General features: G+C 49.0%; 60 protein-coding genes across 60 annotated transcripts; 26 read left to right on the top strand and 34 right to left on the bottom strand.

The window, feature by feature from the left end:
* Positions 1–87416: 87416 nt before the first annotated feature.
* CLAFUR5_14595 (Altered inheritance of mitochondria protein 9, mitochondrial) lies at positions 87417–89237 on the bottom strand (the record flags this gene model as incomplete). The annotated part of the gene is made up of 3 exons (XM_047913743.1): positions 87417–88306; positions 88358–88983; positions 89032–89237. The coding sequence occupies 3 exons, from the start codon at positions 89235–89237 to the stop codon at positions 87417–87419; spliced, it is 1722 nt and encodes a 573-aa protein (XP_047769512.1).
* A 1079-nt stretch (positions 89238–90316) lies between these two features.
* CLAFUR5_14594 (Carboxylesterase) lies at positions 90317–93123 on the bottom strand (the record flags this gene model as incomplete). Its single annotated transcript, XM_047913742.1, has 4 exons — positions 90317–90499; positions 90554–90967; positions 91922–92310; positions 92361–93123. The coding sequence occupies 4 exons, from the start codon at positions 93121–93123 to the stop codon at positions 90317–90319; spliced, it is 1749 nt and encodes a 582-aa protein (XP_047769513.1).
* An 811-nt stretch (positions 93124–93934) lies between these two features.
* CLAFUR5_14593 (Methyltransferase) lies at positions 93935–95118 on the top strand (the record flags this gene model as incomplete). The annotated part of the gene is made up of 3 exons (XM_047913741.1): positions 93935–94813; positions 94869–95020; positions 95076–95118. 3 exons carry the CDS (start codon positions 93935–93937, stop codon positions 95116–95118), a joined length of 1074 nt encoding a protein of 357 aa, XP_047769510.1.
* Positions 95119–97553: 2435 nt separating this feature from the next.
* Positions 97554–99353, top strand: CLAFUR5_14592 (Carboxylic acid transporter; the record flags this gene model as incomplete). Its single annotated transcript, XM_047913740.1, has 4 exons — positions 97554–97665; positions 97790–98230; positions 98298–98963; positions 99013–99353. 4 exons carry the CDS (start codon positions 97554–97556, stop codon positions 99351–99353), a joined length of 1560 nt encoding a protein of 519 aa, XP_047769511.1.
* A 9069-nt stretch (positions 99354–108422) lies between these two features.
* CLAFUR5_14591 (Aldehyde oxidase) lies at positions 108423–110770 on the top strand (the record flags this gene model as incomplete). Its single annotated transcript, XM_047913739.1, has 3 exons — positions 108423–108568; positions 108617–108766; positions 108820–110770. The coding sequence occupies 3 exons, from the start codon at positions 108423–108425 to the stop codon at positions 110768–110770; spliced, it is 2247 nt and encodes a 748-aa protein (XP_047769508.1).
* A 452-nt stretch (positions 110771–111222) lies between these two features.
* Positions 111223–112025, top strand: CLAFUR5_14590 (uncharacterized protein; the record flags this gene model as incomplete). The annotated part of the gene is made up of 3 exons (XM_047913738.1): positions 111223–111474; positions 111560–111767; positions 111838–112025. 3 exons carry the CDS (start codon positions 111223–111225, stop codon positions 112023–112025), a joined length of 648 nt encoding a protein of 215 aa, XP_047769509.1.
* An 869-nt stretch (positions 112026–112894) lies between these two features.
* On the top strand, positions 112895–113780 carry CLAFUR5_14589 (uncharacterized protein; the record flags this gene model as incomplete). Its single annotated transcript, XM_047913737.1, is given in 2 exon segments — positions 112895–113071; positions 113088–113780. 2 exon segments carry the CDS (start codon positions 112895–112897, stop codon positions 113778–113780), a joined length of 870 nt encoding a protein of 289 aa, XP_047769363.1.
* A 221-nt stretch (positions 113781–114001) lies between these two features.
* Positions 114002–114448, bottom strand: CLAFUR5_14588 (Microsomal glutathione S-transferase 3; the record flags this gene model as incomplete). Its single annotated transcript, XM_047913736.1, has 1 exon — positions 114002–114448. One exon carries the CDS (start codon positions 114446–114448, stop codon positions 114002–114004), a length of 447 nt encoding a protein of 148 aa, XP_047769223.1.
* Positions 114449–116889: 2441 nt separating this feature from the next.
* Positions 116890–117991, bottom strand: CLAFUR5_14587 (uncharacterized protein; the record flags this gene model as incomplete). Its single annotated transcript, XM_047913735.1, has 3 exons — positions 116890–117291; positions 117343–117481; positions 117537–117991. 3 exons carry the CDS (start codon positions 117989–117991, stop codon positions 116890–116892), a joined length of 996 nt encoding a protein of 331 aa, XP_047769229.1.
* A 5443-nt stretch (positions 117992–123434) lies between these two features.
* CLAFUR5_14586 (uncharacterized protein) lies at positions 123435–124073 on the bottom strand (the record flags this gene model as incomplete). Its single annotated transcript, XM_047913734.1, has 2 exons — positions 123435–123814; positions 123872–124073. 2 exons carry the CDS (start codon positions 124071–124073, stop codon positions 123435–123437), a joined length of 582 nt encoding a protein of 193 aa, XP_047769228.1.
* A 481-nt stretch (positions 124074–124554) lies between these two features.
* On the bottom strand, positions 124555–126017 carry CLAFUR5_14585 (Molybdate-anion transporter; the record flags this gene model as incomplete). The annotated part of the gene is made up of 2 exons (XM_047913733.1): positions 124555–124640; positions 124703–126017. The coding sequence occupies 2 exons, from the start codon at positions 126015–126017 to the stop codon at positions 124555–124557; spliced, it is 1401 nt and encodes a 466-aa protein (XP_047769231.1).
* An 865-nt stretch (positions 126018–126882) lies between these two features.
* On the bottom strand, positions 126883–128013 carry CLAFUR5_14584 (uncharacterized protein; the record flags this gene model as incomplete). Its single annotated transcript, XM_047913732.1, has 1 exon — positions 126883–128013. The coding sequence occupies one exon, from the start codon at positions 128011–128013 to the stop codon at positions 126883–126885; it is 1131 nt and encodes a 376-aa protein (XP_047769230.1).
* Positions 128014–128647: 634 nt separating this feature from the next.
* On the bottom strand, positions 128648–129889 carry CLAFUR5_20387 (uncharacterized protein; the record flags this gene model as incomplete). The annotated part of the gene is made up of 1 exon (XM_059463223.1): positions 128648–129889. One exon carries the CDS (start codon positions 129887–129889, stop codon positions 128648–128650), a length of 1242 nt encoding a protein of 413 aa, XP_059319208.1.
* A 1035-nt stretch (positions 129890–130924) lies between these two features.
* Positions 130925–132876, bottom strand: CLAFUR5_14583 (Putative alpha-1,3-mannosyltransferase; the record flags this gene model as incomplete). The annotated part of the gene is made up of 2 exons (XM_047913731.1): positions 130925–131868; positions 131928–132876. The coding sequence occupies 2 exons, from the start codon at positions 132874–132876 to the stop codon at positions 130925–130927; spliced, it is 1893 nt and encodes a 630-aa protein (XP_047769225.1).
* Positions 132877–133960: 1084 nt separating this feature from the next.
* CLAFUR5_14582 (uncharacterized protein) lies at positions 133961–137129 on the bottom strand (the record flags this gene model as incomplete). Its single annotated transcript, XM_047913730.1, has 5 exons — positions 133961–134351; positions 134402–135738; positions 135792–136013; positions 136064–136309; positions 136365–137129. The coding sequence occupies 5 exons, from the start codon at positions 137127–137129 to the stop codon at positions 133961–133963; spliced, it is 2961 nt and encodes a 986-aa protein (XP_047769224.1).
* Positions 137130–142454: 5325 nt separating this feature from the next.
* On the top strand, positions 142455–143200 carry CLAFUR5_14581 (Acetylxylan esterase 2; the record flags this gene model as incomplete). Its single annotated transcript, XM_047913729.1, has 2 exons — positions 142455–142884; positions 142938–143200. The coding sequence occupies 2 exons, from the start codon at positions 142455–142457 to the stop codon at positions 143198–143200; spliced, it is 693 nt and encodes a 230-aa protein (XP_047769227.1).
* Positions 143201–143332: 132 nt separating this feature from the next.
* Positions 143333–143960, bottom strand: CLAFUR5_14580 (uncharacterized protein; the record flags this gene model as incomplete). The annotated part of the gene is made up of 2 exons (XM_047913728.1): positions 143333–143649; positions 143705–143960. The coding sequence occupies 2 exons, from the start codon at positions 143958–143960 to the stop codon at positions 143333–143335; spliced, it is 573 nt and encodes a 190-aa protein (XP_047769226.1).
* An 851-nt stretch (positions 143961–144811) lies between these two features.
* CLAFUR5_14579 (Endocytosis protein end4) lies at positions 144812–148211 on the bottom strand (the record flags this gene model as incomplete). Its single annotated transcript, XM_047913727.1, has 4 exons — positions 144812–144901; positions 144983–147362; positions 147432–147697; positions 147765–148211. The coding sequence occupies 4 exons, from the start codon at positions 148209–148211 to the stop codon at positions 144812–144814; spliced, it is 3183 nt and encodes a 1060-aa protein (XP_047769616.1).
* A 1029-nt stretch (positions 148212–149240) lies between these two features.
* Positions 149241–150171, top strand: CLAFUR5_14578 (uncharacterized protein; the record flags this gene model as incomplete). The annotated part of the gene is made up of 2 exons (XM_047913726.1): positions 149241–149654; positions 149728–150171. 2 exons carry the CDS (start codon positions 149241–149243, stop codon positions 150169–150171), a joined length of 858 nt encoding a protein of 285 aa, XP_047769617.1.
* A 167-nt stretch (positions 150172–150338) lies between these two features.
* Positions 150339–152291, bottom strand: CLAFUR5_14577 (uncharacterized protein; the record flags this gene model as incomplete). The annotated part of the gene is made up of 2 exons (XM_047913725.1): positions 150339–151934; positions 151992–152291. The coding sequence occupies 2 exons, from the start codon at positions 152289–152291 to the stop codon at positions 150339–150341; spliced, it is 1896 nt and encodes a 631-aa protein (XP_047769419.1).
* A 267-nt stretch (positions 152292–152558) lies between these two features.
* On the bottom strand, positions 152559–154184 carry CLAFUR5_14576 (uncharacterized protein; the record flags this gene model as incomplete). The annotated part of the gene is made up of 1 exon (XM_047913724.1): positions 152559–154184. The coding sequence occupies one exon, from the start codon at positions 154182–154184 to the stop codon at positions 152559–152561; it is 1626 nt and encodes a 541-aa protein (XP_047769403.1).
* A 363-nt stretch (positions 154185–154547) lies between these two features.
* Positions 154548–155934, bottom strand: CLAFUR5_14575 (uncharacterized protein; the record flags this gene model as incomplete). The annotated part of the gene is made up of 3 exons (XM_047913723.1): positions 154548–155324; positions 155401–155679; positions 155743–155934. 3 exons carry the CDS (start codon positions 155932–155934, stop codon positions 154548–154550), a joined length of 1248 nt encoding a protein of 415 aa, XP_047769406.1.
* Positions 155935–156316: 382 nt separating this feature from the next.
* On the bottom strand, positions 156317–157471 carry CLAFUR5_14574 (uncharacterized protein; the record flags this gene model as incomplete). The annotated part of the gene is made up of 1 exon (XM_047913722.1): positions 156317–157471. The coding sequence occupies one exon, from the start codon at positions 157469–157471 to the stop codon at positions 156317–156319; it is 1155 nt and encodes a 384-aa protein (XP_047769626.1).
* A 1096-nt stretch (positions 157472–158567) lies between these two features.
* Positions 158568–159407, bottom strand: CLAFUR5_14573 (Phosducin-like protein 2; the record flags this gene model as incomplete). The annotated part of the gene is made up of 2 exons (XM_047913721.1): positions 158568–159270; positions 159349–159407. 2 exons carry the CDS (start codon positions 159405–159407, stop codon positions 158568–158570), a joined length of 762 nt encoding a protein of 253 aa, XP_047769415.1.
* A 275-nt stretch (positions 159408–159682) lies between these two features.
* CLAFUR5_14572 (putative coatomer subunit gamma) lies at positions 159683–162572 on the top strand (the record flags this gene model as incomplete). Its single annotated transcript, XM_047913720.1, has 3 exons — positions 159683–159755; positions 159828–161456; positions 161512–162572. The coding sequence occupies 3 exons, from the start codon at positions 159683–159685 to the stop codon at positions 162570–162572; spliced, it is 2763 nt and encodes a 920-aa protein (XP_047769416.1).
* A 1013-nt stretch (positions 162573–163585) lies between these two features.
* CLAFUR5_14571 (uncharacterized protein) lies at positions 163586–164023 on the top strand (the record flags this gene model as incomplete). Its single annotated transcript, XM_047913719.1, has 1 exon — positions 163586–164023. One exon carries the CDS (start codon positions 163586–163588, stop codon positions 164021–164023), a length of 438 nt encoding a protein of 145 aa, XP_047769417.1.
* A 299-nt stretch (positions 164024–164322) lies between these two features.
* Positions 164323–165620, top strand: CLAFUR5_14570 (uncharacterized protein; the record flags this gene model as incomplete). Its single annotated transcript, XM_047913718.1, has 3 exons — positions 164323–164588; positions 164811–165267; positions 165411–165620. The coding sequence occupies 3 exons, from the start codon at positions 164323–164325 to the stop codon at positions 165618–165620; spliced, it is 933 nt and encodes a 310-aa protein (XP_047769418.1).
* A 299-nt stretch (positions 165621–165919) lies between these two features.
* Positions 165920–166633, bottom strand: CLAFUR5_14569 (uncharacterized protein; the record flags this gene model as incomplete). Its single annotated transcript, XM_047913717.1, has 3 exons — positions 165920–166063; positions 166143–166346; positions 166541–166633. The coding sequence occupies 3 exons, from the start codon at positions 166631–166633 to the stop codon at positions 165920–165922; spliced, it is 441 nt and encodes a 146-aa protein (XP_047769711.1).
* A 664-nt stretch (positions 166634–167297) lies between these two features.
* CLAFUR5_14568 (putative protein transport protein Sec61 subunit gamma) lies at positions 167298–167656 on the top strand (the record flags this gene model as incomplete). The annotated part of the gene is made up of 3 exons (XM_047913716.1): positions 167298–167379; positions 167453–167539; positions 167616–167656. The coding sequence occupies 3 exons, from the start codon at positions 167298–167300 to the stop codon at positions 167654–167656; spliced, it is 210 nt and encodes a 69-aa protein (XP_047769710.1).
* Positions 167657–170689: 3033 nt separating this feature from the next.
* On the bottom strand, positions 170690–173076 carry CLAFUR5_14567 (LEC14B protein; the record flags this gene model as incomplete). Its single annotated transcript, XM_047913715.1, has 3 exons — positions 170690–172554; positions 172662–172911; positions 172999–173076. 3 exons carry the CDS (start codon positions 173074–173076, stop codon positions 170690–170692), a joined length of 2193 nt encoding a protein of 730 aa, XP_047769294.1.
* A 1506-nt stretch (positions 173077–174582) lies between these two features.
* Positions 174583–175884, bottom strand: CLAFUR5_14566 (uncharacterized protein; the record flags this gene model as incomplete). The annotated part of the gene is made up of 1 exon (XM_047913714.1): positions 174583–175884. The coding sequence occupies one exon, from the start codon at positions 175882–175884 to the stop codon at positions 174583–174585; it is 1302 nt and encodes a 433-aa protein (XP_047769293.1).
* Positions 175885–176848: 964 nt separating this feature from the next.
* CLAFUR5_14565 (Mediator of RNA polymerase II transcription subunit 12) lies at positions 176849–181279 on the bottom strand (the record flags this gene model as incomplete). Its single annotated transcript, XM_047913713.1, has 1 exon — positions 176849–181279. The coding sequence occupies one exon, from the start codon at positions 181277–181279 to the stop codon at positions 176849–176851; it is 4431 nt and encodes a 1476-aa protein (XP_047769618.1).
* A 1282-nt stretch (positions 181280–182561) lies between these two features.
* On the top strand, positions 182562–183132 carry CLAFUR5_14564 (uncharacterized protein; the record flags this gene model as incomplete). Its single annotated transcript, XM_047913712.1, has 5 exons — positions 182562–182598; positions 182650–182700; positions 182760–182808; positions 182862–182988; positions 183046–183132. The coding sequence occupies 5 exons, from the start codon at positions 182562–182564 to the stop codon at positions 183130–183132; spliced, it is 351 nt and encodes a 116-aa protein (XP_047769292.1).
* A 1265-nt stretch (positions 183133–184397) lies between these two features.
* On the top strand, positions 184398–185693 carry CLAFUR5_14563 (Vegetative incompatibility protein HET-E-1; the record flags this gene model as incomplete). Its single annotated transcript, XM_047913711.1, has 1 exon — positions 184398–185693. One exon carries the CDS (start codon positions 184398–184400, stop codon positions 185691–185693), a length of 1296 nt encoding a protein of 431 aa, XP_047769297.1.
* Positions 185694–189750: 4057 nt separating this feature from the next.
* On the top strand, positions 189751–192954 carry CLAFUR5_14562 (Histone-lysine N-methyltransferase ASH1L; the record flags this gene model as incomplete). Its single annotated transcript, XM_047913710.1, has 1 exon — positions 189751–192954. The coding sequence occupies one exon, from the start codon at positions 189751–189753 to the stop codon at positions 192952–192954; it is 3204 nt and encodes a 1067-aa protein (XP_047769320.1).
* Positions 192955–193705: 751 nt separating this feature from the next.
* CLAFUR5_14561 (Vegetative incompatibility protein HET-E-1) lies at positions 193706–194874 on the top strand (the record flags this gene model as incomplete). The annotated part of the gene is made up of 2 exons (XM_047913709.1): positions 193706–194794; positions 194827–194874. The coding sequence occupies 2 exons, from the start codon at positions 193706–193708 to the stop codon at positions 194872–194874; spliced, it is 1137 nt and encodes a 378-aa protein (XP_047769296.1).
* A 1173-nt stretch (positions 194875–196047) lies between these two features.
* CLAFUR5_14560 (uncharacterized protein) lies at positions 196048–196989 on the top strand (the record flags this gene model as incomplete). Its single annotated transcript, XM_047913708.1, has 1 exon — positions 196048–196989. One exon carries the CDS (start codon positions 196048–196050, stop codon positions 196987–196989), a length of 942 nt encoding a protein of 313 aa, XP_047769295.1.
* Positions 196990–197461: 472 nt separating this feature from the next.
* On the bottom strand, positions 197462–198472 carry CLAFUR5_14559 (Esterase inpF; the record flags this gene model as incomplete). The annotated part of the gene is made up of 1 exon (XM_047913707.1): positions 197462–198472. One exon carries the CDS (start codon positions 198470–198472, stop codon positions 197462–197464), a length of 1011 nt encoding a protein of 336 aa, XP_047769647.1.
* A 254-nt stretch (positions 198473–198726) lies between these two features.
* On the top strand, positions 198727–199121 carry CLAFUR5_14558 (60S ribosomal protein L37; the record flags this gene model as incomplete). The annotated part of the gene is made up of 3 exons (XM_047913706.1): positions 198727–198730; positions 198785–198919; positions 198979–199121. The coding sequence occupies 3 exons, from the start codon at positions 198727–198729 to the stop codon at positions 199119–199121; spliced, it is 282 nt and encodes a 93-aa protein (XP_047769648.1).
* A 364-nt stretch (positions 199122–199485) lies between these two features.
* CLAFUR5_14557 (uncharacterized protein) lies at positions 199486–200740 on the bottom strand (the record flags this gene model as incomplete). The annotated part of the gene is made up of 2 exons (XM_047913705.1): positions 199486–199753; positions 199803–200740. The coding sequence occupies 2 exons, from the start codon at positions 200738–200740 to the stop codon at positions 199486–199488; spliced, it is 1206 nt and encodes a 401-aa protein (XP_047769653.1).
* Positions 200741–201454: 714 nt separating this feature from the next.
* Positions 201455–202684, bottom strand: CLAFUR5_14556 (uncharacterized protein; the record flags this gene model as incomplete). Its single annotated transcript, XM_047913704.1, has 1 exon — positions 201455–202684. One exon carries the CDS (start codon positions 202682–202684, stop codon positions 201455–201457), a length of 1230 nt encoding a protein of 409 aa, XP_047769655.1.
* Positions 202685–203318: 634 nt separating this feature from the next.
* CLAFUR5_14555 (uncharacterized protein) lies at positions 203319–203819 on the top strand (the record flags this gene model as incomplete). Its single annotated transcript, XM_047913703.1, has 1 exon — positions 203319–203819. One exon carries the CDS (start codon positions 203319–203321, stop codon positions 203817–203819), a length of 501 nt encoding a protein of 166 aa, XP_047769651.1.
* Positions 203820–204445: 626 nt separating this feature from the next.
* On the top strand, positions 204446–205177 carry CLAFUR5_14554 (uncharacterized protein; the record flags this gene model as incomplete). Its single annotated transcript, XM_047913702.1, has 2 exons — positions 204446–204462; positions 204514–205177. 2 exons carry the CDS (start codon positions 204446–204448, stop codon positions 205175–205177), a joined length of 681 nt encoding a protein of 226 aa, XP_047769652.1.
* A 975-nt stretch (positions 205178–206152) lies between these two features.
* On the bottom strand, positions 206153–208071 carry CLAFUR5_14553 (High-affinity glucose transporter; the record flags this gene model as incomplete). Its single annotated transcript, XM_047913701.1, has 6 exons — positions 206153–206429; positions 206484–206632; positions 206692–207023; positions 207072–207537; positions 207592–207953; positions 208008–208071. The coding sequence occupies 6 exons, from the start codon at positions 208069–208071 to the stop codon at positions 206153–206155; spliced, it is 1650 nt and encodes a 549-aa protein (XP_047769487.1).
* Positions 208072–209082: 1011 nt separating this feature from the next.
* CLAFUR5_14552 (uncharacterized protein) lies at positions 209083–210513 on the bottom strand (the record flags this gene model as incomplete). Its single annotated transcript, XM_047913700.1, has 3 exons — positions 209083–209137; positions 209191–209325; positions 209378–210513. The coding sequence occupies 3 exons, from the start codon at positions 210511–210513 to the stop codon at positions 209083–209085; spliced, it is 1326 nt and encodes a 441-aa protein (XP_047769489.1).
* A 216-nt stretch (positions 210514–210729) lies between these two features.
* On the bottom strand, positions 210730–212307 carry CLAFUR5_14551 (Pre-rRNA-processing protein crb3/ipi3; the record flags this gene model as incomplete). The annotated part of the gene is made up of 1 exon (XM_047913699.1): positions 210730–212307. The coding sequence occupies one exon, from the start codon at positions 212305–212307 to the stop codon at positions 210730–210732; it is 1578 nt and encodes a 525-aa protein (XP_047769657.1).
* Positions 212308–215046: 2739 nt separating this feature from the next.
* On the bottom strand, positions 215047–216282 carry CLAFUR5_14550 (Lipoyl synthase, mitochondrial; the record flags this gene model as incomplete). The annotated part of the gene is made up of 1 exon (XM_047913698.1): positions 215047–216282. The coding sequence occupies one exon, from the start codon at positions 216280–216282 to the stop codon at positions 215047–215049; it is 1236 nt and encodes a 411-aa protein (XP_047769659.1).
* Positions 216283–216510: 228 nt separating this feature from the next.
* On the top strand, positions 216511–217254 carry CLAFUR5_14549 (uncharacterized protein; the record flags this gene model as incomplete). The annotated part of the gene is made up of 1 exon (XM_047913697.1): positions 216511–217254. One exon carries the CDS (start codon positions 216511–216513, stop codon positions 217252–217254), a length of 744 nt encoding a protein of 247 aa, XP_047769322.1.
* A 953-nt stretch (positions 217255–218207) lies between these two features.
* On the bottom strand, positions 218208–219066 carry CLAFUR5_14548 (Oxidase ustYa; the record flags this gene model as incomplete). The annotated part of the gene is made up of 3 exons (XM_047913696.1): positions 218208–218468; positions 218538–218656; positions 218727–219066. 3 exons carry the CDS (start codon positions 219064–219066, stop codon positions 218208–218210), a joined length of 720 nt encoding a protein of 239 aa, XP_047769321.1.
* A 216-nt stretch (positions 219067–219282) lies between these two features.
* On the top strand, positions 219283–221058 carry CLAFUR5_14547 (Peptidase S41 family protein ustP; the record flags this gene model as incomplete). The annotated part of the gene is made up of 3 exons (XM_047913695.1): positions 219283–219613; positions 219711–220098; positions 220161–221058. The coding sequence occupies 3 exons, from the start codon at positions 219283–219285 to the stop codon at positions 221056–221058; spliced, it is 1617 nt and encodes a 538-aa protein (XP_047769324.1).
* A 1539-nt stretch (positions 221059–222597) lies between these two features.
* CLAFUR5_14546 (uncharacterized protein) lies at positions 222598–223693 on the top strand (the record flags this gene model as incomplete). The annotated part of the gene is made up of 3 exons (XM_047913694.1): positions 222598–222838; positions 222894–223259; positions 223467–223693. The coding sequence occupies 3 exons, from the start codon at positions 222598–222600 to the stop codon at positions 223691–223693; spliced, it is 834 nt and encodes a 277-aa protein (XP_047769323.1).
* Positions 223694–224388: 695 nt separating this feature from the next.
* Positions 224389–225730, top strand: CLAFUR5_14545 (Tyrosinase ustQ; the record flags this gene model as incomplete). Its single annotated transcript, XM_047913693.1, has 5 exons — positions 224389–224486; positions 224550–224854; positions 224888–225014; positions 225068–225444; positions 225504–225730. The coding sequence occupies 5 exons, from the start codon at positions 224389–224391 to the stop codon at positions 225728–225730; spliced, it is 1134 nt and encodes a 377-aa protein (XP_047769725.1).
* Positions 225731–233476: 7746 nt separating this feature from the next.
* On the bottom strand, positions 233477–234534 carry CLAFUR5_14544 (uncharacterized protein; the record flags this gene model as incomplete). Its single annotated transcript, XM_047913692.1, has 4 exons — positions 233477–233761; positions 233826–233950; positions 233997–234089; positions 234144–234534. Coding segments are annotated over 4 exons (894 nt in total), but the record flags the coding sequence as incomplete, so codon positions are not given.
* Positions 234535–234918: 384 nt separating this feature from the next.
* On the top strand, positions 234919–235687 carry CLAFUR5_14543 (Cyclochlorotine biosynthesis protein O; the record flags this gene model as incomplete). Its single annotated transcript, XM_047913691.1, has 4 exons — positions 234919–235009; positions 235073–235201; positions 235264–235400; positions 235457–235687. The coding sequence occupies 4 exons, from the start codon at positions 234919–234921 to the stop codon at positions 235685–235687; spliced, it is 588 nt and encodes a 195-aa protein (XP_047769325.1).
* A 164-nt stretch (positions 235688–235851) lies between these two features.
* Positions 235852–237618, bottom strand: CLAFUR5_14542 (putative extracellular serine carboxypeptidase; the record flags this gene model as incomplete). The annotated part of the gene is made up of 4 exons (XM_047913690.1): positions 235852–236877; positions 236934–237321; positions 237387–237410; positions 237461–237618. 4 exons carry the CDS (start codon positions 237616–237618, stop codon positions 235852–235854), a joined length of 1596 nt encoding a protein of 531 aa, XP_047769727.1.
* A 337-nt stretch (positions 237619–237955) lies between these two features.
* Positions 237956–238912, top strand: CLAFUR5_14541 (Methyltransferase ustM; the record flags this gene model as incomplete). Its single annotated transcript, XM_047913689.1, has 1 exon — positions 237956–238912. One exon carries the CDS (start codon positions 237956–237958, stop codon positions 238910–238912), a length of 957 nt encoding a protein of 318 aa, XP_047769493.1.
* A 35-nt stretch (positions 238913–238947) lies between these two features.
* On the bottom strand, positions 238948–243786 carry CLAFUR5_14540 (ABC multidrug transporter B; the record flags this gene model as incomplete). The annotated part of the gene is made up of 9 exons (XM_047913688.1): positions 238948–239155; positions 239213–240490; positions 240544–240670; positions 240722–241036; positions 241101–241263; positions 241318–242048; positions 242106–242339; positions 242393–242780; positions 242818–243786. 9 exons carry the CDS (start codon positions 243784–243786, stop codon positions 238948–238950), a joined length of 4413 nt encoding a protein of 1470 aa, XP_047769769.1.
* Positions 243787–247596: 3810 nt separating this feature from the next.
* CLAFUR5_14539 (Ribosomally synthesized cyclic peptide ustiloxin B precursosr) lies at positions 247597–247855 on the top strand (the record flags this gene model as incomplete). The annotated part of the gene is given in 2 exon segments (XM_047913687.1): positions 247597–247608; positions 247625–247855. 2 exon segments carry the CDS (start codon positions 247597–247599, stop codon positions 247853–247855), a joined length of 243 nt encoding a protein of 80 aa, XP_047769518.1.
* A 3454-nt stretch (positions 247856–251309) lies between these two features.
* On the bottom strand, positions 251310–253182 carry CLAFUR5_14538 (uncharacterized protein; the record flags this gene model as incomplete). Its single annotated transcript, XM_047913686.1, has 4 exons — positions 251310–251363; positions 251430–251457; positions 251500–251629; positions 253104–253182. The coding sequence occupies 4 exons, from the start codon at positions 253180–253182 to the stop codon at positions 251310–251312; spliced, it is 291 nt and encodes a 96-aa protein (XP_047769519.1).
* A 2760-nt stretch (positions 253183–255942) lies between these two features.
* Positions 255943–256548, bottom strand: CLAFUR5_14537 (uncharacterized protein; the record flags this gene model as incomplete). The annotated part of the gene is made up of 1 exon (XM_047913685.1): positions 255943–256548. The coding sequence occupies one exon, from the start codon at positions 256546–256548 to the stop codon at positions 255943–255945; it is 606 nt and encodes a 201-aa protein (XP_047769465.1).
* Between the last annotated feature and the right edge of the window lie 21519 nt (positions 256549–278067).

Below are 278067 nucleotides of genomic sequence, written 5' to 3'. Positions count from 1 at the left end.
CTCCTACTAGGCGGTACTATTCTAGCCAGCCCTTCTCTAGTATCTAGTTCGTAATACGCCGTAGGTCCTTAGCGTTATTAAGAAGTGCCCTAATCGTCCGGTTCCTCGCCTTTACTATCTACTCCCCCCTTCCTAGCGACTACCTCGGATAGACGAGGAGTACGTACCGTACGTTCTAGGAGCGATAGCCGTAGGGGTAGCTAGTATTCGTGTATCCTAGAACCTTCCTCTATAATAGGTACCCCTAGAGGCCGATGCGTTCGCTTCGTAGTTAGGTTACTATACTACTCTATACCCTCGTAAGGCGGTAGTAGATAAGCTTCGGGGGGTGCTTAACCGCGGATTTTGTAGCTAACTATTCCTTAGGTTGTCCCGCTAGCTAAGGGCGTCTACTATACCCTACAACCTAGTTGTTCCACCTCTCTTTCTATAGTTGCTCTACAAACGATTTCTTACCTTCCTATTATATTACTAGCTGTTCGTCCCTTACCCGGTAGTTCGGCTCGTTTCCGGGTCGAATGCCCCTATACGCTAGTACTAATTCGCGGGCCCTTACGACTATACTAGCGATGACCTTCTATACTAGGTACTGTACCGACTTGCCTAAGTAGGAGGTCCGTAGTCCCTAGATATATAGGTCGATCGGCGGTATAGCGGTCTCGTACTTAAGTATCCTCGTTAGTGTCGACTTATATACCCCGGTGACCTTCCTTAGGTATTAGTTTTGGATCTTCGCTAGCGGCGCGACGAGTCCCTTCGATAGGCAGGCCCTCTCGCCTAAGGACCACACTTGGCTACTATAGGTAAGGACTGGCCGTATAATAGCCGTATATAGAAGTCGTGACTGCCGGAAGTCCGCCCCCTATATAGACGTAGTAAGCCTCTAGCATAATGCTATATTCTGTTCAGCTTTCCGTAATATTGCCTATACGTACTTCCTCTACCGTAGCGCCGGGTCTACCTATAGTCCGAGGATCCTAAGCTAATTTGCCGGGTTAGTCGTGTGCCCCTATATCTAGATAGAAGCTTATATATTATAGAACCGTGGCCGGCGCGTAAAGTGTATTAGATTGTACTTTTCTAGGGCAAACCGAGCCCCGTGCCTCCTAGCCTAGTCCTCGTAGATCTTGTGCTTCTCTTCTAGTAGCCTATAGTTCTCCTTAGTCGAGGAAGACTACGCTAGGATGTTTATATCGTCTACGAAGCCGCTCGTAGCGGTGTTCTGGGATTCTAGGGCTAGGAGTAGCTATCGTCTTTTCCTCGTCGTAATCTACTATATTAGACTAGGTACGTTATATAGCGGAATAGGTAGTACCTTAGGTAAAACCCTCGTTCCTATACCGGGTACTTAATAGGCCCTTATAGGCTTCGCCGTATGTCTACCTACCTACCGTATTACCCGCTAGAAAATACTAGATTATTTCGTAGTCCGCTCGACGCCGTCGTATAGTCCGCTTAGTTGTTGTTCTATCGTCCGCTCGTCTAATGTTTGTCGCTTAGCCCGCTCGGTTTACGGTCTCCGGAGGTGAAAATTCTATACTTATACTAGAGGTGTCCTATCGAGCGTATAGGCCACGGTTCCGCGCCCTTCTTACACGTAGAAAGAAGAGGGACTCGCTCCCGACACGAGTATACGCTCGTCGGATAGTTTTTATACCCGTTTTGCTAGTAGTCCTCTATCCGCCGCGGCTTCGCCTACGTTACGCGCCCGTCGCGCCTACGACGCTCTAGCGTAAGAATACTTAGCTCTCTCGTAGCTAGACGAGAGGTTCGTAGCCGACACTACGTATAGGTGATTCTCGTCGTCGACCTATATCTATATATAGTATCGCCGGTATTAGTATAGGTAGATACTAGGTGTCCGGATGTTTACTAGCCTATAGGCTAGTAAACCCTAGTCACGTGATCTAGTTACATAACACACCCACACCTATATACTTGTCCTACGGCCTATATGTTCTTAATAGATCCTAAAGCTTTAGCTTCCTTCGTCCTAGCTTCCTAGCCTACGACCCTTTAGCTTACTTTACTCCGTATATATAACTACCTTACGCGGCTTAACTCTACTACCTAAGCTTACTACGAGCTTACTAACCCCGTTAGATAACCTCGCCGCGAGCTTCTTACGCGTATTTACGCCTTCCTATATCGTTAGAAGCTCGTAGTATTAGGTAGCTCGTATAGAACGTAAGTATAAAAGTACGCTCTTATTCTAAATCAATCTGACTACGAATATTAACCTTTAAGCTTACTAAGTCTTTAACAACCTCTTCGCCCTTCGGGAGCTTCTTCCTTAACCTTCTTTAGCCTTAGCTAACTTATTCTTAATTAGATTAAGGTATATAAGCCGCGCCGCGGTATCGGCGTTAACGTAGTAATACTAACGTGTTTTAGACCCCTTTCTTCCTTATAGCTCACTATAGCTCCTATCCCGCGCTCTCCTTAAGGCGAGGAGTTAATAGCTTAGATAGACGCCCTTACCGTTACCTATACTTCGGCCGTATCTAATAACTTCCCGCGGCTCCCCGTTCGTACTAAGACGCGCCTTCCGGATATACCTACCGGATAGTTAGCCGGTTAGTAGACTCGGCTCTACGCCTTCTAGTTTAAAGTCTAGTTCTCTCGCGACGTTATTAAGCTAGACGATTAGATTGCGCTATAGTTAGCCCGTATCGCGCGCTAGTATCTAAGGATCGACGGAGGATCTAGATTCTTTAAGATAATTAATATACTCCCTTCGCGCTATAGCCGCTTCTAGTTTAGCGGCGTTCTAAAGCTAGTAGCCGCGTTAGACTCCGACTTCGACGTCTTCGAAGAGGTCCCTAAGGGCGGTATTCTAAGGTAGCCTATCGCTTTTAGACTATATACCGTATAAACTAGGCTAGCGGCGATCGTCTTTAGCTACTATAGCGGCCGCTCTAGATCTACGTAATACGTATAAAGCTACCGTTCTAAGGGCGATACCGAGCGTCCGCTAGGAACCTTTACTAAGTACTAGTAACTTAGTCTACCGAGTAGTAAGCTAGAGAAATGCGACTAGGAGGATCCTAAGCCTAATACTATAGACGACTTCACCTTTATCGAGCGCGGCGGCTATACTAATTGTTTCTAGACTAGTAAGTACTCTACCTACTACTGTAGCTAGTCTCGTACTAAGTTTAGCTATACTAAGCGGTCTTCCCGGTTAAAGAACTCTAAGCGCCTAGTCACCCCTAGTAAGGTAGCTAACTTCTCTAATCTTCCCTAGGCCTACGATATTACTTAGGTCACGGAGTCTAGTTAGTTCTAGAATACTAAGTTTAAGTATCGTAATCTAGCTTAGATTAACGCGCCGACCCTAGCTATATATAGTCTAGTCTTCTAGGTTAGTCGTAAGCCTTATACTACCCGCGACGCCGCTAGCCGCCTAAAGGCCGCGTTAAAGGCTAACTTAGCTTACGTCCGCGCCTTTATTCGCGAGAACGCCGAGACTAATACGAATAGACCTAGCTAGGAGGAGAACACCTTAGATAAGGAGGACGACGGCTTGTTCGTATTACTAACTAAGCCTAGTAAGTCCGCTAGTATACCTAAGGTACCTAGGAAGCCTCCTAGTAAGAAGCCCGTATCTTTAGCTAGTAAGAAGCCCGTAGCCTTAGCTAAGAAGAAGTCGGCTCCTAGGACTCGGCGTAGCCCTCGGTAGATATCGCCGCGCTATACCCTAGACCGTAACAAGCCGTAGGAGGGTCTAAGCGATACCTCCGACTACGTTAGGTAGCTCCGCGAGATTCCGGTATAGACGCCTCTCTTAGAAGACTCTAAGGGTAAGGGCGACGCGGACGTAACCTCGCCTACGGTCTACGGTCGTATAGCTAGTCCTCCCGTTCTTCTAGTAGCTAAGCGGTTTAGGCGGTTAATCGCGACTAGACGTACTTTACGATTCGGCTCGATTACCGAGAGGCCGAGAGGGGCTATAGTTCTATCTAGCTCCTTAGCTCGTTCGCCTATACCGATAATAGAGGATAATAATAGAGAGGATCTAGAGGTAGTACCTAGTAATTTCCGGTTCCTAGGTTAGAAGTAAGGCTCTAAGAGCCTAGATAATAATAACCCCGAGGCTACTTTATAATTTAGTACTACGTTCTTGTTTTATACGAGCGATAGGTAGCCGAGTAGCCTAACTTAAGAGTACTATAGACTAATAAACCTAATTAATGATTCTTACGACCTAACTCCCTTAGCGCCGCTTCGGTAACTAGGCTTACTCCTATAGTTTCTTCTTCGTTATCCGCTACCTTAGTCCCTTTAGGCGAGCGGTCTTAGCTACTACCTCGGCTTCTTAAAGTAGCTACTACGATAGGTTAGCTTATCTAACCTCCGGGTCTACTTAGTCCGGTATATCTATATCTAAAAGGCTATTAGCCGCTTTAGGTTCGGCTATAACTTCGTCTACTACGCTTAATCTAAGTAATGTTCCCTAAGGTAGGGCTGACTCTTTTTCGTCGGCCTAGGGATAGAGCGTCGAGCTAAATACTTTAATCTCCCTAACCGGTATCTCCTACGGGACCTTAGCGGGTTTAGCTAGAGTAGGGATAGCTTCCTAAGGACTTTCTTATTATAGAGGCTAACGATCTTCCTAAGTATCCTTCTCGAGTAGTAGGGAATGTACCTAATCTTACTCCTCGCCTACTCTTCTTAACTTAATCTAATAAGATCGCCTTTAAGACCTAAGTACTTTAGCTAAAGTCTTTTGCTCGCTTCTTTTCCTCTAAGTATTCTTCGTTACTCTTAGGTCTCGCTAAACTTGCTCTAGTAAGTCAGCTTCTCTTCTTTGACCTTCTTCCCCTACTAAGAACCCTCGCGCTCCTACGTAAGGTTAGCTACGTTCTTTCGTAGTCTAGAGTTCAACTTGTTTCTTTAACTACTTAGCCTCCGGTATAGTTAAAAGGTCCTTTAGATCAAGACTCGTGTCTTGACTATTACCTAGAACTTCCTTAAGTTCTAGCTTATCTTCTAAAATACCGGACCTATCTAGAAGTCTCCTAGCTAGATACCGATACTAGAATTTAGCTAGATCCTTATATATAGCTAATATAAGCCTATTCCTATAGACGAGATACCTTAGAATCCTACCCGTAGGGGTCTAAAGTATATTCGTCCCTAGGAAGCTCGCTTTACGGATCTTATAGGGTCTAAAGTACTTAGGTTCTAGCTTACGTAGATCTAGGTTTATTAGTAAGACCTATTCTCCGACTTTATGTCTTAGCTATACCTCCGGCGGAAGTAACTTTAGACTTATTAGGTTCCTAGTCTAAGCTCGAGAAAGTAGTCTTTTATTTACGAGCTAACGCGTATAGTAGACGCGGACGATACGCTTCCTATAGTCGTTAACTAAGACATTCTTAGCTCGTAGCTCGTTCTCGTCTTCTAGGATTCGTAGGTATTAGCTATATATAAGGTAGAAGGGGCTAAGGTAGGTTATTATATACTAGCGGTATCTAGTATAGTAGATCGCTTTAGGTAGGAAGGTATCCTATAGCCTAATATCGTTACTAATATATAGCTTCGTTAGTATCGATCCTAGTATACTATTTAGGTTTTCTACCTTCCTATTCGTTATAGGATAATATAGGGATACTAGACGATAATTAGCCTTAAACTACTATATTAGGTGGCTTATAACCCTACTTAGGAAGTTCTTACTATTGTCTAAGAGGAGCTCGCGGGGTAGCCCGTAGTCCTAATAGATTCTCTCGTATAGGAATACTATAGTCGCTTTAGTATCCGTACCCGGAACGGCCTAAGCGACTAGCTAACCCGTAGCGTAATCTATCGCCGTAATAATATACTCGTTTCCTAGTAGACTCCTCGGTAAAGGCCCTACGACATTAATCGCCTATCTCTCGAAGGGCCTAAGCTTATCGTTAACCTAGTAAAACCGCGGCTCGCGTATTTCAGGCTTATTAGGCTTCTTTTTCTACGTTAGCTAGTATCTAGGGCAGGATTCGATAAACTTTCGTACGTCCTTTCTTATACTAGGCTACTAGGCTCTTATCTCGAGCTAACCTATTAGCCCGGGCGCCGTAAAGTGTCCGTATCGCTAGTATACGTAGTTTACTAGATCAAGACGCTAGGTTAGTACGAGGAAAGGCGCTATTCCCTTATCGTCTAGAAGAATAAAGCCTAATCTAGGTTCATTAGACTCGTTGATCGGTAGGAGTAGCTCGAATTCCTCTTCTCGTACCTTAATTAAGCTCTTAAGGTAGGGACCGTAAGTTAGCATCTATTCCGTTAACTTGAACTACCTTATTAGTTTAGGGAACAAGTCGGTCTCGTTAGCTTTAAATCTTATAGCTACGAGTTGCTTAACCGGCTAAGCTAGGTTAGTAGGTCCTTCTCCGATAAAGTTAGGCCGACGGGAGAGCGTATCGGGAACGATCGCCTCTTCTCCCTTACGATACCTAATGTCTAAGTTATACTACTAAAACTCTTTAGCCTATCGTACGATCCTCTTGCTCTAGCCCTTAGTACTATTAAGGTACCTAAGCGACTAGTGATCGGTTAGGATCGTGACCGTATAGCTATTTTCTACGTAGTTGTCCTAGGTTCGGAGGGCTTCCTTAATTACTAGGCCCTCCTTTTCGTAAACTAGGTAATTTAGCTCGGCTCCCTAAAGCTTCCTTCTAGAGAAGGCTATAGGGTGTAGCTAGTTATTAGCTCCTATTTGATAGAGAGTAGCGCCTATAGCCTATTTAGATATATTAGTCTTAACCGTAAAGGGCTTCTTAGGGTTAGGCGGGATTAGTATAGGCCCTAAGGTTAGCGCGAGCTTTAGGCTCTTAAAAGCGTATACGTACTAGGCGTTCTATCGTACTAGGCGACGCTTTTTCCGCCTAAGGGACTCGTTACTTTCCTTAAGAAGACCTAAGAGGGGTGCTACGAGTTTCGCGAAGCCCTTAATAAAGCGGCGGTAGTAGCCTACGAGGCTAAGGAACTATCTAATCTACTATATATTAGTAGGCGTAGGCTAACTATTAATCGCGTCGATCTTGTCTTATAGTGGCCTAATCGAATTCTTCTCGATCTAATGCCCGTAGAAGGTGACTAACTTAACTCCAATGTTGTACTTCTTAGGGGAGTAGAATAGTTTAACTTTCTTTAGGCGGTCGAAGACCTCCTTTAGGTCTTTTTCGTACTATTCCTTAGAGTCTAAGAAGACTAGGATGTCGTCGAGGTACACGACGACCTTCTTCTAAAGCAGATCTCTTAGGATCTCGTTTATTATAGACTAAAACGAGGCTAGGGCGTTTGTTAGCCTAAAGGGTATAACGAGGAACTCGTACTTCCTATCCCTAGTATAAAACGTAGTCTTATACGTATCGGCTGAGTCAATTAGTAGCTACTAGTACCCTAAGACTAGGTTTAGTTTACTAAAGTATTTAGCCTTCGCGACCGTGTCTAGGTACTCCTAGATACGTAGGAGGGGGAAGCCGTTTTTAGTAGTTACGGCGTTTAGGGCGCGATAGTCGATATATATACGCTACTAGCCGTCTAGCTTAGGGACAAAGAGGACTAGGGATCCCTAGGGTGAGGACGAGACCTTAATTAGTCCGCGATTAAGGAGTATCTAGATCTAGCGAGCCTGTTCTCGAAGCTAACTAGGGTTTAGACGGTATATAGGCTAGTTAATAGGTCGAGCGTTACTAGTAGGGATAGTATAGTCGAAAGCTCTCTTCTATAGGAGTCTAGCTAGGAGCTAAGCTCTCTAGATCTCTAGGAAGAGATCAACTAACGTCTAGAAGACCTAATTACCTACCTACGGTAGCTAAGACTCGTTGTCTAGGTTCCCTACTATAGCTATAAGGCGTTCTTATACCTTATCTAAGCCGTGTTCCTCGAAGTCGATATTAACTAGGGCATTATTAGGGAGTCGCCTAAGCGAGTAGAAGAGCTAGGGTCCTTCGTGCCGTATAGCGAAGTCTACTAAATATATAGAGTTAAATGTTTCTAGCTCGCCTTCGTCGTCCTTTAGGTCGAACATCTTAGAGTACGACCTAATCGTATAGTACCGGCTACGTCGGTCCCGTAGTCTAGTAGAGCTAGACTACTAGTTTACGTTAGGGTTGACTTCCTAGAACTACTTAAGGCCTAGGATAAGGTCAAACCCTTCTATATCGATAAATCTAGCGGGTACTATGTCCTACTAGGTACTAATCTAATATAGTAGAAGGATACCCTAAGTAGAAATAATCTCCTTACCGTTTAGGAGGACGATCCTTACTAGCGGCAAGTCCCTAAAAAGCAATCGAGGGAGTTACTTCGATTTTCGGGCTAAGAGGTATACTTTAGAGGCTACGTAGTCTAGGGTAACCTTAGCCCGAACCTAATTAGGTCCTAGGCGGGCATCGATAGTAAAGAGCCCTCCGCCTATCGCTATTAGCCTCTCTATCGTATAGTCGACCTCCTCTTTAGTCTCCGACTCGGGTTCTTTAGATAAGGATAATACTCTATCCTCTTCTACTTGTATCTACTAAGCCTTACCCTTAGTAGCTAGGGTCGTCCTATCCTAGTAGGATTCTCTAGGTAGGGGTATAGAGGCGTCTAATAATCTTAAGTACGTCTACCTCGATTAAGACGTCTTAGGCTCTATTTTTTTAGCTTAGAGTAGTCGCGCGCGAAGTGGCCTGTCTTACTATAGTTATAGTATTCGTCTAAGCGCCCGGAGGGGCCTCTACGATTGCCTCGCCCGCGTCTACGTCCGCCGCGGCCTCTACCGTGGCCTCTACCGCGCGCCGAGCTACCTAAGTCGCTCTAGAGAGCTATAAAGGCTTTAGTGTCCCCGTCTACAAACTTCTCGACGGCTAATATTATTACGGCCAGCTTCTAGTCTCTTCCGCGGCTAAGATAGAGTCGCTAGTCGGCTATAATAGCCTACTAGAAGTAGACGCGGATATTTATATTAGTCGCTCGGAAGTTACGATTGTCTAGTTTAGCTAGTATATCGGGCTTTAGGCCGGCTAAAAACTTACGTAGGTAGGTAAAGTTATCTAGTAGGGGAGTTATACGGCTCCTAGTTAGCCTAAGCAACCTAATAAAGGTCCTAATACTCCTAGTTTAACGGGTAGTCTCCTACTTACGCTAGATCTGCTCCTAATAGTCTAGGTTAACTATAAAGTTAGAGATCTACGTAATCATATCGTCGAAACCGCCGTGCCTAAGATAAGGGGGCTTTAGACGCGTTTCTTCGATAGCCTTTAACTATAACTAGTTAAAGTCGCTACCGACAAAGCTACTAACGAGCTCTAGTTTCTCTAGGTCGGAAAGGCGTCGTTTAACAATCTATTTCTTATTGAGGCTAATCTAGGCCCTAATAGACGATATCTAGTTAAGGTACTCGTCGTTCTAGGCGTTAGACTTTAGAATAGGGGGATCCCCTATCCTAGGCGCCTTGCCTCTACTAGCTAGCTCGTTATATAGGCCGAAGTTATCTTCGTCTAGGTAGTCCGCCCTATCTATCTCCGCGTCGCTATCGCGGTTAGGGCGGCGGTACGACCGAGTAGCTAGGGGTATAGCCTAAGTGGCCCTAAAGGTGTCGTTTAGGCTAGTAGGCTAAGCCGCGTAGTTATTACCTAGGGCGCGACTATAGGCTAGGCCCTCTCCGACTAGATAAGTAGCGAACCCTTACTAATCCGGTAGGTAATAACCGCCTTGATTAGGGTGTTAGTTAGTGCCCTCTATACTAAAGGTTTGAGTGGCCCGCCCCGTTTATAGGAGCTAAGATAAGGTTAGTAAGGTTACCTCGCTTAGCTTTAGTACTAAGGTCCAACTAAGGCGTAAGTTAGAGACTTATAGCTTAGGAGATTCACTTATAGGCTAATTCAACCTAATAGAAAGGCTAAAAGGAAGGGAAGCTACTAGATGTAAGAACCTTAGCGAGTGTGAATCTAAGATATAGAAAAGCTACCTAAGAAAACTCTAAATATAAAGCTAAGCGCTAAGCCGGCGGTATGTTCGGATAAGAACGTCCTATACTAGACCTATATATTTCGCCCTACTAGCCTATATATTCTTAACACTCCTACTTAGGTCAGAAGGTCTCTAACAATCCCTTATATAAGCTAGAGCTACCTTATAAAGTTTTAAAACTACTAGCGATTAAGAGGCTTTATTAGCCTATTAGTAACTATGTCCTTTCTATAGCAGTAGTCTACTATAATCTTCCTCTACTACTAGAGATTTCTAATATAGTAATATACTATATCAATATACATTGACCTTTTATAAATATAGGCATCTTTAATAAGAGTCAAAGTAGCTTAGTTGTTACCTATAAGCTTTACTAGTCTTAGCTCATTAATAGTACCCTTACTTGCCTTAATGTTTAGTTAGAAAGAACATTCTCTAGCTAGCTCTAGGCACCTTATCTCTCTAAGGACTATAGTAAGGAACTGTAACTACTTAGCTACTAAATTTATAGCTATAAATTTAGCCTCTATTGTTGATGTAGTAACAGACTTTTGCTTCCTACTTATCTAGGACATAGGTGATCTATATAGGAGCTATATATATCTAAGGATTAAGACTCTATCCGCCTTGTCTATAGCGTAATTAGAATCCGAGTACCCTTAGAGAATACCTCCTCCTCTCCTATATATCAAACCTAGGTCAGGATATGATCTTAGGTATCTAGAGAGTTTCTTCAAAGCTCTAAGGTATAGCTTTAAAGGGTTAGCAATATATAAGCTGATTTTTCTAAGGGGAAAAGCAAGGCCTAGTCTTGTTATTGTTATTAGCTATATCTAGGTACTATTGTTGCTCTAGTATTCCTGTTTGTCATATCTTTTATCTATAGGACCTATAGGTTTTAGATCATCGTAGCTGTCTATAGGTAATTGTGTTAGGTTAGCCTTCTCTAGAGAGATGCCTCTCTTAGTAAGGTTAGTTTAGATATAGTGTCCCTAATTAAGCTTAAGTATACCTTAGGACCTGTCTCTTATAATCCTTATTCTAAGGATCTTCTTAGGTTCCCTAATATCTTTAATCTTGAACACTTTTCTAAATTCAGCCTTGAACCACTAAACATCTAATAGCTTAGGAGCTATAATAGGGATGTTATCTATATAGGTGAGAACTATAATGTCTCTCCCTCTATAGATAAGTAGGCATAGATCTATCTAGGACTAGGTAAATCCAATCTGTTCTAGCTTTACAATATAGAGCTTGTTCTAGTCTCTAGCTGCTTACTTAAGTCTATAGAGGCTTCTAAGGACCTTAAAGACTATGTTTAGAGGTGCTTCAACTCCTAGGGGTAGGATTATATAGATGTCTTTAAGAAGGCTACTTTAGGTAAAAGCATTATTCATATCTACTAGGTACATCTCGAGATCTCTCTTACATACTACTGCTATAAATACTCGGAGAGTATTATGTCTAATAGTAGGCGTAAAGGTCTCTTCAAAGTCAATACTACATTTCTATAAAAACCCTCTTACGACTAGTCTTGCCTTAAACTTTTCAATAGCACTACTAATCATCCTTTTTATATCAAAAACCTACTTTAAGGTAACTAGGTTTGTACCCTTTAGTAGCACTACTAGCTCTAGGGTAGTGTTACTTCCTAAGGCAATAAGTTCCCTCTAGATTGCCTCTTTCTATATATGTCCCTAATTAGGGTCTCCTACTACCTCTCTATAGGACTTTAGGATTAGCACTTCCTACTAGTAGGCTATAGCCTGCCTAATAGTAGTAAATATATACTCCTCTATATAATTCAGGATTTCCTCTACCTAGCTTATAGTTAGTTCAAGATGAAACATCTAAGCAATTAATACTCTATGATGTTTAGCTTTATACTTAGTAGAGCTATTATCTTTATCCCCCCTTAACCTCTTATTACCTATAACTTAAGGTGGCTATTAAGGTTGTTCCTCCTAAACAATCTCTTCCTCGCTTTGTTTACCTCGAGTCCCCTTAACTCCGATCTTCTAGTACTCTCTAATGTCTTTTAGAGGTAGGGGAAGTTGTATAAACAGCGGCTTAGTAGGTTATAGTAGCTGTTATAATGAATTAGGGATGTCACCCCGGCGGGGTGACATTTCTACTAGGCGGCTACTTCTAAGAACTAGACGCCTAATAGGATTACGCTATAGCGCTTTGTTTGACTAGTTAGTAAAGGTGATACCAAGGTCTATATCACCCCCCTTCTTATTCTCAAACTAGTCAACTTGGCTATAGGCCTTAACAGCTCGTATATTAGGCTCCTAGAATAGCTATTGCTTTATAGAGTTCTTATTATAACCCACAAAAACAGCTTCTTTCCCTCTCTTTATCAATTTGTCTTTTCTTAAGCCCTAAGGCTAGGATCTTAGGTCAATATAGACTACTGCTTTGTATCTCTAGACTCTAAGATAGTTAACTGATAGTACCTAGCTAGTAAAGGCTTCTTCCGGTAAAAGAGCGACACTATTAACAATTAGGCTATTCGGTAGTCTGTTCCGAACTATAGCCTAAGTAATAAGGGCCTCTAGCTAGAATTCAACTAGTATGTTTAAGTCCTTAAGTATAGCTCTAACTGTGTTCTTAGAGGCTTGAATTGACCTTTCTATAGGCCTATTCTAAAGTAAGTTATAGGCATTAGTTATGTCTATCTAAATACTAAACTCCTTCTCCTACTATTTTAGTAAGGCGAGAATCTCCCTTATACCGTCACTCCTTATTATAGAGAGAAAGCAACTTAAGCCTTTCTCTGTCTTTATCTTCCATTCCTATAGTACTATAGGAGCGACGCTCCTAGCCTTTAAAGGGATTACCTACTTCTTACGAGAGAAGTTGTCTATAATCTTAAGCTAGTACTTATACCCTAGTCTTAAGACTACGCCCTAAAAAGGCCTATAGATGTCGATAGAGACAAGGGCTAGCCTTTCTCCTTTTCGCTCTATAGTGGGACCTTTAAACTTCCTTATATTAGTAAGGGAACATACCTTATAGTTATAGTGTTTAGTAGGAATAGGAATAGGATCTTTCTTATTAGTGACCCTATATAGGTTTCTTAGTAGTCCCTTACTAAGGTGTGTATATCTTCTATACTATAGCTCCTACTGATCTTCTGACTTAGTAGCTACTATAGTACAATCTAGCTTAATTGTAGTGGCTTATAGCGAAGTACACCCCTAGGGCATAGCCTTAAGCTAATCAGATATACTATAAATGACTAGTATCCCCCCTTTATCTTAGTCTAAACAACTGGATATCTAGAGAGGAATCTAAGGGTGAAACTAGGTAGTTAGACAGCAAACTAATAGCTCAACTGTTTCTAAGAAACAAGGCTAACTCTAAGGCTAGGAACAAACAAAACATCCTTTAAGACAATCTACTTCCTAGAGGGGACCTATATATTTCGCCCTACTAGCCTGTATATTCTTAACATCTTTGTCTTCCTAGTACGTTCGTACGTTATAGCTAGTCCGACCGTAGTTACTATACTATATAGCGATCCGAGCGTATATATAGGTAACATCCTATTATTAAAACTTAAGGCTACGTAGGCTAAGAATTAGGTAAGTAATTAGTCACCTATAGCCTCTTTAAGAGCAATACTTGTCTATTCTAGATAGACATATATAATATATAACCTGCTTTTGAAACACTCTATATAAGCCCGTATAATAACTTCCTATACTTCTAACGTAATATACTACCGTCTACTTAGCTAGCCCTCTTTTATACCCTCTAACCTACGACTCTTCTTTGACTATTCTATAGGCTTTAACGACTCGATAACTATATATAACGAGCCAACTCTATACTCTAAGACCCCGCCGTACTAGAGACGCTTTTGTTTATAAGATCGGCGCTTTATAAGAGTCTTAACTTATTGTTTAAGCTTAGAGTTACGAGCTCTAAGAAGCGTATTCTCTTATAGCATTACTTTACCGCCTTTTATAAGCTAAGAGAAGCCATTATAAGCTGTTTTAGAGTTGCTTAGTATAGCGTCGTATATAAGCTTAGATTACGACGTAAACTCCTTCGAATTACTCGGAGTTTAAGACTACTATAACATCGTCTAAGGCGGGAGTAGTCCTAGCGGGGTTCGTAGGCGTATATTAAGGCGATTAAGTACTACTTACGCGTTAATAGGAACTAACCTATAGCCTTAAAGGCCTTCTTATAGTTTAACGCGGTAAATAAGTCGAAAAACGCGTCTTTAAACGCCGGGAGGAAGGTTTCTTTATTAATATAGAAGACGCGCTAACGCGCTAAGTCCCGTACGCGTTATAAGTACTTTAGCTTTAATAGCGTAAAACAAACTACGTTAAGAGGCTATAGGATATATAATAAATACGCCGGTATATAGAGCGTAAGGATCTTATAGTCTAGATAGTAGTCCTTAAAACCCTAGTTTAAATAGCTCTTATAGTATTACGAGTAGGTATAAGTACGTAGTCGGGTAAGGTATAAGTCGAATAGATGTTCTATCTAAGAGAGGCGCGGAGGGCGCGAGAGTTATATACGGGCGCTAAGCTACTAGTCGGATTAGTTAGCGGGCGCGGGGTCTAGGTACGTACCCGTAGATTTAAGTAAATATACGCCGGTACGGTAATACTACCCCCCCTCTTAGAGTACGCTCCGGAGTACTCTTCTCTCCTCTTATATCTATCGTATCTATTATATCTCTTATTCCCTTCGTAAACACCTTATTATCTATTAGACTATCGTCTAATTCGTCGTTTAGTCTATCCCCCGCGGAACTATTATATATAACGCTACGAGGCGCGGGGTGACTACTACGGCGATATAGCGTATTAACCTTAGTTAATATCCGGACGGTATCTCTCTCGTTATATATACTAAGTTCCTTATATAGGTACCCTATACCGTAGTAACTCGCGCTATCTAGGCGGCTATACTCTATATTTAGAAGAGCTTTAATATCGTCTTAACTCGTACTAATCGGAAGATTAGCGTCTACTACTCGGTCTACTCGTCGAGTAAGATCGTTATTACGACGCGTATCGCTCTCTTTCTTATAAGCCTAGAGGCCTAGTCCTACCGGTATTAGAGCTATCGCTACTTATACTAGTTAGCGCGCTATACGTATACCTATAGTATTCTTATTCGATATCTAGTCTATAGGTAGTTAAAAACTAAGTAGTTTAGTCGCTCTCGGGTAGTTATAGTAAAAGTCGGCTATAGAGGCGGCGGTAGTCTCAATAGACTAGTCCGTAGCTTTATAGGATAGCTTATTATATCTAATATATTTTACTCAGTATTCCTAATATAGCTACTTGCTATAAGGGGGCTGTTCTTAGTATAGGGCAAATAACAAAGTTATTAGATAGGCTATTTAAGAGGAGTACGAGGTACGGAAAGTTAATATATATAAGCCGAGGTATACGGGCCGGCCCGTCCCGAATCACGTGACCGACTACTATTTACTAGACGTCCGCCTAGGCCGGTAATACTACCCCCCCTCCAAAAAATCGGCCTGTCCTTAGTACTATTCTTCCTTACGACGTAGGCCTATATAAAGGTTATATCGTCCTATAGATTATCCGCTTTATTATCTATCGCTTTATTATCTATTACTTTGTCCTCTATAACGTCGTCTTCGTCATTAGTCGTTAAATTGTCTATTACTACGCTCTTACGCTTTACTATACTATTATTATCCTCGCTATATCGGATACCGAGAGAGTCGTAGCGATTTACGAAGTTTATAAAGGCCTCCGTTATAGGCGCTATAATTTAAGTATCTAAAGAGCTATAGGACCTAATACTATTCGAAGATAGCGGTACCGTTAAGGTTATAGAGTTATAGGAAGCTTCCTATTTGTATTAACGTATATTACTCGTATTCCTACTATTAGTCGATTTTCTCGGGTCCGTACTATACGGGTCTTTATCTAAAGCTATAGTCACTACTTTAGCTATAACTAATACCGACGCGGAGGGGTTCGCTTTATTCGCTACCTATCCTTCTAGTACTATAAAGCCGGTAGGTATTAGTTTCCTTAGGCTATTATAGTAGAAGTCTATAATAGAGGCGGAAGCTCTCATCTAGCTCCTAAAACAACTATTACTTAGTCGGTGACACGATGATAGCGATCGCAGGAAACGACCAGGAGCAGGAGAGTAACGAGTGGAAGGAGGTCTGTAGGAAGGCAGAAACAATGGCAATGGCAGGAGATGGCGAGCACCTAGAAAGAGCACTTAAGGGGATGATTTTGGAGCTCCTTGGAGGGCTAAAGGCACTAAGGAGCCAAACAGGACAGATCATTAACAGGCCAGTAGCAGCAGCAGCAAAGAAGAGGACACAGGAAGGCCAGAAACTAAGCCAACCAACCTGGGCAGCAGTTGCATCCCAAAACCCTCCCCCCCAGAAAACAGCTATCAAGGTCTACATTTCCGACCAGCAAGAGCAGAAAGAGATTGAGGGCCTGTCAGGCAAGGAGATCATACAGAAGATTGGGATACAAGGCATCATTGGAGCCAGGAAAGAGAAGGGAGGTGTCCTTAAGCTGTTCACAGCACAGGAGCAAGACAGGAAGAGGCTAGAGACACAGAAGGAGTGGACAGTCCAACTAGGCAAGACGGCTAAGGTCTCACACCAACAAAATATGGTTATTGCCCATGGGATGACCACAAAGTTTGACATTGAAGGAGACCTTAAGAGGCTGCAGGACCAGAACCAGGCTGTATGCCCAGGGCTACAGATCACAAAAGCAGCATAGGTCAACAGAAAGACAAAGGACACAAAGAGAGAGTCTTCTCTAGTGCTCTGGATAGGCACTGTAGAACAGGCAAACACCGTGCTTGACAAGGGCATCTTCTGGGAATGCGAAAGAATGGACACAGAAATCCATAGAAGCACCCACAGACTACTGCAATGCTTCAAGTGCCAACAGTATGGTCATATCTCTACTAGATGCCCAAGCCAAAAGGACACCTGTTCCCACTGTGCTGGTAGCCACAAAGTACAGAATTGCACAGCCCCAAAGAGTGAAGCCAGATGTGCATGCTGTGGAAAGAAACACCCTTCCTGGTCCCAAGACTGCACAGCTAGGATTGAGGCAAAGAGGAGGGCAAGAGAAGCCAGGATCAACACCCCTATCAGATTCCAGACAGGGACAATCACCCAAGAACCCCTAAGGACTGTCTACAACCCTCTGAAAAGAGGCAGAACAGAAGAGACCACACAGGCCCAAGGCCACCCTGCTATAGGTAGACCAAAATCAATTGTGGTTGCAGGAAGAGACCCGTCACAAAGCAGGCTCAACCTTACCACAATCCCAAATAGCAGCTAGCAGCAGGAAGCACGAGAAGACCAGCAGGAGACCAGCATAGATGAGTCATGATTGAGATACCTAATCTTACCACTATCCAGTACAACGTCAACAAAAGCCAGCACAAGGTCTAGAGAAGCTTTCTCCAAGCAATGGACCTAAAGAAACACCTAGTCATTGCAGTCCAGGAACCTTGGATCAACAGCAAATCTAACAGACCATCTACTGCTAACGACCCAAGGTATCACACACTCCTAGCCAAACAAGGCACCCCTAGAACATGCATGTACATCAGCAAAGAGATGGCAACAGACAGCTGGGAACAAATCCAACAGGAAGGGGGAGACATCACCTCAGTCAGACTCAACACTAACCAAGGCAGCATCCACATCCACAGTGTATACAACCCACCCCCTAGCTCCAGAAGCAGCACCCAGCTGGGCACACTACAACAGCTGCCAGACATCCTGCAGAGTGACTCCTAACACATCGTGCTGGGAGACTTCAACTTGCACCATCCTACATAGGGATCAGACTTTGCACCTCCCCATCACTTCCTAGCTAACAGACTCCTCTCCACTACCCAAAGCAACAACATGCACCTAGTTACCCCAAAGGGCCTAACTACCTGGTCACAGAGAGCAAGCTCAAGCACCATTGACCTGTGCTTTGCATCACATGACCTGCAGCAGAAGGTCACCAGATGCTGGGTTAACCAGGACTTGGAGTCCTCATCAGATCACCTCCCAATTCAGGTGGAGTTTGAAACACAGACACAGCAGGAAGGAGACCTAGAACCTCAGCTGGCCTGGAAGGCAGCCAACTGGGAACAGATCAGACAAGACCTGGAACAGAAGCTAGCTGGACTAGAGACCAGGAGACTGGAAACAGCCTTAGACATAGACCAAGCAGTGGCAGAACTGGTTAGAACAATGCAGGAAACTGCGGCAGCCCACACCAGAGAAAAGAAACAGTCACTGTACCAGAAGCCATTCTGGACAAAGGAATGCTCAGAGAAGGTCAAGGCAGCCAGGCAGGCCAGGAGAGCCCTTACCCAGAGTCACTCCCAGGAAGCATGGGACAGATACAACCAGGCAACCAGAGACAAGAAGGCCCAGATCAAGAGGGACAAGATGCTGGAGTAGAGGTCAACAGTTGGATCCATTACCCAGAATCCTGAGAAGATGTGGAAACTAGCAAAGTGGGCAAGACAACCTACACAGGACAGAAACATGCTGCCCCAGTTTCCAAACATTGAAGACCAGGAAGGAGTAATCCAACACACTCTCCCAGGAAAGGCACAGGCATTAGGGAAACATTTCTTTGGCACACAGGTAGAAGCTGACCTGCAGGATCTGGAGGGCAGTGTGTATCCAACACCACTAGAGCAATCCTGCACAGTGGGAGAGGGAGAGATCAAGAGCATCATTAAGACACTCTCAGGAAACAAGGCCCCAGGACTAGATGGGATTCTAAACTTGTTCATCAAGACATGCAAGGACCAGATCTCCCCTGCACTGTCAAACATCTTTTCACAGTGCATGGCCTAAGGACACTGCCCTAAACACTTCAAGGAGTCACTGACTGTGGTCTTGAGAAAACCACAGAAAGAGGACTACACAAAGCTAAAGGCATACAGACCTATTGCCTTGCTCAACACACTAGGCAAACTCCTGGAAAAGATCATAGCAGAAAGGCTGACAAACCTAGCTGAAGAACATGGAATCCTTCCTGAAGAACAGATGGGAGGCAGGAAACAAAGATCAACACTAACAGCTGTGGAACTTATCACAGAGCAGATCAAGACCCTATGGCACTTTGGGAACAACAAAGCAGCCACACTCCTCTCACTAGACATATCAGGAGCCTTTGACAATGTCTTACACTAGAGGCTGATCCATATCCTGAAACAGAAGGCTATCCCCAACTGGACAGTCTAGTTTATCCAGTCCTTCCTCAGAGGCAGAACCACAAGACTAAGACTGGGCAGATACAAATCTGACAGCATGCCTACAGAGACAGGAATCCCACAGGGATCAACAATGTCTCCAATCCTGTTTCTCCTCTTTATGGCAGACCTGCCAGCAAAGCTAAACTCCAGAAACACATCAGCCTCAGGGTTTGTAGATGACACAAACATCCTAGCCTGGTCAGACAGCACAGAAGAGAACTGCAGAATCTTGCAGAAGAAACACAAGGAATGTGAGGAATGGGCCAGGAAACATGGAGTCAGATTTGCCCCAGAGAAGTATCAACTCATCCACTTCAGTAGAGCCAGAAACAGACACAATATGCAAGCCCTAATCACTATTCAGGGACACACAACAGAACCCTCAAGTGAATTAAGGGTGCTAGGAATATGGATGGATCCAAAGCTCAGCTGGGGACCACAGGTCAAGAAAGCACAGGCAAGAGCAGACAACAACAGGCAATCAATTGACAGGCTTACAGCCTCCACATGGGGAGCCACATTTGCGAAAGCAAAGGTTATGTACAAGGCCATTGTGAAGCCAGCCATGCTATATGGAGCCCAGATCTGGTCAGCCCAAGACAAGATCCTAAAGAGAATTGCAGATCCCATCAGCAGAGCCCAAGCCTCCTGTCTGAAAAAGGTGCTTAGAGCATACAAGTCAACTCCAACAAGGGTGGTCGAAATGGAGTCTGGCTCCCCACCAGCCAAGCTCTACCTTCAAGGGTTGAGATACCAGTATGCAGGAAAGACGTCTGCATACCCAGCCCAGCTAGTAATCCAGAAGGCAGTCAACAAAATCAGGAGCCAGTGCACAAGAAGGCACAGACAAGCAAGACCCAATCCAGCCCCACAGAAGCAGCAGGACCTGCAGAAGTTCAAAGAACTAACAGAACAGCTGCACCTAGCCCAGCAGGAACAGGACAGAAGGGCTCAAGGGAGAGGATCAGCAGCCAGCCAAGGGAAGAAGCAACAGTCTCTAGCTGAAAGGATGGCAGGACTCCTCTGGAAGACTGAATGGACAAGAACCCCACAGAGGCCAGGAACCCCAAAGGCACTCCAACAGTTTGGTAGCCACAACTACCTACTGTACTCAGACCTGACCAGGTCAGAAGCAAGCATAGCAATACAAATCCGCTCTGAACACATCGGAGTCAGGGCATACCTGCATCAGAGAAAAGTCCCAGGTATCGAAGACAAGAGTTGCCCATGCGGCTACCTGTCCCAGAATGTCGAACATAGACTTCTGGTTTGCAAAGAATGGAGTACAGGGAGAGGTGAATGGAGGGCAAGGGCAAGGAACAGAAACTTCCAAGCCATGATCAGCAATAAGGGAGACCTCCAGAGAATTACAAGGTGGATCATCCACCAAGGATTTTTGGAGCAGTTCTCTCTTACTAGGGAAACAGAGAGATGGATTGAGGAGAGAAAGAAGGAGGAGGAGAGCAGGAAGAGGGGGACAACTCTAGGGTTGCAGACAAGGTAGTCAGAGGCTAACCACCATGACACTAGTGCACCCTAATGGAAGGAAAACTGAGAACTCATGGCAAGGAAGCTATTAGAGAAGGAGAGGAGGTTTTTACCTAGGAATAGGTTTCCTACCTTATGTAGTAACATATATAGACATAAACCCGCATAGGCCGGAGGGCACCACAACGGGTAAATGAATCATCTATCTATCTATAATAGAGGCGGCGGCTATCTCTATTATATCCTCCGCTAGCTTCTATAATAGATCCTCGTCGTCTTCTACCTAACTAACTAGATACTTATACTAGCCGTACTTCCTCCGTATATTTAGGATCTTATCTATATACTAGAACTGATCAATTCCCTCTTTGTTCTCTACCTCGATCGGCGGTAGGGTTAGTTCTACTTAGCTAGGTAACGCTTTATATATAGGGAGTAAGAGGTTTATATAGAATCCGTTATATAGGTTTCCTAGCGACCGTAGTAGGCTAAGGTAATACGTATCATTCGGTAGTACTTCTGTTATTACGTAGGGGCCTACGTAGTAATAGTTAAGCTTCTTAGATAGCCGAGCTATACGCTAGTTACGGGTACTTAAGTAGACTTTATCGCCTACCTCGTACGTAAATACTAGCGTACGATATTAATTAGTAAAGTCGGCTTATAAGTCTTATACTATATATATTGCTTCGTATAGATACTCTTATATATCGCTTATTCTCTTTACGAAAGCGTCGGCTAATTATACATTAAGCTTCTACTTAGCGGGTATCGCTCGGATCGGAAGGTCTAGCTTACTATCTACGTATCGCGGTAGTTTGCCGTAGTTAGCTATAAATAGTAACACTCCCGTACTTTTAGATACTCTGTTATTAGCTATAAATTCTACTAGCGGTAGCTAATCCGGCTAGTCGTCCTAGATATAGTTAATAAAAGCTCGAAGGTACTTTATTACGGCCCTAGGCCTAGTAAATAGATAGCTAGTACGTAGGTTACGTAGCCGCGCGTACTAGCGCAATACCTCGGCTTATATATAGCCTCGACGTACCTCGCGCTCCTCTTTCCTACGTACCTAGCTACTTTATATTAATACGACTATAAACCGCTATATACTTTTCTATTTCCTTATTCGTATTCTTGCTCTATCTATCGGTCTCGGGGTAGTATCTAGTAGACAACTTTCGCTTAATCTATAGTAACTCGTAGAGGCGTTACTAGAATACTAATAACTATTACGGACCGCGATTAGACGTAATTAACTTTAGGAGCCCGTACCTACTAAACACGTACTTAATATAGATATACGTAATATACTCGGCCTTTTTACTCAGTACTAGGATTAGGTGCCTCTCCTTACTTAGTCTATTAGTTACTATTAGGACGTTCTAATAGGTCTAGCTACAGGTAGTATAGCGTCCTTCGGGTAGCTCGACTACAAAGTTTATAGCTACGTCTTCCTAGGTATCGAATAGAATCGGTATCGGATTTAGTAGACTATATCGCTTTTTAGTTAAAGTCGTAGTATTTATATATACTCGATAACTACGGTAGAAAGTACGAACGGTACGCGCTATCCTCGGCTATACGTAGTACTAGGTGACCTTCTTATACGTCTTAGCTCTTCCTAGATATCCGGTAGTAGGTATATTATAGAAGGACTTAATAATTCGGCTATAGACCGTATAATACTTATCTTTAGACGGTAGTACGAATAGTCTAAGCCCGCTAAACCGGTTCTTTATATAGATTATATTAAGATGTAGCATCTTAAAGGGAGTTAACAATTAGGAAGTGATCTAGTAGCCTAAGGTATCTACGATAACTTAGCTTATAGGGAGATACCTTCTCTCCTCTTTAGCTTAGATAGACATCTAACATAATCAACATATTGGTTCCTAATATATTACTATATGCTCGTGCTATTAGTTAGTTAAAGATTCATCTCTTACTCCACTCCGCTACTATCTACCCGTACCTATTTAATAGGTTACAAGCCCGGGTTTATGTAGGAATAAGAGCAACCTATATCAGTATAGGTTACTTATATCCCTTGCTATCGTAGTAGAAAATATCTAGGAATTAGAAGTCTACCCCGTCTATCCTATTAAGGAGCTTAGTTCGATACTAAGTAATAGGTAATCTAGATAAGGACTCTATACGGCTTACTTAAAGCCAATACCTTGAAGATACTCTATAGGCAGAATTGTATCGAGATACTATTAAGAAGGACTTCAAGTAAGTCATTTGAAGCTCTGCTAGGAGAGACAGACCTATGTCCTAGCCCCGAGACCTCATACCGCTCCTTTACTTTACTAAGTAGGCCTTAGTATCCACACCTACGAACTTTCCTATTCTACACTAGAAGCCTCAGCAGGATCTGAGCCACTACCTTAGAACATACACACCTTGTTTCATTACATCCAATTTATTATAGATTTATACTAAGAGAAGACAGAGGAGAAGGGAGGCAAAATCCCAATTCTTAGGAGGGACAATTAGAAGAGATAGTTCAACCTTTAGAGATATAAGATAGAGAGCTAATTAGTATTCTTTACAATTGATGACCTAATAGAAGTGTCTTTTAACAACATTAAGGGCAAGACTCTAAAACTCTAAAAAGAGGCTATAACTAAAGAGATCCTTAATACGCTAAAATAGACAAGACACAATATAGTATACAACTTCAGTATCCTTAGTAGGATTATATAAGAAGATGAATTTGAGCTTAAGGGCTTATATGAATCTAGAAGAGCTACTAAGAAGTAGGTATATCTCTAGAACAAGTATAGCTAGGTGCTACCAACCTATGCACATGAGCTTATAAAGCAATTTGTGACCTTTAAGATGAGTGAAGAGTTCACCATTAGATCTATATAGACACACCTAGTTTCTCTTAGAAAAAGGATTGCTAATGTTTACCTAGAGGGTCAGTATTATAGGAAAGCTGATGTGAGGATGACCTAGCTCTTAAGCTTACTACTACCTAACTACTATGTAGCTAGGGATACTATTATAGCTTAGCTAAAGATAGATCATAAAAGGACCTTAGAGATCCTTAAAGCTTAAGAAGCTAGGTTAGATCCCTCTAAGGCTAAGTATAGTATAGTAGCTACCTAGGTCAAGCCCTTAGGTCTAGCAAGATCACTCTCCTACCTTCTCTATAAGAAGGATTATCTAATCAAGGACTGCCCTAGTTTGCCTAAGGCAAGAAAGGTCCTTAGATCTTATTCCTAACTACTATCTTCCTAGAATATAACATATATTAAGAAGAAGAGAACTCTACTACCTACTTTAAGGAGGACACTAAGAGAGAAGTCCTCTATAGAAGAACTTAAGAAAATGGTGAAGAAACTCAGCTCTAATATACTGTCACTCTAGAAGAACTAGGCCTAGTCTTATACTTCTAAAGCAAAGAAGACTGGAAAAGGGTTTTCCGCCCAAGAGTCACGTGACTTATACAGCTCATCCCTAGAGACAATGTCCGATGATGATGAGTATAATGAAGTAGCTCACTTAACTGTAGAAGTCTAAGGCAAGTTCCCCTCGTTAGAGGGGTACTTAACTCCTATACTTTATCCTATATAACTGACTAAAGCTGCCTCTTTAGATCTATAACTCCCTTAATAAGGAAGAAATAGATCAAAGTAGGAGGTAGGTTTTTATTAGCCACTTATATTAGGAATATAGAGATAAGTAGGAGAGCTGGCAGAAAAGTTGTTTTAGAAGATGTCCTACTTATACCTAAGCTAGGAGTAAACCTGGTTTTATAGAACTAGTTTAGTAAGCAGTTTGGTGTATAACCTCTATCATTTTCTCTTGTTTCCCCCTCTAGTAAGACTATTGTCTAGACAAAGCTCCTTAGGGGGGTTCTATTTATTAATGAGATTTCTCCTCTCCTATAAGAACGGGCACATTACTTATTATATGAACTACCTATAGAGAATGCCTTTGTGACTGCTTAATTAGAGACCGACCTGAAGCAGTAGGAGCTTTAGTATAGAAGATTTGCACACTTTAGGAAGAATTTGCTCTAGAATCTTTATAAGGTAATAGACTTAAAAGAACCCATTTCTATTCCTAAGGATAGCTTTCACTACTATAGAGTATGTTCAATAGCAAAGATAAAGAAGTACAAAGGCAAAGTTATAGAGAGAAGACCTAAAAGACTTGCCCTTATATCTATTAACATATGTGGCCCACTACTAATCTTAAGACTAGGATTCAAATACTAGCTTAAGATTGTTCACAACTTCTCTAGGAAGAAGTAGACCTTTCCTCTTAGGGAAAGAGAAGATGCTCTAGTTGCTCTCTAGAACTAGAGGATCAAAGTAGAGAGAAAATCATTAGCGTAGCTAAAAGTAGTAAGACTTAACAATACAAAAGAACTTATTATATTAGTAAAGTAGTAGGAGAAGGATTTAGGGATTAGGCTCGAGCCGACTAAGGCATATAACTCTCTACAGAATGGACTAGTTAAGAGGTCAATACAAACCTTAGAGGACTCTATAAGGGCAATGCTTGAAGAGGCTAAAATGCCGGTTGAATTTTGGCCCAAAGCACTAAAGGCCCAAACTTATATCAGGAACAAACTGCTAAATGGCCCAGATTACGATAGGTTCAAGGTTTCACCAGATAAGGCTTTTGATAGTATCAAACCGACCATCAACCATTTGAAAGTTTGGGGATGCAAAGCTGTTGTCTATATAGACACAAGATCCCAACCTCAATAGGCAAGAAGTAACAAGCTAATAAATAGGTATAAAGAAGCAGTGTTTATTAGGTATGTTAAAAACATAGCTAAAGCCTAGCTCTTTTAGGAACCAGACATAAGAGCTGTTAAACAACACACATATACAGACTTCTTTAAGGACCAGCCTAGAGGTGATATAGGTCTCAATGTTCTAACATTGAAACTACTAAGTAGTGTACTAGCTAGGAAGCCCTTAGGAAGGCCGAGGAAGAACGTATCCTTAGGACAATCTACCTACTATTTAGGCGTCTATTAAAGCACTCCCGAAATAGATCAGCTAATTGAGAGCCCTAAAGTCGCTCAGCCGAGAAAGCTGTTTATATAACTTCCCTAACCTCCGGAGAACGTAGGGGAATTTCAGAAAATCGATTAGCTAATTAAGAGAAGCTCCCTAGATCCCTACGAAATAGACGTTACTAGGTCATAAGTAACGGTCCCTAAATCATCCCTTATAAAGAGAAAGGCTGACTATGATATTGAGGGCTATAACATGAAACAGAAAGCCCTAAAATCTATAGTCCCTAAGCCCGAACTAACCACTAAAGTAGGAGAAGCAATGGACCTCTTAGAGAACCTTACTGCTTTTCACTAAGCTTTCTTTATAGCTATGTAATTAGTGGACAGTTCAATACTATAGGATAGCGAATTCCTAGAAGAAGTTGAGGAAATGGCCTTTATAGTAACTATAGAAGCCATTATATATAAGTAAGAGGTCCCAATTCCAAAATCCTATAAGGATGCTATAAATGATAAGAAATGGGGACATCTTTAGAAGGAAGCAATCCAAAAGGAACTAGATGCTCTATAGAGTAACAACACCTAGGAAAATTCTATTCCACTAAAAGGAGCAAATCTGGTTACATTAAGATAGGTCTTTGATATTAAGAGAAGCATTAGTAGAGCTATTGAAAAGTTTAAGGCTAGACTAGTTGTAAGGGGCTTCTCACAGAAGTTTAGTGTTGACTTTATAGAGACATTTGCACCTACAGTAAGACAGGACACCCTTAGGGTGTTTATGGCTATTGTGTGTAAGAAGGATCTTTATCTTCACCAAGTGGATGTGAACAATGTATTCACAGAAAGCACCCTCTATGAAGACATCTTTATGTTACCACTACTAGGAGTTGAGCTTCCACCAAACATAGTGTTCAAAATCCTTAAAAGCTTGTATAGACTTAAGCAAGCAGCTAGAGATTGGAATCAACTCTGTGTGTCAAAGCTTAGAGAGATTGGATTTACACAGTCAGAAGTGGACCTATGCCTACTTATCCATAAGAAGAGGGAGATCATAATCCTTATACATGTGGATGACATTCCAATTGCTGCACTAAAGTTGACAGATGTTCTCTGGTTCAAAAGAGAACTTGGCAAGATTTTCAAGATCAAAGATCTAGGTGAACCTGGAAAGATCCTTGGTATGAGAGTCACAAGGGATAGGAAGAGAGGAATCCTAAAACTTGACTAAGGACACTTTGTTAGGGACAGCCTAGCCAAGATGGGAATGAACCATAAGAAGGCAGCACCTACATACTCACCTATAGACAGCTATGAGGCCCTCAAACCTTCAAGCCACATGGATGAGAGGTGTGACAAGGCAGAGTACCAGAGTATTAATGGTACTTGGATGTGGCCAGCAACAATCACAAGGCCAGACATTGCTTTTGCCCTAGGAAGGATGAGCTCATTTGTGAGTAACCTATCCACCTACCACATGAAGGCTTTGAAGAAGATCACTAGGTACCTAAGATCATACCCTGATCTAGGACTTCAGTTCTCAAAGTCTAGAAAAGGACACCTTATTAGATACTGTGATTCTGATTATGCAATGGACAAAGCAGACAGAGTCTCAATCCTTGGGTATGTCTTCTTCCTCTATAGGGCACCAGTTTCTTGGATGAGCAAGAAGCAAAAGTCTGTAGCAACATCCACAATAGAGGCTGAATACATGGCCATGAATGTATGTGCGAAGCAGTCCCAATTCCTAGCTTCACTGCTAAGAGAAATGGATTGTCCAGAGTTAGTGGGAGACTGTTCCCATCAACCAAGAATCACTAGAAACCAGGAGACTGTATCAAATTTGAGACCAGTCCAATTAAGAGGTGACAATCAAGCTGCCCTCACCCTAGTGAAAGATGCACATGTTCATGACAAGTCGAAGCACATTGACATTGCCTATAACGCTGTTAGGAAACTTTGGTAGAGGAGGCTTATTGCTGTTGAGTACACCCTAACCTCTGAGATGGTTGTAGACGGGTTTACAAAACCAAAGACTGGTCCACACTTCTAGAGGTTTGTAAGCCAGCTGAACCTGTCATAAAAAGGTCCAAGTACTATTGACAGGAAGTGAGTAGACTGTAACCTCCTATACGAGATGAGTAGGAGTGTTAAGATGTAGCATCTCAAAGGGAGTCAACAATCAGGAAGTGATCTGGCAGCCTGAGGCATCTACGATGACTCAGCTTGTAGGGAGATACCTTCTCTCCCCTCTAGCTTAGATAGACATCCAACACAATCAACATATTGGTTCCTGATATATTGCTACATACTCGTGCTATTAGTTAGTTGAAGATTAATCTCTTACTCCACTCCGCTACTATCTACCCGTACCTATTTAATAGATTATATTGTTAATAATAATAGCGTCGCGGTCGTTAAGCTTACTACTAGGGAGTAAATTTACCTTCTATTTATCGCGGAGTTACTATAGAGCTTCTTAGGCGTTGTCTTAGTTTTATAGATTCCGGATGTCGGTCTCGAGGCCCTAGTTAATAAATATACTAGTGTTCGTAGTCGTAGCTATAGATATAATCCTATATAAGGGCGCGTGTACTATAGGGTCCGAGAGAGATAGTTGTTGTTCTACGAAGCTACGAAAGAGGAGCGCGAGGCGCGGCGAAGTTATATAGTTATACTAAGCCGCGCTAACCCGATACGGAAGGTCCGCGGAATAGCCGGGCCGACGCTTCGGTAGTAAAGGGTCGCGGGTAGCCCGTAATAGTACCCCCCCTCTTAAAAGTCGTCTTAGTCCTCTAAGCGTCTATATTCCTCGTACGCCTACCGTCTTATACGGCCACTTGCTCGTTAAACTCTATACCCTTATAAAAGCCTAGTTATCCTCTAGATCTAAACCGTTATAGAGCTTAGTAAACTACTTCTTACCCGCTATCCTATTAAGCGTGTCTTATATTAAGGGGATAGGGTATCTAGACTTTCACGTGATAGCGTTTAGGCCGCGATAGTCTACGTATACCCGTAGTCTACTACTAGGCTTACGTACTATAAGTACGGGCAAAGCTATATCCGCTCGTCTTACGTACCTTCGAATCTTCTAGTCGGCTAGGTAGCTATCCGTCTAACGCTTAATCACTTCGTCCTCCTAAGGCGACATACGGAATAGATACTTAAAAGGTAGCTTACTTCCTTCCTTAAGGTTAATCTTATAATCGATACCTAGTCGGTATAGTAGTAGCTTATATACCGCCTAAGCCGAGAAGGTTCGGGCGTACTTACGGTACTCGGGTAGTAGGTAATCTACCGGGTCTATAATATTGTCCTTATTAAGCGATTTGTAGAACCGGTCAATATCTACTTACGCGTATATTTTATACGCCCGTAACGAGGGCCGTGATCTTTCTACTACTAGTATAAAGGCTACGGCTCGAGCGTCTAGTCTTTACGTAGTCTTATTATCTACTACTATACTATAATTACCTATTATACGCCGTATAGAGTATGAGCTTAGCTAAGCGGTTAACATCGCCTATAAGTATAGAGGGTCGGTGCTTTACTTCGATCCTAGTAGTTTATCCTTTTCTCGGATATATATAAGGTAGACTTAAGCACCCTTTCGTCTTATATATATTATAAAAGCTCCTACTCCTACTTCTAGGATATTAGGTAACTAATTATCCGGTATTATAGTTATAGTTACTTCTACCGGCGTTCTCCGGTCCTTTCCTAAGGAGCGCCTATATAGCTTCTTAATAGTGTCTCTTCCGTCTACTAGTAAGGGTAGTCTAGTATAGAGACGGGGCTCCGGTTTATCCTCTATAGTTACTACCGGACGGAAGGTTCAATACGTCTATATAGGCTACTTTCCTTTATTATAAACTGATTATACCTATACTAGCTTACCGTCCTATAGGTATAGCTCCTTATAGCGCTCCGAGTCGAGGGTAAGCGTCCTAGATTCGTAATAGATACCTAGCTAATATACTATACTCTAAGGCCTACCGAGGACTATATTATATTCGAGGTCGGCGAGCTACGTACTTATGACTTCCTTATAACTATTTAGGTCTAGTTCTATTGTTATCTATTCCGTAATCTCTACTCCTAAGGTAGAGCTATCCGCTAGCGTAAGGAGTAGAGGCTCTAGTAATAAATAAACCTTAAAATTGTTATTATACGTATATATTCGGTCTATAAACTTAAAGCTAGTACCGATATTAAAGAACGACTAAGATTTAATACTATTTGCTATACTAGTATAGACGACTAACCACCCTAGTAAGCAAGGGCGCGCCTAGTAGCCTTAGGATAGCTTACGCGTAGGTATATATACTTACCGGTCCGCGGGCCGTAAAATATATATAGTAATCCTAAAAGATAATAAATCTAAAATTCTTAGATTCCCGTATTTTCGCCTTATAGAGAGATTCTTTATAAAACCCTCCTTCCTACTAAGGTCGCCTCCTAGCTATATATATCTTAGTAGTACCCCTATATACCCCTACTACGTAATTAACTGTTAAAGGTTAACGAGATTCGACGCGTAAACTTTAGGGTCTAAAGGGGCCCTCGACTTGTTAATACTAGGTATTACTAAGTATATTGCTACCTTAGATTACTATTCTTATTCCTTTCGAATCGTTCTTATAGAACGTAAAGATATCCTTAGCCCTTTACCTAGTAGCGGTAGTAGCTCTAGTTCTTTTAGACTTCTAAGAGGCCTAATACTTACTACGCTTAAGTACTAGCCTAACTATTTCCCCGCTATTATAGAGTAGGTAGACGGGGTAGTATCTCGTAGTTGAAGAGCTTATATACTCGATTAGTAAGGCGGTGTCCGGTCTTACGACACTTCTTATAGCGGCCTTCGTTTATATATCGAGTGTTCTTAGCTTTATTGAGAGGACCGATATTAGCGGCCTATATACTAACGTCGCTACGATCCGCCTACGCCTTACGGGTACGTCGAGAGCGTCCTCCGCTACCGCTACTACCTCCGTTATTATTACTAGAACCGGCGGTAGGTAGGTCGGTCTTCTCGTCCTTCTTACTATCCTTCTTAGTAGGCTACTTTCTCGGGTATAGTATATCGACTAGGCGGAAATCCTCCTTAGCTCGATATAAGTAATCTTCTATAGCTTTAATCGTCTATAGGTCCTTAGAGATAAACTTCTAGAGGTATCGGTAATTTAGCTTACGCTTAAGTATATCGATATAGTCCTCTTAATCGCGGTGAAGCTATATAATGTTCGTACTCTTTCTAAATAAGACGTTAAACTCGGTAAAGAAGTCGTTACGTCTATCTACTTACTTTAAGGCGGCTATATCGTCGCGTACGCGAGCCTTTACGTTACGCTTACTATAGCGCCTACGTAAGTTCTTTATAAGCTTATTAAGTGTCTTATATAGATAGATAGATAGATGATTCATTTACCCGTTGTGGTGCCCTCCGGCCTATGCGGGTTTATGTCTATATATGTTACTACATAAGGTAGGAAACCTATTCCTAGGTAAAACCCTCCTCTCCTTCTCTAATAGCTTCCTTGCCATGAGTTCTCAGTTTTCCTTCCATTAGGGTGCACTAGTGTCATGGTGGTTAGCCTCTGACTACCTTGTCTGCAACCCTAGAGTTGTCCCCCTCTTCCTGCTCTCCTCCTCCTTCTTTCTCTCCTCAATCCATCTCTCTGTTTCCCTAGTAAGAGAGAACTGCTCCAAAAATCCTTGGTGGATGATCCACCTTGTAATTCTCTGGAGGTCTCCCTTATTGCTGATCATGGCTTGGAAGTTTCTGTTCCTTGCCCTTGCCCTCCATTCACCTCTCCCTGTACTCCATTCTTTGCAAACCAGAAGTCTATGTTCGACATTCTGGGACAGGTAGCCGCATGGGCAACTCTTGTCTTCGATACCTGGGACTTTTCTCTGATGCAGGTATGCCCTGACTCCGATGTGTTCAGAGCGGATTTGTATTGCTATGCTTGCTTCTGACCTGGTCAGGTCTGAGTACAGTAGGTAGTTGTGGCTACCAAACTGTTGGAGTGCCTTTGGGGTTCCTGGCCTCTGTGGGGTTCTTGTCCATTCAGTCTTCCAGAGGAGTCCTGCCATCCTTTCAGCTAGAGACTGTTGCTTCTTCCCTTGGCTGGCTGCTGATCCTCTCCCTTGAGCCCTTCTGTCCTGTTCCTGCTGGGCTAGGTGCAGCTGTTCTGTTAGTTCTTTGAACTTCTGCAGGTCCTGCTGCTTCTGTGGGGCTGGATTGGGTCTTGCTTGTCTGTGCCTTCTTGTGCACTGGCTCCTGATTTTGTTGACTGCCTTCTGGATTACTAGCTGGGCTGGGTATGCAGACGTCTTTCCTGCATACTGGTATCTCAACCCTTGAAGGTAGAGCTTGGCTGGTGGGGAGCCAGACTCCATTTCGACCACCCTTGTTGGAGTTGACTTGTATGCTCTAAGCACCTTTTTCAGACAGGAGGCTTGGGCTCTGCTGATGGGATCTGCAATTCTCTTTAGGATCTTGTCTTGGGCTGACCAGATCTGGGCTCCATATAGCATGGCTGGCTTCACAATGGCCTTGTACATAACCTTTGCTTTCGCAAATGTGGCTCCCCATGTGGAGGCTGTAAGCCTGTCAATTGATTGCCTGTTGTTGTCTGCTCTTGCCTGTGCTTTCTTGACCTGTGGTCCCCAGCTGAGCTTTGGATCCATCCATATTCCTAGCACCCTTAATTCACTTGAGGGTTCTGTTGTGTGTCCCTGAATAGTGATTAGGGCTTGCATATTGTGTCTGTTTCTGGCTCTACTGAAGTGGATGAGTTGATACTTCTCTGGGGCAAATCTGACTCCATGTTTCCTGGCCCATTCCTCACATTCCTTGTGTTTCTTCTGCAAGATTCTGCAGTTCTCTTCTGTGCTGTCTGACCAGGCTAGGATGTTTGTGTCATCTACAAACCCTGAGGCTGATGTGTTTCTGGAGTTTAGCTTTGCTGGCAGGTCTGCCATAAAGAGGAGAAACAGGATTGGAGACATTGTTGATCCCTGTGGGATTCCTGTCTCTGTAGGCATGCTGTCAGATTTGTATCTGCCCAGTCTTAGTCTTGTGGTTCTGCCTCTGAGGAAGGACTGGATAAACTAGACTGTCCAGTTGGGGATAGCCTTCTGTTTCAGGATATGGATCAGCCTCTAGTGTAAGACATTGTCAAAGGCTCCTGATATGTCTAGTGAGAGGAGTGTGGCTGCTTTGTTGTTCCCAAAGTGCCATAGGGTCTTGATCTGCTCTGTGATAAGTTCCACAGCTGTTAGTGTTGATCTTTGTTTCCTGCCTCCCATCTGTTCTTCAGGAAGGATTCCATGTTCTTCAGCTAGGTTTGTCAGCCTTTCTGCTATGATCTTTTCCAGGAGTTTGCCTAGTGTGTTGAGCAAGGCAATAGGTCTGTATGCCTTTAGCTTTGTGTAGTCCTCTTTCTGTGGTTTTCTCAAGACCACAGTCAGTGACTCCTTGAAGTGTTTAGGGCAGTGTCCTTAGGCCATGCACTGTGAAAAGATGTTTGACAGTGCAGGGGAGATCTGGTCCTTGCATGTCTTGATGAACAAGTTTAGAATCCCATCTAGTCCTGGGGCCTTGTTTCCTGAGAGTGTCTTAATGATGCTCTTGATCTCTCCCTCTCCCACTGTGCAGGATTGCTCTAGTGGTGTTGGATACACACTGCCCTCCAGATCCTGCAGGTCAGCTTCTACCTGTGTGCCAAAGAAATGTTTCCCTAATGCCTGTGCCTTTCCTGGGAGAGTGTGTTGGATTACTCCTTCCTGGTCTTCAATGTTTGGAAACTGGGGCAGCATGTTTCTGTCCTGTGTAGGTTGTCTTGCCCACTTTGCTAGTTTCCACATCTTCTCAGGATTCTGGGTAATGGATCCAACTGTTGACCTCTACTCCAGCATCTTGTCCCTCTTGATCTGGGCCTTCTTGTCTCTGGTTGCCTGGTTGTATCTGTCCCATGCTTCCTGGGAGTGACTCTGGGTAAGGGCTCTCCTGGCCTGCCTGGCTGCCTTGACCTTCTCTGAGCATTCCTTTGTCCAGAATGGCTTCTGGTACAGTGACTGTTTCTTTTCTCTGGTGTGGGCTGCCGCAGTTTCCTGCATTGTTCTAACCAGTTCTGCCACTGCTTGGTCTATGTCTAAGGCTGTTTCCAGTCTCCTGGTCTCTAGTCCAGCTAGCTTCTGTTCCAGGTCTTGTCTGATCTGTTCCCAGTTGGCTGCCTTCCAGGCCAGCTGAGGTTCTAGGTCTCCTTCCTGCTGTGTCTGTGTTTCAAACTCCACCTGAATTGGGAGGTGATCTGATGAGGACTCCAAGTCCTGGTTAACCCAGCATCTGGTGACCTTCTGCTGCAGGTCATGTGATGCAAAGCACAGGTCAATGGTGCTTGAGCTTGCTCTCTGTGACCAGGTAGTTAGGCCCTTTGGGGTAACTAGGTGCATGTTGTTGCTTTGGGTAGTGGAGAGGAGTCTGTTAGCTAGGAAGTGATGGGGAGGTGCAAAGTCTGATCCCTATGTAGGATGGTGCAAGTTGAAGTCTCCCAGCACGATGTGTTAGGAGTCACTCTGCAGGATGTCTGGCAGCTGTTGTAGTGTGCCCAGCTGGGTGCTGCTTCTGGAGCTAGGGGGTGGGTTGTATACACTGTGGATGTGGATGCTGCCTTGGTTAGTGTTGAGTCTGACTGAGGTGATGTCTCCCCCTTCCTGTTGGATTTGTTCCCAGCTGTCTGTTGCCATCTCTTTGCTGATGTACATGCATGTTCTAGGGGTGCCTTGTTTGGCTAGGAGTGTGTGATACCTTGGGTCGTTAGCAGTAGATGGTCTGTTAGATTTGCTGTTGATCCAAGGTTCCTGGACTGCAATGACTAGGTGTTTCTTTAGGTCCATTGCTTGGAGAAAGCTTCTCTAGACCTTGTGCTGGCTTTTGTTGACGTTGTACTGGATAGTGGTAAGATTAGGTATCTCAATCATGACTCATCTATGCTGGTCTCCTGCTGGTCTTCTCGTGCTTCCTGCTGCTAGCTGCTATTTGGGATTGTGGTAAGGTTGAGCCTGCTTTGTGACGGGTCTCTTCCTGCAACCACAATTGATTTTGGTCTACCTATAGCAGGGTGGCCTTGGGCCTGTGTGGTCTCTTCTGTTCTGCCTCTTTTCAGAGGGTTGTAGACAGTCCTTAGGGGTTCTTGGGTGATTGTCCCTGTCTGGAATCTGATAGGGGTGTTGATCCTGGCTTCTCTTGCCCTCCTCTTTGCCTCAATCCTAGCTGTGCAGTCTTGGGACCAGGAAGGGTGTTTCTTTCCACAGCATGCACATCTGGCTTCACTCTTTGGGGCTGTGCAATTCTGTACTTTGTGGCTACCAGCACAGTGGGAACAGGTGTCCTTTTGGCTTGGGCATCTAGTAGAGATATGACCATACTGTTGGCACTTGAAGCATTGCAGTAGTCTGTGGGTGCTTCTATGGATTTCTGTGTCCATTCTTTCGCATTCCCAGAAGATGCCCTTGTCAAGCACGGTGTTTGCCTGTTCTACAGTGCCTATCCAGAGCACTAGAGAAGACTCTCTCTTTGTGTCCTTTGTCTTTCTGTTGACCTATGCTGCTTTTGTGATCTGTAGCCCTGGGCATACAGCCTGGTTCTGGTCCTGCAGCCTCTTAAGGTCTCCTTCAATGTCAAACTTTGTGGTCATCCCATGGGCAATAACCATATTTTGTTGGTGTGAGACCTTAGCCGTCTTGCCTAGTTGGACTGTCCACTCCTTCTGTGTCTCTAGCCTCTTCCTGTCTTGCTCCTGTGCTGTGAACAGCTTAAGGACACCTCCCTTCTCTTTCCTGGCTCCAATGATGCCTTGTATCCCAATCTTCTGTATGATCTCCTTGCCTGACAGGCCCTCAATCTCTTTCTGCTCTTGCTGGTCGGAAATGTAGACCTTGATAGCTGTTTTCTGGGGGGGAGGGTTTTGGGATGCAACTGCTGCCCAGGTTGGTTGGCTTAGTTTCTGGCCTTCCTGTGTCCTCTTCTTTGCTGCTGCTGCTACTGGCCTGTTAATGATCTGTCCTGTTTGGCTCCTTAGTGCCTTTAGCCCTCCAAGGAGCTCCAAAATCATCCCCTTAAGTGCTCTTTCTAGGTGCTCGCCATCTCCTGCCATTGCCATTGTTTCTGCCTTCCTGCAGACCTCCTTCCACTCGTTACTCTCCTGCTCCTGGTCGTTTCCTGCGATCGCTATCATCGTGTCCAAGTGTCTTATATATACGGTCGCCCTTTACGCTAGTAAGGGACGGGATTTAAGGTCCGATTAATTAGAACGCGCTACCCTTAGTATAGTCATATACGAACTTTAATATAGCCTTCGAGGTACGGAACGTAGTGTTCTATAGCTTAGTTTCTAAAGTGTTCTACTATACCTCGAACGTTAGCCCGATAGGCGTATTGTCCTTATTCCTATTACCGCTAAACTTCTTTACCTCCGTCTTATCGATATTAAATATAACGTTAAGGTTTAGGTCGATATTAAGTATCGTATCCTAGTCCGCGTCGAGCTCCTCGCCCTTACTCTTACGCTTACTCTTCTTAGACTTCTTCTTACGGTACTTACGGCGATCTTCGTTATCGCTAGGCTTAGAGTTAGAATCGGAGTCGGACGAGCTCGAGCTATTAGAGCTATTAGATAGGTTGTCGTCTTAGGTACTATCCTTACGCAATCTACGGCCGCGACGTCCTTACTTAGGCTTCTCGGCAAGTCGCTTCTTTAGGTCTATAATTTCGTCGTCCTTAGTCTTCTTAATATACTCGATCTCGCGGTTATAGTCCTTAGCGGTAGACTTAAAGTTAGAGAGCTTATTATCGACGTCGCTCTATTAGTTCCCGAGGTCCTAGACATAATTAACGTGCTCTACGATCTAGGTTTTAAGTTTAGAGAGCTCTACGTTCTTGTCTTAAATCTACGACATAGCGTTAAGTATATATTCGCGGTTCTTAGCTATATCCGGCATAGGCGGCAGTTTCTTAAAATCGTCGACCTACTATTAGAGTAGATCACGGGCTACTATTAGCTAGTCGCGATCCTTTACGGCGGTATTACGTTCCTTAGTCGTGTTGTCTAAGCTCTTCTAGATATTACTATAATCGGCTATAATTACCTTTAGATTGTCCTTTACTTTAGCGATATCCGGGTCGTTCCTCTTATACTTATCGACCTTATTCGTAAGATACTTAACCTACTTATCTACCTTCTACTATAATATCTATATATCTAACCTCTTCTACTTAAACCCGGCCTTGTCCTACTTCAGCTTATCCTAGGCTATCCTAACCGCTACTCTCTTATCCTAAAGCTTATTATACGCCTAGCCGAATATCTTTAACAACGCGGTTTTATTATAGTCGTTGGCTTAGGCGCGTCGAAGTAGGTAATAGATCGTAGATAGTACTTTAGGTATACTAGCTAGAAGGGCTTAGAACTCGGTTATATCTAGGTTCTTTAGCTCCTCTACATTATAGCGGAAAGTCTTAGCTACCTATTGTTCTCCTTCTCCTTTATCTATTACTATATTATCGTTATAATTAAACTTAACATCCTGTCTAGTCGTATATTCTTTTACTTCGTCGTCCCGGATATAGTCGGAGAGGTTAATCGTCTTAGGCGGTTCGGTAACTAGTTATATTAGTTACTTAATACGCTACTATATTTAACGTACTTTACTACCGAGCGGGCAATACTACCGAGCGGGCTACTTTTACTAAGAACTATACTACTTCTACTTTGATTACGACGGTATCTTAACACGACGACATCCTATAGAATCGTTACTAGGAGGACAATTCCTCTTTAGATTCTTCGCTATCTAGTAAGTCTACTTAATAGGTACGTACGTTATACCCCGACTTGCTATATCGCTTATAGCGTTATAGCCTTAGTACTAGCCGAACACTATCTAGCGACTCTCTACTCACTTCCTACCTCCTAGTATCCTCTAGAGGTATTAGTTACGACGTCTTGTCGAAGGTTAGAGACCCTCTAGACTAAATATACTTGCGCTTTTGTACTTTCCGCTATATAAGGGCCTCGTTAGACTTACGTAGCTTACTAATCTCGCTTTATATAAGAGCTATCTAATACGCTATCTCTCTACTCCCTTTTATAAGCTAATATACCCCTTCCTATAACGAGTTTAGCGATGAACCTGCCCGGGCACGTATTTTGTTCGTTACTAGTGTCGATTACAAGTCGAATTCTTTTGTAGTTCGTAGTATCTTCGACTCCTAAGGGGTAGAGTCCGGAGCTAGAGGGGTTAGCGTACGTAGCTTGATATTAAGCTTATCTATTACTACCTATAGATTGAATAGAACCAGACCAGCGCCTCTAAAGCTCGATAGGATATTCTCCTATCTAAATATAGCGTTATAGGCTGCCCGGAAGGCGCGTTGAAACTCTACTTTATCGATATAAGTAATGCGCTAGTATACTAAGCCCGAGAGCTAAGCACCGTATACCTTCTTTAAAGGCGAATAGTAACCTATATCTAATAGCTAGAGTAAGTACGAGGCGTGCGATAGTATATATAGGGCCAAGATCTTATATTCTCTATATAGATTCTAGAATGCCTTCGAGTTATAGCTCTCGTAGCTATCGATAATAAGTAGTCTCTATACCCTAGCCGTACGAGCTATAGTATACTTCTAGAAATACTCTAGCTACCGTATACTAAACTTATTGTTGGTCTAGCCGTTCTCTATTAGCCCGATTGTCTAGTCTAGACTAAAGTTGCCGTCTTAGTACTAGGTACTAATATACTATTTACCTATAAGGATAACGTAGGGTAGGAGCGCTACTCCGTCTATATAGATAGTCTTAATTACTGTTACCTATTCTCTATTACCCTATTAAACGACCTTCCTCTTTCTACTACGCCTTTCTAAACCCGTAACGACGCTCTAAGACGTAATGATACCTATTATAAACCCTATCTCATCGAAGTTATAGGTGTCCTAGTTAAGGATACTATACTCCTCCTTTATATTACGTATAAGTAAGAACTACCTCTCGATAACGTCTAGATCTCCTATTAGGGCTTGCTAACGATCGTATCTACGTATTATATAAACCTTTAGCTTACGATACCGCTAAATGAACCTGTCTATCTAATTAAGACTAGCGGGCTTAAGACCCTTCTCTTATAGTAATGAATTGGCCATTGCTCGTATACTAGCCTTTAATAGCGGGAAACCTCTAAGATCTAGCTCGAGTATATACTTAAGTATTACCCTCCCTTCTAGCTCTATAAGCTTCTTCGAATTAGGCTCGTAGTCACCCCGAGGAGGTCGTCTATTCAATCGATACCCTAGTATAGTTCGAGACGCGTCGTATACCTTTATAGCAAGTCGATTCGTAATTGTCGCGTCGCGTTTCGTAGCCTAGACAGCTAAGGTCAGTTTGGCCTCTTTTGAAGACAATATACGCTATAATAGTAGTTGTATAGCTATATCTATAGAAGTAGTACAGTTCTTAGTAAAAGTGGCCCGCTCGGTAGTATAGCCCGCTCGGTAGTAAAGCACGTTACTCGTTAGTTAGCTATTAGGGTTAGGTTTAGTGACCTTAAGTCTAGCTACTATTAAATATAAGCGACTCGCGGCCGATCTTAGGGCGACTAGCAAGTAGGGAGTACCTACCGCCTATACTCCTAGCTAGTATCTTATAATAAAGGTACGATTACTCTTATTAACTTAGACCTATTACGTTTATCGCGCGATTAGTATAGAAAACTCGCGATAAGCGTAGTTTCTATATCTTTAACCTATTACTTTATAGGTCCTTCGTAGTACGTATTCTACGGTTAGTAAAGGCGGTCTAATAAAGTATAAGGGGGCCGTTTATAAGGGCGCGCGTACTATAGGGTCCGAATAGGAGAGTTGGTATTCTACGAAGCTACGAAAGAGGAGCGCGAGGCGCGGCGAAGTTATAAAGTAAAGCTAAGCCGCGCTAACCTAATACGGAAGGTCCGCGGTTCACCCGGGCCGACGTAGCTATAGTGAGGGGTAGGCTACCCGTAATAGTACCCCCCCTCTTAAAACGCGTCTTAGTCCTCTAAGCGTTATCTATCTTATACGGCCACTTGCCTATACTACTCTATAACCGTACGAAGGTCTAATTATCCTCTAATACCTTGTTATCGTCTAGTAACATATCTATATCCTATCTATCTATAACTAGCCTATCCGCGACCGGCTCCCTTCGAGAAATATACTACCTAGTTAGCTAGCTTACCCTAGACCTAAGTCTGTCTTCGGCTAGTACTCGCGTATAATCCTTATAGCTAAGATTAGGTATTATTATAGGCTCTATAGATTTTAATCTACTAAGTAGATTCTATTAGAGGTATAGCTCGAGACAACTTATTCGTAACGGTATTACTATTAACCCTAATCGTATTAAGCCCGAGTACCTTATTACTTAGGAGAACCTAATTAGATAGAGCTACGAAGCCTATAGGCGTAGATAACTCCGGCCGGTTATAGTAAAAGTCTATAATAGCGGCGGCCGCGTGTTTAAACATGTTCTTAGCCGGTTACTAGGTCTTACTATCCTCCTTATTCTAATATTTAAGCTATTTCACCTTATACTAAGTGTCTACTTCACGCTTCTACCTCTTCTTCACTTTACCTACTCGCTTACGGGTATATATATCTAAGATCTTCTCTACCTTATATATATATATAAATATAGGTATTACGACTATATTAGCGACGATATCGGCTTCGGTAGTGTCGGGCTCGATAGTTATCGGCGGTAGTAGTACTAGATACTAGCCTTCGAGTAGTAGGAAGTCGGGATGATTGGCTCGCTAAAGTAACGAGGTATAAAAGCAGTTATCGAGTCCTACTATAGCGTCCGATAATCTTAGTTTATATAAGAGCTTAGCTAGTATAACTTCTATAATCTAGTACGGGCTAGCGTACCTTCTATCGAGCTTCTTAGATAGTCGAGTCGTACGGATGTTCTTAGTACTTAGGTATACCTAGCCGCCTACTTTATAGTCTAGCGGGATGCTTCGGTAGCGGTTTACTACTTTAGCTTAGAGAGCTTATAATATCCGTATATTTCCTTAAAGGTGCTTATAAAGGTCGCAAATCCGGCGTATAAAGGCTTTAGCCGATCGCGTATCTAGTCGCTAGAGAGTAGTTAGTCCTCCCTCTTTTCTAGCGCTTAGGTCTACGCGCTCTATAAACTTAGGGTTATAGCCTAAAGTAGCGTAGAATAGCGACATACTAGTAGTTTTAGAAAGGTGGTTATTAATCGCGAACTAAGCTAGACAAAGCTATTCTACCTAGTTATCTTATGCCTCGTTAGTAAATATACGGAGATACTATTCTATTACTTAGTTAGTACGTTCCGACTGTCTGTTAGTTTCTAGGTAGTATAAAGAACTTAGCTTACGACTTGTACGAAGTATCTTATAAAGTTTCTTCTAGAAGGTAGTAACCTATTACTTGCCGCGGTCTAAAGTAATAGTATTAGGAAATCCGCGTCGGGAGAATATATACTTAAGGAAAAGTCTTGCCGCATTCTATATAGTTATTGCTCCGATCGGAATTAGCTCGACTTCCTTCGTTAGCCTATCTATTACGGTTATAATATTGTTATAGGTTATAATATCGAGGGTACTATTAGGAAGTCCGACTACGAAATCTACCGCGATATACCTCTAAGGTCGGTCCGGTACTAAAAGTAGGTGTAATAATCTAGGTAGCTAGGAGTATAGAGATTTCGTCGTACGGTATATACGGCAATTCGCGGTATATCTACGTACTAATCTTACTAAGCCAGGCCAATAGAATTCTCGTACTACGAGTTTATAGGTTCGAGCTCGTCCTAGATATCCTACTACTAGAGCGTTATAATTTATTCTAATAAGCCGAAACCGTAGGGCCTAACTATCGGGTACCTATAGGCTCTAACTATCGTACTAGTTTCGTATATACAACATATTACTATCTACCTTATAGTGCGTAGGGTATATCTTCGCCTTCTATAAGAGTAGAGGGATAGTACTATCTTTCCGTAGTACCTTAATTACTGCCTTAAGTTCTTAGTCTAGGGCGTAAGTAGTCGTTATACGGTACTCGAGTTTAGCTTCGACTTCGGCTTTATTCGTAGTCTATACTTCCTAAGCTAGTACTAGCTATATTTATAGTACCTGTTCTAGTTCTAGAATAAACTCGATTACTTTAGGATATAGGGGAGTCGTCTCTTCTTCTTCGGGCGTATCTTCGATAGTAGCTCGTATAGAGTCGATCTTAAGGAATCGCTCTAGCGGAAGTAATGTCTAATACTAGTACTAATTTCTCGGATCGTCTACCCCCTACGGAAGGTCCTAGCTACGTCTCGTTAGGCTGTCTAGCTTCGTTCCTTATATACCTAGGCGGTATATAATCTAGAAGTTGAATTATAATAGAAATTCTATCTATTACGCTTATCGGCGATTTAGCTACTTCGTAGTTATAAAATATTCGAGGTTCTTATAGTCTATAAACACTTTGACTAGATCGCCGTCCTCGTCTACTTCGTAAGTAAGCTCCGGGCGCTACTCTTCGAATACTTTAATAATCGCGAGGAATTCCTTATCGTAGATCTCGTAATTATACTCCTAGGGGCTCAGCTTCTTCGAATAGAAAGCTATAGGATATAACACTCCCTACCCGTCGTATTATAACAGTACACCTACATTAACAAAGTCTAAGGAGTTAGTCTCGCCGACGGTCTACCTACCCGGTATATAGTATACTAGTATACCCGCCTTACTAAACGCTACTTTTAACGCCTCGAATGCCCTCTAGTAATTATTAGTCTAGTTGATTCTACGGTTCTTATATTTACTAGGCCTATCTAACTTCGTTAGGTTAGTTAATAGGGATGTAATATGAGAGAAGGCCTCAATAAACCTACGGTAGAAGTTCGCGAATCCTAGAAAGGCTTAGATATCCTTAAGATTAGTTAGTGCTTCCTAGGTCTATATATATTCCAATTTCTCCGGGTCTATCTCGATACCGTAGGGTATAATAATAAGGCCTAGATATTTTATACGTTCCTAGTAGAACTCGGACTTATCGATATTAATAGTAAGCCCGGCATCTCGTAGCTTAATTAATACCTTTCGTACGTGTTCGACGTATTCCTCTAGAGTGTCGCTAAAGATAAGGACGTTATCTAGATATACTAACACAAAGTCATCTAGATGTTCCTATAGAACCTTATTAATGTATAACTAAAAGGTTACGGGTCCGTTATAGAGGCCGAACGGTAATACAAGGTATTTATATATACCGTAGCGTATTACGAAAGCTATTAGCTACTCGTGCCCTTCCACGATACGTTACTTATTAAAGGCTACTATAATATCTAGTTTCGTAAAGTACTTCTTTCCTTATATACGGTTAAGCATTTCCTATATTAATAGAATAGGATAGCGATTCTTAATAGTAATAGCGTTTAGCCTACGGTAGTTAATATATACTCGTAGCCCTCCTCTAGGCTTTCTTACTACTAATACTAGTACCGGTAACTAGCTTGTTTTCTAACCGGCCCTACGTGCCTTACCTTCTAAAGTCTATTCGAGTAACTATTTCTTAACGACTTTATTCTCCTTCTCGGCTAGTCCGTATAGCTTTCGATATAGCGGTTCTTAAGGTCTACCGGGTTTAATATAAATCTCGTAGTCGATACCTAGTCGGTAAGGTAGGAGTCCCTCGTAGTCCTTTACTAAGAAAGTATCTATAATGTCGTAGTATATAGGCGGGAGCTTCTCTTTAGGATTGTTGTTAAACTGCTTGTTTAAGAACTAATCTAGGTCATTAGCTACTATCGCGCTTAGTTTAAGGCTATCATCGTTATTATCGTTATCCTCGCGTCCCGTAGGTATAATATAGAAGTACTCGGCCCTAGGCCGGTACGCGTACATCTCCTATACGCGCTACGAGACTTCTTAGTAATCTACCTCTTTATCTACCTCTAGAGCGGACATATTTAGCTCCGCCCCTCCGGCTATAAATCCTACTAATTCGCTAGTAAAGGGCTTTAGTCTATATTTCGTTTACTAGGTTCTACTAATATAGTTTAGAGATTATACTATTATCGATGTCTTGTTATATAGATAGTAACCGAAGTAGTAGTTAGATCTAAACGCTACCTCGCTAGTTTCCTAGAAGATATTCGGGTTATACGCGGAGAGCTACGGTAGTCTAAAGACGATATTGTATTCGAGGTCGGTAACGTAGTATAGTATTTACTCGTAATGACCGCCGATAACTACGTCTATAAGGGCTATATATATAGATAGATAGATAGATTATTCATTCGCCTGTTTTAGTGCCTTATAGCCTATATAGGTCTCTCGCTATTTAGGTCTATTTATATAGGTAGGAAACCCGATTAACGGATAAAAACCTCCTCGTCTTTGCCCTCCTCGTTCTTTCCTATCTTGTCCTTTCGTTCTCCTTCCTTTAGAGTACGCTAGTATTATAGTTATTACCCTATAACTACCTTGCCCGTAACCCTAGTAATATCCTCCTCTCGATTCCCTTTCTCCCTTCTATTTCCCCGGCTCTTCTCTCTCTCTCCCTCCTCTCTATCCACCTTTCCGTTTCTACTACTAGGGAGAATTGCTCTAGGTAGTCCTCGTTAAGGATCTATCTTATCACTCTCCTTATATCTTGTCTATTCTAGATAATAGCCTAGTATTGCCTATCTCTTACCTTCGCCCTCTACTAGCTTCTCCCTTTTACCTACTTAGTATAGTATAGCACTATATACTCCGGGTTTTAGGTCAGGAAGAAATCGTATTTAGTAAGCTAGCTACGAGATAAGGTAGTAAGTCTTAACCGCGCTTTCCTACTTATCTAGTACTACCGTATAGCCTCGTTTCGAGAGGTTAGCCCGGAGTAAAAGCTTCCCTCTACGCCCTCCCTCCCTAATTGCTCCTTAAGCTAATATCTACCTCTATAGGCCTGAGCCCTTTAGTGCTCTCTATTAACCAATATACGTATCCGTCCTCTCGGGCTATATAGACAGTATTAGCCGTCGCTACTAGTATATACTACGCCCTAGGTTTTGACGCCCTTCGCGTTACCGTAGCCTATCTCTAGAAAGCGGCCGTCTATACCTCGTAGGTTTGCTCGGGGTATACACTACGCCGGGTAGCGTACTCCTTACGTTTCTACCTACTAACTAATATAAAGTTCCTTATTACCCTACCCTCGATCCTTCCCGATTATAGAACTAATCTACTCGTATTATACGTCTTTCCCCCGTCCTAATAGCCGTCTTTTCCTTACTTAGGCTATCGTCTTTTCCTCGTCGTAATCTACTATATTAGACTAGGTACGTTATATAGCGGAATAGGTAGTACCTTAGGCAAAACCCTCGTTCCTATACCGGGTACTTAATAGGCCCTTATAGGCTTCGCCGTATGTCTACCTACCTACCGTATTGCCCGCTAGAAAATACTAGATTGTTTCGTAGTCCGCTCGACGCCGTCGTATAGTCCGCTTAGTTCTTGTTCTATAGTCCGCTCGTCTAATGTTTATCGCTCGGCCCGCTCGGTTTACGGTCTCCGGAGGTAAAAATTCTATACTTATACTAGAGGTGTCCTATCGAGCGTATAGGCTACGGTTCCGCGCCCTTCTTATACGTAGAAAGAAGAGGGACTCGCTCCCGATACGAGTACACGCTTGTCGGATAGTTTTTATACCCGTTTTACTAGTAGTCCTCTATTCGCCGCGGCTTTGCCTACGTTACGCGCCCGTCGCGCCTACGACGCTCTAGCGTAAGAATACTTAGCTCTCTCGTAGTAAGACGAGAGGTTCGTAGCCGATACTACGTATAGGTGATTCTCGTTATTAACCGGGCTATATATATAATCTAACGCGCTATAGCCGATCTATCTCCTAGTATTAATTGTCTATTCTTCGTTAAAGGGATTAAGGGGGTTATATATTTACGTATAATATCTAATTAAGAAAGAGAGAGGTAGACATAGAATCTATAAGGCCGCGAGCCTTTTTATATTATATTATTACGGGTAATACTATATAAGGGTATATAGCTAGTTATTATTTATTTAGTATATATACCGATATCTTAAGCTTCTTAATATAGTCCGTCTTTTATATTCTATATCTCTTAATATTATACTCTTTCTATCTTAGAAAGTTCGGTTACTAACCGCTATCTACTACGCTTAGGTAGCGGTCGTACTATTTCCCTATAACTATAGGTCGGTAGTAAGGGAGCTAAGGCTTAGGTTCGGGTTAGCGTTCGCGTTATTTCGTGACGTAGAGGGCGGTAGTCGCCGTTATAACTATATATTAGGTATTTGGGATTCGTAAATACGTACGAGCCTATACGGTAGCGCTAGTACTTACTCTACTTCTTAAAGTCCTCCCGCTACTTACGGTTTTATAAAGGCAGGTTCTATAAGTGAACCGGTAGGTCCTCCTTCTTCTTCGTACCTACGTATTATAGTAGTCGCTAGACGATGATAGCGGTCGTACTAGTAGCTACGGCGCCTACGGTATTACTACCGCCCTATACGCCGTTATTGTTTGAATTACGGTTACTACGTAGGCGCTCCTTCTATAGATATAGTCGGTCGGTCTTATAGAAGCTCTTATCTAATACCGTATATTCCTTAATAATATCCTATATATCGTATAAGCGTCTATCTACTTACCTATCGCCGAAAGTCTTAATAAAGTACTTACGGTTTAGGCGGTTACGAAATAGTATTAGCTTAGTCTCGTCGGTCTACTCTGTCTAAGTACGTAGCTTCGAGTAGCGAGCGTAGAAGGTAATAAAGGTCTCGCCCTACTCCTACTTATAGGTAGCGATATTAACTATAGCCTTAGTTCCTTCGTTACGAGTGCCGTACTAGCGCGTTATCTAATCTATTAGTTCTTTACTAGTCTTAAACTCGTGAAATAATAATTGTCTAGGCACGGGGATCCTCGGCTTAATACTTCTCTAAGGGTCACCCTATGTCTATCTATATATAAAGCGTAGACCGTCTACCTCGGAGCGGAAAGTAGTTATAGTTAGCTTAAGAAGTACGCTACTATACTAACTATCGAAGTTAGGGTCGTTATCGTTCTTAAAGTACTTCGGGTTAGGTACGCCCTTACTAACCTCGATACCGTATATTAGAGTACGGTCAATAGTAAATAGGCGTTCTAAAAGTTCGGTTATAGGAGTCTATATACGGGTATTACGCGCTTAAGAGTCGCGACCGTTATTATTATTAGGTCGTAGACGGTTTCTATTACGTCCTTAGTCGTTATTACGATTACCGTTATTATTATCGTTACTACCGCCTCCGCCGCCGCCTCTACTAGTAGCTTTACGATACTTACGTATTAGCTACTCGAGTAAAGTCTCGCGCGGAGGTAAATAGGAGGGTCGGCGACTAGAGCGGCCCTTACCTCTATTCTATTTAGTGTCTTTAGTAGCTTAGAGTCGAGTCTTTAGATCGTTAACCTCCTTCTATAGAGCCTAGTTCTAAGCTTCGGTATCCTATACCTTCTTCTTCTCCTTTTTGTAAATCTCCCTAAATTGCTTAACGTACTTTACTACCGAGCGGGCTATACTACCGAGCGGGCCACTTTTGCTAAGAACTATACTACTTCTATAGATATAGCTATATAAACACTATTATAGCGTATATTGTCTTCAAACGAGGCCAAACTGACCTTAGCTGTCTAGGCTACGAAACGCGACGCGACAATTACGAATCGACTTGCTATAAAGGTATACGACGCGTCTCGAACTATACTAGGGTATCGATTGAATAGACGACCTCCTCGGGGTGACTACGAGCCTAATTCGAAGAAGCTTATAGAGCTAGAAGGGAGGGTAATACTTAAGTATATACTCGAGCTAGATCTTAGAGGTTTCCCGCTATTAAAGGCTAGTATACGAGCAATAGCCGATTTATTACTATAAGAGAAGGGTCTTAAGCCCGCTAGTCTTAATTAGACAGACAGGTTTATTAGGCGGTATCGTGAGCTAAAGGTTCGTATAACACGTAGATACAATCGTTAGCGAGCCCTAATAGAAGATCTAGACGTTATCGAGAGGTAGTTCTTACTTATACGTAATATAAAGGAGAAGTATAGTATCCTTAACTAGGACACCTATAACTTCGACGAGACAGGGTTTATAATAGGTATTATTACGTCTTAGAGCGTCGTTACGGGCTTAGAAAGGCGTAGTAGAAAGAGGAAGGTCGTTTAATATAGTTGTCGAGGTTAACACCTCTATCGGTAGCGTAGTCACCTATAAGGATGACTCGAGTAGTTAACGGTTTGTTAGTCTTTCGTGATGTTAGGGCGAGAGCCTAGCCTATAAGATGTAAGGGTAAAAGCGAGAATATAGGTACGAAGTGTAGATATAAAGGGTATAGTATAATTGCTATATAAAACGAAAGACGAAGAAAGTAAGAGAGGCCTAGGGAAGGCTAGATATTTATACGCGACCCTCGTAAGTGCGTGTCCCCGTATTAATAGGGCTAACCCGTACGAAGCCGCGCTTAGTAGCTTTGCTCAAAGCCTTATTCTAACCTGCCCTACGTTCCGAGTCTTCTACGTGCTTCTTCTAGGGTCTAGCGTAGTCGCGGGTACTCGCGGGAGTGCCGTGAGTTATATAGTTACGAGCCGAAGTGAATCTATTAAGGTTTAGTAGAGGGGTAAGTTTAGAGGGCTAGGTCCTATAGTGAATATTACGGGGTATATAATTCTTAGCGCTTACATACTAAGCTAGACTGTCACTTCTTAACGACTTCTAAGCACTCTAAGGCTCTTCTGTCCCTACCTTCTTTATACTCTGTAGGGAGACTATAACAATTGGCTATATCTAGGTACTATTATAGCTCTAGTAATCCTGTTTGTTACACCTCTTATCTATAGGTACCGTAGGTACTAAATGCTCGTAGCTCTCTATAGGCAAGTAGGTTAGCGTAGCCTTCTCTCTAGCTATGTTCATCTTAGCTAAGTTAGCGTAGACATAGTATCCTTAATTAAGCTTTAAAGTGCCTTAGGACCTGTCTCTTGTAATCCTTATTCTAAGGATCTTTGTAGGTTCACTAAGATCTTTAATCTTAAACACTTTTCTAAGCTTAGCCTTAAACCACTAAATATCTAATAGCTTCGGAGCTACAATATGTATGTCATCTATATAGGTAAGGACTATAAGGTCTCTATCCGTATAGATAAGTAGGCATAGATCTACCTAGGACTAGGTAAATCTAATCTTCTCTAGCTTCGTAACACAGAGCTTGTTCTAGTCTCTAGCTGCTTACTTAAGCCTATAAAGGCTTCGTAGGACCTTGAACACTATGTTTAGAGGTGCTTCAACTCCTAGGGGTAGGATTATATAGATGTCTTTAAGAAGGCTACTTTAGGTAAAAGCATTATTCATATCTACTAGGTACATCTCGAGATCTCTCTTACACACTACTGCTATAAATACTCGGAGAGTATTATGTCTAATAGTAGGTATAAAGGTCTCTTCAAAGTTAACCCTATATTTCTATAAAAACCCGCTTATAACTAGTCTTACCTAAAACTTCTTAATAGCTCTACTAATCATTCTTTTCACATTAAAGACCTACCTAGAAGTAATTAGATTCGTACCCTTTAGCGGTACAACTGCTTTCTAGGTGTTGTTGCTTACTAAGGTAATAAGTTCGTTCTCGATTGCCTCTCTCTATATATGTCCCTATTTAGGGTCTCCTACGGCTACCTTATAGGACTTTGGGATTGGCACTTCCTGCTAATAGGCTATAGCCTGCCTAATAGTAGCAAATATATATTCTTCTACGTCGTTCAGAATCTCCTCTACCTAGCTTATTATAGGGTCTAGATAGAACATCTAGGCGATAAGAGCCTTATAGTGTTTAGCCTTATACTCTTAAGAGTTATCATCTCCGTCCCCCCTTGACCTCTTGTTGCCTATAACCTAAGGTGGCGCTAGGTGTTTAGATAGGTCGAACTGAACGACATCTTCTTTTTCTTTTATTAGAGTACTATAATCTCTAAACTTCTAGTATTCCCTAATGTCCTTTAGGGGAGGGGGAAGTTTTATAAACAGCGGTTGCTATAGTGTTAATGACTTGGGTAGGTTCTGTATAGATCTACCGTTATCGGCCTTCGACAGTGTTAAAACCGCCTTAATATCTTCTCCTAGCCTTCGTAACGGTGTCTCTAATAATCCCCTATCGGAAAATTTCGCCCTAAAGGGCTTCCTCCTAATAGGATTGCGCTATAGCGCTCGACTCGGCTAGTTAGTAAAGGTGATACTAAGATCTATATCTCCCCCCTTCTTATTCTTAAACTAGTCGACGTGACTATACGCTTTTATAGCTTTTATATCGGGATCCTAGAACAGCTATTGTTTTGTAGTGTTTTCTAAGTAGCCTATAAATACGGCTTCTTTTCCTCGGTTTATCAACTTGTCTCTCCTTAAGCCTTAAGGTTAGGCTCTTAGGTCTATATAGACTATAGCTTTATATCCCTAGACGCGGAAATAGTCGACTAACGGTACTTAGCTAGTAAAGGCTTCTTCTAGTAAAAGAGTAATACTATTAATGATCGGACTATTAGGCAGTCTGTTTCTCATTATAGTCTGTGCTTATAAAGCTTCTAGCCAGAACTTAACTAGTATACTAGAGTCTTTAAGTATAGCCCGGACTGTGTTCTTAGAGGCTTAAATTGACCTTTCTATAGGTCTAGTTTGAAGAGAGTTATAGGCATTAGTTCTGTCTATCTAAGTGCTAAACTCCTTCTCCTACTCTTTTCGTAAGGCGAGAATTTCCTTTGTACTATTACTACGGATCGTAGATAGAAAGCACCTTGACTACCGTTCTGCCTAGACCTTTCAATCCCGTAGGGCTATAGGAGCGTCGCTCCTAGCCTTCAAAGGGATTACCTACTTCTTCCTAGAGAAGTTGTCTACAATCTTAAGCTAATATTTGTATCCTAGCCTAGAGACTACGCCCTAAAAAGGCCTATAGATGTTAATAGAGATAAGTGCCAGCCTCTCCCCTTTCCTCTCTATAGTAGGTCCTTTAAACTTCCTTATGTTTATAAGGGAGCAGACCTTGCAATTCTAGTGTTTAGAAGGAATAGGAATAGGATCTTTCTTATTAGTGACTCTATATAGGTTTTATAGCAGTCCCTTGCCAAGGTGTACATATCTTCTATACTATAGCTCCTACTGATCTTCGGACTTAGTATTAGCTATAGCGGTACCGTTACGTTCTTAAGAGAGTATGCTAGTATACTATAGCTTAAGAGTTTCCGAGATCGAGTAGATAAACGGTACTCCTCCTTAAAGTTTAGTCTAGACAACGGGTTTACTAGACAAGGATTTTAGGGTGGAACTAGGTAGTTAGATAGCAAACTATTAGCTAAACTAATTCTACGAAACAAGACTAACTCTAAGGCTAGGAACAAATAGGACATTTTCTAAGACAATTTGCTTTCTAGAAGGACTACCTATTACTACACTTCCTATATATATAGCTTGTAGATAGCCACCCCTAACCTTGATCTACTTCCTCTTTTGAAGAGGCTTTAGTGTCCTAAATAGTGAATCTTAGTCAGTTATATATAATGATATATAAGAGTCAAGCAACTACTCGGACGAGGGGTACTTACCTTTGGCTTCTATAGTAGAATAGGCAACCTCATCAACATCATTATCTTCTAATAGTATCTTAGGGTCTGATACGTCTTCCTAGGTCGTATAGGCCCTTATAGGCTTACTAGAGGAGGCCTTTGGCTTACGGCTCTCCTTTATCTACTTTATAAGGTCCGTTATCACCTTAAGGACATCACGAAGGTTTAGTGATAATGACCTCCTACGAGGTAGTAACGGTTGTCTCTTAGTAGGGTAGGTAACCCTAGCTAGTTTGTCCTTGTTCCTAATAGCCTACTAAGCTACAGAAAGGTGTGGGCACTTGCTTAAAAAATGGTCACTATTATAGAGATGGTACGTAAGCTTGCCCTAGAAACCCTTCTTAGCGAACATAGCTATCCCTTAATAAATCATTAATTCTTACTTCTCCCTAAGAATTACAAGAATGTCTTGTAGTAAGAGATTCACCTAGGTATTAATTGTATCGCGAATTGAGCTAAATGAGTCTAGTAGAGCTACTAAGAGTTACTAGATCTTTCTGTCCTTAGTCTTAATGTCTTAGAACTAAGGCGAGATTAAAACAGCCCTCCTTACAATTGAGCTAAGCTCCTACTAGGCGTTATCTATTAACTAGTCCTTTGTTATCACGAAATTAGTGTATTGCTAAAGTAAACTTCTTCTAGTAGCGAGAAGTCTTCTCTTATATTTGGCTTTAGCCTATTCCTATAACTCCTTCGTATACCGGATCTCGTATATTATCTCTTAGTCATCTATCGACAGACAGATATATATCTTATATAGGGCCGTTACATTGTACCGTCTGTACGATGCCTTCCTTATCGCTTAATCTAAAGGAAGGGATGACTCCGATAATATAGAGGGTGTCGCTATAGATAGGGTTATAGCGGGAATGTCCGTAATAATGTCTTCGACGACCTAGTCAACCTGCTTTAATACTAGGTGTATTCTTGTCAGCTTGAACTATGTTTCGTAGTTCTCTCTTATTAGAACAGGTGCTACTCTCTTTCTTATAAACCTAGTCTCGTTCTCTATTCTTTATAAGTTAAGGGACAGGTTAGCTACCCTTAGGTAAAAGGATATATTCGGTCGTACGCGATCGGATCGGATCGAAATAGGATAAACCGAACGCGAGGTTGATAGCGGAGAGGATAGCTATCCGCTAGGAAGAGGAGGAAAGTCGGTCGGTAAGGATCGTATTAGTACTAAGACACTCTATCGTAACTCTCTTAGTAGAGGGGGTTTCTAAGACACTACGGCTCTCTTAGAATAAACAGTTAGTCGATACGAACGCGATGTCCGGAGAGCGACTCTTCTTAGTAAGCTCGCCTACTTGTCTAAGGTATTAGTATAGGCTCTCTAACTCGGAGTCTAACAGTGCCTTACTAGGCTCTTTTACGTCTTATATATACCTATAGCACGGCTATAGCTTCCTATATAAGGCGGGTACGGCCTCTAGTCTACCTTCCTTTTGTTCTAAAGAGGAATAACTCTAATACGACTTTGTCGAGGGTGAAATACCGAGTTACTAACCCGGGCTTATAATCTATTAAATAGGTACGAGTTACGTAGTAGTAGAAGACGGCGGATTATACGAAAGACAAAGAAGGACCTAATAGGATAGCGTATATCTATATATAGTATCGCTAGTATTAGTATAGGTAGATACTAGGTGTCCGGATATTTACTAGCCTATAGGCTAGTAAACCCTAGTCACGTGATCTAGTCACATAACACATCTATACCTAAATACTTGTCCTACGGCCTATATATTCTTAACATTATATATTATTAACTAACGCGTTAGCGGCCTCGACATTAGGTACTTTCCGAGCTATAACTTATAGTTTAGCTAGACTACTAAACTCTATCTACGGGTAGCGGCTAGAGTCGGCGAAGAATAGAGTCATTCCGGTGCTTATAGACTCGTAATTATTAAGGGCGAACTTGGCGTTAGGTAGTAACTCGACCTAGTTATCTTGTTAATAGTTAGTATAGGCGCGGATATACTATTCGAGTACTTAGTTTATACGTTCTAATTGCCTATCCGTTTCTATATAGAAGGCTATAGAAAGATTTTAGTAGATACTAAGCCTTACGTAGAGTCTACGGAAGAGCGCGCTAACAAATTACGTGCCTCTATCGCTTACGACTACCTCCGGTAGGCCGTATATAGGGAATATATACTTATAGAACAAGGTAGCGGCGTACTTAGCGTTTAAGTCATTAGTAGGGAGTAGCCGTACGCGTTTAGTTAGTATATCGGTAACTATTATAATATATTTATAGATTAGTCTAGGATCGGGATCTTTACTAGCGGGTAGGTTAACGATAAAGTCTACGGCGATATACTTCTATTCGTACCCGGGCGTATAGTATAGGGATAGGGTTCCTTACTTTATTAGTCTTAATAGAGTCGAGCGCCTATATATTAGGCAGTATCGTACGTATCTTACGACGTTACTTACTATACTAGGCTAGAAGAGGTTTTGCCTCTATAGTAGGTTAAAAGTCCTTACTATACCTTAGTAGCTAGCTACTCTACTATTATAGTATTTACGTACTATCCGGGTACGTAGGTACTAAAAGGCTAGGATATATAAGGCTTTGTCGACGTATAGTCGATCCGCGATAATTTCGTAATCTAATACGGCGATCTTCTATTATTATAGCTATACGTTAGCGATTCCTTACTAGAGATCGGACTTTAGCTTAAGTATACGTATCGTTATATACCGGCTATTATATACTTCTATATATAGTTCTTCTTTATATAACTCCGTTTACTCCCGTTCCTCTAGTAGCGTAGGTTCGTCTAACGGCTCTATACTTCCTTCGACAGGTTACTCGTTACTAGGCGTCTCTTCGACTAGGACTTTACTATCTAGTTCCGAGTCGACGTTACTACCTACCTCGGCGTCGTTTAGTTCGAGTAACGGCTATATTACGTCTCGCTAGGCGACGCGGGTTAATCGCGGGGGGGTAGCGACATCGCTAGTATAGTAGTCTTCTTCTTTATCGTCCGAGTCGCAAATTAATAGTACTTAATAGTTTATTAGTAGGTCGTCCTATACTTATATAGCGAACTATGTAATAATGTCTAGGTTATAGGGTTTTAGAATAGTCTATTATTAATACTACGTTCTAGTATTATCTATCCCCGCCGGTATGTCCTAAGAGTAACGGGTAAGACTATCTAGTTTCGTTCCTTAGGCGCCCGGGCGATAGGTAATCCTAAAGTTAAACTAGGATAGGAACTTAGCCTAGCGTACCTAGCGCCGGTTAAGCTACTTAGTAGTTATAAAGTACTTAAGATTACGGTGATCGGTAAGTACCCGAACTAGCTTATCGTCTATAGCGCCGATAAGTTCCGGTTACTATTCCTCTAACGCCTTAATAATAGCTAGTAGCTCTTTGTTATAAATGTCTATTACGGGTAGCCCGCGACCCCCTACTATAGCTACGTCGGCCCGGCTAAGCCGCGGACCTTCCGTATCGGGTTAGCGCGGCTTAACTTTACTTTATAACTTCGCCGCGCCTCGCGCTCCTCTTTCGTAGCTTCGTAGAATAATAACTATCTCTCTTAGACCCTATAGTACGCGCGCCCTTATAGTTTGTTCTACCTACCTACCTAGATTACGGATCTAGGTAAGGGACGCGTAACAATAGGAATAGACTTATAGAACTAAAGAACACGCGACTACGAGCGGGTAGTAGAATACGGTAAGGCGCTAAGTACGTAGATACCTAGGGAAGTCAACGCCGTAAAGACCTTAGCGATAGCGACAGGTCGCGTTAACAACTATACTATAACGAGTTAGTAGGACTTATAGACCTAGAACGGTATGCTACTACCGGTAAAGCCCTTAGGTAAGCGCACATCTCTTTTCCTAGATCTCTTATCTTTTCTATAGTCCTAGACTTAAGATAACGACCGGCGTGTTACGATTAATACCGGCGTCGCTCTTTAGTAGGAGTTAGATATAGTATAGGAGAAGGTACTTAATAGGGAATAGAGAGGCGCTATTAACTTTATAGAACTCTACGAGCCAAAGGAGTACTAGGAGAAGGGTAGCGACGACATACTACCTATTTACTACTCCCTCTACGAAGCCGAATATATCGCCGCTAGCGATTTCTAGAACGTCGACGCGAACGACCTCGCCGAGTTAGTCCGAGACTATCCTAAGACCTTATACGACTTTATCCTACGAGGATTTAATACCGCGTAGACCGCTACTAAGTAAGTCGACGTCTTATAACATATAAACGCCCTCTAGAACGACTAGTACCGCAATCTCTACGCCGAATACGACCGTATCTACTAGATGCTTAGAACCGAGAAGTCCGCCTTATAGAAGATAGTATAGGATCTTAAGAACGTACTAGACCTAGCTAAGATAAAGGAGGTCTAGGACAAGTATAAGCAAGCTAATGATCTATATAAGCAATTTTATAATCTTAGCGAAAAGGAGAAGAAGAAGGCATAAGATGCTAAGAGTATAAACTAGGCGTTATAGAAGGAGATCGATGACTTAAAGACTCGACTCTAAGCTATAGAGGACAACACTACTAACGGTAATAGGCGTCGAGGCCGTAGTCCGTTACGCTCGCGCTCTTACCCGCGAGAGACCTCCCTCGAGAAGCTTTAGCGTATATATCGTAAAGCCGCTACCGGGGGCGGTAGGGGTAGTAGTAGAGATAACGATAATGATGACGGCCTAGGCCGTAGCGACAAGGATAAGGATCGAGGCCGCGATAATCGCCGCCGTAACTAGCGCTAAGAGACGGTACGTACTAGAGGAGGACGTACTAATTGTATATAGACACTACTAGTAGACCTCGCCGAGCGTCTTATTAATATTGACCGCACCTTAGAGCGTAGTATAGAGATCGGTAAGGGAGTACTAGATCCTAAGAAGTTCAAGAACGATGCCGACCTATCTTTCGATAGTTAGTATACGAGTATCCTACTAAAGCTTATAGTAGCGACCTTCCGTACTAAGTAGGATGCCCTCCGCTTCCTATATAGATAGACTAATAGTAAAGTCTAGACTACTATTAATCTACGCATCCCTATCCTAGGACATTAGTTATATAATAAGTTTAGTACCGGTAAGGAGCTACTAGACTAGATAACTCGTTAGTACGGTACCCGGAACGAAGCTATAAAGGCTATAGTCAATATTATAACCTATAAGTAGTAGTAGAAGGAATCCTTTGTCGTATTCTTCGTACGTTACTCGAAGTTACGTACCTAGATAGACTAGGGGGATAATACCGAGCTAATACTTTTCCGTAACCGCCTAAACCGTAAGTACTTCGTTAAGACATTCGGCGACCGAGAGGTTAACCGTCGCCTAGATAGTATATAGGATGTTATTAAGGAGTGTACCGAGTTAGACGAGACCTTTTACGAGACCGAGTAGCTATACCCTTAGTAGGACAATAACCGCCCTCGTAGTAGCGGCGGAGGAGGTAACTAGAACCGAGGCCCTACTAGTAACGTAATAACTACTATAGCTACCGTAGCTAGCGCGACCGGCGCGATCGTATAGCGCCTACTATAGTACTTAGGTATTAAGAAGAAGGAAGACTTACTAGCATACCTTTAGAATCTACTACCGCTTAACCGCGAGGGTCGCGAAGATCTAAAGAAGTAGGGTAAGTGCTTCCGTTACTATACCGGACTATATATTACTAGTAACCCCGAGTACGAGATGTACGGCTACGACGGCGACTACCGCCTACCTCGACTACGTAACGTAACTCCGAACTTAAGCGCCCTCGCTACCGAGTAGGGAAATACCGGGGCTACTACCTAAGTATAGTAGACAGTAGTTAGAACAAGAATTAGAAAGAGTATAAGATCGAGAGGCGTAGAATGTAAGAGACGGACTATAGCGGAGAACTTAAGATATCGGCCTATATATTAGAACTATAGTTACCGGATATATACCCTTATATAGTACTACCTATAATAATATAAAATGGAAAGGTACGAGGCCTACTAGATTCTGCTTTAACCTCTCTCTTTCTCGATTAGAAATATATACGTAAACATAACATCCCTCTAATACACCTAGTTTAGAGTAAGAACTTAATACTAGGCGATAGGAAGGCGAGTACTAGACGTATTACACACGTAGCCCTAGTCGACGTTATTATCGGCGGTCATTATTACGAGCAAATGATGTGCTACGTGACCGACCTCGAATACAAGGTCGTCCTCGGCCTACCTTAGTTAAGCTAGTATAACCCTAATATCTTCTAGGAAACCGGCAAAGTGGCCCTTAGATCAGACTACTGCTTTAGTTACTATCTTCGTAGGAAGACTTCGATAATAGTTTAGTCCCTAAACTACTAATACCGGTAACGTACGAAATACGGACTAGAGCCCTTTACTAGGGAGTCGCTAGGATTTACGGTAGGAGGGGCGGAGTTGAACGTCTCGTCCTTATATATAGACGACGATAAGAAAGTGGACTGTTAAGGCGTTAGTCGTTACGCTTAGGAGATGTATACGTACCGGCCTAGGGCCGAGTACTTCTATATTCTACCTACTAGTAACGAGTCTAGCGAAACGGGTAGTAACGGCGAGTTGAAGCTAAGCGTAATGTTAGCTAACGACCCTAATCGGTTCCTAAATAAGCAATTTAACTATAACCCGAAGGAGAAGCTTCCGCCCGAGTACTATTATATTACGGACGCGTTCTTAGCTAAATACTATAAAGGGCTCCCGCCTTATAGGCCGGGCATTGACTATAAAATCTATATTAAGCCCGACGGCCTATAAGAGCCTCCTTACCGCAAACCCTATAGGCTTGTACCGTAAGAGAATGAAGTAGAAATAGGTCACTAAGTAGGAGAGCGAAGGGAAAGTCCGTAAGGCTAGTTAGAAGACAAGCTAGTCCCTAGCTCCTATTCTAGTAGTACGTAAGCTAGGAGGAGGACTCCGAGTATATATTAACTATCGAGGGCTAAATGTAATAACTATTAAGAATAAGTACCCTATACCTTTGATCTAGGAAACCCTTAATAGGATGTATAGTAAGAGGTACTTCACGAAGCTAGACATCGCCGTAGCCTTTAATAAGCTTCGTATTACCGAGGGGCATAAATAGCTAATAGCGTTCGCTACGCGGTACGGAGTATACGAATGTCTAGTCTTGCCGTTTAGTCTATATAACGGCCCGGTATCGTTTTAGTTATATATTAATAGTGTGTTATAGGAACACCTTGACGACTTCGTATCGGTATACCTAGATAATATACTGATTTTTAGCGACATACTCGAAGAGTATATTAAGAACGTAACGAAGGTTTTGACAAAACTACGCGATACCGGGTTAACCGTAGATATTGACAAATGCGAAATCTATTAGTAGAGAGTCAAATACCTAGGCCTAATTATTACGCTAGAAGGTATTGAAATGGACCCCGACAAGCTAGAATATATCTAAAGCTAGGAGGCTCTAACTAACCTAAAGGATAGGTAAGCGTTCCTAGGCTTCGCTAACTTCTATAGACAGTTTATCGAAGCGTTCTCGCGACTTATATTGCCGCTAACTAACTTGACCAAGTCCGATAGCCCTAGTAACTATAAGAACAGAAGAATCGATTAGACACTAGGGTACTAGAAGGCGTTTGACGTATTGAAGGCAGTATTTAGTAAAGCGGGCATATTAGTACATTACGTACCGGGGAGGCAGATAGTCGTTAAGACGGACTCCTCGGATTTCGTTAATACCGGCGTCCTCTCCTAACATAACGAAGAAGGCGTCCTATACCCGGTAGCGTTTTACTCTAAGAAGTTAAGTCTATAAGAGTATAACTATAAGATCTATAATAAGGAGCTATTAGCTATCATTAAGGCGTTTGAAGAGTAGAGGCCTAAATTGGCCTATAAAGTAGATAATAACACTATTGAACCGGTCAAAGTGTTTATAGATCACAAGAACCTAGAGTACTTTATAACGACAAAGTAGCTTAATCGACGTTAGGCGAGATAGGCTAAGTTCCTCTCTTAGTTTAACTTCCGTATCGTCTATAGGCCCGGTGTTTAAGGTATAAAGCCAGATAGTCTAACGAGACGTAGCTAGGACCTTCCGTAGGGGGTAGACGATCCGCGTAATTAGTATTAGTACTAGACGTTACTACCGCCTAAGCGATTCCTTAAGATCGACTCTATACGCGTAACCGTAGAGGATATTACTAAAGAGACGGAAACTCCGCTAAACCTAGAAGCAACAGAATTTATACTAGCCGAAGCCGCTATACCGGTAGAAGCTACTACCGTATCGAAGCCTACGATAGAGGCTAATTACGAGGCTAAACTCGAGTATCGAATAGTAATAGCGTACGCCGTAGACTAGGAGCTTAAGGTAGTAATCAAGATGCTATAGAAAGGTAACGCAATCCCGCTACTTCTTTAAAAGGCGAAGGTACACCTAGTATACTACGAGGTAGAAGGAGACATACTCTACGTCCGTAATTAGTACGGTAACTAGAGCTTATAGGTACCGGATAACTAGAAGCTACGGACTCGAATAGTGAAGATAAACTACGACGTACTAGTAGTAGGCTATCCTAGTAGAGCCCGTATATATAAGCTCGTAGCACGTGAATTTTACTGGCCTAGCTTAGTAAGATTAGTACGTAGATATACCGTAAATTGCCGAGTATACCGTACGACGAAATCTCTATATACCTAGCTACCTAGATTATTACATCCACTTTCTATACTAGAACGACCTTAGCGCTATATATTAGTCGACTTTGTAGTAGACTTACTAGATAGTAAACTAGACGGCATAACTTATAATAACATTATAACCGTTACGGACCGCCTAACAAAAGAAGTAGAACTTATTCCTATTAGAGCTATAATAGCGAAGAATGTAGCGCGCCTGTTCTTAAAGTACGTATTTAGTCGACGTAGGCTCCCGGATACGATTACCTCTAATAGAGGGAAACAGTTTATCGTAACTTTCTAGAAGTAGCTATATAAGATACTACGGATTTAACGTAAGCTAAGTTCATTATATTACCCCGAGACGGACGGTCAGTCTAAGCGTACTAATTAGAATATAGAATAGTACTTACGCGCCTACGTTAATAAGGTATAGAGCGACTAGGCTAAATAGCTATACCTAGCTCAGTTTGATATTAATAACTACGTATTAGAGACTACCGGTATCTTACCTTTCTACGTAAACCTTAGATATAACCCCGAGTTTACGGAACGTATCGACTTATAGGTAGGTAGGGATCGCCGCTAGATAACGACTCTTTAGCGACTCGATAGCAAATCCGCCGAAGTATTCGCCCGACGCCTTTACGAGCTACAATAGTTCCTCTAAGAGAATATAAGAATGTCCTAAGCCTAATAAGCTAAGGCCGCTAATCGATATCGCCGTATCTCGCCCGACTATAAGGTAGGCAATTAGGTGTTCCTTAGTACGAAGAACATCCGTACGATACGCCCTTCTAAGAAACTAGATCGACGATATATTAGACTATACTAGATCGTAAAAGTTATGCCCTCGAAGCTCTCCTATAAGCTAAAGCTCTCCGATACGTTAGCTAGACTCGATAACTATTTCTATACGTCGCTACTATAGCGCGCCGACGATACTAACCTACCGCCGCTAGAGGGATAGCACCTTATACCGCCGCTACCCGTAGTTATAGTTCCTAATACGACGGAAGCTAATACCGAGGCCGATATTATAGCGGTACCCGCGGCGATCGAGTACGAGGTAGATAAAATCTTAGATATATATACGAGGAAGCGTACTAGGAAGGTAAGGAAGGGGTATAAGCGTAAGGTCGATATATAGTATAAGGTACGATAGGTCGGATATTAGGATATAGAGGATAGTAAAACTTAGTAACCTACTAAGGACCTATTTACGAGGGTAGCCGCCGCTATTATAGACTTTTACTATAACCGGCCGGAGTTGTCTACGCCTATAGGTTTCGTAGCTCTATCTAACTAGTTACCGCTAGACGCTAAGGTACTCGGACTTAATACGATTAGGATTAATAGAGATACCGTTACTAATAAGTCGACTCGAGCCTTACCTTTAATAGAATCTGATCCGTATATATTTACTACGTACCGCTATATAAGTTAGGTTACGGGAAAGCCTACTCTCGTAACTAGAGTTACCGGTATAAGTAAAACTCGCCGCCCTTAGCTCTACGACCGTAACGGCAATTATACCGATACTCGAGTAGGACCCGTAGGGCCTATAATAATACCTAACTATAGTTATAAGGATTATACGCGAGTGTTCGCCGAAGATAGGCTTAGGCCTAGGGCGTGCTAGCTAACTAAGTAACGTGTTTCGCAAACGGTAAAGGCTAAAGATAAGGAGGCTATACGGTAGATAGAGTAAGATCTAGAGGATAACTAGGCTTTTATAAGGGTATAGAGTTTAACGAGCAAGTGGCCGTATAAGACGGTAGGCGTACGAGGAATATAGACGCTTAGAGGACTAAGACGACTTTTAAGAGGGGGGGTACTATTACGGGCTACCCGCGACCCTTTACTACCGAAGCGTCGGCCCGGCTATTCCGCGGACCTTCCGTATCGGGTTAGCGCGGCTTAGCTTTGCTTTATAACTTCGCCGCGCCTCGCGCTCCTCTTTCGTAGCTTCGTAGAACAACAACTATCTCTCTCGGACCCTATAGTACGCGGGCCCTTATAATGTCGTAGTTATATTCTTACGGACTAAGCTTCTTTAAGTAGAACGCTACGGGTCTAAGGACGCCGTTAATTATCTATAATAGTACCCCTATATTAACCTAGTCGCTAGAGTCTGTTTCTACCTAAATCTACTCGCCTAGTTAATAATAGGCTAGTATACCTACTTGGCTAAAGCGCTACTTAAGTTCCTTAAAGGCTATATTATACTATTATGTCTATACGAAGGTTAGCTTCTTGACTACCTTACCGTCGACTTTACTCTTTTTACCTATCTTTTTAAGGTCTATAAAGCACGCGGTTACTTTAGAGAAGGCGTGGATAAACTTCCTATAGAATCTAGTAAAGCTAAGGAACGTAAGAACGTCCTTAACGTTACGAGGTACCTCCTAGTTTATAATAGCTTTAATCTTTATAGAGTCTATTTCTACGCCCTCCGTCGTAATAATAAGGCCTAGGTATTTGATTCGTTTAACGTAGAATTTATACTTGTCGATGTCTACTAGTAGCCCTATATCCCGTAGTCTATATAGGACCTTTTATACGTAAGCTCTATAATTATCTAAGGAGCCGTCCGTATAAATTAGGACGTTATCGAGGTATACTATAGCGAAGTCGTCTAGGAATTCTCGGAGGACGTCGTTGATCTTACGCTACTAACTACTAGGGCTAGTATAGAGGCCGAACGGAAGGACCTTAAACTAGTATAATCTATACCTAGTAATAAAGGCGGTTATCTATTCGTCCCCCTTACGGATACGTATATTATTAAATACGGCGACGATATTAAGCTTAGTAAATCACTTGGCCTTAGAAACTCGCTTAAGTGTCTCCCTTAATAGAGGTATTAGGTATCGGTCCTTAACTATAATAGTATTTAGGGCGCGGTAGTCGACGTAGACGCGGAGTCCGCCTCCTAGCTTTTTAATAATTAACACGGGAGACGATATGTCTAATTTAGATAGTTCGACCGTACCGTTAGCTATACTATTATTAATGAATTTCTTAACGACTACTAGCTAATTCGGGTTTATACTAAAGGCCTTCTTATATAGTCGCTACGCTTCTAATCCTAGTTTTAAGTTAATCGTATAGTCGGACGGGCTATACTTAGGTAGCTTAAACTCGCTCTTATACCTAAAGGCGTCGGCTAGGTCGTAATATTCGGGCGGTAGCTTAGCCTTTAGGTCCTATACCTTGTTCTTATTTATAAAGATTTTTAAATTATCTAGTAATATAGTAAAGGTAGAGGTATGCTCCTCGTCGTCGAAATCCTCCGGCTATAGTACGAAGAGCTTATCGGCGTCTAGCTAGTCCTATCGCTTCTAGGCTCGCTTTACTATACAATAATAGGCGTCCGCGCTAATAAAACAGATATTAGGTTCTAGCTCGGGTAATACTAGTTTCGACGCCTTAGGCTTACTATTATCGGCTTCTATTATAATCGTACAAGGCATGCCGTTCTAGTAATAATATTAGTAGTAGGTATGCTTATTAAAGCTAAGTGTCTTATATTTAAAGCTACACGAAGGGTCGTGTTCTTCGAGCTAGGAGATACCTAGTACTAGGTCGTACTTATCGAGGTTAGTAACGTAGTATAGCTCTTAACTAGTATAGCTACCGATAGTAACGTCTATTAGTACTACTTCGAGTAGTCGTATAGCCGCTCCGTTAGCTATACGTAGGCGTCTTAGCCTTTCTAGCTTAAAGGTAGGGACTTTGTTTACGTAAACAAATCTTAGGTTAATAAACTTAGAGGAGGCGCTAGTATTAGAGAGGGTGAGTACGTTTGCTCTTCTACCTAATATACTAGTTATAGTACTAGTATATACTATATACTTTCTATACGTTAGTTATATATATATATATATATAGGCGTATAGGTATTACCCTTAGCTATTACTATATATAGGTATTCTCCCTCTTAGGGATATATCTCGTAGTCTTATTCTTCGTATTTATAATTCGTAGATTCGTATAATACTCCTTTAGCGCGACGGTACTAAGGAGCTAGGCATTTTCCTAAACGGGTAGTACTTCGATCTAGAGGGCTAGCGCGTCGGTTATAGCGTTAAGAGCGATAGGTATCTCGCGGTCGACGTCGCTAGTACGCTACTTACCGCGGGAGTTATAAAGAATATATACGGGGTCGAGGCCGGTATATCTAGGTTTACGATAGCGGAAGTAGCGGCCTTACTAGCGTAGCCGGTCGCGGAGTTCGTCGGTAAGCTTAGGTAGTATAGTATAACGCTAGGGGATAAGGCGTATAGCCGGGCTAGCGTTCTAGCTACGCGTAGAGACCGTAAGCGTATAATTTATAGTAGGCGGCGCGGCTCGTAGTACTATACTAGCGCTCTATTGTCTAAAGCCCTATTAGCCTTACCCTTAACTACTACGACGCCCGTTACCGTCTTACTAGGTGTCCTTATCCTTATCCCTCTTACTATATATACTCTTTACGGTATTATATACCTCTTCTTTATCTTTAGCGATACGAATGAACTGGCTAACGGGGTCTATAAGCTAGTAGTCCTCTATATTCTTTATCTAGAACTCGTTTAGGCTAATCTATAGCTCGTACGATACTATAGGCTTACCGGCCTTAGCACTAAGGCGGCGGTATTCGACGATATATTTACTAAACTCCTAGCCGTACTTCTACTTTAGCTAGTATAGGTCGCGTCTAGCCTTAAGCTTAATATCTCGAGGATTCTTACCGAAGTTATCGTCTAACTCGTCCTATATATCCTCGAGGCTTACCTATTTGTCGTTCTCGATAGCCGTATAGATAATGTCCCTAGGGGTACCGAGAGTATAACGCTTAACGTAGTTAAAGATATTAAGGCAAGGTGTTTATATAGTATATCGTACCGCGATAGAGTCCTTATAGCTCTCTTTCTAGTCGATATAGGAGAGCTCGCCTAAGTTATTAAACTCTTTAGGATAGGGGAAACGTTAGTCGGTTTAGGCGGCGAATATCGTAGTATTATTAGTACGGGCTACTAAGGGTACGAGAGAACTAGCGCGGGTAGTACGGTTATAGGTACGGGCCCGATAGCCGCTACCTACTAGAGTCTAAGAACGATAGGTACCGGCTTATAGGAATCCTTCTAGACTAGTAGTCTACTATTCTTACTACTACGGCTATTACTAGGGTCGTAACTACTTAGGGAAAGTAAGCGGGCGGTCTCGCTCGCTTAGTAAGGCGGTAAGCCGGGCTTATATCTTAAGTTACGAGATCTTAGTGTCCTACTATATAATCGTAGCCTCAAGTTAGTCGACTTCGTCCTCTACTTACTCGAGATAGCTATTAGTAGTATTAATACGGCCTACTAGCTTATCGGTAATCTTCTTATAGTATTCCTTAGTTACGGCGTCGTCTAAGGCTATTTATAGTGTCTAGATACGGGCCTTAGTATCTTTATAGGATGTCTAATATATTATAGTATCGGCTTATATCTTATCTTGCTCGGTCGCTATATCCTATCGGTCTTTAAAGACGATATTATATTCTTCTTAGAGCTTCGCGAGTTTAGTATCGACTTGATAGCGTTCCTTACAATAGCGTCGTACCTAGGCTCGGGAGTAGTCGAGTATAACCTTCTAGTAGGCGTATCTATCTATAGTACTCTTAACCTTAAGATATATAGTATTAGGCCGTAAGGTAACTACCCTCTTAAATACTTCGGTACCGGCGATCTTATAGTTTATTAGATCGTACTCGAAGTCTATATTGTCGAAGTCGATCTAGTCTATACGAGGAGGCGATATACTATTAATAAACTATATAAAGTCGATGCCTTTACTATTATCCTCGTAAGACAAGAGACGAGTATCTTCGATATCTAGTCGTACTAGCTTCTTACCCTCTACCTTACTACCCTCGTGTCGTATTAAAGACTAAGGCGCATTATTAGTTATAGGAATTTGTGAATCGGGTATATAAAGATAAGAGAGAGTAGACCTACCTATACCGAACGGCGGTATATCCCTATCTATTCTATTTCCTTACTTATATTACGAATATAGGTTAGTAGGTATATTGTACGGTACTAAGACTAACTTAGTATATACTAAGCTAGTCGAGACAATAGTACGGCAATACTACCGAGACACCGTACGAATAGTAGGAGCGACTTAGAGGACCTAAAGTCGCTTAGCTAGTTAGTACGAGACTATTAGAGGAACTACCGTCGTAGGATAAGATATAGATAAAACCGATAAGGCGTAGTAAAACAGAACTAGGACTAGAGTAATATCCCTCTATATAGGTATAAGAGACGTAGTCTCTATACCGATAGTAAAGATACCTTTAATACTAAATACCGTCCTACTATATACCTTCGTATACTATATTAGTCCTTCCTCCTTCCCTATTACGTGTCCTAACTTCCGTACACATATATATTATACCTATTTAATAGGTTATAAGCCCGGGTTTGCTTAATAGGACATCGATATACTAAGGAAGTACGACGTAGAGTATTATACTCTATACCCGGAATCTATACGGTAACGTACTAATAGACTCGGGGAGTCTACTATACGGAACGCTACTAATAGACTCGGGGAGTCTAAGCTTATTCTAACTACCGTAGCTAAGTAGAGCTTGCTATATATCTAAGGCTACCTTCGCTATAGAAGACTTAACGAGTTACGAGGACCTCCGGAAGGTCGGCCCTACCCTTACTCTTAAGAACTAGAAGCGCTAGTTCGTTATACTACGAGACTATCTCGAAAGCCGGGAGGTATTCTAGGTTATCGACGACTCGTCGGCTAATCTCCTAGAATCCGTTACGCCTAAGATTACTTCGAAGGCGAACGGTATAGCGAGATATACTATCTTAGTATATTTGTCCGAGGAGGATAACTAAGAAATCTTAGATATACGAGATACGAAAGAAATCTAGAAACTTCTATAGAAGAAGTATAGTAAGGTCTATAAGGCATACGTAGTAGCGCTTATAAAACAGCTAGTATTGTTTAAGCTACCGGACGATTAGACAATTAGATAAGGGTAGATATATCTAGGTAACCTATCTATATAGATTGCCGAAATAGATAGTAAAGAGACCTACTATAAGGACCCTATCCGGAGGTTTAAGTACCTACTAAGTAGCCTCCCGGACGTCTACGCTAGTACTAGGGACACTATCCTAGCCTAGCTAAACCTAGGCTAGGAATCCGCTATAACCTTACTTAAATCCTACAAATTACGGATCTAAGAGGGTAAGGGCGAGACCGCTCTATACTCCTAGAGACAAGGGGGTAAGAACGGCTACTTTATCTACGATAGTAACTACCTAGATATATCGTGCCCGGAACTAGATTCCGTAAAGGAGTTTATTAAAAAGAAGAACACCTAGAAGTAACCGGAGAAGAAGTCCTACGAAGAGCTAGTCCGGGATCTAGAGAAGGCCTAAAACGCCCTTAAGAAGTCTAGGAAATAGTAGAAGGATAGGAGGAGCCAATCCGATAATAAGACAAAGGCAAAGGCAATACGAGCCTATACCTTACGAGAAAGCGATACCGAGGAAATATACGACGACGAAGTCGCCTATTCTACTACCGAAGTAAAAGGCAAGTTTCCCGCCTCCGAATAGTTACTAGACTTCTATACCTCCTTATATATAATTGATAATAAGTCTCTATTCAGATCGCTTAGGAAACTAGCGAGAAGGAAAGTGATTAAAGTCGATAGAGGGTACCTAGATACATTCTATAATAGAATAGTAACGATAGGAGGACTAACGGGGAAACAAATTACGCTAGAGAAAGTCTTATTTATTCCTAATCTCGGAGTTAATCTAGTTTTATAGAGGCAGTTTAGTAAGTAATTCGATGTCGAACCTCTAAACTTTATACTTAAGTATAAGAGCGGAAAGCCTATCGTACGAATAGTACTACGAGGGGCGGTACCGGTAGTATCTTCGATATCCGACTCCCTAAACTAGGTAGATAATAGGCCCCCGGAGATATTATACGAGGAAGCTCTAGCCGCGGTAACTACTAAGGATTAGTAGGAGCTTTAGTATAGAAGATTCGTATACCTAGGTAAAGGATTGCTCCGGAACGTCTATAGGGTAAGTAATAAGAAGGACCCGATTCCTATCCTAGACGAGTATAACTATAAGGTATACTCTATCGCGAATATACGGAAGTTTAAAGGCGCTATTATAGAACGAAAGAACGAAAGACTTGCACTTATATCTATCGACATCTATAGACCCTTTAAAAATACGACATCTAGGCTAGGTCTTAAATACTAGCTAGAGATCGTAGATAACTTCTTAAGAAAGAAGTAGGTGATCTAGCTTAAGAACAAATCCGACGCACTGTAAGCACTACGATAATAGCAGCTAACTATAGAGAAAGTATCTAAATACTACGTAAGAGTAGCACGGAGTAATAATACACCTAAGCTACTAATAGTTCTAAAAGAATAGGAGAAAGAATCGAGAGTTTAATACGATACGACGGATACTTATAACTCTATACAAAACGGAGTAGTAGAAAGGTTAATCTAGGTATCGGAGAACGCGATCCGCGTAATACTCGAGGAATCGGAGATACCGGTAGAATTCTAGCCTAAAGCGCTAGAGGTATAGACGGTTATACGTAACCTACTACCGAACGGACCGTTACTTAACGGTATCTAACTTTCGCCGGAAGAAGCATTTACTAGCAAAGTGCCGACGGTAGATCACCTAAGAGTATAGGGTTATAGGGTAGTAGTTTACGTAGAACCGAAATTATATCTAAAAGGGCTACGATAGGATAAGTTAATAAACCGGGGTAAGGAAGCTATTTTCGTTAGATACGGTTAATCGACTAAGCAATAGTTATTCTAGGAGCTAGATATACGAGCTATTAGGCAGTATAGCTAAGTAGATTAGTTCGAAAACGAGAAGGGGGGAGATCTAGATTTAGGTATCTCCTTTACGAACTAACCTAGTAAGGCACCTAAACGAAGGCTAGTCGGTCGACTACCGGTAGTCTCGCGACTACTACTAGTTTAGCGACTAGCGGATACCCCGATAGTAATCTTACGATCCTTAGGTAGTATAATACCTAGGCCCGACGAGAGTAACGTAAGTAAGATAGGGTATAAAATACCCTAACTTTCTACTACTAAAGTAGCCGAGTCCTCTATAGAAGAACCGACCTAGCTAATCCCCGCTCCCTACGTAGAGACCGAACCCGCTATAGCTAAGGATAAAGGACTAACTGTCTTAAGACCGCTCTATATCTAACTTCCCGGTAGACTAGATAATATCGCGGACTATAAGAAGATCGAGGAAACCCTAGAGCTACCGGAACTAATCGTCCGGAGGAAAAGGACTAGGGATCCTAACGATAACTACGGCTAGGACTAGGACTATAAGGCTAAGTACTATAAAGCTATAATAGCTTTGTTCTACTAACTAGTATAGGTAAATAATAGACTTACCGATACCGACGAACGTATATTTATAGCTACGGTAGAGGAACTATTTAACGAAGTCTAAGAATACGCCTTTACTATATTCGGACCCGGTATCGCCTACTAATAGGAAGTACCTATCCCGAAGATATATAAGGCTACGGTAGGGGATCCTAAATAGGGCTACTTATAGAAGGACGCTATCGATGCCGAGCTACTCTCGTTATTAAGTAATAATACCTAGGAAACGGCTATCGCTCTAAGGGGGGCGAATATAGTCACCTCTAAGTAGGTCTTTAACGTAAAGAGACTTATTAGCTAAGTAATCGAAAAGCTTAAGGCAAGACTTGTCGTAAGAGGGTTTTTATAGAAATTCGGCGTTAACTTCGAAGAGACATTCGTACCTATAGTACGCTATAACACCCTAAGGGTCTTTATAGTAGTATTTTACGAGCGGGATCTCGAGATATACTAGGTCGACGTTAACAATACGTTTACCTAAAGCTACCTAGCCGAAGACATCTATATAAAACCCCTACTAGGAGTCGAAACCCTACTAAACACGGTCCTTAAGGTACTCCGGAGTCTCTACGGCCTAAAGTAGGTAGCTAGAGACTAGAATAAGCTCTATATCGCTACGTTAGTTAAAATAGGATTCTACTAGTCCGAGGTAGACCTATATCTCCTAACTTATACTAAGAGAGACATTATACTACTTATCTATATAGACGATATACCTATTATAGTACTAAGGTTAGCCGATATCTAATAGTTTAAGAAGTAGTTCGCGTAATACTTTAAGATTAAGGATCTCGGGGAACTAGAGAAACTACTAGGACTAAAGATTACTCGGGTTAGGCGTAACGGTACCCTAAAACTCGACTAGGGCTATTATATCCGTAAGGCCCTTACTAAAATAGACATAGCAAAAGAAAAGGCAGGCCTAATACTCTCGCTAATAGATAGTTACGATAATCTCCGTCCTATAGCCCCGAACAACGAGAGATATAGTAAGGATAACTACTAGAGCGACAATAGGACCTAGATATAGCTAATAACTATAACGAGACCGGACCTAGCCTTCCTACTCGGGAGAACTAGTACATATGTCGCGGATCTAATAAAGCGGTACATAAAAGTACTAAAGAAGGTCTCGAGATACCTAAGGTCGTTCCCCGGCCTAGGGTTAATATTTAGACGTAGTAGTAGTGCCCTAACTAGATACTTAGACTCTAACTACGCGATAGATTAAGTAGATAGGGTCTCAATTCTAGGACATATCTAGCTAGTATACGGTACGCCTATATCCTAGATAAGTAAGAAGCAAAAGTCTATAGTAACCTCTACTATAGAGGTTGAGTTTATAGCGATAAACGCCGCCGCGAAATAATCCTAGTTCCTAGTAGCTATCCTCCGAGAGATAAACTGCCCGGGGCTAGTAGGAGACTACTCTTTCTAACTAATAGTCCTAGTAGACAAGAGCACCGTTAACGAACTAAGACTAGTACGCCTTATAGGGGATAACTAGGCGGCTCTAACCTTAGTTAAGGACGCCTATATCTACGAAAGATCTAAGTATATTCATATTACCTATAACTATATTAGGTACCTCTAGTAGTAGAGGAAGATTAAAGTAGAGTACTACTATACTAAGGAGATAGTAGTAGATAGTTTGACTAAACCGCTAGCCGGTCCCTAGTTCTAGACCTTTATACGATAGCTATAGCTAGTATAGTAGGAACAATCGTTCCTCGCCTTACGACCTAAGTAGGAGTGTTACGAATATAGGTTAGTAGGTATATCGTACGGTACTAAGACTAACTTAGTATATACTAAGCTAGTCGAGATAATAGTACGGTAATACTACCGAGATACCGTACGAATAGTAGGAGCGACTTAGAGGACCTAAAGTCGCTTAGCTAGTTAGTACGAGACTGTCGGAGGAACTACCGTTATAGGATAAGATATAGATAAAACCGATAAGGCGTAGTGAAACAGAACTAGGACTAGAGCAATATCCCTCTATATAGGTATAAGAGACGTAGTCTCTATACCGATAGTAAAGATACCTTTAGTACTAAATACCGTTCTACTATATACCTTCGTATACTATATTAGTCCTTCCTCCTTCCCTATTACGTGTCCTGACTTCCGTATATACACATATTATACCTATTTAACAACTTATACTATAACGTACTTTACTACCGAGCGGGCTATACTACCGAGCGGGCCACTTTTGCTAAGAACTATACTACTTCTACTTTCATTACGACGGTATCTTAACACGACGACATCCTATAGAATCGTTACTAGGAGGACAATTCCTCTTTAGATTCTTCGCTATCTAGCGAGTCTACTTAATAAGTACGTACGTTATACTCCGACTCGCTATATCGCTTATAGCGTCGTAGCCTTAGTACTAACCGAACACTATCTAGCGACTCTCTACTCACTTCCTACCTCCTAGTATCCTCTAGAGGTATTAATTATAACCCCTTATCGAAGGTTAGAGACCCTCTAGACTGAATATACTTACGCTTTTGTGCTTTTCGCTATATAAGGGCCTCGTTAGACTTACGTAGCTTACTAATCTCGCTTTATATAAGAGCTATCTAATACGCTATCTCTCTGTTCCCTTTTATAAGCTAATATACCCCTTCCTATAACGAGTTTAGCGATGAACCTACCCGGGCACGTATTTTGTTCGTTACTAGTGTCGATTAAGAGTCGAATTCTTTTATAGTTCGTAGTGTCTTCGACTCCTAAGGGATAGAGTCCGGAGCTAGAGGGGTTAGCGTACGTAGCTTAATATTAAGCTTGTCTATTACTACCTATAGATTATATAGAACCAAACCAGCGCCTCTAAAGCTCGATAGGATATTCTCCTATCTAAATATAGCGTCATAGGCTACCCGGAAGGCGCGTAGGAACTCTACTTTATCGATATAAGTAATGCGCTAGCGTACTAAGCCCGAGAGCTAAGTACCGTATACCTTCTTTAAAGGCGAATAGTAACCTATATCTAATAGCTAGAGTAAGTACGAGGCGTACGATAGTATATATAGGGCCAAGATCTTATATTCCTTATATAGATTCTAGAATGCCTTCGAGTTATAGCTCTCGTAGCTATCGATAATAAGTAGTCTCTATACCCTAGTCGTACGAGCTATAGTATACTTCTAGAAATGCTCTAGCTACCGTATACCGAACTTATTATTAGTCTAGCCGTTCTCTATTAGCCCGATTGTCTAGTCTAGACCTAAGTTACCGTCTTAGTACTAGGTACTAATGTACTGTTTGCCTATAAAGATAACGTAGGGTAGGAGCGCTATTCCGTCTATATAGATAGTCTTAATTACTATTGCCTATTCTCTATTGCCCTATTAAACGACCTTCCTCTTTCTACTACGCCTTTCTAAACCCGTAACGACGCTCTAAGACGTAATAATACCTATTATAAACCCTGTCTTATCGAAGTTATAGGTGTCCTAGTTAAGGATGCTATACTTCTCCTTTATATTACGTATAAGTAAGAACTACCTCTCGATAACGTCTAGATCTTCTATTAGGGCTCGCTAACGATCGTATCTACGTGTTATGCGAACCTTTAGCTCACGATACCGCCTAATAAACCTGTCTGTCTAATTAAGACTAGCGGGCTTAAAACCCTTCTCTTATAGTAATGAATCGGCTATTACTCGTACACTAGCCTTTAATAGCGGGAAAACTCTAAGATCTAGCTCGAGTATATACTTAAGTATCACCCTTCCTTCTAGCTCTATAAGCTTCTTCGAATTAGGCTCGTAGTCACCCCGAGGAGGTCGTCTATTTAATCGATACTATAGTGTAGTTCGAGACGCGTCGTATACCTTTATAGTAAGTCGATTTGTGATTGTCGCGTCGCGTTTCGTGGCCTGGACAGCTAAGGTCAGTTTGGCCTCGTTTAAAGACAATATACGCTATAATAGTAGTTATATAGCTATATCTATAGAAGTAGTACAGTTCTTAGTAAAAGTGGCCCGCTCGGTAGTAAAGCACGTTATCCTACTTACGCGGTCCGGATATATACCATCGCTAAGGATTAAGTTAAGCTAGTTCTAAAGTTCTAGGTTCTAAGGGTCTCCGGTTAGTAACTCGGCTAAGATAGAGGGCGTACGATATAGGTACTACTATCGCTAAGTAGCGGCGGTAGGTCGTATACTTAAAGGTCGTAGGAGAGGGCGTTAAGAGGCCTCGTCGGCGTTCTCTATTATCGCGAATTAATCTTACGGTCTAGTACTATCGTATTGTCTCGTACGGTCTCGGTATTATACGTAGAGGTTAGCTCTCTACTCGTAGGTAGGCGTAACTAACTATTACGGGCGAGAGTACTATAATAGGGTCGGGCAAAGACATATATAGTTACGCGAGCTATCTAAGAGAGCGCGAGAAGCGCGAGAAGATAAAGTCGCGTAAATAGAGCTAGCGGGTACTAGCGGCCGCTAGCGCGCGGGCGTACGGCCGACGATACTATATTATAAGACAGTTCGTAAAAAGGGCTGTCCCGTAACAAGGTCTTAATGTTCTAATATTAAATCTACTAAGTAGTATACTAGCTAGGAAGCCCTTAGAAAGGCCGAGGAAGAACGTATCCTTAGGATAATCTACCTACTATTTAGGCGTCTATTAGAGTACCCCCGAAATAGATTAGCTAATTAGGAGCCCTAAAGTCGCTTAGCCGAGAAAGCTGTTTATATAACTTCCCTAACCTCCGAAGAACGTAGGGGAATTTCAGAAAATCGATTAGCTAATTAAGATAAGCTCCCTAGATCCCTAGGAAATAGACGTTACTAGGTTATAAGTAACGGTCCCTAAATCATCCCTTAGAAAGAGAAAGGCTGACTATAATTTTAAGGGCTATAATATGAAATAGAAAGCCCTAAAATCTATAGTCCCTAAGACTAAACTAACTACTATAGTAGGAGAAGCAAACGACCTCTTAGAGAACGTTACTACTTATCACTAAGCTTTCTTTATAGCTATATAATTAGTAGACAGTTCAATACTATAGGATAGCGAATTCCTAGAAGAAGTTAAGGAAATGGCCTTTATAGTAACTATAGAAGCCATTATATACAAGTAAGAGGTCCCAATTCCAAAATCCTATAAGGATGCTATAAATAATAAGAAATAGGGACATCTTTGGAAGGAAGCAATCTAAAAGGAACTAGATACTCTATAGAGTAACAACACCTAGGAAAATTCTGTTCTACTAAAAGGAGCAAATCTAGTTATATTAAGATAGGTCTTTGATATTAAGAGAAGCATTAGTAGAGCTATTAAAAAGTTCAAGGCTAGACTAGTTATAAGGGGCTTCTTATAGAAGTTTGGTGTTGACTTTATAGAGACATTTGCACCTATAGTAAGACAGGACACCCTTAGGGTGTTTATGGCTATTATGTATAAGAAGGATCTTCATCTTCACCAGGTAAATGTGAACAATGCATTTACAGAAAGCACCCTCTATAAAGACATCTTTATGTTACCACTACTAGGAGTTGAGCTTCCACTAAATATAGTGTTCTCCTTAAAAGCTTGTATAGACTTAAGCAAGTAGCTAGAGATTGGAATCAACTCTATGTGTCAAAGCTTAGAGAGATTGGATTCATATAGTCAGAAGTGGATCTATGCCTACTTATCTATAAGAAGAGGTAGATCATAATCCTTATATATGTAGATAACATTCTAATTGCTACACTAAAGTTAATAGATATTCTCTAGTTCAAAAGAGAACTTAGCAAGATCTTCAAGATCAAAGATCTAGGTGAACCTAAAAAGATCCTTAGTATAAGAGTCATAAGGGACAGGAAGAGAGGAATCCTAAAACTTGACCAAGGACACTTTATTAGGGACAGCCTAGCTAAGATAGGAATGAACTATAAGAAGGCAGCACCTACATACTCACCTATAGACAGCTATAAGGCCCTCAAACCTTCAAGCCATATAGATAAGAGGTGTAACAAGGCAGAGTACTAGAGTATCAATAGTACTTAGATATAGCTAGTAATAATCACAAGGCTAGACATTGCTTTTGCCCTAGGAAGGATGAGCTCATTTGTAAGTGACCTATCCACCTACTATATAAAGGCTTTGAAGAAGATCACTAGGTACCTAAGATCATACCCTGATCTAGGACTTCAATTCTTAAAGTCTAGAAAAGGACACCTTATTAGATACTATAATTCTAATTATGTAATAGACAAAGCAGACAGAGTCTCAATCCTTAGGTATGTCTTCTTCCTCTGTAGGGCACCAGTGTCTTGGATAAGCAAGAAGCAAAAGTCTGTAGCAACATCTATAATAGAGGCTAAATATATAGCTATAAATGTATATACGAAGCAGTCCTAATTCCTAGCTTCACTGCTAAGAGAAATGGATTGTCTAGAGTTAGTAGGAGACTGTTCCTATCAACTAAGAATCACTAGAAACTAGGAGACTATATCAAATTTGAGACTAGTCTAATTAAGAGGTGACAATTAAGCTGCCCTCACCCTAGTAAAAGATGTATATGTTTATAACAAGTCGAAGCACATTGACATTGCCTATAACGCTATTAGGAAACTTTAGTAGAGGAGGCTTATTGCTATTAAGTATACCCCAACCTCTAAGATAGTTACAGATGGGTTTACAAAACTAAAGACTAGTCTACACTTCTAGAGGTTTATAAGCTAGCTTAACCTATCATAAAAAGGTCTAAGTACTATTAATAGGAAGTGAGTAGACTATAACCTTCTATACGAGATAAGTAGGAGTGTTAAGATATAGCATCTTAAAGGGAGTCAACAATTAGGAAGTAATCTAGTAGCCTAAGGTATCTACGATAACTTAGCTTATAGGGAGATACCTTCTCTCCCCCTTAGCTTAGATAGACATCTAATATAACTAACATATTGGTTCCTAATATATTACTATATACTCGTGCTATTAGTTAGTTAAAGATTAATCTCTTACTCTACTCCGCTACTATTAATTCGAACCTATTTAACATCTTTGACCTATGACTTTATAGGTCCTTCGTAGTACGTATTCTACTATTAGTAAAGGAGGTCTAATAAAGTATAAGGGAGCCGTTCTTAATATAGGGCAAATAACGAAGTTGTTAGATAGGCTATCTAAGAGGAGTACGAGGTACGGAAAGTTAATATATAAGCCGAGGTATACGGGCCGGCCCGTACTAAGTCACGTGACCGACTGCTATTCACTAGACGTCCACCTAGGCCCGTAATATAAGGAGTGATTCCGTAGTACCGGCTAGTTAGCGTCGAACAAGGTACGTAATATACTATAGCTACGCGTAGGAGACTCGGAATTAGCTATAACGATAGGTAGAGAGGGTAAGAGTAATTATGCCTTCTGTTAAATAGGTACGGGTAGATAGTAGCGGAGTGGAGTAAGGGATCAATCTTTAACTAACTAATAGCACAAGTATGTAGCAATATATTAGGAACCAATGTGTTGATTGTGTTAGATGTCTATCTAAGCTAAAGGGGAGAGAAGGTATCTCCCTATAAGCTGAGTCATCGTAGATGCCTTAGGCTACTAGATCACTTCCTAATTGTTAACTCCCTTTGAGATGCTATATCTTAACACTCCTACTTATCTCGTATAGGAGGTTATAGTCTACTTACTTCCTGTCAATAGTACTTGGACCTTTTTATGACAGGTTTAGCTAGCTTATAAACCTCTAGAAGTATAGACTAGTCTTTGGTTTCGTAAACCCGTCTGCAACTATCTTAGAGGTTGGGGTGTACTTAACAGCAATAAGCCTCCTCTACTAAAGTTTCCTAACAGCGTTATAGGCAATGTCAATGTGCTTCGACTTGTTATAAACATGTACATCTTTTACTAGAGTGAGGGCAGCTTGATTATCACCTCTTAATTAGACTGGTCTGAAATTTGATACAGTCTCCTAGTTTCTAGTGATTCTTAGTTGATAGGAACAGTCTCCTACTAACTCTAGACAATCTATTTCTCTTAGCAGTGAAGCTAGGAATTGGGACTACTTCGCACATACATTTATAGCTATATATTTAGCCTCTATTGTGGATGTTGCTACAGACTTTTGCTTCTTGCTCATCTAAGAAACTGGTGCCCTACAGAGGAAGAAGATATACCTAAGGATTGAGACTCTGTCTGCTTTGTCTATTGTATAATCAGAATCATAGGATCTAATAAGGTGTCCTTTTCTAGACTTTGAGAACTGAAGTCCTAGATTAGGGTATGATCTTAGGTACCTAGTGATCTTCTTCAAAGCCTTCATGTAGTAGGTGGATAGGTCACTCACAAATGAGCTTATCCTTCCTAGGGCAAAAGCAATGTCTAGCCTTGTGATTGTTGCTAGCCACATCTAAGTACTATTGATACTCTAGTACTCTGCCTTGTCACACCTCTTATCTATATGGCTTGAAGGTTTGAGGGCCTCATAGCTGTCTATAGGTAAGTGTATAGGTGCTGCCTTCTTATAGTTCATTCCTATCTTGGCTAGGCTGTCCCTAACAAAGTGTCCTTAGTCAAGTTTTAGGATTCCTCTCTTCCTGTCCCTTGTGACTCTCATACTAAGGATCTTTTCAGGTTCACCTAGATCTTTGATCTTGAAGATCTTGCCAAGTTCTCTTTTGAACTAGAGAACATCTGTCAACTTTGGTACAGCAATTAGAATGTCATCCACATATATAAGGATTATGATCTCCCTCTTCTTATAGATAAGTAGGCATGGATCTACTTCTGACTGTGTAAATCCAATCTCTCTGAGCTTTGACACATAGAGTTGATTCCAATCTCTAGCTACTTGCTTAAGTCTATATAAGCTTTTGAGGATTTTGAACACTATGTTTAGTGGAAGCTCAACTCCTAGTAGTAGTAACATAAAGATGTCTTTATAGAGGGTGCTTTCTGTGAATGTATTGTTCACATCTACTTGGTAAAGATAAAGATCCTTCTTATACACAATAGCCATAAACACCCTAAGGGTGTCCTGTCTTACTATAGGTGCAAATGTCTCTATAAAGTCAACACCAAACTTCTATAAGAAGCCCCTTACAACTAGTCTAGCCTTGAACTTTTCAATAGCTCCACTAATGCTTCTCTTAATATCAAAGACCTATCTTGATGTAACTAGATTTGCTCCTTTTAGTGGAACAGAATTTTCCTAGGTGTTGTTACTCTATAGAGCATCTAGTTCCTTTTAGATTGCTTCCTTCTAAAGATGTCCCCATTTCTTGTTATTTATAGCATCCTTATAGGATTTTGGAATTGGGACCTCTTGCTTATATACAATAGCTTCTACAGTTACTACAAAGGCCATTTCCTTAACTTCTTCTAGGAATTCGCTATCCTATAGTATTGAACTGTCCACTGATTGCATAGCTATAAAGAAAGCTTAGTGAAAAGCAGCAAGGTTCTCTGAGAGGTCCATTGCTTCTCCCACTTCAGTGGTTAGTTCGGGCTTAGGGACCATGGATTTTGGGGCTTTCTGTTTCATGTCATAGCCCTCAACATCATAGTCAGCCTTTCTCTTTCCAAGGGATGATTTAGGGACCGTCACTTATGACCTAGTAACGTCTATTTCCTAGGGATCTAGGGAGCTTCTATCAATTGGCTGATCGATTTTCTGAAATTCCCCTACGTTCTCCGGAGGCTAGGGAAGTTGCACAAACAGCTTTCTCGGCTAAGCGACTTTAGGGCTCTCAATTGGCTGATCTATTTCGGGGGGGCTCTGATGGACGCCTGAATGGTAGGTAGATTGTCCTAAGGATACGTTCTTCCTCGGCCTTCCTAAGGGCTTCCTAGCTAGTGCACTGCTTGGTAGTTTCAATGTTGGAACATTGAGACCCATATCACCTCCAGGCTGGTCCTCAAAGAAGTCTGCATGTGTGTGTTGTTTAACAGCTCTTATGTCTGGTTCCTAAAAGAGCTAGGCTTTAGCTATGTTTTCAATATACCTAATAAACACTGCTTCTTTACCCCTATTCATTAGCTTGTCACTTCTTGCCTATTAAGGTTAGGATCTTGTGTCTATATAGACAACAGCTTTGCATCCCCAAACTTTCAAATGGTTGATGGTCGGTTTGATACTATCAAAAGCCTCATCTGGTGAAACCTTGAACCTATCGTAATCTAGGCCATTTAGCAGTTTGTTCCTGATATAAGTTTGGGCCTCTAGTGCTTCAGGCCAAAATTCAACCGGCATTTTAGCCTCTTCAAGCATTGCCCTTATAGAGTCCTCTGAGGTTTGTATTGACCTCTCAACTAGTCCATTCTGTAGAGAGTTGTATGCCTCAGTCGGCTCGAGCCCAATCCCCAAATCCTTCTCCTACTGCTTCACTAATGCAATAAGTTCTTTTGCATTGTCAAGTCTTACTGCTTTCAGCTGCGCTAATGATTTCCTCTCTGCTTTGATCTTCCAGTTCTAGAGAGCAACTGGAGCATCTTCTCTTTTCCTAAGAGGAAAGGTCCACTTCTTCCTAGAGAAGTTGTTAACAATCTCAAGCCAGTATTTGAATCCTAGTCTTGAGATTGGTAGTGGGCCACATATGTCAATAGATACAAGGGCAAGTCTTTCAGGTCTTCTCTCTGTAACTTTGCCTTTGTACTTCTTCATCTTTGCTATTGAACATACTCTGCACTGGTGAAAGCTATCCTTAGGGATAGGAATAGGTTCTTTTAAGTCTGTTACCTTGTGAAGATTCTAGAGCAAATTCTTTCTAAGGTGTGCAAATCTTCTATGCCAAAGCTCCCACTGCTTCAGGTCGGTCTCTGATTGAGCAGTCACAAAGGCATTCTCTATTGGTGGTGTATATAATGAGTAATGTGCCCGTTCTTGTAGGAGGGGAGAAATCTCATCAATGAATGGAACCCCCCTAAGGAGCTTTGTCTAGACAACAGTCTCACCAGAGGGGGAAACAAGAGAAAATGATAGAGGTTGCACACCAAACTGCTTGCTAAACTGGTTCTATGAAACCAGGTTCACTCCTAGCTTAGGTACAAGCAGGACATCTTCTAAAACAACTTTTCTGCCAGCTCTCCCACTTATCTCTACATTCCCAATATGAGTGGCTAATAAAAACTCACCTCCCACTTTGATCCATTTCTTCCTTGTCAAGGGAGTCATAGATCTAAAGAGGCAGCTTTGGTCAGTCATATAGGATGAAGCACAGGAGTCAAGTAACCACTCTGACGAGGGGAACTTGCCTTGGACTTCTGCAGTTGAGTGAGCCACTTCATCATACTCATCATCATCAGACATTGTCCCTGGGGATGAGCTGCATGAGTCACGTGACTCTTAGGCGGAAAACCCTTTTCCAGTCTTCTTTGCTTTAGAGGTATAAGACTAGGCCTGGTTCTTCTGGAGTGACAGTATGTCAAAGCTGAGTTTCTTCACCATTTTCTTAAGTTCTTCTATAGAGGACTTCTCTCTTGGTGTCCTCCTTGAAGTGGGTGGTGGAGTTCTCTTCTTCTTGATATGTGTTGTATTCTGGGAAGATGGTGGTTGGGAATGAGATCTAAGGACCTTTCTTGCCTTGGGCAAACTAGGGCAGTCCTTGATCAGATGATCCTTCTCACAGAGAAGGCAGGAGAGTGGTCTTGCTAGACCTGAGGGCTTGACCCAGGTGGCTGCTATGCCATACTCAGCCTTAGAGGGATCCAACCTGGCTTCTTGAGCTTCAAGGATCTTTAAGGTCCTTTCATGATCCATCTTTAGCTGAGCCATGATAGTATCCCTGGCTATATGGTAGTCAGGTGGCAGTGAGCTTAAGAGCTGGGTCATCCTCACATCAGCTTTCCTGTAATACTGACCCTCTGGGTCAACATCAGCAATCCTTTTTCCAAGAGAAACCAGGTGTGTCCATGCAGATCTGATAGTGAACTCTTTACTCATCTCAAAGGTCACAAATTGCTTTGTGAGCTCATGTGCATGGGTTGGTAGCACCTGGCTATACTTGTTCTAGAGATACACCCACTTCTCAGCAGCTCTTCTAGATTCACATGAGCCCTTAAGCTCAAATTCATCTTCTTCTGTGATCCTACTAAGGATACTGAAGTTGCACACTGCATTGTGTCTTGTCCATGTTGGCGTATTGAGGATCTCTTTGGTTGTAGCCTCTTCTTGGAGTTTCAGAGTCTTGCCCTTGATGTTGTCAAAAGACACTTCCATTAGGTCATCAATTGCAAAGAATGCTGATTGGCTCTCCATCTTGTATCTCTGAAGGTTGAACCATCTCTTCCAATTGTCCCTCCCAAGAATTGGGATTTTGCCTCCCTTCTCCTCTGTCTTCTCTTGGTATGAATCCATAATAAATTGGATGTAATGAAACAAGGTGTGTATGTTCCAAAGTGGTGGCTCAGATCCTACTGAGGCTTCTAGTGTAGAATGGGAAAGTTCGTAGGTGTGGATACTAAGGCCTGCTTAGTAAAGTAAAGGAGCGGTATGAGGTCTCGGGGCTAGGACACAGGTCTGTCTCTCCTAGCAGAGCTTCAAATGACTTACTTGAAGTCCTTCTTAATAGTATCTCGATGCAGTTCTGCCTACAGAGTATCTTCAAGGTATTGGCTTTAAGTAAGCCGCATAGAGTCCTTGTCTAGGTTACCTATTACTTAGTATCGAACTAAGCTCCTTGACAGGATAGACGGGGTAGACTTCTGATTCCTAGACGTTTTCTACTACGATAGCAAGGGATACAAGTAACCTGTACTGATATAGGTTGCTCTTATTCCTACACAAACCCGGGCTCATAACCTGTTGAACAGGTACGGGTAGATAGTAGCGGAGTGGAGTAAGAGATCAATCTTCAACTGACTAATAGCACGAGTATACAGCAATATATCAGGAACCAATATATTGATTGTGTTAGATGTCTATCTAAGCTAAAGGGGAGAGAAGGTATCTCCCTACAAGCTGAGTTATCGTGGATGCCTTAGGCTACTAGATCACTTCCTAATTGTTAACTCCCTTTAAGATGCTACATCTTGACACCTTCCTTATTAGACGATTATATATTATATTATTCAGATATAACGTGCTTTACTACCGAGCGGGCTATACTACCGAGCGGGCTACTTTTACTAAGAACTATACTACTTCTACTTTAAGAACGACGGTATCTTAATACGACGACGTCCTATAGAATCGTTACTAGGAGGACAATTCCTCTTTAGATTCTTCGCTATCTAGCGAGTCTACTTAATAAGTACGTACGTTATACTCCGACTCGCTATATTGCTTATAGCGTCGTAGCCTTAGTACTAGCTAAACACTATCTAGCGACTCTCTACTTACTTCCTACCTCCTAGTATCCTCTAGAGGTATTAGTTACGACGTCTTATCGAAGGTTAGAGACCCTCTAGACTAAATATACTTGCGCTTTCGTACTTTCCGCTATATAAGGGCCTCGTTAGACTTACGTAGCTTACTAATCTCGCTTCGTATAAGAGCTATCTAATACGCTATCTCTCTACTCCCTCTCTATTACCCTATTAAACGACCTTCCTCTTTCTACTACGCCTTTCTAAACCCGTAACGACGCTCTAAGACGTAATAATACCTATTATAAACCCTGTCTTATCGAAGTTATAGGTGTCCTAGTTAAGGATGCTATACTTCTCCTTTATATTACGTATAAGTAAGAACTACCTCTCGATAACGTCTAGATCTTCTATTAGGGCTCGCTAACGATCGTATCTACGTGTTATGCGAACCTTTAGCTCACGATACCGCCTAATAAACCTGTCTGTCTAATTAAGACTAGCGGGCTTAAAACCCTTCTCTTATAGTAATGAATCGGCTATTACTCGTACACTAGCCTTTAATAGCGGGAAAACTCTAAGATCTAGCTCGAGTATATACTTAAGTATCACCCTTCCTTCTAGCTCTATAAGCTTCTTCGAATTAGGCTCGTAGTCACCCCGAGGAGGTCGTCTATTTAATCGATACTATAGTGTAGTTCGAGACGCGTCGTATACCTTTATAGTAAGTCGATTTGTGATTGTCGCGTCGCGTTTCGTGGCCTGGACAGCTAAGGTCAGTTTGGCCTCGTTTAAAGACAATATACGCTATAATAGTAGTTATATAGCTATATCTATAGAAGTAGTACAGTTCTTAGTAAAAGTGGCCCGCTCGGTAGTATAGCCCGCTCGGTAGTAAAGCACGTTATCTAATATAATTAATATATTAGTTCCTAGTATATTACTATATACTCGTACTATTAGTTAGTTAGGGTTAATCTCTTACTCTACTCCGCTACTATCAATCCGTACCTATTTAATAATAACTATAGTAAGGTATAGATTATATAACTTTTACTAGTAAGATAGCTTAGGTAATAGTCCCGTTATACGGACTTTTACTTAGGCGTATAATGATCTTACTTACCGGAAATATTAGAGGTCCTAAGTTCGATCTAGAGGTAGCCTCAGTCCTATCGTATACTTAAATATAGTATTATCGTCCGCTTAACTTTATTAAATTATCTAATTATTGCTCTATACTAAGTTATTTTACTCCGGTAAATAGTAAGAGAGCTCGCTCCGCCTATAGGGAGTATAAGATACTAGTTAGTAGCGTAATATACTAGGCTATCTACGATAGAGTTTATACTATATAAGGTAAAATATGCTATTAGCGGTTATAAACCTCTAAAGGTAAGCGTAGCGGAGTAGAGCTCTCTACTAACCCTTCTAGACTATAAAGTAGCGTATAATCTATACTACCGCTACCCGACGTATAGTACTTATTATATATTACGTCTACATAAGCGGCCTACTTAGACCCGCGCTACCGGCTTACCTAAATAGGTAAAAGACGAGGTCGTAAAGCTCGTAAGCTTTATACTAGCGGAGCCTTATCTAGGCTTACTTCGGATAATAGACTATCCTAAGTGCCGCCGTAACATTATATAGATAGATAGATAGATAGATTTGTCATTCCCCTATTCTAGGACCCTATCCGGCCTATATAGGTATATATCTATTGTTATATACAAAGGGAAACCCGAATAGGTGAAACCCCTTCCCGCCCCCGACGACTCCTTATCTAGTTTAGCTTTCCCTCTAAACGTACGTAGTCTATGTCACTACCCCGTTAGCCCCCGCTCCTAGCCGGTCTCGTCGCGCTACGTCGTGTCCTCTCTTCCTACACTGCTCCTACTAGGCGGTACTGTTCTAAGCGGGCTATACTACCGAGCGGGCTACTTTTACTAAGACAGCGGGCTATACTACCGAGCGGGCTACTTTTACTAAGAACTATACTACTTCTACTTTAAGAACGACGGTATCTTAATACGACGACGTCCTATAGAATCGTTACTAGGAGGACAATTCCTCTTTAGATTCTTCGCTATCTAGCGAGTCTACTTAATAAGTACGTACGTTATACTCCGACTCGCTATATCGCTTATAGCGTCGTAGCCTTAGTACTAGCTAAACACTATCTAGCGACTCTCTACTTACTTCCTACCTCCTAGTATCCTCTAGAGGTATTAGTTACGACGTCTTATCGAAGGTTAGAGACCCTCTAGACTAAATATACTTGCGCTTTCGTACTTTCCGCTATATAAGGGCCTCGTTAGACTTACGTAGCTTACTAATCTCGCTTCGTATAAGAGCTATCTAATACGCTATCTCTCTACTCCCTCTCTATTACCCTATTAAACGACCTTCCTCTTTCTACTACGCCTTTCTAAACCCGTAACGACGCTCTAAGACGTAACGACACCTATTACAAACCCTATCTCGTCGAAGTTATAGGTATCCTAGTTAAGGATACTATACTTCTCCTTTATATTACGTATAAACAAGAACCACTTCTCGATAACGTCTAGATCTTCTATTAGGGCTCGCTAACGATCGTATCTACGTGTTATGCGAACCTTTAGCTCACGATACCGCCTAATAAACCTGTCTGTCTAATTAAGACTAGCGGGCTTGAGACCCTTCTCTTATAGCAATGAATTGGCTATTGCTCGTACACTAGCCTTTAATAGCGGGAAACCTCTAAGATCTAGCTCGAGTATGTACTCAAGTATCACCCTCTCTTCTAGCTCTATAAGCTTCTTCGAATTGGGCTCGTAGTCACCCCGAGGAGGTTGTCTATTCAATCGATACCCTAGTGTAGTTCGAGACGCGTCGTATACCTTTGTAGCAAGTCGATTCGTGATTTTCGCGTCGCGTTTCGTGGCCTGGACAGCTAAGGTCAGTTTGGCCTCGTTTGAAGACAATACACGCTGTAATGGTGGTTGTATAGCTGTATCTGTGGAAGTGGTACAGTTCTTGGCAAAAGTGGCCCGCTCGGTGGTGTGGCCCGCTCGGTGGTGAAGCACGTTAGTTAATCTAAGCAGATTCTAAGCTTGAATTTCGTGTATATACGTTGTAGTTGTGCTGTTTCAAAGAGGGAGGGCAAATCTAGCACTAGTCTAGCTGTCTTAGCGCCTATTCTGCGCCTACAGTTCTTGGACCCTCGCAAGCTCGAAAGTGGCTTCACTTTAACACCACCAAGTGCAGCAGCGGTCTGATTTAGGAGGTAGCGATTGTATTGTCGCTCCGGGCGCGCACCTTTCGCTCACCCTATTGGCAACGCAGTGCCATGCAGTATCATTTTATTCTGCGTGAATTGCGAAAGTAGGTGTAGCCGACCGGCTGATTGGAAGCTTCCCCAAAAGCGCTCTCACGCGATTGCGCCAGGCCACATCGACAAGATCGGCCTCAGTCTCAGGCAAAGGCATCCGTGCCAATGCAGTCCATGGAATGTGATGGCCGTAGACGCAGTGTGCTAAAGAAATGTGGAGGGTCTGGCAGCTTGTATCGATCTCATGCACGGTATCTACTATCCCTTGGCATCTGTCAAGCGGAGACTGGGAACCGGATTTCAGATGGTGGCTTATTTGCGATCTCCAGAGGGCGAATAACACCCTCTGCTAGTGAATATAGGCGGCGTTGGGTTTGCCGCTCATGTAACGCTGCAGGTCATACTCTGCACGGTCCTGGAAGCTGCTGTGGGATCGGCTCATAGGATGCCCCTGCCGTGACTAGAGTACCTGCAGGACATACAAATCCCATACATTCCAAACCCTGCCGTTTCAGTAAAGTACCCCACCTGCGCAATGTGAATTTTATGCATCCGTGCCGCGTGAACACCCTATCCAGTCGTGCGGCGTCGATCAATCATCCTGTTCCCCGGTGTCAATATTGGCTGTAGCTACCACAGATGCGAGCCCTCTCTTAGCGCAATGAGGATATGCCATCACACGAACATCGATGACTTATGAATTGTCCTGCGTGGACCGGATTCTGGCAGCCACAGAGTCAAGCTATCCGGCCGTCACGTGGATGTCGCTGTCTCTTCGCGGCACACCAGCACTCTGTCTCGAGCAGAGTCAGCAGTAACTTGCACGACTTCGATGATTCTGTCCTGGTTGAGCTGGGCGACTGCTTGCATCACCGTCTTCACTTGTTTGTGAGTGATCTAGGGCGGCCATTCGACCTTCACTCCGTCTATTGTGACTTTGTTACTGAGCTGGTAGCGAGACGCTTTAATGAGCTGAATAAAGGGCCTTCGATCGCAACAGCCTCTGAGAATTGCGACTGCTCGCGTCGCTGTCGCAGTCCAGGACAGCACGATCCTGAACGATCTCCCGCTCTGTGAAATATGTGCGAGGTTGACAGTATGATCTGTTGTCGGCCCTGATGAGGTTCCAGCAGGGCGCAAAGCAAGAGCGCCCGAGGCGACATATCCTGTTTCGATGCTGTCGTTCATGGATGCGCCCTTTCTGATTACCCATGACCCTTGAACCACGCATCTGATGGCAATGAAGTGACGCAAACATGCCTGAACCTCCCCTAGTCTTTTCACGAATACTCTTCCTCATCGATATCATCGAAGACCCAATGATCCCGAATCGCCACCATCTCCTCTTCAGAATCTGCCTGATCCAGAGACATCTGTTTCATCCGAGCAATGGCTTCTTTCGCAGCATCGTAGTTCTCATTCGATACCCAACCTTCGGGACCTAAACCAATCGCTCTCTTGAATTCTTCCAACTGCTCAACACCTTGTTGCTCCGCATCGTCAAGACGGAGGCATTCCAGTTCTTCCTCTTCCGTGAACACGATCGGACAAGGCACAGCGGGATCTGAGCTGATCTGGTCCCAGTGCTGCTTAACAAATATCAGACTCGAGCGCAGTGGAATGTTGTCACCTTGCCATGGATCACCGGCCAGTCGATGGATCTTCTGCCTTCCAACCGCGAACGGATACGTAAGAGCCTCAAAGTGGCCAGGATTGTGGCGTTCCGTCATTTCTACATACGCTTGGTGGCATTCGGTTTGGCCTTCGCTCTCACGTGGCGAAGTGCTCGGGCGTTCGGACGTGTCGGAAAAGCACGATGGAGAGTTTAGAAATTCTGGTATGCCGCAGGTCAAGAATAGAGGCTGCACGACACTGTGCTGCCAGTCGATGAGCGCCGTAATTTTCAAGTCGTTGGAGACGAAGATATTGCCCGGTCGAAGGTCTGGATGTCTCAACATTGGCATCTGAGGGCCTTCAGCTCGAGGGATCAGGTACTTGGAGATCTGTAGGTACTTTTGTATACTATCGAGATGAACCGATGGCAGCTGTTTCTCGAATTTGAATGTCTCTCTTTGAAAGCGGTTGAATGGTAGAAGAGGCCGGCCATATTGTTCCAGATAGCGCATCTCTTTGATGGCGCCAGAGTCCATGGCAGCTTCTGGGGTGGGGACTAGCGATGGTCAGTTTGCCGTGCCGTCATGAGCTTGATACCCGAACTCACAAGATCCTCGATCGACATCAAGGCTGCTTCTCCTACCAGACCAGAAGGAAAGATCGGTGGTCGGACCCAGGAAATTTGAGTCCGGGCGGCCAACGTCCTCTGCATCCACGGCAATCTTAGTCGCATCTGCGGGTAAATCTCGAAGAAAGTAGAGACTGCCGCTCGCTGGCAAGCGGACATCGGACAGTCGTTTCTCCACATCTACCAGGCTTGTGGCGACCTGGATTCGTTTGGCTTCCTCGAGATCGTCCCATATGCGGGCGAGATTTGTTCCGGAACAGAATTCCATCAAGATATACTCTGTGCCAGCAGGGTTATCTGAGGAGCAAGAGTGCCCCAAGATCTTCGGGACCGGAAGCCTCTTGAGACGGAGGAATGTCATAGTCGCTGCCTCGCTGGCGACGACAAGGCCTTTGGGCTCAACCGAAGGGTACGGAATGCGCGCCACGATCTTGAAGCCATCTTTAAAATGGACAGCGAACGGACGATTGGAGGCGCATTCGCCTATCTTTCGTATACCGGTTATTTCATCTGGTTTCCGGTCAACTGCATGAGCAGTGAGAGCCTGCAACGCACCAACATTGAAGGTTCTTTCTCGCTCCGCCAGACGTTTGTCCTCGTTGTAACTTGTCCCTCAGCGAGGGTATAAATGTTTTGGAACACGTGATACTCACACCCATCTACCAGAGGTATGCTTGAATAGCGAGGATGTCGAATCAGAAGCGGACATGTCGCTGAAGCTCATCGTCCGACCAGCATGAAGATTGGTGTTCGCGTAGCCATGCCTTGCGATTGGTCTATGGCATGGCGCGTGAGATGAGATTGCGCATCGACTAGCCGCTGCTAATGATGGTGATATAAGCGAACGACAAAGGAGCATAGCATGGGGTGAATGGATGCGCAAGGCAAGGTAGTGGCAAGGTGTTGTTAATCTACCGGCGTGAAGTTGGAGGCTGCTTCGGCCGAACTTTTCTCCGCTTGTGGCGTTTCAATTCCGAAAACAATTTTAAAAGGACTAGTTAACATTCGTTTAAACTGTCCCGTGGCACCGCACCGCTCTCTGCACATCACTGCATCGATGGATACTGCTCCACTGCTTTCACCTTGCTAGGCCTCCTCCTCCTCAGCTGTGTATAACACCAGATGTTCAGAATCGTACTACCCATGGTCATCAAATGTCCGATAAATACGCCATATCTTTGTATTCCTAAGCCTCCGTGGCTGATCCGACCTCAAAGTGCTCGTATAGCATGTTCGGCTATGGTCCCCACGGACAAGATCTCGGACGACTATTGGGCGCCATCCCTGTTCCATCAGCCTTGAAGACATGCGAAGAACGGTTGGCTCGAACAAGCAGTACTCTGGTCATGGGACATCTCTTCAAGAGAAGACTGGTCACTGATTCGTGTCTCACCTCCGTCGACGCACATGCGGGAGACCATGGCACTGCATAGGTGTCAGCCGTGGGTCGGGCGGACGTGCAATCCCCTTTCCCAATTCGAATTCATACGAACAACAGATCACGGCCAACGACGCATACGCTGGACCAAGTCGCTCGATCGATATATTGCCAAAGCCAACCGGGCACCAAGGATTCCGTTAGCGGCTCTAGCCAAGCTACAAACTCCACGGTCCTGCGCCAAACCGAGTTGTATGCACGATCTTCACTGACTAGAAGTTGGTCTACAGTGCATGACCAGATATTGTGGTTTGAAAGAACATCACGGCTGACCTTATGCACGCCTGTGAATGGTTCGAAGTGTTAGAATGATCCGGAGGATCGATAAATGTTCAATGCCTAGGATCAAGGAGATTGATAAGGGGATTTCGACTTCCAGGAGCGGAGATCTGGTCCAGATTGGTTCTCTGTGTCTGGCCCCCATAACGTGAAGGAAGAACGAACGGATGCAGGTGGCTATATGTAAATGGCACTGACCTTCAATGTAACGTCTCCACCTCTCAAACACGCCCACGTCTCTGCAGGAACGCCACAATGTCGTCGATCTGGCGAGAAACTTCGTAACAATGGCCGATGGCGTACTCTTTCCAGGTTACTTGCATGCCCAAGTCCCTAAGGAATGCCGCAGCACGCTGGCCTTTGGAAAGTATGACAATGTCGTCAAGAGTGCCATGGCCGAGGAGCTACAAAAGGCGTAAGTCTCACTGCAATCGCTTCGTCTGCATTTATTCACATACCACTGGTGTTGCGAGATATGGTGCTACTTCGAGCGGTCGTAGTCCCATGGTCTCTCGCACAAAATTACAGACACTGGTCGGAGCGTCTTCTTCCTGCTCCAGAGTCTTTTCCAAGCTCTGGACCATCGGCATCCATCCACTCATCCCCACAAATCCACCCAATTCCCCTTCGGAGCTCAGCAAAAAGTGCAGCGCCATCGCACAGCCCTGACTGAAGCCGCCGATGAAGACGTTTTTAGCGCCAACAACTGCGACTTCGGCATCCACAAGGTTCTTCAGGTATGTCCTTGACTCTTTCAAGCCATCAACATGGCAGTCTTCGTCTTGGCAATGGCCCTGGTCCTGAACGGGAGGCGAGTCGAACCATTGATTGATGACTGCATTGTTGAAGTACTTGGATCGATGAGTGCTGGCCTAAGGAAGAAACGTTAGAGACCGCTGATATGAGGCGAGGAATTGTCTGCGAAGGCCTACGTGATCTGCCGCATGCAATCCCTTGCGGCGCACATGACTGCCTGCCCACCTACCGTTGGAAAGATGAACCTCATATCAGGAAAATACCCTTGAAGGTTCAGACCTGCTTCTACATCATCAGACACCGCAGAGCCGCAGATCCCGAGCATTTCACCGCTCAGATCTCTGCCAGTCATGCCACGACCATGTAGCATGATCATGGTCCGTTTGTGCTCTTGAGATGCTTCCACGATGAACGGACTAGGAAAAGCCATTCGCGGTGATTGGTCTTCGCCATCGATAGATTGTCTGCGCTTTGCTGAGGTGTCCAAACTCTCCAACCATGCGGATGTGCCAGGTCGTGGATATGATGTAGATGGTCTCAGCCGGCCGATGTGGTCTCTAGTATGAGCTCTTACTTGTAAATAGGAGAGAGGGTTGGAGTGGCAGGCAGGCAGCGAGACCGCCAAGCAAGCGGTCATATGCATAAGCAACAAGATCAGTGGTTGACTGTTTCAGCCCATGGGCAATATCTGTAGATTGCAACTTAGTCTTACCACAATTCACTCGTTCAAACATGTGAGAGATCCAAAATCAAGACGCACTCGATGATGCAAAACCCGTGACTTAAGAACTGCTGGACAGGCGATGCGGGGAGATGTGATGTTGATCATCTCCTGAGCGGTCGTGAAGCATAGGTATTTGAAGGCATACGACACCACTCGAAAATGACACAGTCCATCCACCCTAAGCCACGATCAACTCCATGTCCCCGACAGACCTAAACCTCCCGTGCCCCTATGCACACAACCTAGAAAGTGTCCGCTCGCAATCTGAATCTGACCCATAGCGCATATCCCATTACAGCTTCGGCCGCAGCCTGCCTAGTCAACACGCACTCTCAGCACCTGCTACCGCATCAACAACAACCACAGGCTCCGAGACGTCCTTCGAGATCTTCAGCACATCCTCGAAATCCTCCCAAGGCGTCCTGCCACCACCGCACTCCGCCGCCACGCCAAAGATGGGCACCACTTTCTTCGCGGCCGCGATGTACTTCTTGGTGAGGTCCGGCTTGTGCTCGTGGACCAGACCGAGGTAGAGGTCGGTCTCGTGCTGTCTCAAGACTGGGAGGAGATACTTTAGTGGATCCAAGTAGGCGTCGATGTGGCCCTCGGCACTCTTCGGCACGGGGCAGTGGAAGAAGTTGATCTTGCGTGGTGAGGCGCTGTAAACCCAGAGTGCTCGCTCGACGACTACGGCGAGAGATGCGGGCTCGTGCCAGTGCTGGTGTTGCATGTCACCTAGAATAGTGTCAGAAGAGCGTCGAGATGAGGGTAATGTGCATGCTCACCATAGCAGTTGTGCAGTCCGACCTCGACATCATCGTCCACTTGGCTGATGAATCGGACGATGTAGTCTGTTTGATACTGCTTCACATCGCCCTTGAACCATGGCCGGAACCACTCCAGGCCGGAGTTCTCCCTGACAGTGTCCGGGTTCAGTGCCTCCCAGTAAGCAGTGTCTAGTGCGATGTCGATCTGAATAGCTAGGTCCTCGTGTGGAATGCGCTCTTGTATCCGTCGAATAGCGCGGAAGAGTGCTGCTTCATAGATGGGCTCGACAATGGCCTGGAATGCGTGTTGCACAAACGGCCCAATCACGTTCGGAATTGACGGCAAGCTCACTTGGAACTTGACATCTAGCGGAATCACACCCTCGTCCTTGAGTCTGCGGAAGATGGCGTAGCTCTCGATGGCAACATCGTCGTAGCCGGTGTGGAGGTCAACTTTCGTGAGGATGTCGATGCCTTCTTGGATCTGCTCGGGTGTGAAGTGCTTGTCTTGGATGGGAGCGTTGTGCACGAACTCGGTCATCATCGGCGGGTATATGCCGAAGAGCTGCGCCTGGAAGGTGGTGAACAGCTGCCTGTCGCCCGTCTCGCCATCCGGTATGCGCTTCAGTCGGGCAGGGAGATTCGCAGCACATTGTCGAAAGACGGCCTCGGCGTCAGGAAGGGGCACGCTGCCAATGAGGTGGGCGCCGGTGATGTGGTGTTCATGTTGGTGGTGGGCGTAGCCGGTCGCGTGTGCGAAGGATTCGTTGGCGAGCGTCATGCTGGCAGGGAGCAGTATCCCAAGATCCGGTCTGTTGGTAAGTTACAAATGGCTTTTTGAGCTTGTGACAGATTGAAGTTGTTGAGGTGGCACCTGTCTGACGCGGACTTGTTCCATCGGGAATTGGGGAGCGGCTAGAGACAGCACTAGGTCGTGGGGAAGGAACTACCCGCCGCTTCACACGCCGCAAGGTCGCAAGGGTGAATCTGCAACTTCGAAGTTAGGCGCCACGGGCACGTGTTCCGGGTGGTGTTATCGACGACAGTGCATAAGTGCCAAAAGGCGGACACGCTGAACGCACGTTGGCGAGAAGTGCCGTGCCGTGCAAGGGTGCGCGCACCATATTGGGACTCGGGAGGTGCAGCAGGGGAAGCGACTCTTCCTTGCTTTTTTGTGCAGGGTCTCATGCCGTGCAACTCGCGTGCTGTTCGCGTGCTGCGACCGCCACGTCGCTCGGGATCTCGATCGGTGAGGAGTGGCGATAGGCATAGGACGAAGCGGAAGTGAAGAAAGATATCGTGATTTGTTCTGCAGAAAGGGAAACCGCAATGGATGATAATGATATTGATGGCCCCTGCATCCATGGATGTGCCCGACAGTCGGCAAATATTGTTAGTGACAGCTAGTGAAAGCATCGTCTCGGCTCGGCCGGGCCTGCCATCGGGCGCCGAGCAGTGCTCATCAGCAGGGGCCATTACTGTGCCACATGGCATTCGCATCTGCGCAAGCCTTCGCTTCCATACAGCTGGGACGACGGACGCTCGTTTCTGCGGCCGCCAGCAGAAAATTCGTCCGCATTGTGACAGGCCCAATGTCGGCGACGGTGGCCGCCGACAATGTTCTTCCCATCGTGGCCACCACGACTCCAGCACCAGCGCCGCCATCTCGGAGCAACACGGTATCGTCCGCGACCATGGAGGCAGACGAGCACGAGCACGATAGCACCTTCGGTGGCGACCGGGAGTCCCTCGCGAGCAGCAGCACCTCCCTCAGATCCGCAGCCACCAAATTTCAGTTCGAGAATGGCAGACGCTATCATGGCTACCAGGCCGGGAAGCACTACTTTCCCAACGATGAAAAGGAGATGGAGAGGCAGGACATAGAGCACCAGAACCAGATCCTGCAGATGGACGGCAAGCTATTTCTGTGCCCGTTGGTCGAGAACCCCACCGAGATCTTGGATCTGGGCACCGGCACAGGCATTTGGTGCATAGACATGGCCGATCAGTACCCCGACTGCCAGGTGCTAGGAACAGACCTCTCGCCCATACAGCCAGGATGGGTTCCGCCCAACTGCCAATTCCAGATCGACGACTTCGACCATGAGTGGACATTTGGCTCGAACCGCTTCGACATGATCCAGCACCGCTTTCTTGTCGGCAGCGTGAAAAACATTGGCGAGCTGTATAAGCGTGCCTTTGATGCTCTGAAGCCTGGCGGTTCTCTACAAGGTGTTGAGATCCAATTCGGCACCTTCTGCGATGACGATTCACTGCCAGAAGACGCTGCGCTGAGACAGTGGACGAGCCTGATGGAGGACGCTTTTGGTAAGATTGGCGCCAGCCCGCCGATGGCCGAGGATTATGAGCGCTGGATGCGTGAGACTGGGTTTGAGAACGTGCACATGCACATCTTCAAGCGGCCTATGAACGATTGGCCTAAAGATCCCAAGATGAAGGAGATCGGCAGGGTACATTTAATCCTACAAACATCGACTGAATAATATAGCACTAACATGGTTGCAGTATTGCTGTCTCAACTGGCTAGAAGGAGTCGAAGGCTTCACCATGGCACCTTTCACCCGTATACTTGGCTGGTCGCCGGAAGAAGTGCAGGTATTTCTCGCCAAAGTGCGCAAAGAATCCGTCACGAGGAGGATACACGCATATATGAAAGGGTGAGTCACGACAACACCACAGCATATCGCATCAACTCTAACGACAGTCGCGCAGCATTGTTGTATGGGGCACTAAGCCACTACACCCGCAGTTCTAGCCATCTTGACACACGCAGAGTATGGGGTACACAAGCACTCTCTGCGCCACCGCTAGCAGCCATCACCTCACCCACTTCTCACCACCAACACACTCTCCCCAGCCCCCTTCCCACCCATCTTCTCACAAGCCATCCACTCCTTCCACAGCCTCTTCTTCCCACCATTCAACCACTTCATCTTCCTCCTCCCGGAACATCCATACTCGATCCCCAGCACTCCTCCGCCCGGGCACAGCCTCTTCTGCACATCCTGCACTCTCACGTCCGTACTCGCACAGGATGCAGATGCAATTCTCCCTGCCAGCGGACTAGGATTCGCTTTGTTTCTGAGGGAAAGAGGTAGTACTCGTCATGACCGATGTCGGGTTTGGTGGAGTAGCCGGTTGGGAGCGGGCGGATGCTGACTGTTTCGTCGTAGAGGGCAGAGGGGATCCGTTCGTGTTCGGGGGTGGTGGCGAGGGGGGAGATGTCTGCTGAGGTTCGCATGGTTGAGAATGGGGAGACGGGTGTGCTGGATATTTTGGATGGGCAAGGTGGTGGTGAAGCATCAAAGCTATGCTGGTCAGGAGGATGGGTGGCTCATTGTTACGCTGGCTGAAGTCGTCCTGACACATCACCTCGATCTCATGCTGAGGGCTACCTTATGCATCTTGTGACTGTGGGGCAGATGTCTTTCGACATGAAGCTGAATTTGCTTTGTTGCACGAGTGAGATCGTGATCAGAGTCTTGTTTCACGATATGGTCTGTTTCAGGAGTTCAAAGCGGTAGGCCGCGATCATCGGCTGCACTGCTTTGTGATAGTGGGCTTGTTCGTACCTGCCTTGACGAGTCCGAAGATCTCATAAACGATTCGTGTCCTCGATCGTGTCGCTGGGCTCGTGTTGCCCGCCATCGATGTACATTGAGCCAGCTGCACGTTCGATGCATGCTGAGTAAGGATGCGAGAGCGGTTCGCTGGAAAACATCCGCACGATCGGCGTCGATCGTTTCCAGAGGACAGGACTGGTGGAGACTAGATCGGAATTCTGTTTCTGGCAAAACAGACGTCGCCTCTTCATGTTCATAAACACATGTTCGTAACCTGACTTGTTCATCGGACTACAAAGAAGATTTCGAATGACATGAGGTCGCAAAGCTCGCTCATCCTCTCACACCATGACGGGACGAATCCTTCGCGGCTCAGAGCTCCTCCAACAGGCGACGGCCGGGCGCCGACACCCGGTGTCTCCCGCCTTGACCTCTTGGACACATGACAGACAATATCCTGTCCATGGCCCATTTCCAATCATTGCCACATTTCTTGACTCACAAGAACAAAATATCCACTGTGCTACACGCGAAGAGCGCTCGAAGTCTAGGCCAGACATCCTCCATATCCACCTTGCTTGCGGTGAGAAATCCGATGCACCAGTCTCGGAGATGACAGTCCGACATGCCAAAATCAGCAACCCGGCGGCACAGCATTCGAAGATGGAAACCGGACCGTAGCTGTTCGCCTGCCAAGTCGACCGGCAAGTGCACGACACCACGATACCGCACAGCGCACGGCACTTTGGGGTTTTGGGGAAATGCTCCACAACCACGGGGATGGCGAGACATCCCCACTGCCCCGTGGAGTACTCCAGGTCCGATAGCTCGTATCACGTGGAGAGATACCACGGGGTCGTGAGTCCAAGACCACAAGATGCATAAGCGGTCTTGGGATCCAATGAAGATCGCTTGGCTGTACTAGCATTACTGCTTGGCTCTGGACGGTCGTTGGCCCGCAAGGGCTCCAACTGGACGTCACATTCCTTGGGTCGTGCAAGCAATGCCGGTCGACTCGTGGCGGTCTCTTGCCTTTGGCGGGGCTCCGAGCCTCGCAGATGTCACTGTCATCCTGGAAAATCCACTTTCGGCAGATGGACGAGTTTTTTCAGCTGCGTGGATCGGGAGGATACGGTCGATGAGATGCACGAGAATATTGCGGCCTTTGCATCGTGCTGTTGAGGCTCCCGCCAAGGACGGCAAGTAGAGATATGGAGACCACGACGGTGAGGGAAGAGGCTCAAGTGGTAAGCGGCACAATCAGAGGGCATCAGTGAGGGAGTTGGCCAAGGCCTGGGCGACGGCAGGATGCACAAGTCAACAATTCCGATCATGCCATGTAACGAGGTACAAGAAGCTGCTGGTCAATGCTGCAGATTCGAGTGGATGCTACCGGACCTAGCTACGCTGGTGTGAGACACTTCAAAAGCTCCCTGGCACGCCTAGCAAGTCGTGTGACCGCCACCTTTTGCACACCGAGTCGCGCCTCCAAGTCTTGTCCTGCTAAGCAAGCTGTCACGTAGCTTCCGTCAAGCTTGATTGTATACAAGTCGCACATAAGACCTTGGTCCTCAGCTTCCAAGGACGAGCTTCCCACTACAACGCCTCGCACACGACCACCTTCACGATGCAGGCTACCGGCGTACCAGCAGAGCCAATTGCAACTGGCGTTCTTGCCACCGCAAAGCAATCCTTTGGCGACCTTTTTCGGTGGAAGCAGCGAGTCGAGATTACCAATGGTGCGTATATTCACATGTCGGTCGACTCATACATATGTGTGCACTCGCCACTCCACACGAAGCACGAGTCTCTTGACGGATGTCCACGCATCTCGAGTATAGCTAACATCGACTTGTCACATAGAGTACGGCGAAAGTCGCTTCGAGTGGCAAGCACCCGCACCTCTCAGGAACCCAATCTCTCTATTCAGACAACTCTCGGCACAAGGATGGCTCTTCTTCATCGTCGGTTTCGCCTCTTGGACAGCAGATGCCTTCGACTTCCACGCACTATCAATTCAGACCGTGAAGCTGGCCGCATACTATGACACCTCGAACACCAACATCACCACTGCTATCACACTTACCTTGCTCCTTCGGTCTGTTGGTGCTGCTGTGTTCGGTCTTGCGGGTGATCAGTTCGGACGGAAATGGCCTATGGTCATCAACATGATCATTCTCGGCATTTTGCAGATCGCCACCATCTATTCCACCACTTTCGGGCAGTTCTTGGCTGTGCGCAGTCTTTTCGGTCTGTTCATGGGTGGCGTGTACGGTAACGCCGTCGCCATGGCGTTAGAGAACTGTGCGTATACTGAATAGTGCTAGGCATCTTCGCGTATCCGAGACATCTGCTGACCTTTTGCTATCAGGTCCCGTCGAGGCTCGAGGTCTCATGTCTGGCATCATGCAACAGGGCTACTCCTTCGGCTACGTCTGCGCAGCCTGCGCCAACCTCGGTGTCGGTGGCAGTGTCGAGTCATGGAAAACCGTCTTCTGGATCGCAGCCGGCATGTCGATCGCAGTCGGTCTGATCCGCGTAGCCTTCCCCGAGTCCAAGCAGTTCCGTGAGCGCAAAGCAGCTGGCCACAAGGGCGCAGCACCCGGAGTGTTCTGGGCTGAGACGAAGAGAATGCTGGCCAAGGAATGGAAGATGTGCATCTACTGCATCATTCTCATGACGTGGTTCAACTACTACAGCCACACCAGCCAAGACTCGTACACGACATTCATGCGCACGCAGAAGGAGATGGAGAACCACGATGCATCGATTGCTAGTATTCTGATGAAGACTGGTGCTTGTGTTGGTGGCACGGTCATTGGCTACCTCAGCCAATGGGTCGGTCGCAGACGTGCTATGGTCGTTAGCGCTATCATCAGCGCACTGATCATTCCCGCCTGGATCTTGCCTACGACTCTGGGCGGTCTGTCGGCCAGCGGCTTCATGATCCAGTTCTTCGTGCAGGGCGCTTGGGGTGTCATTCCCATTCACCTCAACGAGCTGTCCCCACCGGCCTTCCGATCTTCATTCCCTGGCAGTGAGTGCACCCAACAAGACTTTGTCCGTACAAAGCTAACATGCAGCAGTCACATACCAACTCGGTAACATGATCTCCTCGCCATCAGCCCAGATCGTGAACGCCGTTGCCGAGTCCAAGCTCATCACTCTGGGAAATGGCGATCGCGTCCCTAGCTACGGACCTGTCATGGGCGTCGCCACTGCTATCATCGCCATGGGTATCGCTGTCACCGCTGCACTAGGCCCAGAGAAGCGTGGTAGCCACTTCGAGAATGCTGTCATTGGAGGTGACGCAATCGCCATGAACGAGGCAAAGGTTGCTGATGTTGAGAGGGGGCACAGTGTCGCTACTATCGAGAAGCCGGGCGCCGAGAGAGTCGAGGCTGTTGAGACTGTTGAGAAGAAGTAAGAGACATGTGGCGTTCAAAGCTGTCTGAAGCTCAGACACACTGCTTCGCCGTCTACATAGTGTGAGAACCTTGGCGAGTGTGAATCTGAGATACAGAAAAGCTACCTGAGAAAACTCTAAATACAAAGCTGAGCGCCAAGCCGGCGGTGTGTTCGGATAAGAACGTCACATCCTCCCCTACTAGACCCTGACACACCTGTGTCAGCCTGAGGCGGCCAGCCTGATCGCCCATATACTTGAATCGATAACAAAAGAGATCCTAAAGCTTCAGCTTCCTTCGTCGTAGCTTCCTAGCCTACGACCCTTTAGCTCACTTCACTCCGTATATACAACTGCCTTACGCGGCTTAACTCTACTACCTAATCTTACTACGAGCTTACTAACCCCGTTAGATAACCTCGCCGCGAGCTTCTTACGGGTGTTCGCGCCTTCCTATATCGTTAGAAGCTCGTAGTATTAGGTGGCTCGTATAGAACGTAAGTATAGAAGTACGCTCTTATTCTAAATCAATCTGACTACGAACATTAACCTTTAAGCTTACTAAGTCTTTAAAAACCTCTTCGCCCTTCGGTAGCTTCTTCCTTAACCTTCTTTAGCCTTAGCTAACTTATTCTTAATTAGATTAAGGTATATAAGCCGCGCCGCGGTATCGGCGTTAACGTAGTAATACTAACGTGTTTTAGACCCCTTTCTTCCTTATAGCTCACTATAGCTCCTATCCCGCGCTCTCCTTAAGGCGAGGAGTTAATAGCTTAGATAGACGCCCTTACCGTTACCTATACTTCGGCCGTATCTAATAACTTCCCGCGGCTCCCCGTTCGTACTAAGACGCGCCTTCCGGATATACCTACCGGATAGTTAGCCGGTTAGTAGACTCGGCTCTACGCCTTCTAGTTTAAAGTCTAGTTCTCTCGCGACGTTATTAAGCTAGACGATTAGATCGCGCTATAGTTAGCCCGTATTACGCGCTAGTATCTAAGGATCGACGGAGGATCTAGATTCTTTAAGATAATTAATATACTCCCTTCGCGCTATAGCTGCTTCTAGTTTAGCGGCGTTCTAAAGCTAGTAGCCGCGTTAGACTCCGACTTCGACGTCTTCGAAGAGGTCCCTAAGGGCGGTATTCTAAGGTAGCCTATCGCTTTTAGACCGTATACCGTATAAACTAGGCTAGCGGCGATCGTCTTTAGCTACTATAGCGGCCGCTCTAGATCTACGCGATACGTATAAAGCTACCGTTCTAAGGGCGATACCGAGCGTCCGCTAGGAACCTTTACTAAGTACTAGTAACTTAGCCTACCGAGTAGTAAGCTAGAGAAATACGACTAGGAGGATCATAAGCCTAATACTATAGACGACTTCACCTTTATCGAGCGCGGCGGCTATACTAATTGTTTCTAGACTAGTAAGTACTCTACCTACTACCGTAGCTAGTCTCGTACTAAGTTTAGCTATACTAAGCGGTCTTCCCGGTTAAAGGACTCTAAGCGCCTAGTCACCCCTAGTAAGGTAGCTAACTTCTCTAATCTTCCCTAGGCCTACGATATTACTAAGGTCACGGGGTCTAGTTAGTTCTAGAACACTAAGTTTAAGTATCGTAATCTAGCTTAGATTAACGCGCCGACCCTAGCTATATATAGTCTAGTCTTCTAGGTTTGTCGTAAGCCTTATACTACCCGCGACGCCGCTAGCCGCCTAAAGGCCGCGTTAAAGGCTAACTTAGCTTACGTCCGCGCCTTTATTCGCGAGAACGCCGAGACTAATACAAATAGACCTAGCTAGGAGGAGAATACCTTAGATAAGGAGGACGACGGCTTGTTCGTATTACTAACTAAGCCTAGTAAGTCCGCTAGTATACCTAAGGTACCTAGGAAGCCTCCTAGTAAGAAGCCCGTATCTTTAGCTAGTAAGAAGCCCGCGGCCTTAGCTAAGAAGAAGTCGGCTCCTAGGACTCGGCGTAGCCCTCGGTAGATGTCGCCGCGCTATACCCTAGACCGTAACGAGCCGTAGGAGGGTCTAAGCGATACCTCCGACTACGTTAGGTAGCTCCGCGAGATTCCGGTATAGACGCCTCTCCTAGAAGACTCTAAGGGTAAGGGCGAGGCGGACGTAACCTCGCCTACGGTCTACGGTCGTATAGCTAGTCCTCCCGTTCTTCTAGTAGCTAAGCGGTTTAGGCGGTCAATTGCGACTAGACGTACTTTACGATTCGGCTCGATTACCGAGAGGCCGAGAGGGGCTATAGTTCTATCTAGCTCCTTAGCTCGTTCGCCTATACTAATAATAGAGGATAATAATAGAGAGGATCTAGAGGTAGTACCTAGTAATTTCCGGTTCCTAGGTTAGAAGTAAGGCTCTAAGAGCCTAGATAATAATAAGCCCGAGGCTACTTTATAATTTAGTACTACGTTCTTGTTTTATACGAGCAATAGGTAGCCGAGTAGCCTAACTTAAGAGTACTATAGACTAATAAACCTAATTAATGATTCTTACGACCTAACTCCCTTAGCGCCGCTTCGGTAACTAGGCTTACTCCTATAGTTTCTTCTTCGTTATCCGCTACCTTAGTCCCTTTAGGCGAGCGGTCTTAGCTACTACCTCGGCTTCTTAAAGTAGCTACTACGATAGGTTAGCTTCTCTAACCTCCGGGTCTACTTAGTCCGGTATATCTATATCTAAAAGGCTATTAGCCGCTTTAGGTTCGGCTATAACTTCGTCTGCTACGCTTAATCTAAGTAATGTTCCCTAAGGTAGGGCTGACTCTTTTTCGTCGGCCTAGGGATAGAGCGTCGAGCTAAATACTTTAATCTCCCTAACCGGTATCTCCTACGGGACCTTAGCGGGTTTAGCTAGAGTAGGGATAGCTTCCTAAGGACTTTCTTATTATAGAGGCTAACGATCTTCCTAAGTATCCTTCTCGAGTAGTAGGGAATGTACCTAATCTTACTCCTCGCCTACTCTTCTTAACTTAATCTAATAAGATCGCCTTTAAGACCTAAGTACTTTAGCTAAAGTCTTTTGCTCGCTTCTTTTCCTCTAAGTATTCTTCGTAACTCTTAGGTCTCGCTAAACTTACTCTAGTAAGTCAGCTTCTCTTCTTTGACCTTCCTCCCCTACTAAGAACCCTCGCGCTCCTACGTAAGGTTAGCTACGTTCTTTCGTAGTCTAGAGTTCAACTTGTTTCTTTAACTACTTAGCCTCCGGTATAGTTAAAAGGTCCTTTAGATCAAGACTCGTGTCTTGACTAGTACCTAGAACTTCCTTAAGTTCTAGCTTATCTTCTAAAATACCGGACCTATCTAGAAGTCTCCTAGCTAGATACCGATACTAGAATTTAGCTAGATCCTTATATACGGCTAATACAAGCCTATTCGTATAGACGAGATGCCTTAGAATCCTACCCGTAGGGGTCTAAAGTATATACGTCCCTAGGAAGCTCGCTTTATAGATCTTATAGGGTCTAAAGTACTTAGATTCTAGCTTACGCGGATCTAGGTTTATTAGTAAGACCTATTCTCCGACTTTACGTCTTAGCTATACCTCCGGCGGAAGCAACTTTAGACTTATTAGGTTCCTAGTCTAAGCTCGAGAAAGTAGTCTTTTATTTACGAGCTAACGCGTATAGCGGACGCGGACGATACGCTTCCTATAGTCGTTAACTAAGACATTCTTAGCTCGTAGCTCGTTCTCGTCTTCTAGGATTCGTAGGTATTAGCTATATATAAGGTAGAAGGGGCTAAGGTAGGTTATTATATACTAGCGGTATCTAGTATAGTAGATCGCTTTAGGTAGGAAGGTATCCTATAGCCTAATATCGTTACCGATATATAGCTTCGTTAGTATCGATCCTAGTATACCGTTTAGGCTTTCTACCTTCCTATTCGTTATAGGATAATATAGGGATACTAGACGATAATTAGCCTTAAACTACTTTATTAGGTAGCTTATAACCCTACTTAGGAAGTTCTTACTATTGTCTAAGAGGAGCTCGCGGGGTAGCCCGTAGTCCTAATAGATTCTCTCGTATAGGAATACTATAGTCGCTTTAGTATCTATACGCGGAACGGCCTAAGCAACTAGCTAACCCGTAGCGTAATCTATCGCCGTAATAATATACTCGTTTCCTAGTAGACTCCTCGGTAAAGGCCCTACGACATTAATCGCCTATCTCTTAAAGGGCCTAAGCTTATCGTTAACCTAGTAAAACCGCGGCTCGCGTGTTTCAGGCTTATTAGGCTTCTTTTTCTACGTTAGCTAGTATCTAGGGTAGGATTTAATAAACTTTCGTACGTCCTTTCTTATACTAGGCTACTAGGCTCTTATCTCGAGCTAACCTATTAGCCCGGGCGCCGTAAAGTATCCGTATCGCTAGTATACGTAGTTCACTAGATCAAGACGCTAGGTTAGTACGAGGAAAGGCGCTATTCCCTTGTCGTCTAGAAGAATAAAGCCTAATCTAGGTTCCTTAGACTCGTCGATCGGTAGGAGTAGCTCGAATTCCTCTTCTCGTACCTTAATTAAGCTCTTAAGGTAGGGACCGTAAGTTAGTATCTATTCCGTTAACTTGAACTACCTTATTAGTTTAGGGAACAAGTCGGTCTCGTTAGCTTTGAATCTTATAGCTACGAGTTGCTTAACCGGCTAAGCTAGGTTAGTAGGTCCTTCTCCGATAAAGTTAGGCCGACGGGAGAGCGTATCGGGAACGATCGCCTCTTCTCCCTTACGATACCTAATGTCTAAGTTATACTACTAAAACTCTTTAGCCTATCGTACGATCCTCTTACTCTAGCCCTTAGTACTATTAAGGTACCTAAGCGACTAGTAATCGGTTAGGATCGTGACCGTATAGCTATTTTCTACGTAGTTGTCCTAGGTTCGGAGGGCTTCCTTAATTACTAGGCCCTCCTTTTTGTAAACTAGGTAATTTAGCTCGGCTCCCTAAAGCTTCCTTCTAGAGAAGGCTATAGGGTGTAGCTAGTTATTAGCTCCTATTTGATAGAGAGTAGCGCCTATAGCCTATTTAGATATATTAGTCTTAATCGTAAAGGGCTTCTTAGGGTTAGGCGGGATTAGTATAGGCCCTAAGGTTAGCGCGAGCTTTAGGCTCTTAAAAGCGTATACGTACTAGGCGTTCTATCGTACTAGGCGACGCTTTTTCCGCCTAAGGGACTCGTCGCTTTCCTTAAGAAGACCTAAGAGGGGTGCTACGAGTTTCGTAAAGCCCTTAATAAAGCGGCGGTAGTAGCCTACGAGGCTAAGGAACTACCTAATCTACTATATATTAATAGGCGTAGGCTAACTATTAATCGCGTCGATCTTGTCTTATAGTGGCCTAATCGAATTCTTCTCGATCTAATGCCCGTAGAAGGTGACTAACTTAACTCTAATGTCGTACTTCTTAGGGGAGTAGAATAGTTTAGCTTTCTTTAGGCGGTCGAAGACCTTCTTTAGGTCTTTTTCGTACTATTCCTTAGAGTCTAAGAAGACTAGGATGTCGTCGAGGTACACGACGACCTTCTTCTAAAGCAGATCTCTTAGGATCTCGTTTATTATAGACTAAAACGAGGCTAGGGCGTTTATTAGCCTAAACGGTATAACGAGGAACTCGTACTTCCTATCCCTAGTATTAAACGTAGTCTTATACGTATCGGCTAAGTCGATTAGTAGCTACTAGTACCCTTAGACTAGGTCTAGTTTACTAAAGTATTTAGCCTTCGCGACCGTATCTAGGCACTCCTAGATACGTAGGAGGGGGAAGCCGTTTTTAGTAGTTACGGCGCTTAGGGCGCGATAGTCGATATATATACGCTACTAGCCGTCTAGCTTAGGGATAAAGAGGACTAGGGATCCCTAGGGTGAGGACGAGACCTTAATTAGTCCGCGATTAAGGAGTATCTAGATCTAGCGAGCCTGTTCTCGAAGCTAACTAGGGTTTAGACGGTATACGGGCTAGTTAATAGGTCGAGCGTTACTAGTAGGGATAGTATAGTCGAAAGCTCTCTTCCGTAGGAGTCTAGCCGGGAGCTAAGCTCTCTAGATCTCTAGGAAGAGATTAACTAACGTCTAGAAGACCTAGTTACCTACCTACGGTAGCTAAGACTCGTCGTCTAGGTCCCCTACTATAGCTATAAGGCGTTCGTATACCTTATCTAAGCCGTGTTCCTCGAAGTCGATATTAACTAGGGTATTATTAGGGAGTCGCCTAAGCGAGTAGAAGAGCTAGGGTCCTTCGTGTCGTATAGCGAAGTCTACTAAATATATAGAGTTAAACATTTCTAGCTCGCCTTCGTCGTCCTTTAGGTCGAATACCTTAGAGTACGACCTGATCGTATAGTACCGGCTACGCCGGTCCCGTAGTCTAGTAAAGCTAGACTACTAGTTTACGTTAGGGTTGACTTCCTAGAACTACTTAACGCCTAGGATAAGGTCAGACCCTTCTATATCGATGACTCTAGCGGGGACTATATCCTACTAGGTGCTAATCTAATATAGTAGAAGGATACTCTAAGTAGAAATGATCTCCTTACCGTTTAGGAGGACGATCCTTACTAGCGGCAAGTCCCTAAAAAGCGACCGAGGGAGTTGCTTCGATTTTCGGGCTAAGAGGTACACTTTAGAGGCTACGTAGTCTAGGGTAACCTTAGCCCGAACCTAATTAGGTCCTAGGCGGGTATCGATAGTAAAGAGCCCTCCGCCTATCGCTATTAGCCTCTCTATTATATAGTCGACCTCCTCTTTAGTCTCCGACTCGGGTTCTTTAGATAAAGATAATACTCTATCCTCTTCTACTTATATCTACTAAGCCTTACCCTTAGTAGCTAGGGTCGTCCTATCCTAGTAGGATTCTCTAGGTAGGGGTATAGAGGCGTCTAATGATCCTAAGTACGTCTACCTCGATTAAGACGTCTTAGGCTCTATTTTTTTAGCTTAGAGTAGTCGCGCGCGAAGTGGCCTATCTTACTATAGTTATAGTATTTGTCTAAGCGCCCGGATAGGCCTCTACGATTACCTCGCCCGCGTCTACGTCCGCCGCGGCCTCTACCGCGGCCTCTACCGCGCGCCGAGCTACCTAAGTCGCTCCGGAGAGCTATAAAGGCTTTAGTATCCCCGTCTATGAACTTCTCGACGGCTAATATCATTACGGCTAGCTTCTAGTCTCTTCCGCGGCTAAGATAGAGTCGCTAGTCGGCTATAATAGCCTACTAGAAGTAGACGCGGATATTCGTATTAGTCGCTTAGAAGTTACGATTGTCTAGTTTAGCTAGTATATCGGGCTTTAGGCCGGCTAAAAACTTACGTAGGTAGGTAAAGTCATCTAGTAGGGGAGTTATACGGCTCCTAGTTAGCCTAAGCGACCTAATAAAGGTCCTAATACTCCTAGTTTAACGGGTAGTCTCCTACTTACGCTAGATCTGCTCCTAATAATCTAGGTCGACTATAAAGTTAGAGATCTACGTAATTATATCGTCGAAATTGCCGTGCCTAAGATAAGGGGGCTTTAGGCGCGTTTCTTCGATAGCTTTAAACTATAACTAGTTAAAGTCGCTACCGACGAAGCTACTAACGAGCTCTAGTTTCTCTAGGTCGGAAAGGCGTCGTTTAATAATCTATTTCTTATTTAGGCTAATCTAGGCTCTAATAGACAATATCTAGTTAAGACACTCGTCGTTCTAAGCGTTAGACTTTAGAACAGGGGCATCCCCTATCCTAGACGCCTTGCCTCTACTAGCTAGCTCGTTATATAGGCTAAAGTTATCTTCGTCTAGGTAGTCCGCCCTATCTATCTCCCCGTCGCTATCGCGGTTAGGGCGGCGGTACGACCGAGTAGCTAGAGGTATAGCCTAAGTGGCCCTAAAGATGTCGTTTAGGCTAGTAGGCTAAGCCGCGTAATTGTTACCTAGGGCGCGACTATAGGCTAGGCCCTCTCCGACTAGATAAGTAGCGAAACCTTACTAATCTAGTAGGTAATAACCGCCTTAATTAGGGTATTAGTTAGTGTCCTCTATACTAAAGGTTTAAGTAGCCCGCCCCGTTCGTAGGAGCTAAGATAAGGTTAGTAAGGTTACCTCGCTTAGCTTTAGTACTAAGGTCTGACTAAGGCGTAAGTTAGAGACTTATACCTTAGGAGATTTACTTATAGGCTGATTCAACCTAATAGAAAGGCTGAAAGGAAGGGAAGCTACTAGATGTGAGAACCTTAGCGAGTGTGAATCTGAGATATAGAAAAGCTACCTAAGAAAACTCTAAATACAAAGCTGAGCGCCAAGCCGGCGGTGTGTTCGGATAAGAACGTCACAATAGCGAAGACAGTTACGAGGATGATGAGTGTACATGACGATACGATGGGTCACGTTGATAGAGTTGTAGCTAGCACATGATAGTGTCGGACGAATACATACACCTCTGCCACTCCCGGCCCTTCTCTCCAAGCACGCCAGGGCGAAGCTTTTCGCAGCCAAGACCTCAAGGCCGGCAGGCGCTTCCGACGAGCAAACAGTGCACGCGCTTCGTGACTTCACTTCACTCCTTTCACATCACTCACTATCGATCACATGTTGCAAAGCGTTCTTCCATTAACACAGACCCGAGCAAGACTCTTACATGGCTCGAAATACGGCTCGGCCATGTAGGCGGCGTCCCACGCCTGGCTGCTTGCATATGCCTCTTCCGACTGTTTGCTGGACTCGAGACGGTAAGGTTGAGCACAGAAGATATAGCTACGAGCAAGAAGTGCTGTAGTCTCACAGCTATGCTTTCTGCACTCGATCGGGCCGACGGTGAGGTTGTGGATGTTCGTGTTCGTGTTCGAGCGTTGCCATTTCGAGTTTCGAATGCGTGGCGGGGCGAGGTCTGTTTGAATTCACCGTTTGCTTTCTGCATTGACCCGCATTCGCTCGTTGAAGCCTGCGTCATCTTCACCTTCACTTCCCTTGATCTTTCTTTGCGCATACATTATTTGAACGACCTCGATCTTTCTTCGACTTATTGCTTTCACGTGTGCTTGGATAACAGGAATAGTGCACGCATTACACGACATCGATACCTCTTGGCCTACACTCGAGTGTCAGTATGAAGGTGATCACAGTCACGGCGCTTTTGGCCGCCGCAATCGCGAATGCGAACATCATCTTTACCTTCGTCCAGCCAACTTGTAGGCTCACATCAACGGGACCGCGAGGATGCTTCCGAGGCCAGACTTGCATGCCGGATAGCACGTGAGTAGATTAAGATGTCACTGCGGACCTCGAGCTGACTTCTTCCAGATGTGCGATCTCGCCTCGAGGTCTGATCGACATCGCCTCTGTAGGCCCATCACTTGCTGATGCTTCCCCACCACGAGCTGATGGCCCCTGCGGGAAGGACTTTGACGATGCTACTTGCGATCCAAAAGGCGAGTACGGAGGCTGCCGCAGGTGAGTCTGAGATTCCACAAATTGGCACTCCCGTCGATGCTGATATCATGAAGTGCTACAGGCTGGTGCGGCGATACCGAGGATCATTGTCTAAACAGCAATGGCTGCCAGAACGGATGCGCGAGCGATGCACCAGACTCAGATCCACCAGCTGATGAACCCTCTGCAACCACTACCTCCAAGCCAGCCGGACCTGCGAGCGAGCCAGTCATTGGACCACCTCCCACCAGCTCAGGACCCCAAGCTACTGGTGAAGCAACAACGGATGGCTCGTGTGGCGCCTCAAATGGTGGCACAATCTGTGGCGACTGGGCATTGGGAAGCTGCTGCTCAGCTTACGGCTTCTGCGGCAGTACGAGTAATCACTGTGGTGATGGTTGCCAATCAGGTCCCTGTGACTCGCCACCAGTGCCACCGGCGCCGGGACCATCACCTGCTCCCAGCAGTCCAAATCCAGGCTCGTTTGACAAGAAATACGGCGACTCCGGAGTACCTGCAATGCATGCCGCGCTCTTGCCGAACGGCCGTGTCGTGTTCTTGGACAAGGTTGAGGACTACAGCAAGCTCAAGCTGAGCAATGGCGAGAATGGTTTCAGCGCGGAGTATGATTCTGCCACTGGCGATACTGTGGCGCTTGCGTACAATACAAATGCCTTTTGCTCTGGCGGCTCATTCCTGGCCAATGGAACGGTCATGTCGATTGGCGGCAACGAGCCTTTTGCTGACGACGACTCGGTTGGTGATGGCTTCAAGGGCCTGCGGTGGCTCACACGCTCTGCCATGGATGCATCATTCGATGGCCAAGATTGGATTGAGACTGAAGACACCTTGGACACTGCTCGCTGGTATGCAAGCGTACAGACTATGCCAGATGGGACACTGTTTGTGGTCTCCGGCAGCTTGACTGGACTCGACCCAACCCAGGGCTATAACAACAACCCCACTTACGAGATACTGGACAAGGACGGCATTTCTCACGGCGGCTCCATCCCGATGGAGATTCTCGTCAAGTCCCAGCCGTACTACATGTACCCTTTCATGCACCTGCTGAACGACGGTACTGTGTACGTCTTCGTGTCGAAGAGCTCAGAGATCTTTGATGTCGCGGCTAATGAGACTGTCAAGAAGTTCGACGAGCTACCTGGAGACTATCGTACATACCCCAACACGGGAGGCTCAGTTCTACTACCATTGAGCTCTGGCAATGACTGGGAAGCCGACGTCGTGATCTGTGGTGGAGGAGTCTGGCAAGGTCTCGACTCGCCAACAGATCCATCTTGCGGCAGGATCCAGCCACAATCGGATGACCCATCATGGGAAATGGACAGCATGCCAGAAGGCCGCGGGATGGTGGAAGGTGTACTTCTACCTGATGGCACAGTGGCGTGGGTCAACGGAGCAAGCCGTGGAGCTCAAGGCTTCTTGCTCGCCGAAGATCCCACCACCACAGTACTTCTCTACGATCCATCTGCGGAGCTTGGCGAACGCTGGCATACCGATGCTACTAGCGACATCCCACGGCTTTACCACTCCGTCGCACTCCTGATGCTCGACGGCACTGTCATGATCGCGGGGAGCAACCCCGTCCAGATGCCTGTGATGCAGGAAGATGCGACCGATCAGAACTTTACAGAGTATCGAGTCGAGACATACATCCCGCCATACCTATCTGGCGACAACGCCGATCGCAGACCTACCGACATCGTGGTCTCAAGCCTTGATCTCGTCGCGGATTCGTCCACGTTTGAGGTCAACTTCACAGCGCCGGATGATGCGAAGGAAGTGAAAGTGGCACTTTACCATGGCGGCTTCGTAACACACTCTCTGCACATGAGCCATAGAATGCTCTTTCTCGACATCGATGGGTTTGTGGAAGGAGAGAAGGAGCAGGAGATTCAGGTGACGATGCCGCCGAACAACAATGTGGCACCTCCTGGACCGTATGTTGTGTATGTAGTTGTCGATGGCGTGCCTGGGGTTGGGCAGTTCGTCATGGTAGCTTGAAGGGAGACCATGAAATTGCTTGGGTAGCCAAAGCACTCCAGAGATAGGTGACCAGGCAGCAGAGAAAACAAATGACCAATGATAACGACATGGGAGCAAACACTACATCGTCAAGCTCCACGGGTGACTGGGGCTAAACATTGAAGCTCTCATAGCCAGTCAAATTGAAATTTCAGGCTACGAAATACTCCTCAGTGTCGACACAGTAAGCTCGGTCAAGAACAATAGATGGGGTGCATACTTCGACAATCAGCTCTGGGTACCACAGATGTAATCAGCAACAGTTCAAAAATGTGGGAACATCGGACCAACAACAGAGTCCGACAACAGAGCTGGTAAGCACTCTTACCTGCGCATGAGGACTGCATGCCACACCCGTATCTATAAATTACACCTTTGCACTCTTACTCTCCTGCACAACACCTCGAACTCCAATTCATACAACCAACAAAATGCGTATCGCACACCTTCTCCCATTTCTGGCCGCCTCACCAGCCGTCCTCGGCGGACCGGTGCCTGAGTCCGACAACACACAAGTCCTTGACTCCAGTGACACCACCGCCGCCACATACTTCGACGGCGGCTCGTCCGATCCCATTCACCACATGCAGCAAAAGTCGTCGAGCGACAGTCTCCCGCCCTGGCCACCCTGGGGCCATATTCCCTACAAGGGCAAAAAAGATCTCAAGATGTTACGATATGCAGTAAGAGCAAAAGCGACCACGCTGTTGCAATATGCACGTTCGCTAGCGGAAAGCTCCTTGACTGACCAGTATCCTCTCATATCAGGGGCCCGACTGTCGCCCGGACGATCTCATTTCTTGGTACGCCCAGCACTTCGACGCAGACGACGCGAAGGATTTGCATGGCAAGGGGAAAGAGATTCTGTCGGTGAAGTACGCACTGCCCAACAACGCCAAGATGCAATTCGTGGATGTGACATTCTGGGATGGGCACCATGAGAAGCATCATGGATGTACAGGCAATATCGTGTACAGTAAGTGTTGTCGTTCTTGAAGAGGCTTCGAGCTCGAGTCGTGATGACTGCTGACATTTTGCCACTGTAGAGCTTGATGGTGCTAGGGGCGAGACGGCGGATGGAGATCAGTATGCGTGCCACAACATTGCGGGGGCGAAGTGTTTGTCGTTGAGTCCGGCGTGGAAGAGTCCGTCGCGTCGCGGTACATGGTGGAAAAGTGGAAGCGATGCTTGGCTGCGAATATCTAGAGGTCGTCTGCGAGCTCGGTTAGAATGATTCGATCTTTCTCTTGACGACTGTAGTGGTGAAAGAAGGCCGCAGCTGGTGACAGCGAAGTTGACAGACCATACGATTGCCGCTGACCGCTCAGTCTCCCAACCTCTGGCGTTCGTTGTATCTTTCTGCAGCCAGGCCACTACGCCTTGAAAAGAATGACTGGGCTGCTGACTTGCTGTTCGCAACGTCGGCACGACGATGCGCATACCGCGCGGTCTGTAGTATGGCTAGGTGGAATCCTTACTTACATGTACTGTGAAAGCTGCAGCTGACGAGGTTGCCAAGGATACATCAACATCCATCGACGTCCATCAACAGCGGTATCCTACGTATCCAGCAGAAGGAGGCGTCGTGTATCGTACCTGTAGGGAAACTGGCCGTGGCATTGGCCAGCTGTCCCAGGACGCGGCTGCAGACAATTGCCGAAGGCGATCCTTCAGCGCCTCGACTTTCCAACCAAGCCTCCATGCATCGGTGCGTAAGCAGCGCGGTACCTCTCCGCCGTCAAAGCAGACAATCGGCAAGCACATGACGAGTACGATGATGGACAATAAGACGATGCTGGTGAAAGAATGGCGCCACCATGCCATCCCGGATTTTGCTGCAAAGCATAGTCAGCAAAATACCACATTCCGTCCTGAGCGGCCAATGACAAGGCGAAGCTTCGTCCGGAGCGGATGCCATTACTGATGCAGCGGAACCACGTTCAGACGTGCTTGGGAATGCTCAGCGAGAGTCGCATGCATCTACCTGGATATATAGGCAAAGGTAGGCTTCTCAATAATCTCTTCATATCATATCCATCGCAGCAATCACATAGTACAACTCCCACATCAACTCCAATCCTCATCACAAGCAAGCATACAATCATGGCATACCACAAAGTAGCCATCGCAGGAGCCACTGGCAACGTCGGCCCAGCAATCGTCAAAGGCCTCGTAGACGGCGGCTTCGCAGTGACAGCACTCTCCAGAAGCGGCAAGACAGACGGCCTCCCGTCCAGCGTGAAGACCGTGAGGGTCAACTACGACTCTCAAGACTCCCTGGTGCAAGCCCTCAAAGGCCACGACGCCTTTATCTCCGCTATCCCAAAACACGGCAAACAAGCTCCCCTTCATCGACGCTGCCATTGCTGCAGGCGTAAAACGCTTCCTACCCTCAGACTTCGGCTCCGACATTCCAGGCAACGCCAACACCGCCGCCCTTCCAGTCTTCGCAGGAAAGGTGGCCACTGCTGAGTACCTCAAGAAGAAAGCCAACGACATCAGCTACACCACCGTCATCAACGGCTTGTTCCTAGACTGGGGTCTAAAGCTCGGCTTCCAACTGAACGTTAACGGCACGACAAGACTCTACGACAAACCCGACAGGAGGATTTCCTACACCACCCTTCCAGATATCGGTAAAGCGGTCGCCAACATCCTGAAGAAGCCTGAGGAGACCAAGAACCGTGCGGTGTACATCCAGAGCGCCGCGGTGTCGCAGAATGAGCTTCTAGCGATTGCGAAGAAGGTCAAGCCAGGGTTCAAGGGCGAGACGGAGAAAATTGATACTGAGCAGATTTTGAAGGATTCGTATGCTGGGCTTGAGAAGGGAGGTGAGGCGATTGGTGGTGCTATGCTTGGCTTCATCACTGTTAGTGTTTTCAATGAGAAATATGGAGCCAATTGGGACGGGAAGAATGATAACGAGTTGCTTGGCATTAAGGAGAAGTCGAAGGAGGAATTGGAGGTGCTTGTCAAGTCGCTTGGTTAGCTGCGATCTTCGTCTGATTAGCTACTGACTCCATCAAAAGCATGAAAGCCCGGCCAATGTCTCTGGTAAACCCAATATCCAAAATATGCTTCAGTTGTTCACCTCTGTTCTGTCCCACGTCGTCTCTGTCGATATCCATCTACTGTGCGCCCGCCTCTTCCACAGCACAGCGGTCCTGAACGTCCCAGGCACAACCCCCCTCATCAACATTCCTTCCCCCCTCACAACAACTTCAACCCAGCACTAACACACAACCCCAACAACCCCAACTGCGCAATCCAAAACATCCCCCCAACATTCCTCCCCTTGCCACCCTCCTTACTCGTAATATACCCATACGCATACAACACCCTCCCCACAACCCACACCGCCCCCAGCACCGGCGTCGCAGTAGGATAAAACAGCCCCGCGAACAACAACATCGCAATCGTCTGGGGCATGTTCTCAAGCAGGTTCCCGTGTGCGCGCTGGGCGCAGTTGAATTGGTAGGCTTCCTGGGAGCTTTTGCATTGCTCGGCGGTTGCGTAGGGGTTGGGGTAGGGGACGTTGGCGGCTTTGCGGAAGGTCGTGACGGTGGTGCCTTGGAGGAAGGACATTAGGGGGATGACGCCGACGGCGAGGAGGGCGGTGTAGCCGTAGGTGTCGGGGAGGATGAGGGGGTGGGGCATTTTGGCGGTGGTGGGGTGGGGGGTGGGAGGGGACTGGGGTATGGTGTGCTCGAGCGGATATCCTTGTTGGTGTTGGTTGGGGAGGGTTTTGTATGGTGGTTGTTTGGTCGATCTGTTTTGATTCGGTAGATCTTTTGGCCGACGGCAGGGGCGAGGGTGGATGACTTCCGCTGCCGCTTGGAGACACGTCCTCTTTCACACGACATCGACACTTGGAGATATCTTGCGCACGACGGTTGCTGCCTGGTATTCTCTCGTTCTACTGCATACAGACCTGGAGACTGCTCGAAATTTGGTACGCTCAAGCACCTCGGAAGGATGACACATGGCTCGAAAGCCGCATCTCGTGGCACAGAGAGTGTGAGAGCCAGCGACGACAGCAAGAGCTGACCAAACCTGCTGATCGCCTCTCACTCGGATAACCAGGACTTGAACCATGTGCTGGAAGTTGGACACCCGTCTGCAAGGACAATTTGCGTCCAGCAAAGCCGCCGAGGTGCTCTGACCTAGCTCCCAATTCTGCGCTGCATGAATGCTCAGCCACTGATACATCATTTTATGCCACAGTCTTCACGCCATGCGTCTACGTTCGCTTCGTGGACTTACCTTCGAGACAGCTGGCATTGGGCGAGTCTCGAACAGCGACCTGCATGATCACACTTTTGGCTGAACCTCATATCGGGCTCGCAACCTCAGACATGATCGGAAGCGCCACTACAGCGCGACCCAAGGTGTCTTTCGAAATACTGTAGTATCCTATTTGCAGATTCGATTACCATACCAGTGCGACGAAGACCCGGCCGTCATGTTCGCTTCTAGGAAGGCCTTAGAATTCATCCTGAAGATTGTACACTGCAGAGCGATGTTCGATCAGCTGTCGGTCAGGTCAGTGGCTGGCTGAAGGCGCATACCTATGTGCTACGTCGATTGCTGCTTGAGTGAGGTTTACTGGATGCAAGGGGTGTTTTGGCGTATTACGGCGGTGTATATGTCTCAGCAACTACAAGTCATCACCGGCACGCCACGCAGTATCTATCGCGCCCTGAGCAATGCGATGATACAAACGCGCCCTTGTCGCTGTCGCACAATACCCGGACGCTCTTGTCTATACCCTCCGGCCTGCAGTCCGCACGTGTGAAAGACTGTTCTCAGCTATATGGCTCACGCCCCGAGAGCAAGAGTACCTCAAAGCCCGTCTGTCGGAGAACACACCCTTAAGCCACGAAACCTGCTTCAATACGCACGCAGTCGTCGTAGCCTCCATGCTCGACGGAATTCTTGTCAATCTCGCCGGCTACGATCTAAGCTGGTAGTTGCCCACCATCACCGCCAATGTCGGGTTTGCAGGACTACCATGTACCCAACTCTTGAACATCTCACTGACCGCGGCATCCATGCTGTCCATCATTGTGGCTGGCCACCTGCTGGACAAATCATGGGTCACACGCTCAGTCTTGCCCCAGCTCATCATGGCCGGCATGACGATCGGCTTCGTCCTGTTCCTTGAGCTGTCGAGCACCAAATAGCCAAGTTCTACGCCACATGCGAGATCGGCACGATATTTTACAGCATCTACTTGATCCCTGCTGTGCGTGGCGGTCCTCCACGTTGAAGGGCATGACCGGCAGTACCTTCACCCTCGCGTTCCAGAGTTGTGTTGGTCAGATGAGAGGTGATGCATGGGCCGCAGCTGTTTCGGAGCAAGCATGCCAGCAATGGGTACAAAGTATCGTTCAGAATTTGTCGCATTTCTATCATCTTGGGTGGGTAGCGAAGCTTTTGACGTGGTGGTTGACAAGGAGTGTCGAGTGGGATGTAAGACGGATTCGGAGGTTGTGATTCGAGGCGGAGAGGAAGGGTGAGTTGTTGGGTGAGGACGATGTGAAGGTCTTTGAGCGGAGGATGGTCTATGCTGGCCTGCAGAAGAGGGAGGAGGCGGATGTTGAGTAGAAGACGTAGAGAGCGCGCGTTGCGATATCGGCGTGTGAATGTGGTTCGAAGGCGACGGAGTGTTGGCGTCTTGCATGGAGTGGAAGCAATGACCGAAGTGGAATGTCAGCGGCGCGATGGAAGCCCATCGTGCTATCGGGCGGGCGTCGCAAGTGAACAGAGCCACAGCTTGCTCGCGCGGTGGCGATGGTACTGATGCCGTGAAGGCAGGACAATGTGAACCGATGGCAGGCGCGATTTACTTTTCGTTAACTTGTGGGCCGGCACAAGGACAAATTGCCACCAACATGCGACGACGGCGAGGACAGTGTGGAGGTTCGGTGGAATGTGAAGTGTGAAGCGCGAGAGAAACCCATTCTCGCTATTACGTGTTGTGCTATGCTAATGTGCAGCGTTCTATGCTGCTTGCGCGCTCGCCGGCGGCGGGTATCTTCCCATGAAGTGAAGCGAGGTAATGTACAACTCATTCAACACGAGCGTAGCATCCAACCTTAGTATCTGAGATCGGCGAAGCTTGGACCGCGGTAGGCCTTCTTCTCGTGGTATGGAAGCGCGCCGTTCTTGACGGCCCTCTTGGCTCTGAGGTACTGACCGTAGTTGGTGAAGGTGATGCGGATGCCATCGTTGGCACCCAGGCGCATGTAGGTCCACTGAGTGATGTGGAAGTCGATCTGGTCGAAGGGAGCGTAGTCATGGAACTGGTTCTGGGCGACGAAGACCTCGTCGGCGTGGATGCCAGAGTTGAAGTTGGCGCGTGTGGTGGCAGGATGGACGACACCGTTGGGCCACACAGTGAGGGAGCGATGGGCTGTGGAGCGGGCCACGCGTAGCTTGCGACCACCGATGCGCCAGCCGCACGAGTTGTCGACGGCCTTGGTGGCAGCGGCAGGGTGCTGTAGTGTGTCAGTATTGCGATGTCGTGGTTTAAAGACGATGCGACATACGGTGAATTGCATGATGGCTGTGGGCTTGACAGCTTCGGCGGTGTAGGTGCGAGACACGAGGACATTGAGATGACCGAAGACCTGGAAGTGGTTGACGAGCTCGTGGGAGAGCTGAAGGTCAGTGAGACCGGCGGGTAGGCTGTGGAGAGCGTTAGTTGAACGATAGTGTACTGGGCGGCGAAGGAAGTACTTACTTGCCAACGAAGACGGCGGCATCGGCAGGGCAAAGCTCCTGTGCTCTCTCGAAGGTGCGCTTGATCTCACGGAGAGCAACAGCATCGTGAGCGGCGGCGTAGTAGGAAGGTCCAGGTGCGGTGCGTGGCGAGCAGCTGGATGGCGACGAGATACCAGAGGTGACGGAGCCGCCTGGAGTGTTGCTTCGGCTGCTGAAGGTGGCAGGCGAAGAGGCCACGGACAGGGTGGGAGACGGTGGTGGTGAGACTTTGGCGACGCAGGTTGGAATCTCCAGCGAGAGAATGCCGCTGTCGAGCTCCTTGGACTTGGAAGGCTGGTAGACGACGTTGGTAGGAGTGAAGTTGAACATGCAGATGTCTTGCTCTTGGTAGTCGAGCTGCTTCTTCTTGTGATAGTTGGGGTCGCCAGGTGGAGGTGGAGCAAGAGCCTGCTGGTTGTTCGAGAAGACAGACATGTTGAGCTTCTGGGCGTACATGATAGCGATGGTCAGCGAGTGGTAGCGATGGGTAGCGAAGGAATGTGATGTAAGTAAGGCGAAAGGAATGCCTGAGAAGCGCTACTGCTGATGATGTGCAGTGAACGATGCTTGATGGTTGAGCTGAAAGGATTTGGGTGAAAGTCGAAGAGAGGAAAATACTTATGCCATCGACTGACAGGGATTGCAGGCAGGCAGAAGTCAATGGCGGGATCCAGCCCACTCGCGCGAGGTTCCCTGAACTCAAATTGGCTGGTGAGTGCTTAAAGAGGAAGGGACGGATTTGCCCCAGGAAGCAGTATGGCAGGAACGATCGGAGGTCGCCCATACAATATGGGTATGAGAAGCTGCCGCTGCTTCACGCGATGGACCTCGTGTGATGAAGCATGTTGTAGCAGCGATATTGAGGGTGTAGCGATTTTCTGAGGTTCTGCTGTTGCGATGGTGATGCTATAAGACTTCCCGCTCGGCAAGCATCCCGGTTGGCGTTCTGCTTTCGAAAGCGCTCGCTGCGAGGAAGGGACAGGATGTTTGAACCAAATGGGTGTGGCATTGGTGACAGATGGTGTCGTGATTTGTAGCTTTGGCCTCAGGCCTCGCTGGGGTATGGTATCGTCGGTCTTGGTATCATCGTCTGGCGATGAGGGTGGTGTGCACCGTTGGCGTGGTTGTCGATATCATTCAATGGTAGGCTATGTAGCTGCCTCTTGTTGCGCGTGTCGAGGGCATCAAGTGGTAACATTGTCTGTATTCCCGTCAGTCTTTGCATCAATGTGAGTGCCAGTAGGCTGTCAACGCAATACGCTCTTGACATTCTCTCCGACGGATGCTTCATGCTCTTCGAGCTTCTCGTTAGCAGAGGGAGCAGTGTCCTCTCTACCATCGTCGTCCTAGAGATCGTTAATTGCGATTGCTGTCCGCCCTCCTCGACCGCGCCGCGGGATTGACAATGAGCTGCAACCCGGACATGTCGACTCTGAGCAGCGACAACATCATGAAGACTTGCGCATCGTCGCCACCGACGATAAGAGCAGTACAGAGATCGTCAGTAGGTGGCGAAGCACAATGCGTCGCCGCAGCACTTGCGATCATGCGGCAACAGCGCCCTCCCGTTGGAAGCGAAGCCACAAAGGGCCTTCCAGCAAGCCGCACAGACAGGCGAACACAATTGAGTCCGGCGCGATCTGCAACAGTGCATGTAGAGGGGCCGTCAACGCGACCAGAGGAGCCTTCGTCTGAAGAGATGGGTCAATGGGAGGCGAAGAGGAAGAGGAAAGCGAGAGCGTGGAATAACAACAAGCGTAACCATCGCGCGTAGGACTGGGAGGCGCGGAGACTCGTACTGGATGATCGAGCTATATGGCACCGACAGCCATTTGATGAACGCGAGGCCACAGGAGGCCATACGCGAAGAGGATGGGCTACGACCGCGGAGTGTCTCTCCGGCGGACAAGGATGGCATGCTGCAAGAGGAAGGAACGCTTGCTGCAAAGGCAGCGTGGCAAACAAACAAACAGGCGGGCTAGGCCTGGTACCATAGGCGAAACATCTGCACATCGGCATCCGCAGGCAAGAACGGGGCAGGACATCGTGATAGCCATCCAACCAGGAGCTCCATAGATCGTTCCTTGATGCTGGCGTCGAAGATACAAACACAGTCTCAACTCGGAAGGGACGTCTTGTGGTCGCGCTCGGCGCCTCTGCCAGTACGAAGCTTTCTGCGTGATGGATGGCGTTCTGCACGTATCCAGATCTCAGGTTAGTTGCAGGGCAAGGAAGCGCTCGTCTCGGACCCACAGCATAAGCCACACACAGACCTTCTGTTCCTTCTGAGACGATGTGCGGCCTGGCGTCAGACCACATGGGCCCCTGGCCAAAGGCAAGCCGGATAGCATCACCCTGTCCGTGTTATCAAATCACGACTCGGAGCTTGCGACGGCCGGCATGCGATCGCGTCCTGGTACAGGAGTCAAGACCAAGAAGCGATCCCTAGAGAGCTATCCCGGTGCGTCAATAGTGAGGATCGCTGCGAGACTGTGGGATGTGCAGCAGTACCCCGAATGCTGCGTCAGGAGGATCACACGGGCATCATCTGCCGTGTGCGCTGGAGCAGTCCAGAGAGCTGCTATGTAGCGGTGCCGACATGGTGCAGCCTCATATGTTGCGAGACACGGCTGCGAGGCTATGATATGCCCAAACCAACATCGTATGGAATATCAAGCAGTCAGAGACCAGTTTTCCATATTGGTTATGCCTGTGAAACCAGACACTGGCAAGGATACATGCGAAGGCTGCATCCCGCGGTGCAACAAGCAATCTTGGTGCAAAGAGCATCTCGTAGTTGCCTTTCACGCCATCATGGCGTAGAAATGTGCCCGACTTGCTCGACGAACTGCCGAAGCGTCCCCATGGCGTTCGACAGATGCTGCAGGCCATTGCGGCACAGCAGATGGGAAATCCAGGACCATGGAACAGGCATGAAGATATCTTCCGGAGTTTCTCAGCACCTTCGAATGTCTTGCAGGATGTTGGCCAGAAACCGGCTCATGGCAGTACCACCGTGTCTTCATTCTGGATGTGGAGCGATGCAGGGAAGTCTAGCCCTGGTTGGCATCGATGTATGTTCCCTTGAGCTTCAACCACTCATCCGAGACGAAAAGAGACCTGGGCTATGCGGAGCGCAGAATGTGCGTGTCAAGGTCTACGGGATGTGGAAGCTCGTTCTCGCAGAGGGACTGATCTTCAGGCACTGTCATCAGCTCAGCTGCGCAGCCGAGCAAAAGGTCCTTTGCCCGTATTTCAAGGCCTGCCTAGCCAAGCAGACTTCTGACGTGGTCGTTCCTCGGAGGTAACGCCTTATCGTGTCCGCGTCAGTCTCTTTGTGACCATCAAGGGTGCTCGGGGACGCCTGCCATTGTTTTGTATCCCGCAACCAGAATGCTCCTTGCTTCTTGGGTGCGGCAGGGTTGCCCGAGATCCGCAGTGGCGGCTTGAGGCCGCAACAGGAGGCTCAAATCGCGTTCTTTCGCACAGGTAGTGTCGCTGGGCTCCTGCGGTCTCGATGGCGTGGCAGCACGCTCTTACTGTGTCGTCAGACGGAGCCGAAAGGCATTATCCGCTCGCTGTCGTGGGTATGGGTTATCACAGCCCTGCGCCTGGGACTGGGATCGCTCTTTCCTGCGCAGGTCCATCTCGTGCGGCGTCGCTGGCGCTCAAAGAGTGCGGCTATAGTGTCCTGCCCTCATCCGACTGCTTCTTCGTTGCTCGAACGTGGCGCTTCAGTCATCTCCGGCAGCATGGCGATCGATTCGGGGACGCCTGGGTCGCATTGCTCGATGTCGCGGTATTCGGAAGGGGTTCGCTCGGGTAGCGCCCGTCGTGGTCTCGACGATGCTATGGCACTTGATAGGTGATGGACCGCTTTTCGCGCTGTATGCTGTGCGAAATCGTTGTATGCATGTAGCAGTATGCGAGACGGGGGGATGTTGCTGTGTGAAAGCGACAGAGACATGAAGTCCGATGCTCTTGCCTGCAAAGCGGCTCCGCGGCTGCCCAGATCTGCACTTTCCTGGCAGCGACCTCGACCAGCCATCACTGAGTTCTACAACATCAATCTGACCGTGCTCCATCAGGTGTTTTTGTATGCGTACATTGTGCGCCGCCAGTGTCACGCGGGGATCTGGCACCTACCAGGCACGGCACGAACATCGCAACAACCGTGGCACACGTCCGAGCAAATGGCGCCCAAGGACCGGGGGCAGCAACGATGATGGGTACCGAATATGCGAAGAGAGCTGATCAAGATACCAGGTACACTTGATGTTACACACAGAATGCATGGTCGATGGGGTCAAGACTTGCAAAAATTGGTTGTCCAGCTTGGACAAGCCGATGGAGAGACTCACGAGGACATTGCACTACCGCTGTACCATCTAAACGAACCCCGTCATCAATCAGACAGCATGGCCACCCTGATCGTTCTAAGCGCCTTACTTCATGAGCGCTACTCAGACTCAGCCCTTCTTCAGCCATCACTCGCAGTGCTCGCGCACATGACACAAGCCCATTCATCGTCGAGACTGCTGAGCAACGCGGATAAGAGCACAACCTGCACGTGCTCTCCTCGGGTCGCCTGTGGCTCCGCAAATCCTGTCTTCAAAGCGGTGAAATACCAGACTAGAGTGAACAATTAGTATCGTAGATCAGATCCGGGGGCCGCAGCTATGGACTTCCTTCTACGTGCTCTACAATGTGATTGAGCGTGATGTTCTGCTATACCCAGCAGATAGCATGCAATATTGGTCCCGCTATCTTGAGTGTGGTTTTGAAGAAGTACGTATCTATTTCGTGGGTCCACAGCCAGTTCGCTATGGTCTCCAGCGCCACGCTCGCGATGATATCGCTTCCACGAATCGCCGGGATGCAGCACAACGGGAAAGAGCGGGTCCTCGATCTCTAACACAGTTGCAATCATTGTTCGATGAGAGCTTACGTGGTATAAAGTCACCTTTGTTCGTCTCTGGGTCATGCGCAGTCTCCTGCTGGTCAAGGCTTTTCGCTATGGCCAACGACAAAGCGAGCTGGCTCTCTCCAGAGCAGCGTGAGAATCGTGCAAAGCGCCATCTCGGTCACGAACCCTACTCAAGATGGCGAAAAGGTCTTTTGAGGAAGTACTGAAAGACCACTCGTTGGTCAGAGGGTGATGCAACATATTGCAAAGTGCATTCATCCTGGACAGGTGGGTCTCCTTCCACACACCTACATAGCAGCTCCAGCCCTCGAGATCGATTCCACTTCAAGCTACTTGTCTACATGGCGACACAAGAGCCAGGCGAAGAGTACAGCCCGTCTACTTCACATCGAACCCATTATCTTTCGTCGGCTCCTCGAACAGGAGGCGCTCGGGGCTGTGTCTATACCAACCCAGGCAGAAATAGCATCAAGAGCAAGGCGATGGTACTCCTAACGCACCAATGTGGCGAGGGACGTCAATGAGGTTGTACACGCGAGTTGATCCGCTGGGTCCTACCGGAGAAGAGCCCCTGTTGAGTTCTACATTCGGCATGGAAGGGAGACGCTAGCGGGCAGCACATAGAGTACATCTACGATACATGTCAATTGCACACATGTTTCGTGTATCTCTACTCTGCCAAATTTCCAAAGGCGCTATGTTCTGTCATCAAATGAAGTAGAATGGTCCATGTAGATCATGATCCAATGACTGCACGACATATATACTGCGTAGGACATGACAATCACGAACCTCGTAATAGGAGCAGGACTTATGTTCACCACGTTGTTGTCCGATTTCAGCACCGAAAATCCGCACGAGATTGGTGTCACCATAGACGACAGTGAGACTAGTGGTGTCAGTGGCTTTAGGTCACTATCTGAACAAAGCCGTGCATCGAGCGGACGATGTTTAAGGCCTAGAAACTCGATGCCGAGATAGAAGCAATGCTGAAGTTGCTGCACATCCTCTTAGCTTTCGGGAAGAGCGTCGGGCTCCAAGTTGTGGTGGAGCTTGTGTCGGCGACAAGGCACCCCTTTGCTCCTGCTTGGACTCCTCCACATCTGGAATGACGGGCGAAGGAGAGACCGTAGCCCCGTTCATGTCCATGCCGACTCGTCTGGTGCTGCTGGTGACAGCATCGGCTTGCTCCGTGAGACCAGCACTCCCTGTGCACTTAGTTGCCTCTGTAGTTGGGCTGGCTGCGATGTCTGAATCGTAGGGGACAGATATCCTGCGTGTAGTGGCAGTGGCTCTCCGCCTGACCTTACTGCCCAAGCCTGCTGTGACTTCTGTGGCAGGAGTTGTTAGAGATGGTCAGCTTCACATATGATGCGTGACCAGCTTACTACTCGAAGCAGCGTATCTCTTGTACATGATATTGAGATGACTCATCGCTTCTTCTTCGAGGACGACATCATCGTTCAGCATGTTGCCGTCCGCTCGCAGTCCACCTCTCATGCTCTGTTTGATCCGCTCAACAAGTGATCTGTATTCGGCGTAGGGAATCATAGTACTTTGTCGCACTCTGAGAGTCCTTGAGTGAGCCATGCTGGCCTTTGTACGGGATGTCAGTCTATGTCTGATACCCAACGCGATTATTGTGGAGGCTTGGCAGGACCCAGACCGCAAGTGAATGCCTGCAGGCGATTAAGCGATTCGCCCTGGATCGGAGGGTATTGTGGGATGGGACGCTTAGCGAGTTATGGCTGTTCTTCGAGGGGACGGAGAGTATACGGCCTCTCCGAGACTATGCTTAGTTTGGCTCATTTCAGAGCTTACTGCAGTGACATTTTGCCGTATTCCTGAAGCGCGTCTGACTGGCATTGATTCTGCTCTCAGACAGTCATCTCGCCACGAGAATTCGACTTTGTATCGAGTTCGACGCAAGGTACACGTTTGTAGTACCGACTATCTATGTGCTTATCTCTTGTCTGGCTCGTTTCTTGGCGTGTTGACGAAGCCGACGATACACTGCGGCCACAAGACACGGTCGTTCAGGTCTCATGACATCTCAGTCTTGAACCTATGATCAAGACAGGTATCTCCTAGCAACGAACGCCGTACCGAGCAACAATGCACCAGCTACCTGGAAGATAGTTCGTCGGTTCTCATTCCCTACATGAGTCAGTCAGCAAAGCTCACTCACATGAGACTAAGGGAGAAACGTGAGGCCATACCGTCTTTGTTCAGCATCAGGGCGACTACCACAAACGCATTGAGCGGCAGCCTCATCCACGCGTAGACCTTGGCTCTCACGCCATCGTGGATCATACTGCTCTTCATCTTGCCAATCGAGGGGTAGTACATTCCGACACACGCTTCGAAGACAGCGAAGCTCCAGAATATGTAGGTCTCGTTTGAAGCGAGGACTGGAATGAACAAAGCCGATGCTGCAATAGCCAGAGTGTCGATGAGAAGTGCCACTGCTCCGTGACTCCTATATCGTAGATTCAGCACGGACACCAACATCGATCCAAGCATCATGGCGCACATGAACGCGCTGAAGATCAGACCAAGAGGCAGATTCCACTGAAGGGTTGGAGTGATCTTGGTCGCAGCTTCTCTAGCAGCTTCCAGTGTCGGGGTCCACAGGAAGACAAAGAGATACATGCTCCCTTCGAAGACAGTCGTAACCAATGTAAGTATCGAAAGCTTCCTCAGATCGATGTTGGGCTCCAATTGACTGAGCAGTGGGGCCCTGGCCTCCTCGTCCTCACGATGTGTGTTCGTAGCGGCTTGGCCATAGTTCTCGTTCCAGAAATTGTGCATGCCAACGCCCGCTGCGCCCAAACACACTATAGCCATCATGAAAGGAGAGGTCTGCGACCCGGTCAGCGAGACCAACGCTTCGCCGAAGACTCCCGAGGCAATAGCAACAACGCCACTCAACGTAGTACTCCAGCTGAACATGCTACTCAGTGGCACGACAGAGCCCAAATTCCGCGCATTATGCTCCGCAACCATCCATGCTTCGAAGACAGAGTAGAGAAGAGTGGAGCTTAGGCCTCCCAACGCTCGACCCAGAACCAGAATCTCCAGGCGACCATAGGCAAGTACAGACGCACAAGATGCCGAGTATATCGCACAGTAGGCGAAACAGGCATTGCGTCGCCCGTATCTGTCAGCCAGGGACCCGACAAATGAAGCCGATGCTGCTGCTGCGACGAATCCCGTGATGAACAGCAGCGCAACGGTGGACTCTGGTAGTCCATGGGCGTAGCGGTAAAGGCTGTAGAAGTATGGACCTTGTAGCCAGTCGGCGGCTAGAACGAGCGTGTATACGCCGAAGTAGATGTTTCTGAAGTCCTGTGCATCTTTTCCGTTTGGCAACCGAGCATTGCGAGAATGTGTTTTCTCGTTCTCGGCATCAGTTTCGGTCTCGGTGTTGTTGGCAGTCTCGGGCTGCTGAAATGCTTTCTGCTGGTTGAGCCAGTAGGCTAAGAGGGACACTGCTACTGCCAGGAAGAAGAACCAAATTGTGTACAGTTCCATGTTCGCAAGTGCTTGGCTTTGGCACCCAGCTATCACTTTCCAGTTTCCAAAGAAAGAAACACAGGTTGTAAGATAGCAATGGCGGTGCTCTCGCGAAGCAAGTTACATCAGTACAACCCGGATGGTTCTGAGATGTGATGTCGGCGATCGAAAGTGCCTGCCAGCCAAGACGCCTGTGCTTATGGCCATGCTCTCGAAGACATTCGCCAGTGGTCTGAGCCTCTGAGGCTTCGAGCTCTGCTCGGGGGCATCAGCCCGATGCGGGTAGGCAGGATCAGTCCATTCTACTCCCAAGACACCTGGAAGCCATAGTGGACATGAAGATCGGGTCTCGACGCAACTCATGCACGGTTCTTCTCCTGAGAGGTCGTGGCACATCATGGCAATGATACGCGATGCCAGACAGCTCCCTACTGTGGCGTACGGAGGACGATCGCATGGGAACTCCGAGTAAGCCAGACCGAGCAGACATGTGGTGGTGTAGCGGATTCACATCCCGATGTCGACTCAAGCTAGTCTTCGTTTTGAGTTCAAGATAAGAACGTGGTCAGAAGTCGACGACGACAGCCTTCGGTACCAGAATCCGACCTCTGGCTAGCCGGCCTCCACGCGAAGCTAGTCTAGCAGGGGGGCCACGTGGCCCCCCGAATTAGGGCTGAAAACATCCGCGAATTGAAGGAATTCTGCGCGGGAACATCATCATCGCGTTTCCGATGCCAACATTATGCAACAGCCATTGGCGAGGCTACACCGAAGACAGAGCGACATCAGGTTTTACCAACAGCTACCCATCTATCATGAGCAGGAAGGTATTTGATCGATTGTGACGTGAACCGACCATGCTTGCATTTGCTACGCACACCAATCAGTCCGCCGCTGGACGTACTCTCCCTCTGATCTTGGATCCCTCAAACAAGTAACCGGCAGTTCTCAACCTCTCCAACCACTCGGTCTTAACGGCCACCATGTCAGGATCCTTGGGCCATCCCTCCTTCTTGCCAAAAAAGGGATACTTCTCCATAGTGACCTCCTCCAAAGTGTTCAATGCGCGCCAAGTCCGGTAGCCGCGATCATGGAAGAACGCTGCAAGTTCGAGGGGGTCGCGCCCGGAGCCAGTAAGTAGATCAATGTCGTACTCGAAGAAGACAACCGCAGGAGCTTCGTCGCTGGCGAAGAAAGCAGAGGCTTGTCGCATGGCATTGATCTCGAACCCTTGGATGTCCATCTTCATGACACCGATCTTCTGATGCCGGTGCAAAACCTGACGCCAGTAGTGATCCATGGTGCCAACAGGCGACTGATCTTTGTATTCGCAGGTGCTTGCGTTCACCACACGGCTGTCGCCGAAGTTTGAGTTGGAAGACTTCATGCAGATCGTATCTGGCTTGTCTCCGAGGGCGAAGGCATTCAGCCGGAACTTGTTGCCTATGCCGCTCAGAGCGAGCGAGCAACGGACCAGCACATGGTTGGCATGTGTTGGTTCAAAAGCGTGAACTTTGTACTTGCGAGCGGCCAGAGGAATGGCGTGCGCACCAATGTTCGCGCCCAGGTCCAGGTAACCGTCTCGACTTGGCTCTACTGTGGCGATTGCGTCCATGTAAGCGGCCATCTGTTCGAGCTGAGCCTTCTCCCAGCCGCCGTTCTTGTACAGCCAGTCCGAAACAATATCTTGAAAGCCATGCACCACCATGATGTAATTCTCCAGCTCATACGTCGCCATGCGGGCTTGAGGTGGCAAATCCTGGAGGTTGCAGGTGAACGGGGCGGTATATGCTGACAGCGTAATGCCATCTTCAACATAAGACTTGCGCCCAGCTGTGGAGGTTCTCGCGGAGACTGAGTCAAATGCCATATGCGAATCCCCTTGGAAGCTTGCGAATGGGTGTAGAGCTCCTGCGTAGCCATTTCTCCAAAGCAATGTTGTAGTGAAGAGAACGCAGCCGACAGCGACGAAGCGCCAGCGAAGAGGTCTTGACAGAACAGAACGGGCATCCATTCTCCGTCGTGGGCTGCTCGGAGTGCAGTCAACGAGCTTGCTGTCGCTGACTGGTAACATGAGGACACTTTGAGATGTTGAAGTCCAGTTGCACAGGAGTTATAATCAAGCAAGTCTCTTGAGGAAGAGCACGGAGGTCAGAATGTGAGTTCAGATCCTCTGCAATGCTCCGCGATTATATGAGAGCCACTAGGGCATAGGACATCTGAACATACTGAGCGGCGCTAGAGCGTATTTGGTATCAGGCATAACGCCACCAGTGTGACACCTGGGCTCTTTCAACCGACACACGTTGATCTGCTTGACAGGGGTTCTGGGAGCACCTAGTGGCTCGTGTGGCTGGCTGACCTGACGGGCCAAGAGCTGCAGTACGGCTATTGTGTCGATTTCTTGTCGTCCAGTCCTGTGTTCCGGGCGGAGTTGCGACTCATCAGCAGGGTCCGTATACATGTGTCTAGATCGTCTGCTTGTACGAATTTGGAGTCGTTATCGCAGTCAATCCATGGAACGAGTCGTGGTCAAATGCGCTTACCGTGATCAGACATGTGTTTACGTGCTTCATCATGGAGCCAATCTCGAGTGCTTGGGAGCGTTTACTGTGGCACAATGAATAGCCCATGCACGACGTCGAGACTCAATCAGCGTGAAATGTATGATGTGACCCTCCCAGCACATAACAGCCTCCTCCCTCCAATGACTTCGCCATCCAGCACAGTCCCTCTGTCTCCTGCCCGACCCAACCATCAGTCCTCCAAGTCGTGCCTACAACGTTCCACCATGGGAACACCAGTCCATATCTCACGAGACTAGCCCGTATATACAACAGTGTTCCCCCAACACTGGTCAAGCCCACAAGTTCGTTATTCGAGGTGTTCTGGATGAGTGCATCCACGCCTTTGCGCGTGCTAACATATGCCGACGTCGCCTCGTCAAACTTCTCCGGCTGAACAGCATGCTCGACCCAATCAGGGTTGACGGTGAGGTACGCGTTCTGATCATAGTTTCCCGAGTTCGTCTTCCTGCATACTGTAGTGATGATGCCAGCCGTCTCGTTGGATTGAGAGTGAGATATCATGGTTTGCACAATCTTCTCGGAAAACCTAATGACGTCGGCGTCTAGCCAGAAGATGTGCTGCTCGTTCTCCAGCGTGGAGAGCATGAGATAGTTCCGCAAGCGGGCTAGGCTTGCTCGTCGAAGATGTTGAAGACTTCCAGTGTGTCGATCTTGGCTGGCAATGCTGCTGAGGTCTTTGTCCGGCTCGCTGAGGATGACGGTGATACGAGCCAAGGGATATTCTGATGTTGCAGATATGATATTGCTGTACTCTTTGAGCGTAGTGGTCGTTAAGGCGAGGGATACCGTGGTCAAATCCAGCTGGGTAGCTGTTAAAATTTGAAGCATATCTTCCACAGTGCGTGGTGGTGCAGTGGCATTGTCTCTGCTCCAGGACTCCGAGTTCTTCGTGAGGACCAGGAACAACGTATCTGGTATCGATGAATCCGCTACATCTTCACCTGCCTCATTCACTAGAGTGAGCGCAGCTGTCGCACGCCTCCTCCGATCGAATCTTTTGGTGCCATCTGGTTGGAATGCCTCCGTCTCATCGTAAAGCGAGCTTTGAAAGCCGGCGTTCTGAGGGGCAATGACAGCTGTTTGATGACCATCATGTGGTGAAAGGCTAAAGCTTTGCTCGTTGTCGGCGTGTGTTGAAAGGCCAGTACTTCGAGATAGGCGAACGCCCGAGACCATGTCATGCAGCGATACCGCCGGCAAGAAGGAGGAGAGGAGAATGTATGTCAGAGACAATACTAGTAAAGCGGCACCTCTGAACTTCCATCGTCGTCCACTTCCTGGACTCGTCAGGATAGAGACCATCTCGTGAATTCGCATCGAACCAATGGCGTGGTGTGTGGCCATCGCAACGAGAGGGAAAGAACAGTGTGACGCATCTCTTCTGCAACCACCAAACTCACCCCAAGTACCGTGTGTCACGTGGAGTGTCTGCCAGCAGTCGATCAGACCGAGACAGGTGGACGTGCACGACGTGTTGCTACTCACCGGCGACCACGCTATCCTTGCTCGCTACCCAACGATCGGCGAACACATCGCGAGTTTCGCAAGCCACGAGCCGCAGCTTATGTCTGGCTTCGTGGTCCTCGAAATTGGGCCAGCCGTAGGGCACGAGGCTGGCTGAAGTGGGCTTTTGACAATGGGTCTGGTACCGAAGCGCACTATGCACGTGTCTTGGCACCTGCTGGGATCAACCGCCATGGCTGACCCATCGAACTTTAAATCTCACGCCTGGTGCCGGTGATCAGGACGCCATGTATGGCAAAGTGTCCTTCGATCACGGCAGGCTCGGTTAATCGCTCGGTGTCTGGATGTCTCGGTCTGTACCCTCTGGATCATCACCACCCGCGTCCCATAGTATGGATCATCTTCCCGCTAATCGCAATGCAAACGACTCTCGCGAAATCCTATTCATGCGGCTTACGAGCATGTTTGGCTTGGGCAAGTCTCGATTGCATGCAGCCTTGAGCCACCTACCGAAGCTGTCCGAGTAACAGATATGGTACGATTTGGTAGCAGCATTAGAGACGTCTCGCCTTCTGAAAAGTGATTTATTGAGCAAAGAGCGAAGAGCTCCATCATGAATCATAACCCATCTTGCAGAGAGCAAGTGACAAGGTAGGTCGCCGTTCAGATCAATGCAAACATCCGCCTTGCGACCCAAGTCGGATGGATTCGGGATCGATGGGCATGTAGCATAGCGCGGATGTCTTGCACGGGTCGCTATGATCCACGCATAGCTTTGGCACGCCGGCAGGCTCGAGCAACAGCGTTTGTGGCGAAGACAACAATATGCTCGACTGCATCGAACTCCATCTGAACCCTTGCCCGTATTCAGATTCATGAATCGTTCTCCATAGCCAGTCGCACCAGCATCTTCAGGCGCTTCTGCTCTTGGTACGCAAAGCGTACAAACTCTTGATCGACAAGACATACCACATTACTTTTGCGAATGTGCCAATCCTTTTTGTCTGGGTCATGTCTGCCCACTTCTGGAGGTTCCTTCATGTAGCCTTCGAATGATACATCGGTCTCCAGTTTCTTACTGGCTTGTTTCGTTCTCGCAAGCCAGCCATTGAACCACAGAGGCACTCCCTCCTCGTCAAAATGGAGCAGCTGTGCTGAGCAGACCGCATTCAATTCTTCCCTCTCTTCGCTGCCTCTGTCGTCATCATCGCCATCGTCCTCGTCGTCTTCATTGTCGTCATCGTCAGCTGGTTGCTTGATCGGAGCTTTCTTCGTTGCCTTCTTGTCAGACTTAGAGGGGCTGGTCTGCTTCTTGGGATCCGGCTCGAGCGGCCCAAGGCTGCCCATAGTCCCAGCCACACTGTCATGGAAGGCGTAATCGAGGTCATCGGCAAGTTCCCAGCTGAGCCAGAACGTCTCCTTGTCGCCGTACACCATCTCGTAGACGCCCTTTTTTCCTTGACTCTTGTTACCATCTCTGTCGGGCCCATTCAATCTGGTCGTCAGGAGAAGCGCTACGAAATGCTTCCACTTGTCGACGACGACCACACCCGAATCTTGCATGTGCCCACTTTCTCCAGTCCACATTCTGTTCTTCTTGACATGATGTGAGATTGGTTTCGGAAGGAACGACTTGAGCCAACCTCGTCGGTTCTCTGGCAGTAGGTTCCGATCCTTGAAGAACAAAGCCCCAGTCTCGGTGTAACCACTGCTGTGGAACAGTATTTCAGGGTTCTGGAGGAAAAGGGCATCGGCGTCAATGAATATGACCTCCCGGAACGACGACATTAGTATCGCGAAAGGTTTGGCTGCCCAGCCTGTGACATGTCAGCTTTGTTTTGGGGCCATGTTGGACAAATACACGAGGTGCACATACCTTTGACTGTCCAGCCCTTATCCGCAATCATCTGTCCTACGTTACGTGTCGTTACTCCATCAAGCTCTTCCAGTTTGTCTCTGTTTTCTTCACGCATGTCATCGTCTCCTAGGAAGAGTACCTCCACCGGAAGACTACAGCCCAGCTCACGAATAGCCTTGATGGATGTGCTGATGTATCGAACCTGCCTGTCTCCACCCGTAAACACTAGGCCTTTGCCGCCGTGGTAGAAGCTTGTATGCAGTGAGATATGATCACCATAGTATGGCATGGTCCACGGGAACAAGACTGACGCAATTTGACTGAAGTAAAGGCGAAAGCTATCATAGATTCGGATCGACTCAAGCCTAACGGCTTTGGAAAGAGTGGTGGATATGCTCAGGCGGTGGACCACGTCCTGCAACTGTATCGCAGTTTCTCCAGTCTCGTGTAGATGAAGTTGCTCCCAGGCTTGGAAAGCTTCCTTGTAGACTCGCGTGCGAGAAGCCAGATCATGTAAGAGTTCCGCGCCGCCGACTTGCGGCAAAGGTGAAAGAAGATCTTCCATGAAGTCTTCAGTGGGCAGTAACGCTTCCAATTCCCGCAGCTTTTCAGCGAGATCGTCGTCAGAGTGGACCGGAGCTGGCTTGAGTATCTGCTGGTCCTCCTTCACGACGGGTCCTCTGTGTCGTTTGGTGCCGGCCCACGCTTTCCTTGGACGACTCCTGATCGGCGTGACTTTATGCGGTCGTTCGTGGACTGGTTCCGTCGATATATCTGGGATGTGATGATCGATCTCGGTGTTTCGGTATACTTCAGCATCTTGCCGACTGGCTAAAGAGTCCAGAATCGATCTTGCAGAAGATGGAAAGAAGACCAATGAAATGATGAAGGCTGCCAGAGCACAAGTGAGCAATCGTTGAAGCAGAATCCTGCGTTGTCGCCTTGATAGACATATCGCGGTAGACATGAAGGGTACTCTGCAAAGACTCGGGGAGCTGAGCAGCGTTGCAAGAAGTCTGTGGCGACAGTGTGCTGCTGCTGACGCAGGGCAGCGTTCGGAGTGTGTCCTGCTTCTGCCGTCACACGCTGGCGGTCCATGACCACCACCATGACCGCCATGGTCTCCCCGAACAACGTGGCACAGGGGCTGGAGGCGTGCAAAGTGGCGCTTCCAGCTGGTAGCGATAGATCTGGCGCGAACCAGAGATGGAAGGTTCTGAAGTCAGCTTTGAGCTTAATCGCAGAAACCTTATATGCACTCTAAACCTTCTTCGGACGTTGCAGCTTGGCAGCACGCCACAGGGCATAGGAGCCGACGCCCGAAGATAAGGATGTTGTTGGCCAAAGATCGTGTCGACTGCATAAGGTGAGCATAGACGACTCATTAGCCGCGGTGGGTATGCCAAGGTACTAAGTGAAGACATGAAAAAAACTGGCGCCACATCCCTATGCACCACATCGCCTAAGACGCCCTGGGCTGTGACAGTGATACGCGGGCCTTAAGTCATGTCGTCTAGAAAGATCACAATCATGGCAACAAAGGCGCAAGCAATACAATGCATCACAACCGATTCCACTAGTCGAGTCTGCAAAATGAAGCGAGCCGTCACGTAGATCGCAGCATGACCCAATCGAGGTTTGGTCAGATCGAGATTCTGTCGGAATAGCTGTGTGCGCTCACGTTCTTGCGGTCGATAGCCTCTTCCAAGCACGCATGAATACGCGCTGAGGTTCTCGGTATGAAATTGCTTCTGTTGAGAGATTGGTGATCATCGAGCACAGTACCGCGAGCAGTTGCACAGCACGCCTTTTTCTATACAATGTGTATGTGTGAATCCAAATTTTGCCAACCCACTGATGAGTGAAACGTCCATAAGTAACTACGAGAAAAGAACATCGGCTCTAAAACAGTCTATTTGATCGTATTAATCTCCAAGAATCAAAATTCACTGCTGTGCCATGATTGATTCAGACATGAACGCCCTCAGTGCTCGCCGCCCATTGGCCGTCAGTGCCTTTCTTGTTGAGTCAGAGAAGGAAATGTAAATCTTTTACTCCAAATCGCCCAAGCCAGTGATGTTGGCGACACGGATGTTCCAGTCAGCGAAGACCATGTCCGCGCGTGGTGGCTGCCGTGCTTCTGCGCGCTTGCGGCGTGATGGATTGCCACGGCCACCTCCGAAGGTGTAAGTGCTTGTGCAGCTGGTGTATTTGACGCAAACCGGATGTCCATAGTAACGTTGATAAAAGCCGGCGGCACAGAACGACCCAGCTGCACATGAGCTATCGGTGGAGCAAGTGAAGTCAGGGTCGTCGGCTGGCGGATTGGCGTCGCAGACACGATTGCCAGTGCCGAACTGGTTGTCGCAATAGCATCCGCTGGAGCAGCCGCCTGCACCTGGAGCATTGTTGTTCTCGGAGAGATCAGAGTTGCAGTATGGTCTGCCGAGGTGTTAGTTAGGGTTGATGCCCGTTACGAGAGTTTGACTTACGCTCTGTTGCCTCCTGGTCCTGGGTTTGGTCGTCCAGTGGTTGTAGTAGTTGCCGTCGTGGACTGAGCGGTCGTAGTAGTTGGTGGCTGGGTTGTTGTAATTTCTTGGGTGGTAGTTGTTGGATTTTGACTGGTGGATTCTACGTCGGTTGTGGACGAGGCAATGTCACTTGTGGAGGAAGATCCATCGCTGGTGGATGCGTCCGTCGTGGACGAGGAGCTATCCTCTGTCGTGCTAGACGGGCCCTCTGTTGTGGACGAGGGGCTATCGCTTGTGGAGGAGTCTGTTGTGCTGGACGCAGCGTCTGTCGTAGACGAGGGGACGTCGCTCGTAGAGGAGTCTGTTGTGCTGGATGCAGCGTCTGTCGTAGACGAGGGGACGTCGCTCGTAGAAGAGTCTGTTGTGCTGGACGGGGCGTCTGTTGTTGAAGAGGAAGTATCGGTAGTTGAGGAGGTAACCTCTTCGGTTGTGGAGGAGACCGAGTCCGTGGTCGAGCTGGCTTCTGCAGTGGTAGTCGTCGTGACTGCTGGAGGTGAGACACAGTCGGCGATGAAGTTGCCAACTGAGTTGTCGTCCCCTGTGACTGCGTTCCTGATGAGCAGATAACTCTGAGCTTGAGTACCACCGTTGGACCAGAGATAAGCAAATCGATAAATCTCCCCTGCAGCAAGCAGTTTGGTCGTTGCTTGGACGGCGGTGTTGCTGTTGAAAACGAAAGTAACTGCAGCATCGGCGTTATCCTCTTCTGGTTCGACAGCGTTGTCCCCGAGCCACAGTCGCGCGAAGTTGTCGTTTCTACCGGAGTTCAGAGTGAAAGTGTATGTTCCCATAATTGGAGCCACAAACCAACCTCTTGCCAGTATAGACTTGGTAGCAAGATCAACTTGAGTTCCAGCAGAGTCAGGCAGAGTGACTACACCATTATTGCCGTTTGGCCAATTTGCACTGATCCATGCCATGTTGTTTAGTCCGCTGCCAGTCCCAGTCACAGGTTCCGTGAGAGCACCATTGGCACTGTACACGTTGGCTTGATCATTGTATAGAGTTTGATCCAGAACGGTGTAATCGAGACCTTGTGGATCGTATGGTCCAAGAAGGTTGGTGGAATCAGACACACAGGTTTGTATAGGACCAGCAGTCGTAGTAGATGATATTGAGTCGGTTGTGCTGGAGGCCGCATCGCTGGTGCTTGTCACATGGGCCGTTGTGGTCGTCACATCGGCCGTCGTGGTTGTCGTGAGTGGTGGGCCACAACTTCCAAGACCAATATTAGGAGAGGCACGCTTTCTTATGGGATCAAAACCAGAAATTTCGAACGGCTCACAGTTTCCAGAACACTATCGAAAGAGTCAATGTCCTGTCCAATCATATCATAATTACCCTCACTTACACATTCCGAGTCAAGCACGCAAGTATCTCCCTGGGGCGTGCATTCAGCGGGGGCTGTAGTAGTTGCTGTGGTCTCCAGTGTTGTGCTGGACGGTGTGTCCGTGGAAGAGGTCACATCACTGGTGGTCGTGGTGATCGCGGGTCCGCAAGTACCCTGGATGTCGATGATAGGGATGTCTCCATTCCTTTCAATGAGGCTTGGAGGGACACAGTTACCGGTGCACTATTAAAGGACTTAGCGTGCTGTTATTGAACAAAACTGCGGAGACTTACACAATCTGAGGATATGAAGCAACCCCCTCCCTCGCTGGCACACACAGCCGGGGTAGTAAATACGGGAGCGTCAGACGTTGTGCTGGTCACAACATCGGTAGTACTACTGGCATCAGTCGTGCTGCTGGGCTCCTCACTGGTAGTAATGAGTTCCGTAGTTGTTGTCGATGTTGGAGGATCTCTGCAAGTACCAAGGTTCCGCTTGCCAAGTCTATTCAACAGTGGAAGATCACAGAACCCACTGCACTTTTAATCAAGATCAGCACCAACCTCTATCATAACTGGAAATCAAAACACTTACACACTCATCGGATTGGTTGCATCTGACATCATTTATCTTGCATGTGGCTGGAGTCGTGGTCGTTGCAGGGGCATCCAACGTTGTGCTCGACGAGCCCACTTCTGATGTGCTCGCGTCTGTGGTTGATGAGCTGGCGTCGGAGGTGGTCCCGTCTGTGCTTGACGAAGGCGCGTCACCGGTGCTGGCTACCGTCGTTGTCACAGTGTCTTGACCAGTGGTGGTGGTGATGTCCAAGGTGGTCGTTGTAATTGCCACGGTAGAGGTGCTTGTTGGGGCGTTTGATGTGGTAACGATCGTGCAAGCTCCAGGCTCGGTCCCATAGGGGTCTTCATCACATTGCTCGGAAGCGAAGCATTGGTCGAAGTCCCAGAGGGTGGTAGGAGACGTTGCAGAGCTACGATATCCAAGGGTGTTCACATTGGTGTCGTAGCCCTGACATTGCTTGGTCACATCGTTGAACGAGAATGACAAACAGTAATCGTCCGCAAGGCATTTGTAGTAGCAGTCCTTGTAATCTCCAGAGCACGAAGTGAATGGTTCGCTCGACGCGTAGATGGCTGCTTGTGCGACAGTTCCTCGCATCGCGCAGCGAACACCGCTACGCCGGGGTGGTGTCTTGGCGATGGGACAATTTGGAGAGGTAGCTCTGCGGGTCAGATCCGACCTCAATACGGACCTCTTCTGACGGGTTCCATCTCGAGCGCCAGCGAATGCCACGGGCAACACGCTCAAGACGGCGGTGAGGGACACCAACGGCGATAACATCTTCGGCTTGGCGGGTCGTGTCGGTGTAGGGTGCTACCAAAGAAGATGACAGAGGAAGGTACAAGTGGTGATATATGATCGATGCCGCCTACAAGTCCCTGACACGGCCAATCCGAGTGGATCACAATTGTATCCAAGCACACTCCAATCGCCAGACTTCGAGAACGCCAGCCACAGTACACGCCAGATCGGACTGGCGGGACTCAGGCGAGTGATTCAAATTTCTGCTCACGCGCGGCAGTCTCAATGCGGCGCCACATTCTCCTGAAGGGGAAGAGGTCCTCAGCTAGGCACACAGCTCAGCCAGCCAGTGCTCTTAGACGAATCCGATACACCCGGTGCAGACTCGAGGTATGGCGAGACTGGCAAGATAGGCGACGTAGAAGATCACTCCACCATGTGCGATTCACGCACGAGGAAGGGGCGCTCGGGCTCCAAAAATGATCAGGCTCTCTGTTGCGATCCGTTCTCGCGCCGCTGCTATTACGTTGATCAGGTCACGGATGGAAGACTCTGCAAGCGATTGGCGATGCTGATATCCGTTCACGAAGGTTTCAGACGCGCTTGGCACAGATCTGCTGAGTCTTTTCGACGCTCTGCACCGAGCGATGGCCTTCAATTGACTAGCCCCGAGCTCAATGCGTTCGGTCGACCATGTAGCCGTGGCACCAGTCCCCCATGGCAGGATTTACCCCGAGAGCTGCAATGCGCGATACATGATCGCTGACACGAACGGATAGGCATTAGTGAGGTGACCAGGCTGTACGCCGGCTCTGAGAGCATGCCACGCTGTAAAGGGGCCTGGTTCCATTGAGCACGCGCGAGCCACGTCCTTGTGCTTGGACAATACGTGGCTCTGACACTGGTGGTGGACGGGAGGCGTCTGCACATCTGACTCCCTGGGGGGAGATACATATGGCGTCTGCGCTGACGCGCTCTAGAAGGGGCCTGATCATCAGCCAGCCATGAGTTTTACAGGGCTGGTCCAGGTTAGCAAGAGCACGTGGCTAGCCCCAGGTCTTTGCTTCGGAGTTTGGTTGCAAGATGTCTGGGGCTATAGCGGTAGCGAGGACCGAATTCATCCTTGCCAAGCTGTACTATGGAAACAAGTTGAGTAGCCGTGGCGCAGATCGTGCAGTCGCGCCTGATCCGATACCTAATGCGAGAAAAGGCTTCTAGCTGCATGGATGCGTTGAGCGAATCAAGTGCACCGACTGACTTGTCCTCTGATGAAAGTTGCTCGCTACACAGTGCGTGAAGCCCTGAGGGTAGATGGCTTATCTAGTGGGATTAGACTTGCAATTGCCTGTGAAGTATGCACTGCATACTATGCAGACCGAGACACCGGCAATGCCTCCGCGGATGGCCTTAGTCAGCCTCAAAATCACCGCATCTACTCCATCTTTCGTGCAATAAGAGATCTGGAGTGGTCTGCGTGGGGCCTTTATGTGCTGATTAGTGGCAACTCTTTCTGGCGTACGATTCTGCCATGAAGCCAGCAGAGCTACAGCCGTGATTGAGATTGATCTGCACGTGCACATACTCCGTCCATGATTGTGCACCTAGCTTGAACGCCCTGATCTTGTGATGTGCGCAAAGCGAGAGTTCGTCGCTTCGATCGATCTAGATGAAGTCAAGGGATCTGCGGGACGCCGGAAGCGGATCACAGCAGCTATCGTCCAGTGAGGTAGTAGTTCACCATCGGTCAACCAGTTCTTGTTACCTGGTGGCGATCAGCGATCGACAGCTGTCACGAAGCATCTCCTGGCATCACGGTGTGAGAGGTCACTGCAGCTGGGCTTGCAGCAAGTTGATGGTAACGAAACGCCAATGGCTTCGAATTGGGCGCAGGGCGACCACGCGTCTTCCACGCGCGAGGGGCACCCAGATGGAAGCGCTGGTCTGGTTCCGGAGGAAGTAGTAGCTCCCGAGTCAAGATGTAGGTTGAATAAGCTCAAGCCAGCCGCAACCGAGCCAGTGTCGAGCTCTGATCCGCCGAGCTCCGCTTTTCACGACTTTTGACCAGGAGGAGGCTGGCGATTCGAGGCAAGCCTCCGACAATGCTTGTGCTGCAGTTACAGCTCGGCACAGCCCTTTGCATAGAAAGTGGGCAAATCGAGACGACGGTATGGGGAGCTTGCTCGGTGCCAAGTCTCTAGCACGCCCCGTGCAAGCCCTGGCACGCAGACAGGTGAAGATTGCTGGTGCGCCACAATGCGCCCTCATCTCGTGCACGCTGCTGTGTTCCGAGACGAACAGTGTAGTGCCACATCCAGGCACTATGTCCGAGCACGTACCAGAAGAGAGCTCTCCCAACTGCCTTTGGTATCCATAGGAAGCTCACCAAATGGTCCCTTCCAAATGCAGAGCTCTGGTGCGATGTTGACCTCCCCATGCTTGTCAAGATCAGTCCAGCTGAGGTCTGACCTTCCGGCAGTTAAAGCAGAGCAAACTGCATTGGTGCAACTTTGCAGGCAAGCCGTCGGTGGGTGTTAGCACTACATTCACGTGCAGATACCCACGTCATTACATTCGCTGGGATAGTGAAGAGCCGTGGCTGCGACACTGCGGTACCGACATCGTGGCTGCCCCATCACCGCCGCTCATGACGGATGCAACTGAACGTTTGATAGTAGTACAAGCCCACATGATAGTCATAAGAGCCCGTTTCCAATCGTAGGGCGACCCGAGCTCACATGGCAGCCACAAACGCCTTGAGGTACACCTGACTCTAAAGTGCACACGGCGGCGCCGACACGATGGCACACGTGTGTTTTTCTGCGGACGCTCACCAGAATAGTTGCGATCTGAGTCCTGTGCGGAAGAATCCACATGGTGAACAGATGCCGGACTACAATATGCCAAGATGTAGATAGCATTGAGGACAAGCCACCGTGTGTTCAGCGCAAGCCCAGTGACTTCATGAAAGCTGCTGGATGCCGGAGCCTCTGTCGTATGCAAACTATTAGTGCATGTGCTCGAGTGTGATGATGCTCGACTGCCAGCTCGCGGGCGTGTCCTGGCCACCGTCCAAGTACGAGTGTGAGTTTGAGGCAGTGGCGAAATTCCGGGGGAATGAATCTCATGGTAGTCCATGAAAGGTGCATGCGCGCACCAGGCGATACCGCATGCGCTCCGAAAGAATCACACGAGAGTTCGTGATTTCCCTCAGACCATCGTCAAGGAGATACCGCTTGCTGACGAGATCTTTGAATTGATTCCGGAGAGGCTGTCTTTTCGGTCCTTCCAGCGGCCAGATACCAATCGAGAGGGTACCCGGAGCATGGCTTCAGCTCGTGATATGGCTCACCACCAGCAGTGACCCCAGTGGTGGAATGGATCTTCTCTCGGTGCTACAGAGGACGAGATCCCGACCGCACGTCACGTATCCTTGATCAGCGAATGGACGCCGACAAAGGCTAATTCCCGACATGCTACATCTGGCTGTCGGCTTGGTCCCTCTCGGGGTGCTTGCAGGTCTGAAGTAGACTACACAAGGTCTGATCTGGGCTCGACTGATTTGTCGAAGTGGACCGAATCAGTTATATCGAAATGGACGGCAGGCAGAGCTCTGAGGCGTAGAGGCAGGCTGGAGCCTCAGTTATCCATTATTGGAATCCGACGGTCTCTTCAAAGTCGAATGAAGAACGCATCTGAGGCTCCCGATCTCGTCTGATTTCCCATATCGTAAAGCTGGAGTGGTCTGGAATCATCGATAGCAGGAGTTCGCACTAATGTCACATCACCCGCATGAGCGATGCCATGAGATCTCCAGTGTCATCTGAGGGATCTGCGCAGCGATCTGCTATGCTCTCTTCGACCTTTGTTATCCATGATGTGCACCCGTTCGACGCTGGCACCTTCATCATGGGAAAGAGAACCGTCCGTCATGGCTTGTTACAGACCTCACTGAGCTCTCCCGGATGCCAGCAAGTCAGATGTCCGATACCACATCGAGGAAGGCCGAGAGCGGACCATGAGAAGGAGACAATCCGTGCTGGCGAGACCACATCGGCGCTGCTGCGCAGCCAGCAGCAAAGGCCAGCGGTGCATTTTGATGAGCGTCCGGTATATCGACTGATCTCGAGTCCATTGATGGGTATGGAACGGTGGTATCGATGAGACCGATGAACATGTGTTCGTTCTTGGAGACGGAGAAGAAGGTGGCAAATATGTGCAGTGGCTTGTGGCTGCGTCATGCGAGATCCGACGATCCGACGTTCCGACCCGGACCGACCGTTTCTCATCGTTCTTCCCGCTTCGCCAGTCATCCAACAAACAATGTGTTCGTCAAGTCTCATATGGCCTACGGATTACATCTTCATCCTGGTCTACGGCCTCAGTGGACTCATCGTGGTGTGCGCTACTGGCTGACCAGCCGGAGACGTATACTTGAAGCCTCTCAGGGACGCCGAGGGAACATATCCTGAATGACCCATGTTGAAGTACACCAGCACGGCAAGTTCCACAACTACAGCTGCATCTCCCAGCTTCAACAGGCTAGCCATACACGACGTTGGGGCCGTTCAAACGACATCCGGCATTCCAATCAACCTTTAGGCTTCAGCTGCGGTCCTCGCCGCGCATGCCTACGCTGCATCGCTATCACCATCCCCAGTTACAAGCACAGTCGTTTGCCTCGACTCTCTCGATGGGAACAATGTGCCAGTTTGTATCTCGCAGATGCATCGGACGATTCGGTCGGAAGAATATCGGATAACGATATCGGAGATCAAGTGATCAACGTGCTCTCTGGGGTGGAAGCACGACAACATCGGACGAACTGGAGTCTCCACAAGTTCGCTATTCGCAAGCTACCGACTGGAGAAGTTCTATGCCAAGCACAACAAGCAGCGCTTGACACAGTACGGAAGCTCGATGAGTTCACTGCCGATCGGCGACATTCTCAAAGCGAACTGCACGCCGAATTTCTGCTTACAGAGTGAGCTATCGTTCCAACAAGCGAGGTCACCACTATAGACGCTCGCCTTATGTTGTGGACACTTACCTCTTCAGGCAGTCATACAGACACGTGAAGCAATTGCGCAAAGCTAATTTGTGGCTTGCAATCCTTGGCATGAACAGCTCTCTCGGAGTATATATTGATGCGGCGAAGATCTACTCGAGGTACATGTCGAGCTATACAGCTAATGTCGAATAGTTCCAATGCGCGATATACGAATCCTCATGCGAGACATGGCTAGGCTCGGAGCTGGAGGCACTACATAAGACAGTAGACACCACATCACACCTGCACGCCAGGCCAGCAGCACCTGTCCTTCGCTTCAACATTCGCTCCCGGCTCCCCGGTCGTCAACAGCAGCCATGGTCCGCACAGCTCTCCTCTCAACCGGCTTCGCCGCCCTCGCAGCAGCAGCACCACTCTCCCTGGTCCAGCGTCAAGTCGAGTGCGCAACAGGCTTCTACATCATCGTAGCCCGCGGCTCCAACCAGCCAGAAGGCGAAGGAACCCCAGGTGAAGTCGGGAACTTGATCGAAGCACGAGTCTCCGGCTCGTACTCTGTAGCAGTCGACTATCCTGCAGCAATCATCTCGGCAGACTCAATCTACCCAACCAGCGTTGCAGACGGCCAGAACGACGTCACCCAGAAGATTGAGGACTACGTCGAGGCTTGCGGATCTGATAGCAAGATTGTGCTCGTCGGCTACTCGCAAGGTGGGAATGTGATGACCAATGTGTTGGCGGGAGGTGTTGCGAAGCCTGCGCCTATTGATAGCAAGTACAAGAGCAACAGTATGTTTTTTCCAATTTCGTGGTCGTTCAACCCTTACTAACACATCCCCCAGTCAAAGCCGTCGTCGTCTTCGGCGACCCAACCTTCTCCGAAGGCCAATCCTTCAACGAAGGCACATCCACAACCGACGGAATCTTCTCCCGCCGAGACGACGGCGATAGTCTGGAGTTATTGAACACCTACGCGTCAGTTCTGAAGAGCTACTGCGATGAAGGCGACCCGTACTGCTCCTCCGACAACGATTCGAGCGTACACAGCGCAACGGTCTCGAAGTATGCACAAGATGCTGCGGACTTTGCGGCGAGCAAGGCGTAAGGTAGAGAGGGGAATCTGATGGATTATGAAGGAATGGCTGGGGTATATTATGCTAGGTTAATCAAACCCGTTCTAATCGAGTATTCGTGCTTCTCATCGTCTCGTTCCACGGCCTGAGGTCTACCCTGTTGTTTAGAAGGCTGCCATCAACACTGCACCGATAGCCATCGCACCGGCGGCAGCAAGCGAGGCAACTGTCGATCCGGCACCGTTCTGGTTGTTGTTGTTGTTATCATCATCACTGTCGCTCGAACCACTAGTCGGCGACGTCTGCGCGTTGCCAGTAGTAAGCGTCACAATCACCACACTCTGCGACGTCGTAGTAGTCCCATCCTGAGTAACCGTCGCCATCGAAGTCGAAGTCGTCACAGACGGCGTACTCTGCGCACTCCCAGTGGCACTACCAGTTGGGTTAGGAAGACCACAGTCCTGTCTCAGGTCACGGATCTCTGTAATAACCATCAGCACTCCCTTCATCGCCAGCCACGCTACCGCATCACTCACCATCCTCATCATCACTCGAGTTCCTAATGCAAAGCTCACAGTTCGGGATGATGGTGTTGAAGTCGGCTGTGGTACAGATACAGTTCCTCTGATCATCATCGTCGTCGAACTGGTCCTCGCAGCGGTCTGAGGCTTGGACGACTGGGCGGCAGACGTCGTTGCATTGGGATGGGACGTCTTCTTGGTCGAGCCAGTCGGCGCAGGCGACGTTTGCTGTTGCGATGAGCGCGGTGGTCAGGATGGTCGTGTACTGCATTTTTGATGGTGTTGGTTGGTGAGTATTGGATCAGTTGCTGTTGTGGTTTGGCTGCTTGATTGACTGTGTCAAGTCTCTATCCCAACGACGCGGTACCATCCTCTTATACACCCATCATCCCTCGCCCCGCGGATCATCGAAATGCTTGGTACATCTATTCCTGTTCCTGTCACTTACCCCAACCGGCTTTGTCGCTGCAATGACAACACCGCTGCAGGCACGTCAGGTACATCAGTTACACAAAGCCTCGATTCTGCACCCACAGTCACAGCCACATTACGCAGTCCTCCGTCGTTTCGGGTGCGAACAAGCTTATCCAGACCGTAGAGAGTCCCGTCTCGTCCAGTCAGTTTGTCGAATCGACAATCCAGCGTCTTGGTATACACCGGCAAGACGGTCTTCATCCCGTCTCGGCGTGCCGATCTGGCTCGGCATGCATTGTTCCTCTGCCGAGAGCAATGCTGCGCCTCAGGCTCAAAGTGACTGCCTGGCGGCGATGATGTGGCCTGCATGCACCTCTGCGCTGGAACACTGAATCTGAAACGTAGTGTCGTGCATGTGCTGCATGGATGAGACACACCTTTCGGGAGAAAATTCAGGCTGAGCTCAACGAGAACACTGCCGCCCTTCATCTTCTCCTCGAATAATCCGTTAGACTCTGCGTAGATCTGGTGGAGGTTCAATCTTGAACCTGAAAGGTAAGTCGAAGAAAGAAAGGGATGCCAAAATGACCGAGAACAAAACACATGTGGTATCTTTCACTGCTCTGTAGTTGTACATCCGAGCGCCCAACTAGCCGCTCAGAAGCACAGTCATGGCTAGAAATACAGCATAACACGGACCGCTTCCTTCTAGTCCTCTTCCTGATACGACAGCTTACGCATCTCTCCCAGTCGATGTCTCGCAGCGCTCAGAGCGTTCTCGAGCTGTAAGATTTCGACCTGTAATCATCATGTTAGCGATTGAATCTGAACAGTAGCATAGACAATGCTGCCTTTCTCGAAGCATAAGACGTGACTTACCTGTTGCTCCATCTGCTTGATCTTGAAATCATGCCCGCTGAGCGCCGCATAATCCACATCCTCGCCGTTCTCCTTGTTCTTGCTCTCGATGATCTTCTGGACTTGCTTGACGAGGCTTCTGCAAGCGTTGGTCACAGCCTTGCTGCATTCCTCTAATCGCTCCTGGGTCTTGGACATAAAGCTGGCCTTTACTCGAGATGCGGCGACAAGCTGTGCGGTCGAGGCAGCGACGTCGTTGGAGGCCACAATGAGCTGCTCGGGTGAGTTGCGGCCACTGATGACTCCGTCGGCTGTCTCGATAAGGGTGTTAGTTGAAGTCGCTACAGCCTTGGCAGCAGAAATGAGACCCTCAGTCCAGCGGTTGTTCTTCTTGTAGAACTGGGTTTTGCTCATACTTGAGCCACGGCCCTGGTTAACGATCTCCTGCTGTGATGCTGTTGCAGCCTTGATGAGCTTAGCAATGGCGTTTGTGACTGCGATAGCGGCTTCAAGGATCGAATCATGGATCTTGAGCTCGTATGTTGAGTAGCCCTCACGAGACTTGTTCATGAGCTTGGCCAGCCGCTCTGTAGCTGCATCGATAGCCTTGGCGGCGTTCATCATCTCGCGATCGACAATCTCGCCTAGATCACCAGTCTGCGAAGTGACCTTCGACTTCGGCGCAAATGCATCTGCGATCTTGGAAAGGTTGTTGAGTGCGACCTGGACCTCGTTATTCTTGTTGATCACAACGTCAGTCTTCTGGAGATCCTCCAGTCCATCAAGTCGGTATGACATGATGCCACGGAAGAACGCAACAGTCTCAGACGCTGATCGTCGGGCAGCATTGACGAGCTGGTCGCTCTTCTTGTCGTCGCTTGCAAATCGAGTCAGACCCTTCGTGTTCGATAGCACATCCGCGATCGCGTTCGAGAACTGGTGGACCGTGCGAATGACATCTGCATGTCCGCCCGAAGGACCATCAGCGATGAAGTTGTTGAAGGCGGTGCTGAACTCCATGGCAGTGCTTTGTGCCTTCTCGATCTGCGATAGCACATATGGACCACTAGCGTTCTGGTTACCGGCCTGCATGGAGCTGTCAAGCTCGTAGAGGGCATCGTCCACTCGTTGCACACCAGCCTGAAGCACTGAATCGATGATGTCGTTGATCTTCTTGATGTTCTCGAGAAGCATGACGTCGATCTGCTCGTCCATCGCTGGTCCGTTCGCGCCTCCGCCGTTCTTGTAGTCGTTGAGTTCCAGAAGAGCCTCGTCAAGACTGGACTTGTAGATCTCAAGCTCCTCTTCCTTCTCACGGAGTTGTCGTTCGAGATCAGAGCTGCCCTCGCCGAGCCTCATCTGCATGTCGTCCAGCGCGCGGGTCTTGTTGCGCAGTGCCTCTTCAAGATCGGCAATCTCCCGGTTGTGCCTTGACAGCATAGACGACAACTCGCTGCCCTTTGCACGGTCTGCATTATCAGCCCTGTCGAGAGCCATGCGCAGCTCACGCTTCAGCTTCTCAAGCTCATCGCGGTGCCCGCCAGTGGTCCTGTCCTTGTCGTGCAGTGCTCGGTCTCGTTCGCGAATCATATCGGCTAATTCGAGATTCTTCGTCTTGAGCTCGCGTTGCAGCTTCTCACGCTGGTCGATCGCTTCCTGTGCTGACGCAGCCTTGAGCTGGACTCCCTTGAACTTCTGCAGCAGCTCCAGATGTTCGTGTCGCAACTGGCTGTACAGCTTGGCAAGCGCTTCGTATTTCGTCCGCCATGTGTTGACTTGCTCTTGAAGTGCCCGAATCTGATCGTCCTTGCTCTGTGTCTGCGATTGGAAGTTTTGGTTCAAGGCTGCTAGCTCACCTTCGAGAGCCTTCATGCGCTGGTCGTACTGCTGCAGCATAAGCTGATCACGCTCATACTGTGCGCGCGCGTTGAGATTCTCCCGCTCAAGCTCGGCCATGCGACCCTGCGACTGCTGGTTGTACTGATCTCGCTGTAGCTGTTCGAGCTGTAATCTTTGTTGTTCCGCCTGCAAGCGCTGCTGCTCCTCAAAGTCACGCTGTGCTTGTTGTGCCTGTAGCTGCTGCAAACGCTGAGCCTCCTCCCACTGCTGCTGTAGTCTCCGCTGCTCCGCCTCGTATTCCTCTTGCTGCCGCGCCTGCTCATTCTTCCAGAACTCGTTGATCGGCTCGGGATCGGTCGATACTTGAGGCGGTGGGGTGTCGCGAGGCTTCGTTACGGGCTCGTTCTTCGGTCTCGCGGGCAATGCAGGTGCATTCTCGTCGTCCTGTAGGAGATTCGGAGGATCCTGTGGGAGCTTTGGAATCGTGATGAGCGATGTCAGGTAACGCAGATTCGAGCACTCGTAGTAGAATCGAACAAGCCTGTAGTGTTGCGCGTCGTATCTGTCACTCCCACGTTAGCTATCGCAGATGTTCGCTTTGAACACGCTTTCTCGGCGTGGAAAAGCTTACCGTCCTCGAAGCGGCGAAAGCGCTTCATCGTCTCCAAGTGTGGTATGCATAGCACGAAGCATGCTCGTGATAAACTTGTAGATTCCATAGCTCTCCTGCACTAACGGCACCAAAGCACTAATTCGGCACTCGTTGTTGCTACCACCACTGAAGTTGGCGAAGACTAGCTTCTGGAAGCTGTCGATTTGATCTTGGAGAGTCATCAGCTCGGAAATCGTCTCATAGCCCTCGTTCGGATCATTAATCGATGTGAGTGAGATGTATTCCTGTAGCGCGTCAGCCATTAGCCATCCCCGTCCGTATCAATGCCAGCTGAGCGACCGATCGACCCACCTCGTACTCGAACAGCCCATTGAACTCTGGGTGATCCCGATGAAACTTGAGCTTCGAGACCAGGAAGAATATGTATTCCTGAATCAACGGGCTGTATCCTCGTACTCCCTGCGAGCCCATGCCTCCAACGAGCCCGCGCGACAGTCCCTCCAACCAACTGACATGTTGCTGTGCCTCTTTCAGAGCTATGGGATGCCCCTCCTGAAGCACCTTATGAACGGTATACAGCGCTTTAAACGTCTGCACCTCATCCGCTTGTATGGGCTGCACCTTCACGCCGTTCCAAAAGCTTGCGCTGTTCTTATGGTCCCATGTGTAGACAATACACGCGCGCACGTGCTTTCTCTTTGGCGCAGTCTCCTCGATGGAAGTGGCCTTCTTGATGTGCATGGCCAGGTCGGCCTCGGTTTTGGTGAGATCGACATTGCGCGTGGCCTGGCTGTACATGCTGCCGGTGTTCTTGGGGGCACGTCCAGTGGACTGGTGGACGGAGAAGGGTGCGGTCGCCAGTTTGATCTCGAGTTGTGGAGGTGATGCTGAGGAGTGGGTCGGGTATGGGGCGGTCGTTGCAAGGCAGCAGCGATTGAGATTGGTCAAAATCCTGGTCGAATGCTTGCATGTGCTCGTGGCAGTGCTAAATTGGTAATAGCTCCCGCCGCCTTCCACGCGGCTGGGAGAGAGCTTCGTCGTCACCGCTCTGGGCGCGCTGACTGAGCCACGCGCCACCGCCACCACCACCACCACCACTTCATCTCAACAACAATGACATTTTCTGAGCATCGCAATCGCATCCCCCGCATCAATAATCGATACACACACTCGAGCGCCGGTGGCTTAAAGCTCGCTGTTACGACCTATCGGTCTGGAAAACGTCACACGGCGCTATCACCACTTTCACCTCATCTCACCTACATCGACCTCTTCTGAGCACTACAGCGGCATCTGTCACATCAATGATCGATAGGCAGACTCGAGCGTCAAAGATTTATGGCTTATCGTCCACCGCTCGCCAGTCTACGGGAGGTCTGCGGGATCATGCAAGATCAAAGACTGGAATATGCTCAACGACTCGGATCTTGTATACATATGTTCTCCGCCACGCTTCGAGGCTACGACCGTTGCTTGGTCTCTCGAGCGGAAGAATCATGGCATTGCCCAACGGCAGTCTGGCGAGACGATATGATGCTCGACCTTGGTAAGCTGTGAGCTCTCCTTCGACTTCTCCTGTCAGTCAGTGCTATTTCTTCTCTTTGTGAAAGGAAATGCCGAGGTCCTTGATGGCAATCATCGAGGATCTGACGCTCCGAGACAATCAACGATCACCTTAGCAGTATCACGCTACCTGATAGAAAAAATTGACCCAGTCCGTCGGTACACTCATCTCGAAGTCTCCGAAAGGTAAGCACGGATTCCCTCGAGGCCTTTTCCGCTGCTACGCTGAACATTTTCTGTTAAATGCATCAACATTCTATAGGAATGAATAACATGATGTTCGCGCCATTGCAGCCACAAAGCGAATTCGGCAAACGACTGCTCGCCAACTCAGAAGCACAGGCAGGTTCAGAGAGGAACGATATCTCGACGACTTGCCAGCTTTCGCCTCTGAGATCAAGCAGCCGCAAAGCAGGCAGACCACGCCCACTGACCCTCCTAGATCTTCCTGGTGAACTACGAAACCGGATATGGGCTTACAGCTGCGGCTACCTGCAGCTCGACCTGCGCTGCATGATGACTACAGCGGAGCGCATAGCCCAGGCCTGCCCTGAAGTGCGGACTGAGCTGCAGAGCATGTACTACGAGAACCATATATTCATGTTCAACCTGCGCAATCTCCAAATAGGCCGTCGCGTGCCCACGTGGCGGACCTGGATGGCAGGGATACAGAACGAGGTGAGTGCTCAGCCTTGGGATTACGCTCGGCGAATTTGTCGACAATTTTGGAGCGCATATTGACGACTCAAAGGACGCAAGCCGCCTCAAAAATCTCGTCTTCTACTTCCCCGACTTCATGCTCAAGGCATCTATCACTCCAGCTCCTCTAGCCAAGGACAAAAAGCTTCGAGTGGACTTCGATTTCCGCCCCAATGAAACTGACTCAATAAATCGACCATATCCGCCGTGGCTCAAGCACGCGGCAGACTCTCGCTTGGACGTGCTGTCTGAGCATCTCTGTGCCTTTGGCAATATGGATGGCCGTCTTGGAAGATGGGGCGTCGATCGTATTGCGAAGATAGCATTTGGGATGGTCGCGTGGATGCATCTGGGGCGTATACGGCACGACTACCCGATACTGTATGCGCAACTTGAGGACGATGAGCTCACGTACGAGGAAGAGATGTTGCGGCATGGTTGGACTTGTGGGCAGTGTGAGTGGGCTTGTGAGATGACGGGAGTCTTGGATGCATGATGCAGAGTTCCGCATGGTGAAGATGGATTTTTGGATGAAGCTTCACGGTGTCACAGTCCTGCGTCCCGCGGAGTCGACACACGCTCTACCAGGTATACCTTCAAAAGCAGCATCGAAAACGAGAGCCGGACTGCTCTGACAAGCCGTCATATTCTCCTGCAGCTCGATCAAGTCCCATCGTAACCTTGCACAATGCCGACATGCATCGCACCCCTGGAAAACTCCTGTCCGTGCAGCATCCGAAACGCCCTAGTCACCTCCACTTCATCCGCCAGCTTGACCAACACATACATACAGCACTTGTCCGTGCTGTCCATAGCCATCTTGATCTTCATATCGCCGTGAAAGTTGGCGACACTGTGCAGGAACTCACGGATAAGCGTAGACGAAGGCTCGCCGATATACGACACAGCATCGGGGATGAATGGCTGAGAGCCCAACAGGCCTTCCCAACCACCCGATAGCAGGATCCAGCCGCTGTAATGACCGATGATGGTATCATCCTGCGGGTAGAAGACTTCTTGCACTGACACCTTTTGGCCTCCGATCATCATGCCATCCATTCTGACCGCTTCATTGGCATCCGTCTGGTCCTTGAAATCGACCACGGCTGTTCCTCCCTTGACGTCCGTTGTAGTTGTAGAAGAGATACGATGGGTAGACAGTTTGGTGCGAGGGAATCGCATCAATTGCGTCTTCGATCTGTTGTTCAGTGATAGACATGGGCAGATATTCCACATCAAAATCGCTGGAAGCTCTGGTGTGCGTCGGCTCATTCGGGTGGTGTATGTCTCGATCTTGTTGATGCGGCATTCCAGAGTTCGTTGCTTGAATGTCGTAGGTACCCACAGTGGTACACCGACATCGGAGTCATCGCCAAGAACTAGATCGAGGCGCTCGTCGGTCTTCTTGATCTGGTCTCTCATCGAGATAATGGCACGGGTATGTCTCGATCTGGTCTTGTCGTGGGCAGCGGAGATCGCCTGGGCTTGTGCTTGAGCTACCATAGCCTCTTTGCAACCCGTCTCGGCGTTGTTGTGTGCTGTGTCAATTTGCTGCTGCAGACCATTGAGCCGGTCGTGCCAGTGTGTCGCATTTGAGGGCGCAAAAGCGCTGGTGAACAGCGTAGTCCCTGGTTCCTTCGATTCTGCCTCTCTCAATCTCTTACCCTGCTGATTGAGGGTGTTGCAAAGTATGTCGATCTCGACTTTGGCCGTCGATGCATCCGTCTTTGCTTGTTCCGCGTCATCGACAGCCTTGTTGAGCACTTTCTCGATTCGCTTGTTCTTGTCCGCAGTAGCCTGGACCTGGACCTGCAGACTTTGGAACTGCTCGTCCCACGGTGACTGATCTTGGGAAGCCACGGCTTTTGGTCCCTTTCGCTCAAGCTCCTTGAGCTTCTTGCCCTGTTTCTCGTCATCTTTGCGTAAAGTCTCATTCTCCAGCTTTGTTGCCTCCATCTTTCTGGTCGCCTCTTCGGCTTGAGTGGTGGCGGCCTTGACGTCTTTCTCGAGTCGCTCATTCCGGGTCATCATCTGCGCGAACTGGTGCTGGAGCTCTTGCACTCGCGTGTTGAGCGTCTTCGACTTGCCACCAAGTGGCACAGTTGTGCCCGCGCCACTGGTCATACCGGGTAGATCGTTGCTCCTTGATGCGCGCGTAGCTACCAGCTTCAGCAGACTGTCGTTAAGTCTGTCGACCTCGCCGAGTAGCTTGGTGAGCTTCGGGAGCTGAGCGGTGCGGTTGTCTTTATGGCTGCCCTCCTAGCAACACAAGTCTGTCAGTGATGAATTCACGGCTTCGTGGTGGCAGATACTCACCTCATGGAAATCGCCGAACCCGCCCTTCAGGCGCTCCTGCACGTTCCTCGCGAGTGCGTTCAGAGCTTCAACGTCGATACCGCCCAAGCTGATAGTGTTGTCGGCAGTGTATGCGTGATGTTCAAGAGCAGATGGCTGTTCCTGGTTTGCGTCAGACGTTGGTGCGATGTACACCTTGTGACAACTTGGGGGGGGGGGGGGGCGACAAGCTTGAGATGTAAGTGCAGCTGAGACGAAAGTCTCAAACGGCCGGGAAGTGCCGAACGCGCTAAGGGCAAACGGCGTTTCAGCTTCCGGCATGTGATTGTGGCGTCCAGGGTCCTCTGCCCGCAGAAGAGTCCTTACAAGGACTAGAAAGTACTCAGAAATGTAACATGAAAAGAGGCTCCTCAATTGAAGTCGTGGTATTTGGGTTTTCATTCGTACCGCCTTCGCTGCTACGCTACACATAGAACCCCCTGTTCAGAACCATCATGCGCATGTCTACGAGTCAAGCAATCACCACTTGCAACATCCACCCTGTAAACTCTCCCCAGTACACTTCTACTCATCAAACAAACTCAACCCTCATTTCCCACCAGCACCAGCCGACGCCTCCTTAGCAAAAAGCTCTTGCGGGCTACGAGGGTTGGTAAGTGCCAGGATGTTCATCAGCTTTCCGTCTATCTTTGTAGCCCTCTGCGCCAAAGCGTTCGAGACACTTCTCGCGTCCTTGAAGTGCAGGATGAAAGCAGTAGTTCCGCCCTTCTGCTTGATCACCTGAGAGCTGATGATAGGTCCGCTGCTTGCTTGGAAGTAATCGACGACTAATGCCTGAGTGACGTCTTTGGGCAAGTCGCTGACCATGACTCCGTACTTCTTGTTATCCTGTTGTGGAGTGGAGTTGGTACTGAGGGAAGTGATGTTGTCCTTGATGTTGTCGACCTGGGACTGTAGAGAGCTCAGAGTCTCCTCGTTGGTGTGCTGATAAACCTGTACATCTTGGATGTCGCTAGCGAACCGGGTGCATTTGCCTTCCAGCGCCTTCACAGCCTCTTCTTGCTTGGCGATTTGAGCTGCGATAGTCGAAGAGACTGCGTTCGCCGCCTCCGCCTTGTTGGCTTCGATGGTAGCTGAGGTCGTTCTGTTCAGCGCTGTCTCCGCTTTGGTTGCAGCAGTCTGTGCAGTACTTGAAGCAGTCTCCGCCTCGATGGCGACTGTGTCCACCTTGCCTTGTAGATCTTGAACTTGTCGACTAACACTGGCACACTTTGCGTCCGATTTCTTGATAGCCTCGGTGTTTGCGAGCGCCTGCGCCTGCGCCTTGGCAGCTTTGTTCGCGGCAGCATCGGCTCTGCTGTGGGCGGAGTCGGCCTTGCTGTTTGCAGACTGAGTACTGGCTTCGACATCACGAACGCGGCTGACGAACCCGTCATATCTGGCTTCCAGGGATTGCATCACTCGGTCTTGCTTGGCACGATAGGTATCTCGCGAAGCGGAGGCATTGTTGACAACAGTGCGCACGCCATCAGCCTTCTCTGCTGCGGCGTCGGCCTTGCTGGAGGCCTGTCCGACTTGCATTTGTAGGGCTTCGAATCGGTCCGTCACTTCCTTCGCCTTGCTCGATGCAGTCTGGACCTGATCTTGTAGACCTTGGACCTTCTCCTCGAGACGCTGGTGCTCTGGAGGGGGAAGCGCAGCCTTGCGTCCGACCTCTTTCAGTTTGCCCTCCAGGCGCGCAATGTCCTTTCGCAAGCTTTCATTTTCCAACTCGGTCGCTTCGGAGTGCTTGTGTGCGGTCTCGGCTTTGATCGCAGCATCTTTGACCTTCTGCTCCATGTCTGTGTTCTTCTCGTTGAGCTTATCAAGACGCTCGAGCACCACTTGCAGTTGCGCAGCGGTGGCCTTGCCGCCAGGTGCACTGCCCACACTGTTGTAGCCGGTCATATTGTTCGCGCTGGAGTGAGTCGAAGCGTGGTCAAGCTTGCGCAGGTTGGTATTGACCTCTTCCACCTGCTCCACGAGATGAAGCAGCTTGGGCATCTGCAGGTGTCTGATATCGCCGCGACTGCCGTCTTCGTAGTAATCGCCGAAACCTCCTTTCAGTCGCGCTTTCACACCCTCCGCCAGCGCGTTCAGCTTCTCCAGATCACCGCCGAGTAAGTTGTTGTTGGCGTCCGGGGTGGACTCGGAGCTCTGCTTCTGGTCCGACATCTGGCTATTGCTGATGCGATGTATGTGCAGATGCGTCGCCTTTTGTGGTGGTCGGAGATGTGCGATGTGAGCAGTCGAAAGGATGAAGGTGGAACGGAAGATTCTGGCGTTGTAGATTTGGGGCACGGACGCAAACATGTATCGGCACGTGCCCTGATCTTGCAGGTGAATGCTTCGCTGATCACTGTACCTTCCGTTCACGTTCACTCCTCAATTGTCTCGATACACTCGCGGTATTCTTCAACACACTTTGCGCCGCATGCCTTCACCCCAGTGCTATTCTCCCTTCGTGATCTTCAAGTATGCCCTCGCGCACAATACCCGGCCCGGTCACAAAACCCAACGTTCCTAATCGCACGATAGTCAGGTCCAACGGCGTAATAGCCTGTTCTGCTTCCGTCTTAAATGACTCCAACCCTCACGTTGCACCCGTCGACGACCTTCTTGTCGAAAACTCTGACTGCCTTTGCCACGTAGGCTTCGTCCATCAAATTCAGCCAATATCATGCTACGGACAGGCTCCAGATCCGACCACTGGAACATGAACTTGATACTGGGACCCTTCACGCCTTGAGGAACCAGGTTTCTCCGAAGGAACTCCTCTGCGTGGGAAAGGGTGTAGGATCTGCTGAAGCCAGATATGAGGACTCTGGTATTGCCCGGCGGGAGCATGTCTAGATCACTATACAGGATCTCCTCAACGCCGTAGGTGTGGCCGCGAATGTCGGTGCCGTGGTATTGTATGGCTTCAAGAGCTGCATCTGGATCCTCGAAGGTGAGGACGACTGTTCCGCCGAATCGAGATGGTGAAAGGAGCTGCCCGAAATGCATGTATCTGCTAGGGCCGATCAACGCTTGGAAGTACCTCCAGACGGTGTCGGGCTCTTTGATGTTTGTAATCAGTACTTGACTGAAGCTCGGCCGCGGCGATACTGGTTGGCGACTTTGCTCTTCTACACGTGAGACACGGTCTCCAAGGGGTTGAGAGAGCGATTCAGCATGCTCAGACCCATGCTCAGGAAGCGACATAGTGCCTTTGCGGCCGAGCTCCTTTACCTTCTTCTCCAGCCGTGTGACATCCTTGCGCAACGTCTCGTTCTCAACTTCTGTGGCATCAGATTCCTTTTTAGCACCCTGTGCCTAGTGTGGAGAGCTGTTAGTGCTTGTCCTTTCCCAAGGTTCCAGGGTATCACCTGGGATCCACCGAGGTGCCCACCTGCGCGAGCGCATCTTTCACTCTGAGCTCCATCGTCTCGTTCTGCTCTACGATCTTGTCGAGACGATCCTGGACCGTCTGTAATTGGGCATTCGTTGCCTCAGCCTTGGTGGATTTGGTAGGAGTGGCAGGCACATAGTCGGCCATGTCGTCTGATTCTTTCAAGAGATTGGAAGTGCTGTGGAGTTTGTTGATATTCGTATTAAGTTGCTCTACCTTCTCGACGAGTTGCAAGAGCTTTGGTATCTGCAAGTGTCTAATGTCTCCGCGACTACCCTCCTAGGACATGTTAGTATGGCTGTGTAGCGACTGTGGAGATTTCTCATACGCATCTTCACATACCTCACAGTAGTCTCCAAATCCCCCAGTCAGACGCTTTTGTACGTCGGCGGCAAGCTCGTTAAGTTCCTTGAGTTCAGCGACCAGTTTGATGTTTGCAGGTCTTTCGCTTCCGTCAAGATCTGACATCGGGCCTGCAGTCTTTAATGATGTTGCAAGTATTGGTAGAGAGAGACTGACCCCTGCTGGAGGCATATAAATGCCAACAAAGCCCAGCTCGATTGTCTCACATTCCAATTCTAGAAATAGCTTTCGGCGAGACAGTCAGAGGTCAGCGACACCTCGAGAGGCATCTAAGGCTGTCGTTCTGCCTCAGTCACTCGATGGAGGCAATCTGTCCATCGTTGAGAGCATCCTGCCACGGCCCCCACGGACACTTGGGCAAACTCCCCGCCTCAATATCAGCCACAAACTCATCCAGAGCAGGATCATACTCCGTCAGCCACGCATCCGAGAAGAGGTCCGAATCGAGCATCATTTCATCGATCATACCCACGGATGGGTCGTTCTGGAAGGGATTGTCGGGGCTCTCGATTTGTTCGCTGCCGCGAGGTGGGTGGGTGACGTTGTGGTTGGATCAAGGTGTACTGTAGGCGTCTTCAGCTTTCGGTGCGGTGCTGTTTAGGTGTTCTGAATCGGTGGCGTAAGGCGTTGAATCCGCGGTTTCTTGGGCATCCAGGAGCCCCTTCCAGACATGCAGGAACACTCTCGGGATCTGTCGTCCGTGCTCGCCAACCGCCTTCGACAAGTGATTCGCTATGAGAGTATGAATGCTCCGCACATCTTCCTCAATCCCATGGCGCCTCTGGCCAACCTTGAGGCCATTCATCGCATACACTGCTCGAGCCAGCAACACAGTGGGACATCCGCCGAGCGCTTCGGGCGTGATTGCCAGTACGGCGTGCAAAACCCCTCGACAAGCATCGTGATATGGCTGCACAGCTCGGCGCAGGATGGCGTTACTGTCGCCTCCGTGGGTCTCGTCGTCCGGTGCACTGTCATCGCCTCCGGTGAATGGGTAGGCCACCAGTTTCGAAAGGTCATGATGGAAGTGCACGGGAACTTCGTACAGCTTCGCTTTGCAATATTGGAAGTGAACAAACAGCAATTCGTTCATTATGCCAGGCTGCAGCTCCTTCTGCCAGTTTTCGAGGCGGATGTGGAGCCGGTACACATTCGCGGCCACATCCGAGCTCATGGCTAGGAAGGACTCACGGCTGTATTGTTGATTCGGTGTGACACTTTGGACATCTTCCGCGATCATCTCGAGCCGGATCCAAGCTAGCAGTCGTCTGTCGTTCGTGGTCTCTGCTCGCTTGCTGAATGCATCCAGTGCCACGCGTACAGCAGGCGTGAGGCCGAACATGTTGTCTCGGCGGAGACTGATCGCTACACTGGATGCCGATAGATACACGACCAGCGTTGTCCGTAGCTCTTGCATGTCTGCCGTCGCTTCCGACTCTTCCCGACGACTTCGAGACTGACCCTTGCCAGTGCCACCTAGGCCAAGCTGTAATGCCATTGTTGCGGCGATGTGAATCCATTGGTAGAAGTTTACATTCTCGAAGTTGTCGGGGACCCACAGCCATGACTCCATGACCAGTATTGCCTGCACCAGTTCGAGACTACGATCGCCTTCGATCACTGCTTTCTGTGCCAGCCGTTTGATCAGCTCGGAGTGAAGTTGTCCAAACAACTGAGGATCCCCTGCATTGCTGGCAGCGGTAATCATGGCGAGCAATAGCGATGGTCTGAAAATTGCCAAGCTTTCGAAGGTGTCGTGGTCTTCCAGCTGCACGACTGGCAATCGGTCGATAGTACGCTTCCTGAATTGTGAGAGTAGCCCTCTCGCTTGCTGCGCGTTGATGATATCTGGCACAATGCCAGGTATTGTGCATGTTGAATCGTGACTGTCCTGTTGGAAGGTCGTAGATGAAGGAGTTCTGCTGACAGAGAAGTCTTCTTTCGATGACACTGACGGTCGACCACCGGAACTCCCTGAGGAGTGTGAGATTGGCGTCAAAGGTTCCTGGAAGACAAACCGTCTCTGCGCAGTGAGATCAACAGCCGGTGATGAAGCCCCGCCTGCATGAGACAGCAATTCCTTCACTTTCTGCAGCTCATGTTCAAGGTGTGCCACTCGTGTATCTGTCCGTGGCTTGCGGCGCCTGATGGCCCTGGGCACGTCATCGCATATGCTATTACTGCTGCGACATCGTGTACACTTGTCATCGTCGTCGTTTCGAATGCATTTGAGCTTGGACTGTCGACATCTCGGGCACGAGGCGTTCAGGACCGGGGTCTTCTGCTGTTCCTGAGTTTCCGGCATTGGGGGCCATCTCTGTGGGTCATTGTCCCCGGGTCGAGCGCGATGTCAAATGCTTATACAGGCACGAAAGTAGCAATGTCGCCGAGGTGAAGGATCGCACTTCGTCATGCTGATCTAGGGTCGACGAGCAGCGAAGAGCGAGCGCAGTTCAGCTGAAGATTTCCAGACTTGGCTTGTCTCAATCAGGAAAGTTCGGAGCTGAAGAAGTGGCCGAAAGCCCGTGCCAAGTGGGAATAGAGTAGCAGAGCGTATATGAAGAGCGAGCTTGCGGAAGTTTCGCTGGTATTGACTAATGGCTGCTCGCCCAGCATCCATCGCTAGTAGTCCGACGTAACGTGGTCGCGCTTGCCCACTAGTCGCAGAGCTGCTGCGGTTCCTTGGCGTGCTGTCAGCTCCAGGAGCTTCACGCGCTCGTGTCTCACACGTGCTATCGTAGCAAAGACGTTGATGGTCCATGTGGGCTGTGCAAAGTCATCGCCCATACGTTCCTTGACACACTTCAGTCCCAATCACTGTCGTCGTGCTCCGCTGTCGCCTTCTTCGGCTGACTCTGGAATATACTCCTCTTGGGCGCGTCCTCGTCGCCATCTTCGTCCTTCCTCTTCAACCTCGAGTCGTTGTGCTGCAGTGCGCCCAGCCCAAGCAGGATCTTCTCCATATCTTGCAGACTCGTCTTGGTTCCGTTGAGCTCTTTCAATGTCACAAGCTGTCTCTTGATCTCCCCATCCTTGTAGATCAGAAGCGTAGGTGTGTTTCGATCCGGATATCCTTCAATGCATAAGTGGGCTTGCATCTGGCAGAACTTGACGTCGCCGAACTTCTTGGCCAACTCTCGCCAGGCTTCGATCATGAGCTGTGACTCGACGTTTGTTCCGGATGAAGAGGTGAGAAGAACGAGCACGAAGGCTTTGCTGGACTCTTCGGTGACCTCTTTCGAATAGTCTGGCTTCTGCACGGGGTAGACGTGGTTGTACACACTTGCTGTCTGCAGCTCTGCCATTTCGTCCATGCGCTTCTGGCGATACGACTCCAGAAACGCTTCGTCCTCGGCATCTTCGAGCTCGTCCAGTCCGTCCAGATCTTTGCCTTCCAGTCTGTGCTCGTGTGCCAATTCGCGTGCCTGGATGAGTGCTTCCTCGATCTGTGGTGTTGGTGAAGGCGGCTTCTCCGGGATGACTCCATGTTTGCGGAGGATGTCGTTCCTGCGTGCAAGACTCAGCATAGCTGTATACGGAGAGAGAACGTGGTCTGTTCGGTGAAAGACATGAGATGCCGCCTACCATTCTGTGTCGGCGTTGGGGTCGTCCACAGGGACGTTGACAGGCATGTTGCCCATCATGGACGGATCCGTCTTGCCAAGTGTGTTTGTGACTGTTCTACAGGTGCTTTCTCGCGCACGTTGTCGATGTCAGATGGATGTGTAGGCAGAAGGATCATGTGTATTGCGGCTCTGCTCGTCACTCCGCGTCCAGGCTCTGCCAAGGAGATGATCTTCCAGCGTCAGACGGCGGAGAGAGCATTGAGGCCACGAATTGCGGACCAACGACCACTTGGCTGCCACACACCGCCTCCCCTTCTTCTATGCCGCTGCGATAGCAGCACACACCCACCAACATGGCCCCATACAAAAAGGACGAGGACGATGCGGGCATTGTCAAGGTGGACAGGACCTCCGTCTTCCAGGAAGGTACAGCTATCCCAATACACATCCTCCTGATTACTCGAAACATATGCGCTGACCGCCACACCACTTGGACAGCCCGAGTGTTCAACACCTCCCCCATCTCCCCCCGAAGATGTCGCATCCTCCTCACCAAAATCGCGCTCCTCCTATCGACCGGCGAGAAGTTCCCGACCAACGAGGCCACCACGCTCTTCTTTGGCATCTCGAAGTTGTTCCAGAACAAGGATGCCTCCCTCCGACAGATGGTGTACTTGGTCATTAAAGAGCTGTCGCAGACTGCCGAGGATGTCATTATGGTCACGAGCAGTATCATGAAGGACACGGCAGTGGGAAGTGATGTCGTATACAGGGCCAACGCCATTCGTGCACTGTGCAGAATCATAGATGCCTCGACTGTGCAAGCGATTGAGCGAAACATCAAGACCGCCATCGTTGACAAGACACCATCCGTTTCCTCGGCAGCATTGGTATCCTCGTACCACCTCCTCCCAATCGCGAGAGACATTGTTCGAAGATGGCAGAGCGAAACACAAGAGGCAGCTTCTTCAGCCAAATCGTCGGGCGGATTCATGGGCTTTGGTGGGTCGTCGCAACAGCTACACGCCGCGAACACGAACTACATGACACAGTACCATGCGATTGGTCTCCTCTACCAAATGCGCTCGCACGACAGAATGGCTTTGGTCAAGATGGTGCAACAGTACAGCGCTCCGGGTGTCGTCAAGTCGCCAGCTGCTAGAGTCATGCTCGTGAGATTGGCCGCGAAACTTGCCGAGGACGAGCAGAGCTCAAGGAAACCAATGATGAAGCTGTTGGACGAGTGGCTGCGGGATAAGAGCGAGATGGTCAACTTCGAGGCTGCAAAGGCCATTGGAGACATGCCGCATCTTACGGACCAGGAAGCCAACCAAGCGATCCACGTGTTGCAGCTGTTCTTGACCTCGCCACGAGCAGTCACCAAGTTCGCTGCAATTCGCATCCTCCACCAATTCGCATCCTTCAAGCCAGACGCTGTCCGACAGTGTAACCAGGATATCGAATCGCTCATCTCGAACTCGAACCGATCCATTGCCACCTTTGCCATCACCACATTGCTCAAGACTGGCAACGAGGCTTCAGTGGATCGTCTCATGACACAGATCAGCACTTTCATGTCAGAGATTACGGATGAGTTCAAGGTCACGATTGTCGAGGCCATTCGCACATTGTGCTTGAAGTTTCCATCGAAGCAGGCTCGCATGCTACAGTTCCTGTCTGGCATCTTGCGTGACGAAGGCGGCTATGACTTCAAGCGCAGTGTTGTGGAGAGCATGTTTGATCTGATCAAGTTCGTTCCGGAGAGCAAAGAGGAAGCTCTTGCACATCTCTGCGAGTTCATTGAGGACTGTGAGTTCACTAAGCTTGCAGTGCGGATTTTGCACTTGCTCGGACTGGAGGGACCAAGGACTGCACAGCCAACGAAGTACATCCGATACATCTACAACCGTGTTGTGCTGGAGAACGCTATCGTAAGAGCAGCTGCTGTCACCGCGCTGGCCAAGTTCGGCGTTGGCCAGAAGGATCCAGAGGTGAAGCAGAGTGTCCATGTCCTGCTCAAACGATGCTTGGACGACATCGATGATGAAGTTCGCGACCGTGCAGCACTCAACCTTCGTCTCATGAAGGAGCAGGATGACGAAGTTGCTGCACGTTTCGTGCGAAATGGTGAGACTCTCGCGGAAGACCTGCTTGTCATGAGTATCGTGCTAACACTGCATAGACTCCATGTTCTCACTTCCTGTCCTCGAGGATCAGCTCGCGCACTACGTCAATGGTGGCAGCGCTGAGGCTTTCGCCAACCCATTCGACTTCTCCAACGTCCCAGTCGTCAGTCGCGAGCAGTCACTCGCTGAAGACCGCACGAAGAAGCTCACGACTGCCACACCTACTCTCAAAGCACCCACTGTTGGACCCAAGAAGACCGACGCATCTGCTGCCGAAGCTGCTGCGACCGCGACCGCCGTGACACAGAAGTACGCCCAGCAACTTCAAGCGATCCCAGAGTTCTCATCGTACGGCCCAGTGCTGAAGAGCAGCCCTGTCATCGACCTTACCGAGAGAGAAACCGAATACGTCGTTTCTGCGGTCAAGCACTTATTCAAGGAGCATGTTGTGCTTCAGTACGACATCAAGAACACTTTGCCAGACTATGTCCTCAGCGACGTTACCGTCATCTCAAATCCTGCTCCTGGGGAAGAAGGCGAGGAGTCCGCACTGGAGGACGACGGCTTCATCATTCCTGTGCCACTCTTAAAGGCGGACGAGCCCGGCACAGTCTACACCTCTTTTTCGAGGCCGGCTGATTCCTTCGTGCCAGCATCTTTCACAAACGTGCTGAAGTTCACACTGAAGGAGATTGACCCCACAACATCAGAGCCTGAAGAAGGTGGCTATGACGATGAATACCAAGTCGAAGATCTGGAGCTTACGGGTGCCGACTACGTCCTGCCCGCCTTTGCTGGCAGCTTTGACAACATCTGGCAAGGGCTGCCATCAGCAGATGAAGCTAGTGAGACATTGCAGCTTGAAAGCATTAAGAGCATATCCGATGCTGTTGAATCGCTGGTGAAGACTTTGGGCATGCAACCACTGGAAGGTACCGATGTCGCACTTTCCACTTCAACGCATACCTTGAGATTATACGGCAAGTCGGTCACTGGCGGAAAGGTCGCTGCCACGGTCCGCATGGCTTTCTCTGCTAGGGCTGGAGTCACTGTGCAGATCAAAGCGAGAAGTGAAGAAGATGGCCTGGCTGCGCTTGTGGTCGGTGGCGTAGCATAGACACGCTTCATTCCAAGATGACTCCGTCGGCAGAGGGAGCGCCTACGTGGTCACGCTACCAGTGGTAAGGAGTCAAGGCGTAAGAGGAGTAGGTCGGACAACTCATGGGGTCATGCTGGTGGCATGCAACAGATAGAAAAGTCATGCATTAGCGTGGTGCCAAGGTAGAAGAATCATGATCAAGTTCAGTCAATAAGCCGCTGGTGTGCATGTGCTAAAATTGGTAAGGGGGAAAGTGAGGAGACATGTGTTCGCATCACAGGAGGCTTCACTTCCTCATGACTATGCTGTTGCCTCGCGATATCTCTCGTCCACCGCACCTTTCAGGCCATCACTCAAGACAGCACCTCAACACTTCTCAAAGCAAACATGCCACCCCTCGGCTGGCGCAAGAAGCCTCCGAGTAGTAGCGACGGGAATCCCATCACAACCATTCCGACTCCCACCACCAAACCAGAAGCATCAAAACGTAAACGATCTTCTACCGAGAATCCCCAACCAAAAGCTTTAAAACGCACACAGCCCTCCACCTCCACCTCCACCGACACTCCCAAGCCCCCTAAACATCCACCAAGGCCATCAAAATCCCACCCCCTCCACCCCAAAACCTCCACCGCTCTGCCCTCCCCCACCCACCCACCACCCAGAGGTTCACCACACCACCAGCAAACCCCTCATCCAAACCATCAAAATCCTCGTCGGTACAGCCCCAGAAATCCAAACCTTCACACTCCCCATCGACCTCATCAGCGCGAGATTGCAGTTCTTCCACCCCATCACCATGAAATTCCGACAAGTAGGCATGACGGCTCCTATTTTGTTACCGGATGTGAGGCCGGGGCTGTTTGGGGCGTATGTGGAATGGTGTGGACAGACGCAGACGGTGGAGGGAGGGGGAGGGGGAGGGTGGGATGTTAAACCTGTTGTTAGGAAGATTGTGGAGGGGGAGATGGAGGGACGAGAGGGGAGGGACGGGGGAGATGGCAAGGGGGATTTGAGGACGGGGGTTCGTAATGAGGACCCTCGTGTCGTTCTGGCTCCTTGGAGACTTTCTGAAAGATGCGGCGTTCCAGAATGCCGCGATGAGGCAGTTGCTTCGACAGTCGAGGCAGGTCGCGATGGAGGGGGTTGATGTGGCGCTGGAGATTTCTGGGCTGGTTGCGCCTGAGCCGCGAAGAGCTCCTCCTCACGGCGCTGGTGACAAGGCTGGCGAGGAAAGAGCGGCAAGGCAGACTTGGGAGGGTAATCCGCTACAACGCTGGTCCATCGATCTCCTCGCCCCAGTCGTGACGAAGCGACACGTGGAGGAAATGCAGTGGGCGTGGAGTAAGGAGTTCTTGGTGGCGTTGTTTGTGAGGATGTTGGAGATGCCGGCGGGTGGGAGGTTGGAGATGGTGCCGAGTTTGGAGGGAGGGAGGGGGGTGGCGTATATGGTGATGGAGGAGGGGTAGGGATGGAGTCGATGGATTGATACGGAGGGGCTCATCTTGAGCTTGAGCTTCTGAGCAGGGGGTCTTGGTGGTTGTGGTGTGTATTGCGGTATTGCGGTATTACGGTATTACGTCGATGCAGCGCTGTCGGCTGCCGGCTGCCAGCCGCCCGGCGGCTTTCACATGCAGCGTTTGCAAGTGGGTACTTAGTCTGCGGCCGCTCTGCAAACGTGCCTTTGCTTTCTTCTTTTACATCAGACTTTCTTTGGTACTTCCTCCACATTACTCTTTATTCCAAACTTCCAGCGTGGTGCACAACCATGGCAGCAGCGCAACTGACACAACAGCAATGGATGCAGCTGATGAGACAGCAGCAGATGATGATGAGGGCGCAGCAACAGCACTTGGCCAACATCGCTGCCCAACGACCACCGGCTCAAAATGCTGCCAATCCGATGCCACCACAGCCGACTGTTGCTCAACCGCCGACTGTTGCTCAACCGCCAGCAAGCGCTCCCCAAGCTGCTACTCCGCCGTCGTCGAAACGCAAGTCTCTCGAGGCTGAGCCGGAGCGCAAGCGAATCAAGTAGGTCCAAGTCAACCCCGTGCACCGTCGGCCTGAGCGATCTCGTAGAGAGGCGCGTCGTGCAACGCTTCCGCTTCCATGTTTACAGCATTTACTGCGCTGCGGAGCATCCGTCGCCGCTTACAAGAGACGAGTCTGTGATTGTGCAGCGGCCACAGTTTTCGTCGTCGAGAACCATTGCACCATTATAGAATGAGCCCGCTGACCAAATATCTGTATTAGGTCCACCTTCGACGACATCGCCACCGTCATCGTAGGAGAAGGCACCACCCAAAAACCCTTCAAAGCCCACAAAGATGTCATCTGCTCAACCTCCACCTTCTTCAAAGCCGCCTTCATCGGCCAGCGCTGGATCGAATCGACTGACAAGACCGTTTCTCTGCCCGACTTCCTGCCAGTCGAATTCGACGCATACCTCCAGTGGTGCTATACCAAATCATTCGACTTGTCCGGAATCATCGATGCCAGTTTCAAGGCCGTTCGCGAACATAATGGCCTCGCAGACGCGACCACGCCGCCGCACAGTTGGAGGACCTTGGCGCTGTTCAGCTGCTGGCGCTTGGGCGACTACCTCGGTGACGCCCAGTTCTTGAGTGCCATCATGGACGCCCTCATTTGCTACGAGGTGGACCACAAGCTGCTGGGCGGCTATGCCACGACGAAGGCGTTCGCCCTCCTGGTACGTTTTGGAAGGGTCAAGCAGCGTCTGAGACTGTGGTGAACATGGAGCGCGTCGTGCAGCGCATATCTCACGCGGTCCACCATAGTCTAAGACACTGCTACGTGGTTCTCGAGTATAGCTAACACCCCTTCTGTTTGTAGGCAGTCAGCTCCCCTATTTGGCGCTGGACTGTGGATTACATGGCCGCCGTCCTCAAGCCGGAGACTTTCGACAAGTATGGACGGAAGTGGCCAAAGGTGTTCACAATCGCTGTGTTGCGCCGGATGACGGAGGAGGGCTTCGAGAAGGGTCGTGTCCCAGATGCAGCGGTACGCGAGAAGTACGCCGTCACAATTGACTCGACTGGGTAGTGAGGTCCTGCATGTGCGACTGGAAGATCAGGAATCATCAACAACGACTGCGACCAGTCCTAGCGAGCGGCAACCGATCTCGGCGACTGATGAGAGGAATGCTGGAGTCCAGCTGAGAAGTAAAAACAGATTGCATTTGATTGATTTGCAAAGGACAAGAGGTCGTGGTACTACGACCCACAAATCAAATTGTTTGAGAACCATTATGCATAAATCACATTACACGTGCACCAGCGCCATGCTAATACGAACCCTTCCTCCCAATACCTTCCCGTCACTACGTCCCACTGACCAGCACCCTAAAGCGACTTGACGATAACGTTCGTGTTGTCATCGTACATGGTCTGGCCCGCGAACTGCTCGCTCATTTGCCAGCAGGTAAACATCGTCCACTGCAGTCGTCTTGCCAGGTTGGTGTGGCTTAGACACAGTCTGTGGTCGTTCTGTTCACGGTCAGCAACTCCCTCACTCTGCGGACGCGCACGTATCCATCGCCTGGCGTCGGTGGAATACACCACTTACATCGTTACACCAAGCCAACCCCAATCCATGGCCCTGCAATCCCACAAGTCCCTCAACGTCATGACACGTCCCCTGCCCAGACCTCGCAGGCAGACAATCAGCTTCAATGCCTTTCTGCTCCGAAATGAAATGGTCCAGCGCAATGGGGAGCTCTGCAGTGCCGTTCAGGAAGCCCCATTGGCCGCGGCAGATGGTGTTCGTTGTCTGTAGAAGTCAGCGAAAGCCCAGAACATCTTCGCAGCAAAGGCGATCACGGCGGAGGAATGTTCGTCTGTGTGACCAGCATGGGCTCATTGGCAAGACTCTTGAAGTCTGCTGCGACAATGCCTCGGCGCTGGCCTCGAACAAACACAACTTCGCCGCGGAGATCCTTTGCGTGCCAGGCTTAGGCAACGTACCGCGTGTATCGTGTTCGCAAAAGACAGTAGAAGAGTCAAAAAGGTCGCGAGTCGTGATAGAGCGCCACAATGCGCAGTGGTAGAGCCTTTCATGGTTGTTTCGAAGATTCGCGGCGCGTGCGCCCCTTTCGTGGTTTCTGTGCAGACTTTGCGCTTCCGTGCCGTGTTCCAGTCCTCAGAATTCGTGTGTTTGTGTGTCGTTTCAACACTTTTGGCGCGTTTGCTTGGTGTCCGAATGTAACGACCGTGGGTTGAGATGGTGGAAAAAGTGGAAACTGGGAAGATGGAGGGACGTCTTGTAGTGGCGAGCTTCACGCGCGTGGTTTATTTCGGATAGCAGCCGAGCCAAGGGATGGACCGAGGTGGCGCGGATACGCCACATGCTTGCCCCATGCAACCATGTGAAGCTGTAGCAAGACATGAGCACATCGGATCTTGCCTATGCGACGTTCCGAATCGATATCACCTGCTCAATGCCGGGCTATTGCACCACTATCACATCGCTCTTTCCCAAGCACGCCAAGGTACTCGAATTATACTTTGACTAGCGTGCTTGGCCTGCAGGTGCAGCTCGGCGCCTGCCGAGATATCCCTGAGGAAAGCGGTCTGGACACCTAGACTTTAACCTCGACTCCATCCAAAGAGGACCACATTTGACGCCACTGCACCACGACAGAAATCAATATTCATCAACGACTCACACCACTCCGACCTCACACACTACACCTTCGCGACTCACATACCACGACCAGACACGATGGACCAAGCAAAGGAGCTGTTGGAGATGCCAAGAGAGTTCGCGAAGGACGGCAAACAATTTATCACACGATGTAGCAAGCGTATGTCGATTTGATGGGCGCGCAGAGGTGGTTGCGCATATACAAGTCATGCATACTAACACTGCGGTCACAGCTGATAAGCGCGAGTTCCTCCGGATAGCACAAGCAGTGGGCATGGGTTTCATCATTATGGGTGTTATTGGCTACGTCGTCAAGCTGAGTACGTCTCCCTTTTGAAGCGCCCAGCGATCTTGCGCACAGGCACAGGAGGACGCTTGCTAACATCCCCGGATCAGTCCACATTCCAGTGAACAACATTCTGGTCGGCGGCGCATAGAACACAACGGCGAGAGCGAGATCGTAGCGCGCGCCGAGATACTGTGAGCATAGAAAGAGGACGGCTTGTGGGGAGGGGCGAAGACTACAGAAAGAGCAGAAGTCCTTCGTTGGAGAAGGAAGCGCGATTCCAAAAGTGTCACAACCAGGCATGGCGAGGCGTTGAGGCAGAGATCTGACAAACGGCGATTCACGCGGTAGTGTACCATATGTCGTCGGAAGCGAAATTCGAAAGAGCATGAATGATTCCAGCATCACCTCACAGAGACCCTCTAGCCAGGAACCGAATGACATGTCTTCAGGTCGAGGGCAACGGCAGCAAAAAGAACGGTCTACATTGGCCCAGCGGTGTCCACCTCTACGCTCCAGCAGCCATGCACACACATGGCGAGTCGGGCACAGCATGCAGCAGAGTCTACCATGCGCTTTTGGCGCCCGACAGGTATACCGCTATGCCAACGAGAACTGTCGAGCATGGCGGACTCCAAAGGCCCTACAACGCCAAAGGGCTTGTGACAATGGAGCGAACTGCCGGATCGCAAGAGCATACCAACATTCAGCAGCATATTGACGACCGCAGATTGGGCAAGACGTGACACGACCTGGGATGATTAACTTATCCGCTCGTGGAAGAATCGCCTCGGCCATACATATTCATTGAGATGTTGTGTTAGGGAGTCCGGTCTTGATATGACCCTGCGGCACATGCTTTGAAGCACGGGAATGCATAAAAGTTAAAAACAAATATGGATGACTGACGGGTCCTAGCATGTCCTGGAATCGAAGGCAATCGGGAAGCAAAAGGATCACCACCAACCCAGCGATTACCAGTCCCACAACACACGACAAAACGAAGCCTCGACAAAGCTTCCTGTGAATCGCGAATGTTCCGGTGCGATCATGCATGTCTTACTGACGTGTCTGACAGGTATACCATTGAGCCAATGACAATCGTCGAAGGCACGTGGATGTTATCAGTGCTTATAGGTCACCATCTCTTGGCGAGGGAATGCAAAAGAGGAGAATGGTCAAGAGGTGTGTGGTGTGAGGACGACTAGACGCAAAAGGATTGACGGCAGCTCGGTTTTGCCTCTTGATGCGGAAGATGTCCAATAGGATGCGGACCAGATGCATGGTTACGAGCGACGTTGATACGATGTCAACTTCCCATCAACACCCGGCTCCTATCGCCAAAGCTGCAGGCGATTCGGGTGCTGAAGTGTAGCAGCGTGACTAAGTCCCTAACGACAAAGGGCAGGCAAAAAGCAGAAAGACCACCACCAGCTCGATGGCGACCAACTCAGGCAGACAGCACGGCCTAGCCTGTCGAATAGGCTTTGTCACATCGAATCGATGTGCGGCATTGATCAGACATACCTGAAAGCTATGACTAATGCGTACCTCCAAACTGGCGGCGATCCTCGAGAGGTAGGTATCTTATCTTTGTATGTGCGGTGTACCTGCTGACGGTAATCAGAGCAAAAGGGCGAGGTCAACTGCTTCTGGAAGCTCAAGTGGGCAAGAAAGTGCAAAAAGATTGCCGCCAGTTTGAAGATACATCCCGCAGTGTCGTGATGCTACAACAAGACTGAACTTCAACTCTCCGAGGTCGTGGAACATCAACCTGGCAATGTGGAACAAGGTAAAAGGAACGGATCAAAAGAACAATCGTCGCTAGCTCAACAGCTTCATAGCGGACTTATCAACGAGCTAGCGCTTGATATCGCTAGCCTGTGGAAGATCCGCCATGATGGACGCTGAACCGCTGAAAGAGACATGCGCCTTGCCATTAAGCTAACGATGACTGTCGAAAGGCAGCACAAAATCATGAATACATGTACGCTCGTCAAGAGCACGTTGCCAATGCTGAAAAAGCAGTACCATGCCCGCTATCAAATGCAAAGGCAAGACAAAGCAAGACCGCCTGCGAAACAATCGCCGTCAGCCCAGCAGCGGCCTTACAGTAGACGACAACGAGTCAAATGAGCGCTCCGTACGCTGGTCCGATGGTACAGCCGTCAATCCAAAGAAATCCAACCATTCATGCGGTCTTCACATGTCGTACCATTGAGCTGATGACGATTGTCGAAGAGCATCATAGTCTTGCAAGGATATGTAGCCTTGACCCGATGACATGTGACTTTGCAAAAAGCACATGCACGATCAGACCAAAGCCAACGGTAATGAGAATGGCAAAACAATCACCACTAGCCCAACAGCAGCCCAAGGGCCAATAGTACCACTTGAGCAACATTGATTTGTTGCTAATGGGAGGAAGAGTGTCGGGAACTTGCATTTGACATGACAGCGAAATTCGCCGCTTTCTAATTCAGCCATTGAGCTAATGGTGATTGTCGAGGAGCAGTATCGTCTTACAAGTGTATATACCTTCATCCTCAGCACATGTGGTCCGCAAGACAGGCAAGATTGGACTCAGGGGCAAAAGGGGATGATATGGCAAAAACAATCGACATTAATCCACCAGAACGCACGATGAACAGACCGCTTCAGCACCATAATGCTGTAGTGGGTAGCCAGCCATGCGAGACAGGGCGCTGTACACTGCGAAGTGTTCATACGCCGTACCGTTGAGCTAATGAGGATTGTCGAAGGTCACCGGAAATCTGTGAGCTTATATACCTTTGATGCATTGACATGTGACAGTAGCAAACGCCAAGTGCACGATAAGACAATCATGCATAGCGTGAGCGACCCGGATCTAACGCCTGCTGTACTCCCTATACACCCCGCACCCATCGCAAACGCCATCATGACTCTGTCGTAGAAATCTCGCCGTCTAGGCCGTGCCGCAGCTCCTCAGCCGCAAAGTATACACACTCCCCATATCTCCACTTGGGTAGTTCCTTCACTCCGACCCATCCCCATTTCCCTCACTACTACTAGCATCCTCATCCACAAACTCAATCCCCGCCAAATCCTCCTCTTCACCCTCTTCTTCCTCATCACTCATATCATCATACTGCGCCTCATCAAACTCCTCATCCCCTTCACCCTCGCCATCATCATCGGTGAGTCAATCCTCATCCCCACCCCACAGCGCCCCCAACCCAATCCTATCCCTCAACCTCGTCCTCCGACTCGTCTGATTCGCATTATTGCTAGGCTGCCCATAATACCTCTGATCATGCTGCAAGTGCGCCGTAACGCGGGCCCCCATCGGACTAGCCCCCAGGCTCGAAGCCTTGGCGTACGCAGCGCCAGATTTGCATTCTGCCTCGTCAGGCTCGCCGACTTCGTCCGTTTCCATTCCGTCGTTCCAGCTGTGGACTGTGCAGGTGCCTAGACCATGGTCCCAGCCATTCCAGGATGTGGCGGCGATGACAGGGGCGGAGGGGTGCCATGAGCAGTCGCGGACGATTGTCTTCCAGACTCCGCCGCGGCCGTAGTAGTCGTAGCGGTCGACGTATTGTTCGTCATCGACGGGGCGGGAGTTCTTTGTGGCGGCGAGGACGTTGATGGGCGCCCCGGCTTGGGTGCCGTCGAGGTTCCAGACGTAGATTTTGCCATCGTGGGAGCCGGAGTAGATGTAGCGGCCGTCGGTGGAGCCGGGTGGGGAGAAGTGGCAGCGGATAAGAGTTTTGAGGACGCGATGGCCGCGGAAGGTAACGAGAGAGCAGTCTTTCGGGTGAGGGGTGTGGTCGTCGGTGTCGTAGGGTGAGAAGCGGTAGTCGAAATTTGTGGTGTAGTCTTGTGGATTGATGCGTTCGCCGTCGTCGGTGGAGATCATCTTTCGGAGGTCCCAGAGTTTACAGGTTTGGTCCTTGGCATTTGAGATCACGTAGCGTCCGTCACCTTTGCTGTCGATGTAGGTCAGACCTTCGGTGTGTCCCAAGAACATACCAGCCGGTCTCATGCTGGCCAGTGATCGTCGATCCCAGACCTTGAGTGTGGTGTCGTCAGAGCCGGAGTAGAGAATGTGCGGTGACATTTTATCACCGAAGCACACAGCATTCACATCATCGGTGTGCCCAGGAATGCGCAGGATGCTCCTCTTCGTCTCAATGTCGTACACATAGACCGACTGATCTGAGGTACCAGCCACGATCTCCTGGCCATCACCAGAGAAGCGAAGCGACCAGATGCCAAAGTGCCCTCGACTTCGTCCCCACCCACCACCGCCACCGCCTCCATGCCCGCCGCGACCCATGTCGCTGAAGTCCAGGTGCTGCGGATCTGACATATCGCCCTGCTCTGTTCGCGCCAGACACACTTGACTCCGAATACTGCTGTACGCCAGTAGCTTGTTGTCCGGTGATAGAGATGCATCTGTGATCGTCCACTGTCCACCATAGTAATGTACCGTCTTGTAGTACTTCCAGTCGTAAGGATTGCTCGTATCGTACATGCGCACCTTGAAGTCCTGACCACAGGCGAAGAAGAAGCTGCCATCCTCCGAGAACTGTCCAGAATAACATCGTGCGTTGAGGTTGATGATGAGGTCCGCCTTACTTCCGGGTATCAGCTCCTGCGATGCAAGTCCACCAAGCGCACGAGCGCGACCACGGTTCTCCACACCCATCTCCCGGTCAAACATCCTCCTGGCCAGCTTCTTACGCTTTCTGAGGGTATCGTTCGAGAGAGGTGCACCACACGTAGTATGTTCGCACCGATCATTCGAGCCAAACTGCCCACTATCCATCAACTTCTTCCCCTCCGGATTCGGAATGGGTGGGTATCGGTCTCCAACAGGTGCTCGTCGCCTCCGCGCGTTTCGTCTCACACCATAGCCCAGGTACTCCTGCTCGTCATCATCCTGTTCCCCCTCGTCAAGCTGCACATGTGCCCTCCGCACCTGCGATCGCGTCGCAATGCCACTGTTCGCGAACATGCCTCGCAGGCCCGGATGTGAGAGGAATTGCATTAGCTGCTGCTGGGTTACTACAACGTAGCAGAAGCATATCAGCGCGTATGTTCTAACGAATGGGGAAGACTCACGCGTCTCAAGCGAGCTGGTCGAAGAGGAGCGGTGGTGGCGAGGGACGTACTTGTGATTGTTTGTGCTGTGGCTTGGGGTTGGTCTTGCTGGGGTGTTCGACCGCCTTCTCCCTCCTCGTCTTCCTCCTCGTTCTCGTCTTGATCTTCCGGCTCTTCTGAGTCGCCGACCTCGAATCTGACCTCATCGCCATCTGCATCTCTTAACGTTCCTTCTTCCGCATCGTAGTAAAGCGTCGTCCCCTCGCCTTCGTCCTCTTCTTCGGCGTCGTCTACGGAGGGTGTCACTTCGTCGCTGGCGAGCTGTACGGCATATCAGTATCCCCATCTCTCACCAATGCAACAAGACGCCTCTCGTCATCCCTCGCTGTCAGGCTGCCTTTCACGCACCTCAAAGTCCATCTCGTCATCATCCGTTTCCGTCTGCCACGACGCAGCCGGCGAAAAGGCGTCTCTAGATGCAGACATGATGATAACGCCTCACCAAGCTCCAGTCCCGATTCCAATCCCAAAGAATGCTGGAAGAGAGGTAAGCGATAAACAAACGCTGACCGCCGTGATGTTTAGTGATGGGTGCTGGAAGCTGTGCCGAGGGCGCGGATAAGGGTCGGATTTAGTGAAGCATATCGCCGACGAAAGACTTGGCGCAACATGGTCGTTCATACTACATGTAAGTTATCTCTCATGTACATCCATACAATGCTGTCGTTATGCCCAAGTCATGCTAGTAATATACATCGCCCCACCATCCATACCAAATCCCTCTCCCTCTTCGCCATATCACTCTTCCCCTTAACATACTCGCTAAGATCCCCCACCAGCAACGTCAACGGAAAATCCACTCTCCAAAATCAAGTTAAACTAAAGATAACACGCAAACGCCGCCCCTGCCACCCTCGTCGTCCTGCTCAGTGTCAAAAGTCCATTCGCCGCATAGAAGTAACTCGCAGTAAGGCAGGGGAAGGTCATCGTAAAGCAGAACAAGATAGCGACCAGGCAAATATTTGTCCTCAGCGCGGCGATCATGTACAGCAAACAGAGCGCCGCCATAGAGATCAAGAACATCGCGAAACTGCGATAAACCCCCGCCGGATCGGAGTATGCATTGATAGCATTGAAGAAAGGCGTCAATGTAGCCCCGAACGTCATCCAGAACCCTCCAAACGTGAAGAACACCGTAGCCGGGAACGTGAGACGTATGGAGTCAAAGCCAAAGCCTGGTTGCTCGCACAGAGAGAAGGTCGACATACTGCTCGATACCTACCGTCCTGCACGATCATTGGCAGATCGCCATCCTAACTCCCTGCAGAAGCGGCTCCTTCCGCTTCCTCACAGCAATGCATCAGCGATACCTACCACGCCCTCAAAGCACTACCCCATTTCGCACGTGTGCCGTGATAACGCGTGGTTGTGGTTGTTCTAGACCGAGCAAGTCTTGCCGCACGACGAAGCTGCGCGGCGAATAAGCTTTCCTCATGGCTTCTTGATTGGGCGCCGATCGGCAAACAGCACGTGCGACGTAGATTGAGTTCGCAGATGGTGTTTCTCCCTCGGTTTCAGTTGTCGCCATCGTGAGTGCCGGTCGTCCTGAATATGCTGTCTTTGGCTAGACTCCGGGGACTCGTGGCGGTGCGTGGGTACAGCGAGGCGGGGAGGTGGAAGTGTTTGAGCTCGCGATACGGTCGTATACGATGACTGTTACCACTTGCGATGGATTCGGATGGCTTGTTGATCGACTCTGGGTCATGGGACTTGCGGTACGTATGTTGAGCACCACTCCAGTATATGATCTTGCGTTGACAGGGCCGGGTATGTGCCCTCCTGCTTGCTGCTGCGGAGAAGCTCGTTTGGTGGCCGAAGCATACCGCTCCATGGTCTGTGACCACACGTCAAGTGGCTTGCATCCAGATCCCACAATCTGGCATCCTTCCATGCTCCCTTACCGTACACGTATGCACCACGCCAAATTCTCCTCTAACACCCCGACTCATCCGCTCCCCACCCTTCCCTCTGCGCCCTCCCATTAAACGCATTCCACGCTCCAACACCACCCTGTATGAATCCCACCGCAGCATCAACGCTCCCATTCCCCGTCCGCGGCACCTGCCCCCTCGCCCCCCTCCCACTCCCCTCAACATCCACATCAACATTCACCGGCATATCCGTCCCATCCCCATGAAACCTATCCAGCACCAAGCTCCTTACAAGATCCGCATGCCTATTGATCCAAGCCCTCTCACTCATAACCGCATACCGCTTCTCTTGCCTCCCTTCCGCATCGATTGTGAAGATCTTAGAAAAAGACCATTGCACGTTATAAACATCCCACCGCTTCGTCATGAAGAACAGAACAGGCCATGTGAATATCCATAAGAAGGTCAGGTAAAAGATCCACCGGACCCAGGAGAGACGGGCGCTATTCAGCCAGTGGGGCGTGTATATATCGACGTTCTGGTCAGCGGTTGGGAAGGTGATGTCGATGTGGCCGCGGTAGTGCGTCGATCTGATGAGAGGTTCGAGTTCCTCTTTGATCAAATCCGTATTCATGCCAACAACACTACGCTCGACGCGGAAAATCTTCAGCGCGGCTTTACACTCCGCGAAGCGCTTACACCACTCCCGCAGATCCGGCGTACCCTCTTCCCCAACTTCGATGTCCTGTCTATACCCCGGCGCTCGCGTCTTGCGGAAACTACCACGGTAGACCTTGTCGCTGTTATCTGCCGTGTGCGCCGTGACCCAGCCCTTATCGCGCGACGATGGGAGGAGAGATTGCATATTGAGGACGATGTTGAAGTCGTAAATTCTCTCCGTCTCGGTCTTATCCCTCTTCTTCGTCTTCTGCCAGTGCCAGCCTTGTATGCGGATCATTGGACGAGGTGGAATCATCCGGAGGTAATTCTCGATGTACTCGTACAGCTCTTTTGACTCCAGCAGACGTTCGTCCATGCGGATGCTTGTTTCTGAGCCTACTGCTTTGTGAGGGGAGTGGGTATGCTTGGTGCCCCAATTTCGATTCGTCTTTGGTGCTGTGATGATTTGGTACTCATCGACGGGCTGGGGTGCAGCTCGGTCGTCCGATGACCCTTCGGCGGTCACGCTCTCGTCGTAGGAGGGTAGCTGTGGTACATCGTCGAACTCGGGAGCATCATCATACTCGTAACCGCCTCTCGTCGTATGCATCGAAAGCGCGTCCGGATCGTCCCTATAGCTGACAGCTGGCGACACTGGTAACGCTGCCGCCGCTCGTTTGGGATCGAGCGTATTCGATGCCATATTGCTTCCTCCCTGCTGTGGTAGTATACAACACTTCGTGAAGAACGAGATGGAAAGATACACCCTCGTAACGCGAAAGCGAGCTGAACAACAAACCTCTCTCAACTGATGCACAAAGGCGGCTGAGCGAGACTCGGAACGTGTCAAGTATAAGGAGTTTTGGACAACGGAATACCACTTACTAGGCGCTCAACGTACGATTGACCCGGTGGCAGTGCTCACGGTATTGGTGGCATGCTGCATTGCTGCTACGTGATCCTTCGTGCCGCAGCTCTGTCCGAAAACAGAAACAGCGGCGGGTATCTCGGCACGTCCTCCGGTATCACATGCGCTGCTTATGTCATGTAGGGTTGAGGTAGTGTGCGAGAAGAACATCTGGGACGGCGATATCGAGGGCGACGAGGCGTTTTAGCGCTTCTCTTTAGGACTGCTATGAGTTTGTGTGTTTTCAAGAATACTGGGTATGTAGTTCTGCATCATAGAGGCAGGCGGATGAGTTTTACATATTCGATTCGATGGAGACAACACCAACACTCCACCAAGAAACCATACGACTACCACCCAATCAGTCATCTATCCATCCACAACACACCTGACACAATGGAATAGAACGACCAACTCATGTAACAACCTCTCAATACAGCTATATAGCCCCAGCCTAAACACTCTCAACCTCTGGTGTCTATCCACACCACCACCACCCCTAACAACAAATCACAACCATCATCTCATCATGAAGCGAAACCCTTCACAAAAACGCCAGTACCGACACCTCATAATATCCAGCACACAATGCAATCCAGGTATCACCCCTTTCGTTACCCATCTGCCACGCCCCGTGACTGCCCATATGCTCATAACCCATACCCCATCTCTCCAGGGCGCCTTTCAAATCACAAATGAACATAATCAACCCCATATGCGCAACTTAAACTCCTCGCGAAGAGCGTGTCGTTGTGTTATCTCAACACTTCCTCGCCCCAAACAAACTCAAACTCAAACTCGTGTCATTCTCCCCCATCGACACCGCAGCATCCGGGATGATTTCCCAGCTTCTTAGTGGGAAGGGGACCGATCGTGTTGGTCGATCTTCCACTTTTACCGGCATCTTCAATAAACCCGTGTGTTGCTGCTGGACAGGCGGTTGCGGCACGCGTCCAGATTGTCCGTGGACTTGTGCTTGCTTCATGAGCACCCGCTGCTGCTGTGAGATCTGCGGCTGTGGTTGAAGGTACGAGACCAGCGCTAGCCAAGCATCGGGAGACTGTGTACCGCCGAGGATTGATGCGAGACGGGCATCTCGTGCGATGCCGGTGGTGGCGCTCTTTGCTAGTCCTGCCAAGGCTTGTTCTGGGAGGTTATCCGCGATTGTGGAGGCTACGTCGTGGATGTACTCGAGCTTGTCTTGGTGGCTTTGAAGCTGTGGGTTGACCAAGAGGCTGCAAAGCGACGCGAGGAGGTTACAACGATTCTGCTGCAGAGAATCGTTGGACGAATTCGCGCTCGTCGAGTACAGTACTGCCAGGTGCAGGAGTATGTCCAGAGACTGCAGATGCTGCTTGCTATCGTGGGCGGCGTTAGCATCCTGCGCTGAGAGCTCAGCATCGAGGCTCTTGAGCTTCTCAGCAATACCGGAGATAATCAAGCCGCTGTTTTCGTCCTTTGCAGCATTATGCGCGACATTGAGTATCTGGAGAATCTTCTGTAGCTCGTCGTAGTCCATTGATGTTGAATCGTCGAATCGCAGAGCGCTGTTCAGTACTTGCTCCTTCGCCCACTGGTAGATGCCATTGATAGTCTCTTGTCCCGCGCTCTCGAGAAGCTGCGGCCAGACCTCGCATCCATCCTTGATGGCCTGAAGGATAGCCTGTTGCAGTGCAGCACTGCCTTCTTCGGTCTTGAACGTCCCAACCTTGGCGTAGAATGTCAACAGAGCGGAGCACTGAACAATGGACAAAGGATCGGCCAGAGCGATGATCGACTTGGCAGCCATGTTTGCGTTCTGTTCCCCCACAGCATGTGTCAAGCCGAAGATGTTCTGCGTCATCCTGCCACAGTTCGACAAATAGGTAGGCGATAGTGGCACCTTGATGGAAGTGCTCACGGCAAGATCGTAGCAGCTCAGCGCATAGTCCAGTACCAAGTTCACCAAACCAGGATCGTCCACAGGACACTTAGGATCTTCCGTGGCACCGGCAGCCAGCGGAACTACCTTGTCCGCGCGCTCGGCAACGTATCGTGCCTGCAGGACCTGGAACCGGTAGTGTTCTGCTGCGTGAAGATTCTCGTTCGTGAGGGTCTTCGAAACGATCAAGCGCGTAGCGATGCAGGCAGCAGACGATGTCTTGGCTTCGAGGGCGAGGTCAGCGATGGTGTCCAACTGGGTGCACCCGCTTGCGACAAGCGCACATAGCACACTGATTGGTCCGGTATTGTCTCCAGCGTTCTTCAGGCATGCCCGAATGTAGTTCCTCGCCAGTATCTCAAAATTGCCAATGTCGACCGCTCGCAATTGATTCAGCCAAGCGCAAACTTTGCTGGGACTTTGAACATTCGATGAAGCTGGCGCACCGGCACATTTGGCAATTCGTGTGAACACTCGGTGCATGAGCTGCTCGTCCATGGTGTTGCCGCTCGCGAAGACGGCATCAATGTCGCTGTCCGAGTCGAGGTTCGAGGCCTGCATGCTTACCAGGTTATCCGACGCCGGCGAGCATACTGCTAAGGAGATCCGTTGATCGCAGATAGTAAGGTCGTTTTCCAACAGCCTGACGAACGACGCCTTCTCGGGAAATCGACGGGTGAGAGACACCAGTGCTAGGTTGAAGCTCCGATCGAGCGGCTGCTGAGATCTCAGGTTTCGGTACTGCTCTACGAGACCTTCCAGCACCTGTTGAAGACGACCGAGAGCCGCGAGTGTCATCGCATGCATGTTGATAGTATCTGCGACCGTGGCAAGCAGTGCTGTGTCGTTCGTGTTGAATGCGGCCTGTGTGAAATCGCTCAAAGCAACGAGATCACCGCAGCGTCGGAGAATGTCCCGCAGTGTGCAGAAGCAATGCACACTCAGTGCGCCCTCTTTGGCTAGAATGTTGGCTCGAGACATCACTAGCTGCGCGAACTGGAGTTTGGAGGAGCCGCTCAATGCTTCGAGTCCAGCAAAGAAGTCGTCTGGCTGCGAGTGTAGAATCCCGGTTGAAAGGTCAACACGAGCGAGCAGCCAGTTCATAGTCGTGCTCTCGTCGACTGCTTGTCCCAGACGCCTCATCAGCATCTGGCGAGTGTTCAGGAGGTGTGACGGCAGTGCATCGATTGGCAGCGCAGGGAGTAGTCCTGTCGCCAACGACATCTCTGTGCCTGCAAAAAGTAAGCCACTGGTGATCAGCCACTGTAGGAAGCGACCTGTGGAGAAGCAATGTGTACGCACGAGCTCCGTGATCACCGCATGCACATCTCCTTTAGACAGAGAAGATGCCTTGGCTGACTTCAAAAAGTCCATGATGATACCATCTGTGTCATGTCCCTGATTGTTCAGGTGAGCGATGATCTTTGCAGTAAGATAGACTCGATGTGTTGCAGTCCGATATGCTGTTCCGGCCCAGCTCATCAGCGCGGGTATCAACTTGTAGATGTTCGGAATCGTCATTGTGCAAATCGCGGTGAGCTTCTCGACATCAACGTCAAAGCCTACGGTGTCCAAGATTGCGTATAGGCCGAGGAGTGCGCAATATGTATTTCGAGGTGTCCTGAGCAAAAGTCTATTGTTCCGCTTGCTGATGTTCTGAGCTGGTGTATCGAGGTTGGCGTTTTGTCCGTGGAGAGTCTTTGGTGTCAAGAGGTACCTGTAAGTCGCCCATGTCTTGGGCAAGATCAAGCAGCCTCTATTGGTGACTGCCATGACGACGACAAGTCTCTTCAGTCGATCTCGAAGTGCGTCGTTGGAGCGTGAGTTCTCCATCGTGATCTGATGCAGTCTTTCCAAGATTCCTTTTGCGAGTTGCCTCCCTCTTCTGCCAAAGGTGGTGATGTCTTTCCAATATAATTGCACAAGGATTATCCAAATAGGAAGCCTCTCCATCTTTGCTTGAGCGAACGATGACACAATCCAGTCCAAGTAATGGTCGCGCTCCAGGATGCGTTCGGCGTAGAAGCTCGTGGCCATCTTCATGGCGTAATCCATCTTCGACTGCCAATCTGGCTGACCGCATGTAGATATGATACTCTCGAGAAACTGCTCGATGCTCACAGTCCACTCACGAATCCATTGACTCTCTTTGCTCGCTGCCGCCGTGCCGCTGACACCCTTGCGCCTAAATTGACGTAGTTCGTTCGCTCCGACACACTTGGCAAGCCAGATCGCACGAGGAATGGGCACGTTTTTGGCCAGACACTGTTCCATAAGTGCCTTGCCTTTGATGCCGTGTGGTATTGCTCGACTCTGCTTCCGTACAGGAACTTCGTTGTTGGCCAAGTCTCGCAGCCATGCCTCGCGCTTAGTATCTGGTACCGTGATGCGAGGAGGAGGCCGAAAGGAGGGGGCTGCCGTGACTTTGCCTTGCTGTTGTCGTTTCTCCATCACCGAGCTGAACAGATAGGACAGCGTCTGCAGTCCCATGTTGTTCTTCTGGCTCAGATTCGGCCAGATCATGGGTTTCGCAGAGTTTGACTCTGTAGAGTTGACGCCTGGCGCCTTGTCGTAGTACCCAGTCTTCACAACGTTCTCGTTCAGGATGTCTTCAGGATGTTGGCCATGCCACGGAGAGAAGTCGAGCACTTTCCGCGGCACGTCCTTGCCCTTCTTATCCTTGACAACATTTCCCTCCTTATCTTTTAGCTGAGGCTGCCGTGTCGCGATCAGAGGAGGTTCCAGCGCGTACTGCGGCCTCCCTCCATTGTCGTCCACCCTCTCTGTGTACCGCGCTCTCCGTGCCATGCGATCAACGACTGTCTGCCGACTCTTCTGGGGCATATTCCTGTTTGCATTCGCACTCGGCTTGCGGAGTTGTGGTAGAGGGGAGCCAGGAACTACGCGATACGCAGCACCTTGACCATCGGGATTGGTAACGGCACGCTTTCCAGTACCGACTGCATGACCACTCCCAATCTTTGCTCGCTTGGCCGGTCGCTCACTGTCGACATCGTCAACGTCAATGACATCCGGAGAGGAGTAGACGCTGGCGTTGTTGTGGAGGAAGGCTGCGGTGTTTCTGGGGCCAACTTTGGCCCCATCGCTGGTAAGGTCGACCACATTGATCGGCTGTGAGACTGATCGCACATTGTTCAGTCGTGAGGGCAGAGGCGGCTTCCTGAGGCCTTGCTGGAGGGCATAGGAGCCGCTCACCGCACGCTGGGGTGGAAGTGGTCTCTGTGTGCCATACCCAGGTCGGTAATCCATGGGCAGTGCTTCGCGCCTTGTCGGAGCATACTTGGGACGCGAAGATAGCCCGGTTAACCATTCGTCCTCGTGATCATCGTGTCTTCGGAAAGATAGTCCAGAATATGGTGTGTAGGAGTGCGTTGGTGGAGAGGTGCAGTGCAATACAGAGGACAGGAACACAAAGGGACGGATACAGTAGGTGACATGCAAGAGCGTCGAGGTTGATCCCAGTCGCACGGGCGGACACCCGTGCACCGTGTACCGTGTACGGTGTAGATCGCGTCGTCCCACGAATTGACCACTTGTGGCACTTTCCGTGTTTCCCTGTCCGCTGGCCGCCGAGACAAGCGACGCTAGAGTTAGACTCTTACCAAGGCGAAGGAGGCGACCTTTCGATAAGCTGGATTATGGATACTGTACTCCGCTACGAGATGACCGGAGGCGTGCGTTTCCCTCGGCCATGGATGCTGGGTAGGTACTGTACTTGTGCAGTGCTGGCAGTCAGCATGCCGCGCAGAGGATACACTTTAGCCTTTTGTGCCTAGATCCGGCGGGGGCGTGGAATGAGATACGTGATACCACCGCTGCCACACACACACACACACACACACGCACGCACACGCACACGCACACGCACACACACACACACACGGCTCTGGCTAAGAAGAGCACGGGTTGCACGCAATCAAATTGAATCGTCCTGTGATGGGCTGCGTACCCGGCAACACACTGCCAGTCTGCCGCACCTCCTACATGATGCTCCTGTAATCTCACCACCCGATCGAATCATTCATCAGCTAATCTCGCCGTTCGGTGTCCGGTTCACAAAAAGCATAAGATTCGCTTTGCTGATGTATCTCCGTCGCCGGTCGGCTCGCATCCCTCCATCTGCATAAGCCGCGGTACCCACCGCTCCTAGAACTACAGTCTACAGCACGTGTGTCGCCGCGCGGGTGGCGCCGCAGCAGTCTGATCTGGACTGTGAGTACATAGTGCTATGCCGCAGGTGACCTTCACTATCGATCACGCATGAAGTACAGTGACAGCTGAAGCATTGTGACCCACATGTATGGTGATGGAGCTTAGGTGCCGCCCCTTCAGATGTCGTCGTGCCTTATTGCCGAAATGCTGCCGCATTCGGCTAGACTACCCGACAGCCCGTCCATCACCGACCTTGCCCTCCACACCCGATCTACCGTCTGCTGCTGCGCGCACTCAACACACACCCGTCTAGCACCATCTCCTGATACCCGGCACGCGACACCTCACTCCAGCTGCATCGACGCCATCTCGTGCCACCATGGCTACCAAAAAAGACATGCGCAGGGACGACCTCAGTACGGCCACAAGATGACAGATTGGTGATCACTGCTGACATGTCACTGCAGTCGTGCCTTACATGCCACCTGAGGACTCCAAGGATAACCAAGACTTCCAAAGTCAGACGCCCGTCGTATCAACGATGCGACTCCTTTGCTGACGATGGAATTCCCCACAGGCACGATGACTAGCACACTTCCAATGGCAGCAATCTTCACCAGGAACAAGTACATACGCCAAGACATCTCTCTATCCCCCTGTACTGACGATCTGGTGACAGGATGCTTGGATGGACGGCAGTTCTATTCGCCATCCAGCAGTGGCTTTCGGAATCGCCTGCACAGAAGGCGGCGGCCTCATCACCGGCTTATCTTTCTGTCGGAATGGCTGCGCTGTCGTTGGGAGTTGTAGGTTCAGCGCCCGGATAGACTAGCATTGCAAACTTTGACTGACATGTCTGGCAGGGATATATGCCTCTGTTTTTGCCGCCCGCTCCTGGTGCTGGAGTCGCTGCCACGGGGACTGGAGCACCTGCGGCCGCAGGTTCATAGTCTTATGTACAGATATCCATATGTTTCAGCGACATCACAAGAAGTCTTCACAGATCGCGCATCATCCTCGCATTGGATGGCCTGAGTTGCTGGGCAAGATGCTACGAGGATGGCCTTGAATGAATGGCCTGGCGCACTTCACTTTCGTGCTCACATTATCACTTGACCTACAGATTGTACTGACGCGAACAGGGTTGTCGTGTCTAATATGGTCGATGGAGCTGCTGATGCACTTGGCAGGGATACTAGCGGCAATAAGATAAATCAAGCTTCGAAGCAGCGTCTCATACCGATCAAATCAATGGAGGAGCAACATTCATGCCAAAAGTCGCCACTTCAGCCTATCACGACCCTGGTGGTATGTCAAGCGGTACGAACATGCGAGATTACTCTGCAGGTCACGTTGTTTTACTTTGCCTGAAAGAATGCGCGTTCCGTGTTCACCACTGTTGCCGCAGCAGCTCGCGAAAGGCAGCGAGTACTACGTATCCCACCACTGCAAGGCTGCGCCGCAGCACGCCCCAGCCCAGTGAGGCTCGAGGACGACTGTCATAAAAGTCGAACGGAAGAAGCACCCAAGTTCAGACCACTACAGCTTGCACAATGCGTTTAATCGATATCAAGTTCTCCGGCGGTGCCATTCCACCCTATGCTATCTTGTCGCACCGCTGGTCTAGCAATGAGGTCGATTTCAAGGTTTTCCGAATGGGACGAAATAGAGACTCACTGGGTCATCGAAAAGTGCAGAAGTTCTGCAAGGTTGTCAAACAGTATCGTGGAGAACGGACCACAGCTCAAGGTAACGAGAATCCTTTCGCTACACTGCGCCACGCATGGGTGGATTCTTGCTGCATCGATGCAAGAAGCAGCGCCGAATTGTCGGAGGCTATCGTATCGTTTCCATGTTCAAATGGTATCAACGTGCCTCTGTAGCATGTGTTCACCTCGCCACTGTCGACATCGATATGCCGAGCGATACCTGCATCGACCAATTTTGTATCTCGGAGCGGTTCCGAAGAGGCCGCTACAGTCCGCAGCACAAGGACGCTATGGGCGTCAAGATGAGCTGTTCCCAGAAGTCCGGGCTGAGCGCCACCGCTGCGGGCCAAGCTCTTCTCTCGTGGGTGGAGCTGTGCTCGCGTCTTAAGCCCCAAGCTTGCTCTTCAGCTCGACGAGATTTGGTCCATTTTTAACACCTGTATATATTCAAGCGGACTTGTCTCACACGTCTCGCTGCATCGGATTTTCGGCAGGATCTAACCAACATGTGGCTGATAGACACAGACACCGTTGAGCTTTGCGAGTTCAATTTCGACGTCAATCGGCCAAAGTATGCCATTCTCTCCCACCGGTGGACTAGCGATGAGCTCGGCTCCAAAGACTTCATGAAGGGGCGAAGGAAGGATTCCATGGGCTACCAGAAAGTAATTAGCAGCTGCAAAGTCGCTCGTGACCGGGGACTGTCCTGGCTATGGATTGACACATGCTGCATCGACAAAAGAAGCAGCGCCGAACTCTCGGAAGCTATCAACTCTATGTACCAGTGGTACGAATGTGCTTCGGAGTGTTATGTGTACCTCTTTGACGTTCTGTATGGTTCGGACTCGCCAATTGAAGACCTCGACTCACAGCTAGAGCGGTCGGACTGGTTCACGCGAGGCTGGACTCTCCAAGAATTAATAGCACCTCGCACTGTCCTCTTCTTCAACGCCTCCTGGAGCCTGATTGCCATCAAAAACTCCGAAGCTCTCGCCGACCACGAGGAGCTATCGGTTGAAATTTCGTCGCAGATCGCATCCATCACAGGCATATCGCTCGACATTCTTCTTGGGCAAGCCCATATCTCCAACAAAAGCGCGGCGCAGAAGTTGAGCTGGATCGCAAGACGGACTACGACGCGAAGGGAAGACATAGCGTATTGCATGCTCGGGATCTTCGAGGTGAATATGCCCTTACTCTATGGCGAAGGTGCAAGAGCCTGGCCTCGTCTTCTGCAAGAAATCATCAGGAAGACTCGCGATGAGACGGTTTTCGCGTGGAGGTCTCCAGTGGAATCGAGTAGCTCTGTCCCGCTGCTCGCTGGATCTCCGATATGTTTCCAGCACAGCGACTCAACCGTAGAGTGTGACGCTTTGCAGAGGCCGGCGTATACGCTGACGAACCTGGGGCTGGAAATTCGTCTGCTGGCGAAGACTGCATTTGAATATGTTGGGTCGCAGAATGAGCGGATTCTTGTCGTGGTGCTCAATTGCTGCGAAGGGAAGACGCCTGAGGGTCGCCTTGTGCTGTGGTATCTGACGTTAAAGCAACGGAGCTGTGGCCATTATGATCGACTGGGATGTGCACCAAGTCCGCGCCCACTCATCTCTGACGCGACGGCGTCGACGGCGAAGCTCATACTGGGAGATGAGACGATTTTTGTTCATACGACGGCTGCGATTTTGCGGGATTGTTGGCGTCGACTTAAAGTCACCGAGTCTACGGCATTTGATTCAAAGGACCGCATCACTGAGCTATTGGATCGTTCTGTGAAAGAGTCTGTGCATACTGATAGCCCTTGAGATGTTCACCTTGGGGTTACACAGCATAGATGGCGTCCAGTGGATGTTCCAGTCATTCGACATGCATTCAGTTGGCAGCCACGTTTCTACGCTCTCCTGATAAGTACTCAGCTGAGCTCTTACCAGCGTCTATTTCGCCGGGTCCTGCTCTGCGTTATCTTGCTCAACTCCGCGAGTGAAACCACGATCTGTTTCCTTGGTGTTGAAGCTCGAAGACACGGCAAACTGCCCTGGATTCGAAGGCAACTCCGACTTCTACGGTCTTGGTCTCCGGATTGGCATATACTTGCAATGGATCTCCGCCTGGCTAAGCAATACTATTAACCCTGATGCAGCAGCAGCAAATCATGACGCAAATGCCGTTGCTCTGCTGGCTGTGTTAAGCGCACTCGCGCTCGCGCTGGCAACAGACGCACTCCGTCCTGTCGAAGCATACGTTATGGTGCTACTGTCGAGCGGTTTATTGTTCACAGGGTTGTATTTTCTCGACTTCAGACTCCAGATTCCCGCGATTTGGAACCCTTTCCTGGATTGGGGTCCTAGCGAGAATAACAATCAGACTCTGTCACCTTCGAAGCGCTACGAACGGGAAGGTAAAGGGATAGAAGGGGAAGGGGAAGGGGAAGGGGAAGGGGAAGGTCCGTGCTCAGTAGGGGTGGGTCTTAGGATGAAGGCCATCGCTAACAAATTCGAGCTATCGTCTAATTGGCTAAAAAAGAACTTACAATTATTTGATTGGCTCGCTTCTTAGCCCCGGCGCGGTGAATCACCCTCCGAGCACGTGAGAAACAATGCATATACACGTTGCGACGACATGCGGCATCGCGACGACAGCGGACAACTGCTTCCTCGAGCTGCGGGTGCTACCCTTCGCTCATTTCAATAAGGACGGAGGCCTTTCAACATATCATTTTATCTGCGCTGCTTGTTGCTCTAGGGCATTGTCGCGTGGTTCAAGCCCTCTGCGACTCGACCAGACGGGATGCATCCAAACGCATGCGACAGGATGATATTCCTCTTTGGTGTCCACGAGACCAACAATGGCACATTGCTATTCCTCAGAATCGGCTCGATCCTCCTCGCCGTGGGCCCTGTTTCGTTATTGCTCACATGCTTGGCCATTTACTGATACCTAGCCTATCTGGTATGGCTTTGGGTCGCGAGCGAAATTGTAATTGGAGGTTGTGAGGCCCGTGAGCCAGGGAGTTGGGATCGACTGTCACAGGCAGAAAAGCTCTGGCAGGGAGAAGTGTTCGAAGCCCAGCATTTTTTTTCTTGGATCCATGCCATTTATTGGACCCGTCTACTTTTGGCGGTCTATTACGCGTTCTTTCGTGCACCAAACCAACCGACCCGCGAAGGCACAGCGTCCCAAAACGTTCGAACCTCGAGTTGAGAGAGTGCCACATCGTCTACAACAGTTGACAACCGCTTTCTATACAACATCGATCTCGAAAGTGGGTTTTCCATGTGTCGTAAGTCTCGAGAGGCTTTCTAGGACATCAAAGCAGCCGATCTACCACCTTTGAGGCATCTCTTGCAGGCCATAAAGTCCTTTCTGAGTCGTGGCGTTGAGCTGGAGAATGTCGACGATGCTGTTACGTCCAAGGTGTGGTGAGAGTTTTGTACACCTAGCTACGACTATGGCTGACTTCAAAACTACAGCGGTGTGGACGCCGCCTTATGTCTTCTTTGTCACAGTTGTACACTCGGCATGACATCTTGTCTGACTACATTCATCGAGAGAAGCATCATCGCTAGCAACATCTCTGGGGTTGACACACTGCGTAGCACGGGCCAATTAATACCATTCGTGATCGGCATTTGTTCGAAGCTCTTAGCTTTACGTGAGGGCTTCATGGCGCTCGTCAGAAAGGTGCGTCCGAATGATGACACTGAAATCATTCTTGTGGCTAAACCAAGCCTGCAGCATACCAAAGACTGGCCTCCCTGCTCCTTGAAAATCAAGCTAGGATATTCCGGTGATGCACTCGAGATCGTGAATGCTTCTGATAACGATACTTATGATGATGACGACGGCGGACGGGCCATGCGAGTCTGGGCATATAGCAACTGATGCAGCGGTTGAGCTGGCACGAGAGAAGCCTGAGCGAGGACGTCAGCCCGTGGATTCGGCGTCGAGTCGTTCAACGTGCGGGATGAGTACGGTCGCAATGAAGGTGAATCGAGAGATCACTTGCCGGCTTCCTTTGCTGTCGTCATGGTGAATCCCGCCAGTACGTAGATAGAGCCTCGTGGCATGGCAGTTCCAAGTAGCACCATGATGCCAATTCGAATTCGGCGTGCGTCGCGGAAGGACCACCCTATTTCCTTCGAATGATAACGTCTTGAGGTGCGGGTGGCAAGTTGTTGGGGTTGTGGATCGGCTCACTGCGCTTCTTTGTGCCTCCGGGGGTGTCATGGGATAATCTTAACAGAGATCTGGTGGACAGGTGAATAGCCGACGCGTGCTGTTTTCGCTTCTTTGCAGTGGTTGCGCTGCTGTGTGGTGGGGGACTGCGTTTACACAGCAAGCGAGCGAGACTGCAGTGTTTGTGAGCCAATTGACCAGTGTCTCTGTGTCTGGCCTGCAGCGCCATAGTAGCCCGCCGATCGGGTTTGAGACCCTCTCGTGAAGTGTAAACTTGCAATGCAATTGGAATCGGGGCCTGATCAGACGGATTGTGGAAATCGAGCAGTCTCGACTACTCGGATGACCGTTTCACATGTCCACTGGCGCGTGTATCGAGCCGCCGAGGAGCTTCAGGGTGGAAGTCGACGTGCTACACCTTTGCGTGCAGCTTAGTAGATACTCACAAATTACCGCTCTCAATAGATTTCCACTGCATCGATTACGGCCGCGGTCTGTACATCGGGTATCGTAATTTTGGAGCTGTGGTAATCTGAGACCGTCTACCTCAAAGTCCAGGGAGTCGACAGGTCCAGCACGGCAACCCAAGGCGAGGTCGGACCTCGATATGGCATTGTTTGGGCTATCCCGATTTCTTCGTATATCGTGGAGCAGATTTTGTGAAGGCTGTAGGTCTTGCTTGGCTTTGGATTTGCATGCTTCGAGCGGAATTGTGGTCATGACTCCTTTGCTCCTGGACTTTCGATTTGATTGGTGATTCTACTACCAGGTGCATCGATCTAGACATGGCAAGTACATGTGGGTACACATGTACTTTTGATGCTCTCATATTGCTGTGGTTCCCTATGAACTGGATGTCGGCTCGTACCGGTAGCATCATGTGAAGTGCACAGATAGTGTTCATGGACCGAGTGAATTATGTACAAGAAGGCGACGCAGTCCGCGAGTCAATCTCTAGGTAATGTCGCCGCTTGAACCAGTAACGTGACTTTCCGGATAGATGTGGCCTCGCCTCCTTGCGTTGTTTCTTGGCAAGCACTGTTTGCTTCAAGGGGAATGTGTTGATCACGCCGCCTTGACACGCCGAAGCATTGCATGACCTCCAGCTCTTCACTGACATACCATCAGTGCCATCGACACTATACATCACTTACATACACTTGGCGGCGCATGTGAATGCTGACCTACTGGTGCACTGTCAGAGAGTGTCGGGGAGCTAAAGTTTGATTGGGTGTCGGGAGTGAGAGCCTGTTGACAGAACAGCCCACGAGCCAAAGCTTGGCATCTTCCGACCTTGCCCTTGCACTTTCTCGACGACACGACCACCAGCTACCCTCGACAACGCCTCGCCGACGCCAAGATCTTGACGTTGCTGTCGTTGTGTGTTCCATCGCACACAGCTCGCATCTCGGCGCTTTCGGCTAGAGGTATCGACGGCGATCTTGTCGGGTCGCACCTCGCGTCCGTCTCGTAGACGCGTCCTTCCTTACTTGGGGGCCACCGTCGTCAACCCCCCACCCCTCACACACGACAGAGGGAGAGATTGCAGTGCAGCAATCGAACACGAAGCGTGCATCACCTTCAGACTCCTCTGCCGACTCCAACATCGAGGTCGGAACCGGTGCCGAAGACAGCGGCTCAGACTCTCCAGGTCGAGCACCCGCAGCGTCCACGCCTCCCACGAGCATGTCCGACAACCACAGCGTCAACTCCTCCAAGGCAGCGGACGATGTCGCTCAGCCGGCAGAAGAGACGACATCTCCGCGCAGACCGAAACGCGCGCGGGCAGCTGTCTCATACAACGTCGTGGAACTGTTGGACAGACAAATGCCTATGGCTGGGGGCTATGTAGCAACTGGCTCCACTTCAAGGAACGCGTCAGGCTTGTCGGGCAGGACACTGGTCAACAACAATGCCAACGATGAGGATGAGGATGAGGACGAGGACATGTCAATGGGTGCGGAGTATGAGAAGAGGTTGCAGAAAGACGCTGCTGCTGCCAGTCGATCGCCGAACGGGAAACTTCCGGCTCGCGTGCAGCGGAGACCCAGTGTGAAAGATCGCGCCAGAAATGCGCTCAGCAATGCTAAGAGTGCTGCAGAGAGCGTAGGATCGGTGCTGGGCAAGAGAAGTCGCGACGTTGTGGAGAAGGGCAAGAGAGCGCTGGGCATGACCACGGAAGAGGAGGACAGCCCGCCGAGAAATAGACTGCTGAAAGAGCTAGACAGAGGCTCTGGCAGTATCTGGACAACACTGGCAAATGCCGACCCTGAAGACTTTGACCGTCCAGTGGCGCGACCGGCGAAGAAGCAGAAGACTGCAGCTGCCAATGCAACAGCACTACAGGAACTTGCACAACCCGCGGCGCCCACGGGGCCGTTGCAGAAGACATCAGATGGCAAGAGAGTGAAGAAGTGGCAGACTGAAGGTCTGTTTGTTGGGCAGGATCCGGGGTCTGACCCAGTGCACGTCAAGGGAACGAAGAAACTGCAAAAGAAGCGACCAGGTACAGCGACGTCGGAGGACAGCAGCACAGCCAAGAAGAAGCCACTCATGCCATTGCCAATGTTCAGCTATCTGGACAAGGAGCGAAGCTTCACCATACCATACGATGTTTTCGCACCGTCTCTGCGCAAAGGTGACGAGCGACCAAAGGACTGGTACAAGCTGAACCGCAATCGATTGGTTGGCGAAGCGAAGGAGATATGGCAGAAGCCGGAGAAGCTGGTGGCATCTGCCTGTGTGTGCTCCGAACCTACAGAAGAAGAGGACATTGGCTGCGACGAGACCTGCCTCAACCGCGTCATGCAATACGAGTGCAACGAAGACAACTGCGCTCTGGATGCAGCTACTTGTAGCAACCGACCTTTTGCCGAAATCGATTGTCGGCTCAAGAAGGGCGGATCTTTCGACATCGGCGTGGAAGTCGTCAAGACCGACAAGCGTGGTTTTGGCATTCGTTCGACTCGTTCGTTCCGGCCTGATCAGATCATCATGGAGTATACTGGGGAGATCATCTCAGAGGGCGAATGCCAACGACGCATGCGTGAAGACTACAAGGACAAGCCGAACTACTACCTCATGGAGCTGGAACGCGGACTCGTGATTGATGGTACGAAGGGCAGCATGGCACGTTTCATCAACCACGCATGCGAGCCGAACTGCACTGTCAAGATGTTTCGAGTCAACGGCATTCCACGTATGGGCGTGTTTGCCGGTAAGTCTGGCATCATGACCGGCGAGGAATTGACATATGACTACAACTTCGACAACTTTGGCGAGTCTCGACAGAATTGCTATTGTGGTACACCGAACTGCCGGGGATACCTCGGGCCAAAGCTGAACGCCGCGGAGATGAAGAAGCAGGCCAAGGAGGACCTCGCACGACAGCGTCAAGCTGCCATAGACGCCCAGAAAGCGGCCGACGAGCAGCTGCGTAAGAATCGCGCTGAAGCTGAGAGACCCAGTGGCTGGATTGGCTGGAAGACTCTGGATGATCCTGAAGTCAAGGCTGAGATGCAGAGGCGGAAGCAGGAGCAGGAGGAGAAGGAGAGGACTGATCCTCGTGCTCAGCGTCTTGCTAGGCGTGCAAATGCTGAGCCTGTGGAAGAGGCGAAAGTACCCACACCCAAGAAAAGCGCGCCCAAGAAGGATACACCCAAGAAGGATACACCCAAGACGGATACACCCAAGAAGGATACACCCAAGAAGGACGCACCCACGAAGGACGCACCCAAGAAGGATACGCCGAAGAAGGACAATGCCAAAGCCGAGACATCGAAGCAGGTCACCAGAGAGGCATCGGCTCCTGAGCCAGAAGCTCCCAGGAAGGATACATCAAAGAAGGAAACCTCTAAGCCAGAGGCTCCGAGACGAGCATCGTCCACCAAGAAGCCCGACCCGAAGCGTAGACGCACCATGCCGACGTTTCCGAATCTTCCCACCTTTCCCAACCTCACAAAGGACCGTGAGCCACCCAAACCCATGTTTCCAGGTCTTGTAAGGGACCGTGAGGCCGTTAGGCAAGAGCAACACCAGACTGTAAGGCCGCAGACTAGCGCTACGGTGTCAGCCAGACCAGAACCCGTCCGACAGGAAGCGCCCAGACCAGCACCTGTTATGCCACCACAACTCTTCCGACCCGACCTTGCAAGACCATTGTCCGCGCCCGTTGCACCCAGATCCCCCTTCAGACGTAAGAAGTACGTCCCATCCAACTTCCCGAAGCAGATGGACGACCAAGGTGTTGCGGTTCAGGTCGCGAAGCAGCTTGCCCTGCAGGCTCAACAGCAAGCTGAAGCCGAAGCCCGGGCTAAAGCCCAGGCTTCTGGTCAAACACCAACTCTGACTCCAGCTCCAGCTGCAGCGCCAACTCAAAGCCAGGGTGCCAACCACCTCCGTCGTACGTCCACTGGCTCTCGCTTCACCGAAGACCTGAACCAAGAAGACGCCCGTCCGAGCTCAGCCCGTCCACCTTCAAGCCACAGCCTTCGCAACTCCCTCTCCAACGGTATGTCCGGCATCATGAAGCGCACCACCTTCTCCGTCAAGTCCAGTGTCGAAATGCCACGTCAGGAGGAGATGAATGAAGACGATACCATGACGGAGTCTGCCATCCTTGTTGGGGAAATGACACATTCTGAAGGCCGCAGTCTGAGCAAGGTCTCGAGCGTCGCTGTCGAGGATGGCGATGCGATGGAAGTGGACGAGAGTGAGCAGGAAGAGGAAGAGACGGTTCAGACTGAAACTATTCAGACTAAGTCGAAGCGCAGCTCGTTCCTGGGAAGCACGGTGTCTTCTGCTGTTAAGAGTGGTGGCAAGGCGCTGGGTTTTGGTGGGAGCGGCTCGAAGATGGTGCAGAGTAAGCTGAGTTTTGGGAGGAAGGCTTAGTGGAGTGGGTGGTGCGTTGATGGTGGGTGAGGGTGTGGGTGTTTGGTGTGTGGAAGATGGGGTGTGCTTTGGAGCATAGCGTTGTCTTTTTAGATGCGTACGAGTGGGTTTGCGGAGCGGTTTAGGTCATGTTTATGATAGAGCGGCTTATGGGGTATGCTCGCTCGTGGGCGGATATGCAGGCAGGTCTGTAATTGATGTGAGATGTTTTGTCTTTCAGGCCCTATTCCCGGGTGTGTCCACACGACGCCTACAACAGACGATCGCCAGACGCTTTTCAGACTTTCGTGCAACCGGATCCGCGGTGCTGATTTCCTCAGCATTCTTCTGTGCTTAACACAGAAGCCAGCCCTGGGGTACTGCAACCCGCGGGGAATTCCCGACTCGATGCTGTTGTCGCTTCTTGACAGACCCTACCTCCTAAGTCAGACGCCCCTTGCAGTGAAGCTGGTGAGGAACCTTCGTGCCTCAGGTGTCGACAAGACTGGCGGAGACAGATGGCGGTTCGCTGATCTGTCATGCGGCGGTGCGTACATTAGCCTGCTGACCAGCCAAGGGGCGGTACGGTATGGTCCTTGGTGTCCCGCGATGTGGCTGATGCTCATGCAGTGTAGCACGAGATTGGGGCTTATCTTTTTTGTGTGAGAGAGTGCATCGGCTGACCCATAGCTCGACCTCAGCCGCATCTCTCACCACGGAGGTTCAGCTTTGCACTCCCTAATGCTTGAGGATGGGGCCTGTGTCGCTCAGCATGCGATTGATCAACATCCATACTCTGGAGTTCAAAGAGTTCTTCGGGAGAACCCGTCCAGGATACGCTATACTTTCCCACCGATGGGGTGAGCGCGAGATATCGTATCAGGACTGGCTGCAATACAACGGCTATCATTCTCGGGATAGCTCTTCGGATACTTTCGTCAGTCGAGGGCCTGGGTATCTCAAGATCATCGGCTTCTGTAGATTGATTCGGGAGGCAACCATCCTCTGGCGACCTTTGAATCCTGATGACAACCTAAAGCTAATCGAATGGGTCTGGGTGGATACATGCTGTATTGGCAAGAAGAGCAGCGCGGAGCTGTCTGAGGCCATCAACTCAATGTATGCCTGGTATAGGAATGCTGCGATCTGCTTCGTGCATTTGTTTGATTACAGCCACATGGGCGAGGCAGACATGGTAGAGAGCCTTGGTCGATGCGAGTGGCTTTCCCGTGGGTGGACACTACAAGAGCTTCTTGCACCGCACTATGTCTGCTTCTACGATGTTTGGTGGGAACTATTTGGTGTCATCAGAAAATTTGGGTTCGGCGGCTTGATGATGGAAGATTACCTGGGACGCTTACGACGTGCTCCCGTCAACCTTTATCAGAATGTGTCGCAAATTACCGGTATCTCACAACATTGGCTTCTAGGAGTGAATATGAGCGGTGTCTGCCTTGCAGAAAAGATGAGCTGGGCAGCCAAGCGGGAAACCACAAGAGTCGAGGATCAAGCCTACTGTCTGCTAGGAATTTTCGGTATCAATATGCCACTCCTTTACGGGGAAGGCCACCGAGCTTTCGGCAGACTGCAAAAGGAGATCATTGGACGTTCAGGGGATAGAAGTATCCTCCTTCATACTTCATGGTCAAGACTGCTGGCTGAGTCGAGCCAGCATTTCGAATCACAGGCGTGCGTCATTTCGATTAAGCAGGCTGGCCATATACTTCCATATGCTACAACAAACGTTGGGCTTGAGTTTCGAGACGACCTATATTACATTCCCCTTGATGTGGGGCTCGAGTCGTGGCGCAGGCCCCCTGATGAACGGAATTCGCAGCGCCTGTTGAACCTCAACGGCAGGGTGAGTACAAGAAGAGACCGTCCGATGGATAGAGATTGGGAGTTTTACGACACTGGAAGAAGAGATCGACTGTCGCTTGACCGGGCCTACCAGATGTACTTAGTCTTGAATGAGGCCGACCCGGGTCAGTCGAACGATTCCATGAGACTGTACCACAAGCGCTGCATTATTGGCGTACCGACAGATTCGGAGGATACGCTGGAAAGATCCAAGTGCCCTATGGACCGGCTTTACTGCGTCAAATATGGGCCTCGTGATGATGCTGTTCAAGATATTTGGTGCATGTAGTACCACATCAACGATGCGGCTAGCAGGAGAGGTATCGCTATCACGAGACTCCGTTATGTCAAGTCATAGTCCCAATGATCAACATGTCCAGAACCTTTTTTTTTGGATCATTCTCGTCCCATTTACCATCGGAAACTCCTCCTGGCGCCTCCTGTCCCAGGAGCCGCACTCTATACTCCAACGTCTTACCTGATCGCCCGTTTTCTCGCAAGGCACTCCTGAGCATCGTATGGTGCGCTCTATACACCAGCAGAAGCATGTCTCAAAAGTCCTCCATGCTCCGCGCTCCAGATTACCCCTCTGGCACACCCCTGACCAGGAACTCGACCAGTCTTCCTGTTTTTCTCGGATCCACACTCGCAATGGTTGTTACAGAATGACTCCCATGTGTTGTCCATAATTATGCCCGAAAATACTTTTCCACTCTCTGGAGTAGCACAACTTTCGCCTCCTGATACACAGCAGTCAATTCCTTCGCAAGACCGACTGCGGTCATGCTGATGTCGTTTCTTTATTGATGCAGCAAAGCCGAAGAGGCGATTGGCGAGCTAGATGTGAACACAACTAGAGAGTCGTTGCAGGAAGTGGGAGATGAGAGAGTGCTTTCACTTCATGTAGGACGTTGAATCTCGCCAAGGCACGACCCGAGCTAAGTGAGAAGGCTGAACACCGTGAGCCGCCTTCGCAAGCTGAATCCTGAATAGATGCAGAAATCTGCAGCTCGGGATCATCCCGTTGTCTTTACAGAGATGGTGCATCAGTACGCGCAAGCACGTGCAATGACAATAGCAAGTGACAATACCCACGTGATTGTCGACTTGGCGTCACAAGTGAATGAGACCTAGCCGCGGGTCCTGGCTCAGCTTGCATTTGCCTCACTTTCTTTTCTAGATCTGTCTCGATCTTTCTTAATCTCCCCAGTTGATACATCACTTTGAGACATCAGCATCAGCATCACCACCATCATGCCCCGCCTTACTGAGGAAGATCTGATTGGGCCAGTCGAGGAGGCTGCTGAGCTTCAGAGTATGCTTGGTGGTGATCTCACTCCGCGTGACCAGCTGATCACACCACCAGAACAACCACCTTTGGCTTTCGGCGTAGCTGAGTTCACTTCGCAGACCGGCGAAGGTGTCCCTGAAACTTATGTCACCTCCACCACCTCCGCCCCTTCTGCCAACCACGATGCCGACCAAGCTCCTGAGCAGCCACTCGAAGATGCAGCCACAACACCCAACTCGAGTACCTCAACTTCACAGCACCAAGATCCCACCACCGGCACTTCCATAGCTACCAGCATCACAACCTCCACACCCTCAACACCCTCAACACCCAAGAGATCCAAAGCCTCCAAACGCAAGTCAACCACCACAACTTCTTCACCACGACCACGTTCAGCAGCCAAACGCAAATCCCGCAACTTCGAAGATGACGACGACGAATACCGCGCACCCTCCACACCACGCTCCAAAGCTCGCCGGTCGCGCGTAGTAGCCAAAGCTGACGACGATGAGGAGTACGGGCCTGCCCGCTTCGTCACCAGGACCATGACACGGAAGATCACTCGCGGTTCACGATACGGCTCGCGCAGCTCCGATCCAGACCCTGATCAAGAAGATCCGGCTGATGAGATCAGTCTTTGCCTCGCCGACTGTCAAAGAGCGGAGGACGATGAGATGCTGGAGTGCGCTGGTGGATGCGAGAAGAAGTTCCACGCTCCTTGCGTTGGCTTCCGGAGTGTGCTACCGGTAGGAAGGCGATGGCTATGCTTCGAGTGCCGGAAGGAGAAGCAGTTGGGGATGCGGTCGAACGGGATCGTTGCGGAGGGAGAGGAGGGAGAGTTGGTCGAGGTCGCAGCTGGCTCCAAGATGGAAATAGAATGGAAGCGGGACGGGCGGATGGTGTAGTGCTCAGAAGAGCTCAGCATCGGAAGTTGTCGGTCCACCACTTTCGATCTTGGCGGACATCGGAAAGCACGACGACTGTGGAAGGACTACGTCCCCGAGGTCTCGGGTGGTGTCTTTTTGGTAGATACCCAAGACCCCGAATGCTTCGCAGAGAGCAAGACCGATGGAAGACCTGGCCAACACACCTTTCTTGATCCTGGGCAACAAGGTCGATCATCCCAACGCCATGCCCGAGGACCAGCTGAGGCACGAGCTTGAGCTATACCAGAGGTCGAGGATTCGGCAATCGGTTGCACCGAGTGGCTTGGAGAAAGAACCGACATCGATATCGCTTGGGTAGATTCGGTCCTGGGACAAGGAGATTTCTTCGGTCTTGGCTCGAAAAAAGTTGGGTATGCAGTTCTTGATCTAGCGTTATATTGGGCTCTATGTGCATCATCAGCACATCACATCATGTTCCTTCGTCATCCTCTCAAAACGGCAATTCCATGTCCTCCACCCTCTCTTCCTTTCTCGGCGTCGCAATCCCACTTCCAGGCATACCCCCATCCGCCTGCTCTCCAAGCACTTCCCTGATAAACGCCACCAGCGCCGCCACATACTGCTTCCCACTACTCGGCAAGAAGTGTCCACCAGGATGATACACCACCCTCGGCACCCCACCTTCCTTCCCCTTCCCATCCACACAAGCCTCCACCAACCTCAAACTCCTCTCCTCCGACACGACCGTATCCACCGTCCCAATAAAATGCAGCATCGGCGTCCGAATCTTCGGCTCATAAAACCCATGATACAGCGGATGTGTACTCGCGCCAAAACCAGAATAACTCACAGCAAACTTCAGGGGAGGATGGATCGCATCTTCCACGTATCCGCTATCATTTGTGAATGGATCTGGATACTGCATTCCGCCTTTCGCTTGATGCTTCTCAAAGGCCTCCCTTCTCCCATCCTCCAGAAGTGCGGCGACCATCCCCGCTGCAGCACCACCTTGCGAGAATCCCAACGCTCCGTCGAACGGACCTCCTTCCTTTAGCACTTTCGCAATCGCCTCCAGCCCTACTTCCATCCCCTCGTAAGTATACGGCTCATCGTCGCCTCGTCGTTTCCACCAGCCGCACGCTTCCAAATTATCGGAGGGACCATCTGTATCGTGGCCTGGGATGTCGCTATATTCGAGCTTCATAGGTGCTGTGGGGTAGACCAAATCGATGCCGCCGGGGTACTGCTGTAGGTGGCCGGGCTTGGGGGCAGCAGGGAAGTGCTTTTCAAGGGACTTTTTCAGGGCTTTAGTCTTGATCTCGAACAGGCGACCGGATTGGGTGTAGCCGTGGAGCATGAGGATCTTGAGTTTGCGGCCTTCTGCAGGTGTGGACCTGCCGTTTGTGGAGGCCATGGTGATGGAACGGGAGGTGGTGTGGCGTTGTGGTGTATGTATGGCTGTCCGGAATGGTGGGACCGATCTGCGTGTTTTGAAAAGCATCCACGGACTCCAGGAACGTCTATATAGATGCCTCACGTCCTGTATGCTCTGTTCTCGACCAGGACTTTGTCGTTGTGGTCGGTGGTCGAAAGTGGAAAGTCGCATTTGCCGGTGTTTAGCCGTGGTAGGCTGGTCTCTGGCAATCTTGGCACTCCACAGCTTGGCGGCAGAATTGTCGTTCGTCGTGACTTCCTCGACTTCTTCGTTCTCCAAGTCGGAAGGCACGACCAAACACAGCACCCAACACCGCCAAAATGAGTACGCATCCAATGGGACTATGGCATTGAGGCCATTGCTAACGACTTGCTACAGCGAAGGGTACCTCATCGTTCGGTAAGCGACACAACAAGACGCACGTCCTGTGCAGACGTTGCGGTCGTCGCTCCATGCACGTTCAGAAGCACACCTGCTCCAACTGCGGATACCCAAGCGCCAGCATCAGAAAGTGTAAGATCAGGAATCATCCTGCGCTGCCACGAATGCGCATACTGACGATCAACCCACAGACAACTGGGGTGAGAAGGCCAAGCGCCGCAAGACCACCGGTACCGGCCGCATGCGCTCGCTCAAGCTCGTACCACGCAAGTTCAAGAACGGCTTCCAGCAAGGCACACCAAAGGGCTCCCGCGGTCCAGCCAAGGCCGAGTAAGCGCCTCGACAACGACATCCTTCACGACCAGCCAACATGGGACGAACGATGAACAAAAAAGCATGAAGAGGCGTTGAGGCGGGCAGGTTGTTGTTGATACCCTTTGAGAACAGCAGTGCGACGAGATGCACATCCGACATTGCGAAAGAGGTAGTTAGTGGACAAGACACCCAAATGGACACCAGCTGAACTGAGCCAGCCGGCTTCATGCATGATTGATGCTCAGACGTCTCCATCACTACTTCCATGTGTGGTCCGAGATGAGGCGGTAAGTGACCGGAAGGAACGAGATTCGTGAGAGTCTCTGACCTGGGTCGAATTTTCTTTTTGTTACTGTATTGTGACGAAGTGCTGTCGTTATGTCTCAATCAGGTACTACACAAATGTACTCACTCCCTTTTTCAAGCTTCTCAAACAGCTCTACCGGAAACGCATCAGCCATGACCTGGTATCCCTCAGGATTAGGATGAAGACAATCCCCTGAGTTCAGCAGCGGATTCATCTCCGTCGAATTTATCGGATTCTTCATCACTTCATCGAAGTCGACCAGACCATCAAACCCTCCAGCCATCCCAACACTCCCTCTAATCCACTCGTTCACCCTCATCCTTGTCTCCTCCCTCAGCGGATTACTATACGGCTGCAACGTCGAATTCTTACACCCAAACGGCGTGATCGTACCCCCCAAACACCGCAATACCCGCCGTATGCATCCTTGTGAACATCTGCTTATACGCCTGAATCAAGGCATCGCCCACCACCCGCTGCGCTTCCATCGTAGCCATTGCAGTCCCGATATCATTAACACCCTCAAGAGTCATCGCGTACTTCACCCCAGGGTGTGCAATCACATCTCGTTCAATCCTACTCAACGCTGAGGGTCCCGCGCCGTCCGCCAAAACGCGGTTCCCTCCTGCGGCTTGGTTCGATACTGCGATGTTGCCCAGCGCCGGGTTGTTGGTTGAGGACGAGTGGTAGTGCAGACGGTTGAAGAGGAGATCTGTCCAGCGACCATTGGCGTTGTTGTAGGAACTACGTCCATCGGTGATGCTATCGCCTACTACTACAAAGCTCGACACGGCAGGCTCGGACCAAGCTTCGAGGGCGGAGATGAAGTACCAGTGGAATACTTCTTGTGTGGAAGAATCTGTTAGATTCTTGGACGCTGTCCAGTCCCCGCGGGAAAGGTAGGAGGAGGTTCGGGAGCCGGGATGGGACGTGATGCTTTGAGTTGATTGTCCATTGGCGAGGTATAGCGATATGGATAAGATTTGATTCGCGTGCACGGGAAAGTAGATCGGGTCAGACACAGCCAGCGCCCCTGGCGGAATCGATATCTCCGCTTCTCCTGAAAAGGTGAGATGCTGGACAGTCGTGGTATTGATGAGACTCGAGCCTGTCAAGTTTCCATTCCCAATTCCCGATGCCAATGGGACGGCGATTGTAGCGGCTGTGATGGGAAGGTTTGCACCACCGAAGGCGTTGGAGAGGCGGAGACGGAGGTAAGTGGATGGTGTAGTGATGTGAAAGGTTTGGCGGAGGGTTGTGTTGAAGAAGACTAAGTCGGTCTGGTTGAAGGGTTGAGGAGGGAGGTTGGCGGGTTCGGTCAGTTGGGGCATGGAGGTCCAGGTGTCGACCCAGTGGCCATCGGGTGGGTTAGGCGTAGGATACCCATCATTGTGGATGTATGTAGCCCACGGGAGGGCAAAGGCACTGCGGACAGGAGAGGAGAGGAGGGAGAGGAGGACAACAATGTTCGAAGGGAAGAACATCGCCAGAAATGGACTTGTAGTACAGGAAAGATGAGTCGCCTACCTTGTCGCCTCTTGTATCTTTATGAAAGGATATCACTTACTACCGAGAAGCTCTAAATTCTGCCGAGCGTCGTCAGTCGTATATTGCTGAGAGGGGATTCATGATGTTCGCGCGTTGATGATGTACTGCTCACGCTGCTGTTGTCGGCTAAATGCGATGGCGAGCGCAGATCACTTCCTGATTTCGCTTTGAGCAGCATGGCTCTTCTTGGCGGCTGAATACAGGTGTGAGAGTAATGCAAGAGCAGTGCAGGATGGTGGATTTGAGATGGGTTAGGAATGATGGTTCGAAGGGAGATGTGTGACATACAGACCCAGACTATCTCAGTAGCTTCAGACACTTCAAGTTTAGCTCCAAGTCTCAGATCTGCCACGCCTTTCGCCGCATTCCTTCCTCGTCCGGAGCATCTTCTCTTCATGAACATCGGCGACCGCGCTTTAAAAGGTCCATTCAAGGCATGGTATGCCTCCAAACTTCCGCAGTCAGGCTACTTATCCCGAACAGCACTACGACAGCGCCTATACTCTCCAAACGGAGTCAGCGATCCTCGAGTAAGCCGCATCTTGCGCTGTAGTGACGCGGACTCCGCCCTCGTAGTTGACATTAAACGCAGCAAGTGTCAGATGCACCAGGTCCCGGTCTCGTTGGACTCGATCGTAAACGTGGCCCTCCTCCGCGTCAAACCCAGGGAAGACATTGGCCATGAATGTCTCGATCACGTCGTCCGGCGCGAGAAATGCTGCAATGTGATGAAGGAACACATTGTGGAGAACGACCTCTTTCAATATCCGGTGACGCTTTACAAACTCAAACATGTCCTGGCACCTGGCATTGCTTCCCTCCAGCACCAGAGTATCTAGGCATGGCATGGTTTCCTCGATCAGCAGCTCGATGAGGCCGGGTGTGCTGTGCCGCGACCAACGTTCGAATTCGAAGCGATGGACCGCGATCCTGAGGCTCTTGAGTCGTCTAGCTGCCGCTGGGATCCGTGAGCCAGCTATGGCGTGGGCAAGATTGGGGCTGTAGTCAGCGTTGCTGACTCTGAGGTCCAAGTGCTGCAAAGTCTCGAAGAAAGGGATGTAGTCAAGGCTTGCTACATTCGGGTTCCACTTTCTGGCGTCCGTGCAGAATGCGTCGAGCTTCATTCCTCGCGGCATGGCGCTGCTGATGGTCTTGACAGGCGACTGGCTCATGATGCCCCAGCAGTCCCAACCACGGTATTTGGCTCTCCAGTCGACATCGGGCATTTTCACCGGCCGTGGACCTGGGCACTTCATGTCTATGACTTTGACAGCTTTCAAATTACCACAATTCTTGAAGTTGGAAAGAAGCTCATGCAGACATCGGGCTCGCTTGGTATTCGCTTGTGCTGTGGACTTGTGTTGCTTCCTGCGCGGAGACATCGAGCTCTTGAGGTACCGGACATCCTCGACCAAGAAGCAGATCTCTTTGACAAAAGGTGCGAAGGCGTGATGCTTCGACAAAGCCAGACCGATCTCGATGCTCTCGAGGCAATTGAGGAAGTATGCCTGCTGCTCGAAGAGCCTCCTGGCGTAGACACGCTGGGTCTTGGAGGCGATGTTGCGGCATATCAGTCGCAATGCCTTCAAATCAGCTCGAGTCGCGGTATGCTCAGCAATCTGCTCTACGAGCTCGGCTGGGAACGCTGAAAGTGCGGCTGTATTCTCCAGGCCAGTGGGCGTGACCGTCAAGGTCGCTTGTTGAAGTTCGCTGTCAGTTGATCGCATTGTGTTGGATACGGAGTCGAGCTGCATCTTTATGACTAGAGATCGCAACGAGTCGTATCTTGTTGTTGAGCTACTGGCCAAGTCTGCGTAATGCTGAGAAGTGCTGAAAGGTCAGGGTGCCCTTTCGTTCACGGCTGCGAACAAGGCAACTTCGCACAGTGGACGTGGCCGCGATCAAGCTAGGTGTCATTCACGACCCGTTTCTGGGCACGGCCTCGAAGAGACTATCACATATGCGCCATACGTTGCAGCAACCGTGACCTTGAGATCTTGAGACCTTAGATCATGGTGGGCTGCCCTCTGCAACTCGGAAACTGGTCTTCCTGGTCGCATACCCCAAGCATAGAGTGATGAGCAGCTCGTGGATACAAGTGCCTTGCATCTTCGGCAGCTCTTCGCTCTACTGCGCGCACGGATCGCATCTGTCGCCTCGGAACATTGGCCGTGCTGAATGTGCACCGGCGTTGTCACGAGGCCTCCGTCTGGTCGAGACCGCTGCGGGCGAACAATGTCACAAAGAGACCGCCACCTGCCTTTGTATACTCCTTTTAGTCCTGCTATTCCTGCTGCCGTCCTTTATTAGGGCAAAGCTATTGTTCCGACTGTCTGCCAAGCGCCACACGGTATAAGTGCAATGTGCGCCCAGTTCGACCGCAGAGTCGCAAAAACGCACAAACCCACAAAGAACCAGACTCTCAAATTCCCGATCGATACTTCCCGGATACAAGCAACCGATAAGATGCTTTCCACTACAATCCTCTTCGCACTCACCCTCACAGGCGCGCTGGCCGCGCCGGCACCTGCCCTCGAGGCACGCGGCGAAATCGCCGCCGACCAAAGCTCCTGCAAAGGCTACCAGAGCACATGGAATATGAATGAATCAATCTACCAGGTAGTGGTTGGTCGTCCTTACCTTGGCGGCGACCGATGCCCCGAGATCAAGTCCAAAGTCTCCGCGATCTACGATCTCAAGAGACTCAAGTGCAGCGGCTCAAGCAAAAACAAGAACACCAAGCTCACAATAGTGTCCAACATGAGCCAGGACAACCAGTACAACATCAACAAGGCATTGCACAATGCATATCCCGAGATTACCTTCAACTGTGACACGAACTTGTCCATGGATTTCAAGTAATCCCGATGACCGATGACTCCCTCAGGGGTAGGTCGGCATGCCTATGCGATACTTTCTCAGAGGTGATGTCCGATTTTGCTTATGAGCTTCAAGGTAAGTTAGCTCGTTACGAACCTCTATCCTTGAGGCGAAAGTCAAAATTGTCATTTGGCTGCACTGCACTGATATGTCTTGGCTCACAGCCTGACTTTGTTTCATCTGTCCTCACTTTCACTTTCTCTTTCACGTATCCGGACCCAGTCGCGCTGTATGAGGTCCATGTCGCCATATGACTATGCTTACCTCCACAGCAACGTCCTCCGTATTAGTAGGTATCGTCCTATGAGCTTGTCATGGTGCTGTCCTCAGCAAAGTCCTTTAAGAATCTCTTTCCTCTCTACAATTCTCCTCTTCTCTACACTCACACCATCGTCTGAATTATTCGAAAAACTCCGTTTTTCAACATCAACAACACTTCAGACCACAACAACACCAACCACACCACACACCACTGCTTCTGCTAGCCTCAGAACCGACCACGACAACTTTCCACAACTCGGAAATCTCCCCAAAAGAGCCATTTCCAACCCACGACAACTTTCGACAACCCAGGAAAACTCCCCAAAAGAGCCATTTCCAACGCAAGAATGTACTCCTTGCCAATGTAAGCCACCCTTCCACTGCCTTCACAACATCCCACTAAAACCGTAGCAAGGCCTTCCACCGTGAGCGGCACCAAGCCCGACATGGCCATGCCCGTCGTCGTCCGCGGCTTGTACACCATCTGGGCCGACTTCGTCTACCAGCCCAAAAACGGTAACGACCTCGCCGACTCCGCTCGCAGCGCCGCCTTCAGTGGCCAACTGCGTCTCCTCGCAGAGGCCTCTGATCTCGCCACACATCCCGAGGCCAAGGACGCGATCCTGTCGGAGTACTGCCATTTCGTCGCGCTCCGTCGCAACGACACCACCGTCGACCTCCCCACACAGCGCACCAGCGCTGGTGTTAACGTGGAGGCGAATATCTTCGGTGCGCTCCTCAAGGCGCGCCGCAAGCTCCGCGCCTGCAATGCGTTCTTCCCACCCGATGAGGTTGAGCGTGAGCAGAGTGAGGAGGGAGAGGAGCGTGGAAGCGGTATCGCCCACCGCGTCCATCCCCGCCCCAATTCCACAGTCCGCCTAGCCGACGAGACCGTGGACGAGGAGGCAGAGCAGCAGCAGCAGTCACCAAGTCGCAAGCGCAAGCGTCGCGACTCTGCTGTTGGGGACGTCGAGGAACCACCACGTCGTCGCCGCGCCAAGACGATGTGGTGTCCTTATGGCGCAGACCCGGCGAAGCTCTGGAAGGAGAAGGTAGCGCGGCTCGGCCGCTATTATTGATACTCAACGCCAAGCGATCCTGGATCGGGCGGCATTTATGTTGATGTTGATAATACTTTACCCACATGTCTAGGGGAGGATGGGGACTGTGGGGGTTGAGAGGATGCTTTGATTGATCAGAATGTTGCGTCCTTATTGTAGCGTTCATGCGAGCAATTAAGTTTCCTCTTGACAACCGCTTCGTGTATTGTGTGCTCTCACCTGTGTCTGTGACTACTAATGCATCTCATCGTCGACTGGTAGTGACAGATTAGTGATGGAGGTAGTATGATCGCGTCGTATATTGCATGCTCTCCAACATATCCGTTCCCTCGACCGCACTGCTTCATCACCCATCGTGAACACCCTCCCTCGCCTTAAGCACGGTATTACTCGCACCAATTCGTCCTCAACAGCGCCTTATGCACTGCACGCTCTCCACCATATGCGTTCCTTGCATCGCACCGCTCCATCAACCGTCACGAACACCCCTGTCTTGAGAACCGTATGACCCAAACAATTCCATCCTCAACACCGCCTTGTGCATTGCATGCCCTCCGCAGGCTGTCCAAGTTCTGTCGCATCGAAGCTCTTGTGTCCGCAACCAGAACTCTTGTGGAGATGGTACTGCTCGAGCCATTTCGTACACAGCGGCGCCTTGTGCATCGCATGCCTTTCGTACTTTCCATAGAGTCTGTGGCGCTGATGCTCTTGCTTATATAGACAGCTCCGCGATGGGATTGGTATGACTCGAAGGACTATTTACGATGTCAGCGCGTCGTGTATCGCACACCCTCCGCAGATCGTGTAAGCTCTGTCGCGTTCAAGGCATTGCGTACGTGACCAGCGGTCTTGTGAAAACGGTATTGCTCGAGCAAATTTTCGTGATCAACCTTGTCACGTCATTATCATTCGTCTGATATTCTGAGCTACTGTGCGCAACGCACAAGACTTCTTATCGCATCCCATCTCATCGCGTTGATCGTATCACCCCACTTAGACGCTCTCCTGCCTCTTCGGCTCCTCGGTGACTCTCACCGGACTCTGATCATCATGATGCAGCTTGCCCTCGCGCGTGAGCTCGCCACGCTCGATAGCTCGTGCCTTGCTGTAGTCGACCTTCGTCTTCCAAGCCGGGGTACCGATGTACGGAATGCCGTTCGGGTCTTCGAAGATGAGCTCGATTTCTTCGAGGGTCTTGCCAGCGGTTTCGGGGAACATGAAGATGGTGTGGATGAGCATGCAAAGACCAAAGACACCGAAGACGATGTATCTGAGGGATGTGTTAGTGTTGCGTGAAGCACAAGGGGGAGAAGGGATTGCTTACGTCTTCCAGCGGATGTTGACGAATGATGGCGGGACGAAGGCACCGAGGGCGGTGTTGAAGGCCCAGTTTGCAGAGGTGGAGAATGCGACTGCTTTGCCACGAACGCGAAGAGGAAACAGCTCTGGAGGATACACCCAAGACACAGGACCCTAGCGGAAGCATTAGCATTATCATTGCCAGCAAGTTGAACAATATGGGTCATTCTTACCCAAGTCGGAGCAAAGCTGGCCACGAACAGGTATGTGCAGGCGATCAAGCCTTTGGCAGGAGCTCCGCTCAACCTCATACTGACAGCCGCAACACCGTTCAGACCGCCGGGCACGACCTCACCGTGCGTCGCGAGAATGCCAGCATTGGCGAACATCCAGGTTGTCATCAAGGCCGCGCCGATGATGAGGGTCGGACGTCGTCCCCATCGATCAAGCCAGATCAGCGCCGGGACGGTCATGAGGACATTGATAATGTACTGGATCGAGGAGGCAAGAAGGTTGGCGTTGCCCTCATAGCCTGCCATGGCGAAGACGTAGGTAATGTAGTACACTGTCTTGTATTAGCACAGCGCGTGGGGAAAGCGTGGAGGTGACTTACTCATGACATTCATGCCCGTCAACTGCGACCAAATCTGAGTGAAAACTCCGATGTGGGTGCGATTGATGTACTTGGGCGTGAACAGCTCCCAGTACGTGACATCCTTGTTGCGTGCCTCGAACTCTGCCATCTCGCGGATGTCGCTAAGCTCTTGCCTGACGAGTGGGCTGTCCGGGTTGCCTTTGCCATGCACCAAGGTGAGAACAGCGTGGCAGTCCTCCCAGCGGTCCTTGCGTGCCAGCCAACGAGGCGACTCGGGGAGAAAGAACATGGCGCAGAAGAGGAGGACGGCGGGCAGCATCTGAAGACCCCATGGTAGGCGGAAGACGGTGGTGCTGTAGTTGGTCGAATCTTGACCGCCGATGAAGGAAGCGCCGTAGGAGATGTAGTAAAGGATGAGGATGCCCCAGGTGATGGCCCATTGTTGGAAGGCCACGAGTCGGCCTCTCTTGGAAGGTGGTGCGATCTAGTGATGGTCAGCGCTGTCCTGTCTGCTTCTCGTCGTGGGAAGATGCCATACCTCAGACACGTACACAGGCACCTGAGCGGACTCGATACCAACACAGAACCCGTTGATGATACGACCAGCGATGAGCATGCCGATGTTCTGAGAAGCGCAGATGATGGTGGAGCCAATGACCCAGATGACACAGCCAATCATGATACTCTTCTTGCGGCCGAAGATATCAGACAGGTAGCCAGACACGAGTGCGCCGAGCCAGGAGCCCGCAGGCATGGCGGCGGTGATGCCACCTTGGACAGAGGCGGTGGGGCCAGAGCACTCAAGATCATTGTTGTAGGGTGGACCTCGTGGACCTTGGTTGAAGTAGCAGAGGTAAGCGCGAGTGCCAATGACGGCGCTCATGGATGAGATGTCGAAGCCTGATGTCTCGAGTCAGCTGTGCGCATATTGCTATCCGCGACTGTGGTGCTCACCAAACAGACCGCCGCCAATGACGGCGACGGCTGTGATCACGTAGATGTTGCCGACCTTCCACATGGTTGCCGGTGGGTGGTGGTTGTGGTCAGTACAGTGGGCGTGTGTGCTGTGTTGTCAATGTGAAGTGGGTTGCACGCGAGAACAAGGAAGAAGAGGTTCAAAGAGAGGGACGCGGTCCGCGGCTTGGGGAGGTGCAAGCATTAAAGGACAACGGCCGTGCTGCACGAGCTGAAGCTGAACCGTCGTGCACATGGCGCGCAGCTGCCGTCCATCGTGACCTCCGCGCCCGCCTCCACACTTGCCGGGATCCGAGAGCGTCTCCAATGAAGACGGTGCAGTGAATGGCATATCTTTAACCTTTCCAGCCCATGTGCCTCTCCACTCCCCACACCGGGAGGATGCTGGAGTAGCCGACCTTCTTGGCCTCTCATTCACCGGCCAAGACACCAACTAACATCCACCCAGGTCGTCGCCAAGCTGCTGTTGGCTCTTTGGCGCTGTACTTCGTACCGACGCAGCGTTCTTGCTCCTTGTTGCTCGTGGCTTGCATCCTTTGCGGGGTGTGTTGCATCGCTGCGACAAGGATCTTGACGTGCCTTCCATTCACGTTCTCCTACATTGCGACAGGTTCCAAGGGTTCCCTTCGCCATCGCAACATGCCACGACGCCAAGTCCGACAAGCATCATCTTCCTCGTGATGGCCATGTGTGCTGCCGCGATGAAGTCATGAAAGAAGCAGTGAAAGCGAAGCTGAAAGCGAAACTCTCTCCACAAAGACATCCCTGCAAGCCACGACGCCATTGTGGAGCCACGCAACGGCTGGCTTGGCTCTAATCAGAAAGCGTGAGAACCTTTTCCTCACCTCACCGATCGTTGCACTACGTCTGCAGGAAGCGAGTGCGAGCTTTGTGTTCTCTTGCGTCCGTCTGGACGGAGGCACTAGTGACTCAGGAAAGAAAGTGGAAAGTGAGATGTGTGATGTTGAGCTGATCAAGAAAGCGGTACGACCGGCGTTGCACAAGAGAATACAATAAGACTGAAAACACAACCATACGCCCTTCTCACTCCTTCCTACTCCTTCCTCGCGGCTGGTATACCGAGCAAGTCAACCCAGTCTACAGATTCACTGTGCAGTTGTCAGCTATAAGTACCGAGGTCATGAATGGCAAAACGACTTACGTCGGCGTTGGGAAGGCGCCATCCTCTGCGTCTGCGGCTGGTGTGGGTAGAACTCCATCGGGCACAGTGGAAGTGCTCGTACCAACGTATACGGTTGTGCTGCGAGTCAGTCGGATGGTCGATGTTCTAGTCATGCTGATGAAGTCGTTAGTGCCAGCACTTCGTTGGGGATCGCCTGATGACTTACGTTGTATCACCGCTGCTGCTTGGTGTCGCATTCTCGAGAGTCACGGTCATATAGCTTGTGGGCGCAGTAGTGGGTGTAGCAGTCTCTCTTTCGGTCGTCTCAATCTCCGTCTTGTACTCGAGCTCCATGTTGGTGGCCATGCTGAAAGTCGTCACTTGCGCCGTGACATTGGCGACAAAAGTCTCGACAATAAGTTGCGAGAGGCCGTGAATCGTGGTTGAGATATTGACCGATGTGGTTGTAGTGGCCGTCGAAGTAATAAGCGACGTGTGCCAGACCTCATACTGTCTGATGCACTCCTCTGTGCCGTTGGCGTATGTTGCGCACACTTTGAGCGCGACTTCTTCGGGGGCAATGCCGGCGGTGACGGCTTGCCATGGCGCGAGATAGTATGTGGTCAACCGCTGGAGTGTCGGCGCTGGCGTGACCAAGGCACTTCCAATCGCACCAGAGGCGGCTTCAGCAGTCACTGTTGGCGACGCAAGCACAGCACCATACTCTGTCGAAAAGGTGATGTCTTGGCTACAGTGGCTGACTGTGTATTTAGTGACAAGCCCAGTCAACGTTGTGGTGCAGACCATGGTCTGAGTCGGGCTGTAGATGGTGGTGCATGTTCCGTTACCTGGTGGTATCGAGATTGAGTTGTTTCTCCAAGGTGCGCTCATGGTGGTAATCGAAGGCAAAGGGGTGACGGGATAGACTGCCTGAGGTGGCAGATCGCATAGTGTGAATTGCGGTACGAAGGAGTCCACGAGTTGGCTCTGCTCTGTCACGGCTACAGGCGATGCTCCAGGCGATGGCGTAACGAATGTAAGGATCGGTGGAGGTGTGGTCGCCACCACTGCTGCTGGCTCTTGTGAAACTGGAATCAATGGTCCTCCTTGTCTTCGATCGAGCTCGACTGCTTCGTGTCTGTACGGTGCTCCCTTCAGTACATGGCGCGCTTCGACTTGAAAAACAAGTGCTGATGTTGCCAATACGGCAGTGAAATGACGGAACCCCATACTGAAATCTGGCCTGACTAGAAACGATGAATCCAAGATGTAACGATCGATGGTCGGTGCAACCAGTGCCTCACGATAGTGTCTGTGAAAGATTGTTTCTCGATGTCGCGACAAGTTGAGTGTACTGAGCATTCCATCGACGAAACGCAAAACAAATACGTGGCTGTGGAGGCGGGGATCAGGAATGCTGCCGTCGCCCTTGGTCGAAATTTCCTGTTCGAGTGTCCTTGCATGCCTCGTGCTGCCAAGCCTGCAGCTTGTGGCGTCGCTGGGTCATCGACTTTGTCTTTGAAGACTTTCAAACTTTGCAGTATCGTGGTCTGCCGTGATTAATGTAGCATTTCTCCGTCAACCCATGTCTTCGTCACTTGAAGTGTCAGCTTTGACATGGCCATTGGAGTTCCTGATGGCCTTGCTGGCTAGTCTCTTTTGCTCCCTTTGCAATAGCCCCTTCTTCTCAAGGTTGAGCTTGTCCATCTTTTCAAATGTCTTCTGCTGCACTCTTCTTAATGCTGCGACCTGGCGTTTCAGATCAGTATTTTCGTCCTCGACACTGGGCGCGTTGGGTTTGTCGGCTGCATTGTCGAGGGCCATAGAATCGTCACCTTCATGCTCTTTGTGGTCTGACCCGCGGGCTGGCGCACTGTTCCAGGATGCAAGCTCGGCAAGACCTTCATCCAGCAGAGCAGTAGGAAACATCGGCGCCGTCAAAGCAGCGATGAAGCTACTCGAAGGCTCCACGTTGTCCGAAAATGTAAGCGACGAAGCGAATTGCGTCTTGATCGTGTAGTTGCCGGGTACTGTGCCACTACCACCACTGTCAAATGCACCGAATTTTGGCTTCACGATTTCGACAGCCTTGGTTGTGCTTGAGCCATCTCTCCTGCCAAATCCATCCACTGGTAAGAAAGAGAGGTTATTCACCGGACCAGGCAGCGGTGGCTGTACTACAGACGAGATGAAGTTACCTCGGGCAGTATCCCACGCCACCACAGTGCCTGACTGGTGGCCAGAAGTCACAACGCTGCCATCAAAAGAAACACTGAGACTCAAAGCAGGCCCGTGTGTCGTATCTTGTAGCTTCCATCGTGACGAGTTAGGTGTCAAGAGCGGCGTAGTGGCATCTGCTGCATTTTGTACAGCGTCCAATGCACCGCTTGGAGCAGTGTAGAGGTCTAGCTGTTGGAGGCTACCGTCCTCGTACCCGATATAGACAGCACGATCGGCTGGATCCAGTGCGATGCTGAGTGGCACATCCGGCAGCAGATAGGTTCGCAAGAGGTTGCCAGTGTGGTAATCCCATACCAAGCACGTCTTGTCCTTGGAAGCAGTCACTGCAATATTGCAGCGCGATGAGCTGTGGCCTACAGCCAACGTAACCACTTCCGAATGGTGAGAATCAAATGTGCGGAGCTGAGAGACTATGTTGATGCTCGAGAACGAGAGCAATGCTGGTATCGACCACACGAGCACTGTCGAATCCTTGGACGCCGAAAGCAGAAAATTCGATGTTGGGTCAACTGCTAATGCGGTCACAGCTTGAAGATGCAACTGTCCAGTGGTCACCTGTCGTCCTGTACATATCTCCCACAGAAAGACCCTGCCCTCGACAGTTCCAATGATCAGTACAGAATCATCGCAAGCCAATGCGATGGAGGAGATGCGCTCCGTGAAGGGCACAGTAGCTTCCTGGTTTCCCTTTGCTCGGTTGTACACATGCACAGCAGCTTTGTCGGCCTGCGCTGCGAAGATATGAGTCTCGCTCACTGCAAGACAATTCCGCGGCGTTGCAGACTTTTTGTAAATTGCTCGCTGCTGTGATAGTGGCTGGTACTCGTGCAGGAGAATGGTCGCATCTTTGGCCACGTTGGTGCCAGCGGCCTTGGCGGACACGCCCACAGAGGCTATGAAGGACTCGGTGAGCATTTGGCGTTTTTGTCGATGTGTTGTTTGATGATCTTCATCAGGTCGTCGGAAAAAGTCCGAGAAAGAGACATCCGAGAAGGTACGGATATTGATGGCCCGTCTGGGACTAGCTGGATCATATCGGCCGGATTTTATCCGGCCAGTAATCTTGGACCGTTGGACGGAAGGCGCGTCCGAGCAACAACACATCCCTGGTGGCTACCAATGACACACACGAATGGGGCTGCTAATACATGTATTGAGTGCGAACAGATCCCTCACTAGATTTCCGTCATGGCCTGCTGCGCGAAAGTTTTTCTTGTTCTCAGGAATCAATGTCAGCATCGATCAAAGATGCCACACAACCACGACATTGCCGTGCCTTTCGTCCGCCACGCACACGATCAGCATTGACCTCGACACTCCATTTGCTGCACCTGCTGCCGCTGCGGAGGACGGAGATGTCAATGCAGTGCGATCTGTCCCCGTACGGCCTCTGCTGACGGGCCCGAGACAACGAACGTACGCGAAGTGGACCAAAGCGGAGGAGGACGAGCTGGTGCGTCTGCGGAAGGCTGGAATTACGGACCCCGATATGGCAACACATCTTGGAAGGACCTACGATTCCGTCAAGAATCACATTTCCAAAAAGTTACTTCACAGACCAGAGTCGAAGCTTGAACGTTACCATCGAAAGACGTCCATCCCATTCAGCATCGAGGAGGATCGTCAAATCTTGACACTACATGCTGCAGATGTCCCTGGGTCAAAGATCGCTGCTTCACTGAATCGCGACACGCATTCTGTCATGACCCGATACCTCCGTGCACTCTCGCCGAAAGTGACCAACACTGCGAACGCTTCATTGAGCAAAGCACCGTGGACTGATCAAGATGATGACCTACTTCGATAGCTGCACGATAAAGGAAGCCTACCCAAAGATACCGCCATGCAGCTGAAACGCACCGTGACAGCTTGTAGGGGCCGCCTTTATCGTCTCCGCTTGCAGGACGGAGGAGTGCGGCAAGCCAGATGCGTCACGTGGTCTGCTGAAGAGGAGAATATGGCAACACAACTTCGACACCAACGCCTAACACTCAATCAGATACAGGCACTCCTTCCGCACAAGACATATCGCGGTATTCAGTTCATACTGGCCACGTTACGGGAACGTCAGACGTCGAAGTGATGTGTTGGTATGTGCTATTGGCTCATGTGGCATAACGGAGAGCCGAGATTTGTTAGCATGAAGCATGTTACGCCGCGCGAGGTGCCTGATTCTTGTGTTTGCGCTTACCGGAATTCCATCAATTGGATCGACCAGGTGACCTAGGATCATTCTCGATCGAACGATGGTCGAACCGCCTGCGCCGTTGTACCGTATGGATAACCAAGGAACTACGCGAGTGTGGTTGCTGAGCTCGGAAATGCGCACGTTCTGCAAAATTACCGTAAAATCAAAGACAGCACAAAGTGTTAGATGTTTGGAGCTACGCAAGTTCAAGTCCATGCTGCTGTTATTGGGCTGTCTACCGGGCTGACTACATCCGATTTGCTTCGCGATGCGTTCATGATCTCACGAGGCGTCCAAAGGCGCCCGGTGGAGAAGGTGATAGAGGAGGGCAGTGCGTCATTAAGAGAATGATTGACGGACATTACGTTCGTAAACGAGTCCTCTAGGCTGTCATACATGCCCGCGGTCTTACAGAAGACGCTGCCGGTCGGCTCGGAAGCCAGCTCAGTGAAGGGTTGTGGGAAACCGTGGCTGGCGCAGGATAGTGGTCGCTGGCAATGCGACCCGGCCTCGCATTCGAGCTGTCGATGACGGGCTCAACGAATACTCTACATCGCCTTCTCGCAGGGAAAAGGAGAAGACAGCGTTCAGCCTCACACTCTTGCCCGACAGGCCACGTCTCGCCCATACATACAATTTCTTGAACTTGTCCCACTGACAACGATCTTATCGATCGATTCTGCATCACACTATCCTGCCTCGTCGGCCGACCAAAAGGAATCGCACCTTTGAGCACACTCCAGCTCTATAGAAGTTGACCCGGCTTAATTCCAGTCTCGTGTGCCATTCCCAAGACAGCCAGTTGCTGCAAGAGAGTGATGCCATTGGACTGGAAGGTGGTCACAACTTCGTTGATCCGTGATCGAATCATACGATGAACAGAGCGCAGCGAAGGCGAGGAGCCAACTGCGAGGAAGTCGTGCTGGCGCATGAAAGCCAACAGGTATGTAGACGATCGCCATGGCTGAGTCTCGATATGGTTGCGTGATTCGGACGGGGCGATGGCGCGTCTGCACCCTTCACGAGACTGTGCGGCAGATGTGTCCTGGCTAGTCTGGTGGACCTTGTGTTCTCCTTGACGTCTTGCAAACACATTTCTCCGTAGTCCTTGACTCAACGAGCTTACAAGATGTCATTCCGACTTTTTGGCGCGGTCGCAGACAAGCTCAACTCAGTGTGTCGCAGAACAACTTGCACGAATGAATCCCGCCATGTCTTCCGCGGTAGCGCATTTGCTGAAGCCGAAATTGGCCGACCATCCTCAAGGGAGGCTGATGCAATAATTGACACGTTGAGTGCCTTTGTACAGTGGAATGATTATACCGTCTGCCTCCGTGCTCAGCAGCGTGCGATATGTACAGTCGAAAACACCGCGCTATGCAACATTTGTACCTCATTGCCTGGCGGTCTGGCACGAAGTCATGCCGTGGTGCCCATCTCACAGCGCCTGCCCAGCCGTTTATTCCCTATGCGCTCTGCATATCTTCAAACTTCCCCACGCTCTCCGCACTGAGTAGCGTATTATGCCTCGCCCTCTTCTTCAACACATTCTCAATGAACGCCTCGCCAGCCTTATAAGAACTCCTCACCAATGGCCCACTCGCACAGTACAAGAACCCCAAATCCAACGCCCGTTGCCTCCACATCTCAAACGTATCTGGCGTCACATACTCCTCGACCTTCATATGCCGTTTCGTCGGCCTCATGTACTGCCCAAACGTCACCACATCCACATCCACCGCCCTCAGCTCCTTCAGCGTCCTCCACAGCTGATCTTCCGTCTCGCCCAGACCAAGCATGATGGAAGTTTTCGTGATGAGGTTCGGGTTGGCTTCCTTTGCGGCCTTCAGGACAGCAAGGGATTGGCGGAACTTGGCGCGGCGGTCGCGGACTTGGGGTGTGAGTTCTTCGGTTGTTTCGACGTTGTGGGCATAGACGTCCAGGCCGGACTTCGCGACTAGCTTTACCATCTCGAGATCTCCTGCGTAGTCTCCCGTTAATGCTTCGACCAGAATGTGGCTGGCTTTTTGCTTGATCTTCATGATGGTCTCGGCGAAGTGACGGGCGCCACCATCTGCTAGGTCGTCGCGGTCCACCGATGTCAGGACAACATAGCCCAGACCCCATCTCTTCAATGCCTCGGCGGTGTTCTCGGGTTCGTGGGGATCTAATGGGGGCGGCTTGTTCGATGTTTTGACTGAGCAGAAGCGACACCCACGGGTACATGTGTCGCCCATGAGCATAATCGTCGCTGTTGCCGCGCTCTTGTTGCTGCCGCCCCAGCAGTCTGAGATGTTCGGACATCGGGCTTCTTCGCAGACCGTGTGCAGGTTTAGATCACGAAGATCGTTCTTGATCTTCTTGTAGTTTTCGTTACTCGGTATGGGTGTCTTCAGCCATGATGGTAGACGTGTGTGCTTTCGCCTAGTGCCAGAGGGACCTGCTATCTCAACTTCCCGGATCTCGTAGAGTTCCTCCTTCGACATTGGCTCATCTTTCTTGCCGGAGACGAAGTCGTTGAAGGAAGGGCCACTGTTGAGCTTGTCGGAAAAGGCCGTCGCTTGTCGCGGTGCTGTGGCTGTCATTGCGGGTGGTGGTGTATTGTCAATGGTAGTGGCGAAGGATCGTTTCTGTGGTATCGTCCGGACTTCGTGGAAGGCGTTTGCTATGAGGCGACGGGAGGGTGTTCGGAGGGAAGCCATGGTGGGAGCAGGTCTAGGAAGAGGAGGTGGAGGGTGATGGAGGAAGTGAGGTCGCTGTCGTAGTGTCCAACATTCACCTCGAAGAAGTTCAACCACTACTCGATGTTGGTCATCAAGGGTTGTTCGATCGTGTCATCGGCCCGACTATCCGATCGTGCATTACATCCCGAAACTCTGGCTCAACCACAACTTGAAAGTCCCTGAACATCGCGAATAGCATTCACTTACATGTCCACCGCCTCTGGATCTGTATGGATGTCGTGGTGGGACCTATACTTTGCACCCGGTGACCTGCGGGCCCAGCAGCAGCTAACAACACCGTCAACCTCGTCCTCAACCTCTCAGCAAGATGACCAGCCCAAAGCCACAGCACCGATAATACCGAAACGCATCGATGCCGCCCATCGAGCCCGCCGTCAGAATGCCCTCCTCTTCGGCGGCCTGGCCTTTACAGCCCTCTCAGCGCTCCTGATGCGTCGAGCTATCAGAACGAAGCAGCTCGCAACCTATCCACAATTCGCTACCAAAGTCGCCGGCTCGCGAGAACCCATCGTCAAGGTCCCCACTTTCACACCATCCAACACCCAAGCCAAAGCCGAAGGCGGCTTAGACGCAGCCGAAGCTCTCTTCCTTGCAACCCTCAGCACCTTCTCCATCTTCATGACCGGCACAGGCGCGTTCATGAAGATCTACGACATTGCGGACGTGGAGGACCTCAGGGAGTTCGTGAAGCAGGGAATAGGGTATGATGTGTACAGTGGGGAGACGGAGGCGGACAAAGAGATCGAAACGTGGTTCGCGGAGGTGCTGAGTCGAAAAGATGGGACGGGAAACTTGAGGGAGGAGATTGTAACGAAGATGGCGGAGCTGGGAGAGCTGGAGGAGAAGAAGAAGAAGGAGGTTGAGGAGAAGAGTCTGCTGCAGAAGATTGAGGCGAAGAAGAGGGAGTTGGAGGAGCAGCAGCGGCGGTAATGTTGATGAGGCTGGGGAGAGCTTGTGCACAAGATGTATGGTACGATACTGGGACGAGATGATACCCTCGAATGACGACTTTCTGCTCCGCCTTGCTCTTGTGCGAGACATGGATATGGTCTTCGCCACAATGGTCAAAATATTGGATAGCGGGCGGCATTGAACAAACTGAATCTGGCCGCGAGCCCTCTACCGCGACATGTAGATGCAGCAATGCAGTGGTCGATGCACACCGGTCTGGCTCTATCTCTGGCCAGCCCGAGCTGGTACAATCCCATGCCCCGGACATCCAATGGCACGCCAAATTTGAATCGCACTATTGTTATCATGGAACGCTATGCTGAAGCAGTCACCGCTGCAGGAAATTTGCCTACCAAGCTGGCAGCCACCTGCGCACGTGCCATATTTTCCAAGTGTAGGGTTGGATGCACGACCTTCTGAACGTACTCTAACTGGTGCAGCAGTCACGCATGACAAGACGACCACGCTGTATCAAGCACGTAACCTCCAGCAGCATCCAGGATCGCGTGTTGGGGATGCAAACGCGCTAGTGCAGACCTGGCTTGTGGAACGGAGGTATGACAGGGCTGACAGCGAGGTTGGCGAGACGACATGGTCTTGTAGGCTGGTATCCGTGCCATGGCGTTCGCACCGCAATCTTCCATAGCTACGAGTACATCAGCATAAGATGGATGTATATAGTCGGGTCGGGTGTTTTGATGGCAGAAGTCATGTGGCGCAGTGCGAAAGCGGTCGCCAGAAAGCGATGTCGAATTGTGAAACATCGGGATTCTGGGTCGAACATGCTCTCATGGCCCTGCTGCAATGGCATCGGAAAACTTTCGCAGCGCCTGGGAAGCAAGATGGTGGGCGTATCAAGGGAGCCTATTCACTTTCTACACCATGTAGGATTCTAATGAGATTTTGCCTGCAATGGCTGTGTTGGGGTTCGCTTAGGTATGGATCCTCTTTGTATCCGTCACGCGGTGCTTCTCTGCCCACGTATATACTGCTCCGTAATCTCTACATTGATGCCGATAGCCCCATCCAGTGCTTCCGCCATCGTTTGGTGGAGCCGGCACCCACTCCAGGGTCGTGTCGCTGGCACACATGAGCGTTTGTCGCAAGTAGTCCCAGCAATGCGACAAATGCTCGGGACGGATGTCGTCGAAGTTTCCAGCGCGGGCAGAGAAGTAGGAGCTCCGAGTCATGTACTGTGGGCGGCATTGTCAGCCAACGGTCAATCAAGGGGAAAGCACAAGCTGGAGGTAACTAGTACGTACGAGACAATGCATTTGATGGAAGACAGCCACCATAGCGCGCTGATGCGGCAGCGACAAGTTGAGGCCGGGGGCTGGAACCAAGGGGCTCTCGTTGTTGATGTGCACGAAACCCTTGCCCTCTGCCCAAAACGCCGACGTTAGCCTGCTTGCGTGGATGATGTAAAGGATGGAATGAACAGGTGTACCCACTTGGAATCAAGTTTGTCCAGGCTTGCTCTGACTCATCGCTAAGACCACCGCCGAATATGGGTTGATATTTGAAGACTTGGTCGCGAGCTACGTCTGGAGGCAACCACGCGACGGCCTGCGGGTGGCACGCGTGCTGCAACTTCCAGGCTAGTACGGCAGCGAGGGTGGTGGCGAGCACGGTAGAGAGGAACAGCAGCGCAATGGCCACAATGACGCTGCTCGAGCTCTTCTCTTGGTGTCCCTGCTGCTGCTCCTTCAACACGGCATCTTGGGTGTGGTTGGCTTCGAGCAGGAGCTTGCGCTCCCATGCCTCGCAACTCTCTGGACGCGCGACTGCCATACTGGCTGACTGTCTGCCTGTCTACATGCAGCACACTGGGTGTGCGCGTGTACAGCATACAATGTACCTCTGCCTGGACCTATACTTTAGCCGGTCAGCAGCATGACCGCAATGCAGTGTGGGCCATGGACTCCATGGATGGCGCCGCGCCTCGCGCTGGCGCCGCGCCTCCAGCCTTGGCCGATGTCGCGTTGTGCAAAGCAGGCATGGTAAAGGATGTCTCCCCATCACTTCCACTGCAGTAGAACTAAGTCAAGCACAATGCCATCTTCGCTGCTCTGGACGCTGGGTGCGGCCGCTGCAATTTGTTGTCCTTCCTACTGTCGTGCGCACCGCGATCGGGCCTGTGCAGAAATCGCAGGGCAGTATCGAGCTTGGCACCACCTGCAGGATGGGAGTTTGGAGAGGCAAATGCGTTGGCGCATACCGGGCCAGTTGGCTTTCGATTGCTTGCGTGCCATGCCCTTTAACGCCACTCTGGCCACAGCATTCATCAACGCTTACCGCCCCTATCTGCTGTTTCACTCGACACTCGACGTCCTGCCCCGTATGTCCCTCCTTCGATTCCGCTTCATCCCGTCCCATTCCGCTCCGCTCCGCTCCGTCCCGCTCCTTCCTCCGCTAACCCGCGCTCATGACTCAAGAAGCCCCTCCGGAGTACTTGTCTCCGTCGGTAGACTTGCTCGCCGGTCTCGCCAAGATTCGGAGCCGCGCAGCACGTGGCGACTATGAGAGCCACTTTGACTTCGACTCGGACTTGAATCGCTTGCTCTCTCTTGCCCACGACGGTCATCTGCAGATCGAGTTGTGCTCACAGCATCTGTTCCTCTTCACGCGCGACCTGCCTTTGGTGTCCATTTCCGACGATGGGCTGAAACTGCCCTCCATCTACACGTTCGACGATGCACAGCGACGCGGAGCACATCATCTGGATCATGTCTCGCCCGTCGTGGAGATCAATGGCATGGATGCCGCTTACTATTTAGAGTCACACGTGGCCATGTGGCTGAACTCTCACGATCCTGATGCTCGGTACGTGCCTTGGCTTGTGTTGCTAATGTACACGGCACCACTGATCCACATGCAACGAACAGCTACAATCATCTTTTCCCCTCAGCAGCCGCGCATCTGTCAGGAGCTTATGCAGGCGGGGCCTGGACACGCTATAAGGGCAAGTGGCCCGGCACAGCCAGCTCTCGCCTCAAATTTGCAAACGGATCCTATACGACTGTCGATACTCATGCCTCGTGGCCTGCTGAGAACGGCCCCATGCTCTACGAGAATGGCCCGGATTTGTTCACGGCAGCCTGTCTGCCGACTTCTGTACCCCCTACTGATTTAAAAAGAATTCCCACCGGAACCGGGTACGACACCGCGAGTCCACCCCACTTGTATCCCGAGCCCGACGTAGAGCATAGTGATACCCCAGTCAAGGTGTATTACTTGGCCAGTGCCCGACTTTCGGACGTTGCTGTGCTTCAAGTGCCTTCCTTCAAGGCGAGACACGGTGGTAGCAATTACACCACCGCAACAGAGCATATTCTGCAACATGCGGTGACGGAAGGGAAGACGAAGTTGATTATCGACCTCTCTGATAATGGCGGTGGGGATGTCGAACTAGGACTAAACCTATTCCGTCTACTCTTCCCTGGCCGCGATGTGTACTCCGCAACACGCTTTCGCGCCCACGACTTGGTGGACGTTATGGGTCAGATCTTTTCCAAGCACTACTCCGCCCCGGGGCAAGCTCCTGTGGATCTGACTATCCTTCCGCACGACGCCGTAAATCCAGCTCAAGAGCATGTTTTCCATTCGTGGGCCACGCTCTATGGTCCTGACGAGTATCGAGGCACAAACATGTCGCGCTTGTATGCTCTTTTCCACTCGAGCGCCACATCTACTTGTCAAACACCAGCCAGCAGAGAAGATTGCTCAATTGCCAAGAGTCATCCACCTTTCCGCCCCCAAGACATAATCATGGTTAGTCAATGACGAGATTGGTGGACGTCGCTCGCTAATGTTTTATGCAAAGCTCACAAATGGACGGTGCTCCTCCACTTGTGCACTTTTTGCCCAACAAATGAAAAGGCAGGGCGTCCGTACCGTCACCTTTGGCGGCCGTCCTCGTTACAGATCCGCACAAGCTGTTGGAAGCAACAAGGGAGCGCAGTACTGGTCTGTGTCTTCAATTGCTCAATACATCGCCATGGCACTTGAGATGGCAAGTAACGCAACAAAAACTCACCACACAGCCGAGGATGAGTATCTATTTGCGAAGCTTCAGAACTTGTTGCCTCCTTTACCTGCCGACTTCCCATTGCGATTTGACATGAAAGGACAGAGCGGCGTCAATTTTCGCAGCTCCTACGAAGAGGACGACGATGAGACACCGCGACAATTCAGATATGAAGCTGCGGACTGCAGACGTTTTCAAACCTTGGCAAACATTCTCCAGCCCGAGTCCGTATGGCTGGACGCTCTGGAGGCTACGTATGGAGACGGACAATGCGTGGAGGCCTCAGAAAGCCACTCCTCGATGATGCCGTTTCCCTCTCCACAGTCTCCGCAAGTCCTTGGATAGGCCAGCGGTCGCGTCTGTAGGCACATTACAGTCTCCATCGGTATTCATAGAATTCTTCTACAGATCATACTTCGCTGCTGGTTGAAGCAGCCCGACGATCCCAACTTGGGAAGCTACCCTTCCGCACCCACCCACCCATCGTCTCCCTCGTGGCGTAACAACGAATCCTCGCTACCTCCTACCGTGGACCTCACTGAAGACCCCCAAATCTCGCTTGGGCTATCGCCCAGTCTACTTCCGATCGAACTCATGAAGATCTTCCAGCGCGCTTCGAGCGAGAAATTAGTTTTGCCAACTTGATGACTCATTGATGATTACGGACTCTGCGATGAAGTCAGTAGAAGTTCACCTGACCCGTGGCTTCAAGCACGAGATCTCGTCACATTGACCTACACTGGAGCTGTGATCAGCCTTTTGTCCATCTCGAAGTGCAACAACGGGTATTCCAACTTACATTACTGGCATGCAAAGCTTCATCAATCTGATGCTATCAACATTGCGTGAGGAAACGAACCCATTATTCTGGATGAGTGTTTCGTTGATACCTGTTTGATTGTGCGGCTGACAAGCACTGGGAGCGCCATAGCAGCAATTCCACCAAGTGCAAGCAGACAAATTGTGAGCTTCATGATAATATGTCCTGCTTTTCGGGATGTTCAACCTGTCGTCGGCATCGAGAGTGACATATATCACACTGTTATCCGGATGAACGCAATACAGGAGCGCAGCTCTGCACTGGCGCCATCACCAGCGCCTATTGCGCCAAAGTCACAGGGGACAGCGAGCTTATTCCAAGCAGCATCTCGCTTCTGACGTTAGTCAGCTAGACAGGTCGCTCCATCATAGACTATGGTCGTACGTCGGGCTTGGAGTCTGGTGAGGCCTAACCGCTTCAGTCTTATCTTGGCTCATTCCTCACAAGATTCGAGGGGCCCTTCACAGGCCACAGTATGTCATCGATTGCGAGCGACAACGTCAGTGAGGACTGGAAGCAAACTCAGAATGACTCGTATGCGGAATTACGACAGCTATGCCAATGGCGCTCTCGCTCTCGAGCAAGAGAGCGGCGGCTTGTTACATGGTTCATCGTCACCACGTCACTGCTCTTGGCCATAATTTTGCACCGCTGGTGGACGCTGCGGACAGTCACACGTCACGGCACATTCGCACGTGGTTTCGCACATGAACTAGGTAAGGATTCCTCTCGCCTATCGGGATGTTTCTGACGACTGAACTTGTCAAATAGAGCCAGCCAAGTCGGTGATCAAGCTGCATGACACGATTTTTAGCGGCAGTGCGGAATTCCTGGATGACGGCACCGAATACGTTCCGGACGATGGTGTATCGAGACCTGTTTACATTGGCGAGCCACGCCGCTCCATCGATCATGAGTGGGCCCTTCTGCACTGGGGTCGATTCTTCCTGCTGTCGGAAGAAGAAGCGCAGGAGGCATGGGGGCCGAAATATCTACAGTATTGGAGTCCGAGACAACGAGGCTATGTTGCGGCTCTTGAAGTCATGCATACCCTACACTGTCTAGACCACATTCGCAAGTCGTTGTATCCGGAACACTACGCCGAGGACAGCCCTGTACACGAAACGCTGCACAGAGGTAAGTTTCGTCAGGGATGCTTCCGTGAAGAACCGAGCGGCAGGACTATTGTGCTATTGTTCTTCTCAAAAGATTCTCGTGCCCCCCATTCTGGTCATGCCAGCTTCCAACTTTGCGGAGAAAATCGTTTCCAAGCGGACTCAACTGGGGACCAGATGGGCACGAGGACTTGAGAGGCGCAGATTCAACATGGCTGACATTTCGCAGATCACTGTCTTGATCACCTCCGACAAACTATTATATGCAAGGCAGATCTTACGCCCATTCCCTCGAAGTTCTACCTCAGTCTCGGTGATAATTACATTGACTCGAACCAGCCGCACACCTGCAGAGACTGGCAGAAGGTCCGCAATTGGGTTTCGGAGAGATTGAACGGCAGTCTAGCAGTGCCACCAGCCCCTGGTACGGCTGTGACAGCCACGGAGTGGTCCTGATATCCACTGTTTCGCCAGTGATAAGAGGAAACGGTGCATAGAAGGAGTCCATGCGATCCTTAGATTGTACAACCGATGTGGAACTGTTAATGCGAGCATCACGGTCGATAAGACAAGATTCTGCTCACACCACGAGCTCACAGGTACCGGGAAATTTCTATAATGTTGAATTATGCACATTCGGTCTGTCGGTACCTTGAATGGCTATTAGGACCTTGGTCGCAGGAACTCGGATATCACGTCGGTAGCGTGTCTGCCTTGCACGCTTTGGCGCGTCCTTGCATTTCGTTGACGCATGAAGATTAGGCATAGGTATAGAACGTCTACCCGCTCGCGGAGCAGGCCGTGCAAACAGAAAGTACCACTCTTCTTATCTCTGCTGACATACGCAAGTGATCGAGCTATCGAGACTGCAGATCGCATAGTGTATTTCAGGAGATAAAACGGGATTGGAGTCCTAGGCAAATCAATCGTGCTGCCCAGTTTTTTGGCGCCTGAAGCTCACTTCCTAAGCGCCAAGATAGACTACTTGGGGCGCCTCGCCACGACTTTGCAGGCACTGCGTTGAAAGTTGTCGTCGGCAAATGGCTTTCTCCTGCACCATCGGGCACTTGGTGCATGCAGCAGGACGGACTTGATAAACTCTTGGCAGCAAGACAGTTGATATTCCTGCAGTGTTGAACGGGTCTAACAATATGGCGCTCAGACTGCAACGTGCTAAGCATCGACAATACTTTCTGATTAGTACCACAAGCCACATTGATACCGAAGAAGATGCCGAGCATGGGAATAGGCAGGTCGAGTTACTGCCCGCTGTCTGTCTGGTCTAGTTTGCTGACAGCCATTGTCGTCGTAGCGACCCCCCTGCTTCTGAACACCTAGCCATAGACTGGCAAAAGCTCGTCTTGATCTTCTTAGCCTTGACAGCAATCACCTTCACGCTCTCACGGCGTCTATTGCTCCTCCCTGAGCAGAGCGTGCGAGTTTCAACTGCCTGCGTCGAAACCGCCATACGTCAAGAGTGGCGGGCCCTAATCCCGACTGAGCGAGACGACTTCGTTCGGTCTGTCAACTGCCTGAGCAACACCCCTTCTCGGTGGACTCATAACGGCAGTGTCAGCGATGATTTTGCTTATCTTCATGCAAGTATCGGCTCATGGTGTGGGTAACATTCATTCGAGAGATATCTCACAGCGGTTGAGCGCCATCTAACTTCTCTGATAGGCCATCGCTCGGCAGCATTTCTACCATGGCATCGTTGGACACTACATCAGTGGGAGAAGATGATGCGCCAGTATTGTGGCTTTTCAGGTCATGTTCCGTAGGTATCCTGACACTGAATATGGACCATGAATCTTAATCTGATTCGAGCAGTTACTGGGACTGGACACTAGACTGGATTGATCTCGCAAACTCATCCATTTGGGATCCAGACAGCGGCTTTGGCAGTAACGGTATTCGCGGCGGGAGAGCCAGCGTTGGTAACGGCACATGCGTCGAGGACGGACCTTTTGCCGACCTCCGGCCCATCATGTACAACCACACATACATAACGCACTGTCTATCACGGGGCTTTACTAACAACGGGACATCGGGTGGAATAGCAGGCCATTGGTACAACCCTGAGGCTATAGGTCGAATCATGCGGCACGAAAGCTACAAGGATTTCGTCAGGGAGCTGGAATCCCGCTTGCATAACACTGTCCACCCAAGAATGGGAGGCGATTTTCTGGCCTTGACCGCTGCAAACGGTGAGAGTAAGCTCCTAGTGTTGAAGTGCAGCAGCTGACCAACACTGTGCTACCGCTAGATCCGCTATGTTTCCTCCATCATGCACAGCTTGACCACATTTGGTGGCGATGGCAACAGCAGAAGCCGACTGTGAGACTAATGGCCTATGAGGGTCGACACATGTTCAATTCAACGGACGAGAATGCTAGTCTGCAAGATATGCTCCTGTTCGGGGGGTTCGTCGAGGATGTGCCCGTTTGGAGGGCAATGGATTCACATAGTGAAGAGCTCTGCTACACTTATTGATATTTACATCCTGATAATCGTGCCTGACGAGATGCCGAGCCCTACCTCGAGCAGGTTTGGTTGAGTCCACAAGTCTTGATATGTAAAGGTCAACGGCGTCGGTATCGTCGTCTAGCTTGTTAAAAATCTACAGACTACGTAGTAAGGCATATGTCTGTTCGTGCTTTGCGGTCAAACAGGGATATAAGCAACATCATTTGGTACATATGAGTGCATGTAAAGATAACAGACTGCATTCCATATAGTAGCTCCCGCAGTATAGTAAACCATGTAGAAGTATGTCGAAGCCGTGACTTTGCGTAATATCGAAGTGTCACGGGCGACCCGCGCCACTTCACTGCCGAAGCGTCGGCCCGGCTGAACCGCGGACCTTCCGCATCGGGTTAGCGCGGCTTGGCGCTTCCTTATAAGCCCGCCGCGCCTCGCGCTCCTCTTTCGTAGCTTCGTAGAACAACAACTATCTCAATTAGACTCTATGGTACGCGCGCCCTTACAGTTTGTTCTACCACCCTACCCAGATCACGGATTCAGGTAAGGGACGCGTAACAACAGGACAGAACTCGAATCGCGAGAGCGCGACACCCTAGAACACGGTAAGGCGCATTGCGCGCAGATGCCTAGAGAGCGCAACGCGGCGACATCATTAGCAGGTGGTCGCGCGTTAGTAAACAGTCAGGATACAGGCATCGTCACGCCTCCCCCGAACAACCTAGACAACATGACCTTATAGATAGATAGCGGCATACCGCCACCCTAGAAGCCTAATCAGAAGGGCAAAGGCAAGCAGTAACGCACCTCTCTTTTCCCCGACCTCTCCTCTTTTCCTCAGAGTCAGACATAGGACGACAACCGGCGTGTCATAGTCAACACCGGTGTCGCGTTGTAGTAAGAGATTGACGAAGTATACTAGAAGGCTGTCGACCGAGTAGCAGCTAGCGAGATTAACTTCATAGAACTGTTCGAGTTCAAGCTCGAAGAGAACCCTAACGACCCCGACGAACTAGACGAGGTGTATCTGTCACTCGACGAGGCAGAGTATATCCTCGCATCCGAATACCAGAATGTCGATCTAGACAAACTCGCGAACCTCGCTTCCTAACACCTAAAGACCACCTACGATTTAGTGCTGCAGGCAGTCAATACTGTAATTACTAAAGGCTAGCAACTCGATGTGATGGAGCGAGCTAATACCGTCCAGAACGACTAGTATACTACGCTATACACCGAGTACGACGGCATCTATAAGATGCTACAAAGCGAAGAGGCTATAACGTAGAGAATGGCCGCGGACCTCAAGAGCAAGAAGGATTGCGACCTAGCCAAGTTACAAGAGGTAGAGAAGAAGTATAAGGAAGCTAACAACTTGTATAAGCAGTTCAGTGAGATCTACGAGAAAGAGAAGAAGAAGGCACAGGATGCCGAGGCAAAGAAGTAGGACGCTAAAGCAAAAAACCTGGCCCTACAGAAGGAGATCGATGACTTGAAGGCTCGACTCGAAGCTATAGGCACCACATAGAACGAAGGAGGTAATCGAGGCCGATCTGGTCGCCGACCCTCTCGTTCCCGCCTACGTAAGACTTCACTCGAGTAGCTGATACGCAAGTACCGCGAAGCTACTAGTGGAGACGGGGGTGGTGGTGGTAGAGATGACGATGATAATAGCAATAGCGGAAGACGTAACAACCGCCGCGATGATCGCCTACGCCTAGACAACCGCGACTCGAGACCACGTTCTAGTCGCACATAGACACTACTCACGGACCTCTCTAAACGCCTGTTCACTATCGACCGCACCCTGACTCGCGGCATAGAGATTAGGAAAGGCGTGCTAGATCCTAGACACTTCAAGAACGATGACGATCCGAATTTCGACAGCTAGTATAGCAGCGTGCTCCTAAAGTTGACTATAGCCACTTTCCGCACAGAAGCAGATGGTCTACGCTTCGTGTACGGATAGACCTAAGGAGATCCCTAGCGAAGCATTAAGCCGAGGATCCCTGTGCTAGGGCAACAGTCCTTCAATGAGTTCAAGACGGGCGAAGAACTGTTAGATTGGATGATACGCTAGTATAGCACCCGTAACGAAGGAACCAAGGCTATAGTTGACATCGCTACCTACAAGCAAGAGCAGGGCGAGACCTTCGTGGCCTTCTACGCTCGCTATTCGAAGCTGCGTACCTAGATAGAATAGAGCGATGAGACCGAGCTTATGCTATTCCGTAACCGACTGAACCGTAAGTACTTTATTAAGACCTTCGGTGACCGCGAAGTCGACCGTCGACTATATAACATGCAGGACGTTATCGAAGAGTACACTGCCCTAGACGAGAGCTTCTACGAAACAGACCGCCTATACCCGTAGAAGGAGCGTCCTCGTGGCAACGGTAACGGCGGCTAGAACAACTAGAACAGCTCAGTAGCTACTAGTACCGCTACAGGCGTAGCAGGTGCCGTAGTCTAGCGTCCTCCGCAATACGCCGGCACTAAGAAGAAGGAAGATCTGCCCGTTTAATTGCAGAATCTACTATAGCTTAACCGTGAGCAGCGCGAAGAACTCAAGAAGCAAGGCAAGTGCTACCGCTACCGTATAGGCTCGTATATATCGACTAACCCCGAGTGCCCGATATACGGTTACGATGGCGACTATCGCCCACCGCGACCACGAAACAACGCGAACGCTAACCCGAACCTTAGCTCCCTTGCTACAGACCCATAGCAATAGGGAGAGGGCACGACCGCTGCCTAAGCGTAGCAGATAGCGGTCAACCGAACTTCCTAGGTCAGAAAGAGCATGAGATTGAGAGACACAGAATGCAAGAGGCGGACTATAGTGAGGGCGAGCTAAGATTGTCAGCTTGCGCACTAAAAGGACAACAACTAGATATACATCCTCATATAGTACTACTAGTAATAATACAACATAAAAAGGCTCGAGGCCTATTAGATTCTACGAGCATATCTCTCTTTCTTAACTAGAAATTCACACGCAAACATATGATACCCCTCTTCGAGCTGGTGAAAAGCAAGAGGCTTACGCTAGGAGATAGAAAGGTAAGTGCACGGCGCATTACCTACGTAGCCTTGATCGACGTAGTTATCGGTGGTCATCACGAGCAAATGATATGCTACGTAACCGACCTCGAGTACGACATCGTCCTTGGACTGCTATGGTTAAGCTAGCACAACCCCGACATCTTCTAGGCTATAGGTGAGGTAGCTTTCAGATCCGACTACTGCTTTGGTCATTGTCTACCTAACCGGACATCGACAATAGTACAGTCCCTAAACCACCTTAGAAGGTAGGCATAAGTACGATACGGACCAGTGCCCTTCACTAGAACCTCCGGTAGGTTTATAGCAGGAGGGGCGGAGTTGAATGTCTTATCGTTTGGTGTAGGCGACGAAGAAGAGGTGGACTGCCAGGGCGTTTCTCAACGCGTATAGGAGATGTACGCGTACCGGCCTAGAGCTGAGTGCTTCTACATCTTGCCTACGGGACGTGAGGACGAGGGCGGCGACCTGAAGCTAAGTACTATGGCGGCTGATGACCTGGATCAGTTCCTAAACAAGCAATTCAACCACAATCCGAAGGAGAAGCTCCTATAGATGTATCATAACATCGCGGACGCCTTCTTGGCGAAAGATCATAAGGGACTCCCACCTCATCGACCCGGGATAGATCACGAGATTTATATCAAACCGGACGGGCCCTAGGAGCCACTATATCGCAAACCCTACGGCTTGGCTAAGAAGGAAAATGAAGCTGTGAAGAAGTGGATACTAGAGCAATCCGAAGAAGGCAAAATACGCAAAGTAGGCCAAAAGACAAGTCAATCGCCTGCGCCGGTCCTAGTTGTGAGGAAACTAGGTAGAGGGCTACGAGTACATATCGACTACCGCGGCCTCAACGCTATCACGATCAAGAACAGATATCCGATTCCCCTAATATAGGAGACGCTCAACCGCATACACGGCAAGAAGTACTTCACGAAGCTGGACATTGTAGTAGCCTTTAACAAGTTACGTATTACAGAGGGGCATGAATGGTTGACGGCGTTTGCGACACGGTACGGCATATACGAATGCCTCGTATTGCCCTTCGGACTGTGTAACGGCCTAGCCTCGTTCTAGTCTTACATTAATAAGGTATTACAGGAACATTTAGATGACTTCGTCTCCGTATACCTAGATGACGTGCTAATCTTTAGCGATACACTAGAAGAACACGTCGAGTATGTGCGTAAAGTCCTTATCAAGCTTAGAGACGTAGGGCTGACGGTAGACATCGACAAGTGCGAATTCCATTAGTAGCGAGTCAAGTACCTAGAACTAATTATCACGCCTGACGGAATTGAGATAGATCTAGAGAAGCTCGAATGCATACAGACATAGGAAGCACCAACAAACCTAAAAGATGTATAGGCCTTCCTAGGCTTCGCCAACTTCTACCGCCGCTTTATTGAGGCCTTCTTACGACTAGCCGCACCTTTGACCAATCTGACAAGAAGCGAAGGACCTAGCAATCACAAGAATCGGAGAATCGACTAGACAGTAGATTGTCAGCGCGCCTTCGACGTATTGAAAGCTACGTTTAGCAAAGCGGGCATGCTCGCGCATTACGTTCCGGGCAGACAGACCGTAGTAGAGACGGATTCCTTAGACTTTATGAACGTAGGAGTGTTATTAAAGTATGATGACGAAGGCGTTTTGCACCCGGTGGCCTTCTATTCGAAGAAGCTTAGTCCGCAGGAGTGCAATTACGAGATTTACGATAAGGAGCTCCTCGCAATCATCAAGGCCTTCGAGGAATAGCGACCGGAGCTAGCCTATGAAGCAGATGATAGTAGCGAGCCAGTCAAGGTATTCACGGACTATAAGAACTTGGAATACTTTATAACGACGAAGTAGCTAAATCGTCGGCAAGCACGGTGGGTAGAGTTCCTGTCGCAATTCAACTTCTAGATTATATATCGCCCCGGGGTACAAGGAACCAAGCTAGATAGCCTGACGAGACGCAGCTAGGACCTTCCGTAGGGGGTGGACGATCCGAGAAATCAGCACTAGCATTAGACATTGCTTCCGCCGGAGCGATTCCTCAAGATGGACTCTATATAAGCCACCGTCGAAGATACGCCCGAGGAGGAAGACACGACTCTACTAAACCCTAAAGCCGTAGAGTTCATTCCAGAACCTAAGCTAGTACCGCAGTTAGTATAGCCTACGTATAAAGTCTAGATTAAAGCCGAACTCGAATACCGCATAACGACCGCTTACGCTTTAGACAGCGAGCTCAAAGCAGCTATTAAGCTGCTGTAGAAGGATAGCAGCACTATCCCTTCTTTGTTACAGAAGGCGAAGATACACCCTGCGTATTGCAAGGTGGATAGCGACATGTTATATATCCGTAATCAGTACGAAGGTTAGAGCCTATAGGTACTAAATGACCAAGCTCTGTAGACTCGATTGATCAAGATGAACCACGATGCTCCAGTAGCAGGACATCTAGGGCGGGCACGCATATACGAACTCGTAGCACGTGAATTCTACTGGCCTGGGCTGGCAAGATCCGTGCGTAGATACACCGCGAATTGCCGCACCTACCGTACATCGAAATCTCTACACACCTAGCCACTAGGATTATTGTACCCACTTTCTGTTCCGGACCGACCTTAGAGACATATCGCAGTCGACTTCGTCGTCGAACTTCTAGACAGCACCGTTGACGGCATGACTTATAACAACATCATGACCGTCACGGACCGACTGACTAAAGAAGTCGAGTTGATTCCTATCGGAGCTATAATAGCACAGAACGCGGCAAGACTTTTCCTTAAACACGTCTTTTGCCGTCGAGGCCTACCTAACACTATCACCTCGGACAGAGGGCGGTAGTGGATCGCGACTTTCTAGAAGAGGCTCTATAAGATGTTACGTATTAATCGCAAGCTAAGTTCTTCCTACCACCCTAAGACTGACGGACAGTCTAAGCGTACGAACTAGGCTATAGAACAGTACCTACGCATATTCGTCAACGAGGCACAAAGTGATTAGGCAGACTGGCTTTGTCTAGCGCAATTCGTAATCAACAACTATATCTTAGAGACCACCGGCGTATCTCCTCTCTATGTCACGCTTAGCTACAATCTAGAATTCACGGAGCGTATCGACGTGTAGGCAGGCAAAGACCGACAGATGACGACACTATAGCGATTAGACAGCAAATCTGCTAAGACGTTTGTCAAGCGACTATGTAGCCTATATAAGAATCTACAAGAGAATATAAGAATGTCGTAAGCGCTATAAGCTAAGGCCGCGAATCGCTATCGAAGCATCCTACTAGATTACAAAGTGGGCGACATAGTGTACCTTAGCACAAAGAACATCCGCACGACACGGCCGTCTAAGAAGCTCGACAGACGATACGCTAGTCCCTACAGAATCACTGAGGTGATGCCTACTAGACTCTCGTACAAGCTAGACTTGTTAGATACGATAGTAGGGCTCGACAACTGCTTCTACACCTCCCTTCTACAAAAAGCCGACGACCCAAACTTACCTCCACTCGAAGACTAGCACCTCGCACCGCCGCCGCCGGTAGTCATCGAGCCCGACACGACCGAAGCTAATGCGATCGCCGACGTGGTAGCTACACCTACTTCCCCGATATACGAAGTAGAGAAGATTCTGGACATGTACACTCGTAAGCGAGCAGGTAAGGTGAAGAAGGGACAGAAGCGCAAGGTGGACACTTAGTACAAGGTGAAATGGCTAGGATATCAGAATGAGGAGGATGGTGAGACCTAGCAACCGGCTGAGGACATATTTAAACACGTAGCCGCCGCTGTTACAGACTTTCACTATAACCGGCCGGAGTTGTCCACGCCTACAGGTTTCGCAGCTCCATCCGACTGGTCTCCACTAGCCACTAAGGTGCTTGGGCTCAACACGATCAGGGTCACTTAGCAGAACGACACCGTTACGAATGAGTCGCCTCGAACTATACCTTTAATAGAATCTGCTCCGTACATGTTCACTACGCACCGCTATGCTAGCCAGATTACGGGAAAGCCTGCCGTCGCAACTAGGGTCACCGGTCTCATCTACCGCCCTCAGCTCTACGACAGTACTAGCAGTTGTACCGATGCTCTAGTAAGACCTATAGAGCCTACAATGATACCTAACCTTGGCTATAAGGATCATACGCGAGTGCTGGCCGAAGACAGACTTAGGTCTGGGGCAAGCCAGCTAACTAGGCAACATGTTTCTCGAAGGAAGCCGGTCGCGGATAGGCTAAAGGATGAACTGAAGGTAGATTTAGAGACAGAGGTGTTACTAGATAAGGACAAGGCTCTAGAGGATGATTAGGCTTTCGCGAGACTATAGAGCAGCACAGGCAAGTGGCCTCATAAGATGGATAACGCTCAGAGGACTGAGGCGTGTTTTGGGAGGGGGGGTACTGTCACGGGCGACCCGCGCCACTTCACTGCCGAAGCGTCGGCCCGGCTGAACCGCGGACCTTCCGCATCGGGTTAGCGCGGCTTGGCGCTTCCTTATTAGCCCGCCGCGCCTCGCGCTCCTCTTTCGTAGCTTCGTAGAACAACAACTATCTCAATTAGACTCTATGGTACGCGCGCCCTTACACGAAGTGACATTATTAGCCTGCATATCTATAGCGTCATGTTAGAAGCATCGAACGAGTTGTGTTCCAAAATAACACGAACAACGTCCTTGTTCGAAGTTAGCAATCTAGCGAGCTGGCCAGTAATAACAATGTACGGGGATGCATACCCAATCTTTGCACATTCGTTCACCTGTCAAGATTCCCGCGCCGCTATGCATGACCGGGTACTGGACGTCTAGGTGTGCTGCGCAACGAAGACCCTCCTGTAAGTAATCGAAGCAGTGGTTGAGATGAAATGCTCCGTGGTCTAAAGCAAGAAGCTTTTCTACCGGGCGGCGAGGCGGGCTATGAAAATCCTCGGGCGTCAGACGGCCTTCAACAAGATCGTAGAAGGCGGTGCGAATCCTGATCTGGAGCGGAATGATGATTAGATGTCACTGACCACACATCTCGCAAGACTAAAGGCTTGCCTACCAAACAGTGTAGCTCATGGGTCATGGCTAAGCCATATATGCTTTTATTGGGGTCCGACGGATGGGTGATACCCGGAGGCAGACCGTACTGTTCAGGACGGGCTATTTCAATGTAGCCTTTCAACGCTTCAATGCCATTAGCTAGGTTTCCCGTATCGAGGTGCCTACTTACGACCGATCAATGCATTCCAGGCTTTGTCTGATTCAATCGTCGCGGGTAGGCCGAGAATCTCGTGCGGAGTGAAGTTTGAGGGTTTCGAAGGCACTGCGAAGGGACATTGAGCTCTGGTGGTCCTATCGACGTCGAGCGTAGACATACCATTCTCCAGAAAAGGAATTCTAGTTCCTTTAGTGAGCCGCATCGGACTCTCAACGCTTTGAGCGCTGCGTCTTTGTGGATGAAGACCACTGGCCTTCGACGCAACAATGGCCGAGCCCGTGCCCAGGAAAGCAGCAACGAACATGGCAGACGCAAGCAGCAAAGCGTTAAGCATCGCACGCCACAGGCTTGACATTCTCTGTATAGTCGGATACCTTGCATGGACGACACTTTCTCGCACAGGCTCGTCGCGACTGCTTTCTCGCTCGCCATCGTCGAACTCCTTAACGGCCATGTAAGCGGAGCCACGCCACCACTCTCTTCCCTTTCCTCTGCTCGCACCAAAGGGCATGTTGATTGCAATCACACCTAGTCGAGATAGAGCGCGAAGCTACGCGTACGCCTTGGGAATCGAGCACTCACGGCATCGGCGTCCCAGGAAGCGTGTATGGGCGTGTACGGGCGTGTATGGGCGTGGTGACAGCGTGCATGCTTTGCTTTGGCGCCCTCTTTTTGGCGCGCCGTCTTGCGCGTACGCGCGAGCTGTCGCGCGCGCCAGTCTTGAGGACCGACGAACGTCGCTCATATTGTAGCGCCAACACAATGGCATCGCTGCACAGATGAAGCTGATGCGTGTGGTTATTCTACCGCGCTTCGAAGCTTCTCAACCGCAATGTTTGGGTCCTGGAGACGAGGCTCGTACGAGGCGCTTGGCACAACCAAGCGCTCCAGCCGTGCTCACAGCTGGACAGTGCCTGTGCTTTTGCTGGTGGCCATGCAGTCAATGGTAATCGCCTTCCTGGTATTGCACACCATCCTGTCGAGGCCCAGCGACGCCGATTGTGGCGCACAGCTTTCGCCATATTGTAAGAGTTCCGCACTAACATGATACATCACCGACGCGTCCGATGCTAACACTCCCTGCGCAGCCCCGTTCTTAGATACAAATGTACTGCAATACACACAGTTCACAGAACAGAATCACCTGATGCAGCCATCCCTGTACCGAGGCCAGCCAACACCGGACGTGGAGTTGGCGTGGAGAAAACTGTCGCACGGTATTACAACATCATATCCGCCACAATGTCGATGCTTCAAACGTTGACAACCATGTCTTCAGTTCCAAGATCACAGTTCCCCGAGAGCAAACTGTCTGCTCTCAACAAAACCAACGCCGGACTATATACTCATGCTGCACCACAGTATGGTGGCGGCGTGCTCGGTTATCTCCACGTGTTTCACGAGCTGCACTGTTTGGTATGCACTGTAGGACCCCCTTTCCTTGAGAGCAGAGGCATTGACGATTCCGTTAGAACTTGATTCGGCAGTATACTTACCGCGACAGCTACGACTACAGTAATGTGACGGCGTTCCGCGCTCCGAGCGAGATCGTCCGTGGACACATTGACCACTGCATCGAAAGATTGCGCAAGCAGCTGATGTGCACCGCTGATGTGACACCCCTTGTGTTCATTAATGATGCTAGAAGACCGACGGGTATGAAGCCTGATTTTAACATCAAGAGGAAGTGCCGAAATTTTTAGCAGATTCAGGAATGGGCTGTGCAAAACAGAGCAGAGCCAGAGCAGTACCATGAGCTTGAGCATTGAGTCAGCCGCGCGTATATGTCAATGTATCCAAAAAGAAAACTACGACGACTAGCTGAACAAACGTCCATCACTTCCCCATTCACCCAGTACGTCGAGATTCACTGTGTTAACAGCTCAAGCTCTGTGTCTTGCACCGCCCCCATCTCTAGATGGCCCCTACCGCTCGACATGAATAGATCGTCCTTGGCTCCCTCAGGATGCACAAGGACGTGCACGTCGGAAGCAGGGGGGCCGTTGCTCGGGCCTCCAGGCCTGGTGGGTGAAGACACAGACAAGGGAAAGTACGGATCCATTCTGCCGTTGGAGTAAATGACCCGCTTACTGTTGGGCGAGATGCTCCGTTCGTCGTACTTGTCGTTGAAGTACTTGAATGCCGTACCATCCTTCAGTCCAAAACTCTCGCCTTCTCCCGCCGGAAAAGTCAGGCGGCACTCTCGTGCATATCGTCCTGGGGTCACGAATCGGCTCATGAGCGAGGGTTGGCCTGGGGGAGGTGGCGCTGGCCAAGTCGCATATGGCTCATTGCATGTCAGCCATTTCCACTGGCGCCTGATAGCACCATCATTGATGCTGATGTCTGTGAACTTTGGATTCAGAAATTCGTAGGTGTCCCAGCAGAGCACGTCATTTCCAAGGACCTGATATTCTGTATAGTTGGCTCCTGCACAGTGGCTTCTCAGAACCTGAATGTACAAAGCGTATCCATTGATCGCACGTTGAAGGCCTTCACCGAACGCGTCGGGAATATGCCGTCCTTCGGGACCGAAAACGCCCTCGATGTAGTCGCAAAATCCAAAGTACGCAAATTCACGGCTGATGGAGGCTTCAGCCCATTGCAAATGGCCAATGTGTAGAACAAACGCGAAGTCGTCGTCTTGTAGACGCTCCAGACCAAATACGGATTTCAGGTCATGTATCTCACTTCGATTGCCTATCAATCGTAAGTCGCAGTTCGGAATCCCTTTGAAGTGGTGGATCCAACCGTGCTCAAGAATGGCATCGATGTGCTCTATCACAAGCATAACGTCTCGGCTGCAATTTTTGGGGCCATACTCGATCGCCGCCTCGTTGAATTGCGAAAAAGCCTCGCTGGCGATCATGGCTGGCGAGGACGCCAGGTAAGCCTGACGATTGTTAGTCGGCGTGAGGTAGCAATTTGATGAACACTAGGGAAATGTACCCAGAAAAGGGTTGGTGCTTTTTGAGAAGTCCAGACAGCAAGCACACCGGCATAACCTCCTACCACGAGTAGCCAGGGCGTTACATGAGGTTGTAGAGTCTTGGTTCGGAAGCGAACGTCGGTCAGAAAGGGAAGCTCAATGTTCTTTGCGAAGTAAGTGATGTCCTCTAGAGCTTGCTCGATAGTCAGGTACTTCAGGTTGGAGGTCGTTCTACTTGCGAATGGACTCGACATCCCCCAGTATCGATGCTCTAACTTGGCCGTTGGCAGCTTCAGAATAGCGGTGAGGACAGAGTCTGCGGCGTCCAGAAGGCTTGCCATCGGGAGCTGACCAAATTCCGAAAGAGCGTATGTGTTGTAGCCTTCGGCCGTAGCAAGCTCTAGTGTACTGGAGAGGGTTCAGTCCCCTGCTCAAGTGATATACAAAGTGCCAGTGCACAGACTGTGACCTACTATGCGGCAATCACGACTGCCAGACTTGTTCATCGTCAGCGAACAGAATTCAATGCACCATGCAATCGTCTTACCCAGCCATCAAAACCACCTTGCTCTTCGGCTTCAACACTGCAACAATGCCTTCTACTTTCGTTGTTGCACTATATTGATCGAAATCGCTCCGCTTTGCAAAGATGTTCGAGTGTATATCCTCATGGCCAGAATGGCGTCCCACATCGCTTTGTCGCATGATTGGAGGATGCTTGCCACTCTCGTGCTCCGCCAAATCGTTTCCATCATGACTGATTGAGAGGGCGACGTCAGCAGAGAGAGTCTGCAAGGAACGAGTGTTGAACTAACGCCAATAGCTGGAGAGATGCATCGGCATCTGTTGTCGTGAATTCGATGCACGATCTTCGAGGCGCTGCCTTTCCAGAATAGATAGGCGCCGTGCGCTTGCTTCTTGCGCCAACGGTGCGTGGGGCCATGCAGGGAAGAGCGTTCCTGCACAACACCGGAATCATGTATGCGGCATCGTACCCAACGACAACGGTCATGAAGCAACTTACAGCAAATGGTGAAAGAAGATGGCATTGCTCAACTCGGCGCCCGATCAAACGAAGCAGCTCGGCGCCAGACACGAAGGTGAAGTCGCCAGGCTGCTGGAAAACTTCCTGATGGAGGAACGGCATCGAGAGCGCATATTCAGGCCGCGATTCCAGCTCCGTCTCGACACTGCAAGTGCCTGGGCCATCGCAACAGAACGCTCCGTCCTCGACATTGGCTGCGGGCATGGCGAATCGTGCATAACGCTGGCGCTCCGGCTGGGCGCACGAGCACGCATCGTCGGCATCGACACAGCAGTGCCCGAGTACGGCAGTCCGCATACGGTGGCAGAAGCGCGCAACTTCATCCTCGACACCGAGTTTGGCCAGCAAATAACATTCTTGCGCACAGACACAGAGACGTTGTTGGAGAGCAGCAGCGAAACGCCGCAGCAATTCGACGCTGCGACGCTGTGTCTCAGCCTGTGGTACTTTCCCACTCCGGCCAGTGTAGCATCATTGTTTCGAGCGCTCGCCGGCGCTGGCGTCCCAAAAGTCTACGTGGCCGAGTATGACTTGGCCGCTTCGAAGCCTGCGCAAATGCCGCACGTCTTGGCAGCGAGAGCGCAAGCCCGGCTGCACGCAACCAAAGCCGTTTGTCGTGTGGCTGACCCGCGAGAGCCAAACGTACGAGCAGCTCTCCAAGTTGACGAGATCCGAAGAGCTGCAACCGACGCAGGCTTTGTGGTGGCCAGAGAAGGCCGCCTCAGTCCAGCAGAGGACATGCTGGAGGGCCATCTCGAAGCGCAATACGTTTTGTCGCCCGTGTTCGAAGCGGCCCTACGGAACGCGACTCGGGCTCAGCAAGAGGACATCTTGGCGCATGTGACCAAGCTGCGACATGCAATGGACGTCCTCCACAAGGAAGGGATAATGCATGCTCACGCAATGGATGTCTGGTGGGCGGAGATGTGTGTGTGTGTCGAACCAATAACATGACATTATGAATATAATCTTGTCTTCACAATGTAGATTCAAGACCTCCGCATCGACAAGAACAATTCAGACTCCCGCAGCACGTCTGCAGGGCTTCCATCACAACTCACCATCCCCCCCTCGAGTACTATAAACCGGTCGAATTCCATTGCAGCATCGAGATCGTGTAGAATCGAAAGTACTGTCTTGGATGCAAGTCGCGTACGGACCAGCTTCAACATGGCATGTGCCGCCACACGATCAATGCTACAGCGCGAGTCAGCAAAAGGCAAAGGCTTTCTATGCACCATCCTGGGAACACACCTGCTTGTAGACTCGTCGAGCAAAATTAGTCCACCTTCAGCTCTTCCCGCGTGAGTTATCCTTCGAGCCAAGACTAGGAGCTGCATTTCTCCTGTGGACAAGCTCAAAGCTGCAAGTGAGGAATCCACGCCACCATTCGCCTGAACCTTCTCAACGAGCCCGCATGCCTGCAACGCATCCCAGAGTGCCTGGTCACTTGCAGCATCCACAGCAGCGCGAACGCTGTCTCCGTGCAAGTATGGCTCTTGTGGCACAGTGACGATTCTGGTCCTCAGAGTCTCCTGTGGCACACGAGCAACGTCTATGTTGTCCAGTACGATGGCCCCTTGTGATGGCTCTAGGAGTGCCAGAATGCTCAGTAAAAGCGTTGACTTGCCGCAACCCGTTCTGCCGCAGATGGCCACCTTTTGGCCGGCAGCAATGCAAAGTGTCACATTCTGCAATGCCCATTCAGGATTCTCGCTCTCAGGGGAGTACGTCACCCACAAGCCGTGGATATCCAGCACGCCATTCTTGGGCCAGTCGCTTGTGACACTCAATACATTGCTGCTAAGATGTTCTTGAGGTGTATCCAATTCGAAAGACTTGATCCGAGCAATTGAGGCCAGAGAAGTCTCCATCTGTGTCCATGGCTCTAGCAGTTCTTCGAGTGATTGCCCCAGCGTGACAATGTTGAGCATAGATAGGCCAATGTTACTGGCAGACGTTGATGTCCGCATGCCAACCGCCAAGCCAACCACAGCTGTAGAAAGACCCGCCACGATCATATTCAACACAAGCTGGAGCCAGACCTGAATGATGTACATTGTATAGAACGGGCGCTGAGAGAGTTCGAGTTTATCCAAAAATGATGCGTGCTTGGCTCGCTGCAACTTGTGTGCTCTGATGGTGATCAGACCTTCGTGAAGCTCGGCTATGCTGGCATGCAGTGCGGCCTTGGATTGTATATCAAGCTGTCGTACCTGCTTCGATGTCCGCAGGTAGACCATTTGCAAGACGGAAAGCACCGCAAGCAAGATAGGCAAAGCGCCCAACGCGTAAATGGCAGCTGTGACCACAATGAAGAGCTGTGTAATACATAAGAACAGGGCCGAAATTGTGTTAAGCAGGTTGAGAGGTAGCCGGGAGTCGATAAGTCCAATGTCCTGGTTAAAGCGATTCATCACATCCCCAAAGTCACATCTACTGGCGCATCGGAACGTAGCGGCGAGGACTGTCCTCAGCAGCTGCGCATGGAACTCGAGACCCGACATGGGGACCAACTTTAGCATCAGGAGGCTTTTTCACAATTGTTAGTCGATGTCAACGGCAAATCCTGTGACACAACACACCTGAGCCATACGGCCAGCACGATGGGAGGAAGGCAACCAAGGAGAGCATAAAGGGCCATCCAGAGACTGATACTTCGGCTCGCAGACTGTTTGGTCAGAGAGTCAACCCACCACGTCGCCCAGATGTCTGCCACGCCTGTTAGCCACGGATTCCTCGAAGTGATAACTCGTCGCTTACTGGGGAACTTCATCGTTACGGCGAAAAACATCCCGCAGATGACGAAGAGAGCGAAGAACCAGACTCCTATCGAGGTAAGGTAGAGCCGATACACCTGCGTGTCACTCACACGGGTATTCCCTGGGCCAGAAGAAGCGGTAGTTGCCACATACCGTGTAGCTTTCTCTGCTTGCCCCACAGTAGTACTTTGGCAGTCCGCACTCCATTGCTGTTCATCGTCGATGTTGCATTCTGGCTTGGTATACTGATAATCAGTCTGTAGGCAGCCATTGCCATCGAGTTTGAAGACCTCATCGGCGAAGCTGGCCGCATAGTCTTGAGAATCGTCGTATGAGAGACGTCTTGACAAGAGCAGAGGGAATTCGAGTACGAGACGTACCATTATTTGCAACCTGGACAACAGTCGTTTGCAATTGACGCAAAACGCCGCGTGGGCCAAACAGCCGATTTGTGATGTGAAGCAAAGTTCGGCGGTCAACAGCGCTCAAAGGATCGTCGAGGAGTAACAACGATGGCCGCATCGCAACTGCTCGTGCAAGAGCCTACCGAGGGAAGATGAGCTGTAGAAATGAGCCGTACACAAGTGGTCCACATACCAAACGCTGTTTTTCCCCGCCGCTGAGCCTGGCGCCTCGATCTCCAACCGGCTCGCCAGCAGCGCTGCTAGTCTTTGGATCGATCAGTGGACGAATGGCGCATGCATCGATGATCGTTGTTCGCCACGCATCGTTCAGTGTACTGTGCTGGAAGACATTGTCGTAGGCAGACTGGTTTTCAAGCCACGGTGTCTGCGCACAGTAGCCAATCGGGACGGATCTGTCCACAATGACGCTTCCCATGGTGGGAGGGATCTCGCCCAGAATGAGGTGGAGCAGGGTAGTCTTACCAGCGCCGACAGGGCCTGTGATGGCTACGTTGTGGCCCTTTGGGACGCGCAGATTGATGCCCGCGAAGAGAACGTGCGAGTCCCACCTCAGGTGGACGTCCTCGACGAGGACAATGTCTCGCGGGCGAGACGGAGTATAACGCGAGCTTTTCTCCGCGTTGGTTTGGTTTGTCCCGAGCTGGGGTTGAGAGTGAGGTGGGTGCACCGCCGCTGCACAATGCACGTGCGACTCGTCTCGGCACAGAAAGTCTTCCAATCGAGCAATGCATCCCAGCGCTGCCGCGAAGAGAGGGACAAGTTGGAACAGTCGCACTAGCGGACTTGCGAGCAGGCTGATGAGCACAAGTGAGCTGAACAGCTTCGGGGCGTCAAAAGCAGCGCCGTGGATGACTATATAAGCGCCGAATGTGACAATGGGTGCCAGTGACAGAGTGGAAAAAGCTTGAGGACCTGCAGTCAGCGTGCACGGTCATATATTGTTGGGGACAAACCACGTACACACTACTACGGTGCTCACCGTGAGAATGCGGAAAGGTTTCGATGCGGTGAATTCCTGCTGGCGAAGGTCGGTAATGGTGGCCGCGACCGTGGCATCCATGCCCATCATCTTGACAGCCTTGCGCGATGCCAGGAACTTGCGCGTGGCCGCGACTCGTCGCTCCGCGGCCTCCAACCACGTACGTTGCGTGGGGACAAGGCGCCGTCCAAGAGTTGTCGAGAGGCCGGCGCACACTACGATGGGTCAGCATATGCGAGGAATGAAGACAGGGACGCGGATGATCTACCAAGAGCAATGGCCAGAGTCGCTAGCGAGGACAGGCCTAGCTGTCGCCAAAGCAGATATGTAGCCAGGGCCACTTCAAGTGGAGCGGCCCACAGCTCATGGGCATAGCTCGTGGCAGTGGCGATGCGCTGTACATCGGAGCTCATCATGGTGAGAGCCTGTGCTTCGGCGACACGGTCGACGGGGAGGCGAGCCAGCTTCTGCATGATTAGGTCAGTGTGCAAGGCGCGGGCAGCGGCTGTCCAGCGACAGGCAAGCGTGCGATACCACGCGTTGGCCACGGCGCTGGCGCTATAGAGCAGAAAGCAGGCGGCGATGAGCGCACGGCCGCGATCCAGCGGCTTGTGCGGGCGCGAAAAGTATTGCACGAGGGCGATGGTGAGGGCCGGCTGGACGAAGGCGAAAGCGCCGGCACAGAGTCGCGGCGCCGCGTGCCAAAAGAGCGGGACGCGCAGTGCACGTGAGCGCGTGCTTGAGGAGGCCGGCATGCCGTTGATTGTTGCGGTTGCGGTTGCGGTTGCGGTTGCTGTTGCTGTTGCTGCGCTGCAAGGCGTCCAGAGTCGTGAAGCTGGAGGGCGCTGTGCTGGCGGCGCTCAGGTCGTCGACGCTGAGAGTGCGGGATGGCGCGAAGCCTGTGCGCAGCAACGGGAGCAGCCATGTGAGCAGGCTGCGGCCGAGGAAGCCGGCGCGTGACTCTCGCGCTGTGCTAGTCCTAGTCGAGCTAGTGGAGCGGATGGAACGAGCGGAACAGGCATCTTGGCGTGGGCCGCGTGGTCTGCGTAGAAGCAGGAGCGGAGCACACTCCTCTTCCGCCACCAAGAGGATATGGACTGCCAGTGCCGCCGTCGCCGTCCCCGTCGCCGTCGATGTGTCGGCACTGCTTGCCGCCACGAGCCACGCGGTGCGCACGGTGACGCTCCGCAGCAATAGCCGCACGCAGAGGTACAAACCCAACAGCATCGACGGCTTCGCGCATCCGCATATGCACTTCTCCACCACCCAGAGCAGCACCACCGCCACCGCAGCCGCAAACGCGACAGCACTCGCTGCCACGTGCACGTGCGCATGCCCGACTCTTTCGCGCTTCTGAAGAGCACCACCCACCGCTGCGCCCTCAAGTGCCACGTACGCCGCCAGCAACGCAACGAACAAGACACCGGGCCATCGTCGCCGATGCTCATTCTGGCCGACAAGTCCACGTTGGCGCCCGTAAGGACGGTGGAGCAGCAGCGTAGCGATACGGAGCCCCGCAGCGACCACGAAAATGGCCGACGGCAGCAATACGCAAAAGATGTCTTCGAAGAGAATCGTGAAGTCAAAGCCCCGGCATGAGGTCGCTATGCCAGGGCCAAAATGCTCGTCGGCGTTGCCCAGGCAGGGCTTTGTATTGTTCATCCTTCCTTTTTCCTGCCGTAAAATACTGGCTGCTACTGCTGCTACTGTAGAGAGGATCAGTGAAAGCAAAAAGGGAGCAGTCATGTCTCCTACCGCCCCATCGAGATCTCTTTCACCTTCTCTCGATGCGGACGCCCTGTCGACTCTCCAAACCTTGTTCTACTGCGAATGTGTTCGATTGACTTATCATGTGGCTAGGTTGCCCCTCCCCTAAAGGATGAACCCTTTCGCAGACTCGCAGTCGAACCACCTTTCTACCCCGACAGGGCCGCCTCTTACCGCCGGTCGTCGGAATACTATAAGTTGCAAGTTCGATATCGATAGGACTTCCACACAGATACAGGCTATCCTTCCGTGTCTTGTAAGTCATGGTTGCCTAGTACTATCAGCTGCAGTAGCCTGCGTCAGCACTTGAACCCTTGCACTAACATCTACCAGGGTCATCTCGAATCTCGGCCATTGGGCCCAGTGTCTCGGGGCAGTGCCATCGGACAGTGCCCTCGGATACCAATCAATTGCCTATTAATTCGAATTATTACACGGGAGCCCGACTTTTTGGTAGATACTGCCTAACCCTCCTAACCCTCCCGAACCATCCTCCTAACTACTAACCCTTACCCTCCTAACCCTAATCCTGACCCCTAACCTCGCGAGATGCGTTTGGTTTGTACTTGTAAGGTCAATAAGGTGTTGAGTTAAAGCTCAATCAAAGTTGAGCTTTGAGCGGGATTTAGGGTCCAGCTCCTAGACTTTGGAAGATATCGCGCACAGGAGGGCACTGTCCGATGGTACTGCCCCTAGACACTGGGTCTCGCAAGCGCGCGGGTTTGTCCTCTCACGACTAGGATAAGTTCGCAATCCGGACGGCGTATCTTCCGGCACGCTTGCGAGGCGGCCGCGATTCGAGATGACCCTGGTAGATGTTATCGCTTCCCTAAGCTAAGGAAAGGCGGTGTAACGTCGACAACAAGTCGCATTGCTAGGAAGTCTCGCCAAGCACGACTTCACGAAAACACGACTCCCTCCTCATCAACGCTACTTTTGCTTGAGCGGCGAGAGCTTTCGGCCTTTCAAACCAACAAAGACTTATAATATCTGTCGCGCAACAGCAGCAACAACGATCCAAACGCGGCTGCTGGACGTGTCGGCTGCGGCGCAAGAAGTGCTTCGAGGATGGACCGCCATGCCTCAATTACGTGCAGCGGGAAGTCTTTTGTCACGGTTACGGCCCCAAGCCCCACTGGAAGGACAAAGGCGAGAAGGAGAAGCGCGAGGCTGCTAGACTAGCCCTCTCCTCGCGGCGGCAGTCTCAACGGAGCATAAGCCGCGGCGACAGTGATGGCGAGGTCGCATCACCATTGAATCACGTCTTGGACTCACTGACAAGTCCATCGGGTCCTGAAGTGTTGTGTGGGATTACACCGACCAATACCGACTTGCCTTCGTGGCCATTTTCTCCGCTAAGCTGCTCCATCGCTGCCTCCACGAACGTGGATCAAGAGGAGCAGCAGGACCACATCTTTGGGGACCTCGATAACCTTCTCGACTTCTCGGCTCTGGCAGCTCCGCATTCCGGGCCATCTGCCGTGCCATATGTTTCGCATGCGCTGCCGTCGAGTGCATCGTTGCACGAGCCAGCCGGTCCGCCGTACACTGACTCATTGTCCGCCCCGTCCACCGGCGCACAACGCCACGATCCTGTCGGTCTGCACGACGTGCAGGCCAATCTAGTCAATTTGATCGTTCCACCCGTCACAGCTCTTACAAGCGAGCATGCAGAAGAGACTCTGAGCAGGGAGCATGATCTCGTCATGCATTTCCTTGACGACTACAGCCCCAGATTGGGCTTCCAAGACTCAAACAGGGGCTGGCTATTATATCTCCTCTCCCGCTCCCGTGCCTTCCTGCAATGTTCGCTCAGCATGGCTGCACGGCGAGAGTCTTGCCACTTTCTCGGTGGTAGCGAGCCTCTTAAAGAGGCTCAAAGGTACCGTGCATGTGCTACGCAACTGTTCGCGGAGCTGCAAGCGGGCACATTCGTCGTTCTCGGCGAGGATCTTATTGTTGCGATGCATCTGGCTCATCTCGAGGTATGTCTCGCTTTGGCATATCATGTCTCCGTCAAGCGTCGGTCGCTCGATTCTTCGCCTTCTTGCAACACGTTGAGCTGACCATGGCGTGCTTGCGCTTTTCAACAGGCTATATCTGAGCGATTGCCCGAGTGTCAATCATACCTGGACCTTGCCGCGTCGAGCTTGAACAACAGAGCAGATCATCACGAGCAAGCACCACCAGATGCTTTGCAATCGCAGCACCAAATATCTGCGTCCACTTATTTCCGGGCTCCCGAACAGGACTCGGAGCGTGTTGCCCATGCGAATATGGAGAAACGGGCAGCATACTGTTTCTGTTCACTGCTCATCTGGAACGATGCGATTTCCTCGTCTATCAAACGAAGGGTGCCCCCAGCAGCCGCTGTGTACCAGAAACTTCTTTCTTCTGTCGACTTCTCGGCCGTGTTCTTCGCCATCAACACGTGTGACGGGAAAGCACTCAGCATTCTTCTCGATATCATGGCTCTAGACGAATGGAAGCGAGAGCGACAGACGCGTGGAGAACTCAGCTATCGCGAGCTACTTGACAAAGCTAACAATATAGAATCCAGCATGGGAAAAATGATACAACGATTGTCCACGGCGCTTTCGTCATTTGATGGAACACATGCAAGTTTGCCCGTGCCCGATTTGCCTGCCAAGAGCTCGCGCATCGCACACGTGAGGACCTGCATCTTCCTCTGGGCTCTTTTGATCGAACTCCATCTTATTGTTTCTGGAGGATCTGTACGCGCGCCCGAAATCCAAGAAGGCGTCGATCGCTTCGTTGCCACGTGGAAACTCCACAAAGCCATAATCGAGTCACAAACTTCGCTCTGGCCATTCTGCGTCGCTGCCAGCGTGGCGGTAGGATCGCAGCGAGAATTCTTCCGGGCCACCATAGAAGCCTCCAAGCTGCCGGCGATGCGTGACCTTGACAGATTGCTGACCTTGTGCTGGTATGAAGTCGACAGATCGTCATCGTCAGCCTCTATTGTAGAATGGCGAAGCTGGAAAGAGTTACTCCCTAGCACAAACATCATGATATTATTCTCATAGCTGCCATAAGCGCACACTGTTCGCTCCATCCCTGCATCGTTCATCCTACCACAGATCATCTCGGCTTCCATCATGGTAGGCGCTGCTTAGGCGCTGCTTAGGCGCCTGCTACGCCGAGTCTGCAACAATGTCGCCGCGGCCTACTACAAGGACGCTCACTATCAGGGCGGACGAGTCTAAAGCACGCATATGGCGCCCTCTCGCAGCGGAGGGTGATTGTATTACTGTCCGTACCAGGTTCTCGGGATCTTAGGCTGCTGATTTGCTATCAACCATGCTTCAGCTTGATCATAGTTGCGAGAAGAATAACCTTCCACTGCGAGACCACGATGTAGGCGCCGGGTGATTGTAGTGCGAGGCGTGTATCGACTTAGCTTGCGGCGCATCTGCATTGGCGGCGCGAGAAGTATTTAGTCGCGCCAGGTGGACGGCAAGTGTCTCCATTGATCCAAACCCATTTATTCCTCAGTGACTTGACTTGAAATCCTTGCGAAGTCGCAGAGAGCAACTCCTACAAGCAAGGCTACTTCAGCGGACAACGACCGCCATCATGCACAAGAACTAGGCTACTCTGCTTCTGATTGCTCTGTCATCAGGTGCTTTCAGCGCCGCTGTTGAGGTTAGAATCTCGCCGCCACGCCACATGTGGTAAAGCAATATGCTTACTCTCGTCCACCCTCGAACAGTACATTAAACCAGTCAACAAGCGTGCCGAAGCGTTCGAGGACTACATCATTCCAATCGACAAGCGTGCGGAAGCGGTTGAGGACTACATTATTCCAATCGACAAGCGTGCGGAAGCGGTTGAAGACTACATTATTCCAATCGACAAGCGTGCGGAAGCGGTCGAGGATTATATTATTCCAATCGACAAGCGTGCCGAAGCGGTCGAGGACTACATTATTCCAATTGGCTAGTTTCTGCGGGTCGGCGCTACAGGCGATGGCGTCTGATCGGGACGAACTTATTAACGATATGAAGATGTTGGTGTAGGAAATGAATTAGATTGCTTTTCAACAACACAATCGATTAGTTGTTACTCCGCAGTATTCCGGGTCCTCGCAATCAGGCTTGTTGCACGACTTGCACTCTGGTTGGTAATGATTAGTATCTTATGCCTTTAGTTGCAAATACCCTGGCCATTTTCAGCTCCAAAAGGATTGAAGCAGTCTCTGCTGCACTGTAAAACCGTTGGACACACATTAGTCTCAGGTCCCGACCACAATAACAGTTCGTGTTGAGATAGGCCGCACTTACACAATCGTCATTAGTTCTGCAGCCTCCCTGATTGCCCCGTGCACATCGACCATCCCCGCAGTCTTGCTGTAAGAACCCACATGGAGCTCTGCAGAAGCCGTTGTCACCACAGACATGGCCTTGGTTGCACTGTGCCAGTGTTAGTGGTGGAGAGTTGTAGGAGTGGATGGGTTGGTACGGACACATGAAGTGCGGCATGTGAATTGGGGCGCAGAGCATGTCGCTGGAGCCTGGCAGGTTCCTGAGACACAGAGATTGCCGTTACAGCAGTCTGCATCCGCGTTACAAGATTCGTTGATGTTGCTGCATGGGACGATGCATTCGCTGTTTGAACCGCAGGTGTTACCTGCTGGGCACTGCCAATATGTTAGCCAAAAGGTGTTACTGACTGACAGAGGAGCTGCATACGCAGTTGCTGCCACAGTCGACAGGACTCTCGGAGGGACATTTGCAAGTCATGTCTCTGCAGGTGGTCTTTGGAGCGGTGCACTGGTTTCCGGTCAGTAGCCGGCACGCTCGACGGGAGTCTTCGTGATCAGACTAACAGCGTTTGAGTAACTCCCGCAAGTGTTCGGGTCATTGTTGCTGACACACTGGCCATTGCAGAAACTCTTCCCTGCTTCGCATTCGCAAGTGCCGCTGTTGCAAGTTTGACCTGATGTACACTGTTGGATCATCAGTCTTTGGCGCCTCACATACTATACCATACTTCCTACCTTATTGCCGCAACTCCCGCAAGTGCTCGGGTCATTGCTGTCAACACATCGACCACCACAGAAGGGTTTGCCAGCATCGCATTGACAGGTCCCGGCTGTGCACTTTTGATCTGCTGCGCACTACCTCTTTGTAAGCAGTGCGTCCCCTGCCACGAGCAATGAAGCACCACCTCCTAGATCAGACCGCTGCTGTCGCTCGGTGTCCTGGTGCTGAAGTGAAGCCACCAATTCCGAGCTTGCGAGGGTCTAAGGACTGTAGGCGCAGAGTGGGCGCCAAGACAGCTAGATTGTTGCTAGATTTGCCCTCCCTCGTTGAAACAGCACAACCACAACGTATATATACAAATTTCAGACTCGTAATCTGCCTAAAATAGCCATAGCTCGGAGCTCGTGTTTCTTGTATATCCATATCGTGTTGTGATCGTATTCTAGTTTTAGAGGGCTAGCTTGGAATAACCACTGCTCAAAATATTGTGCAAGCTTTCATTTTCGCAATTCCCCTTTACTAGATATACAAACAACTGGAGCTTGCTGTCACTTATAATATTGAGGTCCCGTAAGACTTACAAAGATATAGATGTTGTGGTTGTGTTGTAATTACGAAGGAGGGCTGTTGAAGCCAGCTTTTTGATGCCTATTGTGAACCCAGGCGACTCAGACGCTCCGCCAAGAAAGCTTGCGTCGACACCTAAGGCACGAAGGTTCGGACCAAAGCTTCCGGCACAGGAGCGGCTGATTTAGGAGGTAGATGAAGCACATACCTTGTTCGAGCAGCTTCCGCAGGTATTCGGATCAGTCGAATCAACACATTTCTTATTGCAGAAGAGTTGACCTTTCTCGCATTGACAGCTGCCTTTAACGCACTTCTGCTGAGGCGGACACTGCTCCCTCATCAGCACGACGTCCTTTCACGACTCTCTCAAGCCGCCATACCTGAGTTCCACAAGCACCGCAATTCTTGGGATCGCTTGTCTTGTCCACGCAAATGTTTCCACAGGGCAGTTTCGGACACTTGCTTAATTTACCGCATTCATTTGGGCAGCAGTTACTCTTGACGCAATCGCAGAATGACCTGATCTTCGTATAAGGTGTGTATCTGAGTGCCTTGGGACACTTTTGACGGTCGAGTCGGTTGCTTGGTGGGAGCGATTGGCAGAATTCTTGGACTGATGCGTCATTGCCTATCAGCTTCAGGAAGAAGGTGTTCTCGGCTGCATGGTTGTTAGAATATCGAAGATGTCATGCAGCACCATCAAGTTACCTGAGGAGCAGGATGTGGCTCAGGCATGGGTGCAATACAATACCAGCCCAACGATACTCAGTCGTACCATAATGAGCTAAGGGCTTCAGGAGACGTGTGAGAGCAGTTTTGAGGATGTGAAAGAGGTGACCAGAATCGCTTCAGGGCAGAACAAGTCTCAATGCGTTACAGCTAGTCGCTGTTGAGACATCAGCTGCATCTTTCTTTCCTTGGTATTGCTGCGTTTTGACACGAGGTCGGTTCCCCGAAGCAAATTCACGCCATGGCGCTGCTGCCAAGCCTGCCATGTGGTGAGAAGGGGTCCAGACCCAGACGTTGACTTCGTTAGCGGCAGCCACCTATGCACGTGCCACATTTCTCAAGTGTAGGGTTGGATGCACGACCTCCTGAACGTGCCTTGATTGGTGCGGCAGTCATGCTTAACAAGACGACAAGACTTGTGCAGAACCTGGTCATTTTGGCAGTTCAATGACCTGGAGACCCAAGGATGAAGACAAAAAGCGCCCCTGAGACCGAGTCACTGTCACAATATCACCGGTGTTCCTTCTCCACGTCGATAGAGCAGGCAGGCTTGCCAAACAGTACTTGAAACAGGGTCAGATGTGATCCTAGCCCAAAGACTCCGCTCGAAATGTTCGACGATTATTGATGTCCAGCGAGCTTGCGGTAACAGTATGCTCAAGTCAATGCGCTCGAGCGAAGAAGTGGCTCGGAGCGAAGCTGGCATGAGCCAGATTGCCACCAGCGGCCCGAGAAACTTCTGGTTCTCCGCCAACAGCAAAGCACAGATGTGCGTAAAGGACTTCGTGGATACCAAGATCGATCGATGCTGATGCAGATGCTTGTCCTTTCTTTGGCTTCGCCCTGCTCCCAGATGGACGTGAATCTGTCTCTACATTTGCATAGAGCAGTCGATCTAGCATATACGGCCACAAGCAAAGAAAGATTAGGAACTTCGTTAACTGATCCTATCCACGGGTCCGTATCAAGCACGTCGGTCATATCCACATCAGATAGGCTGCTGTATCACCTTCACACGTTCGTGAAGCAGCTACCCTGGGCCATACCCAGCATCTGAACCGCCTGGCTTTGATCAGGCTGTCATATGCCAACGTCGATGCTTCAACTCCCACGCCTCTAATTCGCCGCCGACCACTCCGCACCGCACTTCTCCGTACAGTAGTAGTGCATCTAGCATCTACCCAAGAGCTAGAGCTCTTTCCTTACTCCGCATTACATGTAACATGTTAGACTCACCTTATCTCTACCAAGATGCCACCCATTGCTTTGGCACTCCTGGTTTCTATTGATGAATCAATCATTGCACGTATCCCACTGGTTACCGCCAGTGTTCCTATTCTTGTAGTATTGACACATGCACGCTGTCGCATCCTCCATGATTGTGTTTTCATCTGAGTACCAGTAGCCGGAAATGTTGTCGCCATGGGCTTCTTCCTCTCTGTGGGGAGGTCAGAAGGGCAATTTGGGCGGGATCGGGATGGTAGGGGACTGTACCTGTCTTTGATGCAGATGCCGAATTGATGAAGCTTGGCGAAGATGTTGGTGGCGAGGGTGAGGAAGACGGTTGCTAGGGTGAGGAGATGCATTGTCATGATGTATTAGCGGAGGAGTGCTTGGAGCTGAGAGTGTGGTGAAACTTGCTGATGCAGATATGTTGGATGCCTTATGTCTGTAGTTTTACATTGTTCTCTTGAGGAACCATAATGTGTCTAATGTCACTATATCGCTGCGAGATAGTCCGCTGCCCGACACGAAGAAGGTGATAAGGCTAGGGATAGTGGAGTGAGACATTCAAGGTCTCGAACACTTGATCATGCGACCGCGTTCGTAACTTCGTTATCGTTGTGATGGCATAGCTTTGGAATCTCGTGGGCACCCAAATTCCTTTGGTTTACCAGCTGAACGCAAGCGTTCATGGGAGACGACTCTCGATTCTTCCCGGTGCGGAGCGTTGCCAGTATACCCGAAACACCTCCAGGTCTGCATAGGGATGGTGGCCACCAAAGTCTGGAACCTAAGTAACAGGTCTTTCGACTCGATGTATATCGTTGACCGGATCATCACAACAGTGAGTCTGATTGTAACTTGTGTGCACCTGAGTATGGCTTGCGGATATCGAATAGGCTGATGCTCCCGCGATCTCCAACCCTGACTAAGGGTCGCATTCGATCCTCTACTATGTGCTTTGCTGCATCGCTCAGCCTTATCCAGCAAGTTCCGAATAAGATTGGCAGCAGATAATTAGCATGACAATGGCCACCCTGGGCATATATTGGGCCATAGATGGCGAAGCCGGATCGTTGCCTAAGTGAGACATCGCAGCCCGCAATCTATGGATGCAGAACCCACCTGGAGAGGGGTTGCGTAAGGTGAACTGCTGATGCGTGTAGGTTATATATCCCCTGACAGCAAGGGTTCTGTTCGACGGTGCCTGTACATCTGTATTGGTGACCTGCTTGAGCCTTGTCCTGCTAGAACCACTTCAGCGCGCCAAGAATAGTAGATGCCTACTTGCGGTCACATTGATTTGTCCTCGAGGGACTCTTGCGATAACAGTGGGGTCCACTCCACGGGCCGACTCTTGATGGCCACCAGATTGGGCTCGGGCTTATACGAAGGCGCTGCTATGAAGTATTTGTAGTGTCGCAACGCGACTCTCCGCCAGAAAGATAGCATGTGGAATGAAGATCCATCGTGCTGCAGTCTCGTGTTGGAGATGTGTAGGCCAGACTTGCCGATGTGCGGACATCGAGGAAACTCCTGCCACACTGGATCCCCGTGATAACGTGTCTCAGTGTTGAGTTGTACCAACGAGCTGTCTCTGATAACGTGTCCTGGATGGTCACGAGAGAAGAGCCAGGCCGACCGCGAATGCGAAGGCTCCAAAGAAGCGATTGGCGTGTGAAGGACGGTAAGATGCCTTCAAAGTCGCCGAAATCAGATATAATATGAAGCCAAACCACAGCCAGATTGCCAGAATATCATCCATTCATTCCCAAGTCGAACGACCACATTAGCCGCCATGCTTTCCTCAATCTTACTCGGCCTGTTCTTGGCTAACAGTATCGTTGCTGCACCCGCACCTGCGAGCTTCGATGTTGAGAACGATGTTGTGGTGTTGTTGCAGCATGGCAATCGTTGGTGTATACCAATCTCCTCCAATTACAGTGTGCTGATCTGTATCTAGACCTGCGCATTAATTACACGACTTGGGTAGAGACTCTCACCTTTGAAGGGTTCTCTCGAACCTCCAAAGGTTGAGCCCGGCTTTGTGGAGCTCGACGCTAGAACGCTAGCATAAACACCTAGTGCACTCGGCTTCCTCGATCGTCGCGTTAAACCGCGACGTTTTAAACAAAACAGTATATTAGGCAATAACGAAGCGCTTATATATAGTAATATATATACTAAAATGCTCGCCTATATATACCTTATCGAATACGTGCCTTAAAATGCTATATACTAAGAGTCCATTGTCCCGAGAGCAAAGAATAGCAAAGTCTTAGCGCTTATCGACGTCGATAATTTATGACAAACCTTTGTATATATAGCTATAACTCCTACTAAATTATAGTGTATTTAATATTACGAAACTTAAATCATCGATAGATCTAAATTAGTTCTATATTTCTAGAAATTTGTATTCTCGTATCTAGCTATACTACGAAGTTATAACTTATCTTATTTTCTGATTTTTTTTAGAAAACTCGCGATTCAGCGGACCGGGAAAGCCGAGTGCACCAGGTGTTTATGCTAGCGTTCTAAAATGCTGAAATTGGATGTTTCGGATATCCTGGACATTCCGGGTATATGAAGTGCGTGCGATTGGCGAACATCTTCTAATAGCATCGCAGGCGATAAGGACAAACGCGCAGAGTGTGGGGATACGAGGCGGTTGACCGTCGACAAGACGGAGCGATTTGTCGACTGGGATATCCAAGTGTCTAACGTGTAAGTTCCATGCTGCAGTCCCTGAGAGACGTTCAGGATGTCACGGCTTCTGCCCGATTTCTTGAGACACCAAGACTGACACGCCTTGACTTCAGAGTGTGCGCAACCAGAACCATGAACATATGAGTGACGGCTGGGTAGAGTGTCTCAAACACCATTGGAGTCAACGGCGGCGTCGACCTCGGACCGTTCGTCTGTAAAAAAAATGTGCTGTTGGCGGTTGTGAACCTCCAAAGGTAAGCGTAGCGGAGTGGAGCTCTCTACCAACCCTTCTAGACTGCAAAGTAGCGTGCGATCCACGCTACCGCTACCCGACGTACAGTGCTTATTATACGACGACATAGGCGTTAGCGACGATTACATGTTTGCGAGTTCGCCAACAGGCACAGTACGGTAGGTCACGTGATCCTTAAACTTGAAAGTTGACCAATCAGAGCGGGCGCCAAGGCTAGTTGAGGGCTGTTGATAGAGCTCCACTCCCTCTTCGCTGACGCCACCACCTACGCCCGAGTGTTCGCAAGCTCACACGTCGCTACGGTGGATGGCTAGCGCTCGTCGGTCGTTACGCTTAACTAAAGGCTTCCTTCGGCGTTGATTTCAGCCGTTCGTAGACGACCAGCACATCCATCCAGAACGTGGGCACGGTTGACGATAAGACCTGTGGCGTCATGATCACCAAGCCTCTCATCACACGCAGATCTGATCGTATTCTAGAGGGGTGTGTCGGCGGAGTGAAGGAGATTGCTACGTGGTACGCCGACGATCGTGGTTCAGGACGGTGTCAGCTGGGTTGCCGGTGCCGTGGGCATGTGCAAGAAGCTAGGCACAGAGCCTCCTCTCACGAGGTACAATGGACAGGGCGAGTTCAAACGAGCAGGAATAGTTGGAGTCCATTCACAGGAAACCTGCCCTTGGTCTTGCTCGCACCCTCGTGCGATTTTGCTGTCGGAGGATTGTATCTACATTATCCATCAAGAAAAGACACACCATTGTGCTTATGCCGTGGTCCGACTAACCGTGTCTGTCGTGTTTTTCGAATGTGCTCAGTCTTGTAGAGTCCTATGCCGGTATGCAAAACCTTTTCTTTTGTCTATTCCCCCAAGATCAGTTCAGAGGATGTTCATGCACCCTTTGGCCATCCCACGGGGTATACCGTAAAGGGGCAACGAGGTGACTCAGTTGGTTGAACAGGGGCATTGGCGACAAATCAATACACTCGTTGGTATCCCAGAAACAGCATTGTCCAGCATCAAAAGGCTCTGCGGAGTTCCGTGATATAGGAGTCGAAGGGCGCATGTACTAGAGCGAGGCGTGAGATTCGTAGATGAACGTGATAGCATTACGTGTCGAGGTTCCTCGCGTTTGGTATGAGGATATCGCGTTGAGTGCGAGCTGAGCAGCGATACCGCTTTGTACAGTGTTGAAACGCAAGTACACTCGTAATTGCTTTCAAGCACGCCGACCGTAGTGCTCTGCAAGATCAGGTCCGGTGTGTGAATTAGCTTATATGTTTTGCAAAATCGCTTCATCCAGCACATACAACCACAGACCAGTGAGAATTCGGGATCCCGTACTAGCTAGCGGTAGGGAGTAAAGGAAGGAAGGTATCCCTATAGGAGATGTATTGAAGTGTATGAACTACTCGAAGCCTCTTGCCTTTTTGTATTAATATTATTAAGAAAGGCACGCGTCTGGGAACGTGGGAATCGGACACAGCGGAGCGAGATTTGCTTGGCTTGATAGACTCGGTAGCTCGTCGCTCCTTGTTCTCTTGAGACAGTTCGAATAACGCTCCAGCCTAGATATCCCCAACGTACTTCTTTCCACCACTCTCGCAATGACCTAGCTTACTGACTGACGCACACATGTCAAGGTAATACCTCCAATCGTAGTCAGGCTTTCCAAACACAACATATCCTTGCCAATTCCCTCCATGTGTAAGCTTCATGCACTGCACGCCACACATACGGGTATCGAAATTCTCATCGATGTAGTGATCGATTGCACCCTCGATAGTCTCCCGCTGAGCAGTGGTGTAGCAATTACCCTTGGCACGCACAGCGTATTGATAGTTGACATTATCAAACTCTTGCGGCGTGCAAGTCCTCGATTGGGACTTGGTGTAAACAAGATTGGCAATACCCAGGGCCATTGAAGAGCCAATACTAGCGACCGTCAAACAGCCGGTCCCCGTGACCTGGAACTTGACTCCGCAGATTTCGACTTGCTTCCTCTCGTGGAGGGTGGAGTTGGTCATGCCAGTCTTCTCGTACGCATCGAGGTCGATTTCGTGGTACTGCATGATGGTCTTGCTATCCGCTTGGGTGTCGAATGCTGTGGGAGAGGCGGTACATAGCGAGGAGAGCAATGTTGATGCCACAAGCAACAGTGATGTGGAATGCATCTTGGCTGTTCCAGAGGATAAGGAGGTCGATAGAGACGATTGCTACCAATGTAGAGCCGATCAATAGCAGCTCGCCAATGAAGTACGGGTCGACAAGCAGTTGGGACAGTGTCTGCACTTCGTTTTGCTGCGCCGGGCTGTCTTGTCTTGGTGTTGGATCCTTTGTCTCAGAGCTCGAACTGTACGACTGAATTAGCGGATTTGCTCGATCCATTGAGGCATTTAGGTCTTTACCTTTCCATGCGAGGTAATGGCTTGCGTGGTCTGTCCGAGTCCATATTGCATTGAGGTCTCTCTACATATATATATATATATAAATATATGTAATTAGATGATGTTGCTCAGGATTCTGTCGAATGTTACAATGTTGAAGTTCAAGCGTCGGAAAAGACGGCTCTAATGCTTTTCGGCACGATGGCCAAGTACCAATGGAGCTTAAATTCCGTACTGATGAACTTCACTTTGAGTGCTGTACCCCAGATGTGCAGTGTACCAACAGCGTAGATCACACTGGCTCTGGACCGGGATTGTTGATCATCTACACATGGGGCAGCGAATTGGCGACACTGATCAGAAGGATCACTTCACCAAGGGCTGATTGTCCCGTGAGTCGGCGAGGCAGCACAGCAGTAGCAATTCCACAGCGGTAATGCAGGGCAGCTTCACAAGAAGAGAAAGCGGAAAAATGTCGTAGGTTGACTCTGTGTCGTAGAATCTTGGATCATGCGTTGACTTCTTGGGTTCTTTACATGTCTGGATAGCAATGCTTCGTCCGATTGCATGCTGGCTTCGGTCCTTTCGCTGAAGAATGCACGGCAACATGGCACTGTGCAAGACCCTGCAGTGAATGCATTGGTCCGAGTGACAGTTCCCGCGGAGCTGCAAGTTGCGATTCCCGCGATGATGTCCTTAGCAGGTTCGTCAATTGCTCCTAGGAATCGGTACTCACGAGGTTGCACCGCAGCAGTACGGTCCCAACGTCAGAGCGGAGCCATGGTGACAAGCTAAGTATTATAGCAGCTCCTTCGATGCTTGATGATGCTTGGAAGGACGCTTCTGAGTTGACACTATGCCGTTGGCCTCCACCGAAGCGCGCAGAACATACTTCGAGAATTCTGTCACACGTACATCACCATGACACTGAAGGCGGATTCTATCACCGGATGACCCGTTTCCGATCCCCTCTCTGGACCACGTTATCAACCGGGGGGTGTCGGTCATGCTTGCAACTCCCACATCAGTGTCATGGCAGATCATCGACCGCAGGGAATGTCTCGTACGCTGAAGATTGGGCGACCCCCGTGGACCTACGTATCTCGAATCAGTGTTGCCATTCTCTGAGCGCTTGACCTTGATTTCGAGAATTTGGGCTGTCATGCGGAGTGGATCACGTTCCCTCCCAACTTCAAACGGGATGCAGTGCAGACTTGAACTCAGCGCTGCCATTCTGCCACTCGACAGATTCTGTCTTGACCTCCCATTTGGAGTTCTTAGGAAGGACGTCTCTGTCGACGAAGAAGATGGCAAAGGAAGCCAAGGTGGTATCGGCCTCAGTCAAAGGTATGATGAATGGAGACTGCCGTGTGCACGAACGACAGCCTTGCCGGACGCAGCGACGACAGTCGATGGTCGATTGAGCAGTGGGATTAGTGTTAGGGAGCATCGCTTTCGCTGCGTCCGGCCGGGACAGGGCATTGAAGCGCTGGTATGAAGATCGCGGCGAGGGTCAATCAGATTTCTGGGCAGTGCGTCCTCTCGCTGTATTGCGTGCCTCATGAACATGGTATAATTGGATTATACTTGGCTGTCCGATTGACGCTGTAATGTGTATCATTCTAGGCCATGTGGTGCCTCGCCATATCTGGTCCCACCATGACTTGATACCCTCTGGAGTTTCGTGAGCTACTCGACAGATCAAGTACTTTCCACGCCGATCATGCGGCCGCATGATGGAGGTCAGCCGCCTAACGTTCTGTCGATGTGCTTTCTCGGTCTGCGCGTTGGTCTGTTGTATTGTGATGATGATCGTGTCATGGCGGACGAGAGACGTCAAGACCTGGAAAGTCTCGGCAAGTCAGATCTTGCCACGTGACGTGAAGGAAGCCCTGGTCGTGACCGGTGAACCAAACTCCGTTCGCTCTCCCATAGACAAGCACTGAACCGCAGGACTAGTACTACGGAGGGTGACCACGTAGCAATCCCCTGTGTTATATGTTCTGCTCCTTTTGTTTTGGCTTCTACCTCCTAAATCAGACGCTCCTAGAGAAAGCTTAGCTAGGTGACCTACAAGCTTTCTTGGCGGAGCATCTAAGTCGCTTAGGTTTAGATAGCGGTAAATTACTCCGATAGGGACAATTATGTTAAGAATTACTACGACAGGGACTATTATATATTTCTTACTCCGATAGAGACCTATACGGTATCTATATTACTACTATAGGGACTATTATTACTACGTCGTCGTATTCTGACCCTAACCTATTTAACCTACTCTCCTATTCTAGTAGAGCACGTTAAATAAGTTAGGGTAAGGCTAGAAACGTATAGCCTTATAAAGGCGAATAATCGTAAGCTACTAAGCTATAAGTATATTAAGAATATATAGTCGACGACGAGAATTATCTATACGTAGTGTCGGCTACAAACCTCTCGTCTTACTACGAGAGAGCTAAGTATTCTTACGCTAGAGTGTCGTAGGCGCGACGGGCGCGTAACGTAGACGAAGCCGTAGCGAATAGAGGACTATTAGTAAAACGGGTATAAAACTATCCGACGAGCGTATACTCGTATCGGGAGCGAGTCCCTCTTCTTTCTACGTATAAGAAGGGCGCGGAACCGTAGCCTATACGCTCGATAGGACACCTCTAGTATAAGTATAGAATTTTTACCTCCGGAGACCGTAAACCGAGCGGGCTAAGCGACGAACATTAGACGAGCGGACTATAGAATAATAACTAAGCGGACTATACGACGGCGTCGAGCGGACTACGAAATAATCTAGTGTTTACTAGCGGGCAATACGGTAGGTAGGTAGATACGCGACGAAGTCTATAAGGGCCTATTAAACACCCGGTATAGGAACGAGGGTTTTACCTAAGGTACTACCTATCCCGCTATATAACGTACCTAGTCTGATATAGTAGATTACGACGAGGAAAAGACGATAGCCTAAGCAAGGGAAAGACGGCTATTAGGACGGGGAAAAGACGTATAATATAAGTAGATTAGTTCTATAATCGGGGAGGATCGAGGGTAGGGTAATAAGGAACTTTATATTAGTTAGTAGGTAGAAACGTAAGGAGTACGCTACCCGGCGTAGTGTGTGCCCCGAGCAAACCTACGAGGTATAGATAGCCGCTTTCTAGAGATAGGCTACGGTAACGCGAAGGGCGTCAAAATCTAGGGCGTAGTATATACTAGTAGCGACGGCTAATACTATCTATATAGCCCGAGAGGACGGATACGTATATCGGTTAATAGAGAGCACTAAAGGGCTTAGGCCTATAGAGGTAGATATTAGCTTAAGGAGTAAATAGGGAGGGAGGGTATAGAGGGAAGCTTTTACTCCGGGCTAACCTCTCGAAACGAGGCTATACGGTAGTACTAGATAAGTAGGAAAGCGCGGTTAAGACTTACTACCTTATCTCGTAGCTAGCTTACTAAATACGATTCCTTCCTTGCCCGAAGGACCTAGGTACCTAGAAGAGAGGGGGACTCTAAGACACGATCGACCTCTCCTAGATCTTAGATAGCTACTACTATATAGTAACCTAATATAGGATCGAATATAAAGTCGAGGCGTCGTTAGACTATATACTAGTCAGGACCTCTATTACGATATAGATATAACGTATACTAGCGAGAACCCCTAAGCTAAACTAGGGAAAGGCCTACTAGGCTAATATCTAGGCGTACCTCGGTAACTCCGAGAGGCTAGTCTAGATCGCGTAGTAGTAATATAATAGTAAAGACGAGATAGACGAGGCAGTCCTAGGGTTAATAGACGAAATAAGAAAAGCGACCTTACTTTACGTTCCGCTTACCTAACTAACGATATAGTCTAAACTATACTAGACGCCGAAGTATACTATAGTAGTAAGAGAAGTAAGGAGAGCCCGCCGGATATAGAGAGGTATACTAATAGAAGAAAGCTATAATACGGAGGGAGAAAGCAGTTAGCTAGAGGGCTATAGTAGAAGAAATCGCCGGCAAGCTAGCGAGGATATAGAAGCTAGCGAAATAGGCCCGATAGGACCCTATATAGGGGCCCTCCTTCTCTATCCTAGCGCTATAATCGCCTAGTAGCCCGGTTAGCGACCCCGAGGCTAAGGCGCGTCTACTAGCTAGTAAGTTCTTCCCGCCCCTAGTCGAGGCTAATCTAAGCGATATAAATAGCTCTACTCCCCTAGCCCCTAGTATCGCGGTCTAATAGGAGGTGTCCGAGGGAGAAGTTGCCGCTATACTTAGGAAGTTACCGGCGAAGAAAGCCCCGGGGCCGGATAGGATCCTAAACGAGCTACTAAAGAAGTGTAGAGATTAACTAGCCCTAGTAGTCGTAGCGATCCTTAACGCCTGCCTATAGACCGGATACTACCCGATAGTATTTAAACAATCGACGATAGTAGTCCTACGTAAGCCGTAAAAGGAAGACTATACGTAGGTAAAGTCGTACCGCCTAATTGCGCTCCTTAATACTCTTAGGAAGGCGTTTAAGAAGCTAGTTATAACGAGACTCTCCGAGGCGGTAGAGGAATACTCCCTACTCCCGGACACCTAGATAGGTACGCGCCCGTAGCGATCGACGCTATCCGCGATAGAACTTATTACCTCTTAGGTAAAGGCTATCTAGTATAAGAATAGGGACAAGGTAGTATCCTTACTTAGTCTAGACATATCGAGAGCCTTCGACTACGTATTATACCCGTAGCTACTCTATATCCTAAGGTCGAAAGGACTCCCTAAGTAGCTTATTAACTTCGTACGGTCCTACCTCTAAAACCGTAGTACGTCGATCCTAGTCGGTTAGTACAAAAGCCTATTTTAAGTAGTCTATACTAGAATCCCGTAAGGCTTAACGCTAGTACCTATCCTATTCCTCTTCTTTATAGCGACGCTACTCCTAGCCCTAGAATCCTAGAACACCGCTACGAGCGGCTTCGTAGACGATACGAACATCCTAGCGTAGTCTTCCTCGACCGAGGAGAACTATAGGCTACTAGAAGAGAAGTATAAGATCTACGAGGACTAGGCTAGGAGGTACGGGGCTCGGTTTGCCCTAGAAAAGTACAATCTAATACACTTTACGCGCCGGCTACGGTTCTATAATATATAAGCTTCTATCTAGATATAGGGGTATACGACTAACCCGGTAAGTTAGCTTAGGATCCTCGGACTATAGGTAGACCCGGCGCTACGGTAGAGGAAGTACGTATAGGTAATATTACGGAAAGCTAAATAGAATATAGTATTATACTAGAGGCTTACTACGTCTATATAGGGGGCGGACTTTTGGTAGTTACGACTTCTATATACGGCTATTGTACGGCCAGTCCTTACCTATAGTAGCTAAGTGTGGTCCTTAGGCGAGAGGGCCTACCTATCGAAGGGACTCGTCGCGCCGTTAGCGAAGATCTTAAACTAATGCCTAAGGAAGGTTACCGGGGTATATAAGTCGATACTAATAAGGATACTTAAGTACGAGACCGCTATACCGCCGATCGACCTATATATCTAGGGACTACGGACCTCCTACTTAGGCAAGTTAGTATAGTACCTAGTATAGAAGGTCATCGCTAGTATAGTCGTAAGGGCCCGCGAATTAGTACTAGCGTATAAGGGCATTCGACCCGGAAACGAGCCGAACTACCGGGTAAGGGACGAATAGCTAGTAATATAATAGGAAGGTAAGAAATCGTTTATAGAGCAACTATAGAAAGAGAGGTAGAACAACTAGGGTATAGGGCATAGTAGACGCCCTTAGCTAGCGGGATAACCTAAGGAATAGTTAGCTACGAAATCCGCGGTTAAGTACCCCCCGAAGCTTATCTACTACCGCCTTATAAGGGTATAGAGTAGTATAGTAACCTAACTACAAAGCAAACACATCGGCCTCTAGGGGTACCTATTATAGAGGAAGGTTCTAGAATACACGAATACTAGCTACCTCTACGGCTATTACTCCTAGAACGTACGGTACGTACTCCTCGTCTATCCGAGGTAGTCGCTAGGAAGGGGGGAGTAGATAGTAAAGGCGAGGAACCGGACGATTAGGGCACTTTTTAATAACGTTAAGGACCTACGGCGTATTACGAACTAGATACTAGAGCCTTAAGGGCTAGCTAGAATAGTACCGCCTAGTAGGAGTAGTATAGGAAGAGAGGATACGGCGTAGCGCGACGAGACCGGCTAGGAGCGGGGGCTAACGGGGTAGTAATATAGACTACGTACGTTTAGAGGGAAAGCTAATCTAGATAAGGAGAAGTCGGGGGCGGGAAGGGTTTTCACCTATTCGGGGTTCTCTTTATATAGATAGATAGATAGATTTTTTATTAAGCTGTTATAGTGCCCTTTGGCCTATATAGCTATACTATCTTGTTTTCGTATATATAGAGGGGCAACCGTATTAGTGAAAACCCCTCCTCCTTCCCGCCTGTCTTTTCCTCCTAGTTGTTGTCTTAATTTTCCCTTATTAGGGGTACGCTAGTATCATAGGCCTGCCCTAATAACTACCCTATCTGCCACCCCCTAGCTTCCGCCTCTTGTCTATCTACTCCTCCGTCTCGCTAGCGAGGCTAAACTGCTAGAGGTATCCCTACTATAGTATCTACCGAGAGATTCGGCGAATGTTGCCTTTGTCCCTAATGATTGACTTATAGTCTCTCCTTCCCGCTTAGTGCCTCTAATTTCCCCTGCCTCTCGCCTACTACGGGCATCGTAGTAGCATATGTTCTAGGTTTTGCGATAGGTAGCCACACTAGTAGGCTAGGCTATAGATGTCTAGTACGCGTCTTCTAAACAGGTAGGCCCTTAACCTAATGTGTTCGGACCTGATTTAGATCGCTATACTTGCCTCGGCCCTTGTCAGGTCCCTATATAGCTAGTAATTGTGTCTCTAGAAGGCTCGGAGCGCTATCGGGCCTGTTGTCTTAGGGGGCTTCTTTTTCTAGTCCTACTCCTATAGGTAGCTCGCTATCTATTCCGCTAGGCTTTAGGTCTTAGCCTTGCTCCCGCCGGCCTAGCGAGTCCTACGCTCCTCCTCTTTTCGTGCTAGCCATTCGGTGCTTGTCTATATAGCCGTAAAGGTAGTAAGGTCATCCTCTTTTTTAGCTTGTCCTATGTCCGGCCCCTCTCCGGTAGTAGCTTTCTATCTTATTCTTTACCTCCTAGATCGTAGTTTGTACTAGGTAACCTGTCGTCCTTGCCGCGTATTAAATTCTCATTCCCCGGATATACTAGCCGATTAGTAGTGTTCCTGTCTCTATTTCTACCGTGCTTGTTAACGTTGTCTTATATACGCCTAGTACCCTACGTAGGTTACCTACCTATGTCCTGTTTAGGGGTTGCTCTATCCGTTTCGGGATCGGCTTGCCTACGCCTCCTGTTCCCCAAATCTGTACCCCGTATAGTATAGCTAGTCTGACGATCGCCTTATACATTACTCTTACCTTGTCGAATGTTACTCCCTATATAGATACCGTAAGTCTCTTTATCGAGGCTTCGTTAACTTGTGCTCGACTCTAGGCTTTCTTAACCTATACATTCTAGCTTAGCTTCGGGTCGAGCTAGATCCCTAGTACTCGTAGCTCCGCTAATAGCTTTGTCTCGTAGCCTTGGATTCTTACCGCCGCCTTTATATTATAGTATGTTCTCGCTTTACTAAAGTGTATAAGTTGGTACTTTTTAGGGGCGAACTGGGCACTATACTTCTTTGCCCACTCCTCGCATTTCTTGTACCTATCTTCGAGGAGGCGATAGTTCTCTTCTGTCGAGTCTGACTAGGCTAGGATGTTTGTGTCGTCCACGAACCCCGATACTAAGGTTTGCGGAGAGGTGAGTAGGGGGATTAGATTAGACATAAATATCAGAAACAGGATAGGGGAGAGAGTAGTTCCCTAAGGTATTCTAGTCTCTACCTTTACCGGGTCGGACGTGTACCTTCCTAGGACTAGGTATGTCGTCCGTTCCTAGAGAAAGGAGTAGACGAACGTCGTTGCCTACTAGGGGATGCCTTTCTACTTCGTAGAGCATTTAGGGGTCTAGAAGGCCTTCTACTACGTTAAGGGCCGGAGTAACGGCGTATATTGTTCCGCTACTTGCTATATAACCGAGGTAATCTGTTCCGCTACTTGATCTAGCTAAGCTGTCGTCTCGAGTTCTCTATACTATAGTAGGTTCGCTATTAGGAAGCCTCTTATGTCGTCCTAGCGTGCCTTCTTCTAGTTACGGCGTGGTTCGCTTACTAGCTCCTCTATCGCCTTTACCCCTAGCGTCGTTTAGATAGGGATATAGTCTAAGGAGGCTTCTAGCGCGTAGTTCGGTCGGCATTAGACTAGTCTCTCTTCAAGTTCTCGTAATAGAAAGTATAGGTCGATCGTGCTTATACTTAAACGGGCTTTCTACGTCTCTATTCCCTTTAGTGTTACTAAGGCCATTCCGTAGCGTACGGTTATATCTAGTAGCTTTTCCCCTAGAAACGCGTACGGGGGAGTGAATTCGAGTCCCTACCGTAGGTAGTAGAGGTTGAAGTCGCCAAGGAGTACTTACTTTATGTCTTAGCTTAGGGTCCGCTCTAGGTAGGCGAGGGTTCCTAGTTCCCTACTCGTCCGACCCCGCGGTAGCGGGTTATAAACGTTATAGATCTAGATAGGGCCTTATGTCGTGTCGATCTAGATTGATGTTATGTCTCCTAGGTTGCCCTACTACGGTAGTATAACCTTCTACGACTCAAGGTCTATAGTCTTGCTTACGTATATATATGTCCTCGGGAGGACGCCTCGTTAGCCCGCGATTACGGTATAGTATCTCCGGTCATTACAAGTAGCTAGGAGTCCTTCGTAGGGGTTGACCTATAGTTCCTATACCGCGATAACGTAGTGCCGTAGCGGGTCTAGCTCTTATAGAAAGTGGCGCTAGACCTTGTCCCTACTTTTGTTTACGTTATACTATACGATAGTAATGTCGTCGTATAGTATTATTCGTTATCCGTAAGGTCCATTTCCGTACTAACCTACTATGTCTCCTAAGCCTATATCTCGCTGTCCGGCTAGCCCTAGGGCCGCTAGGGCGCCCTAAAGATTCGTATTTGGCCTAGTTCGTTAGCGGCCCGGTTAAGGTGTCGAGGCCTACCGGGAGGTAGATACGTTTACGGTTAGGTTCCCTTGTTCGTCTCTTCTACCCTCTTCCTTTTACTCGGTTCGAAGCCCTTATATACGGTAGGTCCCTCCTACTACCGTTAGGGGTACCTAGCTAGTATAGAAATCCTTACTTGTCTCGCTCGTTCTTATACTACTATTCTAGTTAGGCATTAGCTTAAATACGCTAGGTGCCTTCTACCGTAGTATATATACCTACTCTCCTTTTTTAGGCATTCCCTTCCCTAGTATAGGCCTGCGTAGTAAGGACACCTTAGGGTCTTCTCCCCGTATTTTAGGGCTATATGACCGTACTATTGGCATTAGAAGCATTGTAGTACCCTATAGCTACTCTAATAGATCTCCGTGTCTATTCTCTCGTAGTTCTAGAATAGCCTATTGTCTAGTATCTAGTTAGCTTGTTCCGCTGTCTCTACCTAGATAATAAGCGATAAGTATGTCTTTTCTCGGTCTACTGTCTTATATAGCTATACCGCCTTCGTTAGTCGTACTCCTAGGGAGGTGTTCTAGTTCTATACTTAGAGGTAGGGAAGGTCTTCGACCTTGAATGTCCTAGGGACCCCGTAGGCGATGACGGTATACTGTTAGTAGGAGACTCGTGCCGACTTCGCGACTTTAGTAGTCCACTCCTTATAGGTCTCTAGCTTTCGTCTATTAGACTCTTATACGGTAAAGAGTCTCACTACGCCTATTGCCTCTACCCTCGCTCCAACTACCTCATTTTAGCCGATTCTGTCGACAATCTCCTTACTTATTAGGGCTACGATTTCTTGTTTTTCCGCCGGATTAGTAATATATAGGCGTACCGCCTTGCTTACCTTCGGAGGGGGTTAATTCTTACCTACTACTACTGTTACCTATATAGTTAGTCTCTAGGCTACTTTCTATATTGCTTGTTAGATTGTTTTCGGGATTTAGTATAATAGCGCTTTTAGCGCTCCTAGTAGCTATACTATAGTGTTCTTATATGTCCGGGCTAGGTGTTCGCTATCCCCTAGCAAGTCTTCCGCCTCCGTATATAGGGTCGTCCACGCTATGTTATTTGTCGTTAGCCTCTGCTTTCTATATAGTAGGCCTCGGCTTATGTCCTAGGTTTTTCCTTAGTCTATTCCCCGGTTTGACTCTTAGTATAGAGTGTTCGTAAGGCTATAGCTCTCGTTAGTTACTATCCTTCGCTACTATTCGGGGTCGCGCTTCCTAATTAGGCATAACCTATTAAATAGGTACGAGTTACGTAGTAGTAGAAGACGGCGGATTATACGAAAGACGAAGAAGGACCTAATATTCCCTTTATATATAACAATAGATATATACCTATATAGGCCGAATAGGGTCCTAGAATAGGGGAATAACAAATCTATCTATCTATTAAGAACATATAGGCCGTAGGTCAAGTATATAGGTGTAGGTATATTATATAACTAGATCACGTGACTAGGGTTTACTAGCCTATAGGCTAGTAAACATCCGGATACCTAGTATCTACCTATACTAGTACTAGCGATACTATATATAGATACGCGCTATCCTATTAGGTCCTTCTTCGTCTTTCGTATAATCCGCCGTCTTCTACTACTACGTAACTCGTACCTATTTAATAGGTTATAAGCCCGGGTTAGTAACTCGGTGTTTTACCCTCGATAAAGTTATATTAGAGTTATTCCTCTTTAGAACAAAAGGAAGGTAGACTAGAGGCTATACCCGCCTTATATAGGAAGCTATAGCCGTGCTATAGGTATATATAAGACGTAAAAGAGCCTAGTAAGGCACTATTAGACTCCGAGTCAGGGAGCCTATACTAATACCTTAGATAAGTAGGCGAGCTTACTAAGAAGAGTCGCTCTCCGGACATCGCGTTCGTATCGACTAACTATTTATTCTAAGAGAGCCGTAGTGTCTTAAAAACCCCCTCTACTAAGAGAGTTACGCTATAGTGTCTTAGTACTAACACTTTCCTTACCGACCGACTTTCCTCCTCTTCCCGGCGAATAGCTATCCTCTCCGCTATTAACCTCGCGTTTGGTTTATCCTATTTCGATCCGATCGCGTACGACCGAATATATCCTTTTACCTAAGAGTAGCTAACCTATCCTTTAACTTATAAAAAATAGAGAACGAGACTAGGTTCTTAAGAAAGAGAGTAGTACCTATTCTAATAAGAGAGAACTACAAAACATAGTTTAAGCTAATAGGAATATACCTAGTAGTAAAGCAGGTTGACTAGGTTCTTAAAGACATTATTACGGACATTTCCGCTACAACCCTATCTATAGCGACACCCTCTACATTATCGGAGTTATCCCTTCCTTTAGATTAAGCGATAAGGAAGGCATCGTATAGACGGTCTAGTATAACGGCCCTATATAAGATATATATCTATCTATCGATAGATAATTAAGAGATGATATACGAGATCCGGTATATAAAGGAGTTATAGGAATAGGCTAAAGCTAAATATAAGAGAAGACTTCTCGCTACTAGAAGAAGTTTGCTTTAGTAATACACCAATTTCGTAATAATAGAGGACTAGTCAATAGATGACGCCTAGTAGGAGCTTAGCTTAATTATAAGGAGGGCTGTTTGAATCTCGCCTTAGTTCTAAGACATTAAGACTAAGGACAGAAAGATCTAGTAACTCTAGTAGCTCTACTAGACTCATTTGGCTCAATTCGCGATACAATTAATACCTAGGTAAATCTCTTACTACAAGACATTCTTACAATTCTTAGGAAGAAGCAAGAATTAATAATTTATTAAGGGACAGCTATATTCGCTAAGAAGGGTTTCTAGGGTAAGCTTACGTACTATCTCTATAATAGTAACTATTTTATAAGCAAGTGCCTATACCTTTCTATAGCTTAGTAGGCTATTAGGAACAAGGATAAACTAGCTAGGGTTACCTACCCTACTAAGAGATAACCGTTACTACCTCGTAGGAGGTCATTATTACTAAACCTTCGTAATGTCCTTAAGGTAATAACGGACCTTATAAAGTAGATAAAGGAGAGCCGTAAGCTAAAGGCCTCCTCTATTAAGAAGCCTATAAGGGCCTATACGACCTAGGAAGACGTATCAGACTCTAAGAAACTATTAGAAGATAATAATGTTAATAAGGTTGCCTATTCTACTATAGAAGCTAAAGGTAAGTACCCCTCGTCTAAGTAGTTGCTTAACTCTTATACTTTATTATATATAACTGACTAAGATTTACTATTTAGGATACTAAAGCCTCTTTAAAAGAGGAAGTGGATCAAGGTTAGGGGTGGCTATCTATAAGCTATATATATAGGAAGTGTAGTAATAGGTAGTCCTTCTAGAAAGCAAATTGTCTTAGAAAATGTCTTGTTTATTCCTAGCCTTAGAGTTAGTCTTGTTTCGTAGAATCAGTTTAGCTAATAGTTTACTATCTAACTACCTAGTTTCACCCTAAAATCCTTGTCTAGTAAACCCGCTGTCTAGATTAAATTTCGAGGAGGAGTACCGTTTATCTACTCGATCTTAGAAATTCTTGAGCTATAGTATACTAGTATACTCTCTTAAGAACGTAACGGCACCGCTATAGCTAATACTAAGTCCGAAGATCAGTAGGAGCTATAGTATAGAAGATGTATATACCTTAGTAAGGGACTACTAGGAAACCTTTATAGAGTCACTAATAAGAAAGATCCTATCCCTATTCCTTCTAAATACCTAAGTTATAAGGTATGCTCCCTTGCTAATATAAGGAAGTTTAAGGGACCTACTATAGAGAGAAAAGGAGAAAGGCTAGCCCTTGTCTCTATTGACATCTATAGGCCTTTTTAGGGCGTAGTCTCTAGGCTAGGATATAAATATTGGCTTAAGATTATAGACAACTTCTCTAGGAAGAAGTAGGCAATCCCTTTAAAGGCTAGGAGCGACGCTCCTATAGCCCTACGGGATTAGAAGGTCTAGGTAGAATAGTAGTTAAGGTGCTTTCTATCTACGATCCGTAGTAATAGTATAAGAGAAATTCTCGCCTTACTAAAAGAGTAGGAGAAGGAGTTTAGTACTTAGATAGACATAACTAATGCCTACAACTCTCTTTAAAATGGACCTATAGAAAGGTCAATTTAAGCCTCTAAGAACATAGTCCGGGCTATACTTAAAGACTCTAGTATACTAGTTAAGTTCTAGCTAGAAGCTTTATAAGTATAGACTATAATTAGAGACAGACTACCTATTAGTCCGATTATTAATAGATAGATAGATTATTCATTCGCCTGTTTTAGTGCCCTATAGCCTATACAGGTCTCTCGCTATTTAGGTCTATTTGTATAGGTAGGAAACCCGATTAACGGATAAAAACCTCCTCGTCTTTACCCTCCTCGTTCTTTCCTATCTTGTCCTTTCGTTCTCCTTCCTTTAGGGTACGCTAGTATTATAGTTGTTACCCTATAACTACCTTGCCCGTAACCCTAGTAATGTCCTCCTCTCGATTCCCTTTCTCCCTTCTGTTTCCCCGGCTCTTCTCTCTCTCTCCCTCCTCTCTATCCACCTTTCCGTTTCTACTACTAGGGAGAATTACTCTAGGTAGTCCTCGTTAAGGATCTATCTTGTCACTCTCCTTATATCTTGTCTGTCCTAGATAATGGCCTAGTATTGCCTGTCTCTTACCTTCGCCCTCTACTAGCTTCTCCCTTTTACCTACTTAGTATAGTTCAGCACTATGTGCTCCGGGTTTTAGGTAAGGAAGGAATCGTATTTAGTAAGCTAGCTACGAGATAAGGTAACAAGTCTTAACCGCGCTTTCCTACTTATCTAGTACTACCGTGTAGCCTCGTTTCGAGAGGTTAGCCCGGAGCAAAAGCTTCCCTCTACGCCGTCCCTCCCTATTTGCTCCTTAAGCTAATATCCACCTCTATAGGCCTAAGCCCTTTAGTGCTCTCTATTGACCGACATGCGTATCCGTCCTCTCGGGCTATATAGACAGTGTTAGCCGTCGCTACTAGTATATACTACGCCCTAGGTTTTGACGCCCTTCGCGTTACCGTAGCCTATCTCTAGAAAGCGGCCGTCTATACCTCGTAGGTTTGCTCGGGGCACACACTACGCCGGGCAGCGTACTCCTTACGTTTCTACCTACTAACTAATATAAAGTTCCTTATTACCCTACCCTCGATCCTCCCCGATTATAGAACTAATCTACTTATATTATACGTCTTTTCCCCGTCCTAATAGCCGTCTTTTCCTTGCTTAGGCTATCGTCTTTTCCTCGTCGCAATCCACTATATTAGACTAGGTGCGTTATGTAGCGGGATAGGTAGTACCTTAGGCAAAACCCTCGTTCCTATACCGGGTGTTTAATAGGCCCTTATAGGCTTCGTCGCGTGTCTACCTACCTACCGTATTGCCCGCTAGCAAACACTAGATTGTTTCGTAGTCCGCTCGACGCCGTTATATAGTCCGCTTAGTTGTTGTTCTATAGTCCGCTCGTCTAATGTTCGTCGCTTAGCCCGCTCGGTTTACGGTCTCCGGAGGTAAAAATTCTATACTTATACTAGAGGTGTCCTATCGAGCGTATAGGCTACGGTTCCGCGCCCTTCTTACACGTAGAAAGAAGAGGGACTCGCTCCCGACACGAGTATACGCTCGTCGGATAGTTTTTATAACCGTTTTGCTAGTAGTCCTCTATTCGCCGCGGCTTCGCCTACGTTACGCGCCCGTCGCGCCTACGACGCTCTAGCGTAAGAATACTTAGCTCTCTCGTAGCTAGACGAGAGGTTCGTAGCCGACACTACGTATAGGTGATTCTCGTCGTCGACCTCCGATTTTCAATAGTATTGCTCTTTTACTAGAAGAAGCCTTTACTAGCTAAGTACCGTTAGTCGACTATTTCCGCGTCTAGGGATATAAAGCTAGAGTCTATATAGACCTAAGAGCCTAACCTTAAGGCTTAAGGAGAGATAAGGTAATAAACTAAGGGAAAGAAGCCGTGTTTATAGGCTACTTAGAAAACACTACAAAATAATAGCTGTTCTAGAATCCCGATATAAAAGCTATAAAAGCGTATAGTCACGTCGACTAGTTTAAGAATAAGAAGGGGGGAGATATAGATCTTAGTATCGCCTTTACTAACTAGCCGAGTCGAGCGCTATAGCGTAATTCTATTAGGAGGAAGCCCTTTAGGACGAAATTTTCCGATAGGGGATTATTAGAGACACCGTTACGAAGGCTAGGAGAAAATATTAAGGCGGTTTTAATACTATCGAAGGCCGATAGCGGTGGATCTATATAGAACCTACCTAAGTTATTAACACTACAATAACCGCTATTTATATAACTTCCCCCTCCCCTAAAGGACATTAGGGAATACTAGAAGTTTAGAGATTAGGGTACTCTAATAAAAGAAAAAGAAGATGTTGTTCAGTTCGACCTATCCGAACACCTAGCGCTACCTCAGGTTATAGGTAATAAGAGGTTAAGGGGGGACGGAGATAATGACTCTAAAGAGTATAAGGCTAAACACTATAAGGCTCTTATCGCCTAGATATTCTATCTAGACCCTATAATAAGCTAGGTAGAGGAGATTCTAAACGACGTAGAAGAACATACATTTACTACTATTAGGTAGGCTATAGCCTATTAGTAGGAAGTACTAATCCTAAAGTCCTATAAGGTAGCCGTATAAGACCCCGAATAGGGATATATAGATAGATAGATTTGTCATTCCCCTGTTCTAGGACCCTATCCGGCCTATATAGGTATATATCTATTGTTATATATAAAGGGAAACCCGAATAGGTGAAAACCCTTCCCGCCCCCGACTACTCCTTATCTAGTTTAGCTTTCCCTCTAAACGTACGTAGTCTATGTCACTACCCCGTTAGCCCCCGCTCCTAGCCGGTCTCGTCGCGCTACGTCGTGTCCTCTCTTCCTATACTGTTCCTACTAGGCGGTACTGTTCTAGCCAGCCCTTCTCTAGTATCTAGTTCGTAATACGCCGTAGGTCCTTAGCGTTATTAAGAAGTGCCCTAATCGTCCGGTTCCTCGCCTTTACTATCTACTCCCCCCTTCCTAGCGACTACCTCGGACAGACGAGGAGTACGTGCCGTACGTTCTAGGAGCGATAGCCGTAGGGGTAGCTAGTATTCGTGTATCCTAGAACCTTCCTCTATAATAGGTACCCCTAGAGGCCGATGTGTTCGCTTCGTAGTTAGGTTACTATACTACTCTATACCCTCGTAAGGCGGTAGTAGATAAGCTTTAGGGGGTGCTTAACCGCGGATTTTGTAGCTAACTATTCCTTAGGTTGTCCCGCTAGCTAAGGGCGTCTACTATGCCCTACAACCTGGTTGTTCCACCTCTCTTTCTATAGTTACTCTATAAACGATTTCTTACCTTCCTATTATATTACTAGCTATTCGTCCCTTGCCCGGTAGTTCGGCTCGTTTCCGGGTCGAATGCCCCTATACGCTAGTAATAATTCGCGGGCCCTTACGACTATACTAGCGATGACCTTCTATACTAGGTACTATACCAACTTGCCTAAGTAGGAGGTCCGTAGTCCCTAGATATATAGGTCGATCGGCGGTATAGCGGTCTCGTACTTAAGTATCCTCGTTAGTGTCGACTTATATACCCCGGTGACCTTCCTTAGGCATTGGTTTTAGATCTTCGCTAGCGGCGCGACGAGTCCCTTCGATAGGTAGGCCCTCTCGCCTAAGGACTATACTTAGCTACTATAGGTAAGGACTGGCCGTATAATAGCCGTATATAGAAGTCGTAACTACCGGAAGTCCGCCCCCTATATAGACGTAGTGAGCCTCTAGTATAATGCTATATTCTGTTTAGCTTTCCGTAATATTGCCTATACGTGCTTCCTCTACCGTAGCGCCGGGTCTACCTATAGTCCGAGGATCCTAAGCTAATTTGCCGGGTGAGTCGTGTGCCCCTATATCTAGATAGAAGCTTATATATTATAGAACCGTGGCCGGCGCGTAAAGTGTATTAGATTGTACTTTTCTAGGGCAAACCGAGCCCCGTGCCTCCTAGCCTAGTCCTCGCAGATCTTGTGCTTCTCTTCTAGTAGCCTACAGTTCTCCTTAGTCGAGGAAGACTACGCTAGGATGTTTATGTCGTCTACGAAGCCGCTCGTAGCGGTGTTCTAGGATTCTAGGGCTAGGAGTAGCGTCGCTATAAAGAAGAGGAATAGAATAGGTGCTAGCGTTAAGCCTTACGGGATTCTAGTATAGACTGCTTGAAATAGGCTTCTATACTAGCCGACTAGGATCGACGTACTACGGTTTTAGAGGTAGGACCGTACGAAGTTGACAAGCCACTTAGGGAGTCCTTTCGACCTTAGGATATAGAGTAGCCGCGGGTATAATACGTAGTCGAAGGCTCCCGATATGTCTAGGCTAAGTAAGGAAGCTACCTTGTCCCTATTCTTATACTAGATAGCCTTTACCTAAGAGGTAATAAGTTCTATCGCGGATAGCGCCGATCGCTATAGGCGCGTACCTATCTAGGTGTCCGGGAGTAGGGAGTGTTCCTCTACCGCCTCGGAGAGTCTCGTTATAACTAGCTTCTTAAGCGCCTTCCTAAGAGTATTAAGGAGCGCAATTAGGCGGTACGACTTTACCTACGTATAGTCTTCCTTCTACGGCTTACGTAGGACTACCGTCGTCGATTGTTTAAAAGCTATCGGGTGGTACCCGGTCTATAGGCAGGCGTTAAAGATCGCTATAACTACTAGGGCTAGTTAATCTCTATACTTCTTTAGTAGCTCGTTTAGGATCCTATCCGGCCCCGGGGCTTTCTTCGCCGGTAACTTCCTTAGTATAGCGGCAACTTCTCCCTCGGACACCTCCTATTAGACCGCGATACTAGGGGCTAGGGGAGTAGAGCTATTTATGTCGCTTAGATTAGCCTCGACTAGGGGCGGGAAGAACTTACTAGCTAGTAGACGCGCCTTAGCCTCGGGGTCGCTAACCGGGCCACTAGGCGATTATAGCGCTAGGATAGAGAAGGAGGGGCCCTATGTAGGGTCCTGTCGGGCCCATTTCGCTAGCTTCTACATCCTCTCTAGCTTGCCGGCGATTTCTTCTACTATAGCCCTCTAGCCGACTGCTTTCTCCCTTCGTATTATAGCTTTCTTCTGTTAGTATGCCTCCCTATATACGTTCTAGGCCTCCTCGCTATAGCTGCTCGTCTACACCCGGCGGGCTCTCCTTGCTTCTCTTACTACCGTAGTGCACTCCGGCGTCTAGTATAGTTTAGACTATGTCGTTAGTTAGGCAAGCGGAACGTAAAGTAAGGTCGCTTTTCTTATTTCGTCTATTAACCCCTAGACTACTTCGTCTATCTCGTCTTTACTATTATATTACTACTACGCGATCTAGACTAGCCTCTTAGAGTTATCGAGGTACGCCTAGATGTTAGCCTAGTAGGCCTTTCCCTAGTTTAGCTTAGGGGTTCCCGCTAGTATACGTTATATCTATGTCGTAATAGAGGTCCTGACTAGCATATAGTCTGACGACGCCTCGAGTTCATGTTCGATCCTATAGTAGGTTACCGTATAGTAGTAGCTATCTAAGATCTAGGAGAGGTCGATCGTGCCTTAGAGTCCCCCTCTCTTCTAGGTGCCTAGGTCCTTCGGGGTATTAAGGGCAATTACGTTACTCGCTATCAAGTCGAGTACTTCGTCGGCTATAGGGTGCGGCTATATAAGGCTTTCCTAGGAAGGGTGGTATATATTGAAGTCTCCTACTACGATATAGTACCCTTGTCTCCTAAGCGTACTGTCTAGGTGTCTGTAGACCCCTAGGTCGCGGCTAGACCTCGAGGCTAGCGGTTGTATATATAGGTTGTGTATCTAGGTACTACCTACGTAGAGGGAGGTAATATCGCCCCCGCCTTCTTCGTCTACGTAGTATACTACCTCCTAGTCGGATTCTAGTATGTCCTTACTAATATAGAAGCACGTACGGGGTCTGCCGTCGCCTCGTAGGTATGTCGTATAGCCTAGTGACTTGTAGGTCGTTAGTCTCTTATAGTACGGGTTAATCTATAGCTCCTAGATTATAAGGACGTAGTGGACGCGCGGGTCCGCCTCGTATAGGAAATGGTTCTGGACTATATCCTTGCTATAGTTGACGTTATACTAGATAATACTAAGCGTGTCGAGGCTAGTTATCGGCATCGATAATCATTTCCTCTATATCGTCCTATGTCCTACTACCCTATACGTCCTAGTCTACGCCTATCGGCTATATACTAAAGGGGAGCCGGGCCTAGTTAGATTCCCTCGCCGTAGCTAGTAGAGCACGTGGCCTCCCGTACGCCCTAGGTTACGTATCCTTTATATCGTTCTCGGCCCTAGGGCGCTTATACCCGACCGCCGCTAGTTAGTTCCGGTATAGGCTAGCCTTACGGTCGCCGTAGAATCTTAGGGCGACGGTTCTGTTTGTGATTGCCTTGTTTTTCGCTAGTTTCCGCTATAGGCATTCCGTACTATACGATAGGTAGTGCCCCGGACAGTTCGCGTACCGTCTCGTAGTCGATATATAGTCCCTAGACATATAGTCTCCTATATAGTTCGAGTAGGCCTGCTTATTTGTGCACGTATAGGTTTAGTGTCTATACTGTTAGCATTTGAAGCATTAGAGGACACGAAAGGATAAGGAGTGCTTTTCTACTATCTTGAGGCTATATTACTAGACTAGGCCTTATTCTATCGCTAGATCCGCCGCTTTCGCGTCTTATAGCTATACTATTAGCGCCGAGGCCTTCTTGCCTTCTAGCCATTTCCTATAGAGCCAAGTCGCCTTCTAGATTAGAGAGTTAAGAGTGACCGGGTTGTCCTCTTAGAGAGCGCGTAGGTAACCCTAGTTAGTTAGGTCAAACTCCTTAGGCATATCGTAGACTAGGATCGTAAATTGTTTCGTTAAGACCTTCGCTAATACCGCAACCTTAGATGTCTACTATAGCTATGCCTCTAGGTGCCTCCTAGTAGTAGTAGAGCTAGTATAGATCTATAGAGTGCCGTTAGACTATTGGTTCACTACGACCACCCCTAGTTAGTTAATTCGTTAGGCGAGCTCCTTATTCGATAGCTCCGTAACTTCGGCCTAGTCTTCCTTTGCTATAATACGGATCGTAACTATATCGTACGTTAGGCGGGGGCCTAGTATCGATACCGCGACCGATGCCTAGCTATAGGGGTGTTGATTCCGGGTAGCCTTACTAATCGCCTAGGACGTCGTCCTTATTTCTTGTTGCCCTCGGTAATACGACAGTATAAGCGCCGTACGTAGCTAAGTGATCATTACCTATAGAGACCGGTAAGGGAGCTGATCGTTAGTTTCTATACTTTTTACGTCCTCTATAAGTTGCTACTAGTTATCTTAGGGGGGCTTCGCCTATAGGGCCGTAGGCGCCGTTAGTGCCGTAGCCTAGGCTACTATTGCCTGGGAGTTGCCTAATATAGCTAGGCACCTCCGCGGCGTTTAGAGCTGAAGAAACAGGGTGAAGAGAGCTTCAAGCTATCCAGATTGAATAAGGTAGAACTCCCTTAGTCCTAGGGGTAGTGGCCTGCTTTGTATATCGTTAGAATGGCCTTAATAAGAGCTTTCGAATGTGTCTTATTTTGGCGTAGAGATCGATAAGCCGACGCGTCACACATAAGATATATAGTATATCTATACGTATATAAATAAGTAGGCCTAATAGGGATATATATAGAAAGAGGTAATCGAGAACGAACTTATTGCCTTAGTAAGTAACAACACCTAGGAAGTAGTTGTACCGCTAAAGGGTACGAATCTAATTACTTCTAGGTAGGTCTTTGATATAAAAAAATGATTAGTAGAGCTATTAAGAAGTTTAAGGCAAGACTAGTTATAAGAGGGTTTTTATAGAAATATAGGGTTGACTTCGAAGAGACCTTTATACCTACTGTTAGATATAATACTCTCCGAGTATTTATAGTAGTAGTGTATAAGAGAGATCTCGAGATATACCTAGTAGATATAAATAATGCTTTTATCTAAAGTAGCCTTCTTAAAGACATCTATATAATCCTACCCCTAGGAGTTAAAACACCTCTAAATATAGTGTTTCAGGTCCTACGAAGCCTTTATAGGCTTAAGTAAGCAGCTAGAGACTAGAACAAGCTCTATGTTACGAA

This window comes from Fulvia fulva, chromosome 13, assembly GCF_020509005.1.
Source record: "Fulvia fulva chromosome 13, complete sequence".
NCBI classification, from domain to species: Eukaryota; Fungi; Ascomycota; class Dothideomycetes; order Mycosphaerellales; family Mycosphaerellaceae; genus Fulvia; species Fulvia fulva.
Note: the sequence above shows the minus strand (reverse complement) of the source record. Positions and strands in the feature narration are given on the sequence as shown.